The 265,672-nt window shown below is 43.4% G+C and overlaps 4 protein-coding genes and 1 pseudogene across 12 annotated transcripts; 4 read left to right on the top strand and 1 right to left on the bottom strand.

Moving 5' to 3' along the window:
- Positions 1-23,059: 23,059 nt before the first annotated feature.
- Positions 23,060-149,728, top strand: dstyk (dual serine/threonine and tyrosine protein kinase). 3 transcript variants are annotated; one of them, XM_041194900.1, is made up of 13 exons: positions 23,060-23,390; positions 46,600-46,985; positions 78,465-79,155; positions 96,515-96,753; positions 99,298-99,381; positions 103,083-103,259; positions 105,106-105,235; positions 105,897-106,053; positions 107,580-107,712; positions 109,917-110,030; positions 114,057-114,171; positions 119,003-119,137; positions 147,500-149,728. In XM_041194900.1, the coding sequence occupies exons 1-13, from the start codon at positions 23,138-23,140 to the stop codon at positions 147,742-147,744; spliced, it is 2,859 nt and encodes a 952-aa protein (XP_041050834.1). In that variant the 5' UTR covers positions 23,060-23,137; the 3' UTR covers positions 147,745-149,728. The 3 variants fall into 3 exon arrangements, with proteins under 3 accessions (XP_041050834.1, XP_041050836.1, XP_041050837.1); XM_041194902.1 differs by lacking the exon at positions 147,500-149,728 and adding an exon at positions 125,176-132,895; XM_041194903.1 differs by lacking the exons at positions 119,003-119,137; positions 147,500-149,728 and adding an exon at positions 125,176-132,895.
- Positions 149,729-150,572: 844 nt separating this feature from the next.
- On the bottom strand, positions 150,573-212,511 carry LOC121282298. 2 transcript variants are annotated; one of them, XM_041195952.1, is made up of 15 exons: positions 212,168-212,511; positions 208,014-208,038; positions 203,273-203,398; positions 199,843-199,961; positions 198,510-198,621; positions 185,005-185,052; positions 182,242-182,381; positions 181,920-181,997; positions 180,867-180,921; positions 176,364-176,530; positions 171,930-171,998; positions 163,785-163,839; positions 161,162-161,248; positions 155,464-155,535; positions 150,573-152,238 (listed from the first exon to the last, which is right to left on the bottom strand). In XM_041195952.1, the coding sequence occupies exons 1-15, from the start codon at positions 212,345-212,347 to the stop codon at positions 151,331-151,333; spliced, it is 2,241 nt and encodes a 746-aa protein (XP_041051886.1). In that variant the 5' UTR covers positions 212,348-212,511; the 3' UTR covers positions 150,573-151,330. The 2 variants fall into 2 exon arrangements, with proteins under 2 accessions (XP_041051886.1, XP_041051887.1); XM_041195953.1 differs by having other exon boundaries at positions 176,364-176,527.
- LOC121282694 lies at positions 201,928-202,091 on the top strand (annotated as a pseudogene).
- A 309-nt stretch (positions 212,512-212,820) lies between the features above and the next one.
- On the top strand, positions 212,821-249,277 carry rbbp5 (retinoblastoma binding protein 5). Of its 6 annotated transcripts, none has more exons than XR_005943985.1 (16): positions 212,821-213,053; positions 221,346-221,371; positions 223,280-223,452; positions 226,397-226,537; positions 227,805-227,967; positions 229,507-229,616; positions 231,027-231,146; positions 231,686-231,839; positions 232,973-233,044; positions 234,193-234,310; positions 236,733-236,802; positions 237,865-237,970; positions 240,045-240,168; positions 242,520-242,708; positions 244,253-244,389; positions 245,794-249,277. XR_005943985.1 is itself a non-coding variant. In XM_041195359.1 (15 exons), exons 1-15 carry the CDS (start codon positions 213,023-213,025, stop codon positions 245,820-245,822), a joined length of 1,626 nt encoding a protein of 541 aa, XP_041051293.1. In that variant the 5' UTR covers positions 212,824-213,022; the 3' UTR covers positions 245,823-249,277. The 6 variants fall into 6 exon arrangements, 4 of the variants coding, with proteins under 4 accessions (XP_041051293.1, XP_041051295.1, XP_041051297.1 ...); XR_005943986.1 differs by having other exon boundaries at positions 212,826-213,053; positions 242,520-242,597; XM_041195359.1 differs by lacking the exon at positions 244,253-244,389 and having other exon boundaries at positions 212,824-213,053.
- Positions 249,278-251,749: 2,472 nt separating this feature from the next.
- On the top strand, positions 251,750-257,143 carry LOC121282021 (transmembrane protein 81-like). Its single transcript, XM_041195354.1, has 4 exons — positions 251,750-252,707; positions 254,268-254,463; positions 254,869-254,906; positions 256,778-257,143. Exons 1-4 carry the CDS (start codon positions 252,246-252,248, stop codon positions 257,114-257,116), a joined length of 1,035 nt encoding a protein of 344 aa, XP_041051288.1. The 5' UTR covers positions 251,750-252,245; the 3' UTR covers positions 257,117-257,143.
- Positions 257,144-265,672: the final 8,529 nt, after the last annotated feature.

The following is a 265,672-nucleotide window of genomic DNA, read 5'->3' as shown; positions in this document are numbered from 1 at the left end:
CCCTGCCAAGACCCTTCAGCAACTTATATGTTTCAATCAAGTCACCTCTTACACTTCTAAATGCCAGAGGATACAAGCCCAGCCTATCCAACGTTTCCTCATAAGACAATCTGTCCATTCCACATTTTAATGTAGTAAACCTTCTCTGAACTGCTTCCAACGCATTTACATCCTTCCTTAAATAAGAAGACCACAACTGTACACAGCATTCCAGATGTGGTCCCACCAATTCCTTGTATAAGTGAAGCATAACCCCCATACTTTTGTATTGAATCCCCATTGCAATAAATGATAGCATTCTATTAGCTTCCCTAATTACTTGCTGTGCCTGCACCCTAACCTTTTGCAATTCATGCCCTAGGACAACCAGATCCCTCTGCAACTCGTAGCTCTGCAATCTCTCACCATTTAGATAATATGCTTTATTATTCTTCCTGTCAAAATGGACAATTTCACATCTGCCCACATTATACTCCATTTGTCAGATCTTTACTGACTCACTTAACCTAACTATAATCCCTCTAAAGCATCATTATTTCCTCTTCACAACTTACTTTCCTACCTATCTTTGTATCATCAGCAAATTTAGCAACCATTCCTTCTAGTCCCTTCTTCCAAGTCATTTATATAAATTGTAAAAAGTTGAGGCCCCAGCACAGATCCCTGTGGCACACCACTCGTCACATCTGGCCAACCAGAAAAATGACCCATTTATGCCTATTCTGGGTTTCCTGTTAGCCAGCCAATCTTCTATCTAGACCAATATGTTACCCCTACACCATGAGCTTTTATTTTATTTTCCGCAATAACCTTTGATGTGGTCCCTTATATAATGCCTTCTGGAAATCTATTTACAGTACGTCCACCGGTTCCCTTTATCCACAGCAGAAATTACTTCTTCAAAGAACTCCAATAAATTGGTTAAACATTATTCCCTTTCACAAAACCATGTTGACCCTGCCTGATTACATTGAATTTTTCTGATTGCCCTACTACAACATGTTTAACGATAGTGTCTCACATTTTTCCTCCGACAGATGTTAAGCTAACTGACCTGGAGTTTTCAAATTTCTGTCTCGCCACCTTTTTGAATAAAGGGGTTACATTCGCTATTTTCCAATCTAATAGAACCTTCCTCAAATCTAGAGAATTTTGGAAAGTTAAAACCAACACTATCTCACTAGTGTAATGATCCCAGCTGATGTTATTACTGGACAAGTCAGGTCCCAGATTGGAACCTAGCTTGCTAAACCATGATATATTTTTTAAAATTTTAAACCGTGGAGGGTACAAACTGAAACAGATACACAGGAATCTGCTGTTGACCTTCTAACAAAAAGATAAAACGTTTATTAAACAAAAATATTCACTATATTACACTGGATCACAAAAAGGTTGGAAAGATTTCAACACACGCACAAAGGAAAAAATGATTCAAACTCACACTATCCCTTTTATCCCAGCAATACCCTTGTAGACCTGACACTCCAGCGAAGAGATAGCACTATTCCCACACCAAGGCTGGAGCTGATTCAGTTTCAAAGAGGGTTCTTTTCCAATAGACTCCCGCATATTTACTAGAAGCCCTGCCACAATTGGTATCTCCCTTGAGATATTCAGAAAACTCACTCTAAATTCATGATTACTTTAACTTTAGAGCAATACACATGAGTTGCTTAAATTCATTTCCTCAGCAATCGGGCAACATTTCCAACAACAGAGTCTTATGGTGGAATCATCTCAGATTTGCACAAAGTGCGGTAGCAGGCAGGAAAAAAGTCGTTTTATCCGCCAGCCGCAATGGTGGGATTTCGTACCGTATTGTCCCATTCCTGCCTCATAAATTATGCAGCCACAGGAAACACGCCGTCTCGCTGGTGGGTGCCTTCCGAGTTGCCCGCCATGCCGTTACCCCACCGCTTCCTCAAGCAGGGCATCATATTTAAACTGCAGCCGCGTGCTGCACACTTCTCAGTATTTGCAGCCCAGGACTGGTCATGGTCCCAAAAGCCAAGACGAGTGCAGCCCCACCACTCCAATTCAGTGACACATCCCGGGAGGCCTTCTGGACGCCATGGAGGCCCGCCACAATGTCCTCTACCCCAGCTCTTGCTGCAGGAGGCCCATCAGTCTCACCACTCCAGCAGAGGAGGCGGAGGTGGAGGCAGAGACGGTCAGTGCCAATGCTGCACACAGGAAGTCAGCCATCCATTATAGAAAATGGATGAATGATCTCATCCGTACCACCAGGGTAAGGCAACCATTTTATCACTCTAAGTGCACACACTCACAAGACCATCACAAATACGCTGGCATCTCACTCACTGCCAGTCAAGGGACATCATCACTCGCTTTCTCGCATACACCCTCACATCTCCTTCTGGCCTTATCTCCTCTGGAGACTGCCTCCTCAGCCCTCATCATCTTGAGGCCACTTGCACAGATCCACATGTGCCCCCTTCCCCAGTGCAGCCCTTGCCCTGCAGGCTCTTGCCTTGCCTGAGGCCACTTCCCTCCCTTCTCCAAGCAAGCCCAAGCCCTGCAGCCATTGAAAAGCCACCCCTGGCTGGTCTGGTACGTAGAGACCTGCCCGTGAGGCCCCTCTTAAAGTGATACAGCTGTCTGTGAAGCCTGGCACTAACGATTGAGAGTGCTGCCCAAAGCAAAGTATGCAAACAAACCTCGAAGTCCCGAGCAAAGTGCAGCTCGCCAGGTGCACATTGCTTATGTACATGTGAAATACTGACATGCTCAGATGACCCAGTGTTGGGGCTGATTCCGGCGACCAGGGCCTATAATGAGATGTATTCATGGACATTGAAGTATTGCTGATGGACATTGAAGTCCTCCAGCCAGAGTACATTCTGCGTCCTTGCCACCCTCACTGCTTCCTCCAAGTGGTGTTCAATATGGAGGAGTGCTGATTCATCAGCTGAGGGGGGTCGGTGTGTGGTAATCAGCAGGAGATTTTCATGCCCATGTTTGACCTGATTCCATGACACTTCATGGAGTCCTGATTCGATGTTGAGAGCTCCCAGGGCAACTCCCTCCTGACTGTATACAACTATGCAGCCATATCTGCTGGGTCTGTCCTGCCAGTGGGACAGGACGTACCCAGGGATGGTGATGATGATGTCTGGGACATTATCTATAACGTATGATTCCATGAGTGTGACTCTATCAGGCTGTTGCTTGACTAGCCTGAATTCCTCCCTCCCTTCCATTGCCTGTTTACTGCTATTTTTGTGATGTTACTTGTATCCTCTATTGTCCAGACAGATGCAAAATACCTGTTCAATTCATCTGTCATCTCTTTATTGTCCATTGTTAATTCCCAAGACTCACTTTCAATAGGATTGATGCTCACTTTGTAAATTCTTTTTTTTTAAAGTACCTACAGAAACTCTTACTATCTGTCTTTATTTTTCTAGCTAACTTTCTTTCTTCCTCTAATTTTTCCCTCATTAATCTTTAAGTCATTCTTTGCTCTTTTTTATGTCCTGCCCAGTCTTCTGACATAGTACCCATCTTTGCGCAATTATATGCTTTTTTTTAAAGTTTGATACTATCTTTAACTTTTTTAGTTAACACGGATGATGGGTCCTCCCCTTGGAATTTTGCTTTCACGTTAGAATGTATTCTGAAATATCATCTTTAATGTCCGTCACTGTATTTCTATTGACCTATCCATTAACCTAATTTTCCAGTTCACTTTAGCTAGATCTACTTTCACGCCCTCATAGTTGCCCTTATTTAAGCTTAAGTTTAAGTTTAATCCTATCTCATTGCATAATACCAGGTATAGTATCACCTGCTCTCTGGTTGGCTGATCCAGAATGTGCTGATCTAAGAAACGATCCCAAAAACATTCCATGAATTCCTCTTCTAGGCTACCTTTACCCATTTGATTTTTCCAGTCTATATGTAGATTAAAATCCCCCATGATTATCACCACACCTTTCTGACAGCTACCATTATTTCTTCCTTTATACCCTGTCCTAGTATGTGGCTACTGTTAGGGGGCCTGTACACTAATCCGACGAGTGACTTCTTGCTGTTATCATTTTTACCTCTACCCAAACCGCTTCTATGCCCAGGTTTCCTGAACTTGGGTCATCCCTCTCTATTGTGATAATACTATCGTTCATTAACAGAGCCACCCCATCAACATTTTCCTAACTTCCTGTCCTTCCTAAGTGTCATGTACCTTTCAATATTCAGGTCCCAATCTATGTCATCCTGCAGCCATGTCTCTGTAATGGCGATCATATCAGTTCTGTACTACCAACCAATCATAGAATGGTTATAGTACAAATGGAGACTATTTTTTAAAAAATTCATTCATGGGAGGTGGGTGTCGCTGGCTAGGCCAGCATTTATTGTGTTTTCCTAATTGACCTTGTTCATAGGGCATTGCTGTGGGTCTGGAGTCACATGTCAGCCAGACTAGCTAAGGACAGCAGATTTCCTTCCCTAAAGGATATTGGTGAACCAATGGGTTTTTATGACAATTGACAATGATTTCAGGGTCATCATCAGACTTTTAATACCAGGTTTTTTTTATTTAATTCAAGTTCCACCATCTGCCATGGTGGGATGTAAACCCAGGTCCTTAGGGCATTACCCTGGGTCTCGGGATTACTAGTCCAGTGATAATACCACTACACCACTGCCTTCCTCAATGGGCCATTGTGTCTGGTTCACTGGAAGAGCAACTGAACTAGTTCCATTCCTTCACCATTTCCTTCTAGCCCTGCAAATTTCTTCTTTTCAGATAATTATCCAATCTCCTTTTCAAAGCCACAACTGAATATGCCTCCATCACACTCGCAGGCAGTGCATTCCAGACCCTAACCACTTGATGTGTGAAAAAGTTTTCCTCATGTCACTTCTGGGATCTTTTGCCAATCATTAAGTCGGTACCTCTGGTTGCTGAAACTGGGAACAGTTTCTCTCTATCTACTCTGTCCAGAGCCCTCATTCTTTTGAAAACCTCTATCAAACCTCCTCTTCTCCAAGGAGAATAGCCACAGCTTCTCCAATCTATCTACGTAACTGAAGTTCCTCATCCCTGGAACTATTCTCATGAATTTATTCTGAGCCCCGCCTAATGCCTTCGTATCTTTCCTTAAGTGTGATGTCCAGAACTGGACAAAATACTTCAGTTGAGGTCAAACCAACATTTTGTCCAGGTTTACCATAACATCTTTGCTTTTGCACTCTATGCACTAACTCATAAATCCCAAGATTCCATATTAACTGCTTTCTCATCCTACCTTGTCACCTTTAATGATTTGTGCACATATAGTCCCAAGTCCCTCTGTGACCTGCACCCCTTTTAAAATTGTAGCTTTTATTTCATATTTCTCCTCATCCTTCCTATATAAATGAATCACTTCACACGTCTGTGCATTAAATTTAATCTGCATATGTCCACCCATCTGATCAGCATATGTCCTCTTGAAGTTTATCACTATCTTCCTCACAGTTCACAATACTTCCAAGTTTTGTGTCAGCTGCAAACTTTGAAAATGTGCTCTGTATACCAAAACCTAGGCCATTAATATGTATCAAGAAAAGCAAGAATCCTGCTCTGAACCCCTGGGAACCTCTCCAAATATTTTCCTCCATTCCAAAAAACAGCTATTCACAACAATTCTCTGTTTCCAGTCACTCAGCCAATTTTATACCCATACTGCCAATGTCCCTTTTGTTCCATGAGTTCCAACTTTACTAATAAGCCTGTTATGTGGCACTTTATCATGTGCTTTTTGGAAGTCCGTGTACACCACATCAACCGCATTATCCTCATCAATCATTTCTTTTACCTTATCAAAAAACTCAAGCAAGTTAGTTAAACATGATTTTCCCTTATCAAATCCTTGCTGGCTATTTCCTTAACACATCCGCATTTGTCCAAGTGACTTAATGTTGTCCTGAATTATTGTTTCTAAAAGCTTTCCCACCACCAAGATTAAACTGACCAGCCTGTAGTTAATGGGATTATCCATACAACCTTTTCTGAACAAAGGTGTTACATTTGTAATTCTTCAGTCCTCTGGCATCACCCCTGAACCTAAAGAGGATTGGAAGATTATGGCCATTGTCTCTGCAATTTCCACCCTTATTTCCCTCTGTATCCTTGGATACACCTCATCCAGTCCAAATGACTTATTAACTTTAAGTACAGCCAGCCAATCTAATACCTCATGTTTATAATTTTTTAGTCCAACCAGTCTCTCAACTACCTCCTCCTTCACCATTATTTAGACAGCATCTTCTTCCTTTGATAAAGACTGGTGCAAAGTACTCATTAAGTACTTCAGCCATGCCCCTACTTCCATGTGTAAATCCCCTTTTAGGTCCATAATCAGCCCCACACTTCATTTTAGCACCTTTTTACTATTTATGTGCCTATATAAGACTTTTAGGTTCCTCATCTACACCCTCTCTGGGGCCTATTTTTAAGGCCTATTTTATTAAGGTATCTCAATACTTTTCTTAAATTTATGCAATCAGGCAATTGCTACAATCACTAATATAATTTGAAGAAAGCAAATGAAATGAGAAATAATTAATTTGTGGAAAAAACATTAAATAAACATGCTTATGCTATGAAAGAGTCAGATACATTTGTTGCAATGTGTTGAGTACACGATAAACAAGCAGAAAGGGTAGAATGCAAAATCTGTGGGTGGGTGCATAGAACGTTGATGGATGTGTCGTCACAGAAATGGTGTCATGGAGGGTGAGAGAACTTAGAGTGGATTTATTTGAATAGTACCTGAGGATGACATAAATTAATATACTGGAGGTATTAATGAGTATAACCACAAAGAAGATTAAAATAAATTTCAGCATGGAATGTCTTAAGTGAGAGTGAGTTAATATTTTGGAGCAGTGGTGTAGCATGTTCTAGAGGTTTGTGTTCCCGTATTATTGCTTTTCTTTGGCATTGCTTAATGAATGTGTGTATTTTTACGTTTATTACAATAAGCATTTAAGTGTATCCTTTTTTCTGCTTCTCCCACTCTGCAGGCACGAACCCAAACTGGGGTAAGCAGGTTACCTTGCCAAAAAGACAATTCCACATCTATCAGTCTTGGTTGTGAATTTTTGCAGGTTATTTAACTGAGGGGGTGAGATGGAGGGAGGATGGAGATTAATGGTGAATTTAAAGCAGAGCCTGACCACGTCATGAATAGCAGCCTAAATTTCTCTGCTTTATTGCCTTTTCACTTTCTACCCTAACTTGAAAGATTTTAGAAAGGTATGTAGTCATATGTTTTTGGGCAATGCATTTCTTATTTCCTATGACTAGCTGACCTGGGGCATTTCGAGTCAGCTGCGTAGTGTGGAATTGGAATCACATGGAGGCCAGATCAGATAAGGTGGACCACCCTGAGGGACATTAATTTCCTCTTCCTGAGGAACAGTAAAGAATCAGCCAGATTTTTATAACAATCCAATCAACTTCATGACCATTTACTGAATTTGCTTTCACAACTAATGCTGGGGAATTTAACTCTCACACTATGGGTTTTTTGTCCAATAAAAGAAGACTTGGATGTATATGGAACCTTTCACAAACTCAGGGTGACTCAAAGTGCTATGCAGCGAATTATGTTTTTTGAAGTGTAGTCATTCTTATAATGTTGGAAATGAGGTAGCACATCAGGGCACAGGAAGGTCCCTTGAACAGAAATACAATAATGACTGGAATATCTGAGTTTGTTGCTGTTGATTGGGGGATAAATATTGGCCAGGACACTGAGAAGAACTTCCCTGCTCTTATTTGAATTGTGCAATGGGAACTTTTGCCCTAATGCCATGATCAGTAGTCCACTGTTCTCTGACTAAATAAACAATTCTCCTTATTAAAAAGAGGCCATTGTAACACACAAAGACTAGTATGTTGTTGTATTGTCAGATTCATAACCTTTATGAAAAAGTACATTTTTCTTCAACTTCACAAGATGTCAAGGGTAGGCCTGACAAAGGTCATCAACCTGAAATGTTAACTCTGTTTCTCTCTCCACAGATGCTGCTAGACCTGCTGAGTATTTTCAGCATTTTCTGTTGATAATTCAGATTTCCAGCATCCACAGTAATTTGCCTTTCATAGAATGAAGTTCATCGTAGAATCTTACAGTGCAAGAGGAAGTAATTTGGCCCATCATGGCTGTATGTGGATGGGTAAAAATCACCTCACTAGAGCAATTTTAGGGCTCTCTAGGATCAGGTTTCAAACTCAGCTTAAACTGAATGGATAAAAGGCCTCCTGTCTTTCACATTCCCAAAAGATGGGTTAGGGCATTTTACATTGTAACGAGTCGACAACATAAAATTATGAAGAAAGACAGCAAAAGAAAACCGGAAACATTGGTGAATATTTTTACTAAAAGCATGGCAAGTATGTTGAACAGATCACCAGCATGAGTGGCTGAACAACAACAACAGTTTCCATTTATATAGCACGTTTAACATTGTAAAGCATTGCAAAAAACAATTATCAGACAAACATTGACACTGAGACACAGAACAACACATTGGAGCAAATAACCCAAAGCTTGCTCAAGGAAATAGCTTTTAAGGAGCATCTTTAAGCGGAGAGAGAAGCAGAGAAGCAGAAAGGTTTACCAGGGAATTTGAGTGCTTGGGCAGCTGAAGGTAATGGAGTGAAGAAAATTGGGGATATAGAAGGGGCTGGAATTGGAGGAGTGCATACCTCAGATGATTATAGGACAGGAGTGGGTTACAGAAATAAGGAAGGGCAAGGCCATGAAGAGCTGTGAAAATAAGGATGAGAATTTTAAAATCTAGGTGTTGTCAGATCAGGAGTCAATGTAGGGCAGATGATGGGTAAAGGTGATTTGATGTAAATTAGGATACGGGCAGCAGAGTCTTGGATGAACTCAAGTTTACTGATGTTACAAGAAACCACAATGGGTTTCAAGAAGGCAGTAGACATGATTGTTAGGGACATGAGGGGGTTAATTTAAACAGAACTAATTTCTCCTCTCACCACCCATCCATTAACAGAAAGGTGTTTTGATTTGTTTCCCTCTTTATAAGAGTGGCATATTCCCCAACGCCTAAGTTTTAGTGCAATTCAATTCTGTATTAATAACCCCACAGCAAACTCAGACAGGTTGAACTCAAAGGGTTAGTTTATTTGCACAAGCTCAAAACACGGGAAGAAGGTCACGGCATTGCCTCCTTTAGATTTGTACAGTAAATGAGAGGGATAGAGAAAAGAAATATTTAGAGCGCAGAGATCACAGAGAAAAGAAACGTTGTTTCATGGGGGTTCCAGAGTCCAGAATCAAAGTCCACTGAGGTATTCCTTCACTGAGATCGGTGAGCTGAAGATCAATGCTGGATAATTCACTTTTCCGGTCGTGTTGCCTTCGCATGTTGAGAAAGGCATGCAGAGATGAATCTGTCTGGTTGGCGATGGGACAGAATTTCCAGCAGAAGCAGTGTAGATGGGGGTAGGTGTCCAAACTGGGCCAGAGCTCCTTGTCTGTGAGGCTGCTAGTCAGGTGATAAAAAAGCAGGCTGTGACTTTGTAGTTCAGCAAGGCAATCCCAGAAGGAAAAAGCAGTTCAGGCCCAGTACTCTTATTTCCTAGTTTTTATTGGTGTTCCATTTGAAGGTGTACAAGACTAGTTTGGACCAGTATTACATCCCTAATGTGGTAATACATCCAAAGGCTCTTCACAGGAGTGTTCCCAAACAAAAGTGACACCAGGCTGTATAAAGAGTTATTAGGACAATTGAGCAAAAGCTTGATTAGAGGCAGCTTTTTATTAACAAGTTAAAGAAGAGACGGAGCTAGAGAGGCTTAGGGAACAATTAGGCATTTTAATGGCACAGTTTCCAAAGCTCGCTCACAGTTTCCCAGTTTGTACTGTTTCTTCTTTCTGGCATATTACTGGTTCCACAAGCCAGTGGCCCATGTCACATGACTCCAACCTCTCCACACTCTTTGACAAAGGATGTGTATCCTTTGGCTGGGTCCCCGAGATTGTTAAATGTCTCAGCAATCAAGAATCTAAAGGAAAGTAGCGTGGTGCTTTGTCTTAGCAGACAAGCAGATCCTGTTTGGAGCCTGGGTTATGAAATGCAGATGGTCTTTGTATAGCTCTCTTTGAATTTGGTCTGTGCCGCCCACAAGGGGTCATTAGAGGCTGTTCAGGGATAACGATGTGCAAGTTTCCTCGATACTGCCAGGTTGCTCCTTTTGTTCGGGGTCACAGACAGACATAGATTCAGCCATTTTAGGTCCTTGTCCAGTTTGAAATTGTTAGAGATAGCAGTGAGCATACCTCTATGTATTTTTTGAAAAAAATATACAGTGTGAGCTCCTGGTCCCTCACAATCATCAACGATAGGGATTCAGGATCATTAGAAATGCACCCAGGGAGTACTTTGAAAAATTGAGCTCACTGGGCTGAAAGTTTTCTCCTGCCTGAAACTGGTTTTGCACTAAGCTAGAAATTAACAATCAGAAAGACATGATGCAGGAAATGGAACAAAAAAAAATACTGCTTCAGTAGGGGGTGCTTCTTATCAGCTTATGGTGAACATGTATTATTCATAGAGTCATAGAACAGTACAGCACAGAAGGAGGCCATTTGGCCTATCAAGCCTGTACCCGTTAGTATCCATATTTATGAAAGTGCATTCAAGTTTTAAGCCCCAAGGGATGTAATTTGTTCCCCAAGCCTCTCTAGCTTCCTCTCTTCTTCTTTAACCTGTTAATTAAAAGCTGGCTCTGATCAAGCTTTTGCTCAATTGTCCTAATAACTCTTTATACGGCCTGGTGTCACTTTTGTTTGGGAACACTCCTGTGAAGTGCCTTTGGATGTATTACCACATTAGGGATGTAATATAAAAGCAAGTTGTTGTTATACAAAAGTGGAATAGTTTTTACTTCAATTAGGCATTTTAATTGCACAGTTTCCAAAGCTAGCTCATATTGTCAAAGAATATCTTACACGGGACACTAGTTTTTCCGTGACTCCTGTTTTTGTGGATCAAATTTTAATTGGATTTGTTGAGTTTTTAAAACTCAGCAAAAAACTGAGCAGGGGCGTTTAATTATTTATTCCAGTTTCTCTTCCGTGGTAATTACACATTGAAACAAAAATCCACAGATCTACTGCTTGGTTTGGTGTAAAGGCTATTCCATGTCCTTCTCCTCTTTCAGAAAATGAGCTGACGTGTCATTTTCAGGGCTTCTGGCTCACAATGACTGAATAAATTCAAGTCTATTTTAATTACTTGGGGTTCATGGAGTTTTACCAATATTTTTGGTATTCTTGTTCCATCAATTCTTCTGTTAACAGTGTAAATTCATGACTTTGGTCAAAGAATCATCCAAACGTGCAGTGCAGAAGGAGGGCGTTCAGCTCACCATGCCTGTTCCAGCTCTTTGAAAGAGTTATCCAATTAATCTCACCCCTCTCCTTTTTCCCCCATGTTCCAACATCCTTTTTTCCCCTTTCTAGCACACTGTAACCTCTCCAGCCTGGAAATCTATTGTTTGGAAACACCAGTTGTTAGGAAAACTACTGAGCGGACCCAAGCAACTCGTGCATCATTTTAGTGCCAGTACTTTGGGAGCAGGAAAATGGAAGACGTATTTTTAAATAAAATAATTTTGATTACTGATTTACAATTTTTGTCACTGTTTTATGCTTCAGGTAAATATCTAGATTAGGCATTCTGAAATCATTCTATAATCCAGAAAATTACAAAATCCAGAAAAGACTTGGTCCAGATAAGAGAGGTTGCAAGTATTTATCAAATTCCCCTTTGAAAGTTACTATTGAATCTCCTTCCACCACCCATTTGGGCATTGATTCTACATCATAACAACTCTCCGGTTCTTTTCATTTATGTTAATTATGTTAAACCTCTATGTTTCCGGGTTCATAACTCTAATGCCATAGAAACAGTTTCTCCTCATTTGCTGTATCAAAACCTCATTGCATTGGCCATTTTAAATCAAACTCCCAAAACGAAAAGGAAAAGATATTTATGGCTGATTCAAGATACTGGAATTCCAGTTCCATGCCTGATGTTGGAATTTGGCTCTATTGGTTCCTGACATGCCCAGTAAAGGCATGTCCGAATCATCATCTTAAACATGGACTGTGTTCATATATAACTTCTCAGAATGGACTTTCATTTAAAGATGGACACTGACAAGACTGTGAAAGATAGCTGCTATGCAATTTCTGCCTAAAACCTCCGGAAAGTTCCTGATTGAATAATTATGGCCGAGAGCCCTGGACATTCCCTGGGCAGAATTGATCTATAGGATTTGTATCTGCTATTGTGTGTGATTTACTCAAAATGTAAAGTCAGTTGATCTGCATACTTCACGTCTCCAAGATCATTGTTTAACAAAAGGGAGCTGAATAGACCAGTTATTGACAAATGTCAGAGACCACCATCTATCTCCTATTATGTGGCAATCGTTTTGGACTTTCAAACCATTCTGGTTGGACAACACCAGTATTGGTCATGTGACTGAAACTGGCTTGAGATAATGAGTTTTATTATCCAAAGATCCAAGAGACCTGGATAATCTGCAAAGAACACCACTGCAGAATATCAGCTGCAGGCTGAGGTGGTCACACCAAAACCTTATTAAACTTGGAAGCTCTTTAAATATAAAGAACTTTCCTAATTTAGTGAAGATGTTTTGAGAAGTAGAATCTTAGAATATACAGATGGGAAGAGAAAATCAGATGATATATTTAACAATTTCCAATTCACATTTCTGAATGTAATTATTACTTATTAAAAAGCCTCTCAGCCTCATCCTGAATCCAAGGCTACCCGTAAAGAAATTTGACCTCCTGGTGCAAAAACCACAAATGCCTAACTTCGTGATCTGCTGACCCTTCACATCTTCAAAGGAGTCCTGCAATAATCCGGCTATTTGAATTCATCACAACTACAAATTAAGAGTGGAAAAGACATCTTGCTTAACCGAGCCTGCAATGTCTACAAGTGCCATATTCTCTTTAACTGTATTTTTCTCAAGCGTGTCTGTGTTTGTGTGTGTGTGTGTGTATTTGTGAGAGTCTTGAGTAATTAAAGGGAAATTAGCATTTCAAATAAATATTCCCTCTTCATTTAAATCTTCAAAAACTTGCTGCTATTATTTAAATTGACCATATGCTCTGGGGGCTAAGAAACACACACATCCTTCTCTCCAAAACCATGCTGATTATAGACAGTAAGGGGAAAGGGTACAAGAGTTTCAGTTGTCTCCTGACAATGCCCATAATAGTGTTAGACAGGCCTCTGCACCATTGTTTCCATACCAATCTTTCATACATGACCCTTTGACAGTGTGTTTTACTGAACTATTTGCCTTGGTTCCAAGAAAAGAGAGTTTGGACTGGATTTTGCAGTCAGTGGTGAAGTGACAAAATTCACTGCTGATCTTGAAGAAAGTTGCCCACAAAGATCCAGCAATCTCTGTGGCTCACATTTCCCCCTTTATTGACGGCACTTGAAATCTGGCACAAAGTTCAGGGGATCTTCAGGCATGTATCAGCAGCGATATCAGCACACAAGGTAAAAAGCTAATCATGTTGAAGTATTTTCACAGAGAGCGAACCAGTAAGTTCAAAGCCCTGAATCCTTTCACTTTTAATTTATATTTTCAGATAGCAAAATAAATTATTTGGATTGGAATGAATTAGGAGTTAGAATATCATTACAAACAACCTTCAAAAAAATCTTATCATATTAAAGAATTTTGACATTCAACAAATATAAAATTACTCTTTCATAGATTAGCACTATTCTATGGTTACATGCACAGAAGGAGACCATTCAGCCCATCATGTTTATACCAGCTCTCTGCAAGAACAATTCACCGAGGGCCACTTCCCAGCTTTTCCCCATAACCCTGCAAATCTTTACTCTTCTGAAGTGAATCATGGAATGACCAATGAGACTGTTCAGCAGTAATTATCAACTTGGCATGCCATTAAAACCTCAGTTGTACCTCATTCAAGACGTAGCTATTTCTGGGGTTTTTACACCAATACCAAAACCTAAGAGTTAGAGTTCTCACTGATTGCTTAGGAATTGCACTCTGGGGAAACATCAACTGTGCATAATCTGGAGCAGTGTAGAATCACCAACAGCAGCTTCTGAATTCCGGCATTTTTCCGCACATGTGCAGATTCCCAAAATCACTGTCAGTTTCAGTGGAGTAATAATGGCAAATGCCAGCAGTTTTGCCAATGTTGCCACCATCAAATCTGAGCCTTTACCTCTTAACAAAATGTGAAAAGCAAAAAAAAAGTTACTGCCAGGAATTAACACCAACAGAAAAAAATTGGAAACCCACAGGAGGTCACTCAGCATATCTCAAGGGAACAGACAAATTTTTTATTCAAATCCTTTTGCAGAACTGAGAAATGAGAATCGCACAGACCTTGTCATACAATCAGAAAAAAGTGGAGGTGGAAAATATGTCAGACAAACCCAGCGAGGAAAGGTAAAAAATGGTAATCTCTGACAAGAAATAAATTGAAGCATTAAGTTATCAAGGAACCAGATAACCAATGACGTGTTTGGGAAAAGTGAGAAAATAGAAAGAGGCAGAAAATATGGAAAGCTGGAGATCTGATCAGTGTTGTAACTGTGCAGGGCTGTCTGGCGTCTCCAGGAATTAAAGATTAATCTCCTGGAAACCGATGTGATAAAATGTAGGATAAAAAACATTAAAATTGTCGTGTTTCTTTAATTTTTCTTTGAGTTTGTTTGTTGGTTGTAAAAATATTTGAGCAGGAGAAGAAAAGCGGTTTGATGGGAGGGGTGATTAGATGCGGGAAGTCTAGTGATGAAACCTCCTGGAATGTCTCCACCCAGGGTTGACAACCCTTAGTCAGATGCAAAATTAAAACAGGTTTTGAAAATAAGAGCATAGCTCAAGACTAAGTTTATTAAAAACATTAAAGGGTGCAGGGTAACTGGGAAGCTTCTGTTGAGCTTTTGAAGCTTCTGTTGAGCTTCATTGGAACTGTGTGCAAAGTCAGTGGCTGAGGGGTCACAACGGGAACAGGAGGGGAGAGTTAATGTGGGGGGACCTTAGGGAGCTCGGAGTTGTATTTGCTGATAGAGTGGAGCTATTCAGCAAGGCGGCCATCTAATCTGTGTTTGGTTTCTCCAATGTAGGGGAAAGCACATTGTGAGCAGTGAATACACAACACTAGATTACCACTACTTGGTAAAGGCAGTCTCGCCTGAAAGGAACTTTTGAGTCCTGGCCCAAGTGTGTGGAGAGGAGCTTTGAAAATAAGAATATAGTTACAAGAGTAAGAAACCTCTGCTGCCCATATCCTAACTCATACCAAGTCCCATTCTCCCATCATTCCCATCAGTGATCTCTGAATTTCATTGGAAGTTGGTCCAACAACTTACCAGTTTTAAAGTTCTCATTCTTGTCTTCAACTTCTCAATTTCCTCAACCCCTCTCAATCTTTGTAATGTCCTCTAGCCCTACAAGCCTTTGAGATCTCTGGGCTCCTTCAATTTTGACTTTGCGCATCCCCTATTTTAATTGTTCGATCATTGGTGGCCATGCCTTCAGCTGCCTGAGTCCTCAGCTCTGGAATTCCCTCTCTAAACCTCTCTCCCTCTCCACCTCACTCTGTCTTCTCTTAAAACGCTCCTTAAAACATACATTTGTAACTAAGTTTTTGGACATCTGTCCTAAAATCTCCCAATGTGGCTCAGCAATAAATTTTATTTGATAACACTCCTGTGAAATGCCTACGGAGGCTTTTGGTGTACTAAATTTGCTTTATAAATGGAAGTTGTTGTTGTAACCAAACTGGTACCTGATTTATGCCAAAGTTGTTATCGATTTAATCAACACACAGTGCAGCAGAGCAGCTTGTGGTGAACTAATGTTAAAACTGATATCAGCTTTCCTGCTGGAGGTTACAGGGATCTCAAAGAATTGTAGGGCTGGACCAGGCTCCAGAGATCATGGAGAATTATTGGACTGGAGGAGGTTACAGGGATGGTTCAGGAATAGTGGTGTATGGGATGGCGAAACCTGAAAGAGCAAAGCACAAAGATGCTCAAGGCTGAGAATGAGTCTCTTTTTAAATAAAAAGAAAGAAAATGCAGCATATCTCAGAAACCTGAAATAAGAACAGATAAGGTGGGAATTACAAAGAAGGTCCAAAGCAAGCTTGGTGAGTTGGTGATAGGGCTCATTAGTATTGCAATGTCACTGACAGGAGACTCATTTCATGCAAAGAGGTTGGCCAGCACCACCTTTTCAGCATAGTAAGATTATACCGAATGCAATTGGATATTCTGGCCTGTCTGTAGTCTTACTAACCATAGGTGGTCTAGTAACATGAAAGAAAAACTAATTCTCCTCAGAAGATGATGAGTATTGGAACAATTTTGAAAAGTAATGATGATTTTAAAGGTTGAGAGTGGAGTGATAAAGTCCAGGGACTTGATCTCTCATCTCTGGCATTGAGTTGTGAGGAGTTGCAAAGCTAAGGCAGGACCATGTTGAGTTGGGGACTAAAAGGGAAAAGTTGTCCCTATCTCTTATATGCTCCTCCTTGGTAACTCCAAGGGTGGCTTTCCTGCTATTTAAGGGCTGCTTCCTGCCTGTCCTCAATTTTGAGGTTGATGGGAAGAGTTCAGGGGTGGAGGCAAGCCCAGCAAGTCACTGCACTCGGGCCTCTGCAGGAAGGCAGAGAGACCTCCCTCAAAGGCCCAGTCTCCAAATCAGGCGCCGCACCCACCAAGGTCTGCACCCCCATAGATGCTTGCCTGTTCCACCCCCCACCTACCCACACCCCCTCCAGCCTCTTCATCAAGACCCTCAGCCCACTTTCTCCACCCACCCCCTGCTTGTAGGCCTTACCACCTCTCTACGTGACCTCCCACATTTACTTGGTCCTTGTCTCCATGACTTAGAATCTGAGGACTGCCTATAGTTCCAGTCCTGGCCAGTAAAAGTGCTGTAATCGGCAGACTTTAAGAAGTGAGAGCTTGGGAGAAACCCTGAAGATCTGAAAAGGCAGCAGAAGGCTGCATGCTGTTGGCCATTGGGGCATAGGTAGCCCTTTGGAGCAGTGGCGTTCTGCTCAGCATGGCCGAAGAGCTGAAGTTAACTTGTGAGTCAGACTCAGGAATCCAGTGGAACAGCATCTTGGGAGACGAAATTGAAACCCTGCAAGGTGAGCAGTCATTGAGGCAGCGCAAGCCCGAGTGACTTTTGGAGAGAATTCCAAGGCTCGACAGTTAAGCGCAAAGACTGGAATACCACATGTGAATGACAGAGTTGCAACGAGAATGGTTGACTCATGGGCTGGAATTTTCCAGCCTCTCATGGCTGGCAGGATCTTTTGGTCTCGCCGATGTGATGGGAGATTTCAATGGGGGAAACTGTGGTGATGTCTCGGTGGGCTGCTGAGAAATTCATGGGATCTATCTTGGTCATATCTGCCATTTATTGTGCAATGTGGTGTGTCTGGCCACAGGTTGTCTATTAATTCAAACGTGCCTCACATTAATCTTGAATGTTAGAGTATAAGGTATTTGCAAATTGTTTTATCTTTCTGATCTTGTATAGTAAAGTTTATTTTTGTTTGTTCAAATCAGGCAGAATCTTGTGGCTTTATTCTCTTTCAAAGTGTCTTGGATGTCAACCTTCATCTACTTTAAATAAAAGGTTATTGTTCCCTAACCAATTGTAACAAAAAACTTGGAAGTTTGGTCTAGGGTCACAATGAGGGTTATTGGAGAATGGAATAAAAACAAAAAACTGCGGATGCAGTTTATTGGAGATTATTGGAGAATGGAATGTTTTTGTATGGGGAGTTCTTGAAGCAGAAATCATCAGTCTTTAAAAAAAAAAGTGGGCTTAGATTTGAGGCAGGGAGAGATACTGGACTGTGAGGAGAGCAGGATTGGTTCTGGAGCGGTCTAGTATATATGTTCCTTAGCTTTCCCCTCTCAAAAATAATATTTTAAGTGAATACGTTAATTGGATGAATGATAAGAAAACAAAATTAGAGCACTGCTAAAATAAAAAAAATGATTAATGAAGTATAGGCATAAAATAGATGATTATTATTAATGTTTGAACTTTAAAAAGTTCAACAAATATTTTAATTTGAAAACATGAGTATTCAGGATCTTGTGTTTCAAAACACTGGAGTAAGGGGATCTGAAACTTAGCTGGGATCTGTGGTTTGGTCATACTGGTCAGGGAGTATCCTGGAGAAGATCTGAGAAGGCCTAGATCTGGAAGCAGGTCGGTAAGTAACGTTAGGGAAGATACAGTCTGGGTTTGAGAGCACTGAAAGATTTTGGAATGTGGATTAATTAAATGTCCTATATTAATTTTATGACAATAAAAAGAAATGATAGTGCATTTAATTATGATAAATTAATTAAATGATAATAAATTTTTAAAAATATGAAGAGATAATAAACTATTAATCATACAACTGCATGATCTGGAAGGTACATCAGGTAAAAAGAAAGGAGCAGCAATGAATGAGTACGAGAGGCTGCAGACTACTTTACCCAGGAGGCAATGGGAGGACTATATTACCCAGGAAGCAGTGCAAGTCCCCTCCCACCACCCCACAACATTCGGGCCATAGTGCTGAAGATGGGCTCTAGAAGTAACCGGTACTCCAGCCAGGCCTCTGGCCTCTACCCAACAAAGGGATAAAATGGCCCAGCTATGTTCTGTTTGCAAAAAGCAGGGCAAGTCCAATCTGGCATATTATATGAGTCTGCTGTCGATCATTTCAAGAAAATGATGGAAGGTGTTATCAGAGTGCAATCAAATGAAACTTATTCACCAGTAATTTGTTCACCAATATTCATTTTGGGTCCTGCCAGAACCACGCACCTCCAAATTTCATTACAACTTTGGTCCAAACAAGGACAAAGGAGCTGAATTCGAAAGGTGCAGTGAAATTGATCACCTTTGACAACAAGGCGGCATTGACTAAATATGGCATTAATAAGCCTGAGTAATATTTTAGTCAATGAGAATCAGTGGGAGTGGCTAAAGTCATACCTAGCACAAAGGAAAATTGCTGTGGTTGTTGGAGGCCAATCATTTCAGCCCAGGACACGGCTGCGGGAGTTCCTCAGGATAGTGTCCTTGGTCCAACCATTTTCAACTGCTTCATCTATGCCTTTCCTTCCATCACAAGGTCAGAAGTGGGGATGCTTGCTGATGATTGCACAGTGTTGTTCAATTGGGAAGACCTGGTTTCATTCTAATTGTTGCCAGAGTATCATTTGCAATGGCATCACTTCCTGCTTCATTAATTCTGGTGTCTCTCAGGGATCTATCCTTGGCCCCTTCCTATTTCTCATCTATATAATCTGAAAGCACAGTGTTAGTTTTCACATATATGCTGTGACACCCAGCTCTACCTCATCACCATCTCTCTCAATTCATCCACTGTTGCTAAATTATCATTCTACTCTCAATCATATCAACAAAGTGATGGAAGGTGTCATCGAAGTGCTGTCAGACGAATAACATTTTAAAAAAATATTTTGCCAGTAATTTGCTCACCATTTGCTGATGACACAAAATTAGTTAGAAAAGTAAGCTGTGAAGAGGACATAAGGAGCCTGCAAAGGGACATAGATAGATTAAGTGAGTGGGCAAAATTTGGCAGATGGAGTACAATGTGGGAAAATGTGAACTTATCCACTTTGGCGGGAAGAATAGCAAAGCAGTATATATTTAAAGGGAGAGAGATTGCAGAACTCTGAGGTACAGAGGGAACTGAGTGCCTGGTACATGAATCATAAAATGTTAGTATGCGGGTACAGCAAGTGATTAGGAAGGCAAATGGAATGTGGTTCTTTATTGCAAATGTTATGATCCCAGACTAGACCCCCCAGGTTTTTTGTGTGATCGGATTGGGGACCAATAACGTTTTGTTTAAAGTAGATGAAGTTTGAGATTCAGGATACTTGCTGACAGAATAAAGCCACAAGATTTCCCACATTTGGAACAAAAATATAAATTTACTATACAAGGTCAGAAAGATAAAACAATTTCCAGTATCTATCTTATACTCTAACATTCAGGATTAATATGAGGTACATATGAATGAACAGGCAACCTGTGGCCAAACACACCACACTGCACAATAAATGGCAGATGCGACCAAGATAGGTTCCATGGATTTCTCAACAACCCACCCAGTTGTCAGTAACACTGTGAGTCAACCAATCTCACAGAATCACAAAGTGTGGAAAAGGCCCTTCAGCCCATGGAGTCTGCACTGACACGTGAGAAACACTTGACCTACCTACCCAATCCCATTTACCATCACATGGCCCATAGACTTGAATGTTATGATGTGCCAAGTGCTCATCCAGGTACTTTTTAAAGGATGTGAGGCAACCCGCCTCCACCACCCTCCCAGGCAGCACATCCCAGACTGTCACCACCATCTGGGTAAAAATGTTTTTTCTCACATCCCCTCTAAACCCCCTGCCCCTAACCTTGAACTTGTGTCCCCTCGTGACTGACCCTCCAACTAAGGGGAACAGCTGCTCCCTATCCACTCTGTCCATGCCCCTCATAATCTTGTACACCTTGATCAGGTCGCCCCTCAGTCTTCTTTGCTCCAACGAAAACAACCCAAGTCTATCCAACCTCTCTTCATAACTTAAATGTTTCATCCCTGGCAACATCCTGGTGAATCTCTTCTGCACCCCCTCCAGTGCAATCACATCCTTCCTATAATGTGGCAACCAGAACTGCACACAGTACTCCAGCTGCGGCCTCATCAAAGTTCTATACAACTCCAACATGCCTCCCTACTTTTGTAATCTATGCCTCGATTGATAAAGGCAAGTGTCCTATATGCCTTTATTACCACCCCACTAACATGCCTCTCTGCCTTCAGAGATCTATGGATACACACGCCAAGATCCCTTTGTTCCTCAGAACTTCCTAGTGCCATGCCATTCATTGAATACTTCCTTGTCAAATTACTCCTTCCAAAGTGTATCACCTCACACTTTTCAGGGTTAAATTCTATCTGCCACTTATCTGCCCATTTGACCATCCCGTCTATACCTTTCTGCAGCCCAAGACACTCAACCTCATTGTTAACCACCCGGCCAATCTTTGTGTCATTCGTAAACTTACTAACCCTAGCCCCCACATAGTCATCTGTCATTTGTATAAATGACAAATAATAGGGGACCCAGCACAGATCCCTGTGGTATGCCACTGGACAGAGATTGGAACTTTGTCTCTTGCAAGCAGGATTCCAGGCTTCATCTTTGAAGATCTCGCCTTGAATTGCTCTCCAAAAGTCACTCCAACTCAGACTGCCTCAACAACTGCTCACCTCACAGGGTTTCAATCTTGTCTCCAATTCTATATTTAGTCTTAGGAAATGAAGCTGGGCAAGTGGATGAAGTAGCAGTGGGGGACCATTTTGGAGATAGTGACCATAATGCGGTTAGATTTAGCATCATTATGGAAAAGGACAAAGATAGAACAGGAGTGAAAGTTCTAAATTGGCGGAAGACAAATTTTACAAAGCTCGGAGGTGAGCTTGCGAGAGTGGACTGGAAACGACTATTAGAAGGGAAAACAATGTCAAATCAGTGGGAAGCATTCAAAAGTGAGATTCTACAGGTACAGTGTGGACATGCCCCCACAAAAAAAGGTGGTTCTGCCAAATCTAGATGCCCCTGGTTATCCAAAAGCATGCAGACCAAAATAAAGCAGAAAAAGAAAGCTTATGATAGTCACAAAAGACTTAATAGTGTAGAAAGCTTAGAGAAATGTGGAAAGTACAGGGGTAAAGTAAAAATGGAAATTAGGAAAGCAAAGAGAGGATATGAAAATAAATTGGCAGGTAAAATCAAAAAAAGCCCAAATAAGTATTACCAGTACATCATGAGCAAAAGAATAATGAAGGAAGGGGCAGGGCCTATCTGAGATGCACATGGTAACTTGTGCATTGATGCTGAAGATGTGGGCGGGTTCTCAATGAACACTTTGTCTCCGTCTTCACTAAGGAGAGGGATGATTCAGACATTCTAATTAATGAGGAGAAGTGTGAAACATTAGATACGAAAAGCATAGAGAGAGAGGAAGTGCTGGAGCAACTGACATCTGTGAAGGCAGATTAGTCACCAGGGCTGGATGGATTGTATCCCAGGCTATTAAAGGAAGCCTGGGAGGAAATAACGGATGCTCTGAGGATCATTTCCAGTCCTCACTAGATACAGGCGAGGTACCATAGGATTGGAGGTCTGCAAATATTGTGCCATTATTTAAAAAGGATGCAAGAGATCGGCCAGTAAATTATAGACCTGTTGGTCTGAATTTGGTCGTGGGCAAATTATTGGAATCAATTCTGAGGTACAGGATAAACTGTCACTTAGAAAGGCTCGGGTTGATCAGGGATAGTCAGCGTGGTTTTGTTAGGGGAAGATTGTGTCTCATCAACTGAATAGAATTTTTTGAGGAAGCTGCCAGGGTTTGAAAATTGTAGCAAAGAGGAAAGATCGGATAGGCTGGGGTTGTTTTCCTTAGAACTGAGGAGGCTGAGAGGTGACCTAACTGAGGTGGACAAAATTAGGAGGGGTCTAGATAAGGTAGCCAGGAAAGACGTTAGCTGAGGAGTCAATCACCATGGGTTACAGATTTAAGGAGAGTGGTAGAGTGTTAGAGGGGACATGAGGAAAAGCTTTTTCATGCAGAGGGTGGCGGGCGTCTGGAATTCACTGCCTACATCGGTGGTTGAGGCTTAAACGTCCAATTCACTTAAAAGGTACTTGGATCTGAAGTGCTGAAACCTGCAAGGCTATGGACCACATTGCCAAGGATCCCCAGAACTACATTACCCAGGGGTCTTTGGGACTACATTACCCATGATTCCCAGGACTACAGTACCCAGGGGGCTTCGAGACTACATTACCCAGGATCCTTTGGGCGGGTGTTGTCTACTGAGGGAAAACAGCAGCGGCGGCGGCGGCAGCAGCAGTCCCGGAGCTGAGGCCGGTGTCGGAGTCCCTGCAGCCGGGCCCAGCTACCGGCCTACGCCGGGACATGGAGGCTGCAGCCGGCGGCGGCGGTAGCCGTTCCCTGTCTCCGGCGGCCAGGGAGCTGCTGCGGAGCCTGGGCAGCTGCAGCAAACACGCCTCGTACCTGCGGCAGAACCTGCGGGAGACCAAGAAGTACTTCAGGGAGCTGCGGCACCCGCACGGCGGCAGCCCCGGGCCCCAGGAAGGTGAGCAGGGCCTGGAGGGCGAGGGTGAGACCGGGCCCGGAGAGGCTGACACCCGGCCCGGGCTCCTGCAAGGTGAGCCGCGCTTGGGAGAGGGAGACCGCGGGGGCGTGTGCATGGTGGTGGTGGTGGTGGTGGCGGCTGAGCCTGCGCCTGCGGCAGGGCTGTGCGTTGTAAGTGGGTGTTCTGGACTTTGGGGGAGCGGGGGCTGGGGAGGGTGCTGGGTTTGGGGAGTGGTGGCCTGGGGGTGGGTGGGTGGTTGTGGCAGGTACTGGGGAATGGATGGGGGACGGGATCTGCGGGGGGGGGGGGGGGGTGGGTGGGATGGCTGGGTGTTTGTGGGGGGGAGGTGGCTGGGTTTATTGGGGGCACCCTTCCTCGCTTCTATAAGCTTTAAAGTCTTCCATTGTAGCAGAAATGTGCTTACTGCACCTATAGGCAATTTATACATGTACGAGGAGTTAGTATATTGTGTCTGTATGCAGCAGTAAATGCAGATTGATGAGTGGAGGTCATTTTTCGGTGATTCATTTCACTGACCTTGGCCAGCTGAATTAGCTAACTGTATGAGCTGCTAACTCTTCATATATATAACTTTTTTTTAGGTTTTGAGATTTGGCGTAATCCCTTTTGGATACACCTTCTGGTTTTAGGTTGCCTGTCTATAGGAGCAAAGAAGCATGAAGAGATCAGTCACATTTCAGAATTATTGACACCAAAGGATTTAGAATAGTCACTTTTGGATGTTTTAAAAATATCTTGGCACAAGTCAAAAGGGATTTGGGATGGTTGGTAGTTAAATGTTAACATGTTAGTCTTGATGCTTAGTCATACTGCAAACAAGCAATTTGATGATTTGTCTTAATCATTAAATATCTCTTCCATTGTTTTGGGAAAAAGTGATTTCTTTGGTTGAATAGTCAGGAATTCAGCACAAGGTCAGACACCTAAACGAAACAGTCCAGCTGTTGCAAAAGAAGCTGCATTTCAGGCAAAAAGAGTGTTGAATAGGGAGTTTGGAAAAGACAGAATGCAGAGGTGTTAGTCCATTTAAATTGGCCAAGCTGACAGTGGTGTAGCATGCATGCTATTTTCATATTGCATGGAGATGAATTATGTCCATCATAGCAAGTGAATATGATTGAAGCTTTTGCTGTAAGTGCATCTTTACTGTGGATTAAAACAGCTCAACAACCTAAATCAAGCTTTGAGGAAGAGTCACACAGACTCAACATTAACACTGTTTCTCTCTCCACAGATACTGTCAGACCTGCTGAGTTTTGCCAGCATTTTCTGTTTTTACTTCAGATTTTCAGCATCTGCAGTATTTTGCTTTTAACTTAAACCAAGCCTCGTCTCATCCCTTGAGATAGAGCAAAGATGCATGCATGGAGAAGACGTTTATCCCTTTCAGTTGCCCACTGGATTCTATTATTGTACAGGTCAATATAGGGCTGCATGGGTCAACCCCAATAACTGGTACACAGGCAGCTAGGGAGTGCCTCATGCAACTTAAGCTGAGGAGGTATCTACAGCAGAACTGAAACTCTTGGAGTGGTTCAGATTCTACAGTATGTGGTCAGATGTTATTCTGTTTTGTTCCAAGTATTTGATGATGGGGAAAAAAACAGCCTTGCTTATTTGGTATATTGTTGGGTGCATTTGGTGGCTCTCCATTCTCTTGCAGATAAAAACATGTAAAATGTTAGATAAATGGGACACGAACAATGGCAATTCTGGACTCTGAGATTTTTTGATTGGGGCACTGAAATGTCATAACATGGAGGAGGATTCCCTGCTGTTTTCATTCTCAACTGTTACAGTGCAGAAGGAGACCATTCAGTCCATTGTGTTTACACCTGCTCTCTGTATTTTCCTTCTTTTCCCTGGCTGCATTGGGACAGTTGGAGTAGAACTGAGTGAGATACTGGTGAATTGGTGAGGAAAGGCAGGAAAGGAGAGACTTGGTAACACTGAGGGTTCTGATGTACCACAATGAATTTCGTAACATTTGCATCAGAAAGCTAATGACTTCAATTGTGAAAAACTAACTTTAAAAGTAATTGCAGAATACATTCTGTAATGATTTTACGAGAGGCAATGTGGTTTTAATCAAAACGGTTCTAATTATTTTTTGTGTATGTGAAGTCTGCAAACACTACTGTAGCAGAGAGCTGTGAAATATCACATTTGAGAGTGAAGGCATGCTTCAGATCTCCATTCAATTTTGCAACATGAGTTTAGGATGGACACTACATTGTAGTAATCTTGACCATGCGCTTTGGTCTAATAGTATTCTAATTTTCGAAACTAATGAGTTGTGTAATTTTTTGTTTGACTACAGGTTAGAAAGTGGATAAAAACAAAAAACTGCGGATGCTGGAAATCCAAAACAAAAACAGAATTACCTGGAAAAACTCAACAGGTCTGGCAGCATTGGCAGAGAAGAAAAGGGTTGACGTTTTGAGGACTCGAAACGTCAACTCTTTTCTTCTCCGCCGATGCTGCCAGACCTGAGTTTTTCCAGGTAATTCAGTTAGAAAGTGGACTCTCACTCAGACTTGGCCACTTTGTGCTGGGGTGTTTGTTGGCTGTTAGGAAGGAAGTTGGAGGAACTGGTCGTAGCTTCCTTTCCTGACAGTCAGCTATGGTTTAGTGGATGGTGTTCTCTCCTGAGTTAGAAGGTCTTGGGTCCAGACACTTGAGCATAAAACCCAGTCTTGCACCCCCAGTACTGTATTGAGGGAGTGCTGCATTGTTGGAGGGCCACCTTTCGGATGAGATATTTAAACTAAGGCCCCCTTGGGTGGATGTGAAAAATCCAAGGCCCACTATTTAAAGCAAAGCTGGTGAGTCCTGGACAATGTTTATCTCTCAGGTGGGGTGGGGGTTGGGGAGAGAGGAATTAATTGACTGTAGAGAGCTTTGGAACATCTTTTGGTAAAAAACAAGACTTGTTGATCTATAACTGTTCAATAACTTTGAAAGAACAGGCTCTGCATTTTGGCCTTCTACATAAAACGAACAGAGTCCCGATCTGAGAGTTTTTTTTTGTCTCGGAACCAAGGGATATGGGGTGTGGGTGGAAACATGGAATTGAGGCAGAATATCAACCATGAACATATTGGATGGCAGAGCAGGCTGTGTGGTCCACTCTGCTCCAAATCTTACGTTCTTAATTCAAGAAATCTAAACCGTCATTGCAAATATTCAAACAGGCTTGTCAGAGTACTGTAGAACATTTGGGTAATTTTAGCCTTCCAATAATATAACAAATCCATTTTTCAAGCTTAAATTTTTACTGAATCAAATGACTTGCATTTATATAGTGTCTTTCACAACCACTGGGTGTCTCAAAATGCTTTTGACGTATAGTCAGCCACTTGTAATGTAGGAAACACAGCAAATTTGTGCAGATCAAGCTCCCACAAACAATGTAATAATGACCAGTTGATCTGTTTGTGATGTTCAACAAGGAATGAATTTTGGCCAGGACACTGAGGGTAACTCCTCTGCTCTTGTTTGAAGTTCTGACTGTGGGATCTTTACATCCACCAGAGAGGACAAATGGGGCCTCATCTTTTGGATGTGACGTTAAACTGACAGTCAGCACTTGCTCAGTGCTGGAATGACCTGGGTGACAGTGCTACCCAGACAGTGTTAGCAGAACAATTGAATTCCTGATTGTCCACTTGTGGTGTTGATACTAATATTTAATCTTATACCGGTATTTGCAGCAATGTGTTAAATTGGAAGGCTGTAACAGTATTACGTCACATTGTAACCATGCACTTGGAGAAGCCGACCTTTCAAAGGTGAAACGGCTCGATAAGGAAATAGTATAGTGAGAGCCACGGCTTCTACACCTGATGTATATTTTTTTTATTTCATGGAATGTGGGTATCACTGGCAAGGCCAGTGTTGTATGCCCATCCCTAATTGCCCTTGAACTGAGTGGCTTGCTAGGCTATTTCAGAGGTCAGTTAAGAATCAACCACATTGCTGTGGATCTGGAGTCATGTGTAGGCCAGACCAGGTAAGAATGGCAGATTTCCTTCTCTTAAGGACACTAGTGAATCAGATGGCTTTTTATGACAATTGATAGTTTTATTGTCACCATTTCTGGGACTAGCTTTATAAGTCCAAATTTATTAATTGAATTTAAATTCCACCAGCTGAAGAACCCAACTTTGAATCCATGTCCCCAGAGCATTAGCCTGGGCCTCTGGATTACAAGTCTGGTGGCATTACCACTACACCACCGTCTCTGCCCCCAAAGAGCTCAATCGTTCAAGAAACTTAAAAATTTACAACACAGAAGATCCATAGGCCCATCATGTCTGCGTCAGCTGAAGAAGAGCTCTTCAGCCGAGCCCCACTTTACAGTTTTTGGTCTCTAATAGCCATGTAGGTTGAAGTAGCATTTGAACTGAGTATCCAAGTACTTTTTAAATACGATGAGTGTCTCTGCCTCTATCAACTTTTCAGGCAGTAAGTTCCAGATCCCCACCACCCACTTCTGAGTGAGAAAATTTCTCCTGTACTCTAATCGTTCCTTAAATTACTTTAAACCTTTTCCCCTAGTGATATTGATAATGGAAATAGGTCCTTCCCCCTTATATACCTCAGTTAAAACTCCCTGAGCAACCTGTTTCAAAGAAAACAACTCCGACTGACCTAATCTTTCCCCATAGCTAAAGTTCTACATTCATGGCAACACTCTGTTAAATCTTCTCTATGGTACCTCTTTAGTGCAATTACACCCTTCTTGTAATATGGATTATGTGAAATGTAATATTCTCGGAGTATACCTTGATGTGCTTTCTAACTTTGTCTTTCATTATGCTTTTATTTTCCCCTTCTGAGCCCTTCATCCTCTTTCCTTTGAGATTCATCTTTTTCCATTACCTGTTATTCTCTTTACCATCCTGAGGGTTCTTGACAGGGTGGTTGTGGAGATGATGTCTCCTCTTGTGGGAGAATCTAGAACTAGGAGTCACTGTTTAAAAATAAGGGGCTGCCCATTTAAAACAGATGAGGCGAAATTTTTTCACTGAGGGCGTCGTGAGTCTTTGGAACTGTCTTCTTGGAAAGGTGGTGGAAGCAGAGTCTTTGACTATTTTTAAGGTAGAGGCGGATAGATTCTTGATAAGCAAGGGGGGTGATAGGTTATTGGCGGTAGGCGGGGTGCAGATTTCAGATCAGCCATGATCTCATTAAATGGCAGAGCAGGCTACAGGGGCCGAATGGCCTACTTCTACTTGTTTGTATATTCGTTTCATTATCCCAAACTGATTTGCTTTTCAGCCTCATTTATTGTTTCCTCCTTGTCCTTCCTCTTCCTTTTTTTTTCTGTTAAATGAGCTATTCAGTGCTATAATAGAGAAAATTGTTCCAATTGAATGGTTGTGCTTTTGTTAACTAACATTCCACAGCGCTGAATTTCAAGGCTACCTTTTCTGACGTGAGCATCTCTGACTTGCATTGGTTTCCAGTGTTGCTCTAGATTGGTTTTGAACTTCATGTTGACATAAATTGCTACCTCTTATGTCACACACAATTGTACCTTGATATTTTGGAATGGGAGCAAATGTATTGGAAATGTGGTTTGGAAGAAATAGACGTCTGCTGATTTTTGTCAACAGAATGAACACTCCTAATTGTTGGATCACAATTTTGGAAGTGGATCCTGATGCCACACCCTTGACAGGAGATTTGGGATTAATATCTGTGCAGTTAAATTTAATAATTGACTATTAATTTTCCACTTTAGCAGAAGAGAACTCACTTGAAGTGATTTTTGAAAGCTTTATCATACTGCTGTTCAATGCACTTTGCACAGTAAATGATTTTTTTTTTTAAAAAAAAGGCTTGATACTACAGATGCTGGAAATCTTAAATATTAGCAGAAAATGGTGGAAATGTTCAGCATGCCAGGCAGCCTCCATGGACTGAACAATAGTAAGCATTTCATGTCATTGACTGGATCAAAACCGGCGATGTTTAGAGATGTAATGGGTTTGAAGTAAGGACAGGGGAAAGGAAGAAAGAATAACAAAGGGATGGTCTGTGATAGTTTGAAAGGCAAGTGATTAAATGACAAAGGGGTGAAGGAAGGATAGTAATGGGAAAAGTAAAGAAGCAAAAGAGGGACCTAGAGGAGCTTAAATGGCAACAATAATCCGTTTACCATTTAACTAATAGCTTGCAGGAAATAAGATGTGACAAGCAGATGAGAAACATGAAGAGAGAAGGCTAATCTGCTGAGTGTTGCTCCAGCCCCAGTACTTAATAGTTAAAATATTGAAATTAGTTCAAAATATGTTGGCTGGCTGGATCAGAGAAGAAAATTAGCTTCTGAATTTATTGTACCCACTGGCATGCTTTATTTTGAAACAGATCCTAATACATCAGAGCAACTAAAAGAAGCATCTGAAGAGCCACGTGATGAACGATACATGTGGCTCAAGGGAGTGTTGATTGTCAATCCTTACACCACTGTAAATGAATTTTACTGGCTTAACAGCACTTTTGACATCAGAAAACATGATGGCAAGTGGCATGTGTACACTGATGAGTCAGTATTGTCTCATTACCACTTCTCTCAGATTCCCCCCTGTCCCACTGTCACTGAAACTATTGTATTTGGTCCCTGCCACAAACTCTGTTCCCTCGCATCTGACTTCATCCCCATCCATCTCAAAACTGAAGCTGCCCCAAACATTTTGCAGACTCGGTGTCTTGATTTAACCCCAAGGTGAGCTACTCCAATGCCGCCCACTTCCAGCTTTGTAAGATCACCAGACTTTGTGTCTGCCTCAGCTTATTGGATGCTGAAACCCTCAAACATGCCTTTGGAATAATCAGACTTTGCAACAGTGCTCCCCTGGCTGTCCTCTGGTCTTCCACTTGTGCATACACAAGAACATTTTTAAAAAAAAAATAGTTTTTTTAATATTTTAAGCTTAAAGAAATGTTTGCCAGCATTCCAGTTTTAACTTGAAATTCCAGTTTTAACCCAAAATTCTGCCCGTATCATGACTTGGAACAAGTCCTGTGCACCCATCACCCTAAGTTTTCTGGCCTACAATGACTCCAAGCCTGTTGCATCTCCATTTTTAAATTAGCATCTTTGTTTAAATCACTGCATGGCCTCACCCCCTCCCTATCTTTAACCTTCAGCACTACAACCCTCCAAGACCTTTGTGCTTTTCCATTTCTGGCCTCTTGCGCATCCTCAATTTTCATCACACTTCCAGTTTTAACAGCTGTTGAGGCCCAAAGCCCTGGATATCTCTCTGCCTCTCTACCTGCCTATGTTTCTCAAGCTGCACTTTTATCTCTGACCGAGATTCTTCCTGTTTGATTATCGCTGCCTTAGGATTGGTGTCAAATTTTGTTTAGCAATACCCTTGTGAAGCACTTTGTGTCATTATGTTAAAGGTGCAAATAAATGCAAGTTGTTATTCTATAGTCTGGGAACAGTGTGCTGTCATCTATCGTTACGTTGTAGCTCGCCAATGTTGTTGTACCTCAGGAGAATTGTGCAAAATCCATGATGGTGGTTGTTCTCCCCAACATTAAAATCTGCGGTTGAAGAGTTGGCGACTGCACAACTTCTACTTTTGGAGAAAACTGAATAACTGGTCCTTCAGTGGGTTTTATATTGAATGGTTCTCCCTCATGATCCTTAAGTGAAGCCTGTGGGGATTTGCTTTTATCCCTCATCTGTAATTTCTGTTACAGACTGTTGAGGGCTTAAATCAAGCATCTTGTACTCACTTGCATTAGATTTGCTTGTAGTGTTTCAACAAAAGGAACTCCATGCAACTAGAGTTTCATTTAGCATGGCAACTCCTTACACATTCATCTAGTTTGCTGCTGAAGCCACGTGTTCTAGCATGAATACATTAAGATGGCAATGACCCAAGTGGCTTATTTTGTGTAAACTACTGGTCCCAGCTGTGTTCTTTGACATAGTTATGGCCTAATTAGTGAGATCAGAGACTGATTTTCAAACGCTTTGACAAGTTCACTTTACAATGCTCCAGTGGTTTAAGTCAGTGAGGTGTTAAAGTATAAACTTTGTCCCAGTGCCTTCACTTGAGTAAATATTGAATCGCTGTAGTTGTAGAAGACTAAGTCTCCTCTGAAGCTGATAACTGTCTTATTTTTGAGAGTTGGGATTAGTATAGCCCAGATACAACATGGTGGTCAGCTTTGGATCGCGAAGCTGGTGCTTTGACACCAAATTATATTTCGTTTGTCTGATAAGTTGGCTAGCATTTACTCAGGTTCCCCAGACTGTGGTCTGTTCCTGTTTTAAAAATCTAATGCAGAGAGAGCAGCCTGCGTTTTGACTGTCCATACTTCAGACTAGACACAAATCAAAAGGATTTTCCCTTTTGTTAGTGATTTGGGGATAAATGTTGACCAGCACACCAGGATGCTAAGCTCTGCCATGAGATTTAAATCTACTTGGCAGGACCTCTGTCATCTCAATCAAAAGACAACACCTTCAAATAGTGCAGCACTCTCTGTCCTGCTTAGAATTGTCTGGGTGATCTGTTTAACTTCTGGAGTGAGGCTTCAGCTTCTGACTCTAGGTTAAGAGTGTTAGCACTGAGCCAGACTAGCACTGAGTGATTGTTCTCTCTTTACCCAACTCTATCTGTCATTCAGCTGACTTTAGGGTCCAGCCTGAGGAATTCTGGTATAGATGTGTATTTTTCCACTCTGTGGTGTTGGTTTAATTTTTTTTCCAGGTGTAAACTTAAAAGATGAGTGAGTTGCATAATGGTGCAGAAATAAATGAGTGTAGATTTTAATTTTTAAAAAAAAAGTTGATTTACATACCTCACTGTATTTCTACCCAGGAATTGATCTGTAACCAGCATATGGTAACTATATATTTAAGGAAGTGTCCAAGATTTTGGCAATTGCAGGTCTTTTATTTTTTCAGTTTGTGTTTGTATGGTGTCATTCTTGCTCCAGAGTGCTTGAAAGAGGTGAGACAGATGCCAAGCAACAGTAGGAGAGGTGACAGCAAACGTCACCCAAAAGATGCCTTTTGAGAAGGCTTATAAAGTGTACAGAACAGTAGCAAGATGGATGGAATAGATAGTATTCTAGAGGCGAGTGAATGGAACTCTGCAGGAAAACCCCAGGGAACCAGCTGCTCGCTGTTGGGGCTCAGACCTCTGTTGTTTCTTCCAGATCTGAGTTACACAGAAATAATGTGAATTTTTTGTATTCTACCACATAATGCCTTTCTTAAGCTCTGAAACTTGAGCTGAAATGGAGCTCCCAAAGTCAAGTAGTTGCTTGTTTGAGGTATGATGAGGTGCTATAAAAATTTGGCCCCTTGCCATTCAGTAAGATTGGGCTGATCATGCATATCAAGTCCACTGTCCTGCCTGATCTCTATATCCCTTGGTTGTGATTCCACAACTGACAGCTGTCAATTGAAGTTAGATGTTGAGAAGCTTCCGTTTCTGCTGGATTAAAATTCAGTGGTGTGTGTGGCCGCAGGGGTCAGTGCTGTGACCTCAACTGTTTACAATTTATATAAATGATTTGGATGAAGGGAAGGGTGCCAAATTTGCCGATGACACAAAGATAGGCAGGAAAGTAAGTTGTGAAGAGGACATCATAAGGTATAAACATATATAAACAGATATAGATAGGTTAAATGACCTGGCTGATGGAGCTTAGTGTGGGAAATGTGAAATTGTCTATTTTGGCAGAAAGAATAGAAAAGAAACATATCTAAATGGTGAGAGATTGCAGAGCTTTGAAGTGCAGATGGATCTGGGTGTGCTAGTACATGAATCACAAGGCTAGTGTGCAAGTGCAGCAAGTAATTCGGAAAACTAATAAAATGTTATCTTTTATTGCAGGGGGAAATTGAATACAAAAGTAGGGAGGTTATGCTTCAGTTGTACAGGGCATTGGTGAGACCACATTTGCGGTACTGTATACAGTATTGGTCACCTTGTTTAAGGAAGGGCGTAAATGAGTTGGAAGTAGTTCAGAAAGTTCTACCAGTCTATTACCTGGAATGGGTGGGTTGTCTTATGAGGAAAGGTAGACACGTGAGCCTTGTATCTGCTGGAGTTTAGAAGAGTAAGAGGCGTCTTGATTGAAGCAGATAAGGTCCTGAGGGGTCTTGACAGGGTGGGTGTGGAGAGGATGTTTTATCTTGTGGGAGAATCTCGAACTAAGGGTCACTCTTTAAAATAAGTGGTTGCCATTTAAAACAGATGAGGTGAAATTATTTTTGAGGGTCATGAGTCTTTGGAACTCTCTTCCTGAAAAGATGGTGGAAGCAGAGTCTTTGAATATTTTTAAGGCAGCGGTAGATAGATTCTTGGTAAGCAAGGGGGTGATAGGTTATCGGCGGTGGCTGGGGTGCAGATTTCAGGTTATTATTGGATCAGCCATGATCTTATTAAATGGCGGAGCAGGCTTGAGGGGCTGAATGGCCTATCCTGCTCTTTGATCGTATGAGCGTTTCCTACTGAACTGTCAGCTAATTCCACTTAACCAGACAGCATGTAGTACAGGGACCCAATGAGCTCACTGTCTGTTGCTATGCTTGCTTGACACAGCAATAAAGTCGTAAAAGCCCAAAGGACACTTGACTCGATTCCTGACCATGTGCTCTGTTAACAAGTCTCAGTCATGTCATCGATTGAGGATGACACATTCTGCATCAGTGTCTCCCTCCAGGAAGAGAGAGTAAACAGTCAAGTCTACTGCTGCTCTTCTTTGTGATGAGTGGGTAAGGACAGGACTTAGCTCTGCTGTGATGCCCTCCACAGCATTGTATATTGCTCATGTCTTATTGTTTGGACTTGCAATTATTGAATGGTCGCTTGGGTAAAATAGCAGACACCAACCAGCACTCTATATCTTGTATCCTTGCAAGGGTCAGTGCCCAGCAGAGGAGAAGATGAAACATCAAGAATAGCTTGCCTGGGAAGGATGAGACTGACTTTTTAAAAGCCAAACTGGACAAATGTAAAATAAAATCTTCAGGGTCATTGAGGTATAGAGAGGAAGTTGTCACTAGTTGTCATGATCATTGTGCCATCTTGCATGTAAATACATTGAGTAATATAAGGCCATTAAGTGAATAGAGGAGCAGGTGAATAGTTCAATGGCAGGGTGGTGGGGTGACTGAAAGAGCATGGAATCTGGGTTTGGGGGTAGAGAATGCCAGAATCAAAGTAATGGAATACTTGAGGGCATATCATGTGGCAAATCCCAGAAAGTGGGTGAGGTGTTGAGGGATTGATGGATTAGAATGAGGGTTTCAAAGTTAATTTTGAATGTGTGGAGTCGGTTTAGGGCAGTGAGCACTGGGTGTGATGGGATTTCATGTGAGATGTGTTTTGCACATGTTGGAGTTCAGAGGATGCATAGCCAGGCAGAAGAGTGGAGTTGACAAAAAGGTGTGGATACAAAAGCTTGAGGGGTGGAGGCACCCTGTGTTGGTGAAGCATTGGCTTCAAGGTTAAAGAGAATAGTTGAGATTGTGAATGGGCTGGTTCAGCCTGAGAGTTGGTGGGAAGGAACCAGAATTTTATGTCAAAAGAAATTGGCAACTGTTGAAAAGGTCCTGTGCTACTTTTAGGTTTTTGTTTGGCTCTTGCACTTTAATCATATTTTAATTGCGACGCTGAGAAATGCCAGTTGTTTTTGGCTTCCCATTTCATAATCTTGTTCTTTTGAAGAATCTTTTTGGAGCTCTGTTTCAAAATGGCATAGTTTCATTTCACTGTCAAGTCCAGAGGCACTTAGAGATACGCACACTGGGCTTTGAATTCGAGTTGAGATTCAATTCAGCTATTTCAACATGTACATCAAAAGGTTATGGGCCAACAGCCAGTGTCTTTTGAGACATGACTTCCACCAAAAAAGTGACTCCATCGTGAACTTGATCGACAAACATCAAGACAGCGTTTGACCGAGTGTGGCATGAAAGAGCCCAAGCAAAACTGCAGTCAATGGGAATCAGGGTGTGTGGGGGGGGGGGGGGTAAACTCTCAGCCGGTTGGAGTCATGCCTAGCACAAAGGAAGATGGTTGTGCTTGTTGGAGGTCAAACTGCAGGAGTTCCTCAGGGTAGTGTCCTAGGCTCAACCATTTTCAGCTGCTTCATCAATGACCTTCCTTCCATCATAAGGTCGGTAGTGTGGATGTTTGCTGATGATTGCACAATGTTCAGCACCATTCGTGATTCCTCAGGTACTGAAGCAGCCCATTTCCAAATGCAGCAAGACTTGGATGATATCCAGATTGGGCTGGCAAGTAACATGCATGTCACACAAGTGGCAGGCAATGACCATCTCCAACAAGAGAGAATCCAACCATTGCCCCTTCACATGCAATGGCATTATCATCGCTGATTCTCCTACCATCAGCATCCTATGCTTGACCATTGACCAGAAACTGAACTGACTAGCCATATAAATACTGTGGCTTCAAGATCCTGGAATTCCCAATCAGCAATGAGTGTACCTACACCACATAGACTGCAGTGGTTCAAAGGCAGCTCACCACCACTGCCTCGAGCAATTAGGGATGGGCAATACATGATGGCCTAGCCAGCGAAGCCCACGTTCTGTAAATGAATAAAAAATGCTGAAATAAATTTTAGTTCCCATTTTGGAATACAGTTGCGTTGCTCTGAAAGGAGGAATTTGCATTTATACTCCCTTCCACTTCAGGAAAGTCCCAAAACACTTGACAATCAATAAATTCAAGCACAGTTACTATTGATATGGAGCCAAAGGCAGCAACCAATTTGTGCGCAGCAAGATCTCAGACAACAAATGTGATAATAGATCAGTTGGTGTATTGGTGATGTGACTTGAGGAGTAGTATTGGTATTAGTATGAGCCTAGAGCAAGCTAAGTCCTTAATTTCTGAATGGTATCTGGGTCCTTTATCTACAATGTGACTATCTTGTTAATTCATATGTTTTAGAATATAACTTTTAGGAATTATTGGGTTAAATGTAAGAAATGGGGAGAAACTGACACTTAAAAAGCCACAGTTGGAAGTGAGTAAATTTAAACAATGGATGATTCATTCTGGATCTCTTTGTGGAACAACTGAATCTGGAGAGAGGGCAATTATATCCATTAGAAATATAAATTATTTCAAATGGGCTACAGTTGTGCTTAAAGTAAAATAATTTCAGCACATTTGTTTGAGACCGCCGCAAAGTATACCACGTTGTCGCAGAGATGGGTTGAGGTGCTAGAAGGTTTTTAAGTTGTCTGCTTGCTCAGAAAACAGGTAGTTGCAGCTTTGCTTTGGTGTAGACTGCATCTCACTGGATAGAGCGCGCCAGCAGGAGACGGTTTATTTAGGCCTGCAGTTTAGGCGTGAATGTGGGTGGGGCTCAAGCTCAGTTTGAATTTTGAGGGCAGAAAGCAGCTGGAATATTTGCCTCGTTTGCAGTTGGAGGAAGAAATGTGCAGTGGTTCTCACAGAGTCTTGTAGCAGAAGTAAAATATCACCTCGACGAACAGCTGGAACATTGAGGAGAATTCAAGTAAATTCTGCAGGGTTAGGCATATCTTGTGTGTTGGTCCCAAAAGAAGTGAATGAACCTTAAAGATTGTTGTAATGTCTAAGGGAATTCTTGGGGTTGAGGAGTGAGTGGGGGAGTAAGAAGTAGAACTGAGTTCATAGCATAGATAATTATAAAGTATTTTTTTTGATTTGTTAATGGGATGTGGGTGTCATTGGCTAGGTCAGCGTTTGTTGCCCATCCCTGATAGTGTCAAGTAGATAGTGCTTGCTTTGTTCCTGACCTTGTTATAAAATCCAGCCCAATATATAAATCCAAAGCAAAACACTCCTGTGCTTTTTGTGCTGTTTCAGCATGGAAATTCATTTTTTTTAAAGTCACACTCAAAAGTTAACTAAAAAGAAAGAAATTGGTTTATGAATGATGGGGTCAAGTGAAGTCATCACTTGCCTGAGCAATGAGGTCACAAGGAAAATACAACTGCTACCACACCACCTTCCTGACTCATCAGTCCTCTTTGCCTCACCCTCCTGAGACTTGACAGATATATGAACATTTCAAGGTGCTTTACCATATTTGAACAGAGACTGTAAGTTTTTAGTGAAGCATTATCATCTCATTATAAATCCGTGTTATTTCATCGGCCTGCAGCTTAGGACTGCTTGCCTCTCCGAGTAAATATTTGGTTGTTTAGTCTGCTATAAAGGTGCCTGTTGACCTACTGTCTGCTCAAGTGCCCTGGGCATGTTGTGGGAATTCTGTGTGTAATCCAAAAACTTAATAAATGGGTTTATTGTTTGATCAGGACACACTCAGCCATCTATTATTTTGCTTGCAAAGGCTTGTTTCGTAGGAAGCAGTTTTTTTCTGTTGGGCGCAAAAAATATCTGGAGCAGCTCAAGTTATAAAGGGGGTTGTATAAAATTTTGAGCCTGCGATCAGCTTTATCCCTGTTAGTCACAATGATTCCATTGAGACATTTCAGTGTGAAAAAATAGTGAAGGTTTTCATTACATTTTCAAATCTCTGCATAAGTTACAGTTCGTAGTCATATGACCATCATGAGTCTTAAGTCGTAATGTTTGCTTCAGAGAAACTGAAAGGTTGAATAAATTGTAATTAGACTATAGCCAGTGGCATTTAGGACTTGAGATATACTTAAGGATGTTGCTGATTTCAGAGAGGTCAATGATTTCTAAACCCCTTATGATCTGACAGTTGAGTCATTTATATTACTAGATCCCATGTCAGTGCTCTTTGTTGTAATTCTTCAGCTCTACTGGTCTGCTCTATAACTTAAAAAGTTTGTGTAAAGAACCAATCTCACTGTATCTTTTAGTTGATCTGAGAGTAATGAGATGGAACTGCTGTGATTCTGTGAACGAAAGACTTGGGTTTATATTGTGTTCTTCAGGATCACCAGAGATCCCAAAGCACTTTGCAGACAATGAAGTCAATGTTGTAATGTAGGAAATGCGACAGCCAATTTACACAGCAAACTCCAAGCAGTGATCCGATAAATGATCAGATTTATTTTTGTGATGTTGATTGAGGGATAAATATTGGCGAGGGCACTAGGAACAGTTCCCCTTCTCTCTGAAATAGCACCATGGGATCTTTTGCACTCACCTGAGCAGGTCCATGGTGGGCCTCAGTCTAACATCTCATTTTAAAGATGATGTCTTTGACAGTGCAACACTTGTTCACTACTGCACTGGAGTGTCTGCCTTGCTTTTCCTACTGAAGCCCTAGAGTAGGACTTCAACCTTCTGACTCCAAGGCATGTGTGCTGCTAACTGAGCCATGGCTAACAGTGGAGCCTAATTGATTTTGGAGATGTCACTATTCAATTTGAACCTGCCTTTGCCGCAGATCCTCTTGCCCATCTACACTTCCTGGCAGCATTACTGATTAACCTTCAGATGTGGAGAATATCCTGATCTCTTTGTTCTCTTTTCCTTTATATTTCTCTTGCAATGTGGATATTTTGACTAGTTCTTTGCAACTCCTTCAATTTCTGTTTTTATTTGCATTTCTAATGGTTCCTGAGGTTGGTTGCAGTCTTGCAAGTTGATTTGCATCACTTAGAATTGTAAACTAGGGAAGGTATTTGGAATGACAAATGTCAATTGACAAATGTGTAGTGGCTGAAAGGTGTGGCGATATCTTGGTGTGGTGGTGGGGAGTGGTTGAGAAGAAGAGCAAATTGTTTCTCCTTTGCTGTAGCTGTGTTTGATTTGCTCTAGCAGTCAACTCGCAGATAGTGAGTAGCTAAGCCACATTATATGAACATAAATAAAAATACCTGGAAAAACTCAGCAGGTCTGGCAGCATCTGTGGAGAGGAATACAGTTAACGTTTCGGGTCCGTTTGCCTTTTCAACAGAACAGATATGAACATATCCCAGTTTGAATCCTTGGTCTGTGTGACTAAAGCCAATCTTAGCAGTTGGAAAGGTTTAAAAGTGCTCTCTGTGCCTTTGGCTCAGGGAGGGAAAATTTGGCCAGGGTTCCTGTTCCTGATGGCTGCCTTGAAAGCGCACGTGTGTCACTATTGGCGAGGGTTGTGCTTGAATCACCCCATAAGCAATTGTACAAGCCCAGACATTGTTTGCTGACATGAGAAATGCAGCTTGAACAGGATATTGGGAGATTCCTGGTGGTGTTCCATAACCAGAATCTATGCCTTTAGTGAAGGGGAGGGAAGGATCTTGATGGGATGACGATGAAAGACATGTGGATATGCAGTGAATTGAATGCAAGTATAATGGGGCTGATTGATTCTGTTTGTTAGTTCATGTTTATAGAAGTGGATAAGGAGAGCATGACCCTGCTTAACCTTTTTTATTCATTCACAGGATGTGGGCTTTGCTGGCTGGGTCAGCATTTGTTGCCTGTCCCTAGTTGCCCTTGACAAGGTGGTGGAGAGCTGCCTTCTTAAACTGCTGCAGTCCATGTGGTGTCGGTACACCCACAGTGCTGTTGGGGAGGGAGTTCCAGGATTTTGACCCAGTGACAGTGAAGGAACAGCGATAGATTTCCAAGTTAGGATGGTGAGTGACTTGGAGGGGAATTTCCAGGTGGTGGTGCTCTCATCTACCTGTTGCCCTTGTCCTTCCAGTTGGTAGTGGTTGTGGGATTGAAGGGTGCTGTCTAAGGAGCCTTGGTGAATTCCTGTTGTGCACCTTGTGGATGGGTACACACTAGTGCTACTGTGCTTCGGTGGTGGAAGGAGTTGTTTGGGGTACCAATCAAGCAGCTGCTTTGTCCTGGAAGGTGTGAAGACCATAAGACATAGGAGCAGAAATTAGGCCATTCGGCCCATTGAGCCTGCCCCACCATTCAATCATGGCTGATAAGTTTCTCAACCCCATTCTCCCGCCTTCTCCCTGTAACCTTTGATCCCCTTACCAATCAAGAACCTATCTATCTCGGTCTTAAATACACTCAATGACCTGGCCTCCATAGCCTTCTGTGGCAATGATCAAGTTTAATGTGTTGCTGGAGCTGCACTCATCCAGGCAAGTGGGGAGTATTTCATCATACTCTTGACTTGTGCCTTGTAGATGGTGGATAGGTTTTGGGGCGTCAGGAGGTGAGTTAGTCACCGCAAGATTCCTAGCCCCTGACATGCTCTTGTAGCCACAGTATTTATGTAGCTATAGTGTCCAGTTCAGTTTCTGGTCAATGGGACCCCCCCCCCCCCCCCCCACCCCACCCCAAGGATGTTGATAGTGGGGGATTCAGTGATGGTTGGATTTGTCTTGCTTTTTGTGTGTTGGACATAGCTGGGCAATTTTCCACAAAGCTGGGTGGGTGCCAGCATTGTAGCTGTACTGGAACAGCTTGGCTAAGGGTGCAGCAAGTTCCGGAGCATAAATCTTCAGTACAATTGCCGGAATATTGTCAGGGCTCATAGCCTTTGCAGTATCCAGTGCTTTCAGCTGTTTCTGTATCATGTGGAGTGAACCAAATTGGTTGAAGATGCTTGTGAGCATCGGAGGAGGCCGAGATGGATCATCCACTCTGCACTTCCAGCTGAAGATTGTAGCAAGTGCTTCAGCTTTATCTTTTGCACTGATCTACTGGGCTCCTCCATCATTGAAGATGGGGATATTTATGGAGCCTTCTGCAGTAAGTAGTTTAATTGCCCACCACCATTCATGACTGGATGTGGTAGGACTGCAGAGCTTAGATGTGATCCGTTGGCTGTGGAGCCACTTAGCTCTTTCTGTTCCTTGCTGCTTGTGCTGTTTGGCATGCAAGTTGTCCTATGTTACAGCTTCACCAGGTTGACACCTCATTTTTAGGTATGCCTGGTGCTGCTCTCCCTCCTGTGCATGAAGAGTGCATGCCCTCCTGCACTCTTCATTGGACCAGGGTTAATCCCCTGGCTTGGTAATGGTAGAGTGGGGGATATGCCAGGCCATGAGGTTACAGATTGTGTTCGAGTACAATTCTGTTGCTGCTGATGACCCACAGCACCTCATGGATGCCCAGCCTTGAGTTGCTAGACTTGTTCGAAATCTATCCCATTTAGCATGGTGGTAGTGCCACAGAACATGATGGAAGGCATCCTCAATGTGAAGGCGGGATCCAGCTCCACAGTGACTGTGCAGTGGCTGCTCCTACCGATACTGTAATGGACAGATGCATCTGCGGCAGGCAGGTTGGTGAGGATGAGGTCAAGTATGTTTTTCCCTCACCACCTGCTACAGACCCAGTCTAGCAGCTATGTCCTTTGAACTTGACTAGCTCAGACAGTAGTGGTGCTACCGAGCCACTCTTGGTGTTGGACATTGAAGTACCCCACCCAGAGTACATCGGGTGGCCCTTGCCACCCTCAGTGCTTCCTCCAAGTGGTGTTTAACATGGAGGAGCACTGATTCATCAGCTGAGGGAGGGTGGTACATGGTAATCGGGCTGCTTCCTTGCTCATTTTTGACCTGATGCCATGAGACTTCATGGGGCATTAAATGATATTGGGGTATTAAATTATATTGTTCCAGCTGTCTGTACAGCTGTGTGAATTTAATTGTCTCATTATGGTGCACCTGTAACTTTGCCAAGACAGGTCCTTTGTGAACCTATTGGTACCTGCTGTTAATGCAAAAACATTCCAAGAAACATGTTTTCTTTTCTATTTTAGTCTTGTAATTCATTTAATAGTTGAACATATTGAGTGGTACACTTCACTTGATTAAGGGCAAAGCAAATCAGTCATGGTTTTCCTCTGACTCTTTTTGGGAAAGGACATATCATAATTGGAAAAGGCCATTACTTGGTTCGGCTCCATTTGAACTTGAGGAAATGTAATGGCCACAAGAGTGAATTACCAGAAAAATGCAGGGATTGTGGGATCAGACTCTGAGCAAGCTGTGGCCTTTTGGGCCAGGACTGTAGAAAATTGTACTGCTTTGGTCTGATAAGAAAGGGCTCTTAATTCTGTCTTTCCCACCCTGTTTTGAGAACAGGGAGAAAAATAGGTTGCTCCCAACTTGTTTGATTTAGTTCAAGTTATTGTGTCGATTGAGATTTTGCAATTGCTTTCACTTAACATTTGAACATCAGTGCTCACAACGGTCATATATCTGCTAAACAAAATAGTGGATAAAGTTTATTTCTGATGCATTGAAAATCAGAACATCAAGATTTTAAAAACATTTTGTCTGCACTGAATGAATTAAGATCCATGAAACCTTATGAAGATAATCTTGCTGCAGTGTTGGAATTTGTTCAGTTGCTTAATTAGTCACTGTTTATATACTTTGCCACATGTATCGCCCTGAACAATGAAACAACCAAGATTGTTGGTTAGGTAATGAAAGCAATCCTTGTTTTTGGAGAGAAGTGTGCTGGATATCTCAGTTGGAAATCTGTGCCTACTTTCTTTTCACCAATAGAATGGGAATGCATGGTGGTGTTTGTGAAAAAAACCAGCAACGTTCCTTGCCAGTGAGGAATTTTTTCAGTTTTCTGGGAAATTCCTTTGACTTTTTTCCTCATCCCAAAGTCCAACCGAGGTCGTGATCATCTAACTGTAATCTGGATTGGTGTATGAACTCATGTTGCATCCAGGTTCGTAGTATGTGGTTCATCTGAAAATAACTTGCCATCCTTTGGACAGTCATTGCTCAACAGACATGGCTAGTGCAGGAGGCCATGGAGTTCTGTAAGGTAGCCTGGTTATAGTCCCATGATGTGCTCTAAAAGTATCATTTAAAGCCTCATTGGATTCTGTGTGTTCCTTCAGTTCATTTCTAAAGTTGATGCAAACGAGACATAATATTTTTGAGGTTTAGAGCTCTGAGCTGAGTCATTGGAATGTTTTCTTGTCACTTCTGCATTTAGTAAAAAATCCATTTCCTTTCATGCAGAATTGCATGTATGGCATGATTTAGATGTTTGTTTTCAACAGATCTCTTACTTCTAACCAGAAAGGTAATTCAAAAACCTTGCAATATAAGTGTTAAATAGATGCATCTCTCGGACATCCCAAGGTGCATCGCATACAATTAATTGCTGAGGTATGCTAATTATTACCAGAGGAATATAGCAGCCAGCTTCTCACCACATGGTCGTTTAAAAAAATAAAGTTGATTTTTTTTTTTTGCTGGGGATGTTTGAGGATCAGTGTTGGTCAGGACACCTGGGATAACTTTCTATTTTCAGTCTAGGGTCTTTTAACCATCACTGGATATAAATACCATACAAATACTGTGACTACATGAGCAGATCAGAGGCTTGGAATTCTGTGGCAAGCAACTCAGCTCCTGACTCCCAAAAGCCTGTCCACCATCTACAAGGCTCAAGACAGGTGTGTGATGGAATACTGTCCCTCACCTGGATGAGCTCCAACAACACTCGAGAAGCTTGACACCATCCAGGACAAAGCCCACTTGATGGGCACCCCACCCACCAACATTCACTCCCTCCACCATTGATGCACAGGGGCAACAGTGCATGCCATCTGCAAGATGCACTGCAGAAATTTACCAAGGCTCCTTAGGCAGCACCTTCCAAATCCATGTCTGCTACCATTGAGAAGGACAGGGGCAGCTGACACATGGGAACACCACCACCTGCAAGCTCCCCCCAGACACGCCATCCTGACTTGGAACTGTATAGCTATTCTTTCACTGTCACTGGGTCAAAATCCTGGAACTCCCTCTTTAACAGCACTGGGTGTTTCTGTGGACTGCAGCGGTTCAATAAGGCAGCCCACCACTACCACCTTGAGGACAATTGGGGATGGAGAATAAATGCTGGCCTAGTCAGTGACGCCACATCCCATGAATGAATTAAAAATGGATAGGTAAAATGCTTTGGTTTAATGTTTTATGTTTAAGGGTGGCACCCCCAGCAATGCAGCACTCCATCATTACTGCACTGATATCAAGTCAATAATTAGGGCTTGAAGCCACAACCTTGAGACACAAGTGAGAAGGCTACCAATTGAGTCAAGTTGATACCCCTGTGAAGAAAAAATACTAAATGAGACCCAATGAGATGGGCTGTCCTGCTTGAGGTGTTAATCTAGTTTGCTCGAATGTCATTTCGGCTAAGCATTGGCTTGGTGCAACAGCAGTGTGTTGTGCAACAGTGCTAACCCTAAAGATTTTTATTTGATTTCCTTAAAACACGTTGACACCTATCATAAGCATCTAACTCAATGCTGAGGGTGGGGCACTTTTTGTTGCTGAGTACCTATCCAGTACTAAACATCCCAAGACTAAAACTCTGGCTGCGCATGCTGCCAATGCGGTGCATACACATTTGTACTACTTCACTCCATGACATCACTGCAAATGACAGAGATCAGAGCTCTACTCATTCCCTTAAACGCAGTGTGATACTTGTCCTCTCCATTTAGTTTTTCATTTGTTTAGGATTTTGGAAACACAAAAGGCTGTTTTTTTCATAACAAAATAACATTTCCTTTAGCTTTATCTTTTCATATGGCATGCACCCATTTCAAACAAGTGAGCATTTACATCGGTACTGAAGAGTTTGAGTTCTCTAAATGCAATACAGCAGATTTTCATGTTCCTGCTTCTCAAGGTGCTGAAATACCTGGACACAGCCACAGAAAATTAAAAATGGTTTGAGAAATTGGTTGGCTCCCATATGGCTGTGATTCTCCTCACCCGGTCGATGCTCTGTACACTTAAAAAACCTACACAACTTTTAGAAAATTCAATGAGAATACTCAACATATAGATCATGTTTCATCTAACCTTAAATTCTGAGTGGCAATTTAAGTTTGTGTATTTGTTTTCCATTGTTGGCAAGATTCAGTTTTAGGTTTTCTGTGTGTGCGTTAAGTGCACATGTGCAGACAGGTGTCAGTGGCCCCCTTGTGTTGGCAGGATACTGTGTAAAAACTGAGAGTCCCTGGTGCCCTGTCCATCTCCCATTTCTGTTCCTCTAAAATGAGAAACATTTTCTGCACAAGTGTCTATTTTTATGCTTGTCGTTGCACTGCTTGATAGGATGGTGGCTACATATTCAACTGGAACCTTCAAAAGGGATGTGCGTAAATTGTTCAGAGGAAAAAACTGCAGGGGCATGTGGAAGGAGCAGGACTATGGCGCTAACTGAATTGCTCTTTGGGTGGGCTAGCACAAACTCAGAGGGGTGAATGGCTCCTCCTGCGCTGAGAGATTCTATGATTCTGATTGTCGGAATGAAATTGCAGATTTTCTGCTGAATTTATATATACTGCTGTACTTTGGGCCTTTGTGCACTGTTGCAGATTCTATTAAGTTAATTTTGTGATGCTGAGAGTCAGTTGACAATTAATTTCACTTTTGAGTTCATTTTAAACTAGTGTTCAGGTGGTAAGTGGACCATGGACTAACTCCACACTAATCCAACTTCTGATAAGGAAGTCTGTTTTTCAGTGGGCTCACCGATCAGTGCAAATGAAGGAAAAATATTTCTGTCAACTTTCAGTTTTCTTTGTAACTGAACCCACAAATACCCATATTATATAAAAAAAACTCACTCGCTGTTTCCATTCATTAGATTTCAGACTACATGCTTGCTATCTGATACAAATTTCTGTATGACACTTCAAAAAAACACTTAAATGAAAAAAAAATCACAAGATGTGGGCGTTTCTGGCTAGTCAGCATTTCTTGCCAGTCCCAAGTTGCCCTTGCAAAGGTGTTGATGAGCCACTTTTGAATCGCTGCGCTCCATCTGGTATAGATGCACAGTGCTGTTTAGGAAGGGAGTTCCTCGGAAATTTAAAGGACAGAGGTGACAATTGCAATGTTCCAACTCTCCAGCAACAGAACAGCAAACCTCAATATCTGGACCCTCTAAGTTGATAAATTTATTCTTTTCAGCTAATCTCAAATAGGACAAAACTGATACATTTTAACAAAGTAGTTCTTTGTATTTTGTGTGGTTCAATAGCTTTGTTATTTCAGGAGAGCACATTGATGTAATTAAAAACCCACAGGCTATCATATGTTGGGAAGGAAAACTGCTGTCTGGTTCTGTCACTCTGTCCCATAGCAACGTGTTTGACTCTTAACTGCTCTCTGAAGTAGTCTAACAAGTCACTCAGTTGGATAGAGGAGATGGCCCATCACCACCTTATCAAATAGGGGGAGGGCATAAATACCAGTCTTTTCAACAACACTCGCTTTCTGAGACGTTTTTAAAAATGTTGTGGACGGCACCTTGGGAAATTCGCACAATGTTTCATTTCTCTCTTGTTTCTCCTCCAGGTTCTTTGAGCTGCATATCGTTCCCACAACATGAAGAGGAATACCTGCAGGCAACAGTGGGCTGCTTTCCATGTATTATGATTCTGGGTCAGAACTGTGGGGCCAAGTGTCATGTACTGAACAGTCTGTTGGGTGAAAAGCTTTTGCCCGTTGCCAAAAGTGGCAACGAGAAGTGTAAAAGGAGACGACTGAAGTTTACCCATGGAAAGAGGACCAATATTAGCTTGGCCTTGCCTGGACAATATGTGTTAGTTCATCACCTTGTGGCACACCAGGGCAAATGGGACACCATTCCTGAGGAGGACCTGGAAATTCAAGATAGCAGTCAAGATCCTGCACATCGTGCAGCGCATCTGGAAGTAACGCTGCATCATCCATTGTTGCAGGTAATGAGATTACTGCTAATCTGGACAGTGGGAGTTTTGTCTTTTACCTTGTTCGCCTACAATTATGTTGAAAGGTCACCAACCTGCAATTTTAAAATTTTAATATTCCACAGGATGTGGTTGTCACTGGCAAGGCCAGCATTTATTGCCCACCCCTCATTGCCTTTGTTAACTGTTTCTCCATAAAACACATATACTGCATGAGCTGCTGAACATGTTGAACAGTTGCAGTTTCCTGCATCCACAATATGTCTTTGTACTGTTAATCTAGTTTTGGGAATAATTTCACCATGGCTCCTTGAGTGTTGAGGTGCCGATGTATCTGTTCGAAATATAATTTGCACCTTGCTGTAAAAGGTGTTGTGTTTGTTCTGTGTTCAAAAAGAGGATATAGTTGCCATGGAGGTGGTGCAGTGAAAGTTTATTACATTGATTTCTGCATTGAGAGGTTTGCCTGTGAGGAGAGATTGAGTAGAGTGGACCTATACCCTCGAGTTCAGAAGAACTGAGCAGTGATCTCATTGAAACAGAAACAATTCTGAGGGGGCTTGACAGGTAGAAGCTGATAGGTTGTTTTCCCTGACTGGAGAGACTGGAGCTAGGGGATTAATCTCAGGATAAAAGATTGATTAATTAAGGCAGATGAGGAACAGTTTCTTCAATCAGAGGGTTGTGAATTTTTGGAATTTTCTACCACAGTTGTGGATGCTCCATTGTTGAGTATATCCAAGGCTGGAAGATGTTTGAACTCTAGGGAATTCCAGGGTTATGCAGATTGGGTGGGAAAGTGGAATTGATGTAGAAGATCAGTCTACAGGGGAGACGATGGCGTAGTGGTATTGTTGCTGGAAGAGTAATCCAGAGACCTAAGGTAACGCTCTGGGCACCTGGGCTTGAATCCAGCCACGTCAGATGGTGGAATTTGAATTAAATAAAAATCTGGAATTAGAAGTCTGATGACGATGAAACAATTGTCGACTGTTGTAAAAACCTATCTGGTTCACTAATGTCCTTTAGGGAAGGAAACCTGCTGTACTTAACTAGTCTAGCCTACATGTGACTTCAGACCCATAGCAATGTGGTTGACTCTTAAATGCCCTCTGAAATGGCCGAGCAAACCACTCAGTTGTATCAAACCGCTACAAAGCCTCAAAAAAGGAGTGAAACCGGACAGACCACCCAGTATTGACCTAAGCACTGGAAATGACAAAGGCCAACTCAGCCCTGTCGACCCTGCAAAGTTCTCCTTAAGAACATCAGGCGGATCGTGCCAAAATTGGGAGAGCTGTCTCACATACTAGTCAAGAAACAGCCTGACACAGTCATCCTCACAGAATCACATCTTATAGATAATGTCACCATCCCTGGGTATGTCCTGTCCCACCAGCAGCACAGACCCAGCAGAGGTGGCAGCACAGTGGTATGCAGTCAGGAGGGAGCTGCCCTGGGAGTCCTCAACATCGACTCTGGACCCCATGAATTCTCTTGGCACCACGTCAAACATGGGCAAGGAAACCTCCTGCTGATTAGCATGTACTGCCCTCCCTCGCAAATCAGTGCTCCTCCTTGTTGAGCACCACTTGGAGAAAGTACTGAGGGTGGCAAGGGCACAGATCGTACTCTGGGTGGGGGACATCAATGTCCATCACCAAGAGTGGCTTGGTAGCACCGCTACTGACTGAGCTGGCTGAGTCCTAAATGACACAGCTGCTAGAAGGGGTCCACGTTATGTGGTGAGGGAACTGATGAGGGAAAAACATATTTGACCGCATCCTTGCCAACCTGCAAGCCATAGATGCATTTGTCCATGACAGATTGAAGCTCTGCAGTTGTTCCAGTCTGTCTATCACTTGCTGCTTCTGCTGTTTGGCGTGCAAGTAGTCCCATGTTATTGCTTCATCATGTTGACACCTCATTTTTAGGTATGCCTGGTGCTGCTCCAGGCTTGCCCTTTACTCATCATTGAACCAGGGTTGACCCCCTGGCTTGGTGGTAATGGTAGAGTGGGGGATATGCCTGGCTATGAGGCTACAGATTATGTTCAAGTACAATTCTGCTGCTGCTGATGGTCCACAGCGTACCATGGATGCCCAGTCTGGAGTTGCTAGATCTGTTTGAAATCTATCTCATTTAGTACGGTGGTAGTGCCACAGAACATGATGGAGGGTATCCTCAATGTGAAGGTGGGACTTCGCCTCCAAAACGACTGTGCGTTGGTCACTCCTACCATTCCAGTACAGCCACAACACTGGCATTTACCTGGCTATGTGGAAAATTGCCCAGGTATGTCCTATATGCAAAAATCAGGACAAATTCAATCCGGCTAATTGTCGCCCCATCAGTCTACCTACGATCATCAGTAAAGTAATGGAGGGGTCATCAACAGTGCGATCGCACAGCACTTGCTTAGCAATAACATGCTCACTGAAGCCCAGTTTGGGTGCCGACAGGGCCACTCAGCTCCTGACATTACAGCCTTGGTTCAAACATGGACAAAGTAGCTGAACACGTGAGGTGAGTGTGACCGCCCTTGACATCAAGGCAGCATTTTGACCAAGTGTGGCATCAAAACTAGTCAATGGGAATCAGGAAAAACTCTCCATTGGTTGGAGTCATACCTAGCGCGAAGGAAGATGGTTGGTGGTTGTTGGAGGTCAGTCATCTGCACTCCAGGACATCACTGCACCAATTCTTCAGATTAGTGTCCTCAGCCCAACCATTTTCAGTTGCTTCACCAATGGCCTTCCTTCCATCATAAGGCCATAAGTGGGAATGTTCGCTGATGATTGCACAATGCTCCCATCATTCGTGACTCCTCAGATACTGAATCAGTCCATGTCCAAATGCAGCAAGACCTGGACAATATCCAGGCTTGGGCTGGCAAGTTGCATGTAATATTTGCACCACACGTGTCAAGCAATGACCATATCCAACAAAAGAGAATCTAACCATTGCCCCTAGACATTCAATGGCATTACCATCAGGGAATCCCCCCACTGTCAACATCCTAGGGGTTCCCATTGACCAAAAACTGAACTGGGCTAGCCATAAAAATACTGTGGCCACAAGAGCAGGTCAGAGACTAGGAACCCTGCCATGAGTAACTCACCTCCTGACTCCCCAAAGTCTGTCCACCATCTATAAGACACAAGAAACTTGACACAGTCCAGGGCAAAGCAGCCTGCTTGATTGGCACCACGTTGTCAAACATTCACTCCTCCCACCACTGATGCACAGTAGCAGCAGTGTGTACCATCTACAAGATGCACTGCAGAAACTCAACAGGGCTCCTGAGACAGCACCTTCAAAACCCATGACCACTACCATCTAGAAGGACAAGGGCATCAGCTGTGTGGGAACACCACCACCGGGAAGTTCCCCTCCAAACCACCCACCATCCTGACTTGGAAATATATCGCTGTTCCTTGACTGTCGTGGGTCAGAATCCTCGAACTCCCTCCCTAACAGCACAGTTGATGTATCTACACCGCATGGACTGCAGTGGTTCAAGAAGGCAGCTCACCATCACCTTCTCGAGGGCAACTAGGGATGGGCAAGAAATGCTGGTCCAGCCAGCAAAGCCCATATCCCGTGAATGAATAAAACAATTCATGCTCTATTGAATAGCAGAGTAGGTGTGAGGGGCTTTTTGGACTGTGTCTGCTCATTTCTGAAGTTCATGCCTAAAGTTCAGGAAGCTGTGTGCAGATGTGCATCCTTTCACGCAGCCACACCTGACCTGAATAATACAGAATGGAAGTCCCATTCTTTCTCGGTACATGGTTCAGTTATTCCATTCTCTCAGCTACTTCTGAATTAAAAAAAAAATTGAACATGGATGTCACTCAGTGGAGCTTGTCCCTCATCAGGTCCAACTCAGGTTAATAGCTCTCCAAAGAATTTCTGGCCCAAAATATTGGTTTCACCCTGCTGGTGGATGGAGGGGGTATGGTAGCTGAGTTGAACAGACCTTTCTCATATTAGGTCGCTGAATTAGATTATTGTTGGAGGAAATAAAAGGCATGGGAATATTTTGAATTGGAAGTCTTTTCAATCCTCCTTTCCCAGAATAATAATTTTCATATGATCCCTTTTATCTTTTAAATTGAAAGAAACATATTTTGCCTCGAGGATAGAATGACTTTTCCATTCATGTTTGTGCTTTCTAAGAGAGAACAAAATACAGGCGAAGCAAGTACTGTGACTCAGTGACCAAGTCAGTAATGATTCCCACTCCAAGAACACAGGATTAACTCTCCCAAAGCACAGCAAGGGAAACCAGGTTAATGAGACAAACTATTGAAACATTTGTGTGATGCATTCTTTAAAAGATGTTGGAAATACACAACAGAGAGCCACAGGTTAATAAAAACAGACGATGCTGGGAAACACTCAGCTGGCCTGATAGTATCTTTGAGGAACAGAGTTAGTGACCCTTTGTCAGAACGAGAAGCTAGATTTGGGGATAGCCAGAAATTTTAACCATGTTCGCTTAAGAAATGGAAAGAAATAGGTTAACTGATCTTATTATAGTCTATTTCAAATAACCTAATACTCAATTTGTTCTAGAATTGAATTATTGCAGATTCAGTGAATTACCACTTCATTGCTCTAGATTCAAATGATGAGCTGCAGCTTTTAACTCATTCGCATCTATGCAAGGTTCTTAAAGCTAGAATCATAGAATGGTTACAGCAGAGAAGAAGGCTATTTTGTGTCTCATGTCTGTGTTGGCTCTATGAAGGAGCAATTCACCTTGTCCCATTCCCATGCCTTTGCCCTGCAGCCCTGCAAATTTTTCCTTTTCAGATAATTATGCAATTTCCTTTTGAAAGCCTCAATTGACCCTGACTCCTCCGCACCCTTCTGCAGTCGAGATCCGAAACTACTTGCTGTGTGAAAAAGATTTTCCTCATGTTTCTATTGCTTTTGTATTCCATGCCCTTATTTAGCCCAGGATTCCATATGCTTTATTGACCACTTCCCCTGTAAAATTGTACCCTTTGTTTTGTATTGACCTTCTACCAAAATGAATCACTTTGCACTTGTCTGCAGGAAATGTTGGGCCTATGCTCATTGGAGTTTGGAAGAACGAGAGATGATCTTCAAACATCAGATTCTGAGGGATTTCAGAGGGTAGATGTTGGGAGGATGTTTTCTCTTGCTGGGGAATCTGGAACTGGGAGCACAGTTTCAAAATAAGAAATCTCTCATTTAACACAGATGAGGAGGAATTTACTTTTTGAGGATAATTAGCCTTTAGAATTCTGTTCCACAGAGCAGTGGAGTTTGTGTCATTGAATATATTCAAGGCTGAGTTAGATTTTTGATAGACAATGGAGTTGAGGGTCGTGGGGGATGGACAGGCTGGAAAGTGAACTTTAGGTGACAATCAGATCAGCCACTTTAGTCAGTGGTTGAACAGGCTTGAAGGGCCAAATGACCTTTTTTTTTGTCAATCTTTTGATCTTTTTCGTAGCATCTATATTATGCTGAATGATCTTTGGGGTATTTTGCTTCAGTTAACATTGCAAGATGACAATATGTCTTTAACAGTTTTCTGATGCTGGTGATTTCTTGACTCTTCTCTGAACCAACCCCCACCTTCAGGCTTCAACCTTCACTTAGTTCTGTGATGAGGTGCTGCATGGCCAGAACAGTTCAACAAAAAACATTTCTTGAGAGTTTTTAGCGGAGTAAAAACATATAAACGCACACCACCTGGATGTTGCAGTGTCAGTTGAGGGATCAAATTGGCCAGGGTGCTGGGGCGCACTCACTTATTGAAATAGTGCCATGGGATCTTGTATTCCCAGCTGAGAAGGCAGATAGGTCCTTGGTTTGACTTCTCATCCAAAAGATGGCACCTCCACTGGGACAGCACATTTTTTAGTACTGCACTGGAGCGTCAAACTGGATTTCTGTGCTGAAGTCTTTGGACTGTAACTTGAACCCACAACCTTGTGACTTAGGTGAGTGTCAGCCATTGAGCTTTGAATGAGATTAAACAGACCAGGCTCAGAGGGCGGGGGGCAATATGCTGCTCATAATTTATCCAATTCCCCTAGTACTACCACCCAACTTGTCTGCATTGCAATCAAGTTTAAACTGTCAAAGCAAAGAAAATGCTATGGATTCATTATTGGAAAGCCTTTGCATAAAAAAGCTACAAAAGTCTGTTACCATGTATGCTTACACCATGTTTATATTTTTGATGTGTCCCTGTTAGAATCTAATCCAAAATATAGATGACATTCATTAGCTTTAATGGAGCAACTACATTTGAGTTATTTTAGGTGCCATTTTAAAGGTAATGAAATTTGACTTTATTCCATTCCTTCTAGCTTATGCTTAATTATCCTTGTGCAGTATTTCCATTTGAAAATTTCATATTTTAAGTATTTTTTTCAACGTCGTGAAGGGAAGCTTTTCTTTCATCTTTGGATCGAAGCTGATTTCAAACATTGCATACTAAAAAGATTGTCTGCTGATCAATCCTGCAACACTTTGGCTCAGGCATTTTTTTTTGAAGCATTGATCAGGTCATTGCTGTGTAAACCTTGAGGTCAACTGGCAGGAATGCAAGTTTGCAGTTTGGTTTTTATAATTTTCCTGTAGACCTGACTCTGCACTTCACCCTCCAAGAATTTATCCAATTCCCCATTTGAAAGTGGTGGCTCTGCTTCTACAACCTTTTCAGCTGAGCATTCCAGATCATAACAGCCTGTCGAATACAGTAAAAAGAAAAATCTTTTTTTCTTCTGTTTCTTTAGCTTACGGAGCTGTCTTTTTGTTTTAAATTCTAACCGTTAATCGCCATGGTGTGCATGAAATGGGAGAGATTTTTGGCAAATTGGGGTGAGGGCAAAAAGCTCCAGAACTTGATGGTGGTTGGACTACAGTCAAGCCTCACCATTTGTATCTTTGCCATTTGTGTGTTTATCCACGCTAAACATTATGTATACCATTTTGCCAACTGTGGGACAGATGTTTGCTTATCTGTGTTTTTAGGCAAAGGTTAGACAAAATGTCATAAAATTGAAAAAAACCTAAAATGTATTAATAAAAACTATACGGAAAGTGTCCATAATGTATTCCTGGACCAGAAGGTGTGCACTGTATGTGCCGTCTGTCATGTTGTTTACTGGAAGGTTTGCACTTGGGTACTCATGTCCAGTTTTGGGCAATCTTTAAGTCACCGTTGTTGAAAAATGAGTGAATCTGAACCAAGCTGTAAATGCCCTAGAATGGATGACACTTGCTGAAAAAGTGGCAACATTGGGCTAATGCTACCATATTGGCCAGGGAATGGTGCATTTACAATTAGGCACATTAGGCAGTCTGAAGGTAAAATACAGGCTAGTATTTGTGTTTCTGGTAGTTGTGCAGCTGGGTTAACTTTTGTAAGTAGAAGAGACCCACACTTGGAAGAAATGGAGAAGTTGCTTAATGTGTGGGTAGAGCACCAGCATAAGAGAAATTCCAGTTCCTGGCCCAATTATCAAAAATAAGGCACCGAATTGTAGCAGTGCATGAAAAGTAGTTAAGGCAGTCGTGCCGGTTCTACTGATGACAATGAAGAGGACTCTTCTTTGCCTTCCAGAGGATTCTCAGCCAGCGCAGAATGGTTCAATCACTTTTTAAAAAAATCATTTTGGTCTTCAAAATATCAAGTTGACCGTGTAACTGCAGGAGTGTTTCCCATGGAGCTGCAGGAATGCATTGAGGAGAGAGGGGACCAGCCAGAGCAGGTCTTCAATGCAGACAAAACTGGCCTGTTATGGAAGAAAATGCCAAATAAGACTTGCATATCCAAAGAAGTAAGGGTCGCACATGATCTTAAAGCCACAAAGGACAGGCTAATGCTGTTACCATGTGCCAGTGTGGCTGATTTTTAAGTGCACAGTATCTGAAGGACAAGAACTAACTGAAATTGAAGTCCTGAATAGTGTTTGGAATGGAACAGTTTCAGAAATTATGGGTTTGTGCTGTACTTCGTGTTTCACTGTTCAATTTAAGAATTGCCATCAATTTTGGGCAAATTGATGAATCATTGTGCCTCAATCAAAATAATGTAATAAACTAATGTATAAGTGTATGCCTACCTTGAAAGTCTAGGTGTGAAGAAATTGATTGGACTTTTACAGTATGTACTGTTCTATGCTAAGTGTAACAATGCATAAGTTCCTTTGTTTCTTCTTTGCCACCTCCAGCCTCCCTCCTTGTTCTGCCTTTTCCACCTCCATTGAAGTGGCACTTGGTACCTGTGAACAGCCATATGTCATTCTTGATGCAGTTGTGTCGGTGGTTGTGTGTTGTTTGCTAATGTCTTCACAAGTGGTGTACTTTTAAGACCAGAGTGTGAAATTGTATGTGGGCCAGGCTCTTCAAATTCTTTCAGCTGCCCCCAATACTCCCCACACAATTTTCTCTTCCTTTTTGTTGTATACAGCCTGTTAGGCTGAAGTACAGTTCATAGGTATTTGCAAACCTATGGTAACTCAGCACATCAAATAACATGGGTGCTGTGTGCCAACATAGTGTTTATTTTGTAGGAAATGACATTGCAGACACATGCAGTCCTGTCCACACTGATTGTGAGCAGTCTCACTTTCCTGCAGGTTTATGTATAGTGAACAGAAATGGCAGAGTTGCTGATTATTCTTGTCTCCCCAGGTGAGGTCAGCTAACTTAACACAAAGGACATTAAGATAAATACTGCATATGCTGGAGATGTGAAATAAAAACAAAAAATGGTGGAAGAACTCAGCAGGTCTGGCAGAATCTGTGGAGAGAGAACAGTTGATGTTTCGAGTCCATTTGGCTCATCTTCACAGCTGCAGAAAAGATATAGTTGCCTGAACCTTCCTAAGTCATGTCCTCGAGCTATTAGAGAGCTTATCATCCCTAGATCTGTTACAGGGTATACATAGTGGGCAGAGGAGTGATCTCTTGGAGCTGTTCGGAATAATTGTAGTTTAAATCAACATTTCTTTTTAAAATTAAGCTTGACATTTGTGTTGTGATCTGTAATTCATGATGTACACAAATGGGTGGATGGTAGGAACTAGTTATACTTGCCTTCATATCCTGAATACTTAAGTAAGGAACTGTAGTTATTATCATGACTAGCCTTGTATACATTCTTGTGGGCATGTACTGAAGGAGGAAGGGTGTGGCTATGGATTAGGTCTCTAACCATTGCAAAACCAGCTGAATGTTCCTAATTCTTAATTGTACATGTGGTGGTGGTGCTGCTGCTGTCCTAATGTGTGCAGTTCCCTCAAAGGCTGAGTCATTTGAAAATGGTAGTGTTTTGCTCCAGCTGTTTCCGTTCCTGACACTTGCGTATATTGCAACACCTCTGGGGCAATTCTGAACAGCTTCAAAATTAATAATATTGAAATAGTTGTGTGGAAAGTTTCAAACGTCTGTTTTAAAGAAAAGCTGGACTGCTGTGTTCAGAGTTGGCAAATAACTGTCCAGACTTTGTATCTTAAATGATGTGCATATTGGCTGCACCACACCATCCTTTATTACAATTAATACACACAACCATCACCCTCAATTTTGCTTGATATGTTTGTTAATATGTTATGTTTAATAGCATTGTTTCCAGCTTTTGCATCAGATTTTAAGAGTTTTACTTCTGGTCTTATTGCAATGAATGCTTTTGTGCTAAATTGTAGAAAGTTTTGTTGCTAGTTTTGGCACCCACTGAAACAATTAGCTCCTCAACACCTGTAGCATTGTCATGTGTGAGGTAAAACTCTATTTCAAGTTTTTCATTGCGAGATCTGTTTTCCATACCAAATGTCCTTGAACCTTTGGCTGGTCTTCGAATGGTAATGTGCAGAAACTGATTAAGAATGCCCAAAGTTCTCTCTCACAAACTGTTAAAACTAATGGCTTTCACTTAGGGAATAGTGGTTTTCTAATAGGCTACACATCCAAATTCAGCCTAACTTCAAACGCAACAAAAGAAAATGTCTATGACAGGTGTCAGGTTGATAAGGTTAGTGATTCAGGCTGAATGTAAGTTAATAAGGGAAGTGCAAAATGAAATGAGACAGAGTAAGAGAAGAGAAGATTGTTCTCCTTAAAGAGAAGGTTGAGTGGAGAGTCAAGTATTCAAAGTCATGAGGCCTATATACAGTATAGATAGCATGGAACTGTTCCTGTTGGTGGAAGGATCGAGAACCAGAGGATACTGATTTAAGGTGGATGGCAGAGGAACCAACGGTGACATGAAAAACTGATTTTATGCCGTGGTAAGTTAAGATTTGGAATGCCCTGCTTGCAAATGTGGGGGAGGCAGATTCAATCGTGGCTTTCGGAAGGGAATTGAGTAAGCACCTGAAAAAAGAATTTTCAGGGTTTTGGGCAAAGGGTAGGTAAGTGGAATGAGCTGAGAGCAGATACAATGGGCTAAATGACCATCTTGCATTGTAATTATTTCATGATTTGAGCAGCGACAACTTGTATTTAATGCCGTTAATGTTCAAGGGATTGTTCTTTTTAGTAGGCAAGTTAACAAAATATCTCTGCCTCCTTACAAAGTATCTTTATTGCTGTTGGAGGGCCTATGACCCAGTCCCTCGACCTCTCTCTGTCTGCCTTTCCCCTGCCTTTCCCCATTCTTCAACTCTTGCATTCATTTTCCCCCAGTGCAAGCCCAGCCTCATGCCCAATAGGAGCACAGCTCCAAAGAATGGTTATGTAGTGAGGTATTTAAACCTCAAATATTCCATGTTGTGGTGGCATAAACTGGCCTAATATTTGGTTGATAGATTAAATTGGCAGCTCAAATGCTAGTTCAGGTGATGTTGGTCACTGTAAAATCAGATGATGCTCTTCAGAGGCCTTCTCCCTTTTCCTTATATATTTATGGATTGTCAAAATATTCTAATCCATGCCAAGGCACATATATGGTTGGAGGATACCTGTGTGGAACATCAACACTGCACCATTTGGACAGATCAGCTGTTTTCCTGCTCTAATTTGTCATTTGCTGTCCCTTGGTGACATTATGTAAGCTTGGGGTCAGTTTCTATATTTCCATCTAGCCCTAGTCTCCTCTGTTTCCACCACCACCAAAGTCCTCTGCTGCTATCTTTGACAACACAACCTGCAACTACAGATGTTTGACATCAAATTCTGCATGATCAAGGGTTTTCTTTTGCTTCCACCAGAATTACCTTGCCTAATGCTTTGATTCCATGTTGGTCCCCCTCACGCTGCCTTTGGTCAAAGCTGTTTCAATCAACTTCCAGACTCTCAAACAAGAGAAGAGGAGGCAATGGCACAGTGGTATTGTCATTAGACTAGCAATCCAGAGATCCAGGGTAATGCTCTGGGGACCTGGTTCAAATTTGAATTCAATTTAAAAAAAAAACCTGGAATTAAAAGTCTAATGATTTTTTTCCAGGTGTTTTTGTTTTGGATTTCCAGCATCCGCAAGGTTTTGTGGTTTGCAGTTCACTTGGTCTTACTGAGTTCAATGTCATTCTTTGTTTTCATCGTTTCAATTCAATCAACACAGTAACATATTCAGATTCCTCTTCTTAATGTGAGCTTGAGGAATGAAGCAGCAGTTTGTGTTCCTTGCGGATTGTTCATGTGTGGTGAGAGGTGCTGTCAGGGTGTGCATGGTGGGTGTGGTGGTGTAAAGGGGAAAAGACAGCGCAGGGAGACTCCCTACAAGAATAGTTTGGAAAACAACATAAATTTTGTTCAGAATTACCTGGAAAAACTCAGCAGGTCTGGCAGCATTGGCGGAGAAGAAAAGAGTTGACGTTTCGAGTCCTCATGACCCTTCAACAGAAGTAGTTCTGTTGAAGGGTCATGAGGACTCGAAATGTCAACTCTTTTCTTCTCCGCCGATGCTGCCAATCCTGCTGAGTTTTTCCAGGTATTTCTGTTTTTGTTTTGGATTTCCAGCATCCGCAGTTTTTTGTTTTTATAATTTTGGTCAGGTGTATCTCCTGAGCTTAGATTTAAGTATATCTTTGTACGACTTCATTGACTCTTTGGATATGCCCTTCTTTGCCAAATCTATTGTTCTGATAACAAACACACCTTCTCGATACTTAATCATGATTTTTTTACACGTAAATCAAAGTGCAGTAACAGAATTTACCTTATTCATTTCATTTCCTCTTGACAAAAGATTTATTAGTCATGTGACAAAGCCAGCTTTATCGATCTTGACTGAGGTACAAGAGAGGAGAGAGCAACATAATAGCACCTGTAGCTTCCTTCTGGTGTGGCTTCCACTGGTATCACTTGGTGATAATGCCTAGGCGATTTGTTGTGCATGCCTGCTCCCTGAAGCATGGTCCCAGAATATGACTAATGCTATTTAACCCAGAACAGAAATTCTTTTGTACAATAATTCATGTATTTCACTTGTGGATACATGATGTGGCTGTTTTCATTACACTATTCATCCTTATAATGGCTGCACTGCTCGAAGGGATTTGAAAACCACAAGGTTATTTTCTACAACTAAATATTTGTTTAACTTCAGTTATTTTTTATCTTTTAAAAAGTGATTTCTTGCATATTTAAAATTTTGACGCCTTCAATAATTAGTTTGTTTATTTTGCAAAATAAAAACAAAGCTCTAGATATGACCAGGTCTTTTCACTTGTTCCACCTTACTTCTTTGGTTATCGTATATACAAGACAAATTGATAGTTAGCTTGATGGTTGGGAAGGAAAAATGGCTAAGGGGGAAAGAATTACTCATTTCTGTGCAATTGTGATTTTCAGCATTTCAATGAGGAGCTCACCATCATCATGTGGGCTGCGCCCAAAGGCAGCTCCTTGTCTGCCGATGCTCCATCCTGAGCCGCTTTCTTGGCAGTTTCTGTTAATGATGGTTTGCCGTTGCATTTCACTCTGAGGCAGGGCAAGGGAGGCAGTATCTGTATCTACCTCAGACAGAACAGGAATCAAACCTGTGCTGTCGCTGCTATTCTGAACTACACACTAGCTATCTAGCCAACTGAGCTAACCAGCCCCAATGGGAAGCTACTCTTCTGAATTTGAAATGTATAAGGATGTAGGGTTGTGTGTATAAAAGCTATAAAGAAGGATTTTGATAATGAACAATTATTTAGTATCCTTACAGAGGGATTCTGGTCAAGTCACAAGCCACAAATTTAAGAATAACTAGTTTGTAACCATCGTGTGGACATCATATGAGATTGCTACCTGGGAAGTCAACCTTCAATACTGCCAACCTTATTTTGTTCAAGGGGGTGATTTGATTGAGGTGTTTAAAATCACAAAGGCAGGAGGTAGAGTAGATAGAAGCAGACTGTTTCCAGGTACTGAGAGATCTAAAACAAGGGGATATTAGAAAGAAAGCTAGACTTACTTTTTTGTAGCACCTTTCATGTCATTCTAAAACTTTACAGCCAATGAAGTACTTTTGAAGTGTGATTTTTCAAAAAATATTTTTCTCTGAGGATCGTGAGCCCTTGGAACTGTCTTCCGCAAAAGGGGGTGGAAGCAGAGTCTTTGAATATTTTTAAGGCAGAAGTAGATAGGTTCTTGATAAGCAAGGGGGTGAAAGGTTATCGGAGGTGGGCAGGAATGTGGAGTTGAGGTTACAATCAGATCAGCCATGATCTTATTGAATGGCAGAATAGGCTCAAGGGGCCGAGTGGCCTACTCCTAATTCGTATGTTCCTATGTATCACTGTTATAAGGCAGGAAACAATAAGATTAAATTTAAGAGATTTGGGACAGAACAAGAGAAAGCTTTTTACACGAGGTGAAGTGCGCTACTGAAGTGTATGATTGAAACAGGTACAGTAACAAATGTGAGGTATTGGGCAACTGGAAGCCAATGTGATTGAGTGAGAACAGGAGTGAAGGGTTAAATGGGACTTGAAATGGGCAAGAATATGGATAATTCTAACTGAGTTTAATAGTTTAAGTTTAAGGAGGGTGATGAATCAGAGGAGACTGGGCCTGTATTCTCTACCGTTCAGAAGAATGAGAGGTGAGCTTATTGAAACATACAAAATTTTTACAGGGCTCAACAGGCTAGATGCAGGAAAAATGTTTCCCCTGGCTGTGGGGTCTAGAACCAGGCGACAGTCTCAGAATAAGGGATAGGTCATTTAGGACTGAAATGAGGAAGAATTTCTTCACTATGAAGGTGATGGAATTTTTGCAATTCTCTACGCCAGAGGGATGTAGAGGCTCTGTCGTTGAGTATGTTCAAGACAGAGATTGATAGATTTCTACACGTTAAAGATATCAAGGAATATGGTGGCAGTGCAGGAAAATGTCATTGAGCAAGAAGATCAGCCATGATCTAGGTGAATGGCGGAGCAGGCTTGAGGGGCAGAATGACCTACACCTGCTCTTAATTCCTATGTTCCTATGGAGAGGATATGGGATCGGAAGCTCAGCAAACAGTGAAATAAGATGCTGAGATTGCAAACCGCCTAGTTCAGTCTGAGACGGTGGCTGGGCAGGGAGTTGGAATCGATGTTGAGAGTATGGAACTTGTGCTGGAGGCCAAAGTCAATGGCTTTGATTTTCCCAATTTTAAGCTGGAGGAAAATTTTAAGTTAGTCAAGACTGGATGTTGGACATGTAGCCTGACAACACAGAAAAAGAGTTAAGAAAAATTGAAAAAAAATTTGGTAATATTCATTAATAAAATGTATGGCTTGTGCCTGCAAAAGGTTTTAAATTTTCCTTTACTTTTCCTCCTGATTTTCTCTCCTTACACCTCCGTTCTTATAAGAAAGGATTTATATAATGCCTTTCATGATCTTAGGACATCCCAAAGCACTTTACAGACAATAAAGTACTTTTAAGTGTAGTCACTTAACTGGAGTATTGTCCAGTTCTGGGCACCACACTTTACGAAGGGTGTCAAGGTATTAGAGAGGGTGCAGAAAAAATTCACGCGAGCAGTTTCTGAGATGAGCTTCAGTTACTTGGAGAACAGAAGACACTGATTTCAGGTGATTCTCAAAAGAAGGAATAGTGACATGAGGAAAACCATTTTATGCAGTGAGTGGTTAGGAGCTAGGAAGAATGAAAAAGCTTGCATTTCTATAGCTCCTCTAATGACCTCGGGGCATCCCAAAGCAGTTTACAGCTAGAAGTATTTTAAGTGTAACTAGTGTCAAAGTATAGGAAAAGCAGCTGTCAACTGGGATGGTTGGCCTCCAACGACCACAACCATCTTCCTTTTTGCTAAGTATGACACCAGGGGGAAAACTTTCCACTGGCTGGAGTCGTGCTGGATGGAAAGGAGGATGGTTGTGATTGTTGTAGGTCAATCATCTTAGTTTCAGGGCATCATTGCAGGAGCCCTCAAGGTCGTGTCCTAGGCCCAAGCATCTCCGGCTGCTTCATCAACATCCAGGAGGGGGAGAGTTACCCGGATGCTTTGTATCAGAAGGCGGTCACACCCGGTAAATTAAGTACCTCAAGTCCGGTCAGTGGTCAGGGTCAGCAGGGTGTGACTGCTAGTGAGGCAGGTAGAGGGATCCTGTGTTCAGGAACAGAGGAGCCTCAGCTCTTGGCCTAGTCCAACAGGTACGAGGTACTTGCTCCCTGTGTGGATGAGGAAGAGGGCTTTAAGGGAAGTAAACACGTGGCTAAAGGAGTGGTGTGTGGGAAAGAGAGGTTCCATTTCGTGGGGCACTGGCATCAATATTGGAACAGGAGGGATCTGTACCGTTGGGACCAATGTTCTAGCGAAAAGAGTAAATAGGGTGGTCAACAGGACTTTAAACTAGAAAGTTGGGGGGTTGTGTGTGTGTGTGTGTGTGTGTGTGTGTGTGTACTGTTGTAAAATAAATCAGTTTTGTTCTCTCACGTTTTTTAGGGTCAAAATCTGCTGTCCTTATGACTTGTGACGACTACAGCAGTGTGGCTGACTCTTAAGTGCCTTCTGAACAAAGGCAATTTGGGATGGACAACAAATGCTGGCCTAGCTAGCAACGCCCCATCCCATGAATGAGAAGAAAAGCTCTCAAGCTGGACCACCATTCAGTGACATCTTTGCTGATTTGTAATCGAGCTCCAACCACCCACCTTGGCCCCAAATCTCTTAATATTCTTAGCAAAAATCGACTGATCTCTGAACTTAGTTATTCATTCAGCTAGCATCAACTGCTTTAGTGTGAGGGAGTGTTTCCTGACTTCTCCTGAATTGCCTGGCTTTGATTTTAAGGTTATGTCCTGTTACCCTCGACTCTCCTGCTCTCTCTCGCCAGTGGAGTTTTCTCTAACATAATTTGCTTCCTCCCCACTTCCAAATTTTTTTAAAATTTCACTTCTTTAACCCTGACATGAATTACCTTACTTCCACTGTCTTCTCAGTGTGAACAAGTTGAAAAGTCACTTGTTTGATTCCGAGTTGCTGTTTATTTACCTGCCCGGCCTGGTTACACATCCCTGCCAAAATCTTTATCCATGCCTTTTGTCCCAAAAATCTATTGCTTAAATATTTTCTTTGCCATCTCTGGATCCTGTGCAAACCCAACTCATTCAGAACTTGAATGAAAGCAAAGTGCAAGAAAAGCTGAGCAGGCACATCTATGGGGAGAGTAAACATTTCGAGTCCAATATGTTTCTTCAGAACTGGAGTCAGACTGGACTCCACGTTAATTCTGTTCATAGGTGCTACCAGACCTGAGTTTTTCCAGCACTTTGATATTAGAGATTTCCAGCATCCACAGTATTTGGCTTTCATTCAAAACTCATCCTGCTTTTCGCGCACTACTGCCAGGATGCTGGTCTCATCAAATGTTGAGGTTGTATTTCCTCATGTCTTCTGGGTCCTCCCTCCGCTCAAGTCTCTCCAGCTGTATTGCTTCTCCACTTTCTCTCCCTCTATGCTACCTTTGCAGGCTACAACTTTCTTCCCAAATGTAATTTCCTTTACTCTCTCCACTTTCAAAAACCCTTTTAAACTTCACCTCTTTGACCCTGTCATGAATCTTTCTTCTGCTATTTCCCCACTGTTAAGTCTTGTGCTGGGATGCTTTGCTCTATGAATGGTGCTCCATAAATCTGTTGTTCGCACCTGATGCTTTTCCCTCAACCAGTACAGTACTGCCACTCTTTTCATGGCTGGTTGTTGGAGCTTGTCAGCATGGAGTGGGTGCTGCATTAGCTTAAACAGATACAGCACTACAGAGTAATGGGAAATGTCAAGTTTTGAGATGTTGTGATACGATGAGCAAGTTCTGGATTATAAAATCATTGATATGACCCTGCATCTGTACGTGACTGCTCTTTCACCACACGTGTATTTAAAATATTCTGTAATCTTCCTGTGAAAGAGGAACAACAATCTGGAGACCAATCACAGGTGCTTGTGAAGAGAGACATAATGTGGATAAAAAGAAAACCATGCCCTGTGGATGCTGAAAATCTGATAGCATTTAATAGAGAATGTGAAGCAAAAGATTCAAGCACTGATGCGATTCAGTTGGTTGATACAGCAATTGCATTTTTAATAAATTTATTATAATACTGTGAGCATGCCAGGAGCATCCTTCTATTCATTGCCTGAGTATGAAGAGACAATTAAATGATTGGAGACAGTAATTATAGTCATCAGCTGTCCCTCGATTTGTGGATGATGTCTACTCAGGGTTGCAAGCTTCTGTCATGGGCCTTCATGTGACTGAACAGGCCAATTCTTGACCTGCAGATCTTTGGCCACGTGGGGCAGGATGTCCCATGGGATGGGGATCCTGAGTGCAGGATTTGATGGCTTTTCTTTCCTTCTCTGCCACTGCTCTGCCTCATCGTCAAGATGTTGTGACTGAAAGGATGATGCAGTTTGATGGAGAAGTTGCTGTTCTGAATAGCTGGTAGCAAGCTCCCCCCAGCCATAAAAGTCAATGATATTATGCTTCATGGAGACCTTGAGTGTTTGTGTCTTTGAAGTGCTTTCTTTGTCCTCCCCTGGAAAACCAGCCATTTGAAAGTTGGGGAAACGACTTGGCAGGGGGAGGTGGTTTTCAGTCACCTGGAGTCTCGAGCCCATCGAATACTGTAATAGGTGAATTTAACTGTCTCTTTTGTGGTGCCTCTTTGCAGCACTGGAGGGATGTGTGTTTGGATTGGGGAGAGAAATTGAGAGTTTATTTAGCTTAGCATCAGTCATTGGGAAAATGTGAGAGCCTATTATAAAAGGTGTATTGGCAGAGCATTTAGAAATGCATTATATAATCACACAGAGTGGCTTCATGAAGGGGAAATCATGCTTGACAAATTCATTAGAATTCTTTGAGGAAGTAACAAGCAAAATAAATAAAGGGGAACCAGTAGATGTAATAGATTTGGATTTCTATAAGGCATTCAAAACGTACCGCACATAAGGCTACTTAATAAGATAGGAGCCCAGGGTGTTGGGGGTAGTATATTAGTCTATGGATAGAGGATTGGCTAACTAATAGAAGACAGTTGGGATAAGAGGGGCATGTTCAGGATGGCAAGCTGTAACTGGTGCAGTGCCACAGGGATCAGTGCTAGGGCCACATTTATTTATAATATATATTAATGACTTAGATGAGGGAAATGAATGTATTATTGCCAAATTTATGGATGACACAAAAATAGGTGGGAAGGCAAGTGATGAGGATGACAGAAGGAGTCTACCGAGGGATATAGACAGGTTAAGTGAGTGGGCAAAAACTTAGCAGATGGACTGCAATGTAAAAATATGAGGTTATGCACTTTGGCAGAAAGAATAGAAGAGCTGAATATTATTTAAATAGGAAAAGTCTACAGAAAGCTGCAGCACAGATTTGGGGGTCCTCAAGCATGAATCCCAAAAAGCTGGCATACAGGTTCAACAGGTAACAAGGAAGGCAAATGGAACGTTGGCCTTTATTTCAAGGGGAATGGAGTATGAAAATATGGAAGTGTTGCTAAAACTATATAAGGCATGAGTTAGACCACACCTATAATATTGTGAACGGTTTTGATCCCCTTATCTAAAGAAAGATATACTGGCATTGGAGGCAGTCCAGAGAAGGTTTACTAGGTTGATCCTAGGTATGGAAGGATTTTCTTATGAGGAGAGGTTGAGCAGGTTGGGCCTGTACTTATTGGAGTATAGAAGAATGAGAGGCAACCTTATTGAAATACAGAAGATTCTTAGGGGTAGATACTGGGAGATTGTTTTCCCTTGTGGGCAGAGCAGAGGGCATAATCTGAGAGTAAGACAGGTGATGAGGAATTTCTTCCGAGGGTAGTCAATCTGTGAAATTCTTTATCATCGAGGGCTGAAGAAGTTGGATTGTTAAGCATATTCAAGCTCAGATAGGCAGATTTTTAATCAGTGAGGAAATCGAGCGTTATGGGGAAAAGGCAGGAAAGTGGGGTTGAGGATTCAGATCAATCATGATCTCATTGAATGGCAGAGCAGACTTATGGGCCAAATAGCCTACATCTTATGGTCTTATAGTTTCTGTCTCTAGTAATTCAATGCCTCCTGCTGGTTGGTGTACATCTGTTACTGAGGACGAGGCTGAGCTTGGCTGTATAGCCCCCGTGGTCAAATAGATGACAGTCGCAGTTTTGGTTAAATGAGGATGACAGAAGGAGTCTACAGAGGGATATAGACAGGTTAAGTGAGTGGGCAAAAAACTTGGCACTTTGAAGTTGACTCTTTAAATTGTCACTGGAAATGGGTGCTTAGATTCTCAAATGGAGCTAGTTTCTGTTGAGACTCAAGCATGTGACTTAGACTGGATTTTTTTTCTTTGGTGTCTTTGTTTGATGCATGTACTTGTGGGGCAGGACCTTTTTTGTTTTCGATGCCCAAAGCTGCTTGTGGGACTGTACCCCAGCTGCAGGAGAGGAGAAAACTGGGCAAGCAAAACATTACAGATGCTGGAGACCCGAAATAAAAACTTAAGTGCTCAAACTGTGCAAGGTTGACAACATCTGTGGAGAGAGAAACAAAATTAACATTTTGAGTCCAATATGACTCTTCTATGGAAGGGATTTGAGTAACTTTAGAAAGATTGAACTTCAGTCCCCACCATCTCTTCCCTAGAAGAATCATTCTTTCTTTGGGTAAGTTTTTCAGCTGTTTTCAGAGGATGTTTGCTGACTGTTGGCACAGCACCAGACTGTGAAGTTGACTCTTTATATTGTCTCTGGAAATGGGTGCTTAGATTCTCAAATGGAACTAGTTTCTGTTGAGGCTCAAGCATGTGACTTAGACTGAATTTTTTTCTTTGGTGTCTTTGTTTGATGCATGTACTTGCATGTTATACTGTGTCCAAGAAAAATTTTTATTAAAAGCCTTGCTCCAATGCAATAGGTTGGGTGATGGCATATTGATTGAGCGTATGGACTGCCAACAGTCAGCTGCCAATTGTCATCACTATGATGAAGAACCTTGGGTTGAACAACAGCTATTTCTGGAAACCTGCAAAATTCCTTAATGAGCTTCTCACTAGCTTGAAGCATTCTGCTGGGAGGCGTTGCTGTTTGATGCTACTTGTGGCTCTCAATCAACTCCTTTTGGTTGAAAGCCCCTCTACTTTTTAATTCCTTATTATCCTTGAGGCTGCATAAATCCTGACTTGTTTGGGTGCTGCTGAGGTGAGGAATTACTTGGTTGTTGGATTCTGTTTGCAATTTTCCATTTTCCGAGATTTCGCTGTCTGCAGAAGCAGCTGTTTCTACAAAGGAAGCAGAGTGAAAATTATAAGCACCACCCAAGTGTGGCGCACCATGTCTCCTTTTATTAAAAACATGGACTTGTGTTTATAGCACCTTTCATAACTGCAGAACATCTCTGAGCATTTTGCAGTGAATAGAAAATTTCTGTGAAGTAGTCATTGGCTGCCACATGTCCAACATTACAATCTGTACACAGCTAGATCCCAGCAACTGCAGAACAAGTTTTTTCAGGAAAGTGTTGATTTTGGGTTTTTATCATTTGATCTGGAGAACTCTGAAGTAGAGTTTCCTCATCTACTTAGCTAGTTCATCCAATAAGCAGCAACAGAAATGAGTGACAAGTCAGTCAAATTGGTTGCTGAAATCTCTACAAAGTAAAGTTTACATTTTCCCCTGACCTCTCTAACTCAGTAACCACGATGGGACCCAACTCTACCTCATTGCCACCTCTCAAACCCTTCACTGCCTCTATTTCCAGGTGTGTTGGTTCAATTTCCAGCCTTCAAAAGGTTAACTGGGGCATGTTTTAAACTTTGTAGAGACGGAAATCATTTTATTCAGACCCGCACCGAACTCATTTTGATTTCCAGATTCCATCATTGATTTCTGGCTACTGCCTCAGGCTGTATCAGACAACTAGCTTCTGACCCCATTTTCTTACCATCACAAACACTGTCTCCTTCCATTTCTCAAATATTACCCATCTGCTGCCAAAACACTCACTTCAAGCTTTTTCTTAACACTCGACTATCTAAATGCTCTGACCAGCCTTCCTCCACCCTTAAATGGAGCTCATTGATAACCTTCTGAACCCTGACTTTCACCACGTCCTGCTCGTTATCTCACCCTGAAGCGCTAAAATTCCCCCCTTCAACACCTCCACCAATCTTAAAAAGCAAAGAATATTTCCAAAACCTTGGCCCAAACCCTAGGTCACCTGTCCGAATATCATATTCTTTCGCTTGGTGTCAGTTTCTGATTGAGCTCCTGTGAAGCATCTTGGGACTTTTTAAGTAAAAGGTGTTATGTTAATGCAGGTTCTGGGTGAGTTCCTAACCTGTGTTGTGGTGATGAAAGATGTCATGCTAAATTGTGTTTTCTTTCCTCCATCCGGACAGATGCATGTCAGCATTTTGTTTTTTTTTTCGTTGAATATTTTTATCTTAAAACTGCTTCAGTTTTTTACTTGATTTCAAACAGATCTTGCTTCTCCTGTTCAGATTATCCCTTCCGCCATCTAACCTCTTCATACTCTTGTATAAAATGAGGGAGGAGAAACTGAATGTTATCACTACTTGCAGGTTCAGCTTCACTGTTAAATACTTAGATCTCAGAATTTAAAAATCACACTTTCACAAGCTGTTGAAAATTAAGCATACCTTTCTCAGGGCATTGACAATTGGCTGTGTAGAGTGGGTATGTGGGTAAATATCAAATTCACGTGCATGAGTTTGGCCTTGGGTTTTTTGTCTTGTGTGGTATGTTGCTAGTGAAATGAAATTCTCCTGAAAAACTGCAGGACCGTGCCCATTTAGTTTCTTTGTACACTGTTTAAATATTGGGATAGCTGGAGCATTCATGTGTCACGTGTGTTTTCAGCTTCTTGCTGACTCTAACTGGCTAAGGTTTCAATGAAAGCTTTACATGAAAATGCAGAAACAAATGAAGAGGCTAATTACAGATGTTGAGACAGAGTGCAAAGCTGCTCAATGTCGTTTAAAAAAAAATCCATTTTGATTTCATTCCTATAATAGTGAAGACAATCTAAGGTGAAAATCACATGATGTAAACACATGAATGAGGATGAACATAGTTATTCTGAATGATAGCTTCCTTATGACTATTCAGAGGAATCAACAACTGTTCCCAAATTGAAATGACCAACTTGGATAGATGAAATGGTTGTCTGAGACATGTTGGAATGGCTCAAAACAAACAGATTTCTGGGAATGGATCATATTTATCCTAGTATGCTGTAAAAGATTAGGGTGGGGATTTGGGAAGCATCTATGACAATTGAGGCAGTCACTGGACACTGGAAAGAGGTGAGAGGAAAAATACCAATGTGGTATCCACTTTCAAAAAGGGGGTTAGAGAGACCAGGGCAATGACAGACTTAGTAGTCTTTGCCCCATTCTGTTGAAAGAAGTATCTGCCAAAGAATAAGCTAGTAACAGCTAATATGGATATGGACAAGGAAGAACATGCCTAACTCACTATGTTGATCTTAAGTAGAAGCTTTCCACGTTCTATGTAGCCTGCCTAGGCTTCTGAAAAGATTTTGATTATGTGTAAATGGGACTAGATAAAGAACTAGTGAAATTGTAGGCAGCAACAAATACTTGGAGATAGGTCAGGATGGGGTGAGAAGCACTGAGTAAGATATCTTCCAGCTTGGTGACAGTACAACTGTTCAGCATTTCCATATGTCATCTAGACTCAAACTCAATGCAAAATTTAAATTTGCCAGTGCCAAATTGGGAAGAGCAGTGGAATTAGAGCACAAACGTTTGTGTTGGCTGAAATAAGCATTTGGGTAAATCAATGATGGATGAAATTCTTCTCTGACTGGTGTGAAGTATGTTAGATTGAAAGTAAAAAAAAAAGAAAGTATTCCATGAATGATGAAAGAGCCAAGAATGAATTGTGAAGCAACCTTGAAGTCTTCAATTGGACACCCGCTTGCCCAACAAAAGGGAGAGTGGAATGCAAGTCAGAGGCACTGGTCAGGCCACACCTAAATACCAAGTCCAGTTCTATTTTCCAAGAAATGAAGGAGGCATTGAAGTGCTGGGGACAATGCAGAGAAGAGTTGCAAGGATGAGCTGTGGGGTGAGGGCTTGAGCTACGAAGGAAAATTAGAAAAGCTTGAGTTTTTCAGCCTGTGATGGAGATATGAGGAATGACCTTTAGAGATACAGCATATTACAGGGAATAAGCAAATCTAGCATATTGCAGCTAAATCTTGGGAGTAGTGAAAGGGATACAAAGTTCAAGTGTTGTAAGCTCGGGGGCAGATACCAGGATTTTCTTCTCAGTGGTCAACATTTTGAATGGACTTCATGCTATAGTTGGGACTAGATTCTGCTTGGGGAACTGAGTACACTTCAGGATGGGTGAACTGTTATATAATTGTGATCCTCCTTATCTGTTTTTGCCTCGTGATCTCGTGGAGTGGACTGTCTGCTGTGCTGAGTCCAGAGACACTGGTTATCCTTCAATTCTTCATGTGTGAACTTAGACCAAGAGTCAGGGTGCTTCTTTGAGAGGAGAGGGGGGTGGTGGCTTCAACGCAGTGGAATCTGTACAATGAGCACCATTTTCAGGAGTAGTAACGAGGAAGTGAGCTAGAGCCCTGGCTGATTATTTTTCCTCCCTCAAAATGAGCAGCATCAAGGACTGTTTTAGTGCTCCTGTTGAAACTCCAGCCAAAATTCACTAACTTTAAACCATGGCCTATCTTGGCCTGAATGGTGAGCCAGTTCCTGCTTTAAGTAAGTAACCAAACCAAACACCATGTTCCAGTTCATCTGCTTGGGCTACTCCTTCAGCTTTGAAGAATTCCATTTATTTATTTGTGGCTGCTTGAGTTCCATTTCAGGCTTTCTATGTGGTATCTCGGAGATACCAGTGACTGCCTCCTTTGTGGGAGTAGATTAGACTGGAGTCATTCATTCCTCTCAGCCTCTAGCAGCCAAAGCCACGTTCACTTTAGCCAGGCTTTTAATAGTTTCTTTTAAAATGAATTTTCATTTGATTAAGTCTTGTTTTGTTTCCATCCTTTTTGCAGCATGATTTTAATTTCCAACTCTGGAGGGAGGAGTGAGCACTTAGAACATTCCAATTGGAAGCCTTAGGGATTTTAAATGTTTCAGATATTTTTTCATCAATTGCTGAATGCTAAACTATGTCATTGTACATTTTTTTGCAAGACTTCGATTGTAATTTGAGATGAATGCTGGTGAGGCCTTAAGACACTTAGAGTTCTTTTATCTTTCCCCTGTTTTCATGCAAAATGTTTTTCCTCCTAGATTAAAGAAATTCTTCACTGTAATCTGGTATAATTTACAGTTTCATGAAAAATTCAAGTCTGTGCTGTCTTGATGCTGAGGTTGTCTCATATGCAGTTACACATTATCCTTTAGTTCCCAAGACCTCAGTTTCAGTCCAGTATGAACTGGTGACGTGTCTCAGCCCTGGCTGTTGTGGCTTCATGAATATTCAACTTGGGGAATTCTGAATTATATTGGCGGGTGCGAGAGTCTGGAATTCGACTTGAGCATAACCGAATGAGTATTCACCTGAAGATTTCAGAAGCATTTATTTTTCACGGGTGTGAAGGTGAATGGGAGAGAAATTTTAAGTGCGGTCTTTCAGATGCTGAGCCAGCGATTTAGGCATGTACATCTGAGGTCAAGCCCGTGAAGGGGTGGATTGTGTGGTCTGCCAGATGAATAGCATTTTCTTGTTTTTAAGTTGTGGGAAATGGGGTGATCAGTGTTGCAGTGAGGATGTGCCCTTGACGTTGGCTATAATGCACACTATTGGGGTAGAGTCGAACATGCCTCAATATTAAATCTTGCATGTGGTATGGCACTGAAGTATATAAACCATTAATGTCTTTGGCAGTCTAACTGACCTGTCTTGCCCCTTGCGCAGCATTAGCATTCTCACATCAGTGTGGAGCTTGTGCTGCAAAATACCAGTCTGAAGAATTGAGCGAATCATCTAGGTTGAGAGTAAAGATGCAAGCTTAAGGGTGGAGAGGGGTGGAAAACATATCAAATTAGTTGTGGTGTTTGGGGAATGGATCCTATATGAAATCTTAACCAGCTTTGCTTGCACTGTGGCATTCTGGGATAGTGTATGAAGTGAATCTGATGTCAGCGGCTGAATTAACTGAGGGGAAGCAAAGATATCAGCCTTGGCTCAGTGTGGCTTGCCCTCATGTCTCAGTCAGGAGGTTGTGGGTTGAAGTACCACTCCCTTTGCTCTGGGCCAACACACTCATGCAATAACGAGGGAGTACAGCACTGTAAAAGGTGCCATCTTTCAGAAGAGATATAAACTGAGGACCTGTCAGCCCTATCAGGTGGGCATAAAACAACCCTTCGCGTTATTCAAAGAGCAGCAAGGACGTTCTTCCTGGTCTTCTGACTAATAATTAGTTCCTCAATCAAGACCTGAAATGGATTAGCTCATCATTACATCAGTGTTATTTGTATGAGTTTGCTGTATGCAAGTTGGCTACTGCATTTCCCTACAACAGTGATTATGCTTCAAAAGTATTTTATTGTAACAAGCTTTGAGACATTGTGGTTGTGTAAGGTGTGCGGTCTGGGAGAACTTTGGTAATGTGGATGAAATATACTTTCCAATGGAATGACAGAGTCAGGGATTTTCTAGGCTTCTTTCCTTGCAGTGACCCTGCTTACACCTCCAGTGGAGGCTGAAGAGGGAAAAGACAGGCTTTCAGGCCTGTAAAGCATTAGACAGTAATTTTAAACAGGGAAACATTGAAGAATAATACCTTGGTTTCAACTTCAGAAACAAGTGGTCAACGATGTAGTCATCAACATTTTTTTTCCAGTTTGTCAAACTACTTGTTAACACTGAATCCAAGTGGTTTAGTTAATAGTTCTATGAATCAGTGCTGCAGAAACACGACTGTCATCAGGAAGGCTGAGGCACAAGGTCAGCGTGCTTCTGATTGGGTTACCAGCACTCCAGGATTACCCTGGACTCTCCAGGAATTGAAGATTAATCTCCTGGTCACCACTGCTAGTTTTTTCAATTCCTTGGAAGACTTTAATTTATTAACTAAAAACCGAGATTGAGGTGGGAGGTTATCTGACGAAACCTCCAGGACTACATCCAACTATAGATGGCAACTCTACTCTGGGTTAGATGATAGGAAGCAGAAATGAAAGAGAATAGTAGATTAGAGTTTTGTTGCCAGAGTATGCAGGTCACAAAGCATCCATATATCTTTTTCCCCTACAGTGTTTTGTACTTTCCAGTCGGGTACCCTGGAGAGGTTTCTTATTATTATTAACAAGAGTTTTGTGCAAAGTTGCAGCTATTGCTGTCCCTTTTTTTGGTGTCTTCCCTTGAAGACTTGCATTTATATAGCACTTTTCACAACCTCAGGAGGCCATAAACACTTAACAGCCAACAAAGTATAGTCACTGTTGTATGAAACCAGTTTCCTCAAAGCAAGCTCCCACAAATAGCATTGTGATAATGACCAGATAATCTGATTCATTTTTGATTTGCTGGATAAATATTGGCCAGTGCACGGGGGACAACATATCGTTACTCTTCAAAATAGTGCTACAGGATCTTTTCCATCCACCTGAGAAGTAAATGAGGCCTTGGATTAACATGTCAACTGAAAGGCAGAAACTGCAGTAATGAAAGAGGCGGATGTTTGGTTTGGGGGTCAAAGACTGATTTTGTTTTGAGAAAAATAAACGACTTGTAGCGGGACACTGAATTCAAATGGTGACCTAAAGGAGTGGCATGTTGGGTGCATGTTTTGGGTCTGATCATTTGAGCTCCTTAGAATTTTTGTTAGTAGATTGACAAGGCTGCTAATCCCAGCAGGGCATAGAGTTTATGCAATAGACACTCAACCAGGCCTGTGTATTGGCTTCGTGCTTCCCCGAATTAATTCAGCCATGCTTCAGAGTTGTTGTGGCTTTTAGCTATTCAAATGAACCTATTGAAATCCAGATGGAAGAAATTAAATTAACACTTTTTTTATACTGGAGCAGTTCAGTCTGCCCATTGATAATAGTTCCCTTAGTACACACACTCTCCCAGACTTGAGTGACTGCATTTTGTACCTATCCTGTTTGCTAGAGTATATTCCAAATATTAATTGCAGCACTTGAAATAAAAGAATTCCCCCCACTCAATTTGAAATATATTTTTGCTAATTTGATTTTTTGGTTCTACAAGCTTGACTATCATCTGCAGCAATATTCAGGGCTTGCTTTAGTTTTCAATTCAGTATTTACATTGGGTGATTTAAGTTTCTCCCGTTCAGCATTTGCTTTCCTGAAAAGACGTGCTTGCATGCAAGGGATATTATAAATGGGAGGTGGTTTTTATTAAGATTTGATGGGTGCAGTTCCAGGATTTTGAGCTGAGTCCTTGGTTAGCTATTATGGCATCAAGTACTACGGTTTTTGTTTGCTAGAGAGACTACTTTGCTGTCACAAGGATTTCACTGAGGTGTCAATTGTGCCTTGGTTAAATTTACAGGCAGTGTCTGTTTGAACTGAAAATATAATGGCTTGCATTTATTGAGCAGTCTAATGTTTTAAAACCTTGCAAGGTGCTTCACAGGAGCATTATCGAACAAAATTTTGACACTGAACTACATAGGAGGTGACCAAAGTACTTGAAGGAGCATCTTGGAGGAGAGCGAGAGACACAGACGGAAAGGTTAAAGAGGAAGACTTCCAGAGCTTAGCATAGGCAACTGAAGGCACATCTGCCAACAGAGGAGGGACTAAAATCAACATTGCACAAGGCTCCAGAATTGCAAAAACTCTTCAATCTGGTGGAGTTTGAAGATGGGGAGGAATAAATGTAGATCAGAAAGCACTGGAGTGACAAGTCAATGGGACTTGAAATCCATTAATTTACAGGCAACACAAGTTTTGTTGAGCGCAAGTTGACGGAGGTTAGAAGATTGGCCAGTTGTAGAATCTCTTTCCAAGCTTGGGTTATTTCTGGGGAATGATTTTGAGCAATGTAATTCTGAGGTGAAGTACTGATGATGACAGGTGATGGCGTTAGAGTTGGCAGCCACGTGTGGAGAAAGAATGAATCTCGCATTCAAAGAATACTGCCTTTGTATTGAGTCTAGCCTCATGAACTCAACAGCCTACATTTTATATAGTGCCTCTAATGTCGAAAACTCTCCAAGGTGCATCAAAGTAGCATAATCAAAAAAAAAATTCCTGAAATAGGAAGGGTGACCAAGAACTTGGTGTAAAAGGTGAGTTTATTCATGCTTTTGAAAGAGGGAGGGAATTTGTGGCATCTGAGTAGCTGAAGGGAGGGAAGATGTTCTGCTTGAGTCAGAGCAATCATGAGTTTTGTGATGAGGATTCTGGGCCTGGAGGAGGTTAGAGATGAGGGTGAAGCCATGAGAATTTTCAATTGGAGGTTTTGGGGGACTGGAAGCCAGTGTGCCTGGGTGAGGGCATGGAGTTTGTTTTTTGGGATGAGCAGTGCACTATACATGTGACTTACTTCCTGACACCCCAAAGCCTTTCTACCACCCCACAAGTACAAGTCAGCAGCAGAGTGAGATGCTGTCCACTTAACTGGATGAATCCAGCTTCAGGTACACTCATGAAGCAGCCTGTATGTTTGGCATCCCTCTCCACCACCTTTGGTGCACAGTGGCTGTAATTTGTTCATCTTAAAAAATGCAGTGAAGCAACTCTTTAAGGCTCCTTTAACAGTATTTTACAAACCTACGACCGCCTAGCATCTAGAAGGACAGGTGTAACATTTCTATGGGAACACTGCCCTCTGCAAGTTCCCCTCCAAGATTCGCACTATCCTGACTTGGAACTATTGCAGTTCCTTCATTGTTGCTAGATCAAAATTCAGGAGCTGCTTACCAAACAGCACTCTGGGAGTACCTTCGCTCCATGGACCACAATGATTCACAAAGTTTGCTTGCCACCACCATAAGGGCAACTTGGGATGGCCAACAAATTGGCATGACATTGCTATCCTTTGAATTAATTTTTAATCCTTTGTCAACAATCCACGGTCACTTAGGCGAGGAAGTGAATACTCTATCCATTTTTGTGTGAAGAATAACCACTTGGGACTGGGGCCGGAAGATATTTCGTGCCAAGTGAGAATCAAAGCTCTCGTGAGGGTAGGAGAAAGTTGGATTAGTGGAATATATAATTTACAAAGAAATGCCTAGAAACCCTTGAGCTTCTGAAATTCCTGTTCGCCTTCATTGGTTTTTCACTTTGCTGTGGCAGTGGATTGCAAAAGTGCTTAAAATAACTGGTGTGGAGAAGCTGTTTCCTCATTCCCACCACATACACAGTCACATTTGCGCAAACACTTGCCTTGAATGACTGTGCCCTATCAGGCCAAGGATGCAGGACCCCTTCTCCATACACCTCCCCACATTATTTTCTGCTTACTTTCTTGATTCAGGCCTTCGTTATAAGGGCTGGGTGGGGGCACGGTTGAGTGTAGGGTGGGGAGAGGGCGCACTATAGATCTTGGAGGGCCTGGCAGCTACGGGATATGTTGGAAGGAGCAGAAAAGGAGATTTTTGTAATTAAGATGATGGGACTTTTCAAAGGACATGTCTGGTCCAGAATCAGTGGAATAGCAGGAAGGAATGAGAGTCCTAGAAATTAATCTTGAATTGACACTGCACTCTTGTTGAGTTTGCTTCCTATGGTTTTGTGAATATTTCTGTATCAGGTAAAATATTGAATGAGGATGAGAACTATTTTGTTACGTTATTTCAGCTGTTGCCTTTATCATGTTTCTTCATGGGATTTTCCTTGCCTGAGAGGCAGCAGAGTAATACTTTCCCCAGGCCGTATTTTAGGTTTTTTAATTTGTCAATTTTTGGTTATGTTCCTGTAAAGTAGCTTTGGAAAATTTATTTTGTTGGAGATTCTATATAAATACAGATTGACATGGGGGAAGGTGGGCATGAATTGGTGGCTGAGGCTGTCAATGACTTTAAATCTTGAGTTCCAAAGCACTCAACTTGCAGTGCATTAGTTGGTAGTGCAGTTATTGTATATACAAAGGCAGCAGTCAAATTGCGCACAGACAATCCCACAAAATGTTTGGTTAAGTGATTAGTTGATCAGTTTTTGTGTCAAACTCGGAAGTGCCTGGTTGTTGTCAAGACCCAGATGAGCCAAAATTTTCGTCCAGCTGCATGTTGACAAACTGAGGCTGCCATCAACCATAACTGTTGTCCTCTACCTGTGACCATTATTCTAGCAACCTCCAGGTGCCATCTCAGGCTGACAGGACCTTTTTTCCCTGCTTCTGACCCCATTATCTGTTGCGTTACTATAAGCACTTTCTTCCAACTCCTCATTATTGCCTGCCTCAGCCCTTATCTTTCTCCTTGCAATGCCAGATCCCGAGAACATACCTTCAGTGCCTCGAACCAAAGCTTGCACGGCAACATTATGTGCGCATCCGACACTAGCCAGGCCACTGCTGGCCCCTGACTCCTCCAATCAATGCATACACTTGGCTGAATGTTCTTGTTGGTGAGGAATGACAAAATTGATGGAAAAGAGCAAGCTGGCATTTATACAGCACTTTTCACGATCTCAAGTTGTTCTAATGATGTATGGGCAGCAAAGTTGTTTTGGAAGTAATCTACAGATGTAGACAATGTGGCAGCCACATTAGACACAACAAGCTCCCACAAACAATGTGATCATGACCAGATCATTTGTTTTGATGTGGGATTAGTTTGGCTAGGACACTTGAACGCCACAGGTTATCTTTGGATAGTGCCATGGGATGTTTTACATCCATCTGAGCAAGCAGATGGGGGACTTTGAGTCATACAGAATCACTGACATTGATTCTCTCAATACTGTCCTGGGGCTATCTGATTTGTTTTAGGTGCTCCAGTTATTGGAATGGGACTTGAGATCATAGCTTTGACTCCAAGGTGAGACTGCCACTGATTGAGACACAGTTAACAGCATGGGCTTTATCCCATTTATAACCATTGTCTCTTTGTTCCAGGAAATGGAAATTCTAGTTCTTCCATGCCATGAAACTGGGGCAGAAGGGGGAAAGCTTGGTGACTGTTGGAAACATTCCCTGCCAATTATTGTCTATGCCATCAGTGAGGAGCGTTTGACAGACTCAGAAGAAAGTGAGCTGCAGGAGATGAGGGAACATGCCCTGCCTGTTTTCTTCATCAAGGTACCAAAACACCTGAGCAGTCTCCACCCAGACTCTCACTCTGGACCAGACAAGGAGCTCTCAGTGAAAAATTCCAAGTCTGAAAAGGAAAAGAGCTGCCTTTACCGTCAGCTCACTAAGTTGGACTACCTGGGCCCCACTGTGGTTGGATTGTCCAACACCAGCAAAGCCCAAAGTACGTTGGTAGAACACTTTGAGAAATTTCGGCAGCTTGGCATCTTTGCGAAGCAAGTGGTGCAGATGCACCTTGTGGATGCAGCGACTGTGCTGAATGGCGTCCACTGCCGGTGTTTGGACATCTTCATCAACCAGGCCTTCGACATGCAGAGAGACTTGCAGATCACTCCCAAGAGGCTGGAGTACACCAGGGACAAGGAAAATGAGCTGTTCCAGTCGCTGATGATCATAGCCAACAGGAAGCAGGAGGAAATGAGAGACATGATCATCGACACTCTCAACAGCATGAAGGAGGAGCTTTTGGATGAAGCAGCAAACTTGCAATTCAAAGGTAAGATTGAAGTGTTATTTTTCTATTACAGGTTAAAGACAGCTGGCAGCTAGCTGTAATTGGTCATTGCACTTCACTCGGTTCTGGTTTAAGGGCAGATTCAATTTATGATGAAATGTTGTGTTCTGATTTGGTAATTCTGTTCTGCTACTGATTATCCTGGGGGTGGGTGAAGGGGACGTGGAAATGGATTTGGATGGGGAATGACGGATGTTTGTAATGCTAGGAGACAAAAGCAAACACTGTTGTAACAATAATGAAGAAATGAGTTCAGAGAGCGCTGTCCTCATAAAAGTCTTTAACTGTCCCATATTTGTAGAAGCCAACGACATGCTTCATTGTCTTTCTATAACAGAAACAATGTTTTCCAGTGAGATTTCCCTTATGTAAGATGGGGGCTAATTACTTTATGGTTTTTTTTTTAAACCCACTGTAAACTCCCATTAATCTGCATTGAGAAGGAAAGGGGCGTAATAGCTTATTCAAGTGTGTGTTTCTGTCTGAGTGGTGGTTGGGGGGCTAGAATTAACGTTCAAGCAGTTGCACAATGAGCTAAATGGCCACCTTGTGTTCTATAACTCTGTATACAGGATAACTAACAAATCAAATTCATTTCGGCTTTTAATAATTAAGCATAAGCTACATAGCACATCAGATAACTATACCAGGTCTGAAAACATTTCACACGGAGGTAATTTATTCTGTGCTAGGGCTGGAAGGAAACTGAAGTTAAAACTGCAATCAGATTGGCCATGATCTTAGTGATTGGAGCAGGTTTGAGGGACCTAACGGCCTGCTCCTAATTCTTATTTAGTCTTGCTCCAGTTAAGAACCAAACGGTCCAACAAATAACTGCGTGTAAAATCCTTCCCGCTGCTTTGTAGACACTATCAAGCTTCGCATTTGAATATTAACTGGTCAGTTGGGCATTGCCAGGAATGTTTTCTATGCTTAAAATGTAAAATTTTGTTTTGGATGATTGTGTAGACCCAGCTGTCAGTTTGCAGCACATGGCACAGAGCTGTGCCCAAGTTGCCCTGTGCTGAACTGAGGTGAGGTGATCTGTCAGTCCATGATTTGCCATCTTCTGTAAAATCATGAACAATAACTGAATATTTTAAAAATCTCAGTCTCCTAATTCTAATCTCACTCCCTCCAAGCTTTAACAATACAATGACGGCAGTTTAGTTTGTTTGCCTTCTGGGTGCAGTTGATAAGCAGGAGGCAGCAGCAAGAGCAGTGAGTGTCCTCTGGTGGCAGGTTCAATATAAATGTGCAAAGCAATGCTGATCGAATGAGAGACAAATTGGGAGGGGTTGGAACCCTGACGAAGGCTCCAGAGGGAGTTTAGGAAGACTGTGTCACAGAGTCATAGAGGTCTACAGCACAGAGAAAGGACCGATGGCCCATCGAGTCTGTGCTGGTCAAACAAGTACCTAACTATTCTAATCCCATTTTCCAGCACCAGGCCCACAGCCTTGTATGCCATGGCATCGCAAGTGTACATCCAAATACTACTTAAACGTTATGAGGGTTTCTGCCTCTACCACCCTTTCAGACAGTGAGTTCCAGATTCCCACCACCCTCTGGGTGAAAAAATTCTTCCTCACATCCCCTCTAAACCCCCTCCCTGCCCCTTACCTTAAATCTATGCCCCCTGGTTATATAAAGCACAATTGTTTATATATACCACAAACAGCAAGCGACCCAACACCGATCCCTGTGGAATCCCACTGGACGGAGTCAAGAACACCTCTCGACCATGACCCTCTGCTTCTTGCCACTCAGCCAATTCTGGATCCAATTTGCCAAATTGCCTTGATCCCATGTGCTCTTACTTTCGTTATCAGTCTCCCATGTGGGACCCTGTCAAAAACCTTGCTCAAGTCCAAGTAAACTCTGTAAAATGTATTGCCCTCATCTATACAACTGGTCACCTCTTCAAAAAATTCAATCAAATTTGGTCAGACATTACCTCCCCTTAACAAAACCATGCTGACTGTCCTTGATTAATCCCTGTCTGTCCAAGTGTAGATTAATTCTGTCCCTCAGAATTGCTTCCAGTAGTTTCCCTACCACTGAGGTTAGACTGACTGGCCTGTAGTTCTCTGGTTTATCCCTTCCTCCTTCTTGAATAACGGTACCACATTGGCTGTCCTCCAGTCCTCTGGCACTTTTGCTGTGGCCAGAGGGATATTGAAAATTATTGCCAGCGCTCCTGCTATGTCCTTCCTTGCCTTGCTCAACAGCCTGGGATACATTTCATCTGGGCCTGGAGATTTATCTATTTTTAAGCCTGCCAGACCACTTAGAACCTCCTCCCTTTCTATGCTAATTTCTTTAATTATTTCACAGCCCTTCTGCCTGATTTCCATACCCACGTCGTCCCTCTCACTTGTGAACACCGACAAAAAGTATTCATTTAGAACCCTACCTATATATTCTGGCTCCACACACAAATTACCACTATGGCCCTTAATGGGCCCTACTCTTTTCCTAGTTATCCTCTTACTCTTAATGTACTTGTAAAATAACCTGGGTTTTCCTTTATTTAACCTGGGTTTTCCTTTTTTTTACCTGCCAATTGTTATTTCATGCCTGTTTTTTGCTCTCCTAATTTCCTTTTTAAGTCTCTCTCACACACGGTCTCACGCTCCTCTAGAACTTCTGCTGTTTTGAGCCCTTGGTATCTGCCATTAGCCTCCCTTCTCTTTATCCAATCCTGCATATCCCTCGACATCCAGGGCTCCCTGGATTTGTTGGTCCCACCCTTTGTCTTTACTGGAATATGTTGGCCCTGTACTCTCTCTATTTCCTTCTTGAATGAGTCCCACTGATGCAGATTTACCGAAAAGTAGATGCTCTCAGTCCACTCTGGCCAAACCCCTCATTTAGAACTCTGATTTCTGGCCCATCCTTGCCCTTTTCCATAATAACCTTGAATGCAATGGAGTTATCATCACTAGCTGCAAAATGCTCTCCTACTGATACCTCTACCACTTGCCCGCTTTCATTCCCTAAAATTAAGTCCAGGACCATCCCCTTTCTTGTAGGACCTTATACATACTGGCTTAAAAAGCTCACATGGTTGCATTTTAAGAATTCCGCTCCCTCTAAACCTATCACACTGTGACTAACCCAGTTAATGTTGGGCAAGTTGAAATTCCCCACTATTACGACCCTATTATTTTTACACTTCTCAGCAACTTGCTTACATATCTGCTCTTCTATTTCTCTCTGTTTGGGGGCCGATATGTCATCCCTCCTTACTGCTGTAATTGACTCCTTGATCAATATTGCGAAACCCCCTCTTTTACCTCCTCCCCTCTCTCGCTTGAAGACCCTATATCCTGTAATATTGAGCTGCCAATCCTGCCCCCTCTCAACCATGTCTCTATAACAGCAATGACATCATATTTCCATGTGTTAATTTGTGCCCTCAACTGATCTGCCTTATTTGTCAGACTCCTTGCATTAAAATAAATACCATCCAACCTTGTCAAACTTCCTTGTGCCTTAACTGGCCTATAATTTCCATGCCTTCCAGATTCACTTGCTCTCTCTTCTAATTTTGGCTGTGCATTTCCCCCTGCTGAACCTCTTACCAAGTTAGTTTAAACCCTCCCCAACAGCACTAGCAAACCTCCCCGCAAGGATGTTGGTCCCATTCCGGTTCAGGTGAAACATGTCCACCTTGTACAGATCCCACTACCCCCAGAAATGGTCCCAATGTTCCAGAAATCTAAAGCCCTCCCTCCTGCACCATCTATCCAGCCACGCATTCATCTGGAATAACCTGCTATTTCTATACCCACTAGCGCATGCCACCAGAAGTAATCCAGAGATTACTACATTTTGAGGTCCTGTTTTTTAATCTGCTTCCTAGCTCCCTAAATTCTGCTTGCAGGACCTCATCCCTCTTTCTCCCTTTGTTGTTGGTACCAGTATGATCTCTGTCTGTTTTCCCTCCCCTTTAGAATGCCCTGCAGCCTTTCAGTGACACCCTTGACCTTGGCATCAGGGAGGCAACATACCATCCTGGAGTCACGACTTTTGCTGCAGAAACGCCTGTCTGCCTCCCTTGCTATTGAGTCTCCTACCACTATTGCTCTTCCCCTCTTTACCCCCCCACCCCCTGAAGCTGAGTCACTCAGTGCCATGAGCGTGGCTGCACTCCCCAGAGGAACCGTCACTCTCACCGTTTTCCAACACAGAAAAATGGTTCTTGAGTGAGATGCACCCTGGGGATTTCCTGACTACCTGCCTGACACCTTTCCTCTGACTGATGGTCACCCATTCCCTCTCTGTCTGCACTTTCGTAAGCTGCAGCGTGACTACATCTAAAAACGTGCTATCCATGAAACTCTCAGCCTCGCGGATGCTCCTCAGGGCCTCCAGTTGCCGCTCAAGCTCCGAAACACGGGGCTCAAGTAGCTGCAGCTAGTGGCACTTCCTGCACACGTGGTCGGCCAGAGCGCAAGGAGCGTCTAGGACTTCCCAAATGTTGCAGGCAGTACATAACACGGGACTGAGCTGTCCTGCCATGCCTCGAATTGGAAAAAAAAACCCTTAAAGTTAAATACAGTAAAAAAAAAAGCATAAAATTATTTATTTACTTTAAATAAAAACTAGAACTATTACCTTTCCTTAGCTTAATCTATTTTAAACTGGAGAAAAACACTAACCCACTACTCACCAATCAGCTCTCACCTTTGTGCTGATGTCACTTTTTGAAGTGACTGCTTCACCGTGATGCTAACTGCAGGATGCCCTTCCCAGACTCTTGAAGTCTTGGCCTCTGGAATACAAGTCCAGTGACGTTATCACTATGCCACTGTCTCCCCTCCAATAATCAATGATAGTTGTCATGGATACCATTAAATTTTAAATTTCACTAACTGCCATGGTGGAATTTGAACCCATGTTCCCAGAGCATTAACTTGGCTCATTGGTTTACCAGTCCAATGGCATTACCACTATACCACCAGCTCCCTCTATACTGGGAACAAGGCTGGGAATAATCTGTTCAAGGGGAGAAGGAATGAAGGAAGAACAGGTAACTGGTTAAATAAAAGGGTTATTTCACAGACAGCAATCATTAGGATGCCTGACTGTTGAAGAGCAATACTCAGCTCTTGCTGATTATCTATTCTGCTATTTTTTTTTGTCCCTACAGGTTCCTATTTAAGCTGAACATGCTTTGTAAAATATTGTGAAATAATCAAATTAAAATTCCCCATCTTCACCTGCTTGAGAGACAAAAGAATTACTTTCAACATTTCAGGGCATCACAAAGCATTTTACAACCAATGTAGTACTTGTGAAGTATAGTCACTGTCGTAATGTAGAAAATTCCTCAATCTATTTGAGCACAACAGGCTCCCACTAATCTCAATGAAGTCAATTACCAGAAGGTCTGTTTGTGATGTTGGTTGAGGTATAGTATTAACCAGGACACCAGGATAAACTTCCTTTATTTTTGAATGGTATGATGGAATCTTTTACATCTGCCTGAGGGGTTAGATGGGCCCTCCATTTAACTTTTCTGCTGAAAGACAGCACCTCTGACAATGCAGCACTCCCTCAGTACATCACTCAAATTCGGGCCTCCAGACTGGGGTTTGAACCAACAGGCTAACACGTTCTGTGCATGGTACTAGCTTTCATTTGCAAGGCTGGAACATATGCAATTTGTGTTCAAAGGTTTGCAAATCTAGCACAGATTTGCCCACACGTTCTTGCATTCTGCAGCTGCAAGGGTTGCAGAGCAATATGGTTCTACCTTGAAAGTCTATGGAGCTGCAGAGCACTACTGCCTCAGTTTGCATTAATTGACTGAAGGGGGCCAAATATGGCAAATAGAAATGACATCAGTGCTCAAGTAATTGAAACTTATGTAGGTATTGTGACAGATTAGTGAATCCACGTAGCTTGCAAAAGTATGTGGTTAAAAACCATAGAAAAGCTACAGCACAAAGAAGGCATTCAGCCTATCGTGTCGGCGTCAGCTAAGAAGAGTCTTGATAATCTGTGGCTGTTTCCATTAGAACAGAGAAAGCTAGGGAGCTTTAGAACCGGGTGTCCAAGCAAACATTCTTCTCTTGACCATCATTAGCCTTTTATCATTTCCTTGCTGTCATTTTTCCCAATATGGCAATGCCAAGACTTCCCAACAATTATAATTGATTTATTGGTAGGCACAAGGGTGCTGAAGACCTTGCACCAGACTTGTGGTATTTTGTGCTGGACTGTTGTTTGCTCTGATGCCAGATGTGCAAATCTTAATGCTTGTGCCTGGAGCTTTTTACTGACAGGTGTATGGTCAAGAGTGACACCTTGTGGTTATACGTATCATGGCAGGAGCTCTAAAATTAACCACAGTGCAAGAATTAACAACTTGTATTCATATTGTACCTTTAATGTCACAAAACATCCCCAGATACTTCACATGCGACACTGAGCCACACATGGTGATATGAGAGCAGATGGTCCGAAGCTTAGTCAGAGTTCGGTTTAAAGGAGGGCCTTAAAGGATCGTGATAGACAACAGGAGTATAATGCTTTATTTATATTGTGTTGTTGAAATATTTGAAAGCATTTCATACACTGAATCATTTTGAAATGCAATGAATATTTATTACGGAGAGAAAAGTGTCAACCTGTCTGTACCAGAGATGAAACATGACCAATTGACTCTCTTCCAACCTATTGGTGAGAAGGAACATTGGCCTGGTGGATGTCTGCTGGGCAAATAATGCTGTTAGGGTCTTAAATGTCCTGCTGAAGCACGAGAATAGACAGCAAGTTGAACGTTAGCATTTCCAACACTGCAGTATTTGCTCAGCAGTGTGCTAACTCTGCATTTGGACAGCAGCTCATTAAATTGTCCATGTTTCAAAAGGTTTCACAATTTTTCTTTATTCTGTCATGGGATGTGGGCTTCGCTGGCTGGGCCAGCATTTATTGCCCATCCCTAATTGCTCTCGAGAAGGTGGTGATGAGCCACCTTATTGAACCACTGCAATCCATGTGCTCTAGTACACCTGCAGTTCTGTTAGAAAGGGAGTCCTTCGATTTTTGACCCAGTAATAGTGAAGAAACAGCAATATATTTCCAAGTCAGGATGGTGTGTGGTTTGGAGGGGAACTTGCAGGCGCTGGTGTTCCTGTGCATCTGCTGTCCTGTCCTCCTTGGTGGTAGAGGTCATGGGTTTGAAATGAACTAATTTAGGAGTGTAGTGACTATTTTATGTTTGTAAACGCAGCAAACTTCATTTGATGAAATACAGGGCACAGGAATGATTGTCAACAATTTGGAGAGTCATTAAGGTTCTTCCTCCACTCCCCAGAGAGATTTCACCTCCATTCATTCCTCAGTTCAGCAATTGCAAACTGTGTTGCTCAGATAGTAGCCTGAGTTCCAGCATCTCGGGGAATACGTCAGCCCTGAACCTTGTGTTTACCACAGGTCTCGTGTGTTATGCAGCAAAGGCCATGGGCTTGTCAGGCTGGCCCCGTGCTTCTTGACCACTCTTGTATTGCTTGCAGTTCTTAATAGGATTAATGGCCTTGCACAAGCAGCTCTGATCACTGGTGCGAGCAATGGGCAAGAGGGTTGCCCTTGTGGTCCACATGTCATTTCGTCTGCTGCTAGGGGAGTTCTATCTGGTGCACTGACCAACATTTATACTTCAATTAAAAAAAAAGAAAATTAGCTGAAGAGAGCAGTGCATTTCACTGATCCATTTCACAACCTCTCAACATCCCAAAAGCGCTTCACAATCAATGAAGTATTTTGGAATTATAGTTGCAGTTGTAATGAAGGAAACATATCTTGTCATGATCTCATACTGCTTCTGGGAGCTTTCTTTGCACAAAGGTGCTGTGTTTCCTACAGAGAAACAATGACTACATTTCAAAAGTGCTTCATTCTCTTGGGACATCCTTGGGCTGTGAAAGGCACTATAAAATGCAAAACAAAAACAGAATTACCTGGAAAAACTCAGCAGGTCTGGCAGCATCGGCGGAGAAGAAAAGAGTTGAGGTTTCGAGTCCTCATGACCCTTCAGCAGGAAGGACCCTGCTAAAGGGTCATGAGGACTCGAAACCTCAACTCTTCTTCTCCGCCGATGCTGCCAGACCTGCTGAGTTTTTCCAGGTAATTCTGTTTTTACTATAAAATGCAAATTCTTTTTGTCCCTACTTGAAACACTTGCGCCCTATGAGAGCAGACCAAGTGTATGACAACGACAATGCTTCATCTCCTTGAGCAGACAAAGAACACAGACCATTACCTTGCTGTTGGGCACCCCAATCCACAAGTGACGGCAATAGAATGAAATAACTCTAAATGCTGTTTGTAATGTGAGCTCAGTACTGTCCGCTTTGAGACACAATTCCCACTTCACCCCTGAAAGATCAAACCCAGCAGATTGAAGACGTTAACCTCTCAGCCCTTGTTTCAAAATAACACTAACACCATCTAGCCATCAGCTTGAGAATTACATTGGAGCCCTTATGTCGTGAGAAGTTTTACAAACCCTCAATCTTATTAAACCCCTGTACTTTTAAGCAGCAAAAAAGGATATGTAGATTCCATATAAGAACCAGTTATGCCCTCTTTGCTTGGTTTGCAGTATCAACTATTTCTTCTACCTTGATGAACTTTAAGAAGTCCACCCAAATAGAGGTGACTCTCCCATGTCTGACAGAGCTCCAGCACAAGAGGATACAGATGGGCTGCTTCTAGTGAATGATAATCAAGCCAACCACTAAAATAATGTAGATATAAAAATTTAAATAATCTTTCATAATTTTAAGTTACCAAACTTTGATTCTTCACGAGGTCTGATTTAATGCGAGGGTTCAGATGAAGTTGACGTTGTCCTGCGCAAAACATGCTTCACGGGCATTTAAATCAGTGTGATCATCTTGCATATTGTACATACTAATGGGAGTTTTAAAAGACGAAAAACAGTGAACCAGCATGACATGGACTGCAAAGTCAGGGGCTGGTGAGATCACTGAACAAGACCCTGTCCTGCTTCACGAGCGATCTTCTAAAGGGATGACATTGCAGTTGTACAGAAGAATTGTATAAGCTGCTACCATGTGACTCTGCAGTCAATCACAAAAAGCTACTTGCCAGGTGCACATGGCAGATAACAGCTTGAGTGTCTAACAGTTACCATCAGAGTTCTGTCTTTGCCCAGGAGTATAAACTGTTGTAGCGTTGTTCTTCAACAGATTTGGAATGGGGTGAAGAGCCTGCCCAAATGTTAGCAACCATGCCTCACGAAATGTCCAAAAATCAACCTCTGCTCTGAATACACTCAGCGATTGGGTATCCGAAGCCGTTTGAGGTAGAGAATTCGCAACCCCCTGAGTGCAGGAATTTTCTTTCTCCATCTGAGTCCAAAATGGCCGGTCCCTTTATTGTGAGATGGTGTCCCTTAATTCTAGACTCTCCGGCCAGAGGAAAGAGTATCATTTAACGTGGATATCATTGTGCAACAGCATGAGGGACCAATTAATTAACAATTTGGGTGAAGAATCTTTGTCTTAACTCTACGCTTAGGAAATAGCGTAAGTCATAGTTCAGCCGATTTACCTTGTGTTAGTTTCTTAATTCATCCCTTCAGCTTGCACTCTCTGATATGGAGCCAAGGCAGCTGGATGGAGTTAATATGCAGATCAGCCATGATTATATTTGAATGGTGGAACAGGCTTGGGGCTCAATGTCAACTACCTGTTCCTATGCCATTCCTGAGGACAGACCTATAGCCATCAGTGCTTTGCATTGCTCTGCTAAATGCACTTAATCCCAAGTTTTGGAATTTAATTGTACAGCTGGATGTTTTTCCAGGGATGAAATATAAATCTGAGGTCTAACTTTGAGCACTCAAATCCTGTTGTTACTTATTTTTATTCGTTCAAGGGGTGTGGTTGTTGCTGGCTAAACCAGCATTCATTGCCCGTCCCTAATTCCCCCTGAAAAGGTGGTGGTGAGCCGCAACCTTGGACCACTGCAGCCCTTGTGGTGTAGGTACATCCACGATGCAATTAGAGAGTTCCAGGATTTAGGCCCAGTGACAATGAAGGAATGGTGGTATATTCTTCTTCAAGATGGAGAGTGACGTAGTTGACTCTGAGACTTGGGTCCTGAATCTTAATAAAACGAACTACGATGCTATGAGGCACGAGTTGGCTATGATGGATTGGGAAACGTTACTTAAAGGGATGATGGTGGTTAGGCCATGGCAAACGTTCAAAGAGCACATGGGTGAACTGCAACAGTTGTTTATTCCTGTCTGGCGCAAAAGTGAAATAGGAAAGGCGGCCAAACCATGGCTTACAAGGGAAATTAGAGAGTGTATTAGGTCTAAGGAAGAGGCATACAAATTGGCCAGAAAAAAAAAACAGACCTGAGGATTGGCAGCAATTTAGAATTCAGCAAATGAGGACCAAGGGGTTGATTAAGAAGGGGAAAATAGAGTACGAGAGTAAGCTTGCGGGGAACATAGAAACTTTTAGTCAGTTTTTATAGGTATGTGAAGAGAAAAAGCTTGGTGAAGACTTACAGCCAGAAGCAGGAGAATTTATAATGGGGGAACAAAGAAATGGCTGACCAACTAAATACATTCTTTGGTTCTGTCTTCACAAAGGAGGACACAAATAATATACCAGAAATGTTGGGGAGCACAGGGTTTAGTGAGAGGGAGGAACTGAAAGAAATCAGTATTGGTTGGGAAATGGTGTTGGAGAAATTGATGGGATTGATAATCTACATCCCAGGGTACTTAAGGAAGTGGCCCTAGAAACAGTGGATGCATTGGCGGTCATCTTCCGAGATTCTATAGACTCTGAAACAGTTCCTACAGATTGGAGGGTAGCTAATGTAACCCCACTATTTAAAAAGGGAGGCAGAGAGAAATCAGGGAATTATAGACCAGTCAGCCTGGCATCGGCAGTGGGGAAAATTCTAGAGTCCATTATAAAAGATTTAATAGCTGAGCACGTGGAAAACAGTGGCAGAATCGGACAGAGTCAGCATGGGATTTACGAAAGGGAAATCATGCTTGACGAATCTACTAGAATTTTGAGAGGATGTAACTAGTAGAGTTGATGAGGGAGATCCAGTGGATGTGGTTTATTTGGACTTTGAGAAGGCTTTCGACAAAGTCCCACATAAGAGATTGGCGTGTAAAATTAAAGCGCATGGGATTGGGGGTAGTGTATTGAGATGGATAGAAAACTGATTGGCAGACAGGAAACAAAGAGTAGGAATAAACGGGTCTTTTTCGAATGGCAGGCAGTGACTAGTGGGGTACTGCAGGGATCGGTGCTGGGATCCCAGTTATTCACTATATATTAATGATTTAGATGAGGGAACTAAATGTAATATCTCCAAATTTGCAGGTGACACAAAGCTGGGTAGGATGGTGAGCTGTGAGGAGGATGCAGAGATGCTTCAGTATAATTTGGATAAATGTGAGGTTTTCCATTTTGGTGGCAAAAACAGGAAGGCAGATTATTATCTGGCTATAAATTGAGAGAGAGGGGAATGTGCAACGAGACCTGGGTGTCCTCATACACTAGTTGCTGAAGGTAAGCATGCAGGTGCAGCAGGCGGCAAATGGTTTGTTGGCCTTCATAGTGACAGGATTCGAATACAGGAGCAGGGATGTCTTGCTGCAATTATACAGGGCCTTGGTGAGACCACACCTGGAATATTGTGTGCAGTTCTGGCCTCCTTATCTGAGGAGGAATGTTCTTGCTATGGAGGGAGTGCAGCAAAGGTTTACCAGACTGATTCCTGGGATGGCAGGACTGACATATGAGGAGAGATTGAGTTGGTTAGGATTATATTTGCTGGAGTTCAGAAGAATGAGGGGGGATCTCAAAGAAACCTATAAAATTCTAACAGGACTTGACAGGGGAGATGCAGGAAGGATGTTCCCGATGATGGGTGAGTCCAGAACCAGGGGTCACAGTCTGAGGATAGGGGATAGACCATTTAGGACTGAGAGGAGAAATTTCTTCACCCGGAGAGTGGTGAGCCTGTGGAATTCGCTATCACAGAAAGTAGTTGAAGCCAAAACATTGTATGTTTTCAAGAAGGAGTTAGATATAGCTCTTGGGGCGAAAGGGATCAAAGGATATGGGGAGAAAGCGGGAGCAGGCTATTGAGTTGGGTGATCAGCCATGATCATAATGAATGGCGGAGCAGGCTCGAAGGGCCAAATGTCCTACTCCTGCTTCTAGTTTCTATGTTTCTATTTCCAAGTCAGGATGGTGTATGGCTTGGAAGGGAACTTGCAGGTGGTGGTGTTCTCAAGTATCTGCTGCCCTTGTCTTTCTAGGTGTTAGAGGTTGTGGGCTTGGAAGGTGCTGTCGAAGGAGCTTAGTTACTGCAGTGCATCTTGTAGATGGTACTCTGCTGTCACTGACCAAGGTTGTAATGAGGTCTGGAGCCGAGTGCCCCTGGCGGAACCCAAACTGAGCATGAGTGAGCAGGTTATTGCTGAGCGAGTGTCGTTTGACAGCATGGTCAATGCCCCCTTGCATCACTTGACTGCTGATTGGCAGTAAACTGGTGGTGTGGTAATTGGTCAGGTTGGATTTGTCCTGCTTTTTGTGGACAGGACATATCTGGGCAATTTTCCCCATTGCCAGGTAGATGCCAGTGTTGAAGCTGTACTGGAATAGCTTGGCTAGGCGCATGGCAAGTTCTGAAACACATGTCTTTGATTCCATTGCTGGAATATTGTCAGGGCCCATAACTTTTGTAGCATCCAGTGTCTCCAGCTGTTTCTTTTGTGGAGTGAATCAAATTGGCTGAAGATTGGCATCGGTAATGCTCGGGAGGAGGCTGAGATGGACCATCTACTCGGCACTTCTGGCTGAAGATGGTTACAAATGCTTCAGCCTTGTCTTTTGCACTGATGTGCTGGGCTCCCCCATCATTGAGGTTGTGGATATTTGTGGAGCCATCTCCTCCTGTTGGGTATTTAATTCTCCCCCTCCATTCACGACTGGATGTGGCAGAACTCCCAGCTTTGATCTGATCCACTGGTCTTGGGATAGTTTAGCTCTGTCTATCGCATGCTGCTTCCGCTGTAAGGTGTGCAGGTACCCTGTGTTGTAGCTTTGTTTTTAGGTATGCCTGATGTTGCTTCTGGCATGCCTTCCTATATTCTTCTTTGAACCAGGGTTGCTTCCCCACCATGATGGTAATGGTAGAGTAGGGTACATGCCAGGCCGTGAGGTTACTAATGACTGTATACAATTCTGCTGCTGATGGCCTACAGTGCTTCATGGTTGGCCAGTTTTGAGTTGCTAGATTTGTTTGAAATCTATCTCATTTAGCATGGTGGCAGTGCAACACAACAAGGACATTGTGGTGGTCACGCCTACCGATACTGTCTTGGACAGATGCATCTTTTACGGGCAGATGAGTGAGGTTGTGGTCAATTAAGTTTTTCCCTCTTGGTTCCCTGACTACCTCCTGCAGCTGACCAGCTATGTCCTTTAGGACTGCCAGCTCGGTCAGGTATGGTGATACTGAGCCCCCTGCCACTCTGGGTGATGGACATTGAAATCACCCACCTTGCCACCCTTGCCCTTGCCATCCTCAGTGCTTTTTCCAATTGCTGCTCATCATGGAGGAGTACTGATTCATCAACTGAGGGGGCCGCGGTAGGTGGCAATCAGCAGGAAATTTCCTTGCCTGTGTTTGACTGGATTCCATGAGACTTCATGGGGTCCATACTCCATGCTGAGGATTCCCAGGGTAGCTCCTCCCTGACTATATACCCACTGTGCCACCCGCTCTGGTGACTTTACCCTGCCAGCAAGATGGGATATACCCAAGAATAATGATGATGGTGTGTGGGACATTTTTTCATTTTCATTCATGTGGTGTAGCTGTTGCTGGCTGGGCCAGCAGTTATTGCCAGTCCCCATTGCCCTTGAACAGGTGGTGGTGAGCTGCCAGCTTGAATTGCTGCAGTCCGTCGTGTAGGTACGCCCATAGTGCTCTTAGGGATAAAAACAAAAAACTGCGGATGCTGGAAATCCAAAACAAAAATAGAATTACCTGGAAAAACTCAGCAGGTCTGGCAGCATCGGCGGAGAAGAAAAGAGTTGACGTTTCAAGTCCTCATGACCCTTCAACAGAACTGCTGTTGAAGGGTCATGAGGACTCGAAACGTCAACTCTTTTCTTCTCCGCCGATGCTGCCAGACCTGCTGAGTTTTTCCAGTGCTCTTAGGGAGGCTGTTGCAGGATTTTAACCCAGTGACAGAGAAGGTATGGTGATATACTTCCAAGTCAGGATGGTGAGCGGCTTGGAGGGGAACTTCTAGGTGGTGGTTTTGTGAGAATGGATGTTTTTATTTTAATATTTTGGGGAATATTGTGTTATTCTACAAAGAAGGTTGGGTGTCTGTGTGTGAGATTTAATTAAGCTGGGCAGAGGTTAGTAGGAGTCAGGCTGCCTGGGTGCTTGGAAACAAGAAAAGGATAAAGGTGTTAAATTTGAGGTACAAGTAAATAGATTAGATCTAACGTTTGCATTTTTAGAGAAGTTGAGAGGTGGTTCAAATTTCGAAGGAGGATCGGAGGTGTCAAGGAAAATGTTTACACTTGCAGGAGCTAGATAGGTAAATAGTGGTGAGGATGTTATATTTTTGTTGACCCAAAAGCAAGGACAAGATGGAAACGTGAAGGAGCTTATATTTGGAAGGGTTTGAGTTTCCAAGGGGTGAGAACACAAAGGGATTGAGATGAAAGGGGAAAAGGGTATATTAGAGTTACTGTGGATAGTTGTTTTTTTTTAAGCTATGGAGCTGGATAATGCTAAGCTGGAGATGGCTGGAGCTGTTAAGTTTTGGGCTGCAGCAAGCAGTTTTATTCTGAATTGCAAAGTGGGAGAGAGTGCAGGTCATGTGGTATCCCTTTGTTGAAGCTACAGCAGCCGGTCTTTTGTGAAATTACTGGATCCTGTATTTAAATATCTGTAAGGGATTGTTGCCTGGAAAGTGCTTATTTGTGGATTTGACCAAGTAGAGTTTTGGGGAAAAGCAAAATACTGCGGATGCTGGAAATCTGAAACGAAAACAAAAATAGCTAGAAAAACTTAGCAGGTCTGACAGCATCTGCGGAGAGGAATACAGTTAACGTTTCGAGACCGTGTGACTCTTCCTCAGAACTAAAGAAAAGTAGAAATGAGGTGAAATATAAGCTTTTTGAGGGGGTTGGGACAGGTAGAGCTGGTAGAGGGCCAGTGATAGGTGAAGGCCTGTCGGAGAGAAGAGCAGTACTCCTTCAAGGTAGGCATTCCTGGAAGAGAAGTGACAGTCAATTAAACACTAAGAGAAAAGCAAAATACTGTTTTGGGGGAATGTTTTCTAAGATTAACCCTAATTGTGTAACTGCAATCTTCTGTACTTGTGTTTTTTTATTTTCTTTGTTAATAAAACTTGATTTTAAAAATCCCAAAAGTGTTACTGGATCCCTTACTGCTGAGATTGGTACTATGCCTTCTTGTTATTAGAATACAAAAAAAGATTGTGGCCTGTAAGCCAAGTTTCCCTCCAGGATTTGGTTTGCGCAGCAATTTTTTTTACTATTCCTTCATGGGATGTGGGTGTCGCTGGCTTGGCCAGTGTTTTATGCCCAACCCTAATTGTACTTGTTCAGTGGGCATTTAAGAGTCCACCACATTGCTGTGGTTCTGAAGTGACGTGTAGGCCAGACCAGATAAGGACAGCAGATTTTCTTCCCTAAAGGACATTGTGACCCAGATGGGTTTTTATGACAATCGGCAATGGTTTTGTGGTCATCAGAATTTTAATACCAGATTTTTTATTGAATTCAGATTTCATCATCTGCCGTGGTGGGATTCAAACCCTGATCCCCAGATCATTAACCTGGGTCTTTGAAATACTCGGAAAAACTCAGCAGGTCTGGCAGCATCTGCGGAGAGGAACACAGTTAACGTTTCCAGTCCGCATGACTGTTCAACACAAGTTCTGTTGAAGAGTCATTCGGACTCAAACATTATGTTCCTCTCCGCAGATGCTGTCAAACCTGCTGAGTTTTTCCGAGCATTTTTATTTTTGTTTTGGATTTCCAGCATCCGCAGTTTTTTGCTTTTATCTTTGAAATACTCGTTCAGTGACCATACTGCTGCCACTGCCTCCCCACTTTCCCAATTAACACCAGCTGTAGTCATAGCAGTGTCCCCATGCATCTGCTGCCACTTGTAGATGGCACACACTGCTGCCACTGTGCGTTGATGGTGGAGGGAGTGAATGTTTGTGGACAGGGTGCCAATCAAGCGGACTGCTTTGTCCTGCATGTTGTTGAACTCCATGTTGTTGGGAGCTGCGCTCATCCAGGCAAGTGGAGAGTATTGTATCACACTCCTGACTTGGACCTTGTAGATGGTAGACAGGCTTTGGGGAGTCAGGTGGTAAGTTGCTCACTGCAGGATTCCTAGCCTCTGATTTGCTCTTATAGTTGCAGTATTTATATGGCTAGTCCATACAGACAGCATTAAGGTACGATTCTAAGAGTGTAACTGTCAGGCTGCTGCTTGACTAGTCTGTGGGACAGCTCTTCCTATTTTAGCACTAGCCCCAAGATGTTACTAAGGAGGACATTGCAGGGTCAACAGGGCTGGGTGTACTGTTGTTTCTGGTGCCTCGGTCAATGCTGGGTGGTCTGTCAATTTCATTTCTTTCAGACTTCATAGCAGTTTGATACAACTGAGTGGCCTGCTAGGCCATTTCAGGGGGCACTTGAGAATCAACCACATTGCTGTGGGTCTGGAGTTACAAGTCAGCAAAACCAGTTAGGTCAGCAGATTTCCTTCCCTGAAGGGCATTCGTGAACCAGACAAGTTTCTAAGACAATGGACCATGATTTCATAGTTACCATTACTGAGACTAGCTTTTTAATTCCTGATTTTATTAACTGAAATTGAATTCCACGAGCTGTCATGGTGGGATTTGAACCCATGTTCCAGAGCATTTGCCTGGGAATATTTCAAATCTCCCAATGATCTACATAATGAATTTATATTTATAAAAGAAAAACTGGATGTTTTCCCTCTTTTGCCAATGTTTTTTGAAATGAAATATATTATGTGGTGAGCTTGCATTGATTAAATGAGACTTTTCTCATCTTTAGTTCCATTATATATGGACTTTAGAGGCAATAACATCATTGCATCTTTAAAATGATATGTTTTCAATATTTTAATGATTTGATTAGTATTCCGGTCCTAGATTGATGCCATTCAAATTAAAATTAATTGTGCCTCTTCTATTGTGTGTCCTCCCACTCTACCCCAGACATAATCATCTCGGAGAATGGTGAGACTGTTGGCAATAAGGACATTAAGTGCTGCATCAAACAGATTCAAGAGTTGATTATTTCTCGGTTAAATCAAGCAGTTGCCAATAAGCTGATCAGCTCTGTAGACTACCTTCGAGAGAGTTTTGTTGGGACCCTCGAACGCTGCCTCAAGAGCCTGGAGAAATCTAATCAAGATTCTGCCATGAACAATGTTACCAGCAATCACCTGAAACAGGTGTGTCCAGAGTGGGTTCACAATTGCAAGCTGAATGCAAAAAAGACTTCCTTTCATTGCACAGTCTTGCTTGTTTTATCGTTGCATGCAAGTCTCTGCCAGATAGCTCTGATGTTTTTCACATAAAGTTTTGAGTCCCCTCTCAATTTGGCAAAAGAACGAGAGGGAAGATGAGAATTTTTGTTTTAAGCAGAAAGTTGTGATCCGGACTGTGTTGAGTCATCCAACGAGTGCACCTCCTGTGTTACTTCCAGCAAGTGGGAGTTGAGAGCCAAAGTTGATCAGTGATTGGGAGGCCCCAGTGGCAGATTTAGCTCTGGCTCAAGAGTGTGTGAACCTTTGAGTGGAGAGCAACTATACTCGGCTTCTAGGAACCCAAAACTTCTAGAATCATAGGAATTGTTGAGCAAAAACAGACCGAAGCCCGAACAATCCCCATCCACCATGACTCTCCTCCGCCTGGCTGAACTTGTTCTCTCACTGAACAATTTCCCCTTAAACTCGTCCCACTTCCTCCAAATAAAAGGTGTGGCTATGAGTACCCGAATGGGCCCCAGTTACGCCTGCCTTTTTATGGGGTATGTGGAACATTCCTTGTTCCAGTCCTGTTCAGGCCCCCTCCCACAGCACCCTCTCCGGTACATCAATGACTGTTTCAGTGCCGCTTCATGCTCTTGCCTGGACCTGGAAATATTTATTTATTTTGCTCCCAATTTCCACCCCTCCATCACTTTCACATGATCCATCACTGACACTTCCCTTCCTTGACCTCTCTATCTCAATTTGTGGTGATAGACTGTCCACCAATATTCATTACAATCCCACCGACTCCCTCAGCTACCTCGACTATAGCTCCTCACACCCTGTTTCCTGTAAGGACTCCATCCCATTCTCTCAGTTCCTTCACCTCAGTCACATCTGTTCCGATGTTACCACTTTCCAAAACAGTGTTTCTGACATGTCTGCCTTCTTCATTAACCGAGGTTTCCCACCCCTGGTGGTTGACAGGGCCCTCAACTGTACCTCACCCATCTCCTACGCCTCTGCCCTCACACCTCCCTCTCCCTCCCAGAACCATGATAGGGTCCCCATGGTCCTCACTTTTCACCCCACCAGCCTCCGCATTCAAAGGGTTATCCTCTGCCATTTCTGCCAACTCCAGCATGATGCCACCACCAAACACGTCTTCTCTTCAGCCCCCCCACCCCCCACCTTTTTTATTTTTTTTTACAAACATAGGGACAGTTCCCTCCAGGACATCCTGGTCTACTCCTCCATCACCCCCAAAACCTCAACCCCCTTCCACGGCACCTTCCCATACAATCGCAGAAGGTGCAACACCTGCCCCTTTACTTCCTCTCCCACCACCACCACCATCCACCATCCAAGGGCCCAAAAACTCCTTTCAAGTGAAGCAGCGCTTCACTTGCACTTCCCTCAATTTGGTCCACTGCATTCGCTGCTCCCAATGTGGTCTCCTCTGCATTGGAGAGACCAAACGCAGACAGGGTGATTGCTTTGCGGAACACTTTTGGTCTATCCACAAGCATGACCCAGACCTTCCTGTCGCTTGCCATTTCAACCCACCACCCTGCTCGCATGCCCACATTGTCTGCCCTTGGCCTGCTGCAATGTTCCAGTGAAGCCCAACCCAACAGGAGGAACAGCACCTCATCTTCCGATTAGGCACTTTACAGCCTTCTGGACTTAATATTGTCAACAACTTCAGATCGTGAACTCTCTCCTACATACTCACCCATTTTTGATCCCCTTTTTTCAAATTTATTTTTTAATCTTTTTATTATATATATATATATTTCCCACATTTCTATTTTTAAAAATTTATTTCCATTCATTGTTTTATTCCCTTCTTTTAGGCTATTTTGATCTTTTCTCCCACTGTCCCCTCCCCCCACCCGACCTCCGCTCGGGCCATCTGTCACTTGCTCATCCTGCTTTCTACTTTTAATGTCACCATTAGCACCTCCTTTAGCCAGCATCACCACCGTCAACACCCCTTCGACCTTTTGTTTATGACATCTTTTGCAATCTCTTCTTTGCCTCCACCTATCACTGGCCTTCTATCCAGGTTCACCTATCCCATCGCCCTTAAACAGTATATATTTCACCACATTTCTACTTCTCTTTAGTTCTGAAGAAGAGTCATGTGGACTCGAAATGTTACCTCAGTCTTTCTCTCCACAGACGCTGTTAGACCTGCTGAGTTTTTCCAGCAATTTTTGTTTTTGTTTCCGAGGCCCATCAAGTTTGCCTTTTACCATCTTGGTTAGTCACATGTTATGACATAATAGGGTTGATTAATCATTTTGATCAATCTCTATCCATGAGTTTAGAAGATACCCAGAAAAGTGAATAAAACCACAGAGAGCTTTGAGAGCCATGCATCCAAAGCCACCTTGTTCGTCCCCAGTAGGCACTTCTTGCCACAAGTCATGTCCCAGTATGATACTTATGCTGTGAATTGAAACTATCTTTGTATTGTATCTTTTCAGTCTTTTGGAAAATAATCATGTCTTTTTCTAGATTTTAAACGCTGCTTATCATGTTGAGGTGACATTCCATTCAGGATCAACGGTGTCGCGGCTGCTTTGGGAGCAGATTAAGCAGGTAAAGACGCTTGCTTCTGGTAAGTTCAGAAGTACCACTGAATTTAAAGGCATTCCAAGTTCTCTCACTCCATTGCAATATCTCTAAATTATTGATATTTGTCCCTGTCATTCTTGTTCAAAGGCCTATCTTAATTTTGAAAGAAACTTGGAGTCTGTTGATCGCTAAATATGATGTCGCACTGCAGCAGTGTGCATTTTGATTGGAAAGTGCTGGGTTTAATTCCAGGTAACTGACCTCACCTAAAGGAGCAGTAATGAGTGTACATCTGATATCTTGCATCCCTTGCACTAGGAAGTGAAATATGCTGATTGCTATCCAGTAACTTCCAGTGAAAGGTGTGGAAGTCCTGATTGTGAGCACCCCTGCAGGCAAACGTATCAATGGTTTATGTTGTCTTGACTTTGTATGTGAAGAAGGACCACCTTGAGGGACCAGAGGGTGCCTGTCAACTGTTCCACAACATGAATCAGCACCTTCAGGAGCAACACAATCGTACAATGATTTAACATCAGCTCCAGAAGGAGGCCATTTGGCTCATCATGCCTGTGGCTGTTCTTTTATCTATCCCTGCTTTTTTTTCCCCAAAGCCCTGCAAATTTTTATCAATTTTTGTTCGATTCCCTTTTTGAAAGTTATTATTGAATCTTGCAGCACCCTTTCAGCCACTGAATTCCAGATTGTTATCGTTAGCTACATTAAAAACACAGCATGTCACACCTGGTTCTTTGCCAATTACCATTAAATTTGTGTCCTTTGGTTGCTGAAATTTCTGCCACAAGAAACTGTTTTCCTTTTATTTAATCGTTGAAACAATGGAAAGTTTTCATAAACTGTTAAATCTCCCTGTGTACTTCTCTAAGGAGAATAAGTCCTAGTTTCTCCAGCCTGCCCATGTAAATTGAAATCCCTCATCCTTGTAACTATTCTGATAAATGCATCCGCATCCTCCCCAAGACATTGTCATCCTTCCAAAATCATGGTGCCCAGAATTTTACAATGCTGCAACTGAGGACTAATTGTTTCAGAAAGGTTAAGCATAATTTCTTTCCCTCAATTTGTTGTGGCACAGCCGATGGTAAATGTTGAGTTGCTCAAATCCCACAGGGAAACCTGAAACAACTGCCACAACTGGTTTTGCAATTTGTATAAATTTTGAGATGCGTGCCTTGAATTCAGTAGTAATAAGACCACCAAGTCCTGCCGGTTTTTTTACAAAACTGAATTAAACCTTTTTTAATAGAAATTATTTTAAATGCATACATAGATCTATAAATTACTGCAATGATAACTTCTAAATCCCCTAATTAATCTAACTCCCAGTTACACTTTTGTTAAGGCAACAGTAAGACATACCGATTTAAAAGAGCCAGGCAAAGAAACACGATAAGAAACATGATACCCTGAACAATGTAATTCAAAGTAAGTTTTCTTAACTTCACCTTGTAGACACCTGCTTGAGGTGTCGATGCTGAAGGTGTTTCACACTTGTTAGGTCTCAGAATGCCTACCCTTGCACACAATATTCTCTCCTTTTATCCATATTTTCCCCTTTGAATGCAGATTCCTATTGTTTCACTGTCTTTGGACCTTACTACTCAGATGGTAAAACTCTCTCATAACCAATTTTACCAGTAATCTTTGGAAAAAATAAATACTGTTTCTGAACTTCACCTGGCTAGGTGACACATTTCACCCCTCCTTTGAAAACAATCTAGTCTGGTTTATTTAAGAATGTAAGTGTCCTTTTACACCTTACGTTCTAAACTTCCCCATGTTTACTTACTTAACATCTCAAACCTTGCTCATCATCTAATACATTGAAGCCTTCAGACCAGGTGTCTTTAATCCAATTAAGTCTGGCTCTCGCTTACACACACGCACGCACACACACACACACACACACACACACATGTGTAGGCACAGCAATATTTTACAATAAATTCCAATAACATTATTATGTCTTCCTGATATCCCTCTATTAGTAAAGCCAGGGCTCCCATATGATGCTTTAACAGCTTTTTCATCTTCTCCTGCTACTTTCAAAGAATTGTGGATGTAGCCACCAGATCTGTGTCTGCATCAAATTGTGCCTTGCAGTTCATATTGTTTCTACGAAAGTGTCTTATTTCTCATTTTACTGTATTAAATGTCACCTGCCATTTGTTTGACCGTTTCACCAGCCTGTCCCCTAAGTCTGTTCATATCCTCCTCAATGTTTACTGCTGTTGTCATCTGCAACTTTGAAGCTGTGCCCTGTATACCCAATTCCAGGTCATTAATATATCAAAGAACTGTGATCCTACTACAGATCACTCTGAGAAAACAATTGTGCATTTTTTTTCAATTTGAAAAATAACCCCTGTCCCTTCGTCCATTTCACAACCAGGTAATATGAAGTGTACACTTGAATTGAGACCAATGCTAGCCCTAGCACAACCTATAAATTTGTAGAATTACCCATCGTTTCAGGGAACACAACCTTGAGTCCAACCCATAACATTCCCTCCAATCATCTGTAGGTCAAAGGCGTGTGTCACCAAACTTGACTGAGCAGAGCTGACTGGAAAGTGATCAAGAAAAATCTGTTTGTTCAAGGTTTTATTTTTAGAACTTTGTCCAGTGTATGTATACTTAATATTTTATTTTTTGTCCCTTGGATGGTGAGTAGCAGGTTGAGTGATTGGAGCATTGCTGCTTTATGTTGTTTGTACCAGTGGGCTCGAAGAGCAGACCACATTACCTACATAATCCTTATGATTTGCAAAAGTGGACCCTTGTTTCTCTGGTTCTGCAATGTGTCGAAGATTGGATTGTGCTGCTACTTAATGTAACATGGGTCTACCCTGAGGATTCCTGTGGAATGAGTTTCCAATCTATGGCATTGGCAGTGATGTCGAAAGAAGACCTTTGTGTTCATGTACAAGAAAAGCAGCAAGCTGGAGGGAGAGTTGTTCAGAGCTGAGTATAGAACAATATTGACAGAAGATTGGGAGGAGGGCACATCCTAACCCATCAGCCAAACGGATTGGAGGGACAGTGGAAACTTGAGTTTATTTTGGCAATGGTAAAATAAATATCAAGAGTATAATTGTCGATGAACAATTAGCTTTATGATGATTGGTGAGTAATTGTTGCAATTCAGTGCAATTTCAAATACATTGTGGTCCATCTTTGGTTAACTTATTAGACTGGCTTACCCTAATAACTTGTTGTATGTTCTCACTCAAAATCTAGTTGAGTTCCATCCCTTGCTGGTGCATATTGAGTTGTTGGATTTCAGCAGGGGATTAGCAAATTAAACCAGTGTATTTGTCCTCACTGTTCCTATGTTTAGTAATAGGGAGCTGGGAGGAAGACGACCATGGTTTCCACTCCTGAGTGCAGTCCAGTGTCCCCTCCTGGAAAATATGCATGTGAATGACCAGATCAGTGTCCTCCACAATCAAGTAGTCTGCTAGTTTGTTCTCTGTAAACACATCCATAAAGACTGGCCACTCTGATGTACAGAGGAGGGCTGCTGAAACTCATGAAACTGCATCCCAACAAGAATCAGCACCTTGCAAGGAGAAAATTGGCAAAAAATTATGTTTTTAAAAAAAAAAATCTAGAGTAGCTGGTTATCATTGCCCAGAGACTGGTGAGGTTCCTTGTTCGAAAGTCTTGAAGTTCATTGCTTTTGTGTGTCTCTCTTTCTCTAGATTATTCATAGGATGCCATGGGTACATCCCCCAGCTGTGACAATTGAGTGGAAAAGGAAAATTGCACAAGATGCCATAGAGAGCCTCTGTGCTTCAAAACTTGCCAAGAGTATATGTAGTCAATTCCGCACCCGGCTCAACAGTTCACATGAAGCATTTGCTGCCTCTTTACGACAGGTTTGTTCATATTGACTTAATATATTAAAGCACATACAACACTGGTACCATGGCATTCTTGTACATGGTTATAGGTTCTGTTCACTTCCATAACCAGTGTTTTTATCCAAAGCTAATATCACTCACGGTTGAAAGATGTATGTACAATAGCCTCTTGTCCACCATGGCTGATTGTTTTTAGTTCCATCCAGAGACTTGGGCACAGACTCCCGCTGACACTTGGTGCAACACTGCCTCAGTATTGGGGTTGTCAGTCTTTTGGATAAAACGTTAAAGCGTACTTTCTCTAGACGTAAAAGATCCGAAGGCATAACTTCAAAGAAGTTACGTGGTGTCCTGGTCAATATTTACTCCTCAACCACCATCACTTTAAAAATAAAACCTAGCTTATTTGATCACTATTAATTTCTATTTGTGGGATCTTGCTGTGTGAAAATTGGCTGCTGTGTTTCCTTCGCACTACATTTCTAAACAACAAGTGATTATGCTTAAAAAATACTTAATTTAGCTATAGAGCACAGGGTAATATCCTGAGGTTATAAAGTTGCTTTAGAAATGCAAAGCTGCCTTTGTTTACAGCAACTACTCACATTTGCATAGCGCTTTTAACACAAAACATCCCAGTATGCTTTGCAGGAGCTTTATAAAGCAAAACGTGACAGAGCCATGCGAGGAGATATTGGGTTAGATAACTGCAAGCTTGGCCAAAGTGTTAGCTTGTAAGTAATGTCTTAAAGGAGGAAAATGAGTGTAGTGATGCAGAGTTGTTGGGGAAGCAATTCCGGAGTTTAGGACCCAGGCAGCTGACGGCCATGGCCATCCATGGTGGAGCAGTTTAAAATCTGTGATGCTCGAGCCCAGAGTTAGAGGAGTGCAAATATCTCGAGGGTGTGAAACTGAAGGAGGGTACAGAGATGAGCAAGGGAAAGACCATGGAGAGATTTGAAAACAGGGATGAGAATTTTAAAATTAACATGTTTCTTAACCGGGAGCCAGTGTAAGTCCCCAAACATGGGTCGATGCAGTTTAAGACATGGGCATCAGAGTTTTGGATGACATGAAGTTTACAGAGGGTAGAATGTGGGAAGCCCAGCACAGGATTGGAATAGTTAAGTCTAGAGGTGACAAAAGTACAAATGAGCTTTCAAGAGCAGATGAGCAGAGGAGGTTAAAGTTGGGCAAGGTTACGGGATTGGAAATAGGCGGACTGAGTGATAGTCCGGATATGAGGTAACGGGTAGGTTTTTACTAGGGAGAGGAACAGAGCTGGTATTTGGAGAGTGAAGTTTAGAGTGACAACTGCAAACAATATCTTCAGTCTACCGATATTTAATTGGAGGAAATTTCTCCTCAGCCAGTACTGGATGCTGAATACACTGGCCAACGTTCTTTTAGCAGCTAGCACGCCAGATTAATTGGCCTTTCATCACATTGCTGCTTGTAGAATCTTGCCGTGTGCAAAATGGCTGTTTTAAGTCATTGTGCTGCAGAGTAATTTACTGCGTGAACACTTTGGGACTTTTCTGAGACGTGATATGCAAATTGACTCTCCGATCAGATTAAGAATGGAGACTCTACCACTTTTTCCCTGATGAAAAGTGAAAATAGACAATTGGAATGGGGCCGCCAAAGTGTGATGCTTAGAATTAATTGCTGTAGACCCTTGAGCCCAGTTGGGTTTTACCAGTATTTATGCTCCATTTGCACCTCTCCCCCAATACCTCTTCGTTATAACTCCAACATATCCTATCCATTTTCCCCACGTATTTATCTAACTTCATTTTCAACGCATTGGCTTCCCCTTAAGTTCTTCAGAGGGTTCGATTTCTCTGCTGTTCCTCCACAGCTTGAAACAGGGCTTTCAGGAAGACTTGAAAAGACTGAAGATCTGTGGCTGAAAGTACGCAAAGATCATGCCCCACGTCTAGCTCGTCTTTCACTGGAAAGTCGTTCTCTACGGGATTTGCTGCTGCATGGTAAGGTTGCTATTTCTTTGTACTTTTTGTTTGTTTGGTTCTTGGAGGTTGGCAGTCTCTTGGCTTAATGCACTGATGGCTCAGTAATGAACATGTGCATGACATAACGTCCCTACTATATAATTTAATTAAATATCTCTCCCTGTAATAGGAACAGAAATAGATCATTCAGCCCCTTCAGTCAATTCAATTAAATCAGGGCTGATCGTTATTCGTAGCTCCATCTATCCTCTTTGGTTTTTAACAACTTTTCAGTCTCTTTCCAGTTTTGAAATTTTCAACTGTTTCCCAGTTTCAACAGTTGCTTTTTAATGAAAGTTCAAGATTTCTACTTCCCTTTTGTGTGAAGAAGTATTTCCTGAATGGCCTAGCTTTAATTTTTATGGGCTATTGTCCTCTTGTCCTGCATCCTCCACCAGAGGAAATAATGCGGATTGAATGAAGCTATTTACTCCTTTAATTGTAAACACCTCTATTAGATCACCCTTAATCATCGAAACTCAAGGGAGTACAAACCTAGCCTATGCAACCAGTCATAATTTAACTTTTTTAGCCTTGTTATCTTCTTAGTGAACATGTGCTGGAGGGTCAGTGTACCCTTCCTACTGTGAAGTGCCCACAACTGAACACAGTACTCATGGTGTTTGTCTCTCTAATGCAGGTAAACCTAAATTAGGGCGCGAGCTGGGCCGTGGCCAGTATGGAGTGGTGTACCTATGCGACAGTTGGGCTGGTCACTCGCCCTGTGCACTGAAGTCTGTCGTGCCTCCAGATGACAAGCACTGGAATGACCTTGCACTAGAATTCCACTATACAAGGTAGGATCTGTACAGAGCTTGACATCCGGAGTGTTGCTGCACCAAGAATCTGCAGGCTTTCTTAGAGGGCCTTGTCTGATTGTACATATAGTTACATCCTGGATTGTAATAATCCACACTGACCAGAAGGTCATGGGCTCGATTCCTCATCCAAAGTTAACTGCTTTCAGAGAGGGTGCACTTATCCTGCTACAATTGGTCTTCTTGGTATGTTAGTGCTGGAACTCTAGTTTTGAACTAGCATAAGCTGTTTAAGGTCGTGTACTGGTATAATGTGATATGAGTTTGCTCCATTTCCATCTAGTCCTGTTAAGGACTGGTTTCAACACCAAATTCCCACTTGTACTGCCACATTGTGGATTTTCCAAAGTTGGAAGAATGCACGGGAAGCTTCTCGTGTTATAACTTGGCCATGTTATTGGCATCTGTTTTAAAGAAGATCCATATTTGACTCAGAGTTAACTCTGTTTCCCTCTCCACACATGCTTCCGGACCTGCTGAGTTTTTTCCCCACACTTGCTGTTTTTATTTCAGATCTCCAGTATCCACTGTATTTTGCTTTTAATGGAACTTTTGCTCTACATCTGTTTTTCACTTGATTTCAGAGAGCTTGACGATGTCACTGGATTACCAAAGTAAAAATTGTTCCATTGCCCAATGTTGACGGGTCTTGCCATCACTTTTTGTAAGGCTTTAGGAGCAGAAACTGTTGTCACAGTTTTCATGTCAAATTCCCTAACCAATGCCCCATTGGAGAGTAGGTGTAACTCTAAGATGTTGCGTTCAAACTTTTTGGCGGGGTGGGGGGGGGGGGGGGGGGGGTTGCAAGTTATTATGTGCTGCATGATTTGGTCAGGGTTACTGCAGTTGCAGCCAGGTGAGGTTTTGAGGTGCTACTTATGCGTCAAGTGGCCCAGCCACATTGGCCACATTCAGTCCATATTCTAATGAGGATTCTCCACATGCTCTGGGGGAGATTGAAGCTTGGTTGTTGAGATGTTGGATCAGAAATGGTGTGTTTATTTGGGAGCCTTGATGGCTGCAGAAAATTCATCAAAAAGTGTTTAATAAAAACTATTCAAGAGTTAACTCTTTTTTAAAAGTTAAATGTCACATTGACTGAGATTTTGTAGTAAAATTAAATAATAGAGGAGCAAGGGACAGCCAAGGAGGGGACTTGGTACTTGGAGGGTGGTGGGTGGGGTGTGGTCATTGGTGGGAAGAAATTCCCAGGCTTGACATTTTGCAACAAGCATTTGGTTTTAAATCTGGGGGAATGATCGGCTTAAAACAGACATGCTCAAGTTTAAATTTCGCATTAGAAACCACCTCTGATTTTTGAAATTTAAGATAAATGGGATGCTTATGTTACTGTTTTCAAGTCCAAGTACAGGTGGACAGAAAAGAAAACTACATTGGTCGTCACTGTTCAATATTACAATTGAGAATGCTGGTGAATATGGGTTGATGAAGCTTTATCTGTTTCCAAAATTGAAAAGCAGTTTGTTTTTTCTTCCCTGCGATAGATCTTTACCCAGACATGAACGGCTGGTTGATCTTCATGGGTCAGTAATAGACTACAGTTATGGAGGTGGATCCAGCATTGCTGTCCTGTTAATCATGGAGAGACTACACCGAGATCTCTATGCTGGGTTGAAGGTAAGCACAGGAGGCTGACTACTATTCCACACCCAGGCTCTGTCTAGGACTGGGCCTTTCAGCTCCTCCAGCTGACTCCATTTGTCAATTAAATAATGACAGATGTGCACCTGAACTTTGTTTACCAGATTTTGCTCCGTGTCTCTTCATAGCCTTTCCCAATGAAAATCGATTGAATCTGCCTTGCCAATCTTCCATTTGACCCCCAGCATTCGCAACCTTTTGGGCAGCAGGTTCCTGATTTCTATTTGCTGTGTGGAGTAAAAAGGCTTCCTAATAGCAAACCTGAAGGACTTTTGATCTATTGTTTTTGATTTCCTCCACCAAAGGAAACAATTTCTCTGCTATGCTGTCAAATCATTTTAATTTTTTAAGTCCCTCGATCACATCCACCTATTTTAGCAAAATTTTGATGTTTCCAGGACTGGCAGTTAAGGAAGCCCTCTTGCTTCAGACAATGTGGAGCTGAAGGTGGCAAATTACCTGCGCCATCTAATGCTATGACCTCTACTTCGGAAACAAGATGGACACCTCCCTATAAGGAAGAACAATCAAATCATCAGCCACACTTGGTGCTCCTGTCTGCTGTGGATTCTGGGAGAAGTTTTGCTATCTGTCAGTCCCTGAGCTCACATTTGGGTTGTGTGAAAATTACAAGTATTTCAGGCACAGAAACAGATAATTTGGACCAATCCGATAATATCGATGTTTATGCTGTACGTGAGGCTCTTCCCATCCCTCTTTGTTTAACCCCACCAACGTATTCTCCAATTTTATTTATCCAGTTTCCCCTTGAATACTGTAGAATAGATGTATTTACCATAACCACCCCTTGTGGTAGTGAGGTCTACATACTAACTACTCTCCGGATAAAGAAGTTTCTCCTAAATGCCCTGTTGCGTTTTTGTAGTGACTGGTATTTATTATCCTAAAGGAAACATATTTTCTCCCTCCTATCCTATCAAACCCTTTCATAATAAAGGCCTCCTATGAGTCATCCCTCAGTCTCTCTTCTAGAGAAAAGAGCCCTAATTTGTTCCATCTTTTCACTTCTCGCATCATCCCTGTAAATCATCCTTTGCACCTTCTCTACTGCCTCTAAATCCTTATGATCTTGGTGACCAAATTGTTCACAGTATTCCAAGTGGGGTTTAACCAATTTTATAGCAGTTTAACATAAATTTAAGGATTTATACAATTTTAGTGTAATTCAAAATGAAGTAATGAATAGGGATATTTCCTGTTGTCTTCATTTAACTTTTTTAGTCTGATTTTGTTGCACAAGTGAGTAGAGGGGGAAGAATTAATGATTTCAGGACGCATAAAACAGTGACAAGGAAAGTATATAAAGGATTATTTTAAAGATTCCTGTTTGTGTGTCATCCCTTGATTTGAAGGAGTTCCATCATGGTCTGGTGCAGGAAAGGGATTGAAATATGGTTTTCATCTAAATCTAACCTCTTGGACTGTAATTGCCTGGGCACTTGCACCATTGTGATGCATCTGTTGTATGACCCTTTAAACTACACAGGAATCCCAGGAAATAGCAGAGGTTTTTCAGGTAACTTGGCCAACATTCCTCCTGTTTTTAAAATGGATTTAACTGGTCATTGTGTTTACAAAATGGTTACTTTATTTGTTGACAATACATATTCTAAGGTGTATTGAGACATTGCTGAGACACTTGATAAGGTGTAAAATTGATGCAAGTTGTTTTTTTTGCTTGCAGGGAGATTTTTGCTCTTTACAATTAACTCTTAATCCTCAGTCAGCTGGTTTCTTATCTCTCAAATGTGGTCAGCGTGCTAACGGGCAGTCGTTTTCAGAAAACTCACCCAGTGGCCTTTTCCCTTTATTTTAAAGTTGAGTTGCACACAGACACCCATGGGACCTAGGCAGAGTTCAACCCTTCAGATTTCCAAATTTTCAGCCATCTTCTGAATAAACACTGGAGCATAGATTTGGCTCTTACGTTTTTTTTTACACATTCATCTAACTTTATCGGGTCTCAAACACTAGAAACTTAATTAAATCTTCTAGAAGAAATGCATCTCTCTTGTTTTGATGAGCATTTTATTGTAGTTTAAATACCACCGAACTCGAAGCCATGGCGTTGCAATGGTTGCTGACTTTTGACACACTGCCTGAAGCTAGTGTAGATTCAAGTCTCACTCTAAATTTAGAAATTGCTCTCTAATTTCTAGGTTGGCCTGAAGCTTGAAGTACGTTTGCAGATAGCTCTTGATGTAGTGGAAGGTATCCGGTTTCTCCACTGCCAAGGACTCGTGCATCGAGACATTAAATTGAAAAATGTGTTGGTAAGATCTAAAGGTCCTAACTTTACTTAATAGGTTTGTGTTGTCTTCTACCTGTCTGTTGTATATTGAATGGTTGATTATTTATTTCGCTAAATTTATTCCTCCAAACTCATTCATCTCTTTTGGCAATGTTCAGTCTTCAGCTGAAGCAGGGTTTGAGGGCACAGGGCATTTGCTTCTCACTGGACTAAAGGCAATTTTCTTCAAAGAATTGATTAATGTCTTGTGGATTGGTTTCAGTTCTAGTCAACTTTCAATACCCAGAAAATCTCACTGCACAGAAGGAGTCTTTGTCAGCTCGTTGAAGGATCTAACCAAATTTCCCCTCTTCTCTTTTCCCCATATCCCTGAAAATATTATCTTTTCAAGTATATATCCAATTCCCTATTGAAAGTTATATTGAATTTGTTTCTATCATTTTGTCAGTGCATTCCAGATCACAATGCATTGCATAAAATAATTCTCATTTCTCCCCTTGCCCCCACCAACCCCTGGATTTTTTTAAACCAATTATCTTAAATCTGTGTCCTCTGAATATTGACTCTCCTGCCAATAAAGAATTCTTCTTTACTCTATCCCCTCAGTTTTGAACACTATCAAATCTCCCCTTCACCTTTTCTGCTCCAAGGAGAGTAATCCCACCTTTTCTAGTATGTTCACATGTGCTCTTTTTAATAATATGAAATGCTTTTTTGGTTAGCCTAAAATATATCTGACTAAGTGTGTGCTTAGCCTGTACACTCAATTGGCCTGGTGGCTTAGTGATTTTCCACCTTTGGAGGTATCTATTCTCCAGTAGTGATTTACTCAGTTTCAAGGTTGATCGTCAAATCCAGACCCATTAGCTCTTATGGCCAAGGTAAGATTTGATTCCTAAGACCCCTGCTTGTGCAATCTGTAATCTAGTTATGAACATGAGGAAATGTTGGTACAAAACCTAAACATTACATCTTTTTGTGAATGAAATGATACCGAGATGGAAACAAAAACTTCTTCATCCCGTTTATCCAAACTTTTTAATCAACTTTGATCAATTTCATCTTCCTCGCACTTTAACACCAAGACTAACTTGTGAATTGGGCTTGTGTCTATCTTCTTTTGATGTTTCATCTGAGACTAGGGATGCAGTTTCTTCTCCTTCTTGAGACTTTGTTCCATAAGTAATGTTGTGCAGTGAATATGGCTGCATGCTTTTTTCCCCTAATTGTTTGTTTGGTTTTGAATCCAATGCAATTAGGTGCTTCTGTGCTATCTCCTATTTGAAACGATTTGGGTAATTTTAACGTGTTGGACAATATAGATACATAGCACTGGTATCCCCTCACTTTCTGCAGGAAAGTGGGAAATAGAAAAATTGACACAGCTTCTGTTTTGGGAGAAGTAACTTTGAGGTCAGGGAAGTTGAGATTCTTTCTGATGCTGGGTTCACAAGCTAAATTGTTTTTTTGAAAATCAATCTCTGCATTAATCCAGTTTATCTGCACCTTCCACTTTGAACACGGAAAATGTTAACTGGTTTTCTCAGTTATAAAAGGGAGGAAATTACCATCTTTGGATATTGTAACTTGGTATTTATTATCTCTCAAGGTCTTTCTGCCATGGTTTAACTTTGAAGTTGAATTGATTTTCTAGCCTATTCATCGCAACCTTTCTTGCTTTATATTATAAATTAAATCTGTTCCTTCCGATAAGGTTGGAAGAGAAATAATGCACATCTAGTTGACAATGGAAACCCTTCATTAGTAACTCTTCTGGATGTCAGATGCTTTAAAAAATATCCCTGCACTGAAGCCAATGAGATATGCACGCAGTGAAATAGTTTTCAGAAAAAGGCAATTAAATGTAAGAATGAGTCACCCTACATTGATGTAACCTTTATGATGACAAAATTATAGCAAGTGATTTTAGCATATTGTGTCCTGGGCTTATAAATCAAGGAATAGAATACATAAAGCAGGGAGTTCTGCTAAATCTATATAGTAGTTTGGCCCTAGCTGGAGAATTGTGTCCAATTCTTAGCACCACATTTTATGAAGGGCGTGCAGGCTTTGGAGGAGATACAGAAGTGATTTACTAGAATGGCTCCAGGAATAAAGGATTATAATTAGGTAGGGTTCTCCTTGGAACAGGTAAAGTCAGGTTGCTTGACATAAGTGCTTTATATCGTGAAAGGTTTGGATAGAGTAAACAAAGAAGAATGGTTTATTATGTCTGGCTGATAACCAGAGTGCACAGACCTAAGGTGATTGGCATAAGGACCAAATGTGACATGAAAAGATCTTTTTGTGCTATGATGATCATTTGGAATGCATAGTCTGAGTGGTGGATACATATTCAGTAGTTAGGGTTTCCAGCTGTGATTAAATGTATTCCTGGAGGTTTTGTGATATGACTTTCCCCATACTCCAATGATTAGCCAACACATTCCATCCTTGTGACCCAATTGGAAAGCAAAAAGACTCATTACCCAGTTGGATGATGCTTGATAAAAAACAGCCTTTTCTCCCCATTTTTAATGTTTTTATATCTGGTCAGGAGCAATGTTCACAGAAAATGACAAAAATATCTTCTTAATGTCTCTATGGTTTTTCTCCAGCACTGTATACAACTGTGTCCTGGAGATTTTTTTCTTTAATTCCTGGAAACTTGAGACTAAACCTGGAGGATTGGCAACCCTATCAAAGTAACTTTCGAAAGAGAAATTGCTAGGTCCTTGAAGGAAGGGATATGGAGAAAGTGGGATGGGACTAGCTCATTTGCCCTTTTGAAAGAGCTGGGGCCAACTCAATGGGCCAAGCAGTGACTATATTTCAGAAGTAAATCATTGGATGTAAAGCACTTTGGGATGTGCCAAGGTTGTGAAAGGTGCTAAATAAATGCAAGTTCTGTCTTTGTCATTTGGATACTTCAAAGCACTTTGCAACCAATAAATTACTTTTGAAGCGCAGCTACTGTTATATGGGGACAAGTTGGTCACCAAAAAGTAGAGTATAAACTCTGCAATAATGTAATGAGGGTGAATCTCCTCAGTGTTCTCCAGATCCGCCCTCATTCCTGTGGCGGGAAACCTCTCTACTGGCAGTTGAGGAAATATTTTTTTTTCACCCACCTCCCCCACATTGTTTCGTAATAATGGACTGTTCCAGTAGAGAGACGTTACTTAGCCCATCAAGGCTGCCATGTTTTTTTTCTTCACACAATCCACTTTATCTCATTCAACTTTCTCACTCAGCTTTTTACTTTTTAAGTAAAGGCAATCATAAATCACTGATCTCTGAGCGAATGCACTGTCGAGGGTGTGCTTTTTTTTTAAGGCCAGCATTTGTTGCCTAACCCTATTTGCCCATGAACTGAGTGGCTTGCAGCCATTTCAGAGGCAGTTAAGAGTCAACCACATTGCTGTCGATCTGGAGTCTCATATAGGTCAGACCAGGCAAGGATGGCAGATTTCCTTCCCTAAAGGAATGAGTGAATCAGATGGGTTTTTACAACAAGCGACAATGCTTTTGTGGCTATTAATAGACTTTTAACTTGGGTGTTTTATTGAATTCAAATTCCGTCATCTTCCATGGTGGTATTTAAACCCAAGCCCCCAGAGCATTACCCTTGGTCTCAGGATTACTAGTCCAGTGATGACGACAGTACACCACTGCCTCCCCCATGATGATGGATAGTGGGATGCCTTGTCTTCGGCAGTATTGTTGAGGGAAAATTGTTCACTAGGAACACCTGGTGAGCTCCCTCTTGCTATTTAAATAAAGTTGGTGGGCAAAGTGGTCACACTACATTAATATAAAAGCAAAGCACTGTGGATGCTGGAAATCTGAAATAAAAACCAGAAAATGCTGGCAAATCTCAGGTCTGGCAGCATTTGTAGAGAGAGGAACATTTCGAGTCCAAATGACTCTTCCATATTGGTAGCACTACATTGTCAGGAGCAGATTCATTTGAGGCACATTTAGTCTCCTAGTTTTCTGTAGGGTGTTTGGTTTCAATTTTTTTTTGTCTCTTTTTGTGATTCCATAGTTGGATAAGCAGAATCGAGCCAAAATCACTGACCTGGGGTTCTGCAAGCCCGAAGCTATGATGTCTGGGAGCATCGTGGGGACTCCTATACACATGGCCCCTGAGCTGTTTTCAGGTATGTTGTTTTATCAGTTTGGGATTGTTTGACTGGGGGAGCTTCCAGACAGAATTGCTAAGCCAATGTTGCATTAGGCCAAATCTAAGTGTAGTTTATTTAAGAAAGAGTAAAGAGTAAAGTGTGGGCTATGACTTACTAACTCTAACCTGTGAGCTAAGTCACACAGGCGAGAAGTGCCAGGCTTCAATGCTGTTGAGTTAGCTTGGCAAATATGACTGTTTAAGGTCTCTTAAGTTGAGGAAGGTAAAGTCGAGCAGAGTTTCCACCCTTGATCCTCGTCTGGTGTACCAATGGTGGGTAAGAGGGCTTGGCACATTCTGATTCCCTTTTTGATTGAATAGCTTACCCAGCACATGGGTAAGATTCTCTTAGGTGAGATACCAAAGGACAGCCAGCACATGTTGCTTGAGACGTGCATAGCTGGTAGCAAGAATTTGTATTTATATAGAAACAAAAACAGAAAATGCTGGAAAAACTCAGGTCTAACAGCATCTGTGGAGAGTCCATATGACTCTTCGTGAGAGCTAAAGAGAAGTAAAAATGTGATGAAATTTATCATGTTTAAGGGGAGTGGAGCAGGTGAAGCTGGATAGAAAACCAGCGATAGGTGGGGGCAAAGGAGAGATTGACAAAGATGTCATAATCAAAAGGACAAACGTCATGATAGTGGTAAGGGCTAAAGGAGGTGCTGATAGTTGCGTTAAGGTAAGAAAGCAGAATGTGATAATAGGACAATGGGAAGCACTCTGGAAAAACATGAACAAGTAACAGATGGTCCTTATGTGGGTGGGGTGGGGGACATGAACAGTGGTGGGGAAAAAAGATCGAAAATAGGGTAAAAGGTAGGGGAAAGAACAATGAATAAATGAATAAAAATGAAAATAAATAAAATTAAGTGAATAAAAAATAAAGATAAAAATGAGTATTGAAAAAAGGGGTGAGGATAGAGGAGAGAGTTCACGGTCTGAAGTTGTTGAACTCAATGTTAAGTCCAGAAGGCTGTAAAGTGCCTAATCGCAAGATGAGGTGCTATTCCTCCAGTTTGCATTGGGCTTCACTGGAACATTGTAGCAGGGCCCCTCCACCCCAGTCGGCATTCTGTAGGGACTGTTCCTTCTGGGACACCCTGGTCCACTCCTCCATCACCCCCAATGATTCATCCCCCATCCAATGCAACCGCAGAAGGTGCAACACCTGCCCCTTTACCTCCCCACTTCTCACCATCCAAGGGCCCAAACACTCCTTTCAGGTGAAGCAGCATTTCACTTGCACCTCTTTCAATTTAGCCTACTGCATTCGTTGCTCCCACTTTAGTCTCCTCTATACTGGAGAGACAAAACACAGACCGGGTGTCCGCTTTGCGGAACACCTTCGGTCTGTCCTCAAGCATGACCCAGACCTTCCTTGCCATTTAAACACATCACCCTGCCCTCATGCCCACATGTCCGTTCTTGGCTTGCTGTAATGTTCCGGTGAAGCCCAACACAAACTGGAGGAGCAGCACCTCATCTTCTGATTAGGCACTTTGCAGCCTTCCGGACTTAATATTGAGTTCAACAACTTCAGATCGTGAATTCTCCCTCACCCCTTTTTTTAACCCCTTTTTTTCAATACTCATCTTTAATTTTTATTTTTTATCCACTTATTTTTATTACTTATTTCATTTTTATTCATTTATTCATTGTTTTATCCCCACCTTTTATCTATTTTCAATCTTTTTTCCCCACGGCTGTCCCCTCCCTCACCCCACCACCACAAGGGACCATCTGTCACTTGTTCATGTTGTTCTTTCCAGAGTATCCATTGTCCTGCTATTATCACATTCTGCTTTCTTACCTTAATGCAACTATCAGCTCCTCCTTTAGCCCTTACCTTTACACCCCCTTTGTCATTTTGTTCATGACAACTTTGTCAATCTCTTTGCCCCCACCTATCACTGGCCTTCTATCCAGCTTCACCTGCTCCACTCCCCTTAAACAGTATAAATTTCATCACATATTTACTTTGAGTCATATGGACTCAAAATGTTAAACTCTGTTTCTCTCTCCACAGATGCTATTAGACCTGCTGAGTTTTACCAGCAACTTCTATTTTTGTTTCAGATTTCCAGCATCCATAGTATTTTGCTTTTATTATTATATTTTTATAGCACCCTTGTTGGGGGGAGGGGATAAAACAATGAATAAATGAATGAAAATTTAAAAAAAAAGTGGATTAAAAATAAAAATGAGTTGAAAAAAAGGGGTGAGGGAGAATTCATGGTCTGAAGTTGTTGAACTTAATGTTAAATCCGGAAGGCTGTATTTTATTTTAAAATAAATATCTCAAGCTGTTTCTCATGCTGGTTGATTTAACATTTGTATTTCTGACATTTACTGTGTTAATGTTAAACCTGTTGGTTTTTACCCTTTTTCTTGCTGCTTTTTGGATCTGGCACTTAAAGACATGGAAATCTTAAGATCCTCTTCTAGGTGATAGATCAGCAAAGGTGTATGGTGGCAGCTAACCATTCTCTTTTACCAGTTGTGTTGGGCAGTCAGACTTCTGATCTAATACAAAACAAAAACAGAATTACCTGGGAAAACTCAGCAGGTCTGGCAGCATCAGCGGAGAAGAAAAGAGTTGACGTTTCGAGTCCTCATGACCCTTCAACAGAACTGAGTGAATATTAGGAAAGGGGTGAAATATAAGCTGGTTTGGGTGGTGTTTGGTGGGGTCGTTGGGGGGGGGGTGTGAAGGGGAAGGAGAGGTGGGGGGTGGTGTGGTTGTAGGGACAAACAAGCAGTGATAGGAGCAGATAATCAAAAGATGTCACAAACAAAGGAACAAAGAGGTGTTGAAGGTGGTGATGTTATCTAAACGAATGTGCTTATTAAGAATGGATGGCAGGGCATTCAAGGTACAGCTCTAGTGGGGGTGGGGTGGAAAGACTAGCAGGGCATACAAGATTTAAAAATAATGGAAATAGGTGGGAAAAGAAAAATCTATATAAATTATTGGAAAAAACAAAAGGAGGGAGGAAGAAACGGAAGGGGGGTGAGGATGGAGGAGGGAGTTCAAGATCTAAAGTTGTTGAATTCAATATTCAGTCCGGAAGGCTGTAAAGTGCCTAGTCAGAAGATGAGGTGCTGTTCCTCCAGTTTGCGTTGGGCTTCACTGGAACAATGCAGCAAGCCAAGGACAGACATGTGGGCAAGAGAGCAGGGTGGAGTGTTAAAATGGCAAGCGACAGGGAGGTTTGGGTCTTTCTTGTGGACAGACCGCAGGTGTTCTGCAAAGCGGTCGCCCAGTTTACCCGTCACATTCTGATCTAATATTTTAGCATACAGTGTACCCTTGGCAGTGGGGAACTGACTGACTTGGTGAAGTTCCACAGCTTTGCTTGGGGTTCTAATTTTGACATGTGTCTGCTGTTTGGCAGAAATAGGTGCTCACAAATCCATGATTTATACTGGGTTAACCATCCACTGGTATATGCTGTAAGCAACACAGGCAGTGCCATTGAAAGCATCAAATGACTACTCAAAGAAACAGTGTTGTTCTGAATGACAGAGTGACAGCTGCTGCAAGATGAATGGTTGTCGCCACTGACACTTGGCCAACAATTCAGTTCTAGTGGCCAAACTGGCGGATGGATGGTTTACTTTTCCTGTGTGTATATACTCTCTCTCTCTCTCCCCCCCCCCCCCCCCCAGAAATATCATCATCTTGCACAAGGCTATTTCAATGTGAAGGGGAGATGTTACACATTCTGATCCCGCAATGACCACACAAGACTCAGGCTTCCTTTTAACTGGTTTTATTCGAGCATATGCAAGGGAGCTGCAATCACTCATAAGAATAAGACCCAGCTCCCTGATTACATTTCATTACTTTTGTACCTTTTCTTATCCTAACATATTTGAGTATATTTAAATACATCCAATAGGTACCAACATACTGGCTCCATACTATCTCTATCCTATTGAGTACATAAATGTGTAATTTAGCTAACCAATTATTCTAAAGGATGTATAAATAATTATATTATCCAATCAGGATTAAGGCATGTATACATGAACCTTGATTCTTGCAACTCAAGACTGTTTTTGTGTTTCATCAAAGCCCCTTCTTTGTCCATTGTTCATCTTCCCATATCGAAGCTAAAACCATCTTGTCCCTTCCCTTGTCTGAGAGAGCAGCACACTTAATCTAATTTATGTCATATTTTATCTCCAGCCTGTGTCTCAAGGCTGTGCAATGGCCATCTGGTTTTCCTCAACTGTTAATAAGTTTAGCATCAGTGGCTGCCTGCGTGATCAGCAAATTCTTACTGTGTTTTCTTTTAATATATTTAATTTTCCTCTAACAAATGTAACTAGTGAGTTTGGCACCAAGGGACCCAGCACTGTTACTGAGCCACTTTTGTTGAAATTGACCTTGTCAAAGGAATAGGAGTAAGCCATTTGGGCCCCTCCAACCCCTTCCACTTTTTATTCAGATCTGATCCGCTCCTCAACTCCAATCATCCGCCTTTGTAGCTCTCGCATAACTATCTATTTCTTGATATGAAGCAGAGGTACAAGACAGCCCACCATGACCCTGCTGTCAGCACTTCACAAATACCACCCACTAGGTGGCGGTCAAGAGAAACCAACTGTTTTGTCTTCAGCAGTGCCTCTAACAGTCAGAGTGACTTCACCTGAGACTGGGTGTGGAGAAGGGAGGATGAGGATCATTAGTTAACTAGCCACAGCATGTCCTCAAATATTAAGAGTATAATGCTTACATTTGTTTTTTTAATCTTCAATTCCAACCCACCCCTCCCCCACCCCAAAAAATCCTTTAGGAAAGTATGATAATTCCGTGGATGTGTATGCATTCGGAATCCTTTTCTGGTATCTGTGCACTGGAACAATTAAACTCCCGGAGGCGTTTGAAAAATGTTCAAGCAAGGATCAGCTGTGGAACAATGTGAAGAAAGGTACTTGGTAGCTACTTTTCTATGCCTGTCTAAAGTGAAGTAAGTTGCAGGCTGTCTCAACAAGTACTTGCATGTAAATAACACCTGTTTAATGTAGTTAAACGTCCTAATGCATTTCACAGATTAGTAATCCAACCAAAATTGACAACCCAATAGGTGGCGTTTGGACAGGTAACCAAAAACTTTGCAGTAATTTTACATTTGACGTTTTTAGCTTGGAATTCACAATTTTTGGGAAGTTGTGCAGTTTCACTATTTGCCTTGTCTGTGCTGCTATGTTTTGCATTGAGATGTGAACTGGAGATGAATGTTCCCTTGCTGTCCTCCCCCTTTTGAACGTGTCAGTCAATAGTTCCTGTTCCCTGCTTGTGCCTGGTAGTGTTTTATACAAGAATTGCCACCACCACCTTTTTTGCTCAAACAGCTCACTTGAGTCTTTTGGTACATTAAGATCCTCATCAAAATACCGAAGAGCAATACCACTACTGCACAGAATCATAGTTCAGTTGAATAAAAACTTGGAACCGAGTCTGAGAGGAGTGTGATGCTTCAAAGGCTTTAAAAGTGAAATGTGAGAGAAATTCCAATTTTTACATTTAGCCCTTGTGCTTTTAGTGCAGCCATAACCTTGGTTGCAGGTAGCTTTGAAGAAACATCTTAGAAGAGAGAGAGAAAACAAGTTTAGGAGAGAGTTCCAGAGCTTAGAACTGAGGCGGTATGGTGGAGTGAAAGGAATTGGTCAATGCACAAATGGATTACTTGATCCCGATTCTGGTAAGTGAGTTCACTGTATAAAATATTAAAAGGAATGAGATTTATGATACGGGACCTGGGAGAGTTGACCTAACCTGACTTTGTGGCAATTTTGACCTGCAGGCAGGCCTAAGAAGGGGCTTGATGCAAGTTTTATTGCTGGGTTTAAGTATTCTCAGGCCAGGCTGCCGTTCAAAATTGCCACAGTTGGGCTACGTCAGCTCTCCCAGCTCCCACATCATAAATCTCGTTCCCTCTGATAAATTCGTACCTTGAATTCGCACCCACAATGATCTAGGTTTGAGTGATCTTCTGCCAGCCAAAAAATGCATTTTATCTTTACTTCAGCCACAGAGTTTGAAGTAAGTGTGGATTTGTATTTTCTTTAATATTTCTATCCTCCTGAACATCGCATGATTCATTCTGTCAGTAATTGCGGCCTGTTAATAGCAGTGATGTCACTGACATCAGACTTATATGTACCTCCATCCCTAATCATAAGATAAAAGGTTTTGAGTCTATTATTGGTGCATGGGGAAATGTCTTGTGTGTTACTAGCCAGCTTTGTGCTACAAGTTTTCTGGCTGTCTCTCCCAAGTTATCCTCGTGACTGTGAAGGCAATACCATGGAAAGCATGTTGCTGGAATGCTTTCCTGTTCTTTCATTTTGTTAAACACCACACGACAATTGCAAAATCAGGTCTTTCTCAAGCTCGTATTACACAATCCAACATGAGTATTTGGTTAATTCGTTTTACAATATACCTATACGATTACACAAATTGAGATTCCAATTCACTGTAAGAACTTGGGTACAACATGACAATATTGTAATGGTTTCCTCAAAACACCTTATAGAATTCCTATCTTTAACCTCTACATTCCATTCATACTAACACCAGACCACAATATAGCAAAACGACACACAATGCAGATATATATTATGGTGTTGAGACAATATATTGAAGTTCTCTCAATCTCTCCCAATGATTACCATGTTATATGATTCACTTTCGCCCTTCAATCACTTCATTATTATAAACAGGGGCCAAAAGATGTCCCAAACTCCAACAACGAATGACCTTCCTTCAACTAGGTTTCCATAACACAGCCTCCCTATTCAGCAGAACTGAAAGCTGTCTTTGTGTGCTCATCTGACAAATAGCCCACTGCATTGAGGTATATGGATAGTGTGAATCCACATTACCACCTGTATTACTTTTATTCCCCAGCTCTATCTACTCCCTCGCTAATTTTGATGTATTCCACCCTCTATTCCCAAGGTTTTATCTTTTCCTCTTCGAGATGTAGCGGGATTGTTGCCTGATTTCTGCTCTGTTTTAGTATGCTGAGAGAATGTTTCCCCTTGTGGGAGAGACCAGAACTAGGGACCAGATTTTAAATATAAGGAGTCTTCCATCTAAGCCAGAGATAAGAAGAAATTTTTTCTCAGTGTTGAGAGTCTTTGGAATTCTCTTTCCCAGAGAGCAGTGAAGGCAGAGTCATTGAATATCTTTAAGGCAGTGATAGATTCTTGACTAACAAGAGAGAATCACAAGTTATCGGGGGTAGGTGGAATGTGGAATTGAGGCCACAATCTGATCAACCATGATCTTATTGAATGATGGAGTAAACTCGAGGGGCCAAATGGTCTACTCCTCCTAATTTGTACATTTGCATGTACCTCGGTTATCTCAACTAGTCTCTTCAGAAATGCTTTCTTCCCAAATTGATTACATTGTTCTTTAGCTCTTAGGGTAAGTTTATTTTTACAAGTCTATCTTACTTTTTTACAACCTGCATATACCCCCTTTGAACTAAAACAACTCAATTCAAAACTATTCCTGTCATTGTTTTATGTAAAACTCTGATTGTAGTTCCTCTTGGTTCATTAACCAAAACCACTGTTGACTTCAGATCCTTGCAGTCACTCTAGTTACAACTGCAGAACCATAGCAAAGTTATAGCACAGAAGGAGCCCATTTGGCACATCTTGTCCATGCCAGCCCGAGGACACCCAGGTGCCCTTTCTAATCCCACCTTCCTGCACCTGACCGATAGCCCTGTAGCTTTCAGCACTTTAGGTGCAGATCCAAGTACTTTTTAAAAGAGTTTAGAGTTTCTACCTTTACTGCCAACTTGGGCTGTGAATTCCAGGCACCCACTACCCTCTGTGTAAAAAAAAATATAAATTCTTCCTCATGTCCCCCCTACACCTTCTGCCACTTGAATCTATGTCCCCTGGTTCTAGAATTCTCCACCAAGGGAAACAATTTTATCCTGTCCACTCTATCCCCCTCATAATTTTGTACACCTCAATCAAGTCACCTCTCAGCCTTCTTTGTTCTAAGGAAAATAACTCCAACCTATCCAATCTCTCCTTGTAGCTACACTTTTCCAACCCTGGCAACGTTCTTGTACACCTCCTCTGCACACTCTCCAGAGCTATTACGTCCTTCCTGTAATGTGGTGACCGGAACTGCACACAGTACTCCAGTTGTGGCCTCACCAGTGTTTTATACAATTCATTATATCATGACTTTTATATTCTATACCTCTGCTAATGAAGGAGAGCATTCCATATGCCGCCTTTACAACCTTGTCTACTTGAACTGCTGCCTTCAGGGACCTGTGTACTTGTACGCCAAGATCTCTCGCTTCATCTACCCCCCTTTAGTATATTCCCATTTATTGTGTAATCCCTGTAACTGTTTGACCTCCCAAAATGTATGACCTCACATTCCTCTATGTTAAAATCCATCTGCCACTTTACTGCCCGCTCCTCCAACCCCTCTATATCGTTTTGGAGATTATGGCTATCCTCTACACTATACTATCCACTACTCGGTCAATCTTTGTGTCATCTGCAAATTTACCCCCACGTTCATGTCCAAATGTTAATATGTAACACAAACAGCAAGGACCCCAACACCGAGCCCTGTGGAACACCACTTGAGACAACTTTCCATTCACAAGGGCATCCATCAACCATTACCCTTTGTTTCCTGTTACAAAGCCAACCTTTTATCCAGTTTACCACCATACCCTGAATCCCATGGGCTTTTCCTGACCAAGGTCCCATGTGGGACCTTGTCAAATGCCTTGTTAAAATCCATGTACACAACATCCATTGCACTACCTTCATCAACCCTTCTTGTCACTTCCTCAAAGAATTCAATCAAATTTATGAGGCAAGACCTTCCTTTAACAAATCCATGCTGACCATCCCTGACTAGTCCATGCCTTTCCACACAACAGTTAATCCTATCTCTCAGGATTGATTCTACTAATTTTCTCATCACCGATGTAAGACTAACTAGCTTTTAATTGTTTGGCATTTCCTTTGATCACTTTTTAAACAATGGAACTACGTTTGCATTTCTCCTGTCCCCTGGTACCTCCACTGTATCTAGTGAAGATTGGAAAATCATCCTCAGAGCATCTGCTATCTCCTCCCTGACTTCCTTCAGCAGCCTCGGAAACAATCCATCTGACCCTGGTGACCTATCAACTTTCAAGGATTTCAACCCTTTGAGTACTTCCTCTCTCTTTATGACTAGCCCGTCCAATAACTCGCAGTGTTCCTCCTGGACTACTACATCTACATCCTCCCTTTCCTTTGTAAACACGGAGACAAAATATTCATTCAAAATCCTTCCCACAGCCTCTGCGTTTACACACAAGTTTCCATCTTCATCTCTGATAGGTCCCACTTTTTCCTTAACTAACCTTTTAGCATTAATGTATTGTTGAAACATCTTTGGGTTATCTTTAACTTTACTTGCTGATTTTTTTTCATGCCCTCTCTTTGATTTCCTTATTTCCTTTTTTACTTTGCCCCTGCACTTCCTATATTCGTCTCGGCTATCTGCAGTGCCTTATTGTACGCTTTCTTTTTTTGTTTGATCTTCCCCTGTATTCGCCTAGACAACCAGGGGGGGTCTAGATTTGGCAGTACCACTCTTATTTTTGTAGGGGACATGTCTACTTTATACAATTAGGATCTCGCTTTTTTTGTGCTTCCCACTGGTTTTCCACTGTTTTATCCTCCAGCAGTGCTGTCCAGACCACCCCAGCCAAGTCCCTTCTCGTTTCTGCAAAATTTCCCTTCCCCCAATTCAAGACTTTTACTCCTGTCTTATCTCTGTCCTTTTCCATGGTAATGCTAAATCTAACTGAATTGTGATCACTGTCCCTGATATGGTCGCCAACTGTCACTTCACCCACTTGCCCTTCTTCGTTCCCCAAGACTTAGTCTAGAATTGCATCTCCTCTCATTGGGCTTGTCACTAATTGGTTGAAAAATTTTCCTGGACACTGCATGAATTTTTCTCCCTCAGTGCCCCATATATTGTTTGAATCCCAGTTGGTATTAGGATAGTTGAAGTCTCCTATTATTATTGCCCACTTGTTCTTACACGCAGAAATTTGCCTACATATTTGTTCTTCCATCTCCCTTTCACTATTTGGGGGTCTATAGTATACTCCCAGTTGTGTGACTGACTCTTTTTTTATTTCTAAGCTCAATCCATAAAGCCTCGTTTGTTGACCCATTTAGTATATCATCCCTTCTCACAACTGGAATTGATTCTTTAACCATTAGTGCTACCCCTCCTTTTTTTTATCTCCTACCCTATTGTGCCTGAAGACTCTATAACCAGGGATATTAAGCTCCCAGTTTTGTCCCTCTTTTAGCCAGGCCTCCATTATAGCAATGACATCCTGCTGCCATGTGTCTACCTGTGCCCTTAACTCATCTACCTTGTATGTAATACTCCTTGCATTGAAGTATAAACAGTTTAACCCCATCAATTTCCCTTGCTGGACACTTTTTAAACTTTGCTTCTCCTGTAACTCCATGTCTATCACAACGTTCCTAGCTAATGTTCTACCTCCAATTACTTATATCCAATTACCATATCTGCAACCTCAACAGCCTGACTTTCAGTACATAAAATATTGCTGGGGTCATTACCAGAAGAAAAATATTACAATTTCTTGTTTTCTTGACAAGTGTCAGTAAATACAGTTTTAAGACAATTGTGAAAAAGGGGGCAACAAGATGTGATCTGGAACACAGTCTGTAAGGATGGTGAAAACAGGTTCAATAACTTTAAAAATGGAACTGGATGAATACTTGAAAAGGAGACAATTAAAGCATTATGGGTAAAGATCAAGGGGCATTGGGACTCATTAGCCAGCCTTAAAGAGCTGACACAATGGGCTGAACGGCCTCCTTTGTGGCCACCTCCGTGTAGTGTAATTCAGTGATTCTGTGGTTCCAGGTGCACGGCCGGAACGACTACCTTCGTTTGACGAGGAGTGCTGGCAGCTGATGGAGGCGTGCTGGAACGGTGACCCTTCCCAGAGGCCCTTGCTCGGAATAGTTCAGCCCATCCTGCAAAGCATCATGGACAGACTCTGTAAAAGTAACTCTGGGCCGCTGTGCAACGATGGCTCAACGTGATGAGCGAGTGGAGAACAGTGCGGATTTGCAGGAATACTCCACAGAGTGGGGGTAAAGAAGCAAAGGAGGAACCCAGCTTATTGAGGCCGGGTTGTTTCAGTTGACTCAATATAAGTATTAACACTAGTTCAGCATTACTGTTTACCTTCTGCTATGCAGCAAGAAAGCAAAACTTGATATTTTTTATCCATTTTCTTGGACTTGTGGAGGATGCAATAGGACAGCTTGTTGGGACTGTTGCAAGGAACTCATTGGCTTTTTTTCTGGACAGTATTTTTGAGTAAACCTTGCTTGCAGTTCTCCAAGTTCTCATATAATGTCATTAAAAGGAGGAACAGATAGGAATGCAGCTGCCTATTCCTTGCAGCTTCCCTCCCATCCACTAATTTCCTTCCCTCTTCCCACCCCCATCTGATCCACATGAACTGTTGCATTGAGTGTAGATTGCATCTGGTGGATGAGTGTTCTTTCGCTAAGGGATGAGGGGAGACAATGGGGAGGAAAAGAACATCTTGGCTCAAGATTAGAGCACTGGCAGCATTCATCATTCATTTTCTGTCAATAGCTTCTAATACCAGGGCACAGTGGTATTTGTTTTTGCACTACTGGCACTCATCTTTCTCTCTTTCCACAAATAGTGTCACTTTGCACTAATATTTTTAGTTTGGAATTCACAAGTTTTGGGAAATTATGCAGAGTCATACTATTTTCCTTGTCTGTGCTGCTGTGTACTGGATCGAAAATGGAGACGATTGCACCTCTCCTCTCCTCCTCCTTTTGAAGGTGTCAGTTAATAGTTCCTGATCCCTGCTTGTGCCTGGTGGTGTTTTACAAAAGAATTGCCACTTTTATTTTATTAACAACTCATTTGAGTCTTTTGGTACATTAAGATCCTTTTCTAAATATTGAAGAACAATATCACTACACACAATCATAGTTCAGTTGAATAAAAACTGGGAACGGAGGCTACGAGGGAAGTGCTGATGCTTGAAAGGTTTTAAAAGTGAAATGTGAAAGAAATCCCAATTTTTACATTTAGCCCTTGTGCTTTTAGCAATGTGCCAATGACCGTATTCAACAACTATCCATGTGTTTGCCATCTGATGGATTCTTCAGCTTCTGCTGATCCTCAAGTAAATGTAGCACCCGATGGAGGGAAAGGTTGCTACAGTCCTGACCTTCCTCTCTAGCCAAGAAATTAAGGAGCGGAATACCTCTGATTTGAGGATGTTTGAAGCTTCCCAACGTTGAACACTACATTTCCTACCATTGTTTGTAGCTTCATTTTCAGCCATTAGAAGAACCAAGTTAAAGATCTCAGCTTTGCTTTACTTGGTCATCTACCTGCCAATTTAGCAGTATCAGGCACTTCAGGAATGACAGGCTGTGCCATGTTCTATAGGCACATTGGTCAGTTATCAGCAAACTGGGGGTCAACTCCATTTGCTAAGTGTGTTGTGGCTGAAAACTTGGTGAGGGGTCTTGAACAAGAAATAGTGAATCAGCAGCCTTGTTTTACACTCCATCCTTTTTTAAAAAGTGCAGATCGGGCTGAAGGTTCCCTATCTTCCATCTTGCATTTCCAGCTAAACCTACATTTTGTGTTCTAATCTGCTGTTTTATAAGTGTTATTTTTAAACTGTTCTGTGTATCTTTATTGTTTACTTATTTTTTCTGTGACTCTGGTCCCCTCCCAAGGTAATGGGCTTCTTTTCTAAATGGTTGAGTTTTTCCCCATTGAAATCCATAATCTTCCAAAAATTTGGTCATTCACTCATTTCCATATTAAACTAAGATATTGAAACACCTTTTTTCAAATGTGAGTGTTATCATAAGACAGGAAAGATACATTGTATGGATATCTATATTGGTAATCACTTTTTTTAAAAATAGGGGTGTTTCTGGGGTCAGAAGAGTCATTGAATAAGCAACTGGAAGCTGTAGCCAATGGGATCTAATTCATTCTTAGAACACAAAACCCATTAATTTAGTACTTTGACATCTAGCCAAATTGGCCGAGTTCATTTCTTTCTGAACTAAGGACTGACTGTTAGATCTAATGCTTCATCCTTCCACAATCCACTTGAAGATGATGTAAACACTAACTTTATTACCAAAAAAGATCCAGGCTAGCTGCTTTCCAATGCTTGACAACTTACTCAGTAATCTGATCAGTTCGGTTTGATCATTTGGTGTGACATGCAAGTGTTGAGTTGTTTTGAAATCTGCTGCTGAGTTCACAGTGTCTGGGACGTTATTTGATGCTGTTGAGAAGGATGCAGTTCTTAGAAGGGCAGGCATTAGATAGATGAATGAGACAGAAGAGTGACAAATTTGATGCAAAAGCAGCTTGGTAAAATGTTTTTATATAGAAGTCTTAACTCTTCAGACTGAAATGGACAGAGAACCCTCTTCTCCAAGCCTGTAGCATCATGTGGTCATAGGATGGAATATTCAGTTAGTAATTCTGCTCGTTTGACTGTCATGCTTCTCCCAAGGTAAGAGGCATTGAGTGGCTGGACATGTGTTTGAGAGCCTGAACATTTGCAAGGACTGCATCACCTTGGATACATGTGGAAGTTGTCTCCTATTAACCAATGAGTCTCTTGCACTTTGTTTTAACCAGTATTGCTTTTGGAGCAAAAGTATTACTTTGTTACTGATCAAAACGTCTTCTAAACCATGTGATAGAAAAATAAGTTATTAAATCGGGCAGGATAAATCAGAATGCTGGTAGCATCACTGATGGGTCCTTACCCCAGTATTTCTAAGTTTGAAACCTAAATGCCCCACTTGCTTCACTGTCATAAAGTAGGTGGACTGATGGATCCTCTTGTCATAGAATTTAGTGGTTTGTTCAGAGATCGATTGCCAACCAGCAGCCAACTTCCCCCTCTTCCTATGTCCAAAGTTCAAAACACAATTGGAAGAAGCCTCAACCTGTAGCTTCTCTTTGGAGGAACCACCATACCCTGAAACACTACACAGCAAAGAAGGTCAAGTGGTGCCCCTTCCCCCTATTTCACCTGCACGAATTCAGTGGAACAAGTTTGGCAGAAGGGGCGAACAGCTCTGGGATTGTGTATAATTTTGAAATGTAAAAAAAATTTAGAGGAAAGGAGCTGCTTCCAAGTGAGCACCTGCAAGTGACAAAACCCTTAACCTACCTTTGCAGAAAACACTTAAATCATCAAAAGCACTAGACAATTCGCAGAATGTCTCAGCTGGGAGGGTCAGCTTGACCCCACAAATTAATGCTTTTTTCTGTGCTATCCTAATCCCACTGAGATCTGGATGGATGAACTTTTTGAACTTTGTTCAGTTTGCGACCCCCTAACACACACACACACACACACACACACACACACAACCCCCCCCCCACCCCGCCAACCAAAAGAACAATAGTAGCATTAGTCCTATCGTCCTTCCGCCCGGTTAGGATTCCGGTTGGTGTCCAGAGGGGAGATATTGCTGCAAATTGACTACACCAGTCCGTCTAGGTTAGCTGGATATTTGAGCTTTTTGCGGGGTTAAATTTGTCTTGCTTAGATTTTGTTTGCCATATTTGAAATCAAGCGTGAACCAATCGAGTGAGTTCAAAACTCCATCCCATTGGTTGAAGGCAAAGAAACGTTTGAAAATTTTCGTAGAGGCTTTTTTTAGCAGGCTGTGGGGTTAGTGCAATGTTTGTTCACCTCTTGGGCCTGGGTATGAATCCAGCTTAGGCCAGTGAAGTGCCTGTCTAAAAGACCCTACATTAAGAGAAATGAGACCAGGCTCCATTCCATTCCTGGTGTTGCAAGTCCACAGCACAAAACTGTCCCTAAATTTGTTCAGATGAAGGGAATAGCAAAGTTCAAATTAATGAAGTAGAGGGAAAGAGCTGCTGTATGGTTGACCATCTGCAAGTGACAAGTCTTTAATCTTCCCCTCTAGTAATTAAATACAAAAAAATAATGTTCGTTAAAACACATTTTTACAGCAGAAAAGGGAAAGCTTTATTTTCCATTTGGCTCCTGCTATTTACTTGGAAGTTGGGCATTGCCGCAACTGTGTCCAAGAAGTTGTTCCATTCATGCTATTGATCTTCCTCAACGAGTACGGAAAAATTGTTCACTAGAATTGGAAATTTGCATGGGCAACAATAGCACTTGGAAAATACTCATGGTCCCATTTAAGCCCTAGAAAATAAACCTTTTTATAAAAGCTAAAGAAATGAGAGAAATCACTACTGATTTGAATGTGATTCACAGCAAGCAATTAAGATGAGGGGATGTGAAAAACATTGAAAGAGGCAGGGCTGCTTTCAATGGAAGTAGTAAGAGAGTTTAATCTATTGAAGCATTCCTGAGTTTAAATGTTCAGAGCTCTTCTCTTAACCTCAGGATTAGCTTCAGGATTTATTTTCAAAGGGATGTAGTTTGGCAGCTGCATCATAGAATTCCATGGTAGGGCCAGGAAGCAATGAACCTTTAACCAGTTAGCTTGTACATAGCCTTTTATAGAGGAACTACACTCCATCACAGCATCATTTGCCAAGTTTTCAGATCCTCCTGCTGTGAAGAAATCTAGGTAGTGCGTAGACTTTTTAGGGAAAGAAATCCATTCACTGTGTCAACTTTTTTCAAGTTCCAGATAGAAGCTTAGTTGAAACAAAGCATGGGTAGCCTGTCCCTTTTCTTTAAAAAAAAAGAGTAATTCCTAGCCATACAACAATTCTGGATTTAAGTTGGATTTCTCAACAGGGTGCCTCATTGCTTTAGACACTGAGCTTTGAGAGCACAGGTACAGTAATGTAATTGTCTTGGAGCATTGAGGGGCAGAGCAGAAGGGTCCAGGTGTTTGATTTTCTTCCACACTCCTTAATTGAGTTATGTATAAGAGTTGGGAGAAAATTAGAGGGAGAGTAATAGTTTGCCAAGTTATTGCAATGAATGTGGCTGTACAGGCAGACCTGTGAGATGTTGGAGAAGGTCATCTGATTATCCTAAACCCAGAGAAGCTGCCTGGCACGTAGAGAAAGTGGAGGGGCTGAAGAGGATTCATATAATCAAAAAATTAGATAGATGCCCCTTTTTTTCCCTTTTTTATTATGATGGGGTATAAAGGGATCAAGAGCCAAAAAAGTCATGTAGATATATAAATCGATTCTAACAACACTAATTCAGATGATTTGAACCTTGAGTATTCTAAAGCAGTGGTGTGAGTACACCAGTTTTAACTTGAAACTTAGCAAATCTCTCCACAGTCCCACAAACTGATCTGTGCAAAGTAGTAAGATGTTTTGATGTCACTTTCAGAAATGCTATTGGAGCTGAAGGTCAGTATTCCTTATAAGAGCAAAGCTGAGAAGTTTGTGTAAATTGTGTTATTGAACACTGTGACAAGGCTGGCTTACCTTATAGCACTTCAGCCTTCGAAAGAGGCTTGTATTTTTATTTTGAAACAAAGCACTTGGACTGTCAACTGCACTTTGTGTACACAGGCCTCTGAGGTTCCTTGGGTTGCTGTGTTGAGCTGAAGCCTGTTATACAACACTGAACTGCGGAGGTGGTGAGCTTGGCTCCAACCACTTTTAAATTGGGCACTCTGTGGGAAAGCCATCTAGCCTTGGCTGCTGCAGTTCTAAAAAGGACAGTCTAAGCACAAGTCTGACTCCTTTTCCAGAAGAACAAGACCCATTGCACTTTGCAGTTCATCAATTCCCACCAGGCAAAAGTCATGTTGCTCCAGTTGCAGGCTGGATGGGGAAAATTCCACCTACATGTAAAACTTCTCAGTGAGGTAACTCTACCTGTTTGCGCTGTTACCTGAACCATTCTGGCGATGTGGTTTTACTTCTTTAAGGCACTGCCTTTCACTCCATATTTAAAAACACAAGTCCAGTATTAAAGACTCCCGAGATGCTAACTCGTGGCTCAACATGTTTACATACAACCTTGCACACTTTATCGCACTCAACCCCCCCTTTGGTTGTGCTGAATCCTTCCTCACTTTCCCAACCAATAAAGTGCCAAGAATTCCACATGCCACAGAAGCTAACTGGGCATGCTGCTGAAATATAAATAGCCGCACACACACTCGGCCATATGTGTCACAGCCTGGGTGTGCATTTGTACGCATGCTCTCTCAACTCATGTGGCCCAACCAGACCCAAGATATAAACTAAATATGGTTCATTAATATTTTGGACCGTTGACATGTTAAACCATATTTGTTTGTATAATATACTTAATAGAAGTATAACTGTATTCTTGTGTAATGTATATGTGTGTGAATGTGGTACGTGAAAAATGTCCATTAAGGTTCATTAATCCTTTAAAACCAAAAGTGCATTGTACAATTGACTAAATTACTGCACTTTACTTATAATTGCCAGTACAAAATTAATCTAGAAATCTCACAGTAAAGATTCTGGTTTATTCCTTGTAACTTTTAATTTCCCTAAAAATTTATGAAAATATATTTTGGATCAATTCTCCTTTCGTTTTGGGGGAAATGGCGCCTTTTGGATTATCCTTTTGCTGGCTTAACTGGAGCTTTGGTTGGTGGGCTAGCTGTCAAAGTGTTCTCCACCTTCAGTTCAGTTGTGAACAACACACACCACTGTAGAATCATGAGAGGGAGGCCAATACATCAATTGTTATTGTTACCAAAGCCATCCTTAAAGGACCTCCCTCTTGTCATTGCTGTTACTCCTGTCCGCTCTCACTGTAACAGGATTTGATAGCAAGGAAAGGCTCAAGATGGGCCTAGACAGGGAGCTGAACTGGGTGAATAGGAAACTTTTCTAACACTTGCGTGCTGATGCTCTTAGAAGTGGAAAGGGCAGCACAATTTTCAGTAAGCGAGCCATTTTTTTTTTAAAAAAAGCTCATTGGCCCCCTCCCATCCCATTTTCCTTTCAAATCGGTCATTCTGCCCTAATTGGCCCAGTACCATCCTGCTAATTGTTCACCAACCAACCTACTATAGCACTTGCTTAATTTCCCTGCTTGGTAAAACCCTAGAGTAAAGAGAGGATTTTACAACCAAAATGGGCATTTTGTATGTTTGTGTGCGCACCCATATGTGACTTCCCTCCCCATCCCCCTCAAATTGGGGAGGGACCAGGGGTTTAAACAACATTTACAGCATTTCCAGTTGAGGGAGAATCCTGTGGGAATCATGAGCACAATCCTGTATAGAACAATTGTGATTTTGTTTTTCTTTTGGTATATTCTGACACTGTTTTGTTTTAATGTAAATGGTGACTAGTCTTGGCATCATAATGGAGATTTTTAAAATACTAAATATGCTTGGACTCTAGTGCAATGCAAAACAACTATTTGGATGCATTATTAATATTTTACCATTGTGTACTCCTCAATCTTTCTCCAGTAAAGCCATTGAGTAAAGTTTCAAGATAAAGTACTTGTTTTAAAACAAAATGTTACTCCATTGTTAAAATGCCTCTGCTCTCAAATCCTGTTTTATATAAAAACAGAAAAACTGCACAAAATACAAGGTGCTACATAATAAAGATGAACATTAACCTATTCATTGTATTTTTAATATCTCACTTGTGCTATTCTTTTTACTTGTTACTCTTGCCATTCTGCATTAAGGGGACTGGAAGAGGGTAGGTGAGAGAGAAGGCTGAATTCACAAGAGTGATATGTCTGCAGAAGTCTGTCTTGTCCAATTCCCACTTGGTCTTCTGTGTTGTCAGATTCTTTGGCTCTTGGACAAAACATTGTCTAACTTTCAACACAGCATTCCACACTTTAACAGTCACTTGGTAGTACAGAACTTGAATATTGCTATCAAGAGAGATATTGCCAAATGAATGCCAAATTTCGTATTGTCTCAACAATTTATACTACAGGAGAAAAGATTTTTCCTGTAGTATATATTTATTGTTTGAAATTTGGCATTCTTGCATTTGTCCTGATGGTTGCAAGATGAAAAGGTTCAGCAACATGCCTCTTCAGCAAAATTCAAATTCCACATATTTATCATTCTGTGAAATTTCTGATGACTTCTATACTTGTCTTCTAGTTTGAACTTTAGCCTAATGATAAGGTATAAGTTTGTTCTTTTTGAGATTGGAGACCATTGCTGGATGTTTCCCCTTCCCAGGTGCATTATTATTTGGCAAATTGAACAATGAAGGTAATTGTACACAATAGTAATGTACATTTCTCATATATTCCTAAGACATTTCAGCAGCATATGAAGAAATTCATTGTGTCCCACTGCACTCACTAGCCAGCCATGGGAAATCTCCTGAGTTTCTGTAAAAGCCCCCTTAAGTAGTCCATACTGCTATAGTACAGCTCTGACTGGAACCATTGTTCTGCCTTATACTATTTTCAAAGTTGAACAATGCTTGCTGGAATACAGTTGTATAGGTGCCATTCACTCCCCACTACCCTGACTCGGTGTTCATTAGTCCCATGGGGATTGTTGGGCGGCTACTCCATATATGGGCTTGCCTGTGATGCCTCAGGTACACGTTTGTATCAAAAGACACCGTATGAGATCAGAAACCACAACTGATTTCTTCAGGGGCCTTACAACCAGTTGTAGCACCATTACCAATCTCCCAGCAGCAAATGGGCAGTGGAAACAAGGCAAAGACCTTGCTTTTGCCTATGGCTCAGGAATTCGCTGTCATCATTTACTGTGCTGGTGGGGGAGCTTAAGATAATCTGAGATTGATTATTCAACTGTGCATGTTTGCTTTTAACTGACAAACCTTTGTTAGCACACCTTAACATCAGTGGCAGACTGAGTTTGAACATTGATGGGCGGGCGGGCAGACTCTATCAAGTCTATCCCACACATGATGGCTGGAGCATCATAAGCAGACACTTCCTACCCCCAACATTCTGCAGTCATTCAGCTGAAAAGCTGGAAGAAGTTAAAAACAGAGAAAATCCCAAAGCCAATAAGGTATTTCCAAATCTTCTCTGTCAATCATTTGTTAACCCACTGACTTATGTAGTGGGGTCACTTGCTTGCTTGTTTCTGTGAAAGTGGAGTAAAGAATTACTGTAATTTAATGTGACCTGTAATAGTAAAATGGCAGTTTTAACTTGTGGAATTTCTGTTGTATCCTGGGTGGTGTTAAACAGGAGGCTTTACAGAAGAGAGGAACCAATTGGTGAGTCCTTCTATCTGACCCAATTTTCCTAGCTGTTGGCTTCTGCCTAGCTGTTAGTTAGGAAACTCTTAAAAGGGAACAAAATGGTTTAGAAATAACAACAACTTAATATATTAGGTTGAATTTGAGGGAAACTCTCCACTAGTTGAAGTCCTACTTGGCACAATGGAAGATAGCTGTGGTTGCATGCCCACCATCTCAATCCCAGGGCATTACTGCAGGAGTTCCTTGGGCTAGGCCAAGCCCAAACCACCTTCAGTTGCTTCATCAATGACCCTCCCTCTATCAGGCTCAGAAGCGGGGATATTCGCTGATGATTGCAGTACCATTTGCAACTCTCAGATACTGAAGTAGTCCATACCTGCATGCAGCAAGACTAGGACAACATTCAGACTTGTGCTGATAAGTGGCAAGTAAAAGTTGCACTGCACTCGTGACAGGCAATGAACAGCTCCAACATGAGAGTCTAGCAATCTTCCTTTGACACCACTAGCAACATCCTGGGGGGTTCTCACTGATCAGAAATTCCAGTTAAATTTCAATCTGGTCAGAGTCAGGGGGAGAGTTGCTTTTCACAGAATTCCCAAACTCCCCATAGCCTATCCACTATCCACAAGGCACAAGTCAGGAGTGTGATGGAACCTTTTCCATTTGCCTAGGCAAGTGCAGCTTTGTACAACATTGAATAAACTCGACACCATCCAGGACAAAGCCTGCTTGAACAGCACCCCACTCACCACCTTAAGCATTCACACCCTGCACCACCAGTGCAGTGTGGCAGGATTATCTACCATCTGAGATGCACTGCAACAACTTGCCGAAACTCCTTCAACAGCACTTTTGAAACCCCCAACCTCTACCGCCTGGAGGAATTGGGACAGTGGATGCATGGGAGCACCACTGGCGAGTCACATCCCACCCTGACTTAAAAAATTTATCATTGTTTCTTCATAGTCACTGGTTCAAAATTCTGGGACTCCCTCTCTTAACAGCACTGTGGGTATCTACATCACATGGGTTGCAATGGTTCAAGAAGGTGGCTCACCACCACATTCTGAAGGGCAATTAGGGATGCGTAATAAATGCTGGCCTTGCTAGCAATGCTCACACCCAAAGATCAAGTAAAAAAATTGATGGCTGTGTATTGCAGGTATAGAGTTCAGCATTGGTGGATATCCGGATTGAGATGGATGGAGTGAACCACTCTGCTGGCCCCATTGTCTGATCAGCATTAATTCTAGATGTAGCTTTCGTTTTCACAAATGCATTTCCCCTGTTTCTCGGTTGCAGTAGAAACACACCTAAAGATTGAACAGAAAGCTCACTGGAATCCCATGAAGTGGTGGATGGGAAATAGTTTCTTCAAATCAAATTGTTTTGAAGTTTATGAAATGAAAAATGGATAATTCAGTTTATTGTAATTGCATATTCCGTTTTGTCCAATTATACTGTTACAGAGACTTTAGCTTCAGATTTCTCTGAAAATAGGTACTTAGCAGGTAATGCGATATTTTTAAATGTTTTAATCTCAACATTAAAGTTGGGATGAATAGCCAGCGAATCCCCAGCTCCAAATTTGTAAAAGGAAGAGTGGTGGCTCAGGACAGAAGGGTCAAAAGTTAAATATCAATTAACGTACAGAGTTACAAGCAAAAACAAAAACGGCTGGAAAAACTCAGCAGGTCTGACAGCATCTGCGGAGAGGAACACAGTTAATGTTTCGAGTCCAAATGACTCTTCATCAGAACTAAGGAAAAATAGAAGAGGTGAAATATAAGCTGATTGAGGGGAGGTGGGACAGGTAGAGCTGGGTAGAGGGCCAGTGATAGGTGGACGCAAAGAAGAGATTGCCAAAGATGTCATAGACAAAAGGACAAAGGGGTGTTGATGGTGGTGATATTATCTAAGGAATGTACTAATGGTGACATTAATGGTAGAAAGCAGGACAAGCAAGTGGCAGATGGTCCTAGTGGGGTTGGGGCAGGGAGAAGGGATCGAAATAGGCTAAAAGGTGGAGATAAAACGATAGATCGAAATAAATTTAAAAATAGGTGGGAAAAGAAAAATATTTTTAAAAAAATTATAGATTATTGGAAAAAAGGGGTGGGGATGGAGGAGAGAGTTCATGATCTGAAATTGTTGAACTCAATGTTAAGTCCGGAAGGCTGTAAAGTGCCTAGTTGGAAGATGAGGTGCTGTTCCTCCAGTTTGCGTTGAGCTTCACTAGAATATTGTAGTAGGCCAAGGACAGACATGTGGGCATGAGAGCTGGGTGATGTGTTGAAATGGCAAGCGACAGGGAGGTCTGGGTCATGCTTGCAGACAGACCAATGGTGTTCCGCAAAGCGGTGACCCAGTCTGCGTTTGGTGTCTCCAATATAGAGGAAACTGCATTGGGAGCAGCAAATGCAGTGGACTAAATTGAATGAAGTGCAAGTGAAATGCTGCTTCACTTGGAAGGAGTGTTTGGGCCCTTGGACGGTGAGGAGGGGGGAAGTAAAGGGGCAGGTATTACACCTTCTGCGGTTGCATGGGAAGGTGCCATGGGCGGAGTTTGAGGAGTAGGGAGTGATGGAGGAGTGGACCAGGGTGTCCCAGAGGGAACGATCCCTGCGGAATGCCGCTTGGGAGGGGGGAGGGGGTGGTGAAGGGAAGATGTGTTTGGTGGTGGCATCATGCTGGAGTTGGCGGAAATGGCGGTGGATGATCCTTTGAAAAAGGAGGCTGGTGGGCTGAAAAGGACAAGGGGGACCCTATCATTGTTCTGGAAGGGAGAGGAAGGTGTGAGGGCGGATGCGTGGGAGAATTTCAATCTATCATTTTATCTCCATCTTTTAGCCTATTTTGATCCCTTCCCCCCACCCCACCCTCACACTACGGCCATCTGCCACTTGCTTGTCCTGCTTGCTTCCCTTAATGTCACCATTAGCACATTCCTTAGATAATATCACCACCGTCAACACCCCTTTGTCCTTTTGTCTATGACATCTTTGGCAATCTCTCCTTTGCCTCCACCTATCACTGGCCCTCTATCCAGCTCTACATGTCCCATCCCCCCTCAACCAGCTTATATTTCACCTCATTTCTCTACCTCCTTAGTTCTGTTGAGGAGTCATTCGGATTCGAATCGTTAACTGTGTTCCTCTCCGCAGACGCTGTCAGACCTGCTGAGTTTTTCCAGCTGTTTTTGTTTTCGCTGCAGGTTTCCAGCATCTGCAGTATTTTGCTTTTATGTACAGAATTACATTTTGTTACAAAACATCTAGAAAATACTGTGATTTAAAAAAAGAAATGTCTTGCTTTTAAACATCAGAAAACAGGCATACAACTTTTCCAAAATTTATTTGTTTGATTTGGGGTAAAGTTCCACTCAATGGGATCGTTCTGCTTTAAGGGAAAGGGGGAAGAGCGACAATCTGGTCTAAGTGGCTCCTTTGCCGGAAGTGAAATCTGGACCCCAAAGCTGTCGACTCCAGGAATCTGACAGTCGGGGAGCGGATTATCACAGAAAGGAAGCTCACCACATCTTCTCGTGCAGAATCGAGGTACAGAAGGCCCCCATGGCCCTTTCCTTTTAGATTGTTCTTTCTCACTTGATGTGCAAGTTCAGGGCCTCGATGCCTAGGGTGTCTCAGCTTTGGCAGGGGGAAGACAGTGATATTGTTGTAATGTCACTGGACTAGTAAATCTAGAAGCCCAGGATAATCCCTTGGGGGCCACAGGTTCAGATCGCAACAATTAACTCGTGGATTGAAAGTCACGGTGCTATGAAACTTTTATAAGTTGTCACAAAAACTCATCTAGCTCACTTTTTTGGGAAGGAAATCTGCCATCCTTACCTGCTCTGGTCTGCGTATGACTCCAGACCAACAACAATCTGGTTGACTGTTAACTGCCCTCTGACATGGCCTAGCAAACCACTCAGTTCAAGGGCAGTTAGTACAACAAATGCTGCCCTTGCTAGCAACACCCACATCCCATTGAAATAATTTTAAAATGTGCTGTCTGGTCCTGACCCATCCCATCATGTGTACATTTTACAGCCCTCAGAGGCAGTAAGCCTATCACATTTTATTCTCATTGCAGCAACCTGGCAGTCAGCGCCACGAACTGGGGATTGTGCTGGTCAGTGCCTTTTTTTCAGTCCATAAAGGTGGAGTAGGGAAGTGTTCTTGTTTCTCTGCCTTATCACATTCCCTTTGCTACAGGATGGCGCTCTGAGGCTGGCTACAGAGCGGAGCGGCTGCATGAGAGAGTTTAAACCAGGGAGTCTCTTCCTTATTACTGCAGGTGCACTGGCTTAGTGTCAATGCACTCCATTGCAAGAAACAAACTCTCATTTCACAACACCCCACTGCAAAGGACTTTTAAGTGTAGTCACTGTTGTAATATTGGAAATGCAGGTCCCAATTTGCACACCGAGATAGTGCCCTGATAATGTTGTAGGTTGAGAGATAAATATTGGCTAGGACATCGAGGAGAAGCCACCCCACCCCCCCCCCCCCCCCCCGGCCATAACCTCTTCCAGCCCTGCAACCCTCCGAGATCCCTGAGCTTCTCCAATTCTGGCCTCTTGTGATTCCTTGATTTTTTTTTTTCTTGTGCTCCACCCAATGGATGTCAAGCTTTGAAATTCTCTCCCTCAACCTCTCTGCCTCAACCTCTTTCCTCCTTTTCAGATGCTCCTTAAAACCTACCTGTTTGACCAAGTTTTTGGTCAGCAGCCCTAATAATTCCTTATGTGGTTCAGTACTTTATTTCGTAATGCTCCTGTGAAGTGCCTTGGGACGTTGTCTGAGGTTCCATCGTTCTGATGAGATGTTAAATGGAGCTTCGGTTCCAATAGATATTCAAGATCCTATTTGAAGAGAAGTGCGTTCACCCATTGCCCTGGGCCAGCATTCATCCATCAATCAACATCATTTAATCTTATACTAATGCGGAATGACTGCTTTGTTTGCCTTATAACGCATTAAAAGTAATTATTAAATTTATTGTCAAACTAATTCAAGTGGGGTTACATAAAGGCAAATTATGTAACCAAAAAAATGTGGGATCACAACTTGTATTTATATCGCACCTTTAACATTGTAAAATGCCCCAAGTTGCTTTATAAACAGAATTTGATACAGAGCCACAAAAGGAAAGATGAGGACAGTTGATCTCCAGCATGGTCGGAAGGAGAGAGAGAGGCAGAGAGGTTTAGGGAGTGGATTCCAGAGCTGAAGGCACGGCCTCCAATTGTGGAGCAAAGAAAATCGAAGACTTGTAAGAAGCCAGAATTGGAGGAATGCAGAGACCTTGGAGGGTTGTAGGGCTGGGGAGGTTTAAAGATGGAGAGTGGCAAGACCATGGAGGGATTTGAAAGAAAGGATGAGAATTTTAAGAGCAAAGCATGATCACATTGTCAAATTCCACCATGGCAATTTGAGAATTTGAATTCAGTTAAAAAGAAACAAGACAGGTATTAGTTTAAAAAAACAATTACCTTGAAGAACCCAACTGGTTCACTAATGTCCTTCAGGAAAGGAAACCTGTCGCCCTTACTTGGTCTGGCTGACATGTGGGTACAACTTGTGTACAGAACTGTAGGAACTTCCTCATGGTGCATTCGCACTTACTCAGAACATGCTGCCACGAGTTCAGTTGAATAGCACGGGTGCATTTTAGGGGAAGCTGGATAAACAACGTGAGGGAGAAAGGAATAGAAGGATATATTTATGGGGAGAGTTGAAGAAGGGTGGGAGGGGTCTTGTTTGGAGCAAAAACACACAGACATAGACCAGCTGGGTAGAATGGCTTGTTTCTGTGCTGTAAATACTTTGCAATACTGCATAACCATTTGCAGGGAGCCTCAGTTGGCTAGATGTCTAGTGTGTGGTTTAGATTAATGCCAACAGCGCAGGTTTGATTCCCATTCCAGCTGAGGTAGATTTGAGATCTGCTTCCTCACCCTGCTGCTGAGAGTGGAAGGAACCACCACTGACAAAAACTGCCAAGGAAAATGGCTCAGGATGAAGCATTAGTAGACAGTGAGCTTTTGGACACAGCATACATGAATAATTGAATGAGCGAGCGCCAACACTATGTGTTGTGCTCATCTCTTGTGTGCTGTACATATTACACAGCATGGAGGGGGTTCAAAAGATCACATCAAAGAAATAATGATTCAAGTTCGAGCGCCCCAATTTCCCCTCAGCTTGAACTGGTTGGAAAGAATCCTGAGGAACCAGAAGATCAATATTTTGTTCCCATTGTTAATCTAAACTTGGCAAACAAAGTAAATCAAAATGGAGAGGTTTGACAGGTGCTGCACCCTGCCCTTCAGACAAGTTTTGTTAGATGCCTTGAAAGCAAATGGATCCTCAACTGTTGCCCGTGGTGATAGTGTCGTATGTTCACGGCCCTAGCTCACTTTACTTTTACTTGAAATTAAATGTTGTGCAATTATTGTCTTTGCTTCCAGTTTTATCCCTCCCCTTCAACCCTCTCTTGAAGGTGGGGATACATGTTGTGGTATATGGTTCCATGGGTGCTAACTAACCCCATGCAAGTGTTGATTGTCCATAAAGAGAGCAGCATCTCAACTGGATAGCGATCAGGAGTGGATGTTGCCCCACTGCACCAGTCCCCTGTCACTAGATGATTTGCTGCTGTCTCTTTCTTGCCTGAGCGTACTACAATTTTCTTTAAAGCGCTCCAGATGTGTCAGTCGTGTGGTTTACAACCCTATCACTTTGTAATCAGGAGGAACTTTGAACTGCAGCTCAAGGCAAGCCTTGACTGATTTATTCCACAACTTGTTGGGTCTTGTAATCTGTTTCTACTTGGTGGTACGCTTGGCATTCTGAATGAGATTGGTAATTCACTGTCAAGGGGGTGGAATATAGGAACGTTAGAAGCAGGGGGAGACCTTCAGCCTGTCCTGCCATTCAGTCAAATTATGGCTGTTCTGTATCTTAACTCCAGTTACTCAACTTCGTTCCTTGTGTCAAGAAAAAAAGAAATTGCAGTATTTTTCTTCTGGTAATGACCCTGGAAAGTTTTCTTATGAACTGGAAGTCAGGCTGTAATTGGATTAAGAGCTAGAGTGACGGCAAGGGTCTAAAGTCAACTGTAAGACGTGGCTTTGATTTGTTAATTAACCAAGAGGAACTTCAATCAGAGTTTTACATGAAGCAATAACAGGAGTGTTTGAATTGGGGTTGTTATAGTTTAAAGGGGGATGGATAAATGCAGGTTGTAAAAGGTGTAAGTAAGGTGAAGATAGGGTAAGTTTGTTGTTACAAGTCTAAGACCTAAAGTAAAGAATAGTCTACTCACTTTTGGGAAGAAGGCATTTCTGAAGAGACTGGTTGAGATAATAGAAGGATCAAAGGGAAGGAATGTATTTAAGGAAATACTGAAGCCTATGTGAGGGGACAGCTGCATAGATCTCCTGAAGACAGCAGGGTAGCTGGTCAGAACTCAAAGAAGACAGTGTGACAAGACCAGACCTGAAGACCCAGTTGCTGTCAGCCTCAGAGGACACCCAAAGGAAAAAGCACTGTGTGGTAAAATTAATGGACTTTTATAGAATTTAAAATCTATAAGGATAGTTGCTGAATAGAAGAAGGAAAGGTTAGCTCTGGGGGTAGTTAAGATTTGTTTTAAAGTACTGTTAACTGTGTGAAGCCATTCTTGTGTTTAAATGTAATTATGCTTTTTTTCTTTTTTTAGAATAAATGTTTAAATTTACAATAAAATTATCACAAGGTAGTCAGGGACATCATTTCCTGATTTCAAAACCACTCCTCATACTATTCAAATTGTAAAAACCGTTTTGGCAGCTGTTTCAAGCTTCCCTCTGGGATTTGAGCAGCTCAGCATTAACCATCTGCTGTGCCATAATTCCTGACATACTTACATAATAAAAACCTATAATTCTCAGTCTTGAAAGCTTCATTTTTCCCCCAGCATCCACAGCCCCTTTGGGGGAAAGAGTTCCGGACTTTCATTTCCCTTTGGAAAAGAAGTGCGTCCCAATTTCCCTCCTGAATGGCCTGGTTTCAATTTTACAGCTGTATCCCCTTTTTCTTGATTTCCCCAGAGGTAATAGTTTTTTCCAATCTGCTCTATCAAGTCATTTTAACATTTTAAACACCACTTTCAGATCACACCTCAATCTCCCTACATGCAGGAGGGACCCCTGCCCAGCCACAAGCCGTAAATTTCTGCAGCGGTTCTTTCACTAGTCCAACTTAGGCTTGATTGGAAAGCTGCAGAAATTTCAGAATAATGGCATAAATTTACCCGCTTCTCCCCCATGTGGAGAGCTGCTGACTCTATTGTTATATATATAATAAGCTCCTAATTCCAGGCCTCAAGATCCCTCCATTGCTTTGTAACAGGAGAGTGGTCTCTGGCTGATTTACCCTTTAAAGACAAAATACGAATCACTTTCCAAGAGAATGTAAAAGCTGAGTGACGATGGTGACTCTAAATAAAACCCTACAAGGCCCCAGTCAGAGGATCGATGTTTCTTTCTTATTCATTCATGGGATGGGTGTCGCTGGCTGGGCCAGCATTCATTGACCATCTCTAATTGCCCTCGAGGAGGTGGTGGTGAGCTGTCTTCATGAACTGCCGCAGCCCATCTCCCGTAGGTATACCCGCAGTGCTGTTAGGAAGGGAGTTCCAAGATGTGCAGTATTGGAAGAATTTTAGGAAGGACATGGAGAATTTAGTAAGAGCACAGAAGACATTTACTTGGTTGTTGCCTGGCACAAAATAATTAAAGGTTTAGGTCATTTTTCCTGACAGCAGGACAGATAAGAGTACTGCACAGATAATACGGCAGCATACTAGTTATGTTACTGAACTAAGGGCAAGACATGAGTTCAATCCCAGCATGGCAGCTGGGTAAATTTAAATTCAATTAATTAAATCTTTTAAAAAAAATTCTGGAATTTGTAGTTAGTTTCATTAATGGCAACTATGAAATTACTGGGTTGTCGTAAAATTCCACCAGCGTTCAATGTTTTAATTCTTTTGTGGAATCTGGACATCGCTGGCTAGGCCACCATTTTTAGTGCCTGTGCCTAATTTCCCTTGAGATGGTGGTGGTGGTGAGCCGCCGCCTTGAACCGTTGCAGTCCATGTGGTGTAGGTACACCCACAGTGCTGCTAGGGAGGGAGTTCCAGGATTTTGACTCAGTGACAGTGAAGGAATACTGTCCTTCACTGGTCTGGTCTCTATGTGACTCCAGACCCATAGCGATGTGGTTCAATCAAGCCACTTGGTGGTATTCAAGAAAGCAGCTCACTACCACCTTTCTCAAGGGTAATTAGGGATGAGCAATGAATGAATACTGGCCTTGCCAATGATGCCCACGTCTTGTGAATAAATAGAAAAAAAAAAGATTATGGGATGATAAAATGGATGTGCTTGAAATCACGAAAGGGAAAGGGCAGGGGAAATAGAAACTGACTGTTTCCAACTGCTGAAGGGTCGCACAGATACAGAATTAAATGTCAGAAATTTAGGACAGAGGTGAGGACAAACAGAGAGTTGTGAGGTTGCGGAATTCACTTCCAGGGTTAGCGTTTGAAGCAGAAACTACGCCAGCGTTCAAGAAATGATTGGAGTGCAGGATGAAGAAAAACAGATAAAGGAATGTTGTAGTATAAGGGTGTTTGGCCAGAACAAAGGTTACTGTGGGACTGGTGAAAAAGTACCATCCACTTAGTGATGCAGAGAGTCAAGGTATTATTCCCTTTACTGTTGGATCTTGCGAATCTGTCCATATGAGTGAAAGACACAGCTTCGATAGCATGTCTCTTTCCAGCGAAAGTGAAGAAAGAATTGCATTTTCAATAGCACCCTCCACAAACTCAGGATATCCCAAAGCACTTTTCAACTTGAAAGGGTTAAGCAATTTCAGTTCGAAGTGTCTTTTGGTAAAAATAAAATATAAGCAGAAAAGCAGAACTGGAGAGTGGCAGGTGTACTTTAGACGGGATAAGGAATGAAACAAACAAGCTAATGGAACGAAGGACAAGGCCACGGAGTGGGTGTTGAAATCAAGCAGGCCCACACTCCACAATCAGCAAGATATGGTGGTCTTGCATGGATGAGGATAATGCTTGATGTATGTACACACTGGAAACAAGTAACTGAGACCGGAGAAGCATGTGGTTGTAAGTTGACAAGATTAGAATATGTGTACGTGACTCAAGGTGTATGTAAGGAGTAACTTTTAACGTGTAATTTTTAAGAGTACAGTCTTGGACTGCCCAAGGCTGTGTCTCCCTGCGTACACTTGAATAATAAATGATAGAAACCCGTACCTGAGTCCCCTGGTGAAGTGAACAACAACAATTGGTGCTGCGAGCAAGGTACTCGGAACGGCACTGCAAACGGGTGAGCATGTTCATTTACCATCCCTAGTTAGAGCAGTAAACCGACCCGAGTAAAGGTCCGGCCGAGTATCCAAAGAATCTAAAGGAGAACTCAGGACAGGAGGTGCCCGGAAGAGGAGGCGGAACTGCGCGACGGTTTAAAAGCCCAACCTGTGCAGGTGGGTCGGATCGTTCGGAAGGACTCAGCTGAAGCCATGCAGGGTGAAAAAGACCACGCAGGGAGGGCGGAAAACAAAATCTTTTTGGGAGAGAAGGCACCATGGACTTCAACCAGGGACCAGAAGGCTCCATTACGAGGTTCATAGCAGAATACAATTAAAAAAACTTATTAAGAAAATGCGGTAGGACGGGTGGGACCCAAAAAGTCCTCTGCTGAATTTTTGGTAAATAACTAAGTCACAAGAGCTGTTTGTAAAAAGAGAGGGGGGGATACCCGGTTAATGAGTAGTGACAGGCAGGAGCAGAGGAAATATGAGCTTCAGTCAGTTTGATTGTACCTGTAGGTAGAGCCTCGAAGATCCCTTTATTCCTCCCACTGTTACTTGAAGTTTTGCTTAGAGTATGAAAATTTTAACTTGTTAAGATATATGTTATAAGAATGGAAATACATACCTTTATATATATATGTGTGTTTGTGTGCAATAAAGTGTTTGAATGCAAGGAAGAATTTGTATGTGAGCTTTAATGTGTTTTCTTCCCTAAATTGTCATTTGTGTGTGGAGTTCAGCACTTTAGAGTCAAAAACCTCATATTAGATTAAAGGAAAGGTATACTCAAGCATTTAAATGCTTTGAGTATAAGGTTCGAGTTGAGGTTTATGGCAAAAATCGCAATTCGAAGGTGTAAAGATAAAACAGGGTTTTCCTTTCTTTGAGATGAACCAGCCTTTGCACCACCCCCTTGCAGATTAGCAGGGAGTAACTCTTTCCACCAACTTACAAGCTGATTGGCATTGATTAATTAATTTTAGTTCATATGAGTTGGTATTCTAAAAATTCTGAGGAAAACATTACCTGAAATCCAACAGGATTCTAGGAAAACCAAAAGACACAAACAAACAGTCTAGGTGGTTTTTATGGATAAAAAGGGATTTCTTTCGAAGAAGATATGAATTCAATAGGAAAGGAAATCTGCAGCCCAAGAGCACCATTATTTGAATTTGGGACAATCTTGAGATGTGAAAAGTGCAGTGTAATTTAGCAGGTTACTTTTGAATAACTGGGATGCTATCCAAGATAAAGAATATGTGTTGATAAACATGTGGGACTTTAATCTGGATACAAATTTGTACACATGAGAAAGAATAGTTTTAATTTTGAAAGTGTAAATTACAGTTCTTACAAAGTTTTAAAATTTGAGGTTTGTTTCCCAATAAAGTTATCAAAAGGAAATTTTTATTTTGAAAGTTTTGACAACAATTGACGCTAATTCAAATGCTACAAACTTTTTGTATTTGTAAGTCTGCTCCCAAAATATAAAGTTAAGCTCAAGACCTTGACAAAGTTTGGCAGAAATCCAATTTTTGGCAGTGTTAATGAATCTGGGATAATTTAAAAATGGGGGAAAAAAGGTCAGACACAATCTAGTGGGTTACTTTTGAGAAAATAAAATGTTGTTTGAGGAGAAGATAAGGAAGCAAAACATGTTAATACCTGAAATCAAATAGATATGCTTGATTTCTGTTTTAAAAATGTTATGAGAATACTCTTTTGGACTGTAAAGTCTCTGCAGACAACCGGAATGAGATAAGATGGTAGCTATTGATTGTGTAAAATGGTATGAGAAAATGATTAAGGATAGGAGATAGAGTTAGGGAAAGCGGATAATCTGGCCGTCACCTGAGACATTGGGGAGATAAGCAAAGATCTAGAGACAGAGATCCCTGTTGACATGGAATGGTTAATATGGCCTAAACAGTAAGGAAATATTTTAAACGATCAAGGCAATAGAGAAACTGACTTTAAGAAAATCTTAGAATGATCATGGTCAGAAAGAGTAAAAAAACTTAAAAGCAAAAGTATAAGGAATTTGCAGTTGAGGCAATTGAAGGGTAAAGGAGAAATAATACTTAACAATTTACCACAAAATGGATACAGATAAAGGGAAAGCTGGAAAAAGCTAATTAGATGCATTACTGACTACACTGATGTGCGTGCGAGCTACAAAAAGTAAGACCACAGGATTAACACCATGATGACAGGCAGAGTTAAATAGCTTCCAGAGAGAACCACCACTGGAACTGAAGATACTGAGCTGTTGAAAGATGGGATAAAAAGGTGCATTATAGAGTTGTGTAGACAGCTTAAGGAATTGAGGTCCAAGGTGAGACAGCAGCGGGAGATAGTGGGCCAGGAAAGAAGTGAAGGGGGGGCTGGCTCCCCAGGACACAGCAGAGGTGAGGGATAAGTTAATGGTGAAGGTAACACCTGAGAAACCAAGTTTTGCACCCAAGTGGATCGGACTTTATGAGATAATGATTAGCGATACTTGTGCCTGTGTGGATATGAAATGGAAGGGGCACTGGAAGCACTGGTTGCAATTGAAGCATGTTACTAACTGATCTTATTTTACAGAACTAATTGCGACCAACCAGCGATGACTGGGAGGTCTTGTGCTTACATCCACAGGAAAGACGCTACAACAACATCACTAACTGATTTAACAAATGGAGGAAAAACACCACGGCTGCAATTAACTGATTCCCCTTGTCCAGCATTGAGCCCTGGACCAGAGAATGGACTAGTGTTGATAAAAGCAGACAAAACTCTGCTTGATAATGTACGCCATGAACTGGTATCCATCGTCCTAAACACCTCCGATATTGACCTGCCTGAGTGATGCTCGGGTCAGACCTGAGGACTGTGTGCAGCTCTGGTAAAACATGTGACAACACAGGCGGCTTGGTCTAATGGTGGAGGGCGGCCCGTGGCTGCACCCCTTGTACGGGGAAAAGGTCGGTTAAAATGTAGTCTGGTTAATGACCTCGCCACAGCATTTAACACCGGGACCTCAATAGTAAATTCAATTGATTTGGCAACAATGGAGCAAAAGGTCCGGATCTTAAGTTCTCAACTTAAGAAAATTCTGGAGAAGGGACAAAGGATCCAGGACAGGCAACTCAGTTCGGACCAAGACCTGACACAGATAATTCATAGCTTGGTCACTGTACTAGAGAGCCATGCGGGACCATTAACAAATCGAATAACATAGAGAGAAACCTCTCAGATGAAGCGGTCAGGAATGACGTCTGTAGCACCTATGGATCATGGATGCATGAGCAGACATGGGAAAATTTGAGATAATAAATGCACACTTGTTTAACCAGTCACGACATAAGAATCATGATTTGACCATTTGCCACCTTAAGGGTCCAACACATGTATATAGAACTGATACTATAAGTGCGTTGTGCAATCCTGGTTAGACCAGAATCAACACCCACTAAGACATTATATAGAGTAGAGAATATTGGGATAATTGGGGGGGGGAATTATTATGTAAGGTATCATAATATACCGCCATAAGCAGTAGAGATAGAGGGTAATATAGTAAGCACTACTTTAAAGAGATGCAGTGTAGTGGCCTCTTCGGTAGTGCGTCCACATCCCATATATGAGACAGAACAAGAGGTGTGGGTTTAATGCAACAGCCATTTGTACAATGGAAGCTACATGGGTTATTTGGAACCAACTCACGTTGCATGTCTAGGTACAGGGAGATACTGCGTTACCATGAACAAGAGTACCAATATGGGAACAATCGACCCTGTCCTACAACCAGCCCTGTGGTGTGTCTATACCCACAGGAACCAGCTAGGGTGGGAAAAGTAGAACTTGTGGAAATCTACAAAAGAGACACAATTAATGTGCAGGCAGAGGAAGGCATGAAAGAAAACTTGACACAGTATTTGAGCCAGTTCCCTATATAATCCCACTGTTACCTGAACACCTTACAGATATCCCCAATAAGACCCTACGGGTGCATAGAATATATTATGTGCTGCAGCAACAGGTTAAAAAAATGACAATGTGGAACAAAAGTTATTCCTACTTGGGGGGGAAACCTTTGGAATGAGGATCGAATGTACAGATAACCCATGGCTTAGGAACATCTCTCATGTTTTGGTTATCACCCAGTTGGTATTGGTTCTAAACTTAACACACCTGGTTCACCACACCCGAAGGACACAGAGGAAAGGGCAAAGGGTATGGGATTTTAGGAATGCAGGGGCTAAACAAGAGAGGCAAGTGCCTGTATTGCAGGGCCGACCTGTACAGATGGTATAACCCAATACCCTTATAACCCTAAGCTTGGTACCTGGCCAGTATCAATGGGCGGCGGAGCATAAGGAAAGGGGCAATACCACTGAGTTGGCTACCTTGGGCTAGGCCAAGGGACAAAAGGGGGGACTGAAAGGGTTAAGCAATTTTAGTTAGAAGTGTGTTAGTAAAAATAAAATGCAAGCAGAAAAGCAGAACTGGAAAGATGCACTTTAGACAAGATAAGGAATGAGACAAGCTAGTAGAACAATGGACAAGGCTAGGGAATGGGTATTGAAATCAAGGAGGCCCACACTCCTGCACAATCAGCAAGATATGGTGGCCTTGCGTGGATGAGAACAATGCTTGATGCATGTACACATGGGAAACAAGTAACTGAGACTGGAGAAGCATGTGATTGTAAGTTGACAAGATTAGAATACGTGTACATGACTCAAGGTGTATGTCAGGAGGGAACACATGTAACTTTTTAGAATTCGGTCTTGGATTGCCCAAGGCTCTGCCTTCCTGTGTACACTTGAATAATAAATGATCGAAACCTGTATCTGAGTCTCCTGGTGGTTTGTCGAGGTGAACTACAACATAACCAATGAAGTACTTTTTGAAGTGTAGTTACTGTTGTAATGTAGGAAACACAGTGTGCCATTTGCACAGAGCAAACTACCACAAACAGCAGTGCGATAGCAACCAGACAATCTCTTTCACTCAGATAGCTTCCATGGATAGAAACCCTGACCCTATCTGTCTGTCATGGGATGTTTTGAATCTGCAAGACTGTCACTTTTGGGTTTGCTGTTCAATGTGGGTTGACTGTGTTACCCTGACGGCAGTGTCATGGAAGGCAGAGGAATGTTGCAACACATGCCACAAACCAACCATATTTGCTGCTTGAAGGAATAATTTTGGCCAGGACACCAGAAGGTTCTCCTTCATATAGTGCTATGGGATTTTTTTTTAACATCCATCTTACAGGCCAGATGGATTCAGTACTGCACTGGAGTATCAGCCTAAATTTTGTGCTCAGGTCTCTTGAATGGGGTTGAACCCACAACCTTCTGGCTCACAGGTGAGAGGCTTCCCCACTCTGATGTCATCAGTGTCCTGGCAGCAATAGTCCTGTGGTACAATCCCATTATCCTGTGTGGCGTTACATCAATATGGGACCCCCTCTCACTAAAGTAACTCTTTCCTGGAGAAATGAAGCACTATTCTCAGACTTCCAGCACCTTAACCCTCTTCACGCCTCATAGCCAGAAGTGGTTAAAGCTGGATAAGGTTAATTTTCTATGATTATTTATATCAACCAGGTGAACCTTTATTACAACATTGATGAAACATTCAAAATGGAAGCTCCTTAGAAAAGCAACTTTAATGAAAACCATCAGTCAGGTCCTTAATACTGAAAGGTTGTGAGACAGCGTAGGTAGCATAGTGGATATTAGTCTGTAGTCAGAGGTTCACAGTATTTAAAAAATAAAGGTGTTTGACGTTTATGGTGCGAGCTTCAAAATGCAGCTCCAATGGATTCTGCATTTTTTAATAAACCAAAGTCTATTCTGACAGGAACAGAATTACCTGGAAAAACTCAGCAGGTCTGGCAGCATCGGCGGAGAAGAAAAGAGTTGACGTTTCGAGTCCTCATGACCCTTCGACAGAACCAAGTTTTGGATTTCCAGCATCCGCAGTCTTTTTGTTTTTTGTTTTTATCTCTATTCTGACAGGATCAGATGAGGAAGACCTAGCACTAACAGAGGCGTTGAGGCATGAGTTTTTTCACCACTAGCCATAACCCTAAGATGTCACAAACAGAAACATGGTCAAAAATAGCCATGCCAAATATGTTCAGTGGCTCACGGTGTTGCGCAATCATACAGTTCAAAAGGAAGCCATTCAACCCATGGGCCAGCCCATTAAAAGTGCAATCCAAATTGTCCCCACTCTCCTACTCTTTTCCCATTGCTCTGAAAATATTTCTGTTTCACACTGAGAGCCACAGAGGACTTGAGCCGAGGCTGTTCTGTTAAACGTCAGCGTGTGTGGAACAGGACATTCCAAAATGTGGGCAAAACCCTTCACTTAGCTACCTTGAGTAGACACCCTGATCCCATCTCTTCAATATTGGCGGTCTGGAGCCTGTGAGACTTTCACTGTGACTTGCTTCCTTCGGGAGTCAATGTGGGTTGACTGTAATACCCAGAGGACAACGTCAAGGACTGCTGAGGAACGTTGTGACATGCATCACAAACCAAACTGGACACATGTGCATTGTTTGCCGGAAGCAACGATTTGACAGTCACATAGTTTTCTGAGAGGTGCTTTGACCGTTGAGACTGGCCACCAGGTGTGGTGGTTTTGAGATGTAGGTGAGAGTTGGGACCTGCTAGATTGCTCTCCTCAGTCACCAGCTTGTCCAACTTGGAGAATTTTTTTCTCAGAAGTGCAGGTGAGGAGCGTGATATATGACCGTCACCTTCTCTGCAATGCCAGTCCTCAAACCAAGTAGGGGAGAGCTGCTGATAGGCGGCAAATGCCTCGATCCTGTCACGCAGCTTCTGCCAAGCTTTGCTTTCTGTGCAGTCGGTCCCTGTGAGGTAAGTGAGCCTGCGCTGGAATTTTTGCAAGTCATCCATCAGTTTGTAAGTGTGCTTCTTCCTGAAGATCTCGGGCACCTTGACACCGGCGCTGATCCTCTCAAAGTAAACAATAGAGAACTTATCGGTCAAGGATTTTGGGTGTTGGTCTGCCACACTGACTAATGCAGGGCTAAACAAGTCGCCAAATTCGAACTCGACAAAATAAGGCTTGTCCTCCTCAGGGACGGACTTTGTTCTCCATTTCACTTCGGCTCCCTTCGACCAAACGACGGCGACTTGATCCGCGGCTGTGAGCTTCTCGGACAGCCAAATCATAGCGCCCTTCTCGGCGATCTGCCTCTTCTCCCACAGCTCCAGGGTCACCTCACATTTGCAGTCCTGTTGGAGATAGCAGGCCAAGGCTTCAACCACCTCCTGGAAGTACCTGTGATCCCAGGAACAAAGCAGCAGCAGCTTGACTGTGGACGAAAGAAAGACCAACTTATATTGTTGCACAGGTTGTAGTGGTCATGTCACTGGCATCGGTAATCCAGAGACCTGGATTAATAAAGCAGGGAGTGGGAGATCTAATCCCACCATGGCAGTTTGAGAGTTAGAATTTAATATTAAACATTTGGAAATAAAAGACCTGACATCAGTAAAAGTGATCGTGCAACTGGATTGTTGTAAAAACCTAACTGCTCCAGCAATGTGCCTTTAGGGGAGGAAATGTTCAGTCCTTACCAGGTCTGGACCGATATGTGACTCTGGTCCCACACCAACATAGTTGACCCTTAACTGTTCTCTAAAGCCACTCAGTGATATCAAAACCGCCACAAATAACATAACAGTTCAGTAAGAGGGCCCATCACCACCTTCTCTGGATAAATTAGAATGGGCAATAATTGCCTTGCTGCATCCGAGAATGAATTTAAAAAATCTTGCTGTTTGCTTGTTAAGTGAATATGTTTAATCATTTAAAGCTAGAATGACATTTAACGTAATATGCTTATCACTTACTGAGAAATGGAGAAAGATCCTGTCGGAATAATTCTCATAGCATAAAAATCATTTACAGATAGGGCTTTCTGTTTGTGTTAATGAATGTTTACTTGGCAAGAGGCCATTGTGCACACCCTCGGAGGCATTGAGGAGCTCAAGACTCACTCATGAGAGATACAAGGCTGGAGAAATCCAAAACAAAAACAGAATTACCTGGAAAAACTCAGCAGGTCTGGCAGCATCGGCGGAGAAGAAAAGAGTTGACGTTTCGAGTCCTCATGACTCTTCAACAGAACTAGGTGAATCCAAGGAAGGGGTGAAATATAAGCTGGTTTAAGGTGTGGGGGGGCGGGGGGGTGTCGGTGGTGTTGGGGGAGAGAAGTGGAGGGGGTGGTGTGGTTGTAGGGACAAACAAGCAGTGATAGAAGCAGATCATCAAAAGATGTCACAGACAACAGAACAAAAGAACACATAGGTGTTGAAGTTGGTGATATTATCTAAGCGAATGTGCTAATTAAGAATGGATGGTAGGGCACTCAAGGTATAGCTCTAGTGGGGGTGGGGGGAGCATAAAAGATTTAAAAATATCTAAAAATAATGGAAATAGGTAGGAAAAGAAAAATCTACATAAATTATTAGAAAAAACAAAAGGAAGGGGGAAGAAACAGAAAGGGGGTGGGGATGGAGGAGGGAGCTCAAGACCTAAAGTTGTTGAATTCAATATTCAGTCCGGAAGGCTGTAAAGTGCCTAGTCGGAAGATGAGGTGTTGTTCCTCCAGTTTGCGTTGGGCTTCACTGGAACAGTGCAGCAAGCCAAGGACAGATATGGGCAAGAGAGCAGGGTGGAGTGTTAAAATGGCAAGCAACAGGGAGGTTTGGGTCATTCTTGCGGACAGACCGCAGGTGTTCTGCAAAGCGGTCGCCCAGTTTACATTTGGTCTCTCCAATGTAGAGGAGACCACATTGGGAGCAACGAATGCAGTAGACTAAGTTGGGGGAAATGCAAGTGAAATGCTGCTTCACTTGAAAGGAGTGTGTGGGCCCTTGGACGGTGAGGAGAGAGGAGGTGAAGGGGCAGGTGTTAGATCTTTTGCGTGGGCATGGGGTGGTGCCATAGGTGGGGGTTGAGGAGTAGGGGGTGATGGAGGAGTGGATCAGGGTGTCCCGGAGGGAACGATCCCTACGGAATGCCAACAGGGGGAGTGAAGGGAAGATGTGTTTGGTGGTAGCATCATGCTGGAGTTGGCGGAAATGGCAGAGGATGATCCTTTGAATGTGGAAGCTGGTGGGGTGATAAGTGAGGACAAGGGGGACCCTTTCATGTTTCTGGGAGGGAGGCGAAGGCGTGAGGGCGGATGTGCGGGAGATGGGCCGGACACGGTTGAGGGCCCTGTCAACGACCGTGGGTAGAAAACCTCAGTTAAGGAAGAAGGAGGACATGTCAGAGGAACTGTTTTTGAATGTAGCATCATCGGAAGAGATGCGACGGAGGCGAAGGAACTGAGAGAATGGGATGGAGTCCTTACAGGAAGTGGGGTGTGAGGATCTGTGGTCAAGGTAGCTGTGGGAGTCAGTAGGCTTGTAATGGATATTGGTGGAAAGTCTATCACCAGAGATTGAGACAGCGAGGTCAAGGAAGGGAAGGTAAGTGTCAGAGATGGAGCACGTGAAAATGATGGAGGGGTGTAGATTGGAAGCAAAATTAATAAATTTTTCCAAGTCCTGACGAGAGCATGAAGCAGCACCGAAGTAATCATCGATGTACCGGAGAAAGAGTTGTGGAAGGGGGCCGGAGTAGGACTGGAACAAGGAATGTTCCACATACCCCATAAAGAGACAGGCATAGCTGGGGCCCATCATGTGACATCTTTTGATGATCTGCTTCTATCACTGCTTGCTTGTCCCTACAACCACACCCCCCCTCCACTTCTCTCCCCCAACAGCACCCCTCCCCCCACCCCTCCACCACACCTTAAACCAGCTTATATTTCACCCCTTCCTTGGATTCACCTAGTTCTGTTGAAGGGTCATGAGGACTCGAAACGTCAACTCTTTTCTTCTCCGCTGATGCTGCCAGACCTGCTGAGTTTTTCCAGGTAATTCTGTTTTTGTTTTGGATTTCCAGCATCCGCAGTTTTTTTGTTTTTATCTCTGGGAGAAATCTGAAGTGGTTCTGGGAGTAAGGGGAAGGGGGGTAAGAACAGAATGCAAGAAATGGGACGTGTGTGGCTGAGAGTACTGTCAACCGTGGTAAAGGGAAACCCCCGCTGAGGGAAACGGAAGACCCATCAGGAGCCCTGGTGCGGAAGTTAACATTGACAGAACAGGTGCGACAGAGACCTAGTACCCACACTCTACCCTCACCTCCCTTCCAGACCTGTCCTCATCTCCCCCTCCACCAACATCATCTGTCATTTCCCCCCCACCTCCAGCACAATATCACTACTGAAGAAAAGTCTTTTTGAAATTTTCGAGATTGAGATTGATAGATTTTGGTTAGAAAAGGGTACCAATGGATAAGGATTCAAGGTGGGTAAATGGAGATGGGGTGCAGATTAACCACGATCAAATTGAATCAAGGAGCAGGCCCGAGGAGCTGAATAGCCTTCCGTTCCACCGTTCGAGGGGGATAGTGTTGTTGGAAAAGATATCGGGAAGATCGCTGAAGTCATGTACTGTGCTGTGTGTGTGTGTGTTATTACCTGGAGCCATTAGCATTTTCAGCTGCTCATTTTCTCTCCGGAGTTTCCGACAAAGCCGAGATTTCTTCCTATCTGTTGGTTAGAAAAGGAGACCCAGTGCATGAGGTCAGTGTGTCACCAGAAAGGAGAGGTAGGTAAATCCAGGCTGCAATAGTGGGATGCCAATAATTCATTTCCCTTTCCCGTGTGGCACCCAGCAGTGCTTCATACGTTCTGGGCTCTGCTCATTGCCTGGGGTTACGGGCATCGATAGAATTTGGATTTAGTGTTGTCGTTCCACGTTCTTGTCACCAGCAAGAAAAAAGCCAAGGAAAGTTATTTTGGTGCTGGGACTATTCCAACAAGAATATTATAATATAACGTGAACATTACCTATATGCCCAGTACACACCTCTAAGTCTGAAATGGCCTAGCAAGCAATTCAGTCCATGGACAATTAGGGATGCACAACAAATACTGGCCTTGCCGGCAATGCCCACATCCCAGAAAGTATAAAGGGGGAGAAAAAGAGCAAAATACAGCTGTTTCTGGAAGTCTGAAATAAAAACAGAAAAGGCTGGAAATACTCAGCAGGTCAAGCAGCATCTGTTTAGAGAGAAAGAGAGAGAGACAGACAGACAGAGTTAATGTTCACAGTCAATGACTTTTCATCATAGATGCTGCAAGACTTGCTGAGCATTTACAGCATTTTCCATTTTTAACGTCAATCTATCCATATATTTTTTAATTCATTCATGGGATGTGGGTGTCACTGGCTGGGCCAACATTTATTGCCCATCCGTAGTTGCCCTTGAGAAGGTGGTGATGAGCTGCCTTCTTGAATACACTGAGGGCAGAACTGGGACCACTGCTTATCTTGATATATATTTAAGACTTTGACTTGGGCGCAGAGAACACAATCTCAAAATTTGCAGATGACACAAAACTTGGAGGTAATGTGAACTGCGAGGAGGCTAGTGATGGACTTTAAGACAACAATGGCTGATAGAATGGGCAGACGCATGGCTGATGAAATTTAATACAGAGAAATGTTAAGTGATACATTTTGCTAGGAAGAACTAGGAAAGGCAATATAAAATAAAGTGCAGACTTCAAAAGGGGTTGCAGGAACATAGGGACCTGGGGGTATATGTGCACAAATCATTGAAGGTGGCACAGTAGATTGAGAAAGTGGTTAATAAAGTATACGGCATCCTGGACTTTATAAATAGAGGCATAGAGTACAAAAGCAAGAGAGATTTGATGGATTTTTGCAAAATGCTCGTTCAGCCTCAACTGGAGTATTGCGTCCAATTCTAGGCACCACACTTTAGGAAGGATATGAAGGCATTGAAGAGGGTGCAGAATAGATTCACGAGAACGGTTCGAGGGATGAGGGACTTCATTTACATGGATAGATTGGAGAAGATGGGATTTTCTTAGAGAAGATTAATAAGAAATTTGATGGAAGTGTTCAAAATCTTGAGAGGTCTCGAAAAAGTAGATGGAGAGAAACTGTTCCCATTGGTTGAAAGTCCGAGAACCAGAGGTTACTGTGTTAAACTGATTGGCTAAAGAATCAATGGTGACGTGAAGAAAAACATTGGACAGAATTTTGCTGTCAGTGAGCAGGGGGCGGGGCCTGCTCGCCAACACATAAAATGACGCGGGATGATGTTGGGCAAAACACCCATTTAAATTTTCAGGAAGGCGGGGGCTCTGCAAAATCAGCTGCGGGCCCGCCGACCTGTCAATGGCCAATTGAGGCCATTGACGGGATCATTTAAACAATTAAAGGACCTGCCCGTCCAACCTTAAGGTTAGTGGGCAGACCAGGAGCCCCGGCGGCAACTAGAAAAAACATGAAACCTCATCCACCAGCGGGATGAGGTTTCATGAAGGGTGTTAAAAATTTTAATCAAGTTAATCTGTAAATTATGAACATGTCCCATCTCAGGGAGACATGTTAGGGAATTTTTTATTTTTATTTTTAATATTGTTCAAAGTGGAAGCGATCTCCCTGAGGCTGCACTTAGACTCAGGGAGATGTGCGTTATTTCATGCGCATGTGCGAAAGAGCGCACTCTCGCTTTTAGGGAATTCCCCCTCTACCCGCACAGGAAGTGCATAGCACTTCCTGCCGGGCTGGCCTTAATTGGCCCGCCCATGTAAAATGGCGGCGCGGCCCACTTTGCTGGGGGGGGGGGGGGAATCAGCTCCCCGCCCGCCGGAGAATGGGTTGGGCCCACCCACCCGACAGGCAGAAAATTCTGTCCATTATTACACAGCGAGTGGTTAGGATCTGGAATGCACAGAGAGTGATGGAGATGGAGACAATCGTGGCTTTCAAAAGAGAATTGGTTGATAATCTGAAGAGAAAAAATTTTCAGGGCTGGGGGTAAGTGTGAGGGAGTCGGACTGTGAGTTATTCTCACAGAATGGCATAGACACGAGGGCCAAATGGCCTCCTCTGTGCTGTAACCATTCTATGATTAGCTTACTAGTTTATTGCAGAGGCCAGTTAAGAGTTAATCATGTTGCTGTGTCTCCAATGTCATATAGAGGCCCCACATCAGGTAAGGATGTAAGGTTACCTTTCCCAAAGGAAATTAGTGAACCAGATAGATTTTTATAACAATCTAGTAGCTTCTTGTCACTATTACTGTTGCTAGCTTTTTAATTCCAAATTTATTTATTAACTGCATTTAAATTCCCCATTTGCTGTCTTCAGATCATTTGGCCAGGTTTCTGGATGACTAAGATAAAAGCAAAATACTGCGGATGCTGGAATTCTGAAATAAAAACAAAAATAGCTAGAAAAACTCAGCAGGTCTGACAGCATCTGTGGAGAGGAAGACAGAGTTAACGTTTTGAGTCCGTATGACTCTTCATCAGAACTAAAGAGAAATAGAAACGAGGTGAAATATACAACCACAGAAGGTGCAACACCTGCCCCTTTACTTCCCCTCTCCTCACCGTCCAAGGGCCCAAACACTCCTTTCAAGTGAAGCAGCACTTCACTTGCACTTCCCTCAATTTAGTCTACTGCATTCGCTGCTCCCAATGCGGTTTCCTCTACATTGGAGAGACCAAACACAGACTGGGTGATCGCTTTGCGGAACACCTTCGGTCTGTCCGCAAGCATGACCCAGACCTCCCTGTCGCTTGCCATTTCAACACACCACCCTGCTCTCATGCCCACATGTCCGTCCTTGGCCTGCTGCATTGTTCCAGTGAAGCTCAACGCAAACTGGAGGAACAGCACCTCATCTTCCGACTAGGCACTTTACAGCCTTCCGGACTGAATACTGAATTCAACAATTTTAGATCATGAACTCTCCCCTCCATCCCCACCCCCTTTCCAATTCCCCTTTTTTTCCAAATATTTATATAGATTTTTCTTTTCCCACCTATTTCCATTATTTTTAAATGTATTTCCATCCATTGTTTTATCTCTGCCTTTTAGCCTATTTCGATCCCTTCGCCCCACCCCACCCCCACTAGGGCTATCTGTACCTTTATTATCACATTCCTTAGATAATATCACCACCTTCAACACCTCTTTGTCCTTTTGTCTGTGACATCTTTTAGCTATCTCCTTCTATCACTGGCCCTCTATCCAGCTCTACTTGTCCCACCCTCACCACCCCCCCTTAAACCAGCTTATATTTCACCTCTCTTCTATTTTTACTTAGTTCTGTTAAAGAGTCATACCGACTCGAAACGTTAACTGTGTTCCTCTCTGCAGATGCTGCCAGACCTGCTGAGTTTTTCCAGGTATTTTTATTTTTGTTTTGGATTTCCAGCATTCGCAGATTTTTTGCTTTTATCTTAGTTTCTATTCGAATGTCTGTTAACACTGCAGCCTCAGGCGCAGTGACACCCGACTCCTATCTGTATTACAAACAGTTGATGTACTGCAAGGTGATAACAATAGCTTGTTTTTTTTAGCACCTTTAAATTAGTAAAATGCCTCTGGGCATGTCACAGGAGCATTCTCGAAATAAAGCCAGAAAAGCAGATTTAGACACGTCACCAAAAGCTTGGTCTAAGAGGTTAAGTTTTAAGGAGTGTCTTAAAAGAGGAAAGGAGGTAGAGAATCGGAGAGGTTTAGGGAGGAAATTCCAGAGCTTAGGGTCTAAGCAGCTGAAGGCATGGCCACTGCCAAAGATGCCGAAGAGGGTAGTATTGGAGGAATGTGGAGCCCCAGGAGGCTTGTGGGTCTCGGAAGAGATTAAGATTGTTGGGGGTGGGGGGTGGGTGGTGGGTGGGCGGTGGGCTATAGAGGGATTTGTAAGCAAAGATGAGAATTTTAAAATCAAGGTATTTCTTAAACCGGGGGGCAATGTAGGTCAGCAAGCAAAGGTGTGGTAGGTGAATGGAATTTGGTGTGAGTTGGGACATGTGCAGCAGAGTTCTAGATGACCTCACGTTTTGAGAGCCATGGCTCACTGGGTAGCCCTCTTGCCTCTGAGGCAGGTGATTGTGGGTTCAAGCCCCACTCCAGGGCGCAGAATCACAGAATTGTTACAGCGCAGAAGGAGGCCATTCGGCCCATCCTGTCTGCACTGGCTCTCCGCATGAGCAATTCGCCTACTGCCGTTCCCCTGTCCTCTCCCTGTAACCCTGTACCTTCTTCCTTTTCAGATAACAGTCTAATTCCCTTTTAAGTGCTTCAGTTGGATCTGCCTCCACCACACTCTCAGGCAGTGCAATCCACATCTTAACTACTCGCTGCGTGAAAAAGACTTTTCTCATGTTGTTTTTGCTTCTTTTGCCAGTCACTTTAAATCAGTGGCCTCTCATTCTTGATCCTCCCACGAGTGGGAACAGCCTCACCCTAACTACTCTGATGAAGAGTCATTCGGACTCGAAACGTTAACTGTATCCCTCTCCGCAGATGCTGTCAGACCTGCTGAGTTTTTTCCAGGGAGTTTTGTTTTTGTTCGCCCTAACTACTGTCCAGATCCCTCATGGTTTTGAACGCCTCCATCAAATCCCTACTCAGCTTTCTCTTGTCTAAGTGAAACCGTCCCAACCTCTCCAATCTATCTTCATAACTGAAGTTCCTCCTCCCTGGAACTTTTGCTGTGAATCTTTTCTGCACTCTTCCCATCCTTCCTAAAGTGCGTCACCCAGGACTGATGCTCTAGTACAGTGTTGAGGGAGGACTACCTTTTGGATGAGATGTCTGTTTGCTCTCTCAGGTGATGTGAAAGATCCCATTGCACAATTACGAAGGAGAGCAGGCGGGTTCTCCCTGGTGTCATGGATAATATTTATCCCTGAATCAACATCACAATTACAAGTTATCTGGTCATTATGACATTGTTATTTAAGGGGGCTTTCTGCGTGCAAATTGGCTGCTGCACTTTCTACATTTAACAGTGGCTAGGCTTCAAGTATACCTCATTGGCTATAAAGCGCTTTGGGATCTGGTGGCCTTGAATGATGCTATATAAATGCAAGTCCTTCTTTCTTTTAACACTTTGTGTAATACTGAGGGAGACTCCCAGCAGGAAGTTTTTACTCAATCTTTAATTTCAGATGATCTATCTGATTAAATTGAATTCCTGTGAGGTCACTCCGCCTTTTGTCTCGGTATTCTCCCCGCCTCTCCCTGAAGCATTTTGGAACATTTTCGTATGAATACGGATTGTTATTGATTGCAAAGGGAGTCCTAAGCAGAGCAACAACAAGACAAACATCCAACACTTACATTTCTTGGAAAGGATCAGTGCAGCCAGCAGACAGATGACGAGAATTATCAAAGAGGTGGCTGCAAACCAGCGAGATAGAGTTCCCTCTGAAAGATGGAAATAGAATAAGACATTTGAATCTGTGTTGGATTATTTTTCTTAAAACTGGTGTGTGGTGCAGGTCCCAACACATCAACAGATATTCATTGGCGTTTAGAAGAATGAGAGAGGATCTCATTGAAACATAGAAAATTTTGATAGGGATGGATAGACTGGATGCAGGGATGATGTTTCCTCTGGCTGGGGGCTGGGGGGGGGGTGGGGGGCGCTAGAACAAGGGGTCACAGTCTTCAGGATACTGGGTAGACCATTTAGGACTGAGATGAGGAGAAACTTCTTCACTCAGAGGGTGGTGAACCCATGGGATTCTCTACCACAGAGGCTGTGGAGGCCAAGTCATTGAATATATTTAAGAAGGAAATAGACTTTCCAGACTTCAGAATTTCTAGACTCTAAATGCATCAAGGGAAATGGGGAGAGAGCGAGAGTACGGCGTTGAGATAGAGGATCAACCATGATCATATTGAATGGTGGAGCAGGCTCAAAGGGCCAAAGGACCTACTCCTGCTCCTATTTTCTATGTTTCTATGTTGCTATATTTGAAAAGCATCTAGGAAAAGGAGAAGGCCATTCAACTCCTTAAGCCTATTCGGCCACTCAGTTAGATCATGGCTGATCTGTATCTTAACTCCATCTACACACCTTGGTTCTGTAACCCTTAATACTCTCACCTAATCAAAATCTATCAATCTCAGTTCTTTGGTAGTACAGAACTTGAATATTTCTGAAAAGAGAGACATGTCACCGAAGCTTTTTACCTTGCACTCATCAGGACAAACACAAGAATGTGAAATTTGGCATTCTTGCATTTGTCCTGATAAGATGAAAAACTTCGGTAACATGTCTCTCTTTTCAGAAATAATCTCAGTTTTGATATTTTTAATTGACTCTCAGCCTCAATAGCTTTTCAAGGTAGAGAGTTCCAGATTTCCACCAGCTCTCATGGGAGGAAATGCTTCTTAACATCAACATGAATGGCCTGGCTCGAGTTTTAAGGCCCTGTCCCTTTGTTCTGGATTCCCCCCAACAGAGGAAATAGTTTCTCTCCCTATCGACCCTATCAACTCCTTCAATCACCTTAAACCCCTCAATTGAATCACCCCTTAATCTTCTATACCTAAGGGAATACAAACCTAGTTTATACAGTCTGTCCTCATAATTTAACTTTTTTTCTGAAAAACTAGATTTTTTTAAGCAAAGGCTCTGTAGCAATCTTTTGGCAGGATTTGTTTGGCCAAATGTCTCACAGGGATCTGTAAGCCCAACCAAACTCCAGAGCAATGCTATTTATGGCATTCCTGCTCTTGTCGAGATATCCTCACCAAATGCAAAGACAGTCCCTGTTGCATTAGGAAAGGCCTGTGGAATTCTGTCAATACCCTATTAGGCAAGGACACTGTTTTGGGATGGCACTGGAGACCAGAAGGGCACAGGCTCCCGTTAGGGAGAGGAACAGTTTTCTGATTTTGATATGAGTCTTAAAACTAAAACTAAGCATAGAGGCAAAGGAAAGCAAATTTGATCATTTTCTTTCAAAAAATAACATTTTGGGCTCCAGAATGTTATTAATCTGGGACCTGATATGTGTCAGTGGAGCGTGCTTGGGAAGAACAGGTGACTTCGGACCTCTGGTTCCCAAAGCTCTTCACCACTAGGGGTTTTCCTCACGTCATGACTGGCTCTGTTATTGATACATTGATGGAGATTGATCACCGGGATCAGTCAACTGCACCATTATCATTGTATCACAAGGGCTACCATAGGGTGGCCACTTCTGGAGGCCAAGAATATCGGATATCTCTGCAGTGCAGGGGGATGATGTCATCGCGTATGGAGGTGAGATAATCATGTACAGAGATGATGTCATCACGTACGCAGATCCATCATGGTTCGAGATGGAAAAAGCCAAATTGCAAGTGAGGCACAACTAAAGGGTGAGAGTGCAAAGGGACATGAAAACCAACTCCAGATTTCTGTGTCCCAGTCACTTTGAGGCTGCTGCGGACAGGGAATGGAATGAGCACAGGTCCTGCCACCACTTTACTGAAGGAAATGTATAAAGGACCAAATTACAGACATTAAGCAATCGGCTACTGGACAGTGACCAGATTGGCTAAAAGCCAGACTATCTGGTATAAAACTAGATAAGTGGCCACCCAAGACTATCTGGATGGTCAAAGATAACCTAAATGAACCCTGGTCTTTTTCCATCTGGCAATTTCTACAATTCCTAAAGCTCCCTGCACTCTTTTCAAATAATTTCCCCAACCCAAAACCTAGGCAGCACTAAAAAAAACACGAAGTGTGGAACATCTAAATTAAAGACGGCAAAAACTTGAATGTCCTCAGCAGAGTCTTCACCCTGCATTAGTGTCACAGCAACACAAAGGAGGGAAGCGGAGTTAAGGGTATTGAAATCTAAACATTTCTATATTTACATTTAAAGCAAAGAACTGATAAGATCAGAAGTTATTCACATTTAATATAAATTGTTTTTTAAGTTGCCTAGAAAAGCTTTCCTACTTGGCTGCGTGCAGTAGATTTTTTCAGGCAGTGGGTAGATGTCATCAGACCAGACCTGTAAGGGAACAACAGTCACGTGAATCTTAAAGTTGGTATTAAAGCATAATCTCCACTGACACCCATAATCTGGTTTGGGCTCCTATTCTTTCTTGCCCCCTTCCAAAGGTGCTACTTCTGACTGAGGTGGATCTCCTTTGATTCTTGAACAATGGACGTCACTGCAACAATTACCATTCACTGTGGCTGGAGGAAAGCATGAGGGTGAACATTATTTAATGCAATGAGGAGGCCTTCGAGTAGGCTACTTTCAAGTTGTGAGTAGGGTTCGGAAAAGGTTACCAGGAATGATATGTTGAAGAGCAGGGAGAATGGAGTATAAAGTTATAAGTTACTCGGTAAGATATTTGGGAGGGGTATTTTCATTTTTGGCACAGGTGTAAAACTGGCCATTGCAGAATTCCCAACCTAGTTTCCAGACAGCGTGTGTAATGCACAGCCATTTCCTACCACCGGTTTCCTACCAAGGGCTTTTCCACCTGTCTGCCCTCTCGGGAGAACTCAGGGCATTTGAGCTGGGGTGGGGAGTGTAAGTAAATTGTGATACATGAGATATCATAATGCGGTGGGGCAGGCTGAATAGACCAGATGGTCTTTCTTGGTCTCTCACTGTTCCTGTGTTTCTCTCCAGGCAGACTTGGTGTGTGTTCTGGCAGTTAGCTTGTGAACCGTGTTTCAGGAATTAAAGGGATGGTCTCGCAATGAAAATTTGAATAATTGTTTAAATTCTTCTTTTCCAACATGTTGGGGCCAGTGGGCTGCTGTCTGGTGGTTGACGGTTGATGGTTGCTATCAGGCTCAAGTTACCATATGTGAGTATACATGGTTCCAGCAGGCAAGTCAACCACAGGATGCATCACTGCCAAACTTCCTTCTCAGCGTTTGTTGACAGGGGGTCGAGAGTGCTCAGGTGCAGGAATTCCTACTGACCTCCCCTTCAATTCTGAGGCTAATTTTAGTGTTTGCAACACTGCACTGTTGCAATTCACTCCAGGATTTAACCTTTGGCCTTCCCATTTTGTCTAGTTCGATACCACTTATTGTTAATAAGCCACTTATTAATGAGAAAATCTCATTAATGTTGTTTGACACACCACCAGCCATGGTGCTCACTGGAACAATGTGATTATATAAACCTCTCAGGTCATATTTAGATTAGGTTCTTTGAGACGATGGTCTTTGGTTTATAAAACTGGGATTTCCTCCATCCAGGAACGATACTGCACAGAACCCGTGTCCTCTGGTTACTGGCTCTTCTGCCGGTGTAAACAGCTTCTCCCAATCTACTCTACCAAACCCCTCATCATTTTGAACACCTTGTTCCAACTTGTTTATCCTCTACCTTTCAGCCAAGGTCTTACCAAATGAATGACAGCACTGCTTCCAGTCAGGTTCCTGTTACTGGATATTTTAGGTGGATATGTAGATGGGGCCAGATGTAGAAGGGTGGGAGGAGTGTCATACAGAACACTGGTGTCAATGTCTCATCAATTACATTGTTAAGGGAAATAAGTGATGGGTGTGGAGATAGCTGGAACACTGGGGGAATTGTGAGGAGCGTTCACACTGAACAAAGCCAATAAACTCTCTCAGCAAAGCTCTGTGTCTTAGTTTTGACTTCACTTACCGGCATGGATCCAATATACAACAACCAAGGCTCTATTGGGCTGAATGGCCTGTTTCTGTGCCTTACAATTGTTGGGCAGAATAATATGGGGGCGGGGGGGTGGGGTGGTTGGTGCATCGGGGGTGGGGGGGGGGTGGTGGGGGGCAGTGGATGGCATGTGCACTGCCACCCACCCCCTTCCCACCGGAAACCAGGTCGGCATGGAGCCAACACGCTCCATGCCAACCCCCAATAAAGCAATAAAGCTTGGTGGGGCTCATTAACGATGGTTGGCCGGGTCTTCTGCCCTTTACTGGGGCAGACGTCCCACCCTCTGGAGCTTCCAGTCACTCCATCAGTCCCGGCAACATCAGCAAGGTGTCAGTGACAGCTACCAGGACTGCAGGTCCCAAGGGCCTCAGATCCTCAGGGCAGGTAAGTCCGAGGTCTTTGTCCGCGACGATTAGCGGGTTAGGGAGAGGGGCAGTTTGGGGGTGGGGGTGGGTGGAGGGATTGGGTTTAAGGTAGAGAGCAGTTAGGAAGAAAGGGGGTGTTCCATCTAAGGTGGGGGCCGCCCCACGAGCGGCAAAGGGTAGCCCCCGATGAGTCACCACCACTCTTCCGCTCTTTACCATCTCAGATTAAAAATCGAGTTTCCTGCTCCCCCCCTATTGCCCACGCCAAATGTATTATGACGTGGGCAGCGCATTATCAGGGTCAATTGGCTTGATAACAAGTCAAATTGAGCCTTAATTGTTGATTTAAATATGGCGGGCGGGTTGCCAATTTCAGCGCCCACCTGTCCCCATATTATGGGGGTGAGCTCGGGAGTGGGCAGGAAGGTGGTGGGATGGATGCCCACCCCATTTTACATGACCCACCTCCTGCAGGAAACATGTACACCTGGGGCACATAAAATTCAGCCTGTTGTGTGTGCAGGGACATAATTTACCCTTGAACAGAGTAGTATATCTTGCTTGGAGGTGCACATTTTATGGGTGTTGAGTGAGGAACTCCTGAGAAAATATCCCTTAGGATTGCTAACCTCCTGACCCCTACTGTCAGGGGCTCTCACGTTGAGAGTGACCCTATGGGAGAGGTTGATGGGCACCTCTTGGTGCCATTGGAACTATGTGCCATCAAGGAGTCAACGCCATCAGGTGAGGATAGAGGGAAAGTGACAGAAAAAAGGAAGATGGGAATAAATAATTGATAACAAAACAAAAACAGAATTACCTGGAAAAACTCAGCAGGTCTGGCAGCATCGGCGGAGAAGAAAAGAGTTGACGTTTCGAGTCCTCATGACCCTTCGACAGAACTTGAGTTCGAGTCCAGGAAAGAGCTGAAATATAAGCTGGTTTAAGGTGTGTGTGTGGGGGGCGGAGAGATAGAGAGACAGAGAGGTGGAGGGGGTTGGTGTGGTTGTAGCGACAAACAAGCAGTGATAGAAGCAGAATATCAAAAGATGTCAACAACAATAGTACAATAGAACACATAGGTGTTAAAGATAAAGTTGGTGATATTATCTAAACGAATGTGCTAATTAAGAATGGATGGTAGGGCACTCAAGGTATAGCTCTAGTGGGTTTTTTTTTTATTTTTTATTTTATATAATGGAAATAGGTGGGAAAAGGAAAATCTTTATAATTTATTGGGAAAAAAAAAAAGAGAAGGGGGAAACAGAAAGGGGGTGAGGATGGGGGAGGGGACTCACGACCTAAAGTTGTTGAATTCAATATTCAGTCCGGAAGGCTGTAAAGTCCCTAGTCGGAAGATGAGGTGTTGTTCCTCCAGTTTGCGTTGGGCTTCACTGGAACAATGCAGCAAGCCAAGGACAGACATGTGGGCAAGAGAGCAGGGTGGAGTGTTAAAATGGCAAGCGACAGGGAGGTTTGGGTCATTCTTGCGGACAGACCGCAGGTGTTCTGCAAAGCGGTCGCCCAGTTTACGTTTGGTCTCTCCAATGTAGAGGAGACCACATTGGGAGCAACGAATGCAGTAGACTAAGTTGGGGGAAATGCAAGTGAAATGCTGCTTCACTTGAAAGGAGTGTTTGGGTCCTTGGACGGTGAGGAGAGAGGAAGTGAAGGGGCAGGTGTTGCATCTTTTGCGTGGGCAAGGGGTTGTGCCATAGGAGGGGGTTGAGGAGTAGGGGGTGATGGAGGAGTGGACCAGGGTGTCCCGGAGGGAGCGATCCCTACGGAATGCCGATAAGGGGGGTGAAGGGAAGATGTGTTTGGTAGTGGCATCATGCTGGAGTTGGCGGAAATGGCGGAGGATGATCCTTTGAATGCGGAGGCTGGTGGGGTGATAAGTGAGGACAAGGGGGACCCTATCATGTTTCTGGGAGGGAGGAGAAGGAGTGAGGGCGGATGCGCGGGAGATGGGCCGGACACGGTTGAGGGCCCTGTCAACGACCGTGGGTGGAAAACCTCGGTTAAGGAAGAAGGAGGACATGTCAGAGGAACTGTTTTTGAATGTAGCATCATCGGAACAGATGCGACGGAGGCGAAGGAACTGAGAGAATGGGATGGAGTCCTTACAGGAAGTGGGGTGTGAGGAGCTGTAGTCGAGATAGCTGTGGGTGTCGGTGGGTTTGTAATGGATATTGGTGGATAGTCTATCACCAGAGATTGAGACAGAGAGGTCAAGGAAGGGAAGGGAAGTGTCAGAGATGGACCACGTGAAAATGATGGAGGGGTGGAGATTGGAAGCAAAATTAATAAATTTTTCCAAGTCCTGACGAGAGCATGAAGCAGCACCGAAATAATCATCGATGTACCGGAGAAAGAGTTGTGGAAGGGGGCCGGAGTAGGACTGCAACAAGGAATGTTCCACATACCCCATAAAGAGACAGGCATAGCTGGGGCCCATGCGGGTACCCATAGCCACACCTTTTATTTGGAGGAAGTGAGAGGAGTTGAAGGAGAAATTGTTCAGCGTGAGAACAAGTTCAGCCAGACGGAGGAGAGTAGTGGTGGATGGGGATTGTTCGGGCCTCTGTTCGAGGAAGAAGCTAAGGGCCCTCAGACCATCCTGGTGGGGGATGGAGGTGTAGAGGGATTGGACGTCCATGGTGAAGAGGAAGCGGTAGGGGCCAGGGAACTGGAAATTGTTGATGTGACGTAAGGTGTCAGAGGAATCACGGATGTAGGTGGGAAGGGACTGGACAAGGGGAGAGAGAAGGGAGTCAAGATAACGAGAAATGAGTTCTGTGGGGCAGGAGCAAGCTGAGACGATCGGTCTACCGGGGCAGTTCTGTTTGTGGATTTTGGGTAGGAGATAGAAGCGGGCCGTCCGAGGTTGGGCAACTATCAGGTTGGAAGCTGTGGGAGGGAGATCCCCAGAGGAGATGAGGTCAGTGACAGTCCTGGAAACAATGGCTTGATGTTCAGTGGTGGGGTCATGGTCCAGGGAGAGGTAGGAGGAAGTGTCTGCGAGTTGACGCTCAGCCTCCGCGTGGTAGAGGTCAGTGCGCCAGACAACAACAGCACCACCCTTGTCAGCGGGTTTGATGACAATGTCAGGGTTGGACCTGAGAGAATGGAGTGCAGTAAGTTCAGAGAGAGACAGGTTAGAATGGGTGAGAGGAGCAGAGAAATTGAGACGACTAATGTCGCGCCGACAGTTCTCAATGAAAAGATCGAGAGAAGGTAAGAATCCAGAGGGAGGGGTCCAGGTGGAGGGAGAATATTGAAGATGGGTAAAAGGATCCGTTGAACTGGGAGAGGACTCCTGCCCAAAGAAGTGAGCCCGGAGACGAAGACGGCGGAAGAAGAGTTCAGTATCATGAACTCTTCTTCCGCCGTCTTCGTCTCCGGGCTCACTTCTTTGGGCAGGAGTCCTCTCCCAGTTCAACGGATCCTTTTACCCATCTTCAATATTCTCCCTCCACCTGGACCCCTCCCTCTGGATTCTTACCTTCTCTCGATCTTTTCATTGAGAACTGTCGGCGCGACATTAGTCGTCTCAATTTCTCTGCTCCTCTCACCCATTCTAACCTGTCTCTCTCTGAACTTACTGCACTCCATTCTCTCAGGTCCAACCCTGACATTGTCATCAAACCCGCTGACAAGGGTGGTGCTGTTGTTGTCTGGCGCACTGACCTCTACCACGCGGAGGCTGAGCGTCAACTCGCAGACACTTCCTCCTACCTCTCCCTGGACCATGACCCCACCACTGAACATCAAGCCATTGTTTCCAGGACTGTCACTGACCTCATCTCCTCTGGGGATCTCCCTCCCACAGCTTCCAACCTGATAGTTGCCCAACCTCGGACGGCCCGCTTCTATCTCCTACCCAAAATCCACAAACAGAACTGCCCCGGTAGACCGATCGTCTCAGCTTGCTCCTGCCCCACAGAACTCATTTCTCGTTATCTTGACTCCCTTCTCTCTCCCCTTGTCCAGTCCCTTCCCACCTACATCCGTGATTCCTCTGACACCTTACGTCACATCAACAATTTCCAGTTCCCTGGCCCCTACCGCTTCCTCTTCACCATGGACGTCCAATCCCTCTACACCTCCATCCCCCACCAGGATGGTCTGAGGGCCCTTAGCTTCTTCCTCGAACAGAGGCCCGAACAATCCCCATCCACCACTACTCTCCTCCGTCTGGCTGAACTTGTTCTCACGCTGAACAATTTCTCCTTCAACTCCTCTCACTTCCTCCAAATAAAAGGTGTGGCTATGGGTACCCGCATGGGCCCCAGCTATGCCTGTCTCTTTATGGGGTATGTGGAACATTCCTTGTTGCAGTCCTACTCCGGCCCCCTTCCACAACTCTTTCTCCGGTACATCGATGATTATTTCGGTGCTGCTTCATGCTCTCGTCAGGACTTGGAAAAATTTATTAATTTTGCTTCCAATCTCCACCCCTCCATCATTTTCACGTGGTCCATCTCTGACACTTCCCTTCCCTTCCTTGACCTCTCTGTCTCAATCTCTGGTGATAGACTATCCACCAATATCCATTACAAACCCACCGACACCCACAGCTATCTCGACTACAGCTCCTCACACCCCACTTCCTGTAAGGACTCCATCCCATTCTCTCAGTTCCTTCGCCTCCGTCGCATCTGTTCCGATGATGCTACATTCAAAAACAGTTCCTCTGACATGTCCTCCTTCTTCCTTAACCGAGGTTTTCCACCCACGGTCGTTGACAGGGCCCTCAACCGTGTCCGGCCCATCTCCCGCGCATCCGCCCTCACTCCTTCTCCTCCCTCCCAGAAACATGATAGGGTCCCCCTTGTCCTCACTTATCACCCCACCAGCCTCCGCATTCAAAGGATCATCCTCCGCCATTTCCGCCAACTCCAGCATGATGCCACTACCAAACACATCTTCCCTTCACCCCCCTTATCGGCATTCCGTAGGGATCGCTCCCTCCGGGACACCCTGGTCCACTCCTCCATCACCCCCTACTCCTCAACCCCCTCCTATGGCACAACCCCTTGCCCACGCAAAAGATGCAACACCTGCCCCTTCACTTCCTCTCTCCTCACCGTCCAAGGACCCAAACACTCCTTTCAAGTGAAGCAGCATTTCACTTGCATTTCCCCCAACTTAGTCTACTGCATTCGTTGCTCCCAATGTGGTCTCCTCTACATTGGAGAGACCAAACGTAAACTGGGCGACCGCTTTGCAGAACACCTGCGGTCTGTCCGCAAGAATGACCCAAACCTCCCTGTCGCTTGCCATTTTAACACTCCACCCTGCTCTCTTGCCCACATGTCTGTCCTTGGCTTGCTGCATTGTTCCAGTGAAGCCCAACGCAAACTGGAGGAACAACACCTCATCTTCCGACTAGGGACTTTACAGCCTTCCGGACTGAATATTGAATTCAACAACTTTAGGTCGTGAGTCCCCTCCCCCATCCTCACCCCCTTTCTGTTTCCCCCTTCTCTTTTTTTTTTCCCAATAAATTATAAATTTTTTCCTTTTCCCACCTATTTCCATTATATAAAATAAAAAATAAAAAAAAAACCCACTAGAGCTATACCTTGAGTGCCCTACCATCCATTCTTAATTAGCACATTCGTTTAGATAATATCACCAACTTTATCTTTAACACCTATGTGTTCTATTGTACTATTGTTGTTGACATCTTTTGATATTCTGCTTCTATCACTGCTTGTTTGTCGCTACAACCACACCAACCCCCTCCACCTCTCTGTCTCTCTATCTCTCCGCCCCCCACACACACACCTTAAACCAGCTTATATTTCAGCTCTTTCCTGGACTCGAACTCAAGTTCTGTCGAAGGGTCATGAGGACTCGAAACGTCAACTCTTTTCTTCTCCGCCGATGCTGCCAGACCTGCTGAGTTTTTCCAGGTAATTCTGTTTTTGTTTTGGATTTCCAGCATCCGCAGTTTTTTTGTTTTTATCTCTGTTGTTTATAAATAATTGATGTTTGGCACACCCAGCATTGACAGTAAATGATTAACATTGGAAGAATTCAACAACAGGAGACACTGACCTTTACACACAATACCTTGTGTTGCAGGGATGGTTTGATGCTGAACTCATGCATCTTCAATTCAGAGACCTACAAATTTGCAAAAAATGCAAATCAATAGATAACAAAAAGTACCTGTGTGTCTATGGTGACTGCAAGAAAAGGGGTCCACCCTGTTCTTTCTTATGATCTCTTGAGAAGTGGACAGTGTTGAGCAAAATAAAGCACTTGAGACTGGAGTTAGACTGATGTGTTTCAGATTAACGCTGATGGCACAAACAGAAGCTGAAATTATTAACCCACTGAGAACATATAGGTTACAGTTTGTCATTAACCACACACTGGAGCTGTTACCTCAGCAAGCTAAGACCTCAGTTATGTATTGACTCAATATATGATAAGGAGGGGGGAATCATATTCTTTTGTTACCTACCCCTCCTCTTATCTCCTTCTCCATATTGGTTGTCAATACTTAATTTAGCACAGACCATTTGCAAGGCTTTGGGGTGAGGATAAGGGAATGAGACTAATTGGATAGTTCTTTCAAACTGGCACAGACGTGATGAGTTAAATAGCCTCCTTCTGTACTGTATCATTAACTTCAACATTCACTTCCTCAGAGATGAAAGATATAAGATCCTGAGGAGAATTGACAAGGTGGACGATGAGGGGATGTTTCCCCTTGTGGGAGAAACTTGAACTAGGGGACATGGGGTGGTATTGTCCTAGATTTGAACTAAGTGCGGTAGCGGGTAGGTAAAACGATGTTTCACCCGTTGGCAGCAATGGCGGCTTTTCATGCCATATCATCCCAAACCCTCCGCATTATTGATGCATTCCTGGGAAACAAGCCCTTTCCATCAATGTGAGACCAATTTCATCACCTTGCCATATTTATAGTCCAGCCATGCACACACCTCTTAGCGCTTCCAGCCCACGACTGCTGCAAAGAAGACATGGACCTGAAAGGCAAAAAGACCACAGCTCCCAGGTTCAATGACATGTCCCTCTCGTGCCTTTTGGCCGCTGTGATGTTCTCTGCCACCGCTCTGGCCGCAGGATGGGCAGCAACATCTCTAATCCGGCTTGGGAGGCAGTGGCAGTGGTGGTCAGCGCCAATGCCCTGCAAAAATGGACAGTCACCCAGTGCCACTGCAGGATGAATGGTCTCCTCTGCTCCACCAAGGTAATTCACCCTCCTCATCACTTTCAACTCACACACTCACAAACCCGTCACACACCCACAGGGATCTCACACCTCAAAGGACAACACCACGACCTCTCACACACACCCTCACATCTCCATCAGGCTCATATCCTCTGGAGCTTGTGTCCTCATCCCATCCATGACTCCACTCATCACACAAACACTCCAGGCAGTGCCATCATCCTGCTCACACTCTCTCCATCTGTTTTCATGCAGGAGAAGCTGGCTCACATCAGCAGGGAGAGGGCCCAGCCAGGGGGTAGTGGCCCACATTAGGGCCCTCACTCACTTTGAGGAGTGTGTCATCGCGCTGCCTGGTGAGGATGGGGACCGTGTCTGTGGTGATGGTGAGGTCAGCGGTGAAAACCCTTGTAAGGATCCTGCACCAGATCATCCCTCTCTCAATGCAAATGCGAATGCTGTCTCTCCTGCTTTTGATTCTGCTGCCATGCAATCATGGCTGGGGCCCCTGGGCACCTGTAGGGTGGAGGAGTGGCAGCTGTACACCCCAGGGTCATGCACTCAGGAATCTCAGAGGCTGTCCGCTCTCTCCAAGTCCCCATTACCTGTGAGCCCCTCAACCTTGTCCTGTGTCACCGTAGAGGGAGCAGCTGGCCAACGAGTGATCCTGGAGGGAGAGATGTGTGTGTGTGTGTGTGGCAGGGCCTTTTGGAGCCTTGTGCAAGCTCTCTCCCACGCACACGGATCCTTCCCCATCACACTCACCTCAATGTCCTGAGCATTTTCAATGCTGCCTGCTGGGGTTCACTTTCAGTTGTCCATCTGAGCTGACCTGCATCTCCACCCACCCACTGATCACACTCCCATGCAGCACCTGATCTCACCCAACACCACTGTAGTTTCACTTTCAATTTGGGCAGCATGCTCTGGATCCACATTTTCGTCAGCTTCTCCATCTTTTTCCCTCCCTCATTTCCTTTCTCCCATCACTGTTGACCCCACCCCCGGCATCACTTTTCACTTTCCCTCCGTGACCTATCGGCCACAACCCTTTTCCTTTGGGGATGTCCAGGTGAACCTACACGTTCCCTTCCTTCCTGAAAATCCCACCCCATCCACATTCACCACCCCAACCCCCCCCCCCAACCTCCTCCTTCCCACCTCCAGGGTCCGTGTCTGCCTCCGAGTCCCCACCAACCACCTTCGCAGTCCCTTCTAACACTACCATCGAACCTGCACCCTCCCACCCTACTGCCTCACTCTGCCCTCGGTCATTCTCACCATTCCCTCATACCACGCCCACCCTCAGTTCCTCAGTTCGCAATCATTGACCCAAAAGACCCCTCCCTTGCACATTCACATGGACAACCCCCAAACTCTCATTCCCTTCCCCTGGAATCCTTTCCTCCCTCTGGACCCCGTCCCTCCTCTGGATCCCTCCCCCCCACCCCCCGGAACCCCTTCCCCCATTTGGACCCCTTTCACCCTGGAACCCCTTCCCCACTCCGGACCCCTTCCCCTCCGGAATCCCTTCCCCCTCCTTAGTCCTCCCACTTCACCCCGGATTCCCCCCAGCTTAGTCTCTCCTCCTTACTGACTCCCTCAGACAACATTACTTCTTCCACCACCCTTAGTCCTTCTCCTTTCCCAACTCCTTCCTCCAGCCTTACCTCTTCCTCCAGCCTCACTTCTTCCTTCAGCCTCACTCCTTCCCCTTTCCTGACTCCCTCAGACACCCTCACTTCTTGCTCCAGCTTTACTCCTTCCCCCTTCCTGATTCCTTCTTCCAGTCTTAGTTCTTCCTCCATCATTACTCCCTCCCCTCTCCACAATCCTTCCCCCCCACACCCCCCGGACTCTCTCCCCTCTCTGCACTCCTTTTTCCCCCTCCTCACTGGGGAGGTGGTGACGTAGTGGTGTTGTCACTGGACTATTATGTCAGAGACCCAGGGTAATGCTCTGGGACCCAGGTTTGAATTCCACCATGGCAGATGGTGAAACTTGAATCCAATAAAAATCTGGAATGAAAAGTCTGACGATGACCATTGCTGATTGTTGTAAAAACCCATCCCTTCCTTTACAGGAATGAACAAGTCTTGCTATAACTGTATAAGGCTTTGGTGATGTGCAGTCTTGGTCTCCATATTCCAGGAAGGATATAATTGCATTGGAGGCAGTACACTAGATTGGTCCCTGGGATGAGGGGCTGTCCTGTGATGAGAGGGTGACTAAATTGGGATTGTATTCACTGTAGTTCAGAAGAATGAGAGGCAATCTCATTGAAACCTACAAAATTCTGAGGAGGTTTGATAGGGTGGACACTGAAGGATTGTTTCCCAGGTTAAGTGGGCGGGATGAGTCTGGTGGGCTGGCCTTATAATGATGTGTTCCCGATGGTGGGGAACATGACCCACCATCAACGGGCTGAGCGAGCGATTGCAAACTGGTTTCACGACGTCATGAAACTGATTTTTGGCCTTCTCGCCATATTGTCTGCTCATGTCTCCGAACAGGCCCGACGCCAGAGGGCACGGAAAATCCCAGCCACAGTTTAAAATTTAAAACTAAGAGTAGATGAGATGGAGATGAGGAGAAATGTTTTGTCTCAGAGGGTCATTAGTCTGTGGAACTCTCTTCCCAGGGAGCATTAGAAGCAGAATCATCAAGCCTTTAAGGCTGAGTTAGATAGATTCTTGATCGACTAGTGAGTCAAAGGGTATAGGGGGTAGGAAGGAAAGTGGAGTTGAGGCCACAGTCAGATCAGCCATGATCTTATTGGATGGGGGAGCAGGCTTGAGGAGCCAAATAGCCTACTCCTGCACCTAATTCATATGTTTATTTGTACGTATGCACAGTGACAACAGTGTCTACCATGGTACACTCTACTGCCACTGTGTGCCACTGGTGGAGGGAATGAATATTTAAGGTGGTGGATGGGGTGCCGATCAAGCAGGCTGCTTTGTCCTGGATAGTGTCGAGCTTCTTGAGTGTTGTTGGAGCTGCACTCATCCAGACAAGTGGGGAGTATTCCATCACACTCCTGACTTGTGCCTTGTAGATGGTGGACAGGCTTTGGAAGGAGGGTGTTACTCACTGCAGAATTCCTAGACTCTGAACTGCTCTTGTAATCACTTGTATGACTGGTTCAGCTAAGTTTCTGATCAACAGTAACTCCCTGAGATGTTGGCCAGTATTGACCAGATCTTGCAGGAACAAAGAGTTTTGTCATCGACCATCATTGGCCTTGCTGCCTTTCATTGGCTAAGAAGCATCAAATTGGAACTTACCAACAATTCTTGTACTTCCGACATGTTTGTGAGCCACCCTGTGCCGTCTTCCTTGTAGTAGAACATCACTTTGATTCGGATTGTGCAGATCATTGGAAAGCCACTGGGTTGCACTTGGAGTGATAAGGGAGTTGATTCCAGTTTGATGTTCAGGCGATAGCTCCCTGCTTTCAAAAAGCAATGGATAAATAACTTCTTGCAAAAAAAAAAACCCAACAGTCACTACATGGAGGACTAGGAGAGACAAATAACTATAGAATAAAGAGCAGTTCAGAAACAGGAGGGGGCAGACAGGGGAGATACATAAGGCAGACTAAGGTGGGTTTGGCGTTCAAGTGCATGAAGTGTGGACAGGGGCAAATAAGGTTGATGAGAATCAGGCACAAGTGGCTGCACAGGATTTCGATATGGTAGCAATAACAGAGACCTGGCTAAAACAATGGGAGGAATGGGAAGTTTGATATCCCTGCCTACAGTGTATACAGGAAAACTAGAGAAGAAAAAATGGATTGAGGCAGGTGGCAGTTCTGATTAAAGACGCTGGGAAGGGATGGGGTGCTTCAGCATTCAAGGAGAGAACCTATCTGGGTGGATTTAAGGAAGAGAACAGGTGTTGTTATGGTATTGGGTGCATGCGATACATCACAAAATAGTGGGAAGGAGATAAAGGACTGTCAGCCTAATATTGTGGGTGGGGAAATCTTTAGACAAAATCAATTTTTACTTGGAAAAGCATGGGTTAATAAATGGCAGCCAGCATGCATTTGTCAAAGGCAAATTGTGACTAACTTGATTGGCTTCTTTGATGAAATAACTGAGAGGGTTGATAAGGGTAGTGCGACTGATGGTGTATATATGGACCTTCAAAAGACGTTTGGTTGAGTCCCACATAATAAACGTCTTAGCAAAAAATTGAAGCGTATAGGACTAAAGGACAATGGCAAAATAGGTAGAAAATTTGCTAAGAGGTAGAAAGCTGAGAGTAAGTAGTGGTGAATGTTTTTCATACTGGATGGAGGTATAAGTGATATCTTCAAAGGTCAGTATTCGGACCACTGCTCCTTTTTATATGCGTGACCTGCTCTTGAGTACACAAGGCATACTTTCAAAGATGAAATGTAATCAGGAAAAGTAGTCAACCATGAGGATAGTAACAGACTTCAGGAATATATAAACAAACTGGTGCAATGGCCAGACACATGGCAGATTAATTTAACACAGAGAAATGTGAAGTGATGCTTTTTGGAGGGAGGGAATGTCCAGGATACTTCAGGTGGCAGGATTTCCCAGCTGCCTCTTGAAGTCAGTGGGGAATGCATCCCCCCACCGATATTGGCTGCGCTAAAGCCGGTCAACACTCCAAGGACCGTTATCATTGGTTGGAGGCGGAACTTATGCCCCTCACTTGGGAGGAAGTCCCACCTCAGAGAGCTGTCAACCAACCTGATTAGCCAGCAGCTCTGTCGGCCCAGGAGCACCAGGAGCAGTAGTGGCCACTGCTGGGATTGCAAACAGTTCCCAGAGTCTGAGCCCCAGAGTCCAGGACCGGAGAAGTGTGGAGGGTCTTGGCGCCGGGGGAGAGGGGGTGTTGATGGAGAGACCTGGGGGGGGGGGGAGGGACCACCCGCGGGGGGTAGATCTTGTGAGCGGGAGCCCGATGTTGAAAGGAGGCTGTTGATGGAGATGCCCCTACCCCTCCCCCTTCCTGCTCAGGGCCCAGGCTAGGGTGGCTTTCCGGGGTTCCCTCCCCCTGCCCCTGAACTCCTCCTGCCTGACCCAAAATTGAGGCTGGGCAGGAAACAGCCCTTAAGTGGTCATTAACTGCTCACATAAGGGCCTCAGTTGGACAAGGGCAGGCAGGCAGGCCTAGTCCTTGCCCGTCCCATTGTAGAAGTGTGGAGAGGTCGAGGCAAGTAGTGGGAAGGCCAGCGGAGAATTTTGCAAGGCTCACATGTCTGCAAACCTGCTGACAGGGGAACGTAACATTCCATCCAATATAATTAAAAGGGCGGTGCATATTTAAAGGGGCCGCAGCAACAGTGAGAGTCACAGAATCATACGGCAGAATCTTACGAGTCGGCGAGCGGGGGCAAGGCCTGTTCGCCGACGCGTAACATGACGCGCGGTGACGTTGGGAGGAATTCCCGACGTCACCGCGCCCCATTCAAATTTTCAGGAAGGCGGGGGCGCAGCGAAATCAGCTGTGCACCCGCCGACCTGTCCATGGCCAACTGAGGCCATTGACAGGGTCAATCAAGTAATTAAAGGACCTGCCCGTCCAACCTTAAGGCTGGCGGACAGGCCAGGAGTCCCGGCGGCAACTAGAAAAAGCACGAAATCTCATCCACGGGCGGGATTAGGTTTCACGTCGGCTTTAAAACATTTTAATAAGGATTTTGTAAAAATTATGGATGTGTCCCAACTCGTGGAAGGGAAATTTTATTTTTCTGTTTTTATCGTTTTTACATTTACAGCCAATCTCCCAGAGGCTGTACTTAGTCTCAGGGAGATGAGTGTGCTCTTTCATGTGCATGTGCGAAAGAACGCACTCTCAATTCTGGGATTCCTCCCCCCGCTCCCCCCCCGCCCCCCCCCCACCAGCCTGCACAGGAGGTGCATAGTGCTTCCCTGCAGACGTCACGCTGGGCGGGCCTTAATTGGCCCACCCACGTAAAATGGCGGCATGCCTCCGATCCAGGGTGCCAATCGGAAATGCGCCCGCACACACCCGCCATTCAACTTCCCCCCCTCCCCCCCAATGGGGGGAGAATTCGGCCCATAAAGGTCTACAGCACAGAAAAAGGCCCTTCGGCCCTTCGAGTCTGCGCTGGTCAAACAAGTACCTAACTACCTTTGGTCGAAGGGTCATGAGGACTCGAAACGTCAACTCTTTTCTTCTCCGCCGATGCTGCCAGACCTGCTGAGTTTTTCCAGGTAATTCTGTTTTTGTTTTGGATTTCCAGCATCCGCAGTTTTTTGTTTTTATATAAGTACCTAACTATTCTAATCCCATTTTCCAGCATTAGGCTCACAGCCTTGTATGCCATGGCATTGCAAGTGCTCATCCAAATACTTCTTAAATGTTATGAGGGTTTCTGCCTCTACCACCCTCTCAGGCAGTGAGCTGGGGGTGCCTGTACAAAAATCTTTGAAAGTAGCAGGTCAAGCTGATAAGACTGTTTAAAAAAAAAGCACTCGGGTTCCTTGGCTTTACAGAGGCAAGAATACAAAAGTAAGAATGTTACGTTAAAGCTTTATAAAGTTACGTTGTTTGATTTTATGATGAACCTTTGTAAAGTACTGGTTAGGCCTCAGCTGGAATATTGTGCCTAATTCTGGGTGCCACTTTAGGAAGGAAGACAAGGCCTTGGAAAGGCTGCAAAAAAGATTTTGATGGAATGCTGCTGGGGATGAGGCGGGGAGACTGGAGAAGCCAGGAGTGTTCTCCTTGAAGTGACGAAGAATAATGGATGAATTTATTGAAAGGTTTTGACAGAGTAAATAACAGTCTCCAGTGGTGGGCTGAGGAAAGAGCAGGGGTGTGGGACTATTTAAAAAGCTTTCAAAGAGTCAGCACGATGGGCTGAATGGCCTCCTTCTGTGCTGTAAGATTCTATAATTGGAAACAATGCAGAAGGCCGTGAGCATCAAAAAGAGGAAAGGTGAGATTAGGGGTATCAACAATTCAGTTTAGAGACTGTTTAACCTGACTCACAGACTTCCAATGAATCTCAATTAGCTTATTGGGGGTGACGCCCTTAAGCAAGCCTGCTGGACGAGTTTTACAACATGTTATGTGGCACCCACATTTAATTGCCATAGTTTCACTTAAAAAGTTGCCTTTCACTCCAGAGACCTCAGTGCAGTACTGAGAGAGTGCTGCAATGTCAGAGGTGCTGTCTTTCAGATGAACCATCCCAAAGCACGCTACAGCCATTGAAGCGCTTTTGAAGTGTAATCACTGTTGTAATATAGGAAATATGAGAGCCAAATTCGCACACAGTAAGCACCTACAAACAGCAGTGAGACAATGGCTATATTATGTACTTTTTAGTGACGTTGCTTGAATGTTAAATATTAGCCAGGACGTCAGAAATAACTCTCTTCCCTTCTTTGATTTAGGCCACGAGAACTTTCACATACAATTGAGAGGAACGAATGAGCCTAAGTTTAATGTCTCATCAGAAAGACAGCAACACAGCATGCCCTCAGATGCGTCGGCCTAGATTATGTGCTCAGGTCTCTGGAGCTGGGCTTAAACTTACAATCTTTCTGCCTCAGAGGCTATGGTAGCAGGAATGGGTTTTGAGTGGAAATACAAATTCAAAATTCAGAGGCAATTTAAGTGATCCCAAAGGAAAGATGTAAACTGTCTCTGCAGGGCAAGTGAGCTTTCTTTCCAATACCTCACTATAAATGACAACAAGGATGTGTATATAATTCATGAGTATCAAGTAGAGACATTTAATAGTCACTGAGCATTTCTTGCAGCCTCTCGCATACCTTTAAATGGACACTCCATTTCCTCGTGGTACAGGCTGTGGCTTTTTGTGGCTACCTGTGATGAAAGGAATACAGAGCTGGTCATTTCTGGAAAAACTTTTTACTGGTGCTGTGATTCCTAAAGGGACAGGAGGCCCCAACATGAGTGAAATGGACAATTTCCCCCTGTTGCTCGGACTGCTAGAGTGTTACAGGGGATTTAAAAACAACAACAACTTGCACTGTTACAGCGCCTTTCACATAGAAAAAAGGCTCCAGGCACTTCGTGGTGGCATAAGGCTAAAGAGTGACTGCTGAACCAAAGAAAGAGTCAACTCTCTATCTCCACAGATGCTACCTGACCTGCTGCATATTTCCAGCATTTTTTGTCTTTACAACAATGAGCAGGTCAGAGGCTGGGAATTCTGCAGCAAGTCACTCACCTCCTGACTCACCAGAGCCTGTCCACCATCTACAAGGCACAAGTCAGGAGTTTGATGGAATACTCTCCACTGGATGAGTGCAGCTCTAACATCACTCAAGAAGCTCGACCATAATCCAGGACAAAGAAGCCCACTTGATTGGCACCCCATCGGTTTAAACATTCACTCCCTCCTCCACCCAAGCACAGTGGCAGCTGTGTGTACCATCTGCAAGATGCACTACAGCAACTCACCAAGGGCTCCTTCAATGGCATCTTCCAAACCACATCACCATCCTGACTTGGAACTATTCCTTCACTGTGGCTGGATCAAATTCCTGAAACTCCCTCCCTAACAGCTCTGTGGGTGTACCCACACCACAGGAACTGCAGTGTTTCAAGAAGGCAGCTCACCACCACCTTCTCAAGGGCAATTAGAGATGGGCAATAAATGCTGGCCCAGCCAGCGACACCCACGTCCTGTAAAAGAATTTTTTTTTAATTAATGCTGCTAGGGTGGAGATAAGGTAGGTTGAGAGGAGGCTCGGGTGGAGCATAAATACTGGCATTGACCAATTGAGCCAAATTGCTTGTTCCTCTGCAGTAAATTCCATGTAAAAAACTGAAGACTGCAGTGAACCTTGAACACTCACCCTGACACACAGACACGGAATCACCGGAATGTTCTTAAAGATGATGCTGTTGGCTTTCCCAATTGTATCCTTGGATGGCTGTAATCCAAACATAGAATATTTGTGACACTCTAGCCTGGCAGGTTAGTGCTCTTGAAGCGGAAAGTTCCAGAAATGTACACCGCAGGCTGATCAACGTCGGATTTTGAAGAAACCCAGTTGCAAGCCTGAACTGCAGACTCTGTCACTTCTCGTTCAATTGCTTACTTCCGGAAAGTTCCGTTCTTTGTTTGCTATATCTCGAGAAGGTGCTGGCGATCGGACAGGCTGACTGTGTACTTACTGCGAGGTGCTGAGCCTCTTCAGTGCTGCAGTATCGACTCTTCCAGATACAGAGATACACCAAGTACTCGTGACTGGGATGGGAACTGGTGTAGGTCACGGTAAAGTCAGTGTTGTTCAGAACACATTGGATGGCGATCTCTGAAGAACAGAAGTTTATGTTACACAGTCACATGGCAGGAAGTGACCTATGATCCATCTAACCCTCCTATCTCACAGTATAACCACATGTCAAAGTCCCTCATTGGCTGTGAAGCACTTTAGAACTATAAGGGAATTAAGCGTCACAGGAATGGTGAAGGGAAGTGGCATTGTGGTAGAAGATCAGCCATGATCTTATTGAAAGGTGCAGTAGACTTGAGAAGCTTTACCTTGAGAAGCTATACCTTAATTCTGGACTCTTTAGCTGGGTGAAACAGTTGCTCAGCATCCACCTTGTCAAGTGATGCTCTAGGTGATTCAGCTCTGTGCCTATGCACTGCGTTAGCTCATTGAGCCATTAGGAACTTTTTAATTGTACGTTTAGTGTTTATGCTGAACACAAGCCTCCTCCCATCCCTCTTCATCCAATCCCATCAATATATCCTTCCATTCCTTTCTCCCTCATATGTTTATTTGTACGTACATTAATTGTATGTTTGTTTTTATTTCCTGCCCTGCAGTAGGAGAGCCACAGGATCCTCCTCCTCTGGAAGGGGCAATAGGAGAGCCACAGGATCCTCCTCCTCTGGAAGGGGCAATAGGAGAGCCACAGGATCCTCCTCCTCTGGAAGGGGCAATAGGAGAGCCACAGGATCCTCCTCCTCTGGAAGGGGCAATAGGAGAGCCACAGGATCCTCCTCCTCTGGAAGGGGCAATAGGAGAGCCACAGAATCCTCCTCCTCTGGAAGGGGCAATAGGAGAGCCACAGGATCCTCCTCCTCTGGAAGGGGCAATAGGAGAGCCACAGGATCCTCCTCCTCTGGAAGGGGCAATAGGAGAGCCACAGGATCCTCTGGAAGGGGCAATGGGAGAGCCACAGGATCCTCCTCCTCTGGAAGGGGCAATAGGAGAGCCACAGGATCCTCCTCCTCCGGAAGGGGCAGGATCTTCCGGTCCCGCCAGCGGCAGGAAGCTTGACGTGACGGGGAACTTAATTCGGCATCAGGCGGGATGAACTTTAGCAACTCTTGCTCTCAGGACTTTAAAGGCGGGTTAAAGGTGGGGCGAGCTTCCCAATGAATAATGTCGGGAAGCCCGTTTGAATTAGCACAGTCGTGCGTGCTCATTAAATGGCCCCCTCGCCAGAATAAAGTTCCCCCTCCAAATCAAGTTCCTCCCCAGCAAGAAATGAGAATGTTCACATTCACGACTGCATGTTAAGTGACTTGCACCTGGCCAGGTAGACTTCTTCCATGGTTAGCGGTGACTTGCCGCTGCATTGTCCTCTCTGGGGAGCGTCTGTAAATGACAGCCTGTTCTTGAGACCCAGTGGTGGCTGTGCAAGTTGCATAGAGGATGACCAAGGAGGTGTCAGCGGGGAAGGGTGGAGCAGTGGCCAGGCAAAGGTGGAAAGGATAGTGTATAGGCTATCCAGGTGCCCTTTAAATATGGCGCCTCGACATTTGGCCCCGTGATGTAACGCAGGGTGGTGACTTCCTGCCTGCCCCTGCGGTGAGAATCAGCGAGCTCCTCATAGATGCATAGGTAATGAGCTAAACAGTGCAAGATCACGCGTGGTCAGCATCTTACGCACCCCCTCCCCAACCCATACTCCCACTGAAATTACTCTCATTTCTGCGGCTGCCACTGAACTTAGACTCCAGAGTGTAAGATTCCGGCCAATGATTTAGTTGGCTCTGTGTCGGAGAATACAAACACAGGAGCAGCTCTCAATCAAAGGGCTGGCAGAATATTGATGCACTGTCTCTATTTTCTGGTAATTGATTGCAGTGTTTTTTCAAATCATTGTTATAATTTTATATCAAAGTACATTGAGAGCGCAGCACAGGAAGAGGCCTTTTAGTGTGTTTATGCTGAACAAAAGCCTCCTCCCATCTCTCTTCATCTGATCCCATCAATATATCCTTCCATTCCTTTCTCCCTCTTATATTTATCCAGCTTCCCTTTAAAGGTATCTATGCTATTCACCTCAACTATTCCCTGTGCTAGTGAGTTCCACATTCTAACCACTCTCTGAGCAAAGACGTTTCTCCTGAATTCCCATGATTTATTGCTGACTCTGAGTTTGGACTCCATCTCAATTGGAAGTACGTTCAAGCCCTTTCCTAATCTGAAAGGCAGCAACAACTTATACTTATATGGCTTCTTTAATGGAATGAAATGTCCCTGAGATGCTTCACGGGAGTGTTACAAAACAATGTAAGATACTGAGTCACTTACGGAGATATTAGGTCAGATGACCAAAAGCTTAGTGAAAGGGATAGGTTTTAAGGAGTTTTGTTTTGGAGGTATGTTTTAAGACCTCTATCAGGTCACATTCTCAGTCTTCTCTTTTCTAGAGAAAAGAACCTGCATCTGTTCATTCTTCCCTGATAGGTATACTCTCTTGGTTCTAGTCTCTTCCCTCTGAACGTTTTTGCATTTTCCCCAACGCCTCAAATATCCTTGTTATAATCCGGAGACCAGAACTGCACAATTCAGCCTGACAGCCATAGGGGGGAGGAGTTAGGAGATTGAGAGGCTGGTCGAGTTCTTCACTGGAAAGGGGATAGACAACCAACACAATAAACATGTCGGCTCCAACACACCCACCCCCTCTCACCTGGACAGTAGTCTTCAGCGTATCTTTTCATCATTGGATTTTTGCAATCTGAAAAAGACGGGAAAGGTGTCACTGGAAAATTCCAGAAAATTCTGTTATTTAAGATTTGGAGATATATTCACTTGAGATATATTTATGCACAGCTTGTTTCTTTAAGGTTTCTGTGTGAAATTATTTGCACTAGAACACCCTCTTGTACACTTTGACATTCACACTCTCTCTCACACTGCCTCTCACTCCCTTGCAGTCTCTTGCGCTCTTTCATGCTCTCTTGTACTTCTTCACTCTCACTCGCACTCCCTCGGACTCCTTCACTCTCATACTCACTCATATGCTCTTGCACTCCCTTGAAATTTTTCACACTCTGGCTCTCACATTCCCTCACACTCACTCCCATGACCATGAGCACTCTCTCCTGCTGGAATATGAGGGAATATCAAGCTAGGATAGGGTATGAAGGAATGTGAGGAAGTATAAGGAAATACGAGGGAGAGTGGGAAAATGTGATTAACTAAGGCCAGGATTTCCCGGTCGGCGAGCGGAGGGGGGGGAGGGGGGGAGGGGGGGAGGCTGCTCGCCAGTGCATAAAATGACGGGGGATGATGTTGGGAACTCCCGATGTCACCCCATCCCATTTCAATTTTCAGGTCGGCGTGGGCTTGGCCGAATCAGCTGTGTGCCCGCCGACCTGTCAATGGCCTGTTGAGGCATTGACAAAGTAATTAATGTAATTGGTGGACCTGCCCGTCCAACCTTAAGGTTGGCAGACAGGCTGGGAGCCCTGGCGGGCATTGGAAAAAGCCTGAAACCTCATCCACGGGCTGGATGAGGTTTAAAAATTTTTAATGAAAGTGAAACTGAAAGTGATGGACAGGTCCCAACTCATGTGATAGTGTCATATGAGGGGACGTGTCAGGGAAATTTTTTTTCCTCTGTTTTCAATATTTTTTAATGTGGAGCCTATCTCTCTGAGGCAGCACTTAGCCTCAGGGAGATCTGTGTGCTCTGTCGTGAAAGAGCGCACTCTCGGCTGAGGGAATCCCCCCCGCCCACACAGGGAGTGCACAGCACTTCCTTGCCCATGTCACACTGGGCCCATGTAAAATGGCGGTACCCCACCCCACCCCCAATCGGGGGTACCGATCAGAGGCACACCTCCACATGACTGCTCTTGAAACTCCCCCCCACTCCCCCGACGGGGGAAAAATTCTGCCCGAAAAGTGTGTGAGAAAATATAAGAGTGTTTGAGGGAGTGAGAGGATAGGGGAGATGAGCTGATGTGGGTGTGTGTGAGAAGGATGAGAGAAGATTGGGGAAGGGGGAACGTGAGAAAACGTGAGGAAGGCCTTAAAAAGAAAGACTTGCATTTATGTAGCGCTTTTCAAGTCCACTGGACCTCTCAAAGCGTTTGACAGCCAATGACGTACTTTCTTTGAAGTGTGGTCACTGTTGTGATGTAGGAAACATAGCAGCCAATTTGCACACAGCAAGCTCCCACAAACAGCCAAGTGATAATGATTAAATAATTTTGTTTTTCGTGATGTTGATTGAGAGACAAATATTAGCTAGGACACTGGAGATAACTCCCCTATTCTTCTTTGAAATAGTGCCAGAGGATCCTTTACATCCATGCAAGCAGGCAAACAAAGCCTTGGTTTAACATCCCATCCAAAAGATGGCATCTCCGCCAGTGCTGCACTCTCTCAGTGCTCCACTGGAGTGTCAGCCTTGATTTTTGTGCTCAATCCCTGGAGATCTTTTCCAAGGTAACTAGGGAGCCCTTGACATGCCTCTTCAGAAGTAGGAAGGGGTGAGCAGAAAATTCACTAACACTCTCCCTCCACCAGAATTTAAAGCGGCGTTTTAAACAGTGAAGGATCCCACTGAAACCAAGTTCTGCCTCTCGCTCCAACCTGAGCAGGAACCCTTCTTAAACTCAGGAGTTTTTGCAGCCAAACTCCACCTTCTTCTTCCAGCCTCCATCACGTTTCCAGACATTCTGGCTCTGCCTCTTGTCATAGAATCTGCAACAGCATTAATCATCAGTGTGAGGCATCTCCTTTAGGACCTACTCGTGCAGCTTCTACAGAAATTAGGCCGGCCAGTCTGGACAATCCTGAGAAAATTCCCCTTGAGTTTATCTTGTCCGTAGCCTTTATTATCTTGAATACTTCAATGAGATCATTCCCGGCATTCTTTTAAAATAAAGATTCCAGATCCTGCAGCCTCTCCTCGTATCCCAGGCTCTGACCACAGCTAGAAATGAAATTTCGCAGGATGAAATGGGAATGTACAGGACACTTAGAAAACAATGGTAGGATTGGGCAGAGTCAACTTGGACTTACAGAGTCAAAGAGTTTACAGCGTGGAAAGGGTCTCTTTGGCCCATCGGGTCCATGCTGGCCATCAAGCCCCTATCTACTCTAATCCCATTTTCTAGCACTTGGCCCGTATGCTATTGCGTTTCAAGTGTTCATCTAAATACTTCTTAAATGTTGTGAGGGTTCCCATGTCTACCACCCTTTCAGGTGGTGACCCCTCAACCTCTGGGTGAAAAATCCCCTCTAAACCTCTTGCCTGTAACCTTAAATCTATGTCCCCTGGTTATTGACCCCTCCACTAAGGGGAAAAGATTCTTCCTATCTATCCTATCTATGCCCCTCACAATTTTGTACATCTCAATCAGCTGCCCCCCACACCCCCTCAGCCTTCTCTGCTCTAAAGAATACAACCCCAGCCTATCTAGTCTCGTATCATAGCTGAAATGTTCCAGCCCAGGCAACATCCCAGTGGATCTCCTCTGCATTCTCTCCAGTGCAATCACATCCTACCTATAGTGTGGCGACCGAAACTGCACACAGTGCTCCAGATGTGGCCTAAATAATGTTTTATACAGTTCATCATAACCTCCCTTATGAAAGGGAAATTATGTTTGACAAACCTGATAGAGTTTTTTGAGGATGTAGCTAGCAGAATAGATAAGGGGGAATCAGTGAATGTGGTGTATTTGGATTTTCAGAAGGCTTTCAATAAGATCCCACACAGGAGGTTAGTAAACAAAATTAGAGCTCATGGGATTGTGGGTAATATGCTGGCATGGATTGAGGATTGGTTAACGGGCAAAAAACAGAGAATAGGAATAAATTGGTCATTCTCAGGTTGGCAGGCTGTAACTAGTCGGATACCACAAGGATCAGTGCTTGGGCCCCAGCTATTCACAATCTATATCAATGATTTGAATGTGGGGACCAAATGTAATATTTCCAAGTTTGCTGGTGACATAAAGCTAGGTGGGAATGTGAGTTGTGAGGAGGATGCAAGGAGGCTCCAAGAGGACTTGGACTGGCTTATGTGAATGGGCAAGAACGTGGCAGATGGAATATAATGTGAAAAAATGTGAAGTTATCCACATTGGTAGAAAAACCAGAAATGCAGAGTATTTCTTAAATGGGGAGACATTGGGAAGTGTTGCTGTTCAAAGGGACATGGTTATCCTTGTTAATATGCCATTGAAAGCTAACATGCAGGTGCAGTATGCAATAAGGAAGACAAATGGTTTGTTGGCCTTTATTCCAAGAGGATTTGAGACCATGAGTAAAGAAGTCTTGCTGCAATTGTACAGAGCCTTGGTGAGCCTTCAGCTGGAGTACTGTGTACAGCTTTGGTCTCTTTACCTAAGGAAGGATATACTTGCCATAGAGGGAACACAACGAAGGTTCACCAGACTGATCCCGTGGGATGGCGAGATTTCTTTTTTATTCATTCACGGGATGTGGGCTTCAAAGGCTAGGCTAGCATTTATTGCCCATCCCTAATTGCCCTTGAGAAGGTGGTGGTGAGCTGCCATCTTGAGCTGCTGCAGTCCTTGTGGTGTAGGTACACCCACAGTGCTGTTAGGGAGGGAGTTCCAGGATTTTGATCCAGCGACAGTGAAGGAACGGCGATATATTTCCAAGTCAGGATGGTGAATGGCTTGGAGGGGAACTTCCAGGTGGTGGTGTTCCCATCTATCTGCTGCCCTTGTCCTTCTAGATGGTAATGGTCGTGGGTTTGGAAGGTGCTGCTGAAGGAGACTTGGTGAGTTCCTGCAGCGCATCTTGTAGATGGTACACACTGCTGCTACTGTGCATCAGTGGTGGAGGGAGTGAATGTTTGTAGACGGAGTGCCAATCAAGTGGGCTGTTTTGTTCTGGATGGTGTTGAGCTTCTTGAGTGTTGTTGGAGCTGCACTCATCCAGGCAAGAGGAGAGTATTCTAACACAACCCTGACTTGTGCACTGTAGACTTTGGGGAGTCAGGAGTTGAGTTACTCGCTGCAGGATTCCTAGCCTCTGACCTGCTCTTGCAGCCACAGTATTTATATGGCTAGTCCAGTTCAGTTTCTGTTCAATGGATGATAATAGTGGAGGATTCAGCAATGGTAATGCCATTGAATGTCAAGGGGTGATGGTTAGATTCTCTCTTGTTGGAGATGGTCATTGCCTAACACATGTGTGGCTCGAATGTTACTTGCAAATTGTCAGCCCAAGCCTGGATATTGTCCTGGTCTTGCTGCATTTGGACATGGATTGCTTCAGTGTGTGAGGAGTCGTGAATGGTGCTGAACATCGTGCAATCATCAGTGAACATCCCCACTTCTGACCTTCTGATGGAAGGAAGGTTATTGATGAAGCAGCTGAAGATGGTTGGGCCGAGGACACTGCCCTGAGGAACTCCTGTAGTGATGTAGATGATTGACCTCCAACAACCACAACCATCTTCCTTTGTGCTAGCTATGACTCCAACCAGTGGAGAGTTTCCCCCCCAATTCCCATTGACTCTAGTTTTTCCAGGGCTCCCTGATGCCACACTTGGTCAAATGTGGCCTTGATGTCAAGGGCAGACACTCTCACCTCACCTCGGGAGTTCAGCTCTTCTGTCCATGTTTGAACCAAGGCTGTAATGAGGTCAGGAGCCAAGTGATACTGCTGGAACCCAAACTGAGCATCAGTGAGTGGGTTATTGATAAGCAAGTTTACTTGATAGCATTGTTGATGACGCCTTCCAGTACGTTATTGATGATCAAGTGTAGACTGATGGGGCGGTAATTGGCTGGGTTGGATTTGTCCTTTTTGTGCACAGGATGTACCTGGGCAATTTTCCACATGGCCAGGTAGATGCCAGTGTTGCTGCTGTACTGGAGCAGCTTGGCTAGGGTATGAGACAAGTTCTGGAGTACAAGTCTTCATTACTATTGCCTGAATATTGTCAGAGCCCATAGCTTTTGCAGTATCCAGTGCCTTCAGCCATTTCTCGATATCACATGTAATGAATCGAATTGGCTGAAGACTGGCATCTGTGATGCTGGGAACCTCACGAGGTGGCTGAGATGGATCATCCACGTGGCACTTCTGGCTGAAGATTGTAGTAAATGTTTCAGTCTTATCTTTTGCGCTGATGTGCTGGGCTCCTCCATCATTGAGGATGGGGATACTTCTGGGGCCTCCTCCTCCAGTAAGTTGTTTGATTGTCCACCACCAATCACGACTGGATGTGGCAGGACTGCAGATCTGATCCGTTGGTTGTGGAATTGCTTAGCTCTGTCTATCACTTACTTCATGTGCTGTTTGGCACGCACTTAGCGCTGTGTTGTAGCTTCACCAGGTTGACACCTCATTTTTAGGGTGCCTGGTGCTGCTCCCTCCTGCACTCTTCATTGAACCAGGGTTGGTCTCCTGGATTGATGGTAAAGGTAGAGTGGGGGATATACCAGGCCATGAGGTTACAGATTGTGGTCGAGTACAATTCTGCTGCTGCTGATGGCCCACAGCACCTCATGGATACCCAGTCTTGAGTTGCTAGATCTGCTCGAAATTGATCCCATTTAGCATGGCGGTGGTGTCACACAACATGATGAAGGGTATCCTCAATGTGAAGATGGGACTTCACCTCCACAAGGACTGTGCGGTGAATACTCCTACTGATACTGTCATGGACAGATGTATCTGTGGCAGGCAGGTTGGTGAGGATGAGGTCAAGTATGTTTTTCTCTCTTGTTGGTTCCCTCACCACCTGCCACAGACCCAGTCTAGCAGCTATGTCATTTAGGACTTGGCCAGCTCGGTCTGTACTGGTGCTACTGATCCACTCTTGGTGATAGACTTTGAAGGCCCTCAACCAGAGTACATTCTGCACCCTTGCTACCCTCACTGCTTCCTCCAAGGATCACTGATTCATCAGCTGAGGGAGGGCTGTACATGGTAATCAACAGGAGGTCTCCTTTCCCATGTTTGACCTGATACTATGAGACTTCATGGGGTCCGGAGTCGATGTTGAGGACTCCCAGGGCAACTCCCTCCTGACTGTATACCACTGTACCGCCACCTCTGCTGGATCTGTCCTGCCGGTGGGACAGGACATACCCTTGGATGGTGATGGTGGTGTCTGGGACATTATCTGTTAGGTATGATCCCATGAGGATGACTATGTCAGGTTGTTGCTTGACTAGTCTGTGAGACAGCTCTCCCAATTTTGGCACTAGCCCCCAGACGTTAGTAAGAAGGACTTTGCAGGGTCGACAGGTCTGTTTGCTGTTGTCATTTCATTCTCCAATGACTTATTTTTAGTGGTTTGATACAATTAACTGCTTGCTAGGCCATTTCAGAGGTCATTTTAAGAGTCAACCACATCGCTGTGGGTCTGGAGTCACATGTAGGCCAGACCAGGTGAGGACGGCAGATTTCCTTCCCTAAAGGACATTAGCAAACCAGATGGGTTTTTATGACTATCGATGTGGTTAGTTGCAGGAACAATGTTTCCCCTGGTTGGGGGCATCTAGGACTAAGGGATATAGTCCCAGAATAAGAGGTAGGTCATTTAAGACTGAGATGAGGAGGAATTTCTTCACTCAGAGGGTGGTGAATCTTTAGAATTCTCTACCCCAGAGGGCTGTGGAGGCTCAGTCATTGATTATGTTCAAGACTGAGATTGATAGATTTCTAGATGTTAAAAGTATCGAGGCATAGGGGATATTGCAGGAAAATGCTGTTGAGAAAGAAGATCAACCATGATCTTAATTGAATGGCGGAGCTGGCTCGAGAGGTCGAATGGCCAATTCCTGCTCCTATTTTATATGTTCCTATAATAACACTCAATTTAATCAGCATAAATTTAAATTCAGATGATAGGATCCAACCTGAGATGTCAGCTGTAGCTGATTTGTGGCTGTTTTGACATAACAATGAATTAGAAGTCATGATCCAGCCATACAAAGCCGTAATTAGACCACACCCAGACTATTGTAAACAAAACAGAATTACCTGGAAAAACTCAGCAGGTCTGGCAGCATCAGCGGAGAAGAAAAGAGTTGACGTTTCGAGTCCTCATGACCTTTCAACAGAACTGTTTTTCCAGGTAATTCTGTTTTTGTTTTCGATTTCCAGCATCCGCAGTTTTTTGTTTTAATCCCAGACTATTGTGTTCAATTCTGGGCATCACACCTTAGGAAGGATTTATTGACCTTGGAGAGGGTGCAACATTGATTTACAAAAATGATGAAGAGTCATATGGACTCAAAACATTAACTCTATCTTCCTCTCCACAGATGCTGTCAAACCTGCTGAGTTTTTCCAGCAATTTTTGTTCTTGTTTCAGATTTCCAGCATCCGCAGTATTTTGCTTTTATTTTACAAGAATGATACCTGGATTCTATGGGTTAAATTAGAAGCAGAGATTACACAAAACAGGGTTGTATTCCCTGGAATTTAGAAGATTAAAGGGTGATTTGATCAAAGTCTTCAAGAAGGTACATAGAGAGAAACTATGTCTGCTGCTTGTGAAATCTAGGGCTAGAGGGCACACTGCATAAACTGGAGACAAACCATTCAGGCATGAAGTCAGGAAACACTTCTACACACAAAGGTTGGTAAAAGTTTGGCACTCTCTTCTGCAAACAGCAATTTGTGCTGGATCAACAGTTAATTTTAAATCTGAGATTGATAGGTTTCTGTTAACCAAAGATATTAAGGGGTATTTGGCGAAGGCAGGTCTTTGGAGTTAGGTCACAGTTCAGGCTTAATGTCATTGAATGGCAGAACAGGTTCAATGGGTTAAATGGCCTGCTCCCCTCAGATGGAAAAATCCCATGTGTCCCAGTCAGTAGTGCCATCACCTCTGAGACAGAAATTTTTGGGTTCAAGTCCACACCATAGACTTGAGCACAAAACCTAGATGGACTCTTCAGTGCTGCACTGTCGGAGGTGCCATCTTTTGAATGAAATGTTTTGCCTTGGATGTAACATGGGCACTATTTCAAAGGAGAGCAGAAGATCGCCCCCGAGTATTCCGACTAATATTTATCCCTCCACCAAAATCACTAAAATATCACTTATCACGTTGCTGTTTGAAGGTCTGGTTGTGCACAAATTGTGATGAAAAGTGTTTCTTTTACTGTAAGCACTTTGAGACATCCTGAGGTCACAAAAGGTGCTATATAAATGTGAGTTCTTTCATTGAGACGATTAGTTCTTGCTTCACTCAAGTGGGATAATCACGAGTCAAACTCGTTTCAGTCCTGCGGTTGGTCAAACCAGTTTAACGAACATGCGAAACCAATTGAAAGGGTTCCAAGAGCTGCAGGAACTCAGGATAATGAATAAACTTTAACCCATTTTGGGGAGGATCTTGATCTCATACCAATTAAACATGCAAGTGAAGGTTGACTCAGGATTTCTCTCTTGTCTCCACCCCCCATTCCAGTCCTCCCTTGAGGAGGGTAACTGCTGTCCCACTAACTGCCCTCTGGCACCTTATTCAATTAACTATTCTTAAGTATGCTGTGAAGCCCCAATTTTTTTTTAATATTCCATTATTGGATGTGGGCATCGTTGGCTGGGCCAGCATTTACTCCCCATCCCTAATTGCCCTTGTTCAGAGGGCATTTTGTTTAAGAGTCAACTACATTGCTGTGGGTCCAGAGTCATATGTCGGTCAGACCAGGTAAGGGCAGTAGATTTCTTTCCCTAAAGGACATTAGTGAACCAGATGGGTATTTACTAATATGTGTAGGCAGCCATCCTCAGGGGTTCAGTGTGACCTGTGCCATCTGGGTGCCCTCTGGAGCTAACCCTTGCAAGGTTAGAAGGGTTGATGGGAGGGCTACCCATTCACACTGGGTCTGGAAGAGCTGATTCCATTGCAGACAGTGGTTGGGTGCTCTGAGATTTGCTCTGATTCTAAAAACACTTAAAATTGGAGCAGGTGCCTGGGGAAAGGTAACATAGCGGCAGCATGACTGGGTCAGTAATCCAGAGGCTCTTAATGCTCTGGAGACACGAGTCCAAATTCCACAGAGTAGCTGGGGCAACTTAACTTCAATTAACTGATAAATTTGGAATTAAGAAGCTAGTCTCAGTAATGATGATCATTACCAGATTGTTATAAAAATCCATCTGATTCACTAACGCTTTTCAGGGAAGGTAATCTGCCATCCTTACCCAATCTAACCTTTATGGGATTCCAGACACATAGCAGTGTGGTGACTCTGAAATGGCCTAGCAAGTCATATAGCATGGGCAAATAGGAATGGTTAATAAATGCTGGCCTTGCCAGCAATGCTCACATCCCAAGGATGAATGAAGAGAAAGTACAACCCCTTGAGCATGTTCTGACATTCCTTGAGATCATGGCTGATCTTCTATCTCAACTCCACTATCCTGCCCTATCCTCATTTCTCTTGACTCCATTAGCCAATTTCCAGCTGTCTGGCACCCTAAGCTCTGGAATTCCTTCCCTGGACCTCTTCATCTCTTCCGTTCTTAATACACTCATTAAAACCTACCTTTTTGACCAAGCTTTTGACTATCTGTTCCAATATCTCCATCGTTGGTGGCTGTGCTTTCAGCTGTCTGGCACCCTAAGTTCTGGAATTCCTTCCCTGGACCTCTTCATCTCTTCCATTCTTAATACACTCATTAAAACCTACCTTTTTGACCAAGCTTTTGACTATCTGTTCCAATATCTCCTTACGCGTCTTGGTGTCAAATTTTGTTTGACAACGCACCTGTGAAGGTTTTACTACTTCAAGGTGCAGTATAAATGCAAGTTGTTGGTGCCTGCTAGAAAATCTTGGGGAAAGGGAGAGATCTTGGCTTGGGCCTCCAGTCGAGTGTTTCATTGGAATGTCAGTAAATAAAAGATAATTGAGCCAGAGCCAAAGAAAGAGATATCAGGACAGGCAACCGAAAGCGTGGTCAAAAGAAGTAGATTTTAAGGATCATGTTACAGGAGGAAGGTGTGGCAATTCTGACAGGAAATTCCAGGGTTTAAGGCCCAGGCAGTTGAAGGCTCAGCCGCCGATGGTAAGGTGAAGGGAATGGGGGACGCATAAGGGGCCTGAGTTGAAGGAACACTGAAATCTTGGGTGGTCATAGCAAGGTCCAGGCACATAGGCCAGGGTGGGGTGGGTGGGTTTGGGTGGGGGGTGGGGGGGGGGGGTGGTGGAGGCAGCGCCCCAGCCAGAAGTCCATTGACTTGCGGTGGGACCGGAAGATCATGGCAGCAGGCGGATGTGGAAAATCCCGCACATGGTTGGGGGGTGGGGTGATGCCTTGGAGAGATTTAAACACGAGGATCAAAGGTTTGCCTGATCAGGAGTCAATGTAAATCGACATGCATGGGGATGGTGGCTGAATGGGACTTGGTGGAAATTCCTCTGCTACTCTGACCCTTGCTTGCTCCAGGCTCATTAACACGAGGTGGTGTTTGGACAGTGGTAACTTCACCTTCAACATTCATTCCCTCCACCAGCAACACAAAGCGGCGGCAGTGTGTACCATCATCAAGATGCACAGCAGCAGCTTGCCAAGGTCTCTACCATCTAGAAGTACAAGCGCATCAGCTGTATGGGAACACCGCCACCTCAAGTTTCCCTCTGCTCACCATCCTGACTTGGAAATATATCGCCGTTCCTTCACTGTCGCTGTGCCAAAATCCTGGAGCTCCCTTCCTAAGAGCACTTTGGGTGCACCTAGACCAAAGGACTGCAGCGATTCAAGAAGGTGGCTCACCACCACCTTCTCGAGGGCAATTGAGAATGGACAATAAATGCTGGCCTTGCCAGCGAAGCTTAAATCCGGTGAACGAATAAGAAAGGACTGCACCAAGCACGGAGTTGATGAAGTGAAAGATGCTCAATTTGTTACATTTAAATTTACTCAAGCGGCTTTGCAGACAAAGTGAGGGATGTAGTGATGAGAGATGAAATACTTTAACATTTGTGAAACCTGTTTGTCCATTAATCCTTAAACTGAAGCGTACATTCAATCAGTCTCTGTTCTAAACCATGCGTGAGATTATAGTGACAATTTAACTACTGGCTGGATCCAAAGATCTTACCATTGTTTACTGGGAATGTCCAGGCTTAAACCAGAAACATTTACATTATACTTGAATTTATGCAGGGATTTTTAACCAAACTGTCCCACAGTGTTTTAATTGTATACAAGAGCAAATCAAAGATACCTCAAGGATACAATGGGTTTCAATTAAAGTGTAAAAAGCATGTTATTCTGAAAGTTTAATTTTGTGATATGTATATAGGTAGATTCTAATGCAAGCAGGCATTTCAACATTGTTCTTTCAGTTTAACTACAGGCAAGCAGATTTATCCTTCAATGTTTATGTCTAAGCAGTAAAAAAAATTTGCATTTATATAGTACTTTTCTCAGCCACCAGACTAAGTGCTTTATAGCCAATGAAGTACTGCCGAAGTACAGTCACAGTTGCAATGAAGGAAACACAGCAGCCAATCTGTGCACAGCAAGCTCCCACAAACAGCAATATAATAATAGCGGGGCAGGGGGGAGATGGGGACATAGGTTCAAATCCCACCATGGCAGCTGGTGGAATTTAAATTCAATTCATAAAATCTGGAACTGAAAGCTCGTCTCAGTAACGGCAACCATGAAACTACCTTGAAATCTGGTCTGGCCTACATGTGACTCCAGACCCACAGTAATGTGGTTGACTCTTAACTGCTCTTAACTGCCCTGTTTAAGGGCAATTAGGGGTGGGAAACAAATGCTGGCCTTGCCAGCAACACCCACATCCTGTTAAAGAATAAAAAAAATGACCAGGTAATCTGTTTTATGATGGTTGGTTGAGGAGTAGATGTTGGCCAGGACACTGGGGATAACCCCTCTGCTCCTTTTCCTAACGGAGCCGTGGGTTATTAGGGCCTCGGTTTAACATCTCATTCAAAAGGCAGCACCTCCAACAGTGCAGCACTCCCTCAATATTGCACAGGAGTGTCAGCCTTGATTTTTGCGCTCAAGCCCTGGAGTGGGACTTGAACCCAGAATCTTGAGACTCAGTGAGAATGCTATCAACTGAGCCATGGCTGACATAAAGCCATTAATCAATGTGTTTATCTGATTCTAATGTAAAATATGTGAAGTGAACAGCTCCAGGAATATGCCCAAATACAGCTGTAACCCCTGATTAGGGATAATCTCCTTGCCACCACCAACTATGTCTTCACAGATTTAAAGTGATTTGCAAAAGAAGCAGAAGTGAATATGAGAGAATGCTTTTTCGCGCAGCGGGAGAGATTAGGGTCTGGAATGCACTGCCTGAGAGTGTGATGAGGCAGGTTCAAGTGAAGCATTCAAAAGGGAATTAGACTGTTACCTGAAAAGGAAGAATGTGCAGCATTACGGGGGAAAGGCAGGGGAATGGCAAGTGAATTGTTCACTTAAAGAGCTGGTGCAGACACAATGGGCTGAATGGCCTCTTCCACACTGTAACAATTCTGTGACCCTGGGGAGGGTTAGTGGTGATATTAGGGTTGCTGACCCTCCCGCTCTGTCCAGGAGCCTTCGGGAATAGAAACTTCATCTCTCAGGCACTGCTCCAAGCAATTAGGTAAAAGAGCAGAGTTTAGTACGTGAGGTTTGTGCTGGAATACTTCCTCTGTCCACCTATGTTAAACCAGAGGCAAAGGCACTCAATTACACCTGATCCAATCTTTAGGCAGGAAATTCAATAACACAGCAAACTGTGAACACATGATCAGTTGTCACATGATCGAGTGTCATGCGACCAGATGTCATATGATGGGTTCAATGGTCCACAAATGGTCACTGATTGTCTGAGAGTGGATGATGTCATGGTCATGTGGATATTGCCTGGAGTTGGGGCTATGGGGGAGGCAGGGGGAATGGGATTATTTGAATTGTTCTACCTGGCATAGGCACAAGGAGCTGAATGGCCTCCTGTGCTGCACTCTAAAGGCCATGTGATTGGGTGTCACATGATGAAATGACGTAAGCAGATGTCACATGACTAGCATCATGTGATCAGAAGTCATGTCATCATGTGTCACGTGTAGGCTGTCACACTATCAGGAATCACATGACTGAACCTCCAGGAATATGCCCAAATACAGTTGGCAAGCTGACACGACACAGACCAGGGACTGAAGACGTTTGCTGTTAAATTTGCTCCGATCCAGTTTGCCCATCACTCACCTGGTAAGCGGACATTCTTCACCAGAGCCTCTGTGGGCGGAATGCTGTAGATATTAACTGACAGAAGCTGTGCAGGTTTTAGCCGATGGCAGGTGTAGTATGTCAGACTCCACTGGGAAAGGAAAGATTATGGATCACATGTGTAGTCTCCTCTCTATTATAATTTAACACAATAGCTACATGGCGGTTGATATCTCCGGGTGTTTTCCGGAAAGATCTGCTGAAACTTTAGCAGCAGGTTTGCGGAAACCAGATAGAACGTAGGGAACAATGGCTTGGCAGTTCCTCCGGAGTGTCTGTGGGATCATCTGATTCCTGGGTGAGGAAAGGTTGAGCAGGATGAGAGGTGATCTTGTTGAAACATAAGATTCTGAGCGGGGGTGGATGCTGAGAGGGGGAATCTAAGACTAGGGGACATGGTTTCAGGATAAAGGGTTGCACATTTAAGCGAGACTTGAGGACAAACTTCTTCCTTCTGAGTGTCATTAATCTTTGGCATTCTGTACCCCAGGGAACTAAGAAGACTGAGTTATTGGGCGTATTCATGGCTGAGTTAGACAAATTCTTAAACTATACGGGAGTCAAGGGTTATGGGGAACGGGCACAGGAACAGGATAGTGGAGTGAAGCCAGGATGAGATTTTTATGATCACACTGAATGGTGGAATAGGCTTGAGGGCCAAATGGCCTATACCTGTGCCTATTTCTAACTTTCTTATGTATTGCCCAGAATAGAGCAGATGGTTGGGCGAATCCTGTCAGAGACACACTCGGGCCCTCCCACGATGAACCATAATCCCCCTCACTATATAAGTTAGCCCTCACTGAACTATGGCCCCAGCAACAATGAAAATCTTCTGATAAAAAGCAAATAAGGACTTACATTGATATAGTGCCTTTCATGATTTCAGGATGCCCCAAAGCACTCTACAGCCAATGAAGCACCTCTGAAGTGTCATCATTGTCCTGATGTAGGAAGCCCAGCAACCAATTTGCTTCCACAAACAGCCATATGATAAAAACCAGATAATCTGTTTCAGTGATGTTGTTTGAAGGATAAGTATTGGCCAGAACACCGACGAGAACTTCCCTGATCTTCTTGAAATAGTATCACAGGATTCTTTGCATCAACCTGACGGGGCAGAGAGGGCCTTGGTTTAACATCCTATCTGAAGGATGGCACCTCTAGAATGTCAGCCTAGATTATATACTCAGGTTTTTAGAGTGGGTTTATGAGGTGAGGCTGCTACCCATTGAGTTACAGCTGATATCAAGATGCCTTGAGGAGACAAGAGGAGCCAGAGAAGTTAATTAATAAAGGGATTGCTACTTACCAGTTCTCCTCGATGGTTGGTCTGTGCTGGGAATCCATTGATGTACCAGTATGTCACGCACTGTATCGACCCAGCTCGAGAGATGGCAATCACCGTCTTGTTGATAGAAATGAGGTTTGCTGAAGAAAAATTTGAAAGTCAGTGAAAGAAGGATTCTTTCTGTCCTACTTTGAGACAAAAAAAGCAGTTTACGATCTGATAGATCCTTCATCTGGGCAGCATATTGATTTTTGGAGCAGGGAGATGGAAGAGGGGCTTGCTCTGTTCACTCCATACATTGACCTGGTATTGCAGTATCTCTGGGAATGGTGCTACTCCCCTTCAGAGGATTTGAACAACTCAAAATAGCTTCATTCAAAACAAGAGCAAAATGCTGCGCATGCTGGAAATCTCAAATAAGCCCCACTCCAATTTTGTTTCATTTTTCTTTCCGGTTGCTGTTACTCTCCTTATTCTCTTCTTTTTGCTTTCCCACGTTCTGCCCATGAATTGTTTTATTTTCTTCCCTCTAGTCCAGTCACATGATCCTTCCCTCCCTGAGGGTCCTCTCTGTAGATGACAACTTGTCCTCAGCCAGCGCAAAACACAATGCAGAAAGGAAGCCCCCTTTTCCATGCCTACTGCCCACCCCCATCCTTCATCCCATCAATGACCAGGGTTTTGAATCTCTGGAATTTTCTACCCCAGAGAGCTGTGGATGCTCAATTGTTGAGTAGAGTCAAGACTGAGATCGACAGATTTTTGGACACTAAGGGAATCCAGTGATATGGGGATAGGGCGGGAAAGGAGATTCGAGATAGGAGTTCATCCATGATGTTGTTGAATGGTGGCGCAGGCTCAAGTGACCAAATGACCCGACTCCTGCTCCTATTTCTTATGTTAGTCTGATACTGTGGGAAATCAACCTGAGCTTCAAAGTCAAAATCCGATGCTTAGTTTACCTGAATGATGAGGGTTATGAAAGGCAGCAAGCAACCTGTTTTATCTAATGACCATTACATACTCAACTCAATGCCCCACTTGTCACTCTCTGCAATTACTCAGTAAAATTTAAAGTAAATGCCCTTGGTTGGTGGGATCCTGATTCATGGACCATAATTTTAACTTGGGTTTGAGCGTGGAGGTGACACACTCTATGACAGTAAGAGATGATACTGAAGAGATTTTAACCCCCCTGCCTTATTTCCTTGTTGCAGCATCAGACTCCAGCCGGTTGCCAGCAGGAAACATCTCTATGTTGGTGGGAGGGAATGGGATTTCAGGCGCATGAGCCTGCCGTCAGGGAGTCAAGGGAACAGTACCCATTGCTAAGGTAAGTAGTTTGGGGTGTGGGGGGCATGGGATCTGGAGGGGATTGTGGTTGGAAGGTAAGGGAAGGAAACAGGGGAGGCTCAAGGTTTCTTGCGGTGGATGGAGGAGCCTCCTGATAATACTGATCTTATTCTGGTCTCACTCCTGCTCATACTGATCTTATTCTGGCCTCACTCCTGCTCATACTGATCATATTCTGGCCTCACTCCTGCTCATACTGAGCTTATTCTGGTCTCACTCCTGTTCATGCTGATCTTATTCTGGTCTCACTCCTGCTCATGCTGATCTTATTCTGGCCTCACTCCTGCTCATACTGAGCTTATTGTGGTCTCACTCCTGCTCGTACTGAGCTTATTCTGGTCTCACTCCTGCTCATACTGAGCTTATTCTGGTCTCACTCCTGCTCATACTGAGCTTATTCTGGTCTCACTCCTGTTCATGCTGATCTTATTCTGGTCTCACTCCTGCTCATGCTGATCTTATTCTGGCCTCACTCCTGCTCATACTGAGCTTATTCTGGTCTCACTCCTGCTCGTACTGAGCTTATTCTGGTCTCACTCCTGCTCATACTGAGCTTATTCTGGTCTCACTCCTGCTTGCTGCTGGCTTTCACTGGTGTGTTTGGCACTGTAAGTGAATGCCATGATCAGGACTTAAGATCATGCCTGGGGCACCTCAGGTACTGTATTGAAACAAAATGAACTGTATTCACTTTGTGTAAAGTCAAATTTGAACTGTTATGTAAAGTACATTTATAAATTTTATGAATGAAGTATATTTGTGGAGAAAAATATCTGTTTTTATCAGTTTATTGTCTGACAGGTCCTTTACCTGGGCAGTATGTATTAGATTGATTTTTGGAGCAGGGAGATGAAAGAGGGGCTTCACTCCATACATTGACCTGGTATTGCAGTATCTCTGGGAATGGTGCTACTCCCCTTCGGAGGATTTGAACAATTAAAAATAGCTTCATTCAAAACAAGAGCAAAATACTGTGTCTGCTGGAAATTTCAAATAATCTCTGGTCCAATTTTGTTTCGATTTTCTTTGCAGCTTTCAATTTCACTCTCCTTTTTCCCTTCTTTTTGTTTTCCCACATTCTGCTATTCACATCTCCTCTATACGCATCTTTTGTTTCTTTACCTGTCTCATTACCACTCCCCTTGGCCTTACACCACCAACTCTGCTGTCACTAAACCTTTCATGTCTTCCACCCTGTTGCAGACCTTCCCCTTTGTTCTGTTGCCACCCTTCCAAGGTCTGGACCTCATGTAAAACCCCTCAGGCTATGTGCACCAGAGAAACTTTGACATGAAAAGTAAATCTCAATTGTAAATATAAACTGGAATTGTAAGTGTAGTGAGGCAGCTCATATATTGTAACTGAAAGAAGTTGAACTGTATCACACTTTATGTAATGTCAAATTTGAGCTGTTTTGTAATACAGTTCTACAAATGTTATGAATTATGCTGAAAAAATACTGTCAAAGCTTTTTATCTTAGACTCATCAAATTCAGTAACAATTATTGTTGACCTCTTTGAGATTTGGTATTCTTGCGATTTTGTTCTGATGAGTCCAAGATGAAAAGCTTTGACAGCATGTCTCTTTTCAGCAATACTCAGGTGCTGTACTACCAAGCGACTATTTGTTATGAATAAAGTTTGCTTATGAAAAATAAAAGTTAAAATCATGCTAGGGTCTTAACCTCATCATTGGACCCTGAATTTCACATCTAACTGAGACCCACAGCTGTCTATCGTGGGTGCCTGTCGCGAGACTGCCTTCCCCTGCTCCCTACTGGGGATAGGTTTGAGACTGGAAACTGTTCCCGACATCTGTTTCCTTCCACCCCCTCCGACTCCCCGACCCCAAAGGAAAATCCGGCACAGAGTGTCAGGCAGCACCAGGACTGAGGGGAGCCAAGACTGACGCCAATCAATGGAGTGTCACATTAAGCAGGGGGCTGGAGGTAATCATATCTGAAGCTGGTGGCTTGGAGTAACCAGCGTGACATGAGAACGCTACGCAGTTTGGGTTGCAAAGCATTCAGCGGGGCAAAATCTGTGCAGCCACAGCAAACTGGGAAGGCTCCTTCTTTCTATTTCCCATCGTTATTACCATCAGCTGAATAGGTGAAGTTAATCTCCAGCACTGGCCCGACCCCCTTCAGCAGAACAATGTGGATATTTGTGTTTCGTGGCGGTGAGAGAGGCCAGGTATCCTGGTAGTCGGGCAGACAGTCTCCTAGTGAAATAAAGAAGAATGTGTGAGACAGGAAAAGGCAATCCTCACAGCAGCTCCTGCATTAAAAATGTGTAATCTTAAACCCCTCCCCCCCTAGACTGGGCTTGTGTTCCCCCGACTATAGAAGCTAATGGGGTGGTCTAATTGAGGGGTTTACGATAATTAAAAGAGTTGACAGGATGGATAGAGAAAAAATCATTTCCTCTGGTGGGGGAGGGGGCGCGAGGAGAATGTAACAAGGGGGCTTAACCTTAAAATTAGAGCCAAGATGTTCAAGTGTGATATCAGAAAGCACCTCTTCACACAAAAGGTAATGGAAATCTGGAACTCCCTCCCCCAAAAGGTTGCTGAGAAAGGGGTTTTTGCGATGTTGATTGAGGTGTAGATATTGGCCAGGACACCGGGGAGAACTCCCCTCCTCTTCTTCAAAATGATGCCATGGGATCTTTTCCATCCACCCAGGCAGGCAGATGGGGCTTTACTGTGTCATGATTCACTGGGGATAGTGCGCTGCAGTGTCAAGCCCCACGGATCTCCAAGTGAGAGAAATGTGTGAAGTTTAATCAGCCCACCAAATTGCCCCAATTCTACCTAACTGTTTAATTTAGGTTAAAAAAAATGCAAGCACCAGGTTTTTAAACTTAACAAGTAAATAATTATTAAACAAATTGTCTATAACCTGTGGCAAAAGAAGGAAATATGAGCTGCCAACTCTATAACTCAAACACACACACACACACACACACACACACACACACACACACACACACACACCATGAATTTTAAGGGTGACAGTTCAATACACCAATCTGGGTTCAGAATTAGATGGGTTGACTTTGGCTGGTAAAAGGAGGGAAAATCCTAACATATTCTATAAGCATATCAATGGGAAGAGGATAACCAGGGAAAGAGTAGGGCCCATTAGGGACCAAGGGGCAATCTATGGGTGGAGCCAGAGGACATCGGTAGAGTGTTGAACGAATACTTCACATCCGTCTTCACCCAAGAGAATGAGGAAAAAATGTATCGAACTCAGGGAAAGAGACTGCAAAGTTCTTGAGCAAATTGTTATAGGGAGTGACAAGGTATTGGAGGTGTTGGCAGGCTTAAAAGTGGACAAATCTCCAGGTCCAGATGATTTGTGTCCTAGACTGCTGAGGGAGGCAAGGGAGGAGATAGCAGAGGCTCTGGCCCAAATTTTTAATTCCTCTCTGGCTACGGGAGAGGTGCCAGAGGACTGGAGAACAGCTAATGTGGTTCTGCTATTTAAGAAGGGTTGTAGAGAGAAGCCAGGGAACTACAGGCCAGTGAGTCTCATGTCAGTGGTAGGGAAACTATTGGAGAAAATTCCAAAGAGAATTTATCTCCATTTGGAGAGGCAAGGTTTGATCAGGGATAGTCAGTATGGCTTTGTCAGAGGGAGGTCATGCCTAACAAATTTGATTGTATTTTTTGAGGAAGTGACCAGGTGTGTAGATGAGGGTAGTGCAGTTGATGTAGTTTATATGGATTTCAGCAAAGCCTTTGACAAGGTCCCACATGGCAGACTTATAAAGAAGGCAAATGCACATGGAATACAGGATAATTTGATAAGATGGATTCAATATTGGCTTAGTTGTAGGAGGCAGAGTGTGATGACAGATGGATGCTTTCGTGACTGGAAGCCAGTGTCGAATGGTGTACCACAGGGATCTGTGCTGGGCCCCCTATTATTCGTCATTTATATAAATGACATAGACGACTATGTGGGGGGTGGGGGTGTGGGGGGTAGGATTAGTAAGTTTGTAGATGATACTAAGATTGGCCGGGTGGTTAACAGTGAGATTGAGTGTCTTGGGCTACAGAAGATATAGATGGGGTGGTCAAATGGGCAGATAAGTGGCAGATAGAATTTAACCCTGAAAAGTGTGAGGTGATGCACTTTGGAAGGAGTAATTTGACAAAGAAGTATTCAATGAACTGCATGACACTAGGAAGTTTTGAGGAACAAAGGGACGTTGGCGTGTGTGTCCATAGATCTCTGAAGGCGGAGGGGCACATTAGTGGGTGGTGAAAAAGACATATGGGACACTTGCCTTTATCAATTGAGGCACAGATTATAAAAGTAGGGAGGTCACGTTGGAGTTGTATAGAACCTTGGTGAGGCCATAGCTGGAGTACTGTGTGCAGTTCTGGTCACCACATTATAGGAAGGATGTGATTATAGGAAGGGGGTGCAGAGGAGATTCACCAGGATGTTGCTTGGGATGAATGGGATGACACTTAAGTTATGAAGAGAGTTTGGATAGACTTGGGTTGTTTTCAATGGAGCAGAGAAGACTGAGGGGTGACCTGATCGAGGTGTACAAGATTATGAGGGGCATGGACAGGGTGGATAGGGGGCAGCTGTTTCCCCTTAGTTGAAGGGTCAGTCACGAGGGGACACAAGCTCAAGCTGAGGGGTAGGACATTTAGGGGGGATGTGAGGAAAACCTTTTTTACCCAGAGGGTGGTGACGGTCTCGAATGTGCTGCCTGGGAGGGTGGTGGAGGTGGGTTGCTTCACATCCTTTAAAAGTACCTGGATGAGCACTTGGCACGTCATAACATTCAAGGCTGTGGGCCAAGTGCTGGTAAATGGGATTAGGTAGGTAGGTCAGGTGTTTCTCATGTGTCGGTGCAGACTCGATGGGCCGAAGGGTCTCTTCTGCACTCTGTGATTGCTTTCTTCCAGGTTCCTTGCAGGCTGTTGTGGCTGACACCAGGTGGTCTCCCAGCACTTGCAGTCTGTGGTTCTCTGGTTGAAACTTGCTTTTAATGTCTCCTGATGTTTTTTCCCCTTTTTCTCCTAACTGGGTTTTCTCAAAGAAAGCAGGATACAGTGAAGTGAAGAATAGCCAGCTAGCTACTATGGCAGGATTGCTGGAATCTTACAAATCACAGGAGAGAGAGGTTCCAGGTCTTTCCTCTTTTCAGGCTAAGAGCTGATCTACTGCATTATCCTCACACAGATCCTGGTCACTTGGTCAGGAACCAATCAAAATGCCATCGCAAGGCAGTCCCCTCTTAAACCAGATCTCCTTTCCTGCACCATTCTGTCCACCCCGGCACACACTGTTCCAGGAAATAGCAACATTGTAGATTTTCTTCTTACTCCAGCTCTTTTAAGCTGCAGCCATGGTAGTTTTTAAAGCCACAGTCCAAGAAAAAAATGTTCTTTACAAGTTTAACATCTCACCTGAAAGATGATACATCCAACAGTGTAGCACTCCTTTAGCGCTCCACCGGAATATCAGCCTTGATTTTTGTTCTCACGCCTTGGAGTAGGACTTCAACCTGTAACCTTGTGATTCAGAGGCAAGGGTGCTACCAACTGAGCTACTCTGATCAAACACTCCAATCTCTGGTCAGTTTGCTGATGTTCCCCAGGCCAAGTAGGTGGATATCACTGTTGCTACCAGAGCTACCTGGGGCGTTCCTGCTCCTGAATATAGCCCAGTGACTTCAGCTGGAAAAGCTGCATGAAAGCATCAGGGAAGGACAGATCAGACTAGTCTGTAGATTCTAGCCTCCAACCCCACAGGCCAATTTCCGGGTGATACTCACTGCCACTTTCAGCCAGTTTAGGGCATCCCAAAGTGCACTGAAATTAACGAAATACTTTCAAAGTGTATTCACTGTTGTAATGCAGGTAATTTCCATAACTGATCACAAAAATCAAGCCGTTCAGTTCTCATGTTGGTGTTACATTAACTCTCCATTTGCCTGGATGAGTGCAGCTCCAACAACACTTAAGAAGCTTGATGCCATTCAGGACAAAGCAGCACCCTTTATTGGCATCCCATCCACCACCTTCAACATTCGTTCCCTCCACCACCGACATACAGTGGCAGCAGTGTGTATCATCTATAAGATGCGCTGCAGCAACTCACCAAGGCTCCTTCCACAGCACCTATGACCTCTATCACCTAGAAGGACAGGGGCAGCTGATGCATGGGAACACCACTGCGTGCAAGTTCCCCTCCAACACACTCACCGTCTTGCCTTGGAACTATATCATTGTTTCTCCACTGTCGCTGAACTCTCTTCCTAACAGCAATGTGGGTGTACCTACACCACAAGGACTGCAGTGGTTCAAGAAGGCAGCTCATCACCACCTTCTCAAGGGCAATTAGGGTTGGGCAATAAATGCCGACCTAGCCAGTGAAGCCCACATCCCGTGAACAAATACAGCAATAAAAAATAAAACTGATCTTAGCTGAGGTGCTGGCAAGTGTGCAAGTGGCCTGCAAATGCATACCCTTTGGATGAGGAGCAGAAGCATCAGCCAACACTCCACAGTGGAACCCTACTTAGAAGAGGTGATAGAGCATCGGCATCCACCTTCGACATTGCTCCCAATGGACTTCAATGGAAATAGGAACGTGAGGAGATGTAAAATGACTGCCAACTCTCTATCCCTCGTTTTCCACAAGGTCAAAATGAGAATTGGATGAGGATTTGTGCACATTCTTCAATTCTAATGCTCCACTGACTGTTTTCCTCTGCTCCCCTTGTGTGACAAAGCAATGAAACATTAACGCTGTGTTACTTATAGTGAAAAAAGCAAAAGCGAATCATGTCACCACCAAGCATACCTTTAATAACTCGGCAGGGAAGATTCTGCAAATAAGCAAATGACAAACAGAGCATTAGTTGATTAGATAACACACAGTTTTCCATTTGTTAAAACTGTTAAAACTATTGGTTAGGGTGTGTTATGTCAGTTATACAATGCTGGAAATACAAAGCTTGTTAAGAGTTAAAAAAAAGAAAGATTTGTATTATTATAGTGCCCTTCATGACCACTTTGCAGCCAAGGATGTACATTTGGAAGTGTAGTCACTGTTGTGATATGGGAAATGTGGGGGCCAATATGTGCACAGCAAACTCCCACAAACAGCAATCTGCTAACAACCAGATAATCCCCTGCTGTTCTTCGAAATAGTCTCACAGGGTCTTCTGAACTTACCCAAGGATATGGGGCCTTGCCTTAATGTCTGATCTGAAAGATGGCACCTCTAAGAGTACTGAACTATCAGCCTTGATTTTTGTGCTCAAGTCCTGGAGTGGGACTTGAACCCAGAACCTTATGACTTAGAGATGTGAATGCCACCAACTGAGCCATGGCTGACACTGTTTGTCAAGGTTGTTGTCGCTCCTTGTAAGTTTAGCAACAAACATCATATTTTCCACTATGTAGTTGCTGACTGTACAGAGACTTTCACAGCTGTTTAAGTTGTGTTTTGCTGTTCACAACCACTGCTGTTGCTGCTAATGTCATCTCAAATTCAGTAAATTAGGACTGGGTAATTAATGCTGGCCTTGAAAGCAACTCACGCTTTCCAGGAATGAAATTGCTTTGAAGTTTGCTAGCCTGAAGAAGATTTCCAATGTATGAAAGCAATGCTTGTCCTATACATAATTATGACCATGTGATGGAATACTCTCCACTTTCCTGGACAAGTGCAGCTGCAACAACATTCAAGAGATTAACGCCACCCAGGACAAAGCAGTCTGCATTACCTGCACTCCATCCACCACCTTAATGTTGTGCATGGTCGCAGCTGTGTGTACCATCTACAAGATGCACTGCAGCAACTTGCCAAGGCTCCTTCACAGCACCTTCCAAGCCCATGACCTCTACTACCTAGAAGTCAAGGGGAGCAGATGCTTGGGAACACCACCACCTGGAAGTTCCCCTCCAAGTCACACACCACCCTGACTTGGAAATACATCACTGTTCCTTCACTGTTGCTGGGTCAAAATCCTGGAGCTCCCTCCCTAAGAGCACAGTGGGTGTACCTACACCACATGGACTGCAGCGGTTCAAGAAGGTGGTTCACCACCACCTTCTCAAGGGCCATTAGGGATGGGCAATAAATGCTGGCCTAGCCAGAGATGCTCAAACCCTGTAATGAATAGAAAAAAAGCACTGAGCCCACAGTGTGGTGTTACATCAGCATTATGACCTGGGAAGCACCAGCCACATCTTCCACTCTCTCTCGCTGACATGTACATAAGACTTCTTGGTAACTTCTTACAGCATGGCAGCTGCTGAAAGGAACTCAATTGGAGTAGATTGCCTCATTTGGAGAGCTGGTGCCAGCACAGTCACGATGGGCCAATTGGCCTCCTCCTATGCTGTAATTTCTATGACTCGAAAATGCAAACACCTCAAGACATGCTTTGATCTGAATTTTTTTGGCGTGCTTAAGAGATGGAAACCTAAGTGCTTGAATCAGAAAGGGAGCAGAGTCTGCATAACCGTATTGGCTAGGACCTGGAGATGGAATCTTCACTGAACACCAGAGAAAATATTAAAGACATCCCCACACTCTCAACCCCCATGAGAATGAAATATTTATTGAAAAATTAAAGGGAGGTCCAAAAAATTGTAACCACTGGCTTTGAAATTACCTATGAGTTCTGCTTGGAAAATGCTGTAACCCAGGCAGGGTGAGTCAGACCTTGGGACAACTCCAGGAATAATGAATCCCCACCCCTTTAACTATCTGTCAAAATATTCTGTGCACTTGAGAGGCGAGATGGGCAGCACAGCTTCCCATAAATGGGGTGGGGGGTGAGCATGCTAAGAAGCCATGCAACTGAGAGCAAGATGCCAATTAAGATACTTTCCAAAATGTTCTCTCTTTATAATACTGGGACTCCTGTCTCCAGCAGGGGATTAAATGGTTTAAGAAGCTGGTTTCACTTGTGCAATCCATTAGCAAACGGGGCAGTCCACAAAATAAAGGCACTTTCTCATTTTAAAGATAAAATCTTCAGGGGTGTCTCAGGCCAATGAGCGTCTCATTTCTCCACCTCCCCCCAACCTGCTCCCCAAACCCTGCAATTTTTAAAAAAATTATTTTTGGGATGTGGGCGTCACTGGCTAGGTCAGCATTTATTGCCCATCCCTAATTGCCCTTGAGAAGGTGGTGATGAGCCATCTCCTTGAACCGCTGCAGTCCATGTGGTGTAGGTACATCCACAGTGCTGTTAGGCGGGAGGGTGTTCCAGGTTTTTGATCCAACTACAGTGAAGGAACGGCGATATATTTCCAAGTCAGGATGATGTGTGGCTTGGAGAGGAACTCCCAGGTGGTGATGTTGTCAAGATATAATAATGTCTATAATGTTATTGCAAATTATTTTATAATAGAGTTCTGGTGTTGTCTGTGTCTGTGTCTGTGTCTTAATTGGATTGAAGCCAGCTGGTCTAAGGATTTGATGTATTGAAGAAAATTTGGTTTGAAATGTTAATCAGGTAAACATAGGATAGTTAGAAGGTGAAGTGTAAAGAGGGCAATTTGCATTTTTAAATAAACCATTCAAAAGAATGGGTGAAGTATCACACCTAGCCAGAAGAAGCCAAACAATGTGTTTACTTTTTCAAAGGCTTATTAATAAACTTGATGCTATGAGAGGATTTTATTGTTAGAAGAGATAAAGTTCAAAAAACTTAGTGATACAATGAGAACTTGCATCAAAGAGGAAAATATGTGTAAAGGAAGAGCAGGCTGTTGGTAAAAGGAGAGGGATTCTAAGGTCTAAAGTCTCCAGTCTGTAAGCCTCAAGTGGCTGTCCGCGAGGACCCAGAGCTGAAAGAAACTCATTTTGAATTCGACTGTCCAGAGTGCACATTGCCAGGGGTCTGTTTAAATCTATGTGTTTTACTGTTGCCTTAATGGAGGTGTAACTGGAAGTCTGATTAGTTAGGGGATCTTTAGAAGTTATTATGGTAGTAATTTGTAGACATATGTAAGTGCTTACAATCTTTTAATTATTAAACATTTAATTTAGTTTTATAAAAACCCCTTGAGATTCGGTGTTCTTATTATAACTGAATTCAAAACCAGCATCACAAAACATACAAATTGCAAAAATTGGTTATGACAGTTGTTTCAAGTTTCCCTCTGGGATTTGAGCAGCTCAGCATTTACCATCAGCTGTGTCATAATAGTGTTCCTGTGCATCTGCTGCCCTTGGGCTTCTAGGTGGTAGAGGCCGTGGGTTAGGAAGGTGCTGTCGAAGGAGCCTTGGCGAGTTGCTGCAGTGCATTCGGTAGATGTTATGCTCTGCACCACCAGCATTTCAAGCAACTAATTTCCCTTTAAAAGAATTTACAGGTGCCTAACCTAAATATTTAAGAGCCCATGATCCTGGGAACTGTACTCTTGTCATGTTGCGAAGAAAAGTGCAAATTGTTGCTGAAATATTAAACCATCTCTTTCAGTTGCTGATTCACCTGCTGTGGGGTTAGAATATTGCAACACTTCCCCTCTCATTTCTGTTGAGCGGGGACATCTATACGGGGGTTTTAGAGGGCAAATCATTTCATTTTACTTAAAGACTTCATGGACTACCTGAAGGTCATTGTTTTACAACTCTTTGCAGTTCTGCATGACACAGCCAAATCCCAAGAATCAAATCATTTCTTTTTCTGGACAGAACAAGGAACAGAAACTCTCAGTATAACCAGGCGGACTTGGCATAGAGAACCCGTCAGCAACATAATTCCGCACCACATCCATGAAAGATTTAACAATATTCAGGAGAACTGTGATGCCTCACAGGCTGGAACTGATACATTTCTGGGAGGAAGTTATTTGTGAATCTTGGGTTTGCCGCGAGTTGACACATCAGCAAAAATCCTACAATTTGCAACACCCTCAGCGTTTGACATTTATTTGTTGAGTTTGGAAGTAAGCCCTTGCCCTTTCTCATGAGAAAAGAGTAAAGGTTCTTACCGGCTGTGAGCAGTCTTGAGTGCAGCCCTCCACAGTTCGGTTGGAGACTGCTAGGGTTTCATAATTGCTCCTGCCTGCCAGTCTCGGAGCAATGAGTGTGACTGCCAGCAGAATAAAATAACATGCAGGTGGGAGCATTCTCCCCAGCATCGATATTCCACTGGGGACGGATCTGCACATAGTTCTCGCCGCTCAGCCAAGGTAAAAGGAACGCTGGTGTGGCAGGGAGAACAGCTGATAAGAACCAAAGCCCAACGGCTGGAGAAATCTGCAGAGAAAGCAAATAAGAGAAATAGTAAAACCCGGGCTGCTCTCTTGTTGAGAGATTTTCTCTTGAGATTTTCTGAAGCTCTTGGCAGTGATGCAAAACCTTTAATCCCACCCATTTATTCACAAAGGTGTGTAGTTGCCTGAGGCTGTTCCTGCACCCATAATAATGACATCTTTGCCACTGGCATGTCTTGCATTTTTACCACAAGTTGATATCAGAGATGTGGAGAGGGAGGGATGAGAATCCTACACCAATGTATGAGGCGGCTTCACATACTCCTGCTTAAACAGAGATTCGTGGGGATACATGTTTACAAATTGTTGAAGGTGGCAGGGAAGGTTGAGAAAATGGTTAAAACAGCACATGGGATTCCGGCCTTTATGAATAGAGAATAAAAGCATGGAGCAGTCTCTTGGTAGCACAGAACTTGAATATTGTTGAAAAGAGAGACATGTTGCTGAAGCTTTTCATCTTGCACTCATCAGGACTAAAGCAAGAATGGCAAATTTCAAACGATCGCAACAGTTGACACTACAGGAGAAAAGGGGGCTGACTGGTTGACAAGCCGACTCTGATCGGCTGAGATGTTGCCATGGCAGGCTCCCCAGCTCCCAGGTAATTCAATAAAGGCGCAAGTCTTGAACACATTCCTTTTGTTTGCAGAGAACGTGTCCCTATGTATGAATGTATGTCGCTTTTAGTAAGTGTAAATGAGCCATGTTACGAGCTCAACTGATTGTTTTAAATTGGCTCTTAGTGTAGCTATTAGCGCGCTCAGGATTGTTCAGCGGGTGCTAATTGGAGCACTGCATTGAACGGCCAATCAGGACCGAAAGAACGACCAGCCAGAGCAGCCAAAAGCTGTTCTGTTGATGAACGCTTTGCGAAAAAATTCACATCCCAGCAGTCTCCGCTTGGCAGCCGTCATTGCTGCCTCAGAGCTTGTGACCACAAAGAATTGGCCGGGGTTGTGACCCACAGGTTTGAGAACCCCTGCTCTGTGGTTTTGCTGCTCCTTGTGATCTTCCTCCTGTAATAGTGACCTTGAGATTAACCTTTGATTTCTGATTGCTCCAGTTTAATCCTAGGGGGTTGGTAACTAGAGAATCTATTAAGACACTGTATCAATGCAGGTTGTTTTCTTAATAGGTTTGCAATCCTAGCACGAGAGGAAAAGGTTGAGTATTTCTGATTGGTGTTATGATTGAACAAGAAAATTGAACATCCTATATCAGCACACTGTACCATATTGTTCAGTATCATTGTATTTAAATCTTACCGTAACATGAGAAAGTTATATTCATCTAAAGCTCCTGTGTTATATTTTCTGATCCTGGTGTGAGAAGGGCCTGCACAAGGCAGCCTCATGTATGAAACATTCATTAGTCCAGAACTGCACTGTACAGACAGAGGCCATTTGGCCCATTATGTCTATGCTGGCTCTTTGAACGAGCAATTCACTGTAGCCCTGCTCAACCAGTGCTCCTTCCCCAATTTCTGCAGTTGAGAAGAAAATGAACAGAGCTGCTGTGTCAGCCGATCGCTAAGACCATCACTTTATGATGGAGAAGCTATGTTACTTTTATGTCAGTAACAATAAGGCACTGTTTCAATGCAGGCAACTCATACTCCCTTAAAATAAAAGCAAAATGCTGCGGATTCTGGAAACCTGCAATAAAAACAGAAAGTGTGGGAAAAACTCACAGGTCTGGCAGTATCTGTGGAGAAAGAAACAGAGTTAACATTTCGAGTTGAATATGATTCTTGTCCAGGAGAGTCTGAAGACTTCTGAAGAAGAGTTATATTTGACATGAAAAATTAACTCTGTTTCTCTCTCCACAGATGCTGTAAGAGCTGCTGAGTATTTGCAATACTTTTTGTTTTTAACTCATATTCTCCTGACTGACTCTCAATGAGTGAGAGTTGACATGGCTGGAGACCTGTCGCAATTTTAAGATCTTCTAGACTTCCTTCTTGTAGGGCAAGAATGATGACAAGAGACCTAATCATTTCCACAGAGAGAAAACACCAACAATAGCTTATATTTACATAGTGTCTTGAAAGTACTTGAACATTCCAAGGTGCTTCACAGGAGCATTATAAAACAAAGTATGAGAACAAGTCACATAAGGAGATATTAGGGAAGACAACCAAAAGCTTAGCCAAAGAGTAGGGTGACCAGATATTCAAAAGTCCAAACTGGGAACAAATGAAACTTTGTGACTAACAGGGAACTGACACCCTGAGGTAATGCTCCCTCACAACTCAAAACAGACGTCCCTTCTGTGAAAATTGGTGTTCTTAAAAAATATTTTTGGGGAATATTGTGTTATTCTGTGAAGGAGGCTCTGTGTATATGTGTGTGTGGGTAAATGATTTAATTAAGCTAGGGAAAAGCTAATAGATACAGGAGGTAAGGAATGAAACGATAGAGATGTTAGGTGTGCATTTGTAATGAGATATTACGGTGGATTTGAGGTACAAGTAAATAGGTTGGACCTAACATTTGCATTTTTAGATAAGTCAAGAGTTTGTTTGAATATCAAAGGGAAGTCAAAGGTGGCAGGAAACATTTTTTGCATCTTAAAGGAGTTTCATGGGTAAATAGAAGAGGGTATACTACATTTTATTGACCGAAACAGAGACAAAATAGAAGCATGAAAGATTTTATATTTAGAAGGAGTTGAGTTTCAAAGAGGTGTAAGAACAATGGGACCTGAGGTGAAAGGGGGAAAAAGGTATTTTAGAGTTACATTGGAGAGCTTAGTGGTTGGCTGTTGGCTGTGTGAGGAAGATCTCCTGCAAACAGTTCTAGGCTGGGAGAAGATGCGGTTTGAATCAGTCATCCAGTCAAGTCAGAAAAGTCTTGGGCTGCCAAAAGCAGTCTTGTGCCGAAGTCTTGGATTTCTACTACAGAGTAGAAGAGAGTTTAAGAGGTCATGTGATATGCCTTTATTAAAGCTACAGCAGTTTGCCTTGGATAATATGACTGGATTTTTATAATTAAACATCTGGAAGGGCGTGTTGCCTGGAAGGTGTTTACTTTTGGGTCTGACCAAGTAGGTAGTCTTCTGGGAGGAATGTTTTGTAAGACTAATCTTAACTGTGTAACTATAATCTTGTGCGTTTAAGTTTTCTTTTCCGCTTGTTAATAAAACTTTTACTTTTAATTTTAATTTTTTAAATCCCAAAGGTGTTACTGGACTTCTTGCTACTGGAATCAACACCTTGTCTTCTTGTTTTCAGCATAGAAGATAAAGAGTATGGTCCCTTAAGCCAAGTTTCCCTCTGGGATTTGGCTTGCTCAGCAATTAACATCTGCTGTGGTCATACACTTCGCAGCTCCTCAGGTTGCAGCACCTTTTTCATTTTTATCACTGAACTACCAGAAACAAGTGAAGTGACCATAAATTGGTGCCTTTTCTTGTATTCAAGGTCGATTCCCCACCACGGTGCAAGGAAACCAAGCTCTGTGGATGTAAGCAGCTCGGACAAACTTCTCCCACCTTCCTGCCACCTGTTTGTCTGCCCCCCCCCCCACACCCCTTCCCCCTCAGCTGGAACTGTTTTCCACGCCTTTTCCGGAAATGTAACATGGTGCTGCATCGGGCAAAGTGGCAAAATCCCGCAGAGGCTGGAAATCTGAAATAAAAACAGAAAATGCTGGCGAAGCGGTAAAACCAGGATGCCCATGCGCAAACCTGGATGGAGCGATTCAATTTTGTCTTAAAAGGAGGAAAGGTTTCACATTCAGGATGAAAGGTCACCATCCTGGAGCCTTAACTCTTGTTCCTCCCTCCACGAGATGCTGCCAGACCTGCTGAGCATATCCAGCATCTTCTGTGTGTTTTTTTAATTTCAGATTTCCAGCGTCTGCAGGATTTTGCTTTCGTGTCTGTGCAGTTTGCTGGGGGGGGAGGGGGCCCGGAAGTGCCCGGAACCTTCTGTCGCGCTCGGCGCTCTCCGCGCCGGGGACGGTTTGTGAGGGACGGAGCGGCCGGCGGCGGATTTTCCTGTCGGACCGGGAGGAGGAGGCGGAGGCGGAGGCGGCCCGGGGCCGGGGGTTTGAGGCAATCGGGACGGCGGCTCGTGTCTGACCGGGATCCGGGAGAGAGAAAATAAATAAAAATATAAAACACCGGAGAAAATCCAGAGAGAGAGACAGAGAGGGAGGGAGAGGGAGAGAGGATGAACCTGGAGCTGCTGGGTGAGTGGAGCTGGTGCTTGGTCCGGGGGAGAGGGAGGATTCAGGGCCGGAGGGGAATGGGGGGGGGGGGGGAAGAAGGAGGGAGGGGGAAGGGGGGGGAAGAAGGAGGGAGGGGGAAGGGGGGGGAAGAAGGAGGGAGGGGGAAGGGGGGGGAAGAAGGAGGGAGGGGGAAGGGGGGGGAAGAAGGAGGGAGGGGGAAGGGGGGGAAGAAGGAGGGAGGGGGAAGGGGGGGAAGAAGGAGGGAGGGGGAAGGGGGGGGAAGAAGGAGGGAGGGGGAAGGGGGGGGAAGAAGGAGGGAGGGGGAAGGGGGGGGAAGAAGGAGGGAGGGGGAAGGGGGGGAAGAAGGAGGGAGGGGGAAGGGGGGGGAGAAGGAGGGAGGGGGAAGGGGGGGGGAAGAAGGAGGGAGGGGGAAGGGGGGGGGAAGAAGGAGGGAGGGGGAAGAAGGAGGGAGGGGGAAGGGGGGGGAAGAAGGAGGGAGGGGGAAGAAGGAGGGAGGGGGGAGGGGGAAGAAGGGGGGGGAAGAAGGAGGGAGGGGAAGAAGGAGGGAGGGGGGAGGGGGAAGAAGGAGGGAGGGGGAAGGGGGGGGAAGAAGGAGGGAGGGGGAAGGGGGGGAAGAAGGAGGGAGGGGGAAGGGGGGGGAAGAAGGAGGGAGGGGGAAGGGGGGGGAAGAAGGAGGGAGGGGGAAGGGGCGGGGGGAGAAGGAGGGAGGGGGAAGGGGGGGGAGAAGGAGGGAGGGGGAAGAAGGAGGGAGGGGGGAGGGGGAAGAAGGAGGGAGGGGGAAGGAGGGGGAAGAAGGAGGGAGGGGGGAGGGGGAAGAAGGAGGGAGGGGGGAGGGGGAAGAAGGAGGGAGGGGGAAGGGGGGGGAAGAAGGAGGGAGGGGGAAGGGGGGGGAAGAAGGAGGGAGGGGGAAGGGGGGGGAAGAAGGAGGGAGGGGGAAGGGGCGGGGGGAGAAGGACGGAGGGGGAAGGGGCGGGGGGAGAAGGAGGGAGGGGGAAGGGGGGGGAAGAAGGAGGGAGGGGGAAGGGGGGGAAGAAGGAGGGAGGGGGAAGGGGGGGGAAGAAGGAGGGAGGGGGAAGGGGGGGGAAGAAGGAGGGAGGGGGAAGGGGGGGGGAGAAGGAGGGAGGGGGAAGAAGGAGGGAGGGGGAAGGGGGGGGAAGAAGGAGGGAGGGGAAGGGGGGGGAAGAAGGAGGGAGGGGGAAGAAGGAGGGAGGGGGGAGGGGGAAGAAGGAGGGAGGGGGAAGGGGGGGGGAAGAAGGAGGGAGGGGGAAGGGGGGGGAAGAAGGAGGGAGGGGGAAGGGGGGGGAAGAAGGAGGGAGGGGGAAGGGGCGGGGGGGAGAAGGAGGGAGGGGGAAGGGGGGGAGAAGGAGGGAGGGGGAAGAAGGAGGGAGGGGGGAGGGGGAGGGAGGGGGGAGGGGGAAGAAGGAGGGAGAGGGAAGGGGGGGGAAGAAGGAGGGAGGGGGAAGAAGGAGGGAGGGGGGAGGGGGAAGAAGGAGGGAGGGGGGAGGGGGAGAAGGAGGGAGGGGGAAGGGGGGGAAGAAGGAGGGAGGGGGAAGGGGGGGGAAGAAGGAGGGAGGGGGAAGGGGGGGGAAGAAGGAGGGAGGGGGAAGAGGGGGGAAGAAGGAGGGAGGGGGAAGGGGCGGGGGGAGAAGGACGGAGGGGGAAGGGGCGGGGGGAGAAGGAGGGAGGGGGAAGGGGGGGGAAGAAGGAGGGAGGGGGAAGGGGGGGGAAGAAGGAGGGAGGGGGAAGGGGGGGGAAGAAGGAGGGAGGGGGAAGAGGGGGGAAGAAGGAGGGAGGGGGAAGGGGCGGGGGGGAGAAGGACGGAGGGGGAAGGGGCGGGGGGAGAAGGAGGGAGGGGGAAGGGGGGGAAGAAGGAGGGAGGGGGAAGGGGGGGGAAGAAGGAGGGAGGGGGAAGGGGGGGGACGAAGGAGGGAGGGGGAAGGGGGGGGAAGAAGGAGGGAGGGGGAAGGGGCGGGGGGAGAAGGAGGGAGGGGGAAGGGGGGGGAGAAGGAGGGAGGGGGAAGAAGGAGGGAGGGGGAAGGAGGGGGAAGAAGGAGGGAGGGGGAAGGGGGGGAAGAAGGAGGGAGGGGGAAGGGGGGGGAAGAAGGAGGGAGGGGGAAGAAGGAGGGAGGGGGGAGGGGGAAGAAGGAGGGAGGGGGAAGGGGGGGAAGAAGGAGGGAGGGGGAAGAAGGAGGGAGGGGGAAGAGGGGAGGGGGAATGAGGGGGGAAGAGAGGGAGGGGAATGAGGGGGGAAGAGAGGGAGGGGAATGAGGGGGGAAGAGAGGGAGGGGAATGAGGGGGGGGAATGAGGGGGGAAGAGAGGGAGGGGAATGAGGGGGAAGAGAGGGAGGGGAATGAGGGGGGTAGAGAGGGAGGGGAATGAGGGGGTAGAGAGGGAGGGGAATGAGGGGGGTAGAGAGGGAGGAGAATGAGCGGGAAGGAAGGGGAATGAGGGGGAAGAGAGGGGAATGAAGGGGGAAGAGGGGAGGGGAATGAGGTGGGAAGAGAAGGAGGGGAATGAGGGAGGAAGAGAGGGAGGGGAATGAGGGGGGAAGAGAGGGAGGGGAATGAGCGGGGAAGGAGGGAGGGGAATTAGTGGAGGGGAATGAAGGGGGGAGGGGAATGGGAGGGAGGGGAATGGGAAGGAGGGGAATGGGAGGGGAAGAGAGGGAGGGGGAGAAGGAGGAAGGGGAAATGGAGAGGGGAATTAGTGGAGGGGAATGAAGGGGGGAGAAGGAGGGAGGGGAATTAGTGGAGGGGAATGAAGGGGGGGAAAAGGAGGGAGGGGAATGACGGGGGAAGAGAGGGTGGGTGCCATGAAGGAATGAAAAAAAGAAAGGTTTGCATTTTTGTAGCACCTTTTATAACCTCAGGATGGAGGATGGGGGGTGGTGGAGTGGGAAAGAAGGGGAGGGCGGATGGGGGGACCTGGAAGAAGGAGGCAAAGGGGGAAGGAAGAGGTGGAGAAGGTGATGATGTGGGGTAGGACGGCATGATGGAGGGGGGGGAACTAAAGGGGGTAGAAGAATGGGGGCAGGGGAAGGATGGGGGTACAGGGCGGTGAAGGAGAGGGGGCGGAGACAGGGAAGGTTGGGGGACGGAGGGGGCAAAGGATGGGGTCCAGGGGAATGGAGAAGGTTGGGGATGGAGGGGGAGGACATGATTGCAGAGGTTTGGATGGGGCAGAAGGGGTAGGAGGGGGAACTGGAGGGTGGCATGGAGGGGGAGGCGGAGGGGGGAGTGGAGAGTGGATGGAGTGTGGAGCTGAGGGGGAGGAAGAGGGGGAAGGAGCGTGATTTCTGGTGGAGAATGGGAAGGATGGGGAATGGAGGGGGGAGATGGAAGAGGAAGTGGATGGAGAGTGGGGGGAGTAATAGAGGGTGGGTGCCATAGGGGACTGAAAAAAAGAAAGGCTTGTGTATCTATAGAGTATTTCATGACCTCAGGTGGCCCCAAAGTGCCTTACAGCCAGTTAAGTATTTTTGAAGTGCAGTTACTGTTGAAATGTAGAAAATGCAGCTCTGACATCACTTCAGAAGCTCCACACCACCAGGACGAAGCAGTCTGTTTGATTTGTAAGATGTGCAGCAACTCACCAAGGTTTCTTTGACAGCAACGCTCAAACCTGTGATCTCTTATCACCTAGAAGAAAAAGATGTTTGGGAATATCATCACCTGCAAGTTTCCCCTCCGAGCCGCACACCATCCTGACTTGGAACTATATCACCGTTCCTTCACTGTCGATGGGTCAAAATCCTGGGACTACCTCCCTACATCATTCTGGGAGGATCTTCACCACGTAGACTGCAATGGTTCAAGAAGATGCTTCAGCATCACCACCTCAGGGGCAACTAGAATGAACAATGCACGCTGACCTTACCAGAAATGTTCCTGTCCTGTGAATAAATATTTTGAAACATTAGTAATGTGCGAAAGGTTTGAATTAGACTTGAGTGAGAGTAGTAGCAAGTGATGTCTTTTGTGGATCTTGAGAATTTTCTAAGTGGTGTGGGGCTCCACCACAGCTGCTGATTTGCTTGTTCTTAAATATTTGCGTTATTTAATTGATGAAAGAACTCCTCCAAAACTTGCCACAGAATCACGCAGCACAGAAAAGGACCATTCAGCCCATCGTGTTTGTGCCAGCTCTCTGAAAGAGCCATCAAATTAGTTCCACGCCCCTGTGACCTCACAAACCAACACCAGAAAAGAGGTGTTTTACCTTGGACAATGAGGGCGAGGATCTTAAGTTTCTCAAAACATGAGTTCACAGTCTCGGCCTGCCCGCCCTGCCATGGGGAAGCTCACAGGCTGTATATGTTCTTCGAGCCCTCTTGCTGGCCTCCCAGTGGGTTGTAACTGAGGAGGCTTGCACATAGTGATGGAAACAGTTTCAATTGTAACCTTCAAAAGGGAAATTGGATAAAAACTTGGCGAAGGAAAAATTTTGCAGGGCCATGGTGAAAGACCAGGGGTTTACAAAGAGCAAGCACAGGTATGATGGGACAAATGGCCTCCTCCTGTACTCTGTGAATCTATGGATACTGCTAGGTTGGTGTTGGGGAGTGGAAAAGTATCTTATAAAAGTTGAAACGTGACTATTTATATCTGTTGTGTACGGTGACAGGGTTAAAGAATCTTGAATTATTTTCAAGATCTGGTATCTGAATTGATCTGTTTTCATTATCTTTTATTTTAAATAGAGTCCTTTGGACAGAACTACCCCGAGGTAAGTTTGAAACACTTGTGTTTTTAGCAATTGCTGTTAAAAGTTCTCTTTGAGCCCTTTTATTTATCGAGATAGTAACCATCTCAGCAACATCTACACTTCCAACAATGTAAAAGTTATGAGTCTTAATATATCGTTGTGGCAGCTCTAGCTTGTCATCTCTGGGATATGGGTTTGATTCCAGTCATGGAATGGAAGACCCTTCTCTCAGCTGGCAGTTGCGTAGGTCTGTTCTTAGTTGTAGGTAATGAAAAGCCCAGAGCGCAGAATCACCTATGATATGGCTCAGGGTAAGCACAGATCAAGGAATCAGCCTTAGCGCTAAGGTTCAACCTCTGACTATGTACCATAGCTTGGACTGACGCTCTGGTTCAAGAGCGTTGAACTACTAGGAATGTTGTATTGCAGGTGAATTCAAAATCTGAGACCCTTCACCCTGTTTAAGTGGAGGCGATGGCATAGTGGTAATGTCATTGGATGAGTAATCCAGACACCGAGGCTAATGCTCTGGGGACACTGGTTCATATCCCACCATGGCAGCTGGTGGAATTTAAGTTCAATTAATGACTCTGGAATATAAGGCTAGTCTCAGTAATGGTGATCACGGAACTATCATTGATTGTTGCAAAAACCTATCTGGTTCACTGATGTCCCTTTGGGAAGGAAATCTGCCCTGCTTGCCTGGTCTGGTCTACAGACCCACAACAATGTGGTTGACTCTTAACTGCCCTATGAAATGGCCTAGCAAGCCATTCAGTTCAAGGGTAATATAGGATGGTCAACAAATACTGGCATTTAGAGTGACGCCTACATTCCATGAAAGAATTTAAAAAAAAAAGTGATCCCATAGAAATGTTTGAAGGAAAGTGGTTGTGGTTCCTGACTAATATTCCTCCCTAACACAGGAATTGCTGGATGAATACAGACCAGGGGCCATCTAGTTCGTCTTCTACCATCCGGGTGGTCACATTATACAACTATAATGGAGGTGTTGACTGTTCATAGGTGTTAATCCCTATCAATAAGTCTGCAACAGACCTAGGCACAAGGCGAAGAAAACCCCCAGTAGTGGAGAGATTTGGGAACTATAAGTCCAAAGTCATCTGTTCCTCCTGAACATGATACACTCACCACACTTCAAATCTGTTATGGCCTTCAAACCCTGCCATAAACTCCACTTTGCTAGCCTTCGATTCCACCCTTGTCCCTGGCCACTGTCTGATACTGAACCAGATTGTTTGTAACCTTGGTATCCTGCTTGACTTGATTCTCTTCATCACCAAGGCCTAATTCTACTTTTGTAATGTTGCCCTTCTCTGTCCCTGCCTTAGCTCATCTGCTGCTGAATCTCACATCAGTGCTTTTGTTGCCTTTGGACTTGACTATTCTAATACTCCTGGCTAGTTTTCCATCTTACACCTTCTGTAACCTTGATCTCTGTATCCTGACTTGCACAAACCCCTGTTCACACATAATCTCCATGCTTGCTAATGTGCATTGTTTCCTGATTTGGCAATACCTCAGTGTTATAATTCTCATCCATGTTTTTTTAAATCCCTCCATTCTCTTACCCCTTACCAATGCAGAAACCCCTGCCAGCCCTACAACCCACTGAGAACTCTGCATTCCTCCAATTCTGACCCTCTGCTCATCCTCAATTCCTCTGCATCTTCACTGACTAGTTGTCTAGGCCCTAAGCTCTGGAATTCCCTTACTATACTTCTCTACCACTTTTCCTTTTAAGGTGCCCCTTAAAAGCTGCGTCTTTGACCAAGCTTTTGTTTACCTGCCCTAATATCTATGCGCTCTGATGCACCGCAGAATGGTTTTACTACACTGAAGGCACTATATAAATGCAAGTTCTTGCTGTTCTCTGGAATGTGATTTAGTGTATTTTTTTTTGTGTAGGAGGCGGATGGAACCCTGGATTGTATTAGCATGGCCCTGACCTGTACGTTTAACAGGTGGGGTACACTGCTCGCTGTGGGGTGCAACGATGGGCGTATCGTCATTTGGGACTTCCTGACGAGGGGTATTGCCAAAATCATCAGCGCACACATCCATCCAGTTTGCTCACTATGGTAATTGGTTACCTGTTTGTTTGTTTGTGTGTGTATGTATGTATGTACATGTACTTGTGTCTCTATATTTAAAAAAAAACATGTTTTGCAAGCTCCCTACTTCCAATTTGTGTTGACTCCATGTTGAAGTATAGTTGCACAAGTGTGATCTGTTACATCCTCAGGTCATCACTCCCAGTGAATGTGTTTAGACCCTGTGTATTGCCAGGCTGTTTGAATGTGAGGGGGAGGGCAAGCTGTCTATCAGTGTATGTTTCCCAGTGGGGGATTCCAGATAAAGAGTCAATTTTTCATTTCCCATGTGTTAGGGAGGGGCCTGTTAGCCAAATTCCCATTCTCCTTTGTTTTTGGCTGAGACTGGTTAGCTGCACAAATTGGGAATCAAGGTTGGAAACTTTCAGCCTTTGGCTCTGTTACATGCCAGCTTTGCCCACTGTTATCCTACTCTGGCCTTCATTAGGGCATGGTCTGTGTTGCTGTTGTTGGTGAGTGGTGGGAGTGGAAATGTACTTATTTATTTGTAAGCTGGTAACTAGCCATGCCTTGGGTTTCATGTTTTGTAGAGGTTAGGTGACATTTGAGTGCCTCTGGAAGAATCACTGGTGGTGTGTTCCCTGGTAAAGGTAAAACTTGAAATGTTGGAAATCTGAAACAGAAAATTCTGGAAATGCAAAGCAGAATGATTACCTATCTTTTCTCCTTCAGGTGTTAATGTTTCAGAACCCCAGTCAGAAGTGAGCTGCATCTAAATCCCCATTGTTCAACCAGTTTCATAGTGCATGCCTTCTGTTCTGTCACACAAAGTTCCCATTGCAGTCATCCATCAATAATCAATGAAGTATACACTTAGGAATCAATCTAGCATCAAGCTATCTTACCAAACAGATCATTCCACTTATCCCCCAGTGAGTTAAGAATTTGTTTTTCAAGATCGGTTGTTAATTGACTTTCGATTAATTTAAGTTAATTTCCCCTCATTCTATTGGCTTGGACTGAGCTTAATCCAATATTCTATGATCACCTATCTATACTATTAAATACTTTCTATATCTAAGTGAGATCTCTCTTTCTTCTGTAACCTTCTCCGGCCCGTTTTGTGGCTCATCACTATTTATATTTGGGACATGTTACTGTTTCTGCACATTTTCCAATGCACTTCTGCCCCCTTTTGATGTGAAATGACAGAGGTGCTCATTACTATTTCAAGTGAGGCTTGACCAATGCATTACTGAGCATCATCATGATCTCTGTACACTTGTGCTGTGTGATTCCAGCTCACCCAGCATCTGTTTGCTTTGTAAATCACCTTTTGCGTTGTCTTGATCTCGTAAGTAATGGGTCTGCTATCATTCCCTGTCAAAGCCTCTTAATGCGAAATTTGTTGTCTTGAGTATATACCTTTGCTGCTTGTTCACTCTTCGTAAAATGCAATACTCTGCACACATCAATGTTTAAATTTCATTTATCATTTCTCTGCCTCATTCAACAACTAATCCAGGTTATCCTGTGAAACTTGAGCTACTTTCTTTGGCTCTATTGCAGTCCCAAATTGATGTACTCTGCGGCTGGATCCTACAATTGCTTTTTGCATCAAGGTCATTTTATGTCGACAAGCAACAACCAGGACTTAAACACTGACCCATGAGATTCATGCATAGAACCACTTGCTTCCCTGGTGACTATACCTCACGAGTGCGCACACTTCCCTTATTTTTAAACCCAGTTTCTTACTAGTGCAGTGTGCCATGAATTTTACACTAAGAATATGACAAATTTGGACTTGATTATGGGAAGTATTAAGGACTTCAATTTTCTATCTTATTTGCTATATGCTCAAAGAAGCGCCCCTCGCCTCGTTACCACCGCCCCCACCCCCCGCCCTTTGGATGAGCTGTTATTCGTTCTCCCACATGGCTACTTGTTTGAGAGTATCTGCATTTCTCTTCTCCAACCAGAAAATGGAAGGGCAGCACCACCGTTCCAGTTTTCCTTCATCAGTTCTCAATGTCAGTTTCATCCTCTAGATCAGTAAGTATTCCAAAGAGTTTGGGTCTACAGTGGAGTGACATCTGATCGCCTCTTTTGTCGTCTTCCTTCATCCCAAATCCTTGCTCTGTGACCAGTGAAGTTGAATTTCAGAAGTCAGCAGGATTGTGTATAATCTTGCTCTGCCACTTGGCAGAGCCTCTCATTAGTATAGCAGCTCTACAGCATCATCCACTCTTCCCTTTAGCAGGAATTCTCAGCAACTTTGAAACATTGTTTTGTCTGCTGTTAAAAGGGAAAGCACACTTTTTGTTTAGATTTATATATTTGCACCATTTTTTAAGTTTAAAAAATATAATCAAATTTTGTTACCGCAGCAGATTTGATGCATGTGTCTCCTTGGCTGTCGCACTGTTAATGTCATTTCTCTTTGGGTTTGTTTCTTTAGTTATGGGCAGAGTTGCATATGGCTCCATTTATTAAACCAAAAGCACTCATTTTGACCTTTCCCCTTTAGCTGACAAAGAATTGGTTTTAATAGACTTGTGTGAGTGTTTCAGTATTCTTCATTGTGACTACAATTCATGAGAATGCAATGGCAAACATTAAAATTATAAAGGAAAACTATGCATCTTACAAAATGTTAGTCCGTTATCTTCTCGATAATTTTACACAATTAACTTCGCAAGTTCCCCTCCAAGCCCCACACCATTCTGAATTGGAAATATATCGCTGTTGCTCTACTGTCGCTGGTTCAAAATCCCGGAACTCCCTCCCTAACAGCACTTTGGGTGCACCTACACCACATGGACTGCAGTGGTTTAAGAAGGCAGCTCACCACCGCCTTTTCCAGGGCAATTAGGGATGGGCAACAAATGCTGGCCCAGCCAGCGATGCTATGCCCAATGGAAGAATACATTTTTAAAATTAAATCACTTATTTTTTTTCTGTTTTACAGTTGGAGTCGAGATGGGCATAAACTAGTCAGTGCTTCAACTGATAACATCGTGTCACTGTGGGATGTTCTGTCCGGAGACTGTGACCAGAGGTTCCGTTTTCCATCACCAGTTCTCAAAGTGCAGTTCCATCCCAGAGATCAGTAAGTATTTCAAGAGTTTGGATGGACTTACAATGAAATTGCCTGGAAAGTAGAAAATTTCAGATCTCCGGTCCAAAAGACTTCCTTGGGACTATGAAAGTAAGATGGGTGAAATGCCTTTCTAATTTTTCTATTTATATTCCTCTCTGAAATGTGAAAACTTAGGAATTTTAAAGGCACTCTTTCCTACATGACATGAGGTTGGGCAATCTTAGCCCAGTCTCAGGTGGGCATGGGACCAACGTGACCCTGATTTGCACTTAAATTGAACCATGGGGTGGCAATGGTTAATGGGAAATGTCCCTTTCACACACTAGAAGGCTTTCTTGTGGCTGAGTTGCTCTATTGGCATAGATTGTTGGGAAGTTTAACAGCCCTTAGCTTCTGAGTGAGCATCAGAAAGTCCGCCATTCCCCAGGCTGAACTAGTGATGAACACAAATTATACCGAGAGCTTTAAGTCAATGGTTTCCTTTTTTGTTTGTTCCCTTGCATATTTTAAAGGGAGGTTTATTTTCTGCTTCTTTTGCACGTTATTCCTTTATGGAGGACAGTAAGTGGGAACCTCCACAATTGCTGCTCTGAGCTTACTGTCACCCAGCAGGGACGTGCCTGGCCTCTGTTCAGCTTCTTCGACGTTATTAGAAACTTTGTGCTCGGAATCGCACAATTACTGCAGGTCAAAAGCAAAATATTGCGGATGCTGAAAATCTGAATTAGAAGCCAAAATACTGGAAATACTCAGCAGGTCAGGCAGCATCTGTGAAGAGAGAAGCAGAGTTAAGGTTTCAGGTCTATGATCTTCTGTCAGAACTAGAGGAGGTTAAAGATTTAATTGTTTATTGCCAAATACAGAGGAAGGGCTAAAGGGGCAGAGGAAAGAACAAAGAGAAAGGTCTGTGGTTGGGTCCAGGTAGGAACAAATGAGATAATGGTGCAAGGCAAAAAGGAGATGTAAAGATACAAAAGATGGCTCTAGAGGAGGTATAAATAACAGCAGAACCATTGCCAGCTCCTGTTGTCCAATAAAGTGGGAATGGTATTTAATATCTGAAGATGTTAACTGGTCTGCTGGAATGAAAGTTTATAATCATCCCTTACACCAATGATATGAATACATATGACATTACCTTCAATAGCTTTGTGTGTGTTGGGTATCTCCTACTTGGCTTCTGAGGGCTGATCATGGGTTATCTCTGTTTAATAATGAAGGGCTTGCCCTTAGTTGATGTATTTGTTATTTATTTGTATTTGCTCTGTATCAACAGGAACAGGGTCCTGGTCTGCCCAATGAAATGTGCTCCGGTGTTGTTAACTCTCTCTGACTCTAAGCACGTAGTTCTACCTGTAGATGATGATTCTGATCTTAATGTTGTGGCATCTTTTGACCGACGGGGAGAGTATATTTATACAGGGAATGCCAAGGGAAAGGTGAGCATTAAAGCCTTGGTTTTTCTTTTGCTTCAATTTTCCAGTTTTATCGGTGGCAGATCAGATGTGTCGATTCTCAATGTATTTGTAAAGGAAAAAGTTAATTTTCCCCAACCTTAATTTTTTTTAATTAAATAAACAAATCTTTTTTTTAAAAGGTCTATTTTTTCTCTTTCTTCAATGTCACCTAATGTATAGGAGCTAAAGTCATAAAGATCCAACGTTTTGTCACAACTGGCTATATCTATTGGTGTACTGTGGTCTCCATACTATTAAGGACCAAGATTTTGATGTAATCAAATCCAACGCTTTTTTTCCCCATTGCTGAGCCTCCTTGTGGCTGGGGTACAGTTCCACAGATGGCAGAAGTCCTGCAGTGATGTGCCCTAGGTGTATCCTTCAGTGATGTGAAAGGCTGAACAATGACTGCCTATTTACTAATATTGGAGAGAGAAATAGAGACTCAGAAGGCACGATCCTTATCCTGTCCCTGTGCATTTCCTAGAATGTGCCAGTGATGGTCAGGATTGGAAATCCTGAATAGTTTTTGTCAAATTTATTTCCCTACCCCGTAGACTCCGAGCCTAGTTGTGATGTTGTTATTGAGCATGGGCATGTCCTCTTCCTGAAATGAAAAGCTCTTGGCGTTTGGGTTTAGACCTTTTGTCAGAGCAGAGTTGGTCCCGTCTTTTGTTTTTACAGTTGGCTGACCTGCCCTGTGTTTGCAGTTTTTCTATTTATCACTGGTGATATTGCCTACCACAACAACATGACAACATAGGAGCATGAGTCGGCCATTTACCCTTTGAGTCTGCTCCACCATACGGTAAGATCACGGCTGACCTGGTTGTGGTCTCAGCCCCACTTTCCTATCTGCATCCCATAATCCTCGAGGCCCTTGCCTTATAAAAATCTGTCTAACTCTGCCTTGAATAAATTCAAAGACCCAGCCTCCACTACTTTCTGGGGAAGAGAATTCCACTCACAAGCAACCCTTTAGGAGAAAAAGTTTCTCCTCATCTCTGTCTTAAAAGGGAGACCTCTTATTTTTAAACTATGTCCCCTAGTTTTAGCCTCCCCCACACAAGGAAACACCCTCCAGGTATCCACCCTATCAGGTCCTTTCAATAAGTTCACCTCTCATTCTTCTAAACTTCAATGGTTATAGGTCTAACCTGTTCAACTATTCTTCGTATGGTAATCCCTTCATCCCAGAATGAGTGCAGTGAACCTTCCCTGAACTCCTTCTAAAGGAAGTCTTTTTTTTAAATTAAGGGTCCAAAACTGCACGCAATACCCACCAAGGCCCTGTACAGCTGTGGTAAAACTTCCCTACTTTTATATTCAATTCCTCTTGCAATAAACACCAACATTCCATTTGCCTTCCTAATCACTTGCTGTACCTACTTACTAAATTTATGTGATTCATGTGCAATGGGCAGAGAGAGCTGTGACACTTTGTCACTGTGCTGACTCCTGCATCGTTACTCAATTTTCCTACATCTGTTGGTAATGCCAAAACGTGCCTTGTATTTTCAGATCTTGGTTCTAAAGACTGATACACAGGAGCTGGTGGCTTCATTCCGAGTCACAACCGGCACCAGTAACACTACCGCTATTAAATCTATTGAATTTGCGAGGAAAGGCAGGTGAGGCATTTACTGTTTCTCAGGTTTCACAGGAAGTTTAGAATGGGCTTTACTTTGAATCAATGGCATATGTCTGTGTGAATCTGATACAAACGCCTCAGTGTATTGAGTGATTGGGCAATAATCAGAATGGGATCACTGGAGAGATATCACATCATATAAACTCCACTTATATTGCCCTGCAGAATCCTCTCATTTGTGCTTTAATTTCCTCCTCGTGCCAGCTCTGTTTCCTCATCCCCCTAAATGAGTTGATTCCTTGCTTGAGCGCAGGCTTGTTGGTGTCGGGAACTCCCTGGCACCTTTTCCAATGGTTGTTGAATTTGTGTGGGCTGGCAGGGGGAGGTTCAGCAAGCCCAGTTAAGCTCTCACATGAAATAAAAACAGAAAATGCTGGAAATAGTCAGCAGGGTCTAGCAGCATCTGTGGAGACAGAAACAGAGTTAACATTTCAGGTTGATGACCTTTCACCTGATGCAGCCTGACTTGCTGAGTGTTTCCAGAATTTTCTGTTCTTATTTAAGCTCAACTACTCTCTACCTTAACTGCTGAGGGAACTGCGCTGCTATTATATCAGTTCATGTAATTAAGTGTAGAACAATGTTTCATCCCTTTTTTTTATGTTTAGAGGGATCTGTCCTTTTTCATTTGAGAAGTAGATTACATGTTGAACGTACAGGGGATTTGGTTGGTATATTAGGTTACCACACATCCCTGTCCCCTGGAACCATCTCAGACTAACCACGCTGGCTGTAAGAGTCTTAATGCTAAATGACTTTGGCGAGAAGAGGATGAGAGAGTAGCAGAACTTGGCTTGTGGCTTGTGACACATTAGAAGCTTCCCCCAAAATATGACCAGGGTATCTGGTGTGGGAGATGCACTGAGACAGAGGGTAAAATACCCTCTATGTTATGTACCTTTAATACTCATTCTTAATGCAAAAAAAATGGGTAAGTGATACAGTATTCTTCAACTTCAAAAACACCAAAAGCATTGTTCTTACCTTTCCTCCTTTCCTTTCCATATATTTTTGAGGTTTTAAAAAAATGCAGAGATAAAGACTGTTTATTATGCAATGAAGTTTGGAAAACGTATTTCAGTCTACCCTTTGAATACAGTAAAATTGATCTAATATTTACCCCCACCCTGTCCCCCAAAATATTCAGTTAGCTGCTTTAGTAATTCCTCTTTTCTCTCCTGACTTAAAGCCACATGAAACAAGTGAGAAACTTCATCCTCAAGCATGTTATTGTGCACGGTTCAATTTGATTCTAAACACTAACCAACAAACATTAAATAGATCTCACTGCATTTTATTTCCATGCTAGTGAGAGCCATTGATTAATTCCTTTCTGCCTCAATGTAGTGGCATAGTCTCCTTCTCTAAACCATTGTCTTTACCTTGGTAGCTGTTTCCTTATAAACACAGCAGACAGAATCATTCGAGTGTACGATGGCCGGGAGATTTTAACATGTGGGCGCGATGGGGAGCCTGAACCAATGCAGAAGCTGCAAGACTTGGTGAACAGGTAGGTAATTAACTAAACTCCCTACTGGAGATGCATAGTCGACTAGTTAACAACAGCATAACTGTATGTATGATATAGACATAGCAGTGTAGTTAACAGGATGTGTTGCTATAGTCCTTGACCATTTTCATATTGAAAATTGTTGGGGTTGAGGAGACTGACTGGAATTTCCTGACGGTGTCAGATCTTCATTTTTTAAATTTGGTTGATTCAGTTGATCATGAGATTAATGAAAAGTGGAAGAATGCTTGTTCTTCTCTAATGGCTTTCCATCGAAGAATCCTCGTCAGATATGGCACCTTTCAAAATTGCTTCTTTTGCTTATGTTTAATTATAGAAAAATGCAGAGACCTCTTGATTTTATTCAGTAAGTTGAATCTTTTTGTTTATAGAAATCACAAGGCATTAGTATGGTGAGCGCGATGTATAATCTATAACTTATGTTTACATCTCATTCTGGTATACATGTTAAAGAGATTCTTTCCATTTTTGTGTTGGTTATTTTTAATATGTGACCTGGTGGTTTATTTTAATCTCAGGACACCCTGGAAGAAATGTTGTTTTTCTGGTGATGGGGAGTACATTTGCGCTGGTTCTGCACGGCAGCATGCACTTTACATCTGGGAGAAGAGCATTGGAAACCTGGTGAAGATTCTACATGGCACCCGAGGAGAGCTGTTGTTGGATGTAGCGGTAAGTGACTATTTGTGACTAATTGGTTTTGTTGCATTCTTAATCGCTGACAGATTCCAACTTACTGAGGTCTCCTGATTCCGGTTGAGTGACCATAAGAGTGCTCCCACGTTTAAGATCAAATGAAATAGGAGCAGGATTAAGCCATATGACCCATCAGCAGTAGTCTGCTCTTCCATTCAACATATCATTTCTGATCATCTGTCTCAACTCCACTGTCCTGCCAAATCCCTTATTTCGTGTAGTGTCCTGAAATTGCCCCTCAAATCTTTTTCTAACTTGACTTTATTTATATACTCCACATTTTGGCTGGGGATGCTGGCCATTTCCTGTGAGATTATTTGGTTAATCGTCAGCCCTTGTAATGCCCAGAACACTTGTGCCATCCTTGATCCTTTTATCATGTGCTTCTGAAACCTCGTGCACAAGCTTCCTGGTTGCTTCTCTTGCAGAAAATTGGGAAATATTCAGATTATGGGGAATGGGGAATTTTGGCTTTTTGTTCCCCACATTCACATACCAGTAAATCTAAAAAGAGGTAAATTGTAACTTAGCTAACAATTGTCAGCAAGTTCCTGACACAGCAGTACTTCAGCCTTAACCTGTTCCTCGATCCTCCTAGCACTTAAAAGTTCTCTCTCATTCCCAAACTTCTGCACCTCACTGAACCTCGATCCTCGTCAGTCTCTCATTCCCTACTTTACCTCAGACCTCAGACTAAGGTTTATGATCCTGACAGGTTTACTCCCACCCAACTTCCTCTAACCCTATTGGCCCAGTGGGAATAAAGCTAAATGTTTCAATATTGGTTAACTGCAAGTGACCTTTTCGAGGAGCTAACTTTGGTTGTGGAAAGTAGATTACAAGATCTGTTGCTTCTGAGCTGAGGGAACTTCGAATAACTTCAAGCCCTCTATGCTTTGGCCAGTGACAACTCCAGTCAGATTCCCAATATGTGTTTCAACAGTGCTAGGCAGTGTGTACTGTAAACATGTTTAAAATTATAGCTTCCCATTGAATATTTAACTCTTAATTCATTTTTGGAATAGACCTTATTCCACTCAAACTCAGACATGGTTGCAATTGAGATGAAGGTTAACTTCTTTTCTCTTCCCTTTAAAATTTCCTCTTAGTGGCACCCAGTCCGACCGATCATAGCCTCAATATCCAGTGGAGTCGTGTCCATTTGGGCTCAGAATCAAGTGGTAAGTGCCAGGGTTGATTTTAGCTTCTTGGAGCCAGGATCTGTAGGGTGACCCATCTGAATAATCATTGCCAGATGATAGATAGCCATACCAGAATTCCCATTCCTGATAGCGATCCATGCTGGGAAGTGCGCATGCATCCGGTGAAGGGTGAATTGTATCCAACTGCGTAGGCCACACTTGGTGTCTTGACTTCCATGTGAGGTATGGCTCCAGAACCCCTGCCTGAGCCAGGGTTTTCAATGAGACGGGCAGTGAAAAAAGCAGTTGTGCAAATTATTTGTGTGTATGCATGTTAATACACAAAAATATATATTTAATGTACGTGTTGTTCTACCAGACATGTTGTTGGCTCACTCTGTGGCAACTTTCATTCTTTGACTGAATGGCTTGGGAAAAATCAAATACCAGCCGACAGCCAAACCTAATCAGTGTGGAGTGTCTGAAAGCTGAAGGTGGGATTTGCTGGGTCTGATATGGCCTCTGATTCTTGTTTTATTCTTTTCCAGTGAGGAACATCAAAGATCAATTTTACAGTTGAGTTAACTTACAACTCAGTGGCCTTCCTATCAGCTCACTGTCTCCCTAGACAGTCCTGGCTGAGATTGGGGGCTGAAGAGAGGAAATGGGTGACGCAATAAACTGAAGGCAGGCTCCCCTTGTAGGGAATCCCTGTATCCGTAGTCCCAGTTGAAGTTGAAGGAGATGGGATGGTAGGTGGGCGTTGGGGAGAATGAGTGGTGAGGAGGAGAGAGGTTCTTTCCTTCTAGCTGAGGTGCGTTTTTGCTGGCAGACTAATTCTGGGATGATTAAGGTGTTTGGGAGCTTTCTGTAAGACTAATCTCTGCTTTGCAATGTGACCAGTGAAAACGGTTTGAGTGGGAATAAGGGCAAACTTTTTTGGAAGTGACTGACTAGAAAATGGGATGAGTCTATCCCACAATTAAAAGACTGCAACGCTTCCTTCTCTTCCCCCCCCCCACTCCCACCTTTCCCTTCTCTCCCATCACTCACCTATTTTTTCCATATAGACCTGTCAGTCTTCCTTTTCGCACCCGAGAAGGTGAGCCTTTGTTTCAGTTTTGGATATTCGGAGCTTGGTATTCCCGGTGGAGCCTGTTTGACTAAGATGGTTGCTTCCCTCTTAGGAAAACTGGAGTGCATTTGCTCCAGACTTCAAAGAGTTAGACGAGAATGTTGAATATGAAGAGAGAGAATCTGAGTTTGACATTGAAGATGAAGATAAGAGCGAGCCAGAACAGACTGGTAAGCAATATTGGCCCTGCTTTAGTTTTGGCAGGCAAGTATTACTGACCACACTGCAGGTCCAGCTGGAAGATTGTGGTGCTAATGCTGTTTGTCTGTTTTACCATTATCTCCTGGAGTATCTGCTTTCAAGTCACTGCTGATGCTGTTCTTGAAGAAGTTGCTAGTAAGGTAATGTGAAGTGTGATGAGATAGTCTAGAGGCACTAAAAGAAGGACTTTCAATTATATCGTGCCTGGATACCCCGAAGCTCTGAATAACAAACCGAATTCTTTTGAAGTGTTGTCACTGTGTTGTATTGTAGGAAATTTGCCACCTAATTTACGCACGGCAAGGTCCCAGAAACTGCAGTCAGATAATAAGCAGACCATGTGTCTCAGTGATGTTGTAGAGGGGTGAATCTTAGTCCAACTCTCCTGTTCAGCAGATGATATTGGATTCTTTTACCCTGACCTGAGAGAGAAGACAGGGCCTCAGTTTAATGTCTGTTCCAAAAGACGGTACCTTGGATAGCGCAGCACTCCTTCAGTACTGTGCTAAACTGTCAGCCTAGATTATGTGCTCAAGCCTCTGGAGTAGCACTTGAACCCGCAGCTTTCCGTCTCCGAGGTGAGAGAGCTACCACCAAGCCAACGTATTGATGCATTGAGTGGGTAAGAGAAATCTAATGTAGAATTAGAAGATTTGATTGCCCTGCCATTTTTGTTGATTTGTACTTTGGAATTTTGGAGAGTTTGGCTCACTTGTTAAATCTCTCTCAGCCTGAGAGATGAAGTTTTGGCTTTAAGCTGCACTCCACAACTTGTGTGTAATCCATGTTAACACCTCATTATAGTACTGAGGGGAGTGCTTGTCTTTTAATTGAGATGTTAAACTTGAGGCCCTGCCGGTTCTGTTGGCACAATTTGCAGAGAAGCAAAGAGCTCTGCTGGTGTCTTGGTCAACACTCACCCTTTAATCAAAAGTCACTAATGAATGAATGAATCAGTCATCCATCTCATTTGTTATTTTTGAGCAGTTGCTGTGCATAAATTGGTTTCTGTTTACCCACGTAACAATAACTCCACTTTGAAAGTAATTAAATTCTTTGCGACATCCTGAAGACACAATATAAATCCAAGTCCTTTATTCTTTTCCTCAAATCGGAAGTAGTTGAGGTTGATACTTTGGGGTATGTGATGTGTGGGAAGAATAGACTAGTTGAGCTGAAGTTGTTTTTTCTCATTCCATATTTTTGGCTGTTTGTAAAAGTCCCAGGCTCATGCAGTCCTGAAAGCACATCTGAATGATCACATAGCTCAGACAATGTGATACATTGCTTGGAGCTGTCCATGTGACCACTCACCATCCCCCTCCAATCTCTTGCCACCTGGTACAGTTACAATTGAAGCCATACATCTTGTTGACAGTACAAGGCACCTTACACAAGCAGAACTTCTTGACTCAAGATCTGAAACACACAATTTTACACATGCTCCGAATGGGGCAGCACATTGGGCACTAAAGGTGTGCATGAGTTACCCACCATAAGAGCACCTGCTAACATTAAAAATCTCTGAAAACACTACATAGTCAGATATATTTTTCAGAGTGAAGTTACTAATCACGTTTTTAAAAAGAATTTAATTAATTAGAAGTAAAAGGATGCAGCGAGAAACTAATATTACCGCACTTGACAATACCATACTTAAATTGTCCAAAATTTTATTTAAAAGACTCTGGAAAACACAGAGTCTTTGATATGCTGCCTGGCAGAGCTTTTCCATGAGCCTCCCTGCTAGTCCAGACTAGGAAACCCTCATTGGTTTTCCCGTGACTCCAAGGTTGTTTCACATGTATGAATCAAATAATTTTTTTTTTCTCACTTCAGGCATTTGTTAGTTAGCAGTTCTGCAGTTCATTTGGACACTGTCCAGGTCCCGTCTTTCTAGTGATCTTGTTGGCTCAATTCCCTTTCAGATAGCTTTGCTCCTGTTGTCATCTTGGTTTTAAGAAGAGTCTGAGGGTCTGACATGAGTCTTCAGGCTTGCATGCATTAACTTCTCAAGAACATGATGGGATTGCTGATGCCATTATCAATACATGCAAGCATCCAGGAGAACAATGTGGACTAGATAATCTCCATAGAAATATAGATTCCTCTGGGAAATATCTATTTTCTTTCTTCAAAGACAAAGCAATGATCTAAATAAATTTCACTGAAGACCATTTTAAGTTCTTACTGTTTTGCCAGACTATAGAGGATATATGGATAATACTGCTTTGGGCCATGAAGGACTCTGTTTCTTTCAGGGGTAGATTGTGCTGCCGAACCAATAAGTGCTACCCTGCACTACCTCATCCCCTGTATACTTGGTTACTAAACGGCACATCTCTGCTTTGTTATTAAACTTTGACCTATTTCTGTATGAAACACTTCTAGGTGGCGATGCGGCAGAGGATGAAGAGGTTGATGTCACGTCCGTAGACCCTATTGCTGCTTTCTGTAGCAGGTAGATAACTGCAACTGAATATAAGCTCTTTAATGGGGAAATGGATCAACTTAGATTCCAAGCTGGGGAATTCCTCTGAGCTGTTACATAACATTGTCAGAAGTGTTTCAGTAACCTTGTTTCAACTTCGAATTGTCCTCTTCCTCCTCCCGATGTTCTAATAGAATTTTATTTTCAGTTCATTCTTGGGACATAACGATGCTAGCAAGACTGGCTTTTATTGCTGATCCCATGTTGTCTTGAAAGGGTTGTGGTGAGCTTTTGCTTTAAGCCATTGCAGTCTGCGTGGTGAAGGTGCTTCCTTATGTGTCTGGGAGTTCCAGGCTGTTTACAATGGGCAGTAATCTTTATCATGCAAAGAAAGTGAATGCTTCTCCAATGTAGAAGTACTGCTCTATCATTAATGCACTACTGCATTCTTGTATTCTTGGATACACCTTGTGATTATGCACCGTGCTAGCAAATGTGAATGCACCAATTTGTAAAATAGGTAGTAAGATCAGAAAGTCCTGAATTCAGGTTAGATCATCATAGGGTGTCAATAGGGGAACTGGAATTGGCCTAATTACCTTGTGCTAGAATGGGGGAACGAAGAAGGATTCTCCCTCCTGATTGTTATCCAGCAACCTCTGGGAAGTTTGAGGTTCAGAAATGGAGAGAGTTTGAGTACTGGATTGCTTTCATGCCTTCCATGGTCTAATAGTCTACCCTCACTTTGGTGAGGAGCTTGATGGTTTCTGTTGCTCGGTGAATATTTTCTTAGCAAGAACTGTAGCCTTAAGGTTTTAAAAAAAAATCTATATGCCTTCCAGGGAGAAGGAATCTGCAGTTGGGCACTCATGAATTCAGACTGGAATGCGCTAGTTCATTGATTAGCTGCACAGCCTCGGTCACTTTCCTTTTGTCTTAAGCGAGGCAGATTCTCTTTCAATGATTGTTGCTGTAACACTTCTTATGGAAGCACACCTGGAGAGAGCTGCTTTCTCTACTTGTTAATACAGCAACTAATAACTTGGGGAAATGTCTGTGGTTTCATGTGCTGCATTCTTTGTTTTGCCTTAGCGATGAAGAATTTGAAGACTGCAAAGCCCTGCTCTACCTCCCAATATCTCCAGAAGTGGAGGATCCTGAAGAGAATCCTTATGGACCTCCCCCTGAAGCAGTACAGGTGCGGTTTGAGAATTAACACCATAACTCAGCAGTGGTGGTGGGAAGTGATTGCATGAATGGTTATTTAATATTGCTGAAAATAGAGACATGCTGTCGAAGTTTTCCATCTTTCACTCATCAGCTCAGATGAAAGAAAACCAAATTTCAAAGGGAGCAACAATTTATACTCATCATCTTTTTCTCATGCAGTATAAATTGTTGCTCCCTTTGAAATTTGGCACTCTTCTGTCTGTCCAGATGAGTGCAAGACAAAAAGCTTTGACAGCATGTCTCTTTTAGTTTCCCCAGAAATACTCAGCTTATTTAATATTTCAATTTTCTGTCATGATATACCTATGTTTATTGTAGGGAGAAGGTTTACTAATGTGAGATGTAGCATTCCACAGACTGGGCTTGTTTCCACTGGATAAAGGCAAAATACTGTGGATGCTGGAAATCTGAAACAAAAACAAAAAATGCTAGAAATACTCAGTGGGACTGACAGCATCTGTGGAGAGAAAGACAGAGTAATATTTCGAGTCTGTATGACCCTTCTTAAGAGCTTTGAAGAAGAATCATATGGACTCAAAACGTTAACTCTGTCTTTCTCTCCACAGGTGCCATCAGACATGCTGAGTTTTTCCAGCATTTTTTGTTTCTGTTTCCACTGGAGTTTAGAAGAGTGAGGGGTGATTTGATTGAAGTATATAAGATCCTGAACGGTATTGACAAGGTGGATGTCGAAAGGATGTTTCCTCTTGTGGGTGAGTCTGGAACCGGGGACACCGTTTTAAAAATTAGGGGTTGCCCTTTTAGGACAGAGGTGAGGAGAATTTTTTTCTGAAGGGTTGTGCAACTTTAGAACTCTCTGCCTCAGAAGGTGGTGGAGGCAGGGTCATTGAATATTGTTAAGGCAGTGGTAGATAGATTCTTGTTAGGCAAGGGAAGTTACCGGGGTTAGATGGGAATGTGGAACTTGAAACACAATAAGATCAGGCCATGATCTTATTGAATGGAGGAGCAGGCTCGAGAGGCTGAATGGTCTACTCCTGTTCCTATTTCTTATGTTCTTATGCTTTTATTTCTTGCTTTAATTTCTGCCCCATGTCTAGAACTAGCGGCCATTGTTAAAAAATAAGGGGCCACCCATTTAAGACAGAGATGAGGAGAAATTATTTCTTAGAGAGTCGTGATTCTTTGGAATTCTCATCCTCAAAAGGCAGTGGAAGCAGAGCCTTGGAATAGCTTTAAGACAGAGCTAGATAGATTCTTGATAAGCAACAGGGTGAAAGGTTTCCAGGGACTGTGGAGTTGAGGTTACAGTCAGATCAGCCATGATCTTATTGAATGGTGGAGCAGGTTGAGTGCTCGAGTGGCCTACTCCTGCTCCTAATTAGTCTGTTTGAATGTCTTAGATTAATGCTACTTAATTTTTCTGTCCTCTGCACTCACCACTCCCTCCCCATCACATCGCACCCAGCACCACAATCTCTGCTTGATGTAAAAGAATCCACATCACAGGTAAGAGGAGCAGAGGCGTTTCTCCCTGGAGCTCTGGTCAACATTTATCTCTCAACCAACACCTAAAATAGATGGTCATTATCACATTGCTGTTTATAAGACCATGATGTGTGCATATTGACTGCCATATTTCCTACATTACAGCAGTGACTGGATTTCAAAAATGTACTTCATTCCATTAGAGACATCTTGAGGTTCTGAAAGGTGCAATACAAATGCTAGTCTTTAAAATCTTAGATCTATGTAGTGCCCTTAATGTAGTGGAATATCTTGTAACAGCTCACAGTGGCATAATTAGGAAAAAAAACCCCATAAATTTTATCAATAGTAAATGGACCAAAGGAATACTTGATCTCTGACTGATTGGTAGCAGGGAGTAGGATAGTGGTGGATGTTCGTTCTGGTTTCGAGTTCTACAACAGAGTAATCACTCACCCTGATGGGGCTTCTGTACTACACTAACTTTATGATCGAGACTGGTCAACCAAATGTACGCAGGATGGTTCTTACAGAGAGCGAGTAAAATTGCACTCCTTATTTTAAGGCTTTGTCTGACATCTGTGTCTTGGCAGAACTCTGGAACTGACGACTTGAGCAACCCAGAGAAGAAGCGGCAGGCATCTACTGATGGATCGCAGCCCCCAAAGAAGAAACCCAAGATGACCAATATTGAGCTACAAGGAGTACCGTGTGATGGTAACTGGGTTATCTGCTACTCATTAGACCAGTTATCTCGAGCATTTTGTTCTTTATATTGATAACTCTTTGCTTTCCAAAGTGCACCAAATTTCTATTTTTATCAACCTCCTCATCGCTAACAACACTTCAAAAGTAATTCATTGGCTGTGAGTGTCATTAGCCTGTCTTTAGGGTGTTAAAAGATGCTATGGGAATGCAAGTTTGTTTTATTTTGTTTCCTTTTCTGAAGGCACTGACCCTTGCTGGAGTGATTCCAGGAGACACCTCATCCAAGCAGCTGTTCTTAATGGGCGCGTGACAGCAGCTTGTTCAAAAGTGGAGGGCATCACAACTGAAGCTGATACTCCCCTGGCCTCTCATTCTCAGTATAGCACAATTCCTGTAGGAGTTGCTGGCTAGCGACGACTAGTAGATGACTAAGTTTCTCAGATCCCCTCTCACCCATGGGTTCCGAGGTTTGATGCTAATTGTTCATTACCTCTAGACTATTGACTGCTGGCTGGCATCTCAATCTACCCTCCGCAAACTTGAGTACATCCAAACTCTACTACTCATGTTGCAGTTCGCACTAAGTCCCGTTCATCCATCGCCCCTCTGTTCACCTGATTGTTTCCTGGTTAAGCAGTGACTCAATTTTAACAATCTTATCCTTGTTTTCAAATCCGTCCATGGCCTCGCCTCTCCCTCTATCTCTGTTGTTTTCTCCAGCCCCACAACCCTCTGAGCTATCTGTACTTCTCTAACTTCAGCCTCTTCAGCCTACCCAATTTTAATCGCTGCTCCATTTGTGGCCATGCCTTCAGTTGCCATGGGCGTAGTGGTTTTCAAACTGCATAAATGTATATATACTGTTGATTAGCAAGGTGAGCGTTTTTTTAGTTTACTTTTTTTAAACGTATTAAGTGCGTCTGGCGCAATGATGTTTGCTTTGGGGCATTTACACTTTGCACGTGGTATACACTTCCTGTAGCACTTCTCCCATTGCACTTATGATGGCACCAATATTTTAAAAATACAGCCTGTCCTCCAACTCATTGCGAGCAGTGCTCCAGGAGGCCTATTAAAAGTTGTTGTGGGGTTATATATGGTGAGTTAGTCTCTGCTGTTGGGCCACTGTAGGATATTTCTCTTAGAGAAATTAATGACACCATTGGATGAAACTGAGCAGAGCTGGAGTTTGTTTTTATAGCATCACACACTGAGATTACATTTTTTTTTGACAAAAGTTATGGCTGTCTTGGTTCAGAAAGAAATCATTGGTCAATTTTAGTAAGAGGATAGGTTAGCATTTTCTTTTCTTTAAGGGAATGGCAAGGAGATATTTACTGCATGGTCTGTTTCAAGGTTAGACTCGGTACTCCTTGGGCTGACACTCTTGGAGGTGCCATCTCTTGGATGAGGCATTAAACCAAAGCCCAATCTGCCCTCTTGAGTAGATGGTAACGATGCCATGGTGCTATTCAAAGAGGAGCACAAATTCTGTCCCATATCCTGGAGATTTTATCTTCAACCAACACTAGAAAATAGTAATTTATTATGTTTCTGTTACTGGGAGCTTGCTGTGTACAAATTGAGCACTGCATTTCCTACATTGCAACAGTGAGTACATTTCAAAAGGAATTAAGTGGCTGTAAAGCACTTTTGGGCATCCTGAGTTCATGAAAGGTGCTATGGGGATGCAAATCTTTCTTTCATCAAACCCTTGAATGGAATGACCAGTACTCTCTTCTGAACCTTGCTTTTGAGACCTTGATTGGTACACACATGGCGAATAAAATCACTCTGAAGTACACTCGCAGTAATGTCCAATGTCCAGAGTTTATGGAAAGGAGTAATGCTGTGGGAAATCTGCGGCTGTTCAACTTGAACTATATCTTACACTGGCCACAACTTGGCTTGAAGTCCATTAATCCCAATTGCTTTACATTAGTGGGTGCAAGTGAGTGGCTGGGACGAGGCTTAAAAGAAATATGAGATGAATAAAAGGTTTTGCACAGAAGGTGGAAAGATCATCTATTCTAATGTTTGAGATTTTATATATTTAATAATCATTAATGAATATTTATGGTTGTTCAAACCGCAAGTTCAAGATCGTCACTGGAAAATCTTGTTGAGCACACAATTTCATTAAGTCCCTGCAATTTTGACACTTTTAAAACCTTATGTTAGTGTGCAGGTTAATAAAACAAGGAGGAATCACTGGGTAACTGTAAGAAGCAGGAATGTGGACTCCACCTTTCCCAATCCAATCCTTTTCCGTTTCTTGTTGACTCAGGACCTGTGTTACAAAATAAGGGTTGCTCCCAATCTCAGTGACAGTAACCGGCAGGTTTATTTTTCTCCCCCAGAAGTCCACCCATTGCTGGGTGTGAAGGGCGATGGCAAGTCGAAGAAAAAGCAAGCAGGCCGGCCAAAAGGAACGAAAGGTAAAGAGAAAGATTTCATTAAGTCGAAAGCCTTCAAAGGGGACAGAGGTCAGCCTTTGGAAGGAGCAGTGAAGGGCAAGGAACTGGCGGAAGTGGCTGAGCCACCCGCAGGTAAGGACCATGGTGGGAGCTCCCGCAGCTTGCCTGGTACCTGTGCTTTTCTCCCTCCCCTCACCTCCCCCCTCCTGCTCCCTCTCGTTTCTGGTCCTGCTTTTGCATGCGGGTTTGCTGTTTTAAATGCATAGAAGTAAGAAGTGTTTACAGCACAGAAACAGGCCATTCAGCCTAACTGTTCCACGTTGGTGCTTGTGCTCTGCTCCAGCCTCTTCCTAGCTTATTTCATCTCACCCTATCAGCATATCCTCCTATTCCTTCCATCCTCATTTGCTTATTTAGCTTCCCATGAAATGCATCCATGCAATTTGTCTCAAATATTTCCTGTGTGTCTATGATGCAGCACAGGAGGCTACTTGCCCCGTTGGCTCCATGCTGGCCCTTTGAAAGATCTATCCAATTAATTCCGCTGCCCAGCTCTTTCGCTATAGATGTGTAATTTTTTCCCTGCATCCTTCCTGAAGTGTGCTCAGAATGGGATGGAATACTCCAGCTGAGACCAAACTTGCATTTAATAAAGATTTAGAATAACTTGCTTGCTTTAATGCTTAGTGCCTCTATTTATAAATCATTAGCTTTTTAAAATTTATTTGCATATAGCAGTGGCTTTCAAACCACTTATGGGGGATACCTTCTAAATATAGGCATACTCCTGTGAGTCTCTTGCCTAAAATCTACTAAACATGAGTCTAAGTAGTAATTTTGATCATTTAAAATTAATCATTCAAACAATGAAAACAGTATTTAATATAGCATATAGAATGCTGAACCATATAGCCCAAACAATCTAATACAAGCTTAGGAGACAGTGATAAAACCGTAGTGTTTTGGTCAGAGCACGCCTTAAATACTGTGTTTAGACCTGGCCACCAAGGAACAATGAAGAAATTTAAGTGCTGGAGACAGTGCAAAAGAGCCGTGAGACAGGTCTGTAGGGGTCAGAATTATGGAAGGTGGAAGAAACTTAGGTATTTTACCTTAGTGAAGGCATAGAACCAGGAAGAGTTATGCCTCAGAAGGAGGCCATTCATCCCGTTATGTTTGTGCTGCCTTCTATCTCTCGGTCCATAGTCCTGTAGGTCAGGGCATCTAAGGTGCGTATCCAAGTGCTTTTTAAACGGGCTGGGGGTTTCTGCCTCCTCCACCTGTTCAGACAGTGAGTTCCAGAATGCACCACCCTCTGAGAAAAATTGCTCCTCAGCTCCCATCTAAACCTTACAGCAGTTACTTTAAATCTATGACACTAGTTGTTGACCTCTATGCCAACAGAGTATCCAGGCTCCTAGTAATTTTATCAATTTTCAGTTGACTCTTTCAATACTCAATTTAACATTCAATTAAATCTCCCCTCAGCCTCTTCTGTTCCAAAGGAAACACCCCCAGCCTGTCCAACCTTTCATCATAACTAAATTCTCCATTCCTGACAGCATCCTCGTGAATTACGCTCGCTAGTGTGAAGACACCCCTGACCAGAACACTAGCTGTGGTCTAACTAGTGTTTTATGCAATTGTAGCATAACCAATCTGCTCTTATATTCTAGGCCTTGGCCAGTAACGGAAAGTATTCCGTATGCCTTCTTGACCACGTTATCAACATGTCCTGGAGGTTTATTTTTCTCCTGCAGAAGGAGGTCTGTGAACGTGCTACCATCAGGGATCTGTGGACGTGCATTCCAAGGTCCCTCTATTCCTCTATACTTCTCAGTATCCTATCATTTATTGTGTGTTCCCTTGCAGTGCCTGCTATCACAAAGTACATTAGCCCTCACTTCCCCGGATTGAATTCCATTTATCACTTTTCTGCCCACCAGACCAGTCCATTGGTCTCTTCCTAAAGTCTACAGCTATCCTCCTCACTATCAACCACATGCCCAATTTTTGTATCGACTGCACACTTCTTGATAATGCCACTTCCATTTACGTCTCTATCATTGATATGTACCACAGACAACAATGACCCAGAACTGAACCACTGGAAATGGCCTTCCAGTCACAAAAACACCTGTCAGCCATAACCCTTTGCTTCCTGTCTCTGAGCCAATTTGCCACATTCCCTTGGATCCCATAAGCTCTTAACTTACTGATCAGCCTGGGATGTTGCCAAAATCTATTTGTGAGGCGATCTGATAGAATGATCTAGGGTTCTAAAGTAAGGGTTTGTGGGGGGGACACCTACAAATTAAATTGTGGGAGTAAAAGGTTCAAAATGGTAAATGGTAATTTACAACTGAAGACACAAAATTCTTCACACAGCAAATATCAACATGTGGAATAGACTTCCAGATAGAATGCTGAAAGCAAAAGAACGCATGCTACAATAGAGGGACGTTGACTTTTTATAATAAATTAAGATGTAATGAATGACCTTCATAATTGTAATTATTTTGCCATGCAATGTGAATTATAACCCGATGCTCATCCACGAAGAGAAATTTAATTTACAGTGTTAACCTACAAGAATGTTGAAATGATCATGCTTTCTAATCACTCGATTGCCCATGTCATTGCTTTTGGTGTGTTAGAAATTGTGCTGATTAGACAAGAGAATGTGAACAATGGGAAGTTTTGGTGATGTCTTTGAGAAAGCACATAAGCAGCTCACGTATTTTATTGGAACATCTGAATTTCAAAAAGCTGGATGGTGCTACACAGGGAGTTTATTATTTGTTTGAAGAGCCCTGGAAGGTCATTAAGATCTCAAACTACACACACCATTGAGAGTCCTTCAGACAGTATTTAGAATCCATCAGCTTCACGTTGCATTTTTCCCAGTTTCCAGATCCCCTCCTTGTTTGACACAGTTTCGCTTGAGAGAAGGATGTGTTTGAATCATTTGCGCTCTCACCTCTTTCTCTCGATGCAGTTCTTCTCCTACACCACTCTACTAACCATGGTCTTACGTACCCATGTTTGAAAACCACTGCCATATTAAGACCAGTGAATGAGCAAGTTATTTTTGTGTCATCCTTTTGTGGCTGGAATTAGCAAGATACACTCGTTCTGAGAACTTGGTTTCGTTTTTGCTGTCCGCTTCCATTGGATGCCTCGGTTTTAATCCCTTCCTCCTTTTCTCGGTTTTTAGGAGGAGGTGTAATTTCAGACCTGCTGTGAACATGGGCCATGGTGATTCTTCATCCCTGAAATTGTTGTGCTGCCTTTGTACTTTTTAGTAGTATGATGCAGCACCTAGAAAGAGTATGGCCCTTGTGGCTCTTGGTCAACTTGTCGGCCAAAGCATAATGGAACCTTCATGAACTGCAGGAGTGGACGGTCCTTCATCCCTCCTCGAAATATGGCATTGCAAAATCAGTCAACTGAAGATCTTGGGCAGTTCACCAGGAAACCCAAACTGATGTGTAATTCCTGTCTTCACATGTTATATGGTGAAGTTACTTTTCATTTGGAACCATAACAGAGGCCACTCGTGGCTGAAGCATGAACAAGGTACGGCAAAGTGCGCAAAACCATTTTTGGTTTCTTTTATCCAGCAGTTTTGCATTTGAAGTAATTATCAGTGGGTATTATTTTTGTACCCTGGAAGATCACTTGCATCACAAGACTGATTGGTCAGGTTCACTAAAAAGATCCATGCAGTCCAGTTCCTGAGGCTGAAATTCTCCTGTTTCTCCACTTAAATTTTTTAAACAAACTATTTGTGGTAATTAGATGCCTGAATGTTTGTATTCTAATTGGATGAATATCTTTTGTATTGGTTTGTTCTATGAGTAGCTGATAGTGAAAGGCTAAATATTGTAGATTTTGCTTTTTTTATCCCTTCATCATTGAACTGGTCCGTTAATATTGTTTTGGGCTGTAATGGATGCCTTTATTGAAGTGAAGTGGAGGCTGACAGTTGTTTTGTTTTATGTACCTTTCTCTTGCCCCTAGACTTTCTAAGTCCAGCATATCCACTCAGCTGCTCTGCATAGCCCTCTGCCTCTTGCAGAAGAACCAGCTGTCAACTTCCTAATCCTACCAATCTGTACCAACATGGGCAGGCTGTTCCAAATCAGTGTACTGTAGTAATTCCAAGCCCCTAACCTTGTTGAACCCTGAGGACCTGAAATTCCACCCGATGGTGTAACTCTGGCAGGAGACCAGCAGTTGACGGTGATCTGGTTACACTTTTGCTCTAGATAAGGACCTGGCGTCGGAGTGGGTGACCAGTGCACCCAGTGGTGAGCTGGAGCAGCATCCAAGAGGCCCTAGTTCTTCCAACCAGTGGGCTCCAAGCCTGGTCAACTGTAAATCCATTCCCTAACACAAGGAGGTCATTTGAACCTGCTCTGTGATGGGTTGAAGTGAACCTTTCCACCTCTTATTTCTACCTGCTCTGCAGCGGAGGAATGAGGTTAGAGATTATGAAGGCATGGGGAAGGCGATTATCAGAAATGTACCCATGCTGATGAGGGCCCCTCCCACTGATCTTGGAAACTCTGGGAGAGTCAATCCAGGAGGGCATCATCAGGGCCCTCATTCATTCTGAATAACTTGTGGGTCTGAGTGTCCCTCCATTGCTCATCATGTAGAGGACAAGAAAAGTCACCCAAAATCTAGATTCTGGAGATGAGGATGAGGTGAGAAAATCTGATAGTTCACTGCAGTTGAATTTTTATATAATATCTGAAAAAAGGTTCTTAAGATTCTCCATTGATTAAACCTTCTCATTTGTTCGCCATCATGAATGGAAGAATGAAGAACTGTTGTAAAGTTCCTCGACTCCAGATCGCTTGGTCAGACCCACACACCGCAACTAATGAGTGGATTGCTGTGTTTACACTCACAGTGTAACCTGCTTCCTCTTCCCCATTCCAATACACAAACAGTCCAAAGATCCTCATGCACACAATATCCTAACCTTAACGACTTATGTACATTCAAAACCCATGCTGCCTAAAACGTGAGCTTCCCCATACACATGGAACTGTGCGTCATCTAGCAAAGAATATCAAAGTCTAACCCCATGCACAAAAATCAAAAACTCCCATGCAAGCAGAGAAGGTGCTTGCTCCTGAAGCCGCCTGATTATTTTGTGGTATTCTTGTGTTTTCTGTCTGGCACACAAGTTTCCACCCCCTCCCCCCTCCTCCCCCTTAAGTTAGTTTGCTTTGGTTTTTCCTTTTCAGCAGTACTGATGGTCGTTTAAAGCGACTTGGCCCTGGAGTTTCCGCTCATTGTAAAAACAATAGCACTCACAGCAATATATTGCATCCACGGCACGTACATTGCATCACACCTTCAGATTTCGAGTCCCAGAAAAACAGTGGAAGTATGACTTGCACAGTAACTTGCCGAATGATTCTGAAAGTCGTGTTGTTCTCTTATCCACCTTTGGTACCCAAGGAATGAACTGTGGTTCAGTTTCTGTAACGCGTTATCCTTGTGATCCAGTTGCGAAATTTCGGTCCTCCACCTCTAATTGTTGTTGTGATGCTGACGAATTAATTTCTGTTCAAATTCCACTGAATACCGTCGCCAGGGAGCAAACAAAATAGTTACGATTAAACGCGTGACCTTCAATTCTAAATAAAATTAGTAACATGGTATTTACAGTACAGCAACAGGTCCATTGCCTATGTTTATGCTCTGCACAAGACTGCTGTCTCCTCTCTTCATCCAACCCCATCACCCTTAAATGCATCTATGCTATTAACCAGAACCACTCCTTGTGGTAGTAAGCTCCATATTTTCACTACGCTGTTTCCCTTCATTCTGTTGTCATTTATATTATCCCTGTTTATGTAAACCTGCTTTAATTGGGGAGATCAGGAGATGGACTTGAATAAGGCAGCCCATTTAGTTGTTCCTTCGATATAGCAGTGGGCATGTTAAAGGATATCTTGAAATAAGCTTCAATGCAACAAACGCAGTCACTTGCTTTACAGTTTTCATTTCTTTCTTTAAAAAATGGCCCCTCTTCTGAACTGTCCTCGAAGCCTTTGCATTTCTGTTTGACTGCAGAGGGAGCTAAACATTAGGCATTGGTGTGGGGAGAACAGAAAGTATTTCTGCTGTTTTTTTTTAAAAAAAAACACTGGTAGCACCGAAATCTAGGCACTGGATACTTTCAGATGTGAGTTGTGTTTGGTTATGAACCTTTTGATGACGCTGTCGGGGAAGGGCGAACTAGAATTCTAGATTTGTCCTTTGTTGCTGCTATTTCGAGGCTGGACAGTTGCTGTTTTTTCTCCTGGGACACTATAGTCTAATGCTTCTGGCCCGTGGCCTTTGTGCTGTTAAGAAATGCCTTGTGTTAGACCCAGCAGCCACTGGTCTTGTTAACAGCTGTTGTTAAACCACCTCTTCCATTTGGGGCTGGGCTGTTTTGTACTGATCTTTTATTAACGTTGATAGAACAATACCTGCTCATTCCTCTGCTGCATTCAAATTGGACGGGTCACTAATATATCTCTTATCAAGGAAATATGTCGATGACCCGAGTGTATTGAGGTGACATATTTGGTAACCAATATTGTTGTACAGAACACACGTGCAAGGATGGTTTGAGCAATTGTGTATACAGTTTTTTTTATTCCTGTAAATAATAAACATTAACCTGGTTTTAAGTGTGTTTGGTTTTTTTTAAATAAAGAGTTTCTATCATCAGTAAATTGTGACAGTGGGTTATGAACTCTCATAACTAGACGTGCTTAGACTTTCCTAGAAAATTCATTTGCTCTTGTCTAAGAGACTGAAAGCTTTGACTGTCCTCAGAATGTGAATGCCAAACATTCACTATGGCTTTTAAAAGTTTAAAAAAATTTTTTTCATGGGATGTGGACATCACTGACAGGGCCAGCATTTATTGTCCATCCCTAGTTGCCCTTGAACGGAATGGCTTGCTAGGCTATTTCAGCGGCAGTTAAGGGACAGCCACATTGCTGTGTGTCTGGAGCAACACATAGGCCAGACTGCGTAAGAATGGCAGATTTCCTTCCCTAAAGGACATTGGTGAACCTGAGGGTTTCTACAACATTGATGGTAATTGTCATGATCACTGTTACTAATTAGGTTTCAATTCCAGATGTGATTTATAAATTTAAACTTCACCAGCTGCTGAGGTGGGATTTGAGCCTGTGTTTCCAGAGCATTAGCCTGGGCCTCTGGATTACTAGTCCAGTGATGTTGCTGCTCCGTGACTGTCTCACCTAAGTATACAGTCAGTGGAATTTATATATTCAGTGGAACATTGTGAGATTGATTGGAATTTTTGTTTGGGATGTCGTCTTGCTGCACCTTTGACCACCAACTTCGTGGCTCCAGAAAATTTCAAGTCAGTTTTTTTTGTTAAAAGTTTAGTGTTTTATTTGTGTTGTCTTGGCCTTCGTTACTAGGACATTGCTGTACTGTACATACCTGACCAGAATTTGGATATCTTTTATCCATCAATTTCCACTGCCCTGTGGGGTGGAGGAAGGGAGAGAGTCAGAAAGGGAAGGTTCTCTATTACGGAGATTGTAGTATTGGTGGAGGTCCCAATGTTATCAGTAGTTGGCACAGTTAGTTTAAATTCAGAATCAACACTTGAATCCTCTCTTGTCAGATTAGCCGGAATTGAATTGTGACCAAGGCGTGCTACAGGCTGTAACACAGTTGGAAAGAGTTGGACAAAATCCATTGTTTATGATCTAGTTATAACCTAGACAGGAGTGCAGCGATCATGGAGGATTGTGGGGCTGGAGAGGCTGAGAGATCTGGAGGGGCAAGGCCACGGACTGATTTGAAAACAAGGATGAGAATTTTAAAATCGAGACGTTGCTGGACCAGGAATTAAAGTTGGTCAGTCAGCACAGGTGATGTGTGAATGGACATGGTGTGAGTTAGGGTACGGAAAGCAGAGTGCAGCCTTGTCATGTGACATTAAACAGCTGCATTTAGTGTGAAATATAACAGGCTAGAAAATTTGCTGCCTCATGAACATCATTTTGTCCTGGACCAGGAATGACGTTTTTATTTGTTCACTGATGTGGGTTTCGCTGGCTGGGCCAGCATTTATTGCCCATCCCTAATTGCCCTTGAGAAGGTAGTGGTGAGCTGCCTTCTTGAACTGCTGCAGTCCATGTGGTGCAGATACACTCACAGTGCTTTAAGGGAGGGAGTCCCAGGATTTTGACCCAGCGACAGTGAAGGAATGGTGATATATTTCCAAGTCAGGGTGGTGTGTGGATTGGAGGGGAACTTGCAGGTGGTGGTGTTCCCATGTGTCTGCTGCCTTCGTCCTTCTAGGTGGTAGAGGTTGTGGGTTTGGAAGGTGCTGTCTAAGAAGGCTTGGTTAGTTCCTGCAGTGCATCTTATAGATGACACATTTTGCTGGCACTTGGTGGTGAAGGGAGTGGATGTTTGAGAATAGGGTGCCAACCAAGCACATTGCTTTGTCTCAGATGATGTTGAGCTTTTTTTGTTGTGGGAGCTGCACTCATCCAGGTAAGCAGAGAGTATTCCATCACACTCCTGACTTGTGCCTTGTAGATGGTGGACAGGTTTGGGGAGTCAGGAGGATGGTTACTCGTCGCACTATTCCAAGCCTCTGACCTGCTCTTGTAGCCACGGTGTTTCTGTGGCTAGTCCAGTTCAGTTTCTGGTCAATGGTAACCCCCAGCATTCTCTTATTTAACTACTTTGCTGTTTTCCTCAGGAAACTCATTGGGTGAGATTTTCCTGTAGGTGTAAATCTAACAGCGTCTAGTGTTAGGTAGATTAACCTTGTATATTTGTGTTCTGAAGATTTTGTGTGTGGCAAGTTATTGAAAATGTGATCTAATGATGTAGCGTGGGCAACTGCACATCTGGGAATGAACAGGACAATCAGCTGAGTGTCTCCTTAACCAATGAGATTGAAGAAGAGGAAGAAGTTTGTGAATTCAAGGTCAAATGAGGCACAGAAAGAGGGAAAGAAAAGATTGGATTAAGTGATTGAAAGACAAAATGTTCTTTTAAAAAAAAATTAAACATTGGAAATCTTCACCAATTAAACCCTGAGGAATTAGACTCATGGTTAAAATGGTTAATTTTCAGTGTCAATGGTTGTTTGGCAGGAATAAACATCACGTTATTAAAAAGGATATCTAGACTGAAATGCTCAGGATTTAACTTTCCAAGGGGAATTTAATACTTGCCTAGGACACAAATACAACTTCATGCTAGTCAATGCATTTCAGCGGTGAGGTATTAGGCAAGGTACCATTACCGCGGAGCTACCAGTGGAGCAGTGCAACTAGGATAGCAAGGTTTGGATATCAATGCTTAATCATGCATCTAGCACAGCCTGAAGTTGCTGTACCATTTGTGCATAAATAATGGTGAGCACCATTAGTTTCACTCTTATTTTGACATCAAATTCTCACCCATTGTTTTGTGCATCTACAGCCTTACCAATGTTGTCATGATGTAACCTCAGTTCCATTGTTCTCAAAACTCCATTGTGTTGAAGGTTGATGTAATAAAGACTTGTTAAAATTAGATTATCTACAGCCTTAACCCCCCTCCCACCCTCTGCTTCCCACCTCTTCTCTCCCTGTCCCTTCCCCTAAAGAAATGCTGGTCCCTCATGCCGGTATCTACCTTGTCCTCATCTCTTTTACTTTCCTGATGCATCTGGCCACTTGCCAAGAGATCATTAACACCCTGCCACCAGATTTGGAGAATGTCACAATCACTGGACTCCTAGTTGTAAGTGTAAGCCCCTGCAGCAAAACCTGTGGGCTAGGCTGGAGGTCTGAGTATTACTGCAGGCTGAACAAAAAGGCACACATCAGTAACTGCACATTGACAAATGCCTTGTGCCTGATCAACCAAGACTGTGGCCTCATCGCTAAAACCACCACCGTGGGTGCCACCCTGAGCATTAGCTGCTTGGATGCGACTATCAAAACTTTAGGATCGTCCGATTTCATCTTTGTGTGGAAGATTGCAAGAGGAATTGTGACAACAGATCTATATCTCTTCAAAGTCTTTCCATTAAGGGATACAAAAACACCATGGATGATTATCGTAAAGGTGAGTATCAATTTGCTTTATTAAAACTTCTATCCATGTATATTCGAGTACCTTATCAGGAGTATGATGGAATACACCGCGGTTCCACACCAGCTCGAAGGAAGTTAAGAATGGGCAATAAATGCTGGCCTTGTCAGTGATGTACACATTCAATGAACAAAATAAAAAAAAAACTCCTCAGCCATTTCCTGTGGTAGCTTGTTTCACATTCTAACCACTCTGATGACATTTCTCCTTACTTCCCTACTAGATTTATTGGTAACTATTGTATTTACTTATGGATCCGGCTGCAAGATAGAAACATTCTCTGTCCATCTTCTCTGTCCAACCATTCATAATTTTAAATGCCTCTATCACATCACTTCTCTGTCTTTTTCGTAAAGACCAAAGCCCCAACCTTCTCAATCTTTCCCAATAGCTGTAATCTCTCAGTTCTGGTACCATCCTTGTAATCTTTTTCACGCTTCTCTCCAGTACTTCACTCTGGCCTGATCATGGCCTCTACAAGTCTAAAATAAACTTCGCTCCTTTTGAATTCTATACCCATGGAAATAATCCCAGAGCTTTGCTGCATCTTGCTAACTTATGCTGTTTTTAATAATTTGTTCACCTGTATCTTTGAACCCTTTTACTATTCTACTCTGATTTGTACCTGAACCCCATTTACTTCCCTTGGCTCTGTATCCATTGGCTAACAAATTCAGCTAATCTCCAATTTAAAATGATCAATTGAGCTAGAATCTACTGCTTTTCGTGGGAGAGTTTTCCCACCTTTTCTCCTGAATACCCTGGCTCTGATCTTAAGGTTATGTTGCCGTGTCTTAGACTCACCCAGAAGTGGGAAAAATTTTTCTCTTATCAACCCTGTTGATTCCTTTCACAATCCGAAAATCCTCAATCTAATCACCCCATTACCTTCTAAATTCCAGGGAATACCAACATAGTTTATGTAACTTCACCTCATCATTTGAACCTTGGAGCTCTGGGAACATTCTGGTGAACCTGCACTGCAATCCTTCCAAGGCCCATATATCCTTTCTAAGGTACAGTGCTCCAAACATTACTCAGTGCTCCAGACCTGAATTAACTATGAATAACTGCAGCAAAACCTCCCCTCATAATGCATGCCAAAATGGATGACTGCGCACTTAGTTGCATTGAGATTCACTTGACATTGTCACTTTCACAAGATCAGAGGGAGTTGACCTGGAAGAAAGTGACCTGGCTATGGTTGAGCTAGTGTTATGTATTGTTGAATTGGAGATCCTCAGGAATTAAAAAGCTGCTCATAGGATTGACTCAGCTGGTGTATGAATCTTCCCTTCTCCTGTGCGTCTGGAAATTAGAACGTATACTCTGAGCGCCATTTGCTGTCATTCTCGAATATATCTCAGAGCCTGCAAAATAAGTGCAGGTAAAACCAATCATTAAAGCATTTCACCCATCAGTGTTTTGGGGGGTAATAAGAGTTACCATACAAATAGTGCCATTCCTATGTGTTTCATTGGTGCTGACGCAGCATAAACCTCAGCACTTGGTGTCAGACATTGTTAATGCTAGCTGAAAGCTTATTCTACCTTCTGCATCCTACTCAGAATGTATCTTGAGGACGACTACATTAGGAAATTCTTTGTCCCAAATGTTCTGGCTCAGTGGTATCATGTGACTAAAGTAGTCATTGTTTTTGTTCTCTATCAAGAATTTGAGTATAGCGAAGAGATGATCTATAATGTTGCTGTCCCAAGGTTCATGAAAGGTCTTTGTATCTTAAAGGGGGGAAATATGTTGAGTTTTACATTTTGGTTGGTGGACAGTATTAACCTGTTACCAACTTTAGCTTAAAGCCACTTCTCACATTCAATGTTACTCTTCCAGAGATGAAGCTATTTCTAACAAACTTGGTTACTAATGAACATTGTTGGCAAGGCCAGCATTTGTTTCCCAATCCTAATTGCCCTTGAGAAGTTGCTGGTAAAGCCACCTGCTCTAACCATTGCTGTCCACCCACAGTACTGTAAGGAAGGGAGTTCCAGGATTTTGACTCAGCGATCCTGAAGGAAGAATGATATATTTCCAAGTCAGGATGGTGTGCAGCCTGGAGGGGAACTTGCAGGTGGTGATGTTCCCATGCACCTGCTGTCCTTGTCCTTCTGGATGGTAGAGGCCCAGGGTTTGGAAAATACTGTCAAAGGAGCCTTGGTGAGTTGCTGCAGTACATGTTGTGTATGGTGCACACTTCTGCCACTGGTGGAGGGAGTGAATGTTTAAGGTGGTGGATGGGGTGCTGATCAAGTGGGCTGCTTTGTCCTTTTTAAGTTTAAGCCAAATAAAAGCAACAGCGAGACAAAGAAACAGATCCCCAAAAAGATTTTAACTGTTCTGTGAACTTCAGTGGTAAGAATATCAACCTTCATGAAAAGTTGGCTGCTGATTTAATACGAACCTGTTTTGTGATGGTGTAAGCCAATTTCACCCCCCAACCCCCCTAGTCAGCAGATCCCAGCATTAGCTGAAATGGGCAAAGGAGATGCTGAAGGGAAAAGGAGGGGCTGCTGTATTTATTCACAATCTCCCAAACTTTCCATTGTTCAGTCAAAGTGGTTATGATAAACTTGTTTCAGACCCATTATAAAAGACTTCTGCTCCTGGTTGAAACTTGTGTTGGAGAAACAGAAACCTCAATAACATGAGTGTTTTGATGCAGCAGTTGGTAAAGGCTGAGTTGTTTGAATCCCTGAGGGAAACTTGAACAACTGTCATAACCTATATTTTCAATTGGTATGTTTGACATGCAGCTCTGAATTCAGTAATAAAACCACCAAGTCTGAAGAGGTTTTTTTTATATAAAACTAAATTAGACATTTATTAATTTAACAACAAATTAAACACATACATGACTACAAATTACTACCGTAATAACTTTTAATAGAAACCTTCAAATTAATCACTCCCAGCTAAATCTTCACCAAGGTAACAATAATCCATAGACTTTAAACAGACACCAGGCAAAGCACATTTGGCATTACAAATTCAAAATGAGCTCCCTTGCAATTTGGTTCCTTTGCAGACAGTTGTAGGGATTACAGGCTGGTTTGATCTTACATACCTCTGACTCACATACACAAACTCCTCTTGGTTTATACCTAGCTTTCCCTTTGAATATAAATTTTCCATTGTATTACTAGGTTTTTACATTTTACTCTCCTAACAACAATTCTTTCATTTCACCCTAATGTAGTTAGTAATATAAACATTGCTTGGTGTCTCCTAGCTAGGTACAAGATTTTTACCCATTCTTTTGAATGGTTTATTCAACAAATGTACTCTTTAGTTTCTACCCTTACGTTTACCTAATTACCATCTCTAATATTCATCAGCACCCAGACTAGCTGGCTTTAATCCAATTAAACCACACACAGACCCTACTACAAGACCAATTTAAAAATAATTTCCAATAATATGCACATTAAAATCTCTTCATGATAACTGAACCACAGGCGAGCTGAAGTAACTTTAATGCCCTGCAAGTTTGCATGGTCATCTCTCAATGGAGGGATTCAAGTCACCAATGCTTAACTACCATTTAAAACCAGTATGTGATTTAACTGTCTGATTTTGGACAGGACAGAGTATTTTTCTGAAAGGCAGAATAGATGTTCCTTCAAATCTAAGTCAGAGACCAAAAATCTGATCCTTTTAATTTCCCCCTCCCCCCCCCGAACCCTACCCCTCCTCCAACCCCGATGACATCTGTGGTCCATGCTCTGGAGCAGTGAATGTGGTAGGCTCTTTGCATATGTCTTCATAACCGGCAAAGCAAATCTCAGAGCAAAAGCCGTAATTTTCACAGTTTTGCTTTCCACATGTCTTTTTAAAAAAAAAATTAGTACAAGATGGCGAGTGTGTCTTATTCAGCAGATTGCCCTCATTTTGTTTCCTTAGATGCGAAGCAGTCATTTTTTAAGTGCTGTATCTGTATTTGGAATGTTTTGTGTTATGCCTAATATTGACAACCTGGGTCCACCGTTCTCTCCCCCCCCCACCCGTCTCCCCCGCTTCTGCCCATAAAGAACGCCAAAGAGAAGCATGCTGGGACATATATGTGCCAAGTGCAGAACTCAAAAACGATGCAAATTGTCAAGCGAGTGCTAATTGGAGTCCGAATCATCCCTGAAAACCTGGTGCAGCTGAACTATTACGAAGTGCTGTCACCTGAGCAAAAGGAGGAGATGGAAATCCTTCAAGGAAACCCAGTGGCAAAGAAGCTGGGGAAATCCTTCTGGGAAAAAGTAAAGGACCTATTTAAAAGCACAAACATGGCTATTCGAGTGTTTGCCATCGGTTTGGCAATAGGAGGAAGTTTGGCTTTCGTTTTTGGAGCCATATTTTTATGTATGACAAATAAGTGAATGTTCAATAAATAAATTAGATTTTTACTGATGTCAGTTTAACGATATTTTTGTAAGAAGAGCATTGGTGCACTGTGGAGTGATCAGGGGCAATTTTGCCCCCCACCCCCCCCACCCCCCGTCAACCACCTGACAGTTTTGACACGGGGAATGAGGGGGAGGGAATTGGGGGGGAATTGTGGGGGGAGGCTGTATTTTTACAGACATTTGCCCAATATTGCATCCTCTGTCAATGCCACTAGAAAAGTTTAACTAATTACTCTTCTCATTGTGTGTGTTAGTTATCGCTTATGCGTTTGTCCAGACAACAATGGTCACTGTATGTACAAAAGTGGCTTATTGTGCAGGGATCTTTAAAACAGTTCAACCATGGGTTAAACAGCTGTGTGAGTGCAAGTTTTTTTTTAAACTGCATTCTTTGTCCATCTTGATAGTTTCCCTTTGTACCTTGTCAAATCTGTGTATAGTGAGACTTAAAGTGAAAGGTTGATGTGGAGAATGATTCATTGGGTTGTTGTACACTGTTCTTGAAACTCTTGAGATATGGATTGGTGGAGTGAATGTGTTTGTGACATTTCTGAGTGGCTACCTATCCACAAGCATTATATACTCTTAAAAGTTGGCAGTCAGTTAGCAATTGTGCTAACAGGGATCTTGCAGGGAGGGAGATAGGAAAATTTACACTGCTGCGGAGGGTAATGAGGAGCTTGAATTTATCACGTGCCTTTCATGTCTTGAGGAATCCCAAAGCACAACTTATGAAGTGCATTCACTGCCGTTTTAAAGGCAGCAAATGCCGCAAGGATCCATAAAATAGTGTTGAACCATGCTACCACTTAATTGAAGTCTTTGAGATTATGAAGGGTTCAATAGGGTAAACGTAGGGAAGCAGAAAGCAACAGTAGGGGCTATGAATATAAAACGGTTAGCAGTAGGTCCGATATGTATTTCAGGAAAAGCTTCTATACCCAGAAGGTGGTTAGAATGTGAAACTCTCTACCACAAGGACTGGTTGAGATGAGTACCATAGATGCATTTCTTCTTAGGCACTCTCTTGGGATCGAGGATGACTTGCTTCCACTCTGGTTCAATGCGTCCTGGAATGTCTGATCAGTCCAATGCATGATCTACAGACTCTGTCACGTGAGGGGCAGGTGGTGCTTGAAGGTAGATGACTCGTTTGGGGGTTTGTGCATTTTCTCTGATGCCTCGACTTTGCCTCTGTGTCTTCCCAACAAAGTCCCTCAATGTGTTCGGCGCCTTCCCAAATAATTCTTCTCCATTTTGGTCGGTCACAAACCAGAGACTCCATGAGTTAGCAGGGATGGTTGACCTCTTCAAAGATGCTTTGAGGCCATCCCTACAGTGTTTCCGCTGCCCCCTGGAGTCTTCTGCCCTGGCCGAGTACAGAGTAGAGCAGTTGCATTTAAGGGGAAGCTAGATAAGTGCATGAAGAAGAAAGAAATAGAAGGATACGCTGGTGGGTGAGATGAGGAAGAGTGGAAGAAAGCTCGTGTGGAGCATAAAAACTGGCATGGCCAGAAGGCTGAATGTTTCCGTGCTGTAAATTCACAAAATCTGATTTTGTAGTTTAAAAAAATGAAAGAAGTTGCATTTATATAGGGCGTCTGATGGCTTTGGGGTGTCTCGAAGCATTTAATAGTCAATGAAATATTTTCTGAAGTGTAATGTGGGAATCGCGGCAATCAATTTGTGCACAGCTAGCTCCCACAAACAACAATATAATCAAATAAAAGCAAAATACCGCGGATGCTGGAAAAATGAAATAAAAACAGAAAATGCTGGAAAAACTCAGCAGAGGTGGCATCATCTTGTGGAGGGAGAAACAGAGTTAATGTTTCTAGCCGAATGACTCTTCTTCAGAGCTGAGTGTGAGAGTTGAGTGATGAGATGTGTGACTCACCCTGGTGGAACGGAGGAGATCATTCATCCTCTTGCGGCACTGGGTAGCTGTCCTCTTTTGCAGGGTGTCGGCACTGACCACCGCTGCCACCACTTCCCAAGCCGGGCTAGCGCTGTTGCTGCCCATCCTGCGGCCAGAGCTGAGGTAGAGGCCATCACGGCAGGTCTCCACGGCATCCAAAAGTCGCTGGTCCTCGGGCTTGGCGGACAATCGCGACCTGCCTTCCTGCTGTCACAAAACCAATTGCGGCATATTGTCTGCTCAGGCCACTCATAACACCCGCCACCAATGGGCACAGAAAATTCCATCTGATAGTTCTCCCCTTAATTGGGAAAGAGGTATCTTGCTTTACTCTGTAAGTTTCCACTCAAGGGATTTAAGGTAATTGCTACTTTTAATATTAATGGATATCTTAAGTACCTTGCTGGAATAATAAGACTTGGATTCTCTATTAGAAACAAGATTATACTTTATTTTCCTAGAACTATCAATGTTGTGATTGATTTGCCATCAAAGGTGAATTGCACGTTCAGTTCTTTAACAAACTTTTATATAATTTAGAAAATATATTGTCTCATATAGTCTTCTGCATCAAAACTTGATAACCCATCTCTGTACATTCTTCAGTGGAGAGGTATGTTGTTGAGGGGAGATTCCTGAACCCTTATAACATCTGGGTTTATACTGTAAAATAACTGAGTCAGCAAGAAGCTTGTTGAGCACTCATGCTGGACAATGTCCTTTGTTTTCATCAACAACCTTCCTATTAGTCAATATCCTTCAAGCAAATAGGGTACTGAGAGGTTCAAATAGTGGTCACTACATTCAGTTTCCAGGATTCAGTTGACGACTTACTTAGGGTCATCCTGAAGGTTATCCATTGTTAGATTGTAGAATCTTACAATTTATCAATGCCTTGCTGAGGTGATGTAGGGGCCAGTTCCTGTTTTTTTTTCCGGACTGCCCTGAGCTAGAAGATATACCATATTCTAAGCCACAGGATGTTGGTGTCCTTGAGCACACAATTATGCCCATGCATGTTTCTGAACTTTTTGAACCCTTGTCCAGCGGATAAACTTTGCTTTTTATTTTTAATCCCTACTTCCTAGAAGAATCACAATTTTTAATCTTGATCCCTTATTTATAGCTGGATTCTCTTATAACTCTATTTATAGCTGCATTCCTTCACAGTTCAAACTTTGTTGCTTCCAAATTATTTATTATGATGAATGGCAGTTCTTTCTAAGTTAGGCCACCAGGTCGGGAACACACAACATTACCCCATTATAAGCAGCCACAGTTGGTTCCTGCCATTCCTGTGTTAGGAGGAGCACAGGTTAATGAAGCACGAAACACTCTCTGCTCTACCCCTAGCCCACTTCTGTGCTTGCCCAAATGTATTCCTCAATTGATTCCAACACGGAGCTAAGTGGGGGTTGTTATAACCTAGCTAAAACTTGTTAAAAAGGCTATCTGGAGAACTGTAATATTCTCTGGTGGTTCCTTTCCTTTGGGAGAGTTAGATCAGTTCTTCAGACCCACTTAGGTGTCTGTGAGGCCTATCTTTCTCAACCTTAAGTAAGATTGATCATCTGAGGAGTACTCCTGATCTGGAATAGTCCCAGAAAGGGACTAGGATTACAATCTCACTTCAGAACCATCAGTGTCATTTTCACAGGACACAAGCTTAAAAAAAAAAGCGGCAAAAACAGTTTTGTGTTCTGTATTTTATTAACATTTTTCCAAAATTCCTTTCATATTAATCTCGTACAGAAATCACACCCACAGCTAATGACCAATTCAGACAATGATAGAAAAGTAAAATATTTTGTCAGTAAATGAAATTTTAGTGAGTAATGGAATGCAAAGTTTTGTTGTCCTTAACTGATGATGTGACTATTTTCTGCAAGTACTGTGACAAAGAGGATAACATTAACGCTGTCGAATTTTTGCGCTGCACGCGATATCATGGAGGATTCCACCCTGACCCCCGCTTCTGGTAGAAACACTTATTAAGTGAAAAGACCTTGAGACTAATTACATCTTTGAACCAGTTTATATATAATCGCCAGGATAAAGGTTATATCAAGGGGGCATCACCCGTCAGCACTGATGAGCTCTGTGGAACACAAGAAAGCAAAGCCAGCTCTCAAAAGAGGAACAGTTCTGAGCCAGGTTAACCACAGAGGCAGTAATGTAACATGAATGGCAGGCAAAATAGTGAAAACCACCGTAACAACTTCTGTTTTTATATAGCACCTTTAATGTTGCAAAACATCCCAAGGCGCTCCACAGGAGCGTTATGAAATGAAATCTGACACCAAGCCACTTGAGAGATATTAGACAGGATTTTGTTTTATTCACTCATAGGATGTGAGTCACTGGCTAGTGACTAGAGTCAAATCAAGTACAGAAAGAGAAATAAAGAGGCAGAAAGGAAGATTAGATTAAGGGAGAGAGAGAGGGAGAAAAAGAGACTTATGTCTTCCGGTTCCCATAAGTTAGAGTTAATCACGCTTTTAGAGACAAAATGTTGGAGCTTCATGGAGTGTATTTATTCCTGTTCCCCATTTGGCTGGTAGACTGACAGACTGATGCATTGTCGCTTGGCACATGACTGCTGTGCGACAGTGAATGTGGCGTCCCAGGATAAATATTCACACAACAATTGGTTCATGGTTCTTTATCAATAATATAACAATGTAACAGGGACCGGAAAGAAAAGTAAGAACAAAATTAATTTAAAAAAAAATTAACCTTTTTTCAGATTCTAAGAAGAATGTTCTACACACAGGAACGAGGTTGAACACTTCTGGGCTGGAGGGATCGATTGGCATTGCATTAATAATGATCACATCGCTAAAAGGGTACTTATGCTCTCAGTTACCAACCCTAACTTTTTGCAGCCAGTTTAGAGGGCAAGAATACAAGAAGTAGGAGCAGGTGTAGACCATATGGCATGTCGAGCCTGCTCCATCATTCAATATGATCCTGGCTAATCATGGGTAAGTTAGCATATAAATCCAACAAGATCTTACAAATAACAGAGATGCTAAGGGTGAGATGTCCTCTCTGCGAAGCAAATTGACCAGCATTTCTGGGAATTCCCAACTCATAGTTTAATTCCTTAAATATGTTGACCAATTTGTGCATTAGACATGATGTGAGTCATTGACGTCAATATTTTTCCCAATAATTAACAGATAGAATTAGCCTCATTAGTTGCTTAACTGTAACTGTAAGCAAACATCAATTGCAATGATTCATTGAGGATTTAAAGGCTAATTTAGTGCCAGGAGTGGGGGAACTGATAATGAAAGTCCATTTAGTGTCCCTTCAATTCTGATTTCAAACTATAATAGTTGTGTTTCTATACAGTAGTGACAGAGAGCAAGGGACTGTAGACCATTCTGCCATCAGCAGATCGTGAACCATGTGTCAACAGTTCCTGAATGGTCACCCAGTTGTCAAAAACCTTTTTATTTCTTTTGCTGCTCACTTTCCTCTGGCTCAGTTCAATAATATTGGATTGTGTTCTTCCGCTGTCTTCCGTGCTTTCCTTCACCACCTCCAGCCTGCTTTGCATCATCACCTCTCTCCTCTGTCTCTTCTCTTTTGCCAGTGTCCAATGCTGCCTCCTCTCTGCCTTGTTCCAATACCTTCCCATCTTCACCTCGCTCAAGGTTTCATCGTCGGTGGTCATGCTGTTCCGTTCTTGGCTGATCTTCACTGCGCGGTCTCTGAGGAGTCGGTCTCGCAACTGCTTCCTGGTGGGGGTGAAGCAGGTTCCATGCTCTTCCAACCTTGACATTAAGCCAGGCATTTCTCTACCGCCTTTGCCAGTATCTGAGAGACCCTCGTTACACTCTACTGCAGTTTTATGCTGCACCAGTCTCATGTAGCTCTGATAGTGCCGTGCATGTTGGGGTATGTGGATGGATCCTGGACTTGAAGTGCGTGAGTCATGGTTATGTGTTCTGACTGATGATTCAAGTCCGGCTTTCTTCTTCTCTTTCTTCCCCTCAATGTTTTCCCCCACACGGGTGTTACTAGCTGTGCAGGTATCTCCCCCATTGGGTGCATCAGACACTGGATCAGATAAAGAATGCTGAGCTTTACCTGAAAAACTTTTGGGAGGGATAATGGTATTGTTTTGTTGGAAGTTCTTTAATCTATCTTCAGATAATGATGTCTGCCTGTGATAGCAATCGTTGCTGATGGAGCAAGTTTGAGGCCTTTTCGGTTGGCCCCAAACCGGAGGTCTTTCTGTCAACTTAGTATATTGATCTGTCTTGCAGTTCTTAAACCCATCATCTTCTCCACACTCCTGTGGTCTATCAAATGCATTTGTGAGACTGTTTTTCCATCCGCTCTTGGTCTCCTCCTCTGTTGGTGCCTTTCGGCCCAGCTCAGATTTGCTTCTGCTAGCGTACTGTCGACACTTACTTTCCAGAACCTTCTGAAACCTCTCATAATCTCTGAGACTGACGCTGTAGAAGCCAGAGTCGCTACATTCGTCTGAGGTAATGGAATCTCTGAAAAGGAGCTCATCACTGATCAACAAGCCCCTGCTGCAGCCCAGCCTCTCCCTTTGGTCGCAATTGCTTCCTTCCACCTTGGTAACCTCCTCGTTCTGTGTGTTTTCATCTATATGTCCTGATCTGCTGTCTCGGTCTTGGACCCTAGATGGCTCCAGTTTGATGTTTTGGATTGCCTTGCTATCATCATCTGTCTAAAATCCAAGAAATAAAAGATAATAAGAGTACAACAATATCTGCTCTGGGTAGCACTTATATAGCTGAGGAATAATGTTCTTTATGGATAGTGAGATAGGACAAGCTGGATGACCTTCCCCATCTACATCTATCCTGTGATCTTTGCTGTTCGTCCTGACAAGAGTTGGACTGACACTTTCTTAATCTCATCTCATACTGGAACTTTACAGCAAGTCAACAGGAAACTTTCATCTTGCCCATTTGGGTAGATCCAGGTTGGAGAGTTGGGGCAAGGTTCCAAATGATAACCCTAACTGGTACTCTTAACAATTTAGCGGAGACCCAGTTAAATTTGGTTGAAGTATTGGCATTGTAAGGAGATCACAAAGGAAAAGAAGGAAGAACAAAGGTTTCCATGGAAAGATGAGCTGGTGGGAGAGATCCCCTCCCTCATTACAGCATCTAGCGACTTGCTAACTAACTCCAGTGCTACAATTTCCAGCAGACCATTCCAGGGACTGATCACTTTCCATGAAGCCATGGGGTTGGAATTTTCTCAATCTGATTTATGCCATAATTGTGTCAGAAAATGCTCCTGCTTTTACGCCATAATTTCCTGTGAAACTTGATGGGTATATACGAACCTTAAGGAAGTGCTACATCCCCAGTGCTCCTCAAAGCATGAGAATAATCTATGTAGATGTGATGAAAGTATAATAATTTTCAGGTTTATTGTGAAGTAGATTTATAGGGGCAAGTATAATTGGGCCTGTCTGTGTCATGTGTAATTACATTTGGAGTATGAGCTTGAAATCATCAAAAGATGCTAGGTGCTTGACATGCTAACGAGTGAACATGGATGTGGCTTAGCATGTAAGGTATGAAGGAAATTTGCATTTTTAGATGAATGAAAGGATATTTGGATTTCAAAGGGATCTTAGTCTGTTTACAACTAGCCAGAGAAGCAAGGCTAAGGAGTGTGTTTATTTTCCCCAAAGGTTACTGACAATATTGACAACATGAAAGTTTTTATATTATGAGGTAGATGCAGTTTCAAAGACATATGGAGCAATAGAATTTATATATTAAAAAGAGAGAACATATATAAAGGAGAATGAAAGGCTGTATGAGAAGAAGGTCATGTAAGATCTAACAGAAGTGTGTGAAATAACCTTAATGAAGCCTCTAGCCGTGTGTGCAATATAACAAAACTGAAGTTAGGGAAAAGCCAACTGGAATTCCACCATCAAGTTAACTTGCTGGTTCTGTTTTAAATCTAAAAGGTATTTTGGACCATTGTCTTAAAGGGGGTGTAACTGGGGATCAGGTTAATTAGGAATTTTAGGAGTTATTATATTAGTAAGTAATTGTAGTCTTATGTGTGTGCTTGAAATCTTTTATTTTGGTATTAAATATTTAAATTTCATTTTTAAAATCTCTAAAGGTCTTGGTGGACTTATTACTTCTGAATGTAGTGCACACATCTTCTCATAATAAATACAATAGGGAGGTGGTGGCATCATGGTATTGTCACCAGACTTGTACTCCAGATACCCAGGGTAATTCATGGCAGAAAGTGACATTTGAATTCAATAAAAAACCTGGAATTAAAAGCCTAATCATGTCAATTGTCGTTAAAACCCATCTGGTTCACTAATGCCCTTTAGGGAAGGAAATCTGCCATCCTTACCTGGTCTGGCCTACATGTGACTCCAGACCCACAGCAATGTGGTTGACTCTTAAATTCCCTCTGAAATGGCCTAGCAAACCACTCAGTTTTCAAGGGCAATTAGGGATGGGCAATAAGTGCTGGCCCAGCCAGCAACACCCACATCCTATGAAGCAATAAATAAAAATACAAATTGTAAAACTGTTGTGATAGCGTGACCAAGTTTCCCTTGTAGATTTGGTCCAACT

This window comes from Carcharodon carcharias, chromosome 9 (genome assembly GCF_017639515.1).
Source record: "Carcharodon carcharias isolate sCarCar2 chromosome 9, sCarCar2.pri, whole genome shotgun sequence".
In the NCBI taxonomy this organism is placed as follows: domain Eukaryota; kingdom Metazoa; phylum Chordata; class Chondrichthyes; order Lamniformes; family Lamnidae; genus Carcharodon; species Carcharodon carcharias.
This window is presented reverse-complemented; position numbering and strand designations above follow the sequence as displayed.

Bases quoted from the DNA above. Each gene is read 5' to 3' on its own strand.
- rbbp5 (XM_041195359.1), top strand. From the start codon at position 213,023: ATGTTGCCATGGCAGGCTCCCCAGCTCCCAG. The intron at 229,617-231,026 runs GTGAGGCATTTA...TTACCTTGGTAG, and splicing joins GAATTTGCGAGGAAAGGCAG to CTGTTTCCTTATAAACACAG. The intron at 240,169-242,519 runs GTAACTGGGTTA...TTTCTCCCCCAG, and splicing joins ACAAGGAGTACCGTGTGATG to AAGTCCACCCATTGCTGGGT.
- dstyk (XM_041194900.1), top strand. From the start codon at position 23,138: ATGGAGGCTGCAGCCGGCGGCGGCGGTAGCCGTTCCCTGTCTCCGGCG. The intron at 46,986-78,464 runs GTAATGAGATTA...TCTTTGTTCCAG, and splicing joins TGCATCATCCATTGTTGCAG to GAAATGGAAATTCTAGTTCT. The intron at 106,054-107,579 runs GTAGGATCTGTA...TCCCTGCGATAG, and splicing joins CTAGAATTCCACTATACAAG to ATCTTTACCCAGACATGAAC.
- LOC121282298 (XM_041195952.1), bottom strand. From the start codon at position 212,347: ATGTGCAGATCCGTCCCCAGTGGAATATCGATGCTGGGGAGAATGCTC. The intron at 185,053-198,509 runs GTGAGTGATGGG...CGTCTTTTTCAG, and splicing joins GAAGAATGTCCGCTTACCAG to ATTGCAAAAATCCAATGATG. The intron at 161,249-163,784 runs GTAGGAAAGCTT...TCCATCTTTCAG, and splicing joins AATCTACTGCACGCAGCCAA to AGGGAACTCTATCTCGCTGG.
- LOC121282021 (XM_041195354.1), top strand. From the start codon at position 252,246: ATGCTGGTCCCTCATGCCGGTATCTACCTTGTCCTCATCTCTTTTACT. The intron at 254,464-254,868 runs GTCTTTGTATCT...TCTGGATGGTAG, and splicing joins TGTCCCAAGGTTCATGAAAG to AGGCCCAGGGTTTGGAAAAT. The intron at 254,907-256,777 runs GTGAGTTGCTGC...CTGCCCATAAAG, and splicing joins ATACTGTCAAAGGAGCCTTG to AACGCCAAAGAGAAGCATGC.